Source organism: Symphalangus syndactylus, chromosome 10, assembly GCF_028878055.3.
Source record: "Symphalangus syndactylus isolate Jambi chromosome 10, NHGRI_mSymSyn1-v2.1_pri, whole genome shotgun sequence".
In the NCBI taxonomy this organism is placed as follows: domain Eukaryota; kingdom Metazoa; phylum Chordata; class Mammalia; order Primates; family Hylobatidae; genus Symphalangus; species Symphalangus syndactylus.
This window is the reverse complement of record NC_072432.2, coordinates 81878565-82166922: the sequence shown is the minus strand read 5'-3', so window position 1 is coordinate 82166922 and position 288358 is coordinate 81878565. Positions and strand designations below refer to the sequence as shown.

At 43.8% G+C, this 288358-nt stretch overlaps 4 protein-coding genes, 1 non-coding gene and 3 pseudogenes across 11 annotated transcripts; 5 read left to right on the top strand and 3 right to left on the bottom strand.

Annotated features, from left to right (window-relative positions):
- The first annotated feature begins 58817 nt into the window (after positions 1 to 58817).
- On the top strand, positions 58818 to 110147 carry REST (RE1 silencing transcription factor). Of its 6 annotated transcripts, none has more exons than XM_055294590.2 (5): positions 58856 to 59172; positions 61583 to 62489; positions 71035 to 71118; positions 81078 to 82261; positions 82310 to 87130. In XM_055294590.2, exons 2-5 carry the CDS (start codon positions 61592 to 61594, stop codon positions 83435 to 83437), a joined length of 3294 nt encoding a protein of 1097 aa, XP_055150565.1. In that variant the 5' UTR covers positions 58856 to 59172; positions 61583 to 61591; the 3' UTR covers positions 83438 to 87130. The 6 variants fall into 6 exon arrangements, with proteins under 6 accessions (XP_055150567.1, XP_055150565.1, XP_063466482.1 ...); XM_063610412.1 differs by lacking the exon at positions 58856 to 59172 and adding exons at positions 59674 to 59998; positions 109515 to 110147 and having other exon boundaries at positions 81078 to 83475; XM_055294591.2 differs by lacking the exon at positions 58856 to 59172 and adding an exon at positions 59674 to 59998.
- Positions 110148 to 115458: 5311 nt separating this feature from the next.
- Positions 115459 to 130896, bottom strand: NOA1 (nitric oxide associated 1). Its single transcript, XM_055294586.2, has 7 exons — positions 129639 to 130896; positions 126255 to 126419; positions 125549 to 125754; positions 120789 to 120920; positions 119035 to 119151; positions 116497 to 116617; positions 115459 to 115753 (listed from the first exon to the last, which is right to left on the bottom strand). The coding sequence occupies exons 1-7, from the start codon at positions 130846 to 130848 to the stop codon at positions 115542 to 115544; spliced, it is 2163 nt and encodes a 720-aa protein (XP_055150561.2). The 5' UTR covers positions 130849 to 130896; the 3' UTR covers positions 115459 to 115541.
- On the top strand, positions 130826 to 186076 carry POLR2B (RNA polymerase II subunit B). 2 transcript variants are annotated; one of them, XM_063610400.1, is made up of 26 exons: positions 130826 to 131006; positions 132318 to 132510; positions 139695 to 139767; positions 144063 to 144213; positions 147984 to 148096; positions 148221 to 148440; positions 148829 to 148987; positions 153098 to 153262; positions 159311 to 159507; positions 159665 to 159784; positions 160873 to 161059; positions 164698 to 164841; positions 165397 to 165536; positions 165638 to 165749; positions 170110 to 170264; positions 171644 to 171842; positions 172152 to 172320; positions 175506 to 175602; positions 176757 to 176851; positions 177935 to 178185; positions 178267 to 178356; positions 178604 to 178711; positions 179491 to 179604; positions 179983 to 180143; positions 185123 to 185318; positions 185817 to 186076. In XM_063610400.1, exons 2-26 carry the CDS (start codon positions 132492 to 132494, stop codon positions 185904 to 185906), a joined length of 3525 nt encoding a protein of 1174 aa, XP_063466470.1. In that variant the 5' UTR covers positions 130826 to 131006; positions 132318 to 132491; the 3' UTR covers positions 185907 to 186076. The 2 variants fall into 2 exon arrangements, with proteins under 2 accessions (XP_063466470.1, XP_055150559.1); XM_055294584.2 differs by having other exon boundaries at positions 130935 to 130989.
- On the top strand, positions 147655 to 147748 carry LOC129492451 (uncharacterized; annotated as a pseudogene).
- Positions 156470 to 156568, top strand: LOC129492389 (uncharacterized; annotated as a pseudogene).
- Positions 185996 to 271186, bottom strand: IGFBP7 (insulin like growth factor binding protein 7). Its single transcript, XM_055294587.2, has 5 exons — positions 270653 to 271186; positions 195857 to 195966; positions 188121 to 188237; positions 187347 to 187473; positions 185996 to 186254 (listed from the first exon to the last, which is right to left on the bottom strand). Exons 1-5 carry the CDS (start codon positions 271125 to 271127, stop codon positions 186235 to 186237), a joined length of 849 nt encoding a protein of 282 aa, XP_055150562.1. The 5' UTR covers positions 271128 to 271186; the 3' UTR covers positions 185996 to 186234.
- LOC129490989 (ubiquitin-conjugating enzyme E2 C-like) lies at positions 228089 to 229245 on the top strand (annotated as a pseudogene).
- Positions 266981 to 267083, bottom strand: LOC129492441 (small nucleolar RNA U13). The gene has a single exon (XR_008660888.1). It is a non-coding gene; the product is annotated as a small nucleolar RNA U13 (small nucleolar RNA).
- Positions 271187 to 288358: the final 17172 nt, after the last annotated feature.

The window sequence follows — 288358 nt, the reverse complement described above, 5'->3', positions numbered from 1 at the left end:
CTCCCCTCCCAGGTTCACGCCATTCTCCTGCCTCAGCCTCTCCGAGTAGCTGGGACTGCAGGCGCCCGCCACCACGCCCGGCTAATTTTTTTGTATTTTTACTAGAGATGGGGTTTCACCGTCGTCTGGATTTCCTGACCTCGTGATCCGCCCGCCGCGGCCTCCCAAAGTGCTGGGATTACAAGCATGAGCCACCGCGCCCGGCCGAATTTGGAATTTTTCTAAACATCCATTCCTTTCAATGTGGTAAGATTTTCAAACCCTCTGAAATGTATTTTGCAGTGTCGACAGCCCCTCTGTGAGAAAATCCATACCTCTGGGGGCAACTCTAACAGGTTTTGTAATCAAGTCAAAACTGCAGCTTATATTTAAACATTTCACAATCTTGTAAAGCCATTTAGATACAAATAGATGTTTTACAAAATCAGGTTCAAGTTTCTCTTTTCTTTCCTCTCCCTAGAGAATATAAAAGGCAGCTCTCAAAAAATAGGAAATGGTTTTATCATAGAGACTTTAGAAATTATCTGAAACAAATGGTTTTGAGATGTTATAAATACAGTACAAATATACAGTAGTGATTTACTTTAATTCAAAGTATTTATTTATAGAAACCTAACAGGGACCAATTTAACCATAGTGGCAGACATTGGCTAGCTATTCACCAAACCTGTTTTTCTCCTGGGCACACAGCTAGACTATATTTCTCAACTTCACTTGCACTTAGGATGTGCCAAGTAGAATGTGGTCAAAAACGATATACAGCGGGGCGTGGTGGCTCATGCCTGTAATCCCAGTAGTTTGGTAGGCCAAGGCAGGAGAATTGCTGGAACCCGGGAGTTCAAGACTAACATGGGAGGCCGGGCGCGGTGGCTCACGCTTGTAATCCCAGCACTTTGGGAGGTCGAGGCGGGCAGATCACGAGGTCAGGAGATCGAGACCACAGTGAAACCCCGTCTCTACTAAAAAATACAAAAAATTAGCCGGGCGTGGTGGCGGGCGCCTGTAGTCCCAGCTACTAGGAGAGGCTGAGGCAGGAGAATGGCGTGAACCCGGGAGGCGGAGCTTGCAGTGAGCCGAGATTGCGCCACTGCACTCCAGCCTGGGCGACAGAGCCAGACTCCGTCTCAAAAAAAAAAAAAAAAAAAGACTAACATGGGCAACATAGCAAGACCTTGTCTCTACAACAATTACAAAAATTAGCTGGGCATGGTGGCTGGCAGGCGCCTGTAGCCCCAGCTACTCAGGAGGCTGAGATAGGAGGATCACTTGAGCCCAGGAGGTTGTGGCTGCAGTGAGCGAGTTGTGATCACACCACTGCATTCCATCCTGTGCGACAGAGTGGGGGGTAGGGGAAGTGGGGGAAGTCATATATATATATATATATATATATATATATATATATATATCACTTCCAGACCTGGCCCATTAGAACTGCATGCCGTTTAACCTTCCCAGATGAAAGGAAGAAACATGACTCCCTGGACAATCTGGATCTTGGGAGCTACTTTTTTTTTTTTTCTTTTTTTTTGAGATGGAGTCTCACTCTGTTGCCCACGCTGGAGTGCAGTGGCGCGATCTCAGCTCACTGCAAGCTCTGCCTCCCGAGTTCATGCCATTCTCCTGCTTCAGCCTCCCGAGTAGCTGGGACTACAGGTGCCCGCCACAACGCCCAGCTAATTTTTTGTATTTTTTTAGTAGACACGGGGTTTCACCGTGTTAGCCAGGATGGTCTCGATCTCCTGACCTTGTGATCCACCAGCCTCGGCCTCCCAAAGTGCTGGGATTACAGGCGTGAGCCACTGCGCCCAGTCTTTTTTTTTTTTTTTTATTTATTTATTTATTTATTTATTTATTTATTTATTTATTTATTTATTTTTAGACTGAGTCTGGCTCTGCTGCCCAGGCTGGAGTGCAATGGTGGGATCTCGGCTCACTGCAACCTCCACCTCCCAGGTTCAAGCAATTCTCCTGCCTCAGCCTCCTTGAGTAGCTGGGATTACAGGCGCACGCCACCACACCCGGCTAATTTTTGTACTTTTAGTACAGATGGGATTTTGCCATGTTGGCCAGGCTGGTCTCAAACTTCTGACCTCAAATGATCCACCCACCTTGGCCTCCTAAAGTGCTGGGATTGCAGGCATGAGCCACCACGCTCGGCCAGCTACATTTCTAATATGGCAAAAAAGCTAGAAGGAAGAAGTGTGGGTCCTTGAATCACTCCTGGAGGAGAACTGCCCAACCAGGAACATCTGTGTTAGACTACATTGTGAGTGAGAAATAACCTTTTTTGTATTAAGCTACTGAGATTGGGTGGGGGGGCGGTATTTGCTATAGCAGTGAGTATTGCCAATACAACCTCAAACACAAAATGCCATCTCCCAGACCTCGAATGTCTTTACATCAGCCCCTTCTTTCCTCCCTCTGTCTCCTTCTCTTTCCCACTTCCTCCTTCTCTGTCTTCCTCCTTTTCCCCTTCTTTCCTTCCATGCTTCATTCATTCTTTCCTTCCTTTCCCAGTACTAATGGAATATCCATATTTTGTCTAGGCATTGTTCTAACCACGGGGATCCTGAGTGAACAAAGCAGACAAATCTTTGCCCTCGTGAAGCTCACCTTACAATGGGTAACACAGGCAACAGACAAATAAATAATAAGATTTCAAGCACTGATTATTACAGCTGCCCCTCGGTATCCCTGAAGGATTGGTTCCAGAACCCCCCCATGGATAAGAAAATCCAATGATGCTCAAGATCCTTGTATGAAATGGCATAGTACTTGTATATAACCTACACACATCCTCCTGCATACTTTTTTCTTACTAAGAAAAAGTTTGAGTTTTTCTTTGACACAGGGTCTCACCATGTCACCCAGGCTGCAGTGAAGTGGCATAAACACAGCTCACTACAGCCTTAAATCCCTGGGCTTAAACACCTGCCTCAGCCTCCCAAGAAGCCAGGACTACAGGCATGTGACACCACGCAGGGCTATTTTTGTTTTTATTTTTTTATAGAGACAAGGTCTTGCAATGATCCCCAGGCTGGTCTCAAACTCTTGGCCTCAAGTGATCCTCCAACCTCAGCCTCCCAAGACAGGCATAAGCCAGTCTGCCCAACCCTCTCGTGTGCTTTAAATGATCTCTAGTGTACTTATAATACCTAATACAATGTAAATGCATATAAGTAGTGTTTTTGTTTGTTTGTTTGCTTTGTTTTGTTTTGTTTTGTTTTTGAGACAGAGTCATGCTCTATTGCCCTGGCTGGAGTGCAGTGTCCTGATCTCGGCTCACTGCAACCTCCCTCTCCCGGGTTCAAGTGATTCTCCTGCCTCAGCCTCCCGAGTAGCTGAGATTACAGGGGTGTGCCACCATGCCCGGCTAATTTTGTATTTTCAGTAGAGACAGGGTTTCACCACATTGGCCAGGCTGGTCTTGAACTCCTGACCTCAGGTGATCTGCCCACCTCAGCCTCCCAAACTGCTGGGATTACAGGAGTGAGCCACCGTGCCCGGCCAGTTTTGTTGTTGTTGTTGTTGTCGTTGTAGTTGTTTTTGAGACGGAGCGTGGTTCTGTCAACAGGCTTCAGTGCAGTACTGCAACATCTGCCTCCCAGGTTCAAGCAGTTCTCTGCCTCCCGAGTAGCTGGGATTACAGGTGCCTGCCACCATGCCCGGCTAATTTTTGTATTTTTAGTAGAGACGGGGTTTCACCATCTTGGCCGGCTGGTCTTGAGCTCCTAACCTCATGATCCACCACCTCGATCTCCCAAAGTGCTGGGATTACAGGCGTGAACCACCGCACCTGGCTATATAAGTAGTTTTTATACTCTCTTGTTAGACAATATGACAAAGGCAGAAAAGGCCTATACATATTCAGTCTGTACAGCAGCAGTCACCTATTTTTTCTCGTTGAATATTTTCGATCCATGGTTGGTTGAATCCACAGATGTCACACTCACAGATATGAAACCCACAGATAGAGAGGGCTTACTGTACTTAGATGAAAAATAAAGAAGAATAAAAGGAGTTAGAGAGAGGCCAGAAGGATCTTTCAGAAAAGGTGGTTGGGAAAGAGCTTTCTGTGCTGGTAGCATCTCACCAGAGACCTGAATGATACAAAGAAGCTAATCATACCAAGATCAGAAGGGACAATGAACTCTTAACAATTGTTCCTCTGAAACAAGTTATTTGTAGAAAGAAAACAAAGGTAACAACAGTATAAAAAAGAAAAGAAAACTAGGCCAGGCGCGGTAGCTCACGCCTGTAATTCCAGATTCCAGCACTTCGGGAGGCTGAGGGGGGCAGATCACTTGAGGCCAGGAGTTCAAGACCAGCCTGGCTAACATGGCTAAATCCCACATCTCTATGGCGTGAACCCGGGAGGCGGAGCTTGCAGTGAGCCAAGGTCGTGCCACCACACTCCAGCCTGGGGGACAGAGCGAGACTCCATCTCAAAAAAAAATAAAATTAAAAAAATAAATAAATAAATCCCACATCTCTACTGAAAATACAAAAATTAGGCCAGGCGCGGTGGCTCACGCCTGTAATCCCAGAACTTTGGGAGGCCAAGGCAGGTGGATCACCTGAGGTCGGGAGTTCGGGACCAGCCTGGCCAACATGGTGAAACTGTGTCTCTACTAAAAATACAAAAAATTAGCCAGGCGTGGTGGCAGGCACCTAGCACCTGTAATCCCAGCTACTCGGGAGCCTGAGGCAGGAAAATCACTTGAACCTGGGAGGTGGAGATTGCAGTGAGCTGAGATTGCGCCACTGCACTCTAGCCTGGCCGACAGAGCGAGAGTCGGTCTCAAAAAACAAACAAAAAAAAATAGCAGGGCGTGGTGGCACATACCTGTAGTCCCAGCTGTTCAGGAGGCTGAGGAAGAAGAATTGCTTGAACCCAAGAAGCGGAGATTGCAGTGAGCTAAGATTGTGCCACTGCACTCCAGCCTGGGCAACAGAATGAGATCCTGTCTCAAAGAAAAAAAAAAAAAAGACTGAAATGAATCAACTTAGATAAAGATGAGTCAAAGAGAAAGATGAAACCCAAACCTCAGGCTTACACAATTCTGACCTGACTTTGCCCTTGTCTAAAAATCTGCAGCCTGGTGGATAAAGCTCTTTCTTCCATTTTTGGCTTTGTATCCCTATTTCCAGTCTTTCAAGTTGAAATTTGCCCATTTATTCAGGCAACTCAATAAATATAGTAATATGTCAGACTCTATCGTTAGACATTCGTAAACTCTATCTAAATAAACTGAACTTTAGGAACTCCAGCAGGTTATTTAAAATCTCCAGTCCTTAATTTCCTCATCCCTAAAACAGAGACAGCACTAGTAACTAAGTTACTTCAGAGGTTTGTTCTGATGATCAGATGAGATTGTTCACCTAAAATGCTAGTACAGAGTAAGCACTGAAGAAATATTTTCATGAAGGCTAAATTAACCTGCTGGACGCCATTCAGAGCACAAGTCTATCAAATACCTGACTCTATGTTCTTAAGAACCCAAGATACTTCTGCCTTCTTTTGGGCCAGACTTCAATTCATTCAGACTTGAAGAGAAAGAAGAGTCTTCCCCATTAGTTTGCAGGTGGTGGCAGTGAGCCAATAGCCTCTGGTATGCAGGAGGCTTTGTGTCAGTGATGCATATTCACCAGCAGCTGACCTGAGAAAGGAATCTGGCTCTATGAGCAAGGTCACTTCTGAGCTGGTGTCCTGTACAACTCCACAGGGCACCATGCACATAGAACTGAACTGTAATATGTTTGTGCATTGGGAAATCAAGTCATGGCTTAAGGCTAGGATCTTTTTTTTTTTTTTTGAGACGGAGTTTTGCTCTTGTTACTCAGGCTGGAGTTCAATGGTGCGATCTCGGCTCACTGCAACTTCAGCCTCCCGGGTTCAAGCGATTCTCCTGCCTCAGGCTCCCGAGTAGCTGGGATTACAGGCATGCGCCACCACGCCCAGCTAATTTTGCATTTTTAGTAGAGATGGGGGTCTCTCCATGTTAGTCAGGCTGGTCTGGAACTCCCTATCTCAGGTGATCTGCCCGCCTTGGCCTCCCAAAGTGCTGGGATTACAGGTGTGAGACACCACACCCAGCCCAAAATTCTTAAAAGATGCTAGCCATGGCCGGGTGCAGTGGCTCATGCCTGTAATCCCGGCACTTTGGGAGGCCAAGGTGGGCGAATCACCTGAGGTCTGGAGTTCGAGACCAGCCTGACTAACATGGGGAGACCCCCCATCTCTACTAAAAATACAAAATTAGCTGGGCGTGGTGGCACATGCCTGTAATCCCAGCTACTAGGGAGGCTGAGGCAGGAGAATCGCTTGAACCCAGGAGGCGGAGGTGGCGGTGAGCTGAGATTGCCCCATTGCACTCCAGCCTGGGCGACAGATTGAGACCCTGTCTCAAAAAAAAAAAGAAAGAAAGAAAGAAAGAAAGAAAGAAAGAAAGAAAGAAAGAAAGAAAGAAAGAAAGAAAGAAAGAAAGAAAGAAAGAAAGGAAGGAAGGAAGGAAGGAAGGAAGGAAGAAAGAAAGAAAGAAAGAAAGAAAGAAAGAAAGAAAGAAAGGAAGGAAGAAAGAAAGAAAGAAAGAAAGAAAAGGGCGAGGTGCAGTGGCTCACGCCTGTAATCCCAGCACTTTGGGAGACCGAAGTGGGTGGATCACCTGAAGTCAGGAGTTCCAGACCAGCCTGGCCAACATGGTGAAACCGTGTCTCTACTAAAAATACAAAAAGTTAGCCGGGCGTGGTGACGCACTACTGTAGTTCCAGCTACTCAGGAGCTGAGGCAGGAGAATCACTTGAACCTGGGAGGCAGAGGTTGCAGTGAGCCAAGATCAAGTCATTGTACTTCAGCCTAAGCAACAAGAGTGAAACTCCATCTAAAAAAAAAAAAAAAGAAAAAGAAAAAGAAAAGAAAAAAGAAAATATCAAGGTACATCATATATAGCAAGAATAGATATTTTTTTACCTGAAACAGTTATATAAGTTTATACACACACACACACACACACACCATGCACACATAATTTTACATGTCTATATATGTTTTACATATATGTTTTACATATATATGTTTTATATATATTAATTTTAGGGGTTTGTTGTTGTTGTTGTTGTTGTTGTTTGAGAGGGAGTCTTGCTCTGTCACCAGGCTGGAGTGCAGTGGCAGGATCTCAGCTCACTGCAACCTCCGCCTCCCGGGGTCAAGCAATTCTCCTGCCTCAGCCTCCGGAGTAGCTGGGACTAGAGACACACGCCACCATGCCTGGCTAATTTTTGTACTTTTAGTAGAGATGAGGTTTCACCATGTTGGCCAGGATGGTCTCGATCTCCTGACTTTGTGATCTGCCTGCCTTGGCCTCCCAAAGTGCTGGGATTACAGGCATGAGCCACCACACCCGGCCTAGTTTTAGTTTTATATATTGCAGATTGCAGAAGATGCTGTGATGTACTACCCAGAGTCTGTCCTTCAGGACTAAGGCACACAGTCCCCAGCTCCCATGAATACTGCCTGCTGACTACTCAGAATTTAATCCCTCCCCAGGAGCTGCCCCTAGTCTGGGAGAGCTGAGTAAACCCAGGGTCAGGACCCCTTCCCAGGGAAAGCCCACATCCAGTGACTGGCCAATTTGAAAGGTAGGTACAAAGGCCCAGCCCTCCCAGAGTGACCAACTTGTCCTGGTTTGCCTGGGACTTTCCTGGGTTTAAAACAGAAAGTCCCGTGTCCTGAAAACCCAGGGCAAACTAGATAAACTGGGATGACTGGCCACCTTACTCTTGCCTCAATTTGGGACACCGCTGATGACCCACCTTCAGAACTGTCTCTGGGATCAATTGAGGCTCCCCCTGGGTTGTAAGAGCATCACAGTTCAACCTCTCCCTCTGCCCAGTCCTGCATCCCTTGCTCTCTGACAGGCGCTGCTCCTAGGGTGCTCCCCAGTGAACAGGCTGCATGTAACTCCCCAGCCCAGATCTGCTTCCAAGGGAACCTAGCCTGCTAGTATAGCGAGTCCTAATAATCAAATGCATTTCTTGCTGGGAACCAAGGTCAAAAAGATTTGGAAGCCACTTCTACAGTAGATACTATCAGTTTGTAGTATTTACATAGCACACCTCTTTTCCATTAGTAATAGCATCCTGCTTCTTTGGGGGAAGTAGTACTACTCTGACTCAAGTCAGGGGTTCTTGTGGGTACCTCTAACTTCCAACTCTCACCACAAGGCCTGAGACTCAATCTAGACCAATCAGAATCATTTCCTGGAATTTTTCTATTCATACTTAAAGAAAAAGACTCCTGGCTGAGCGTGATGGCTCACACCTGTAATCCCAGCACTTTTGGAGGCCGAGGCGGGCGGATCAAATGAGGTCAGGAGTTCGAAACCAGCCTGGCCAACGTGGTAAAACCCCGTCTCTACCAAATATACAAAAATTAGCCGGGTATGGTGGCAGGCGCCTGTAATCCCAGCTACGCAGGAGGCTGAGACAGGAGAATCGCTTGAACCCAGGAGATTGCGGTGAGCCAAGACTGCACCATTGCACTCCAGCCTGGGCAACAAGAGAGAGACTCCTTCTCAAAAAAAAAGAAAAAAAGAAAAAGAAAAAGACTCCTTTCCTGGGGCCTCCCGGAGGCCATGTAGCCCATACACAGGCAGAGTAGTGGGGGAAATTAAGATAAACAGATTCCTGCGACATCACAGTGGGATTTCAGGCAGTCCTGGGACCCACTTGCACCTCTACTCTTCCTTGTTTCTCCTCCAGGTGGGCTTCTGCCATCTGCGGCCAAAAGGATCCTGACTGGTGGCACAGACTTTTAAGAAAAGCAGCTATACTGCTGCTTATACCTAATTTTTTTTTTCTTTGTTACACTTATCTGTCTTCACTTCTTTTGCCTTCTTTCCTCTACTTAAGTACTTTCCTCTTTTGAACCACTTTTTTTTTTTTGGAGACGGAGTCTTGCTCTGTCGCCCAGGCTGGAGTGCAGTGGCTCGATCTCGGCTCACTGCAAGTTCCGCCTCCCGGGTTCACGCCATTCTCCTGTCTCAGCCTCCTGAGTAGCTGGGACTACAGGCGCCCGCCACTGTGCCCAGCTAATTTTTTGTATTTTTAGTAGAGACGGGGTTTCACCATGGTCTCGATCTCCTGACCTCGTGATCTGCCCGCCTCGGCCTCCCAAAGTGCTGGGATTACAGGCATGAGCCACTGTGCCCGGCCTGAACCACTTTTTTAAGACCTGTTCAAATGTCTCCTGCTCAGTGAAGTCAAACTTTCCTGCCACTCCCAGACAGGTGCATAATTAGATCCATGGGCAAACATTCACGAGATCTTGCTACTATGATGCTTATGGCTGCTGCAGTGCTAGCACAAGGCCAAAGATGGAGCAGTGCACAGCCCAGACCTCCAGGAGCTTTAGTGTTGTAGTGGAGCAGGCTGGCTTCTAAACATATAATTACCATTTGAGGTGGTAAATGCACTGACAGAGATGTTAGAGACCGACCCCTAGGAGGGGGAGGTGTGAGGTAGCAACATGTTTGTCTATAATCTATTAGCCCCCCTTTTTTTTTTGAGACAAAGTCTTGCTCTGTCACCCAGGCTGGAGTGCAGTGGCACGATCTCAGCTCACTGCAACCTCCGTCGCCCAGGTTCAAGTGATTCTTGTGCCTCAGCCTCCCGAGTAGCTGGGTTTACAGGTGCGTGCCACCACGCCGGGCTAAATTTTGTATTTTTAGTAGAGACGAAGTTTTGCCATGTTGGCCAGTCTGGTCTTGAACTCCCAACCTCAGGTGATCCACCCTCCTCAGCCTCCCAAAGTGCTGGGATTGTACAGACTTGAGCCACCGTGTTCGGCCTTTTAACTCCTTTTCTGTAGTGTGGGTACATAATTGCTTCTTCCTTTTCATTTCCTCCACACCTTTGTATTTCTTTAGCATTTATTTCATTCTATTTTATCTTAATGGTTTTCTTGAGGAACCGCTTCATGGGTATGTGTATTAGTCAGTTGTTGCATTACTAGAAAGGAATGCCTGAGACTGCGTAATTTAAGAAAAGAGGTTTAATTGGCTCACAGTTCTGCAGGCTTTACAGGAAGCATGGTGCTGACATCAGCTTCTGGCAAGGCCTCAGGAAGCTTCCAATCATGGTACAAGGCGATGGGGAGCCAGCATGTCACATGGCCAGAGTGGGAGCAAAAAAGAGGGTGAGGCAGGTCCCACATTCTTCAACAACAAGATCACACGTGAACTCACTGAAGGAGAACTCACTCATCATCAAGGGAATAGTGTTAAGTCATTCATGAGGGATCCACCCAGTGATCCAGTCACCTCCCACCAGGCCCCACCTCCAACATTGGAAATCACATTTCAACATGAGATTTGGAGGCAACAAATATCCAAACCATATCAGTATGCAACATGTGTAGCCATATGGGGCCCCACAGTTAGAAGCACCCTGTGCTAGATATAATGTTCTGCTGTCACTGTCTTGAAATTCTCCTTTAAAAAAAATTTAAAAGGGGCTCACATTTTCATTTTATATTGGCCTTGGCTTTCAGATTTATCTGTCCCAGAATTATAAAGGCAGAGACCCAGGGCTAAGAACCTGTCATGGACACCTTTGAATTCCTCATGGCACCTTGAGAATGCCTACAGTACATGTTTTTAACATGAATGAGCTGGGTGCCATGGCTCACACCTGTAATCCCAGCACTTTGGGAGGCCAAGGCAGGCAGATCACCTGAGGTCAGCAGTTCGAGACCAGCCTGGCCAAGATAGTGAAACTCCATCTCTACTAATAATACAAAAATTAGCCGGGCATGGTGGTGGAAGCCTATAGTCCCAACCCAGGAGGCTGAGGCAGGAGAATCACTTGAACCTGGGAGGCAGAGGTTACGATGAGCTGAGATCACACCACGGTACTGCAGCCTAGGCAACAGTGAGACTCCACCCCAAAAACAAACCAAACCAACAACAACAACAAAACATGAAGGGAAAACTCCTTATCTCTGAAGGGCTTTTTTTCTTATTGTTTGTTTTTGTTTTCTGAAGCCATATACAGATATCTTTAGTGATGATCAACAAACATGGAAGCCTCCAGAATTTTTTTTTTTTTTTTTTTTTTGAGATGGAGTTTTACTCTGTCGTCCAGGCTGGAGTGCAGTGGCGCGATCTCGGCTCACTGCAACCTCCGCCTCCCAAGTTCAAGCAATTCTTCTGTCTCAGGCTCCTGAGGATTACACCACCATGCCCAGCTAATTTTTGTATTTTTAGTAGAAATGGGGTTTCACCATGTTGGCCAGGCTGGCCTCGAACTCCTGATCTCATGATCCGCCCGCCTCTGCCTCCCAAAGTGCTGGGATTACAGGCACGAATTGCCACGCCCGGCCCTTCAGAATTATTATGTTGGAGTCCCATTTTCCCCCTGATCTTTGCATGTTACTTTGAGCTTTACTTATTCCAAGCAAGAAACAAAGGAAGAATATTGTTTTCTGTTTCTCGTTTAGAGAGATCTATAAACATTCTCAAGAAGCAACAATTTCGGCCACTTGAAGCTTATGAGCTCAATGTATCAACAATAGCTGTACTCAAAGAAGAATTGCGAGCCATGCACAAAGAAGTGTATATTTTCAGGCAAGCAGTAAGAGCTAGTGAATATATGATGGAGTATAAAACTATGATATTTTACATTTTTTTTTTCTGTCCAATTTTAGTCGCTGATTCTTCTGGATACTTTCAGGTGTTCCCTTGAATTTCAGTCATGGGAAGATTTACCATGACTTCTTGAAAAGAACATAAAAGATTTCAGATTGTTCTGGTTAACTTTATTAGAATGCCTTATTTTATTTTATTTTTGGAGACTGGGTCTCACTCTGTCACACAGGCTAGAATGCAGTGGCACAATCATAGCTCTTTGCAGGCTTGAATTCCTGGTCTCAAGGGATTCTCCCACCTCAATCTCCCAAGTAGCTAGGACTACAGGAATGTGCCACCACGCCCAGCTAATTTTTTAAAAAAATTTTATAGAGATGGGGTCTCACTATGTTGCCCAGGCTGGTCGCCAATTCTGGGGCTCAAGCAATCCTCCCATCGCAGCCTCACGAAGTGGTGGGATTATAGGTGTGAGCCACCATGCCCAGCAGAATAGCTTATTTTCAGTCAAATTCTCAACATTTCCAAATTTATATTTGGAGGTAGTTCAGGCCTTTCTTTAAGTTATGCCCCTAAAATGTTAAAGAAATTTTCCCCAAAATGTTTACATTACTTCCTAAAGTTTTATAAATTGTTAAGAATATATCTTTTAGGCCGGGCACAGTGGCTCACACCTGTAATCCCAGCACTGTGGGAGGCAAAGGCTGGCAGATCTCTTGAGGTTGGGAGTTCGAGACCAGCCTGACCAACATGGTGAAACCCTGTCTCTACTAAAAACACAAAAATTAGCCGGGCACGGTGGCATGTGCCTGTAATCCCAGCTACTTGAGAGGCTGAGGCAGGAGAATTGCTTGAACTCGGGAGGCGGAGGTTGCAGTGAGCCAACACAGTGCCACTGCACTCTGGCCTGGGCGAAAGACTGAGACTCGTCTCAAAAAACAAACAAACAAACAATCAAACAAACAAACAAAATTTAATAAAACAGTAGCTACGGCCGGGCGCGGTGGCTCACGCTTGTAATCCCAGCACTTTGGGAGGCCGAGGCGGGCGGATCACGAGGTCAGGAGATCGAGACCACGGTGAAACCCCGTCTCTACTAAAAAATACAAAAAAATTAGCCGGGCGCGGTGGCGGGCGCCTGTAGTCCCAGCTACTCGGAGGCTGAGGCAGGAGAATGGCGTGAACCCGGGAGGCGGAGCTTGCAGTGAGCCGAGATTGCGCCACTGCACTCCAGCCCGGGCGACAGAGCAAGACTCTGTCTCAAAAAAAAAAAAAAAAAAAAAAAAAAAAAAAACAGTAGCTACATCTTGGCCGGATGTGGTGGCTCACGCCTGTAATCCCAGCACTTTGGGAGGCCAAGGCGGGTGGATCACGAGGCCAGGAGATTGAGACCATCCTGGCTAACACGGTGAAACCCCATCTCTACTAAAAATACAAAAAATTAGCCAGGAGTGGTGGCGGGCACCTGTAGTCCCAGCTACTCAGAAGGCTGAGGCAGGAGAATGGCGTGAACCCGGGAGGCGGAGCTTGTAGTGAGCGGAGATCGCGCCACTGCACTCTAGCCTGGGCAACAGAGCAAGACTCCGTCTTAAAAAAAAAAAAAAAAAAAAAAAACAGCTACATCTTAACATTTAAAGTAAAAGATTTTTGGGTGGGTGCAATGACTCACGCCTGTAATCTCAGCACTTTGGTAGGCGGAGGCAGGTGGATCACTTGAGGTCAGAAGTTCCAGACCAGCCTGGTTATAATGTAGTGAAACCCCATCTCTACTAAAAATACAAAAAATTGGCCTGGCGTAATCCCAGCTACTCATGAGGCTGAGGCAGGAGAATCGCTTTAAATGGGGAGGCAGAGGTTGAAGTAAGCCAACATCACACCACTGCACACCAGTCTGGGTGACAGAGTGAGACTCTGTCTCAAAAATTAAAAAAGAAAAAAATTAATTGATTAAAAATAGAAACAAATTAAAAAAAGTAAAAGAATCGAGACCACGGTGAAACCCCGTCTCTACTAAAAATACAAAAAATTAGCCAGGCCTGATGGCGGGCGCCTGTAGTCCCAGCTACTCGGAGAGGCTGAGGCGGGAGAATGGCCAGGAGGCGGAGCTTGCAGTGAGCCGAGATTGCGCCACTGCACTCCAGCCTGGGCGACAGAGCAAGACTCCGTCTCAAATAAAAAAAAGTAAAAGATTTTCGGCCAGCTCAGTGGCTCATGCCTGTAATCCCTGCACTTTGGGAGGCCAAGGCAGGCGGATCACTTGAGCTCAGGAGTTCGAGACCAGCCTAGCTAACATGGTGAAACCCCATCTCTACTAAAAATATAAAAATTAGCTGGGCATGGACCGGGCACAGTGGCTCACGCCTGTAATCCCACACTTTGGGAGGCCGAGGCAGGCAGATCATTTGACGTCAAGAGTTCGAGACTAGCCTGGCCAACGTGGTGAAACCCTGTCTCTGCTAAGAATACAAAAATTGGCTGGGCGTGGTGGCATGTGCCTGTAATCCCAGCTATTCAGGAGGCTGAGGCAGGAGAACCGCTTGAACCCAGGAGGCGGAGGTTGCAGTGAGCTAAGATCACACCACTGCACTCTAGCCTGGGTGACAGAGCAAGACTCCATCTCGAAAAAAAAAAAATATTAGCTGGGCATGGTGGCAGGAGGCCATAGTCCCAACTACTCAGGAGGCTAAGGCAGGAGAATTGCTTGAACCAGAGGGCTGGAGGTTGTCTTGAGCCGAGATCACACCACTGCACTCCAGCCTGGGCGACAGAATGCAACCCTGCCTCAAAAATAAATAAATACAAGTAAAAGATTTTTGTGACTTGTTTTCTCAATTATTCATTTAACAAATATTTATGAAGTTTCTACTGTGTGCCAGGCATTGTTCCAGACACAGGGAACACACCAGACAAAGTCTCTGCGTTCTAGACCTTGCATTATGGTGGGAAAACATGACAATAAACAGAGGTAAGGAGATCTATAAGTAATGTATTATTCTTTTTTCTTTTTTTTTCCTTTTTTTTTTTTTTAAGACGGAGTCTCGCTCTGTTGCCTAGGCTGGAGTGTGGTGGCGCAATCTTGGCTCACTGCAAGTTCCGCCTCCCGGCTTCACACCATTCTCCTGCCTCAGCCTCCCGAGTAGCTGGGACTACAGGCGCCCGCCACCACGCCCAACTAATTTTTTGTATTTTTAGTAGAGACGGGGTTTCAACATGTCAGCCAGGATGGTCTCGATCTCCTGACCTCGTGATCCACCCACCTTGCCCTCCCAAAGTGCTGGGATTATAGGCGTGAGCCACCGTGCTGGGCTTTTTTTTTCCTTTTTAAATGTTCTAGACAGGACACCTAAGAACTAAGGATCAATAACGTAGTAAAATAATATCAGCTAGTGATGTGAAATGAACAAAAGAATACAAATTTGGATATTTTATTGATATGAAAAAAACTTTAGGGTATATCGTTAAATGAAAATGGGGTTGGGTGTGGTGGCTCACGCCTGTAATCCCAGCACTTTGAGAGGCTAAGGTGGGAAGATAACTTGAGCCTAGAAGGTTGAGGCCACAGTGAGCTGAGATCGCACCACTGGACTTCAGCCTGGGCGACAGTGAGACCCTGTCTCAAAAAAAAAGGCGGGGAGTTAAGATGCATGTGTATTACCAAGAAAGCAAAGTTGAGAAGTATATACACTAAAATATAAGTATATTAAAATATTTTTGTAATGAAGGCATTTGAATTTGGGATCTATTTCCCAACATTAAGGAGAAGAGGTTGGGCACAGTGGCTCGCACCTGTAGTCCCAAAACTTCAGGAGGCCGAGGCAGGAGGATCACTTGATCTCAGGAGTTTGAGACCAGCCTAGCCAACAAGGTGAAAACCCATCTCTACTAAAAATACAAAAAATAGCCAGGCATGGTGGTGTGTGCCTGTAGTCCCAGCTACTCAGGAGGTTTAGGCATGAGAATCACTTGCAGAGGTTGTAGTGAGCTGAGATTGTGCCACTGCAATCCAGCCTGGGTGACAGAGTGAGACTCTATCTCAAAAAAAGAAAAAAAAGGCGGGGGGAGAAAAATAGGAAGAGCTTAATTATCAGGAAACATCCAAACATCTGGTCTATCAGATTTTATGGCCCCCGGAGAGGATTTTTTCCTGATGGCCTCGAGCCAATAATGACAAAAATAATTGGCAGGGTGATAATTAAAACAACATCTCGCATCAATATGTTCCTCTGCCCACGTCCAAGGTAAAGTTTTCATATCTGCTGAAGCAATGCTTTGCACGCAGTAGATGCTGCATAACTACTTGATGCAAGTTGGCAGAAAAGAATGTATGAATTTACTGAGGAATGAAAAACAGATGGGACCACTTTGGAAATGTAATCAGTATTTGAGGTACTGGAGAGGAGTGTATTTGCAAACCAGGAAATATCCAACCCCAGGAAGCAGATGCTGCTTTGCTGTTGGTGAAAACATCTTTTTCATAGAAAACCCTAGGGTTTTATTTTTACCTTGGTAACTATCAAAATTTTTAATCGGTCTCAGGAATTTATCTCCAAAATGACATTCTGAGTGACTGCCTCCATTCAGAGCAAGCTGGGTTTTGTGGTAATTGCCTTTGATGTCTGTTCTTCGGTCTTTCTCCCTTGCCTAACCCCTGTCGCTGTCAATTACCCTGGGAGGCTGCCCACAACGATGGAGACTATTGCCTCAGTAACAGCCGCCTAGGCCCTCAGTGTCACCGGTGCCAAGTGGCTGCAGGCTGTGCTGAGGGCTACACTGTGAGCTAGGGGAACTTCCAAGGCTTTGCTCTCCCCTTGTGGTTTTCCTTTCTACTGTGTATGACCACTGATCCACGATTTTAGGTGGCATTTCAATCTCACATCTCAGCCAGATCCCCAAGCTGCCTGCAATGCAAAGTGATTCTTAACATTAGGCGGCTGCAGCTGGGGAATTCAGAGGACAGAGTAGGGGAAAGAGGAAACCCTGGCTAACGTGATGGAGCTGCCCCAGAGGCTGCCTTCCGTAAGCCATTTCCACCTTCCACACCCAGCAATGTTTTTTGAAGGATTAAGATATTTCAGGCAGGGGCCAGGCGCGGTAGCTCACACCTGTAATCCCAGCACTTTAGGAGGCTGATGCTGGTGGATCACCTGAGGTCAGGAGTTTGAGACCAGCCTGGCCAACACGGTGTTACTCCATCTCTACTAAAAATACAAAAAATTAGATTGGCATGGTGGCGGGCACCTGTAATTCCAGCTACTTGGGAGGCTGAGGCAGGTGAATCGCTTGAACCCAGGAGTGGAGGTTGCAGTGAGCCGAGATTGCGCCATTGCACTCCAGCATGGGCGATAAGAGCAAAACCGTGTCTCAAAACAAACAAACAAGCAAACAAAACAAAACAACTATTGAAGGAACCCCATTATGAACTTTTTAACAGTTTGCTAAATATGCTGATTCCCAGGCCATCACAGCTAATTAGTCAAGGAAAGCATCTAGAAGGACGAGAGGCTTTGTTTGCTGATCCTTGCTCTCCAGTTTCCACTGTTGGTCATTTCCCTGTAAGGAAAACCAGAGACTAAATAAGGCCATATTAAATAACATTGTATTCTGTTCCCATTGTCTTCCAATATTAATTACACTTCAAACATGCCAAAGTAGTTTAAGTTACACTTATCATTATGAACTTCTAAATGTCTTTCTGAGCCTAACCCTAGCGTTGTTTATCATTGACAAATTGTTTCTTATAAATGATATTTAAAATGTATTTGGAAACCTGACAAAGATTTGCAGAAACAAGTGATTACAAAAAAATTCCATGAAGCCAAGAAGATCACAGAAAATAAAAAGTAGTTTCAACAAACAAGCAGGCCAGGTGCAGTGGCTCACGCCTCTCACGCCTGTTATTCCAGCACTTATCCCAGCACTTTGGGAGGCTAAGGCAAGAAGATCACTTGAGCTCAAGAGTTTGAGACCAGCGTTGGCAACATGGTGAGACCTTGTCTCTACAAAAACGAACAAACAAACAAACATCAAATTCTTTTTTTTTTTTTTTTTTGAGACGGAGTCTCGCTCTGTCGCCCAGGCTGGAGTGCAGTGGCGCAATCTCGGCTCGCTGCAAGCTCCGCCTCCCAGGTTCGCGCCATTCTCCTGCCTCAGCCTCTCCGAGTAGCTGGGACTACAGGCGCCCGCCACCATGCCCGGCTAATTTTTTTTGTATTTTTAGTAGAGATGGGGTTTCACAGTGGTCTCGATCTCCTGACCTCATGATCTGCCCGCCTCGGCCTCCCAAAGTGCTGGGATTACAAGCGTGAGCCGCCATGCCCGGCCCAAATTCTTAATTGTGTGAAATAGTACAAGAACAAATTGACACAGAGAATGTTAGGTTTTCTACAAGCAATGTAAGATGAGTTCTTTACAAATAGAAAAATATTTTTTTAATAGGCTACAGTTGATTCTGGAAGGAAAAATAAAAAAGTCTCTGCAATAGAGTCTCTGCAAAAAAAAAAATAATAATAGTAATGTAAAAGAAAAGAAATAAACGATATGGCAATTTCACTTCTTACTTTATTTTTTGAGGTGAGGTCTCGTTCTGACACCCAGGCTGGAGTGCAGTGGTGTGACCTGGGCTAACTACAGCCTCAACCTCCTGGGCTCAAGCAATCCTACCCCCTCAGTTTCTTGAGTAGTTAAGACTACAGTCACATGCCATCATGTCCAGGAAATATTTTTTTTGTAGAGATGAGAAGGGTCTCACTATGTTGCCCAGGCTGGTCTCAAATTCCTGGGCTCACGTGATTTGCCAGCCTTGGCCTCCCAAAGTGCTGGGATTACAGGTGTGTGCCACTGCGCCTGGCCCCATTCGACTTTATTAAGTACCTTCTTGATGATGCCAATGACTCCCAAACATATATTGGCAACTCAGGCCTCTTCGTGAATTCCAAACTCAGAATTTACTTGAAATTTTCTGATGAGGTGTGGCAGCTCATGCCTGTAATCCCAGCACTTTGGGAGGGCAAGAAGGGTGGATCACCAGAGCACAGAAATTTGAGACAAGCCTGGGCAACGTGGTGAGAGCCCCATCTCTACAAAATAAAATAAAATAAATTTCCTCTGGCATGTTTCAAGGACACCTTAAATCGCACATGTTCAAAACTCAATTGTAAATTACGAGCTGAGTAAAATAAGCCCTTGAAGCTGTGGAGACTGGAAAAATCTCTTACCAAGAAAAAGGTATTTTCCCATATGGCACTGACTACAAGAGAAAACTAAGGGGTAAGGAAAATCATATTTATTAGTAATGAAGCAACGTCATTGTCTGGGTAAATACCCAAGGTTCGTTGTCTCACACCAGGGAAATCGAGGACACGGAGACAAAAGAAGTGAGTTTAAGAGCAGAGGTTTAGGCCAGGTGCAGTTGTTCATGCCTGTAATCCCAGCACTTTGAGAGGCCGAGGTGAGCAGATCACCTGAGGTTGGGAGTTTGAGACCAGCCTGGCCAATATGGTAAAACCCCATCTCTACTAAAATTAGCCAGGCATGGTGGCTAGAAAAATTAGCCAGGCATGGTGGTGGGCGCCTGTAATCCCAGCTACTCAGGAGGCTGAGGCAGGAGAATTGCTTGAGCCCAGGAGGTAAAAGTTGCAGTGAGCTGAGATCATGCCACTGCACTCCAGCCTGGGCAACAGAGTGGGAGTCTGTCTCAAAAAAAAAAAAAAAAAAAAAAAACAACCGTGGAGGTTTAATAGGCAAAAGAAAGAGAAGAGAGAATAGTTCTCTCTCCCTGCAGAGAGAAAAGCACACCCCAGTGGGTCTTCCAGTTCCATGGTGAAATGCACAGGGTTTTATAGACAAGCTTGAGGAGGAGGTGTCTGATTTACATAGGGAACAAGAGATTGGTCAGACCAGGTGTGCCGTTTGCATAGCACACAAAGAAGTTGGCCGTCCCACCCTAATCTTTTATTATGCAGATGGAGTCTTTACCTGGACAGTGCCATGTTGCCTGCTTTCTTACTGCACACATGGCGACAAAGAAAAGGAAGGAGGGAACCTCCATGTTGAACATCCCTGGCTTCCGGGTATCCCTTGTCTATTGGCACAGCTGACAGCATTTACCTATGCAAGCTTTTAGCTTGCTTATTCATCTCTGCTTGCAGCTTGATTTTTCAGGCTGCTCTTTGTTAGAAAAGAAATGATTTCAGGGCTGCTTTTTATTAAAAGGAAAACTTACTGAAGACTTTTACCCTCACCATTTGCCTAAATAATTTCTTTCTAGCTCCTGTATCAGTAACTTGCCCAAAGTTAAAATATGGTTCCCAGACAAATATATACATATGTGTGTGTTAGTATGTGTGAGAGAGAGAAAGAGAGAGAGAGAGAGCGAGAGAGAGAAAGAAAGATTTGTTTGACTTATCAGTGAAGGAATCTGCAGATAGTAAAGCCGGTTCAAAAAGCATATGAGAAATAGAGATTTATAAAGTTCTCCAGGAAAGACATGCTGGAGTAAATTTGCTAGGTTAGAGACTGAAACTAGTTAATGTGCTACAGGGCAATAAGATTATGGCCATTTGGGGTACTTTTTCTGCTAAACAGAAGTCATTTGCATCTTTACCAGACAAAAATCTGCAAGTTAACATGCAACTTCGCAGAGTCTGGGCCTAGTCAATAGTAAATAGCATGCCCAAAACGATCATTTCCTTAGGGAATTAAATCATCTGTGGGTAGGTCTTTCATACAGAACTCAAGTATGACACTGAAAACATATGGCCCTCTTTCTTGCCTCTCTTCCGTGTTTTGTATTATTTTGAACAAGTGTCAGAACCTCCACACTTTTTTTTTTTCCTGAGCACAGAGTTTTTATAGAGCTGGGATTTTTTTTTTTTTTTTTTTCAGATACAGTCTCACTTTGCCGCCAAGGCTGGAGCACAGTGGTGCAATCTCGACTCACTGCAATCTCCACCTCCCAGGTTGAAGTGATCCTCCCACCTTAGCCTCCAGAGTAGCTGGGATTACAGTCATGTGCCCCTGCCAAACTCATGGCCGGGTGTGGTGGCTCATGCCTGTAATCACAGCATTTTGGGAGGCCAAGGCAGGTGGATCCCTTGAGCTCAGGAATTTGAGACGAGCCTGGGCAACATAGTGAAACCCCATCTTCAAAAAAAAAAAAAAAAAAGATCTGAAGATCATACTCCTTCCTCACACTCCATTGGCACATAATATATTTTTTGGAGGGAGAGATACTATTGAGATTTTCAGGTTCTAGGGCTCAGTCGAAATATCCCTCACCAGGACTTAGTGCTCTTAGAACCTGGAAGTTTCAAAAACGAAAAATAAAAGAAAAAAGTAATATTTTTAAAAAGAGAAATTAAAATAAATAGTAAAAAAAGAAAGAAATAACAATAAAATTTTATAAAGCAAAACAAAATCACCCCTGTAATCCCAGCACTTTTCGAGGCCGAGGTGTGCGGATCATGAGGTCAAGAGATAGAGACCATCCTGGCCAACATGGTGAAACCCCGTCTCTACTAAAAATACAAAAATTAGCTGGGCATCTTTGGGAGGCCGAGGCGGGCGGATCACGAGATCAAGAGATCGAGACCATGGTGAAACCCCGTCTCTACTAAAAATACAAAAAAATTAGCCGGGCGTGGTGGCAGGCGCCTGTAGTCCCAGCTACTCAGAGAGGCTGAGGCAGGAGAATGGCGTGAACCTGGGAGGTGGAGCTTGCAGTGGGCCGAGATTGCACCACTGCACTCCAGCCTGGGCGACAGAGCGAGACTCCGTCTCAAAAAAAAAAAAAAAAATTAGCTGGGCGTGGTGGTGCGGACCTGCAGTTCCAGCCACTCGGGAGGCTGAGGAAGGAGAATCGATTGAACCCGCGAGGCGGAGGTGATAGTGAGCTGGTATTGCGCCACTGCACTCCAGCCTGGCAACAGAGTAAGACTCCTTCTCAAAAAAAAAAAAAAAAAAAAAAAGGCCGGTCATGGTGGCTCATGTCTATAATCCCAGCACTTTGGGGGCCGAGGCAGGCGAATCACTTGAGGTCAGGAGTTCGAGACCAGCCTGGCCAATATGATGAAACCCCGTCTCTACTAAATATACAAAAATCAATTGGTCACAGTGGCGCACCCTTGTAATCCTAGCACTTTGCAAGGCTGAGGCTGGCAGATCTCTTGAACTCAGAAGTTCAAGATCAGTCTGGTGAAACCCCATCTCTACAAAAAATAAAGCAATTAGCCAGGTGTGGTGGCTCAAGCCTGTAATCCCAGCCACTTGGGAGGCTGAGGCAGGAGAATCGCTTGAACCCAAGAGGTGGAGGTTACAGTGAACTGAGATCAGGCCACTGCACTCCAGCCTGGGTGACAGAGCATGACTCCATCTCAAAAAAAAAAAAAAATGCTTTCACTGTAAATAAAAACGAAAATGACTTGTGATAAATATGAAGAAGGCAATGGTTGGACACAGTGGCTCACACTTGTAATCCCAGCACCTTCGGAGGCCAAGGTAGGAGGATCTCTTGAGCTCAGGAGTCTGAGACCAGCTAGGGCAAGATAGCAAGACCTCCTCTCTACCAAAAAATAGAAATAAAGGCCTGGAGCGGTGGCTCATACCTGTAATCTCAACACTTTGGGAGGCCAAGGCTGGTGGATTGACTGAGGTCGGGAGTTCGAGACCTGCCTGGCGAGCATGGTGAAACCCCATCTCTATTAAAAATATAAAAATTGGGCCGGGCGCGGTGGCTCACGCCTGTAATCCTAGCACTTTGGGAGGCCGAGGGGGGCGGATCACGAGGTCAGGAGATCGAGACCATCCTGGCTAACACGGTGAAGAACCCCGGGGGGCGGAGCCTGCAGTGAGCCGAGATCGCGCCACTGCACTCCAGCCTGGGTGAAAGAGCGAGACTCCGTCTCCAAAAAAAAAAAAAAAAAAAAAAAAAAAAATATAAAAATTGGGCCGGGCGTGGTGGCAGGCGCCTGTAATCCCAGCTACTTGGGAAGCTGGGGCAGGAGAATTGCTTGAACCTCTGGAGGCAGAGGTTGCAGTGAGCCAAGATCATGCCATTGCACTCCAGCCTGGACAACAGAGCAAGACTCTGTCTCAAAAAAAAAAAAAAAAGTAAAAAAAGTAGCCTGGTACGGTGGCTCACGCCTGTTATCCCAACACTTTGGGAGCCTGAGGCAGGCAGATAACCTGAGGCCTCTACTAAAAATACAAAAAAATTAGCTGGGCGTGGTGGCACACACCTATAACTCCAGCTACTCGGGAGGCTGAGGCAGGAGAATTGCTTGTACCCAGAAGGTGGAGGCCACGGTGAGCCAAGATAGTGCCTGGGCAACAAGAGGGAAACTCCATCCCAAAAAAACAAAACAAAACCAAACAAACAAACAAAAAAAAAATTAGCCAGGTATGGTGGTGTTAGATATAAATTCTCTTTAAACTTAACTTCCTCGTAAAGCAACCTTTTTCTTTTTTTTTTTTTTTTTTTTTTGAGACGGAGTCTCGCTCTGTCGCCCAGGCTGGAGTGCAGTGGCGCAATCTCGGCTCACTGCAAGCTCCGCCTCCCGGGTTCACGCCATTCTCCTGCCTCAGCCTCTCCGAGTAGCTGGGACTACAGGCGCCCGCCACCGCGCCCGGCTAATTTTTTTTGTATTTTTTAGTAGAGACGGGGTTTCACCGTGGTCTCGATCTCCTGACCTCGTGATCCGCCCGCCTCGGCCTCCCAAAGTGCTGGGATTACAAGCGTGAGCCACCGCGCCCGGCCTAAGCAACCTTTTTCGATTACCTGTGCCACCCTGACTCATTCCGATTATCTACTCCACCCTGACTCATTCCGATTACCTACTCCACCCTGACTCATTCTGATTACCTGCTCTGTCATAACCATTTTTCCCGCCAAAGCGCTCACCCCGTCACTCTCTTTAAATTAGCCAATCGGAATTAGTTTAGCCTGTGCTGTCTAACCCTAGCCAATAAGGGAACGATACAGCAGCAGGGGCCACGTGCGTCAGGGATAAGAACCCCTTCCCCTCCCTTGTCCAAGTGTGCGCTCACCATTGCTCCATCTGTAAGGGCGCACCCTTCTATAGAAGTACCTTGCCTTGCTGAGAATTAAAAAGAAAATTTTATATTCGAGTGCTATTTCTTTTGCAGCACCGAAACTTTATATAACAGTGGTGTGTGCCTATCTATAGTCTCAGCTACTCAGTAGGCTGAGGTGGGAGGATTTCTTTTTTTTTTTTTGAGACAGAGTCTCGCTCTGTCGCCCAGGCTGGAGTGCAGTGGTGCAATCTCGGCTCACTGCAAGCTCCGCCTCCCAGGTTCACGCCATTCTCCTGCCCCAGCCTCTCTGAGTAGCTGGGACTACAGGCGCCGGCCACCACGCCCGGCTAATTTTTTGTATTTTTAGTAGAGACGGGGTTTCACCGTGGTCTCGATCTCCTGACCTCGTGATCCGCCCACCTCGGCCTCCCAAAGTGCTGGGATTACAAGCGTGAGCCACCGCGCCCGGCCTGTGGGAGGATTTCTTGAGCCCAGGCAGTCAAGGCTGCAGTGACCCATGATCGCACCACTGCACTCCAGCCTGGGCGACAAACCACAGAGCAAGACCCTGTCAAAAAAAAAAGAAAGAAAAGACAAATAATTTCAGCAAAATAGGTCAATTTGAGTATCTTTTTTTTTCTCAAATGGATTTTTACCTCCAGTGATTAAGGAAGTGAGGGTGGGGTGGAGGTGGGAGGGGGGTGGTAGGATTCATTTTATCTATTTTGTCAAAACTTTATCTCCATTTAAAGGCCTCCTTCCTGTAAATGAAGAAGTTTTCGTCTTGTCCCTGAAACTGCATATCACAAATGCACCAAGTAAAAAACAAAGAGGTTTGTGGAACATTCCCTTTATTTACACTTCTGTACTGACCTTTTGGACCCTTTTGCTTCTATCCTCTCAGAACCCTACTCTAGGAAGATTTCTCCATGAAATTCAGCTTGGGCTTTATGTATATAGAGACCTGGTCTTGGCCGGGCGCGGTGGCTCATGCCTGTAATCCCAGCACTTTGGGAGGCCCAGGTGGGCAGATCACCTGAGGTTGGGCGTTCAAGACCAGCCTAACCATTATGGAGAAACCGAATCCCTACTAAAAATACAAAATTAGTCAGGCGTGGTGGCACATGCCTGTAATCCCAGATACTTGGGAGGCTGAGGCAGGAGAATCCCTTGAACCGGGGAAGCAGAGGTTGCAGCCTGGGCAACAAGAGCAAAACTCTGTTTAGAAATAAAAAATAAAAAATAAAAAAAGACGCCGGGCGTGGTGGCTCATGCCTGTAATCCCAGCACTTTGGGAGGCCGAGGTCAGGAGTTCAAGACCAGCCTCAACATGGAGAAACCCCATCTCTACTAAAAATACAAAATTAGGCTGAGCGCGGTGGCTCACGCTTGTAATCCCAGCACTTTGGGAGGCCGAGGCGGGCGGATCACGAGGTCAGGAGATCGAGACCACGGTGAAACCCCGTCTCTACTAAAAATACAAAAAAATTAGCCGGGCGTGGTGGCGGGCGCCTGTAGTCCCAGCTACTCGGAGAGGCTGAGGCAGGAGAATGGCGTGAACCCGGGAGGCGGAGCTTGCAGTGAGCCGAGATTGCGCCACTGCACTCCAGCCTGGGCGACAGAGCGAGACTCCGTCTCAAGAAAAAAAAAAAAAAAAAAATACAAAATTAGCAGGGCGTGATGGTACATGCCTGTAATCCCAGCTACTCGGGAGGCTGAGGCAGGAGAATTGCTTGAACCTGGGAGGCGGAGGTTGCGGTGAGCCGAGATTGTGCCGTTGCACTCCAGCCTGGGCAACAAGAGCGAAACTCTGTCTCAAAACAATAAATAAATAAATAAAGACTTGGTATTTATATACATAAAGCCTCCATGCCTGGCGGATTTCTGGGAAGTTATTTAAAACACTGGATAGATCTTTATATAAAAACAGATTCAAGCTGGGCTCGGTGGCTCACGCCTGTAATCCTAGCACTCTGGGAGGCCAAGGTGAGTGGATCACTTGAGGTCAGGAGTTCGAGACCAGCCTGGCCAACATGGTGAAACCCTGTCTCTATTAAAAATACAAAAATTAGCCAAGTATTGTGGCACGCACCTGTAATCCCAGCTACTCAGGAGGCTGAGGCAGGAGAATTGCTTGAACCCAGGAGGCAGAGATTTCAGTGAGCTGAGATCGTGCCACGGCACTGCAGCCTGAGTGACAGAGTGAGACTCCGTCTCAAAAACAAAACAAGGGCCGGGCGCGGTGGCTCACGCTTGTAATCCCAGCACTTTGGGAGGCCGAGGCAGGCGGATCACGAGTTCAGGAGATCGAGACCACGGTGAAACCCCGTCTCTACTAAAAATACAAAAAAACTAGCCGGGCGTGGTGGCGGGCACCTGTAGTCCCAGCTACTCAGAGAGGCTGAGGCATGAGAATGGCGTGAACCCAGGAGGCGGAGCTTGCAGTGAGCCGAGATTGCGCCACTGCACTCCAGCCTGGGCGACAGAGCGAGACTCCATCTCCAAAAAACAAAACAAAACAAACAAACAAACAAAAAAAAACAAAACAAAAAGCAGATTCAAGGATTCAAGATATATTATTAAAGGAAAAAGGTTTTAGGACAGTGTGAAACAATTTTAGTTTAAAGATGTTTATTTTGAACTGGGCATGGTGGCTCATGCTGTAATCCCAGCACTTCGGGAAGCCAAGGTGGGAGGATTGCTTGAGTCTAGGAGTTCAAGACCAGCCTGGGCAACATGGTGAAACCCCTGTCTCTACAAAAAAACACAAAAATTAGCTGGGCACGGTGACACACGCCTGTGGTCCCAGGCACTCGGGAGGCTGAGGTGGGAGAATCTCTTGAGCCCAGGAGGTCAAGACTGCAGTGGGCTGTGATGTGTCACTATACTCCAGCCTGGGCTAATACAGAGTGAGACCCTGTCTCTAAATAAATAAATACATACATTTATTTTGGGCTGGACGTGGTGGCTCATGTCTGTTATGTAGCACTTTGGGAGGCTGAGGTACAGGGTTCACTTGAGCCCAGGAGCTGAGATCATGCCACTGCACTCCAGCCTGGTGACAGAGCAAGACTCTGTCTCAGAAAAAAAATAAAAAGACTACCATAAAATGATAGCCAATGGTTGGATTAAAATTTATTTATGGATGTAAAGGACCCATTTTTTGCCTGCTTTTATTGTTTTTCATTGACATATAATAATTGTATTTATGGGGTATAGTATGATGTGGCAATACATGTATACAATGTGTGATGATCAAATCCAGGAAATTAACATGTCCATCCAAACATTTATCATTTTTTCGTGTCGGGACACTTAAAATCTGCTCTTCTCACTATTTTTTTTTTTTTTTTTTGAGTTGGAGTTTCACTCTTGTTGCCCAGGCTGGAGTGCAATGGCGCGCAATCTCGGCTCACCGCAAGCTCCGCCTCCCAGATTCAAGTGATTCTCCTGCCTCAGCCTCCCGAGTAGCTGGGATTACAGGCATGCTCCACCACGCCCGGCTAATTTTGTATTTTTGGTAGAGACAGGGTTTCTCCATGCTGGTCAAGCTGATCTCAAACTCCTGACCTCAGGTGATCTGCCCGCCTCGGCCTCCCAAAGTGCTGGGATTACAGGCGTGAGCCACCGCCGCCGGTCTCACTATTTGAAAATATGCAATGAATTGTTGTTAATTACAGGCCCCCTGTAGTGCTATTGAACACTGTAACTTATTCCTCCTATCTGGCTGCGATTTTGCCTCCATTAACCAACCTTTGGCTATTCCTCCCTTCCTGTCCCCCTTCCCCAGGTGTAATAACTACTATTCTACAACCTACTTTTTTTTTTGTTTTTGTTATTGTTGTTGTTTGAGACAGAGTCTCCCTCTGTCACCCAGGCTGCAGTGTAGTGGCACAATGTAAGCTCACTGCAACCTCTGCTTCCCAGGCTCAAGTGATTCTCAAGCCTCAGCATCTCAAGTGGCTGGGACTACAGGCACATGCCACTATGCCTGGCTAATTTTTTTCTATTTTTAGGAGAGATGGGGTTTCACCATGTTGGCCAAGCTGGTCTGGAACTCCTGGCTTCAACTCCCCCTTGGCCTCCCAAAGTGCTGGGATCACAGGCATGAGCCATCACACCCAGCCTCTACTCCCTACTTCTATGAGATCAACTATCCCCACCCCACCAAAGGAGTCTCACTCTGTCGCCCAGGCTGCAGTGCAGCGGCATGATCTCGGTTCACTGCAACCTCTCCCTCCCGGGTTTAAGCGATTCTCCTGCCTCAGCCTCCTGAGTAGCTGGGACTACAGGCGCACGCCACCACGCCCAGCTATTTTTTGTATTTTTAGTAGAGACAGGGTTTCACCATTTTGGCCAAGCTGGTCTCGAACTCCTGACCTCGTGATCCACCTGCCTCAGCCTCCCAAAGTGCTGGGATTACAGGCATGAGCCACCGTGCCCAGCCCGAGATCAACTTTTTTAGCTTCCATGTGTGAGTGAGAACATAGGGTATTTATTTTTCTGTGACTGGCTTATTTCATTTAAGTCCATTTTATTTCGATTTTCAGTTCAAGATGACCTTAAACTTGCTAGCAGACAAATTTTCAGTGATTATTCTCTAATGGATGGCACCTGACTACAGGCCAAACAAATCAGGGAGAATATCAAGTAGGAATCTCTAAATATTCTTAAAGGGTCACCCCACTCCTCCCTACAGATACTGCTCTGCATTTAAGGCTTATGGATGGATTTCCTCCACAAAGTCACTGTTGCCTCTCCCGTAGGTCTATTCTGACCCAGCCTGCATTAAGCACCCCTTTCATGGGTCTCCTCAGATGTCATGCATTCTTTCCCCACCTAGCACTTCTAGAAATGCGTTTTCATCTTCACACTGACCTATCAGTCTGTACTCTCCACTAAATTGTGAGCTTCTTTTTATCCCTAAGGCCTAGCAGGGAATTAGTCATGTGTCCACAGATATTTATTTGAGTGGCTATTCTGTGCCAGGCACTGTGCTAGGTGCTGGAGTTTTAATGGTGACCAAAACAGTAAATACTGACATTATGGGATTTACAGTCTGTTAGCGGAATCAGTCATTAAAATAATACACGAGTAACTAATTAATTAAGATGGTGCTTAGGGCCACTTAATCCAAGTACTGGGGGCTAACAGAGCATATATAGCTTTAGCAGGACTTGGTTGAGTCCAGATGAATGCTTCCTGGAGGATATGACATTTAAGCTGATTTCTGAAAAATGAGAGCAAGTTGCCCAAGCCAAGTGTGTCTGTGGTGAAATGGGGATAGGTGGGGTGCTGAGACCCAGAAGAACCCTTCAAGTAGTTGGAACAGCACACAGAAGGAGGCTGAAGCTGGAAGTGGTCAGTGTGGCTGAGCTGCTGAGAAGAGAGGTCAAGATCAGGCAGTTCCTCATAGGCCTTGTTAAGCAGTTCAAACATTGTTTTAAAAGAAATGTGGGCCTGCCAGGTGCGGTGGCTCACGCCTGTAATCCCAGCACTGTGGAAGGCCAAGGTGGGCAGATCACAAGGTCAGGAGTTCAAGACCAGCCAGGACAACATAGTGAAACCCCCATCTCTACTAAAAATACAAAAGTTAGGTGGATGTGGTGGCACACGCTTGTAGTTCCAGCTGCTTGGGAAGCTGAGGCTGGAGAATCGCTTGAACCTGGGAGGTGGAGGTTGCAGTGAGCCAAGACCATGCCATTGCACTCTAGCCTGGGCAACAGAGCGAGACTCCACCTCAAAAAAAAGAAAAAAAGAAAAGAAATGTGGACCGGGCATGGTGGCTCATGCCTGCAATCCCAGCACTTTGGGAGGCCGAGGTGGGTGGATCACCTGAGGTCAGGAGTTCGAGACCAGCCTGGCTAACATGGTGAAAACCCATTTCTACTAAAAATACAAAAAATTAGCAAGGTGTGATGGTGGTGTCTGCCTGTAATCCCAGCTACTCGGGAGGCTGAGGCAGGAGAATCACTTGAACCCAGGAGGTGGAGGTTGCAGTGAGCCGAGATCGTGCCATTGCACTCCAGCTTGGGCAACAAGAGTGAAACTCTGTCTCAAAAAAAAAAAAAAAAAAAAAAAAAAGAAATGTGAAGGCACTGAGGAGATTTTAGCAGAGAATGACGTGATCAAATGATGAGATTTGGATTTCTGAAAGTTGACCTTTCTTAGGCTTCTAGAAGAAGAATGGATTGTAGAGAAGCAGGAATGGGCAAAGGGAGATTAGTTAAGGCAAGAAATAATGGTGGCTTCATGAGTGTATGTGGAGTGAATGAGAACCGAAGTGTAGGATGCAAGGCCTGGAAAGTCCCCAGAAATCCCATCTCAGTTAACTAGGAAACTGAGTTCCAGAGTGGAACTGTAAATGACTCAGTGCATTACAGTTCATTCGCAGCACAGTTAGGACTACAAACCAGTCATGCACTTTGTTTCTTGTCCTTGTTTTTCGTGGACCTTCCCATGTGACTCAGCTAGTTTTTGAATTAAAAAAAAGCAGTGCTTTACCAAGCGATGGATATATAAAGTTCACTACACTATTCTCTTTACGTTGATATGTTTGAAAATGTCAATAGTAATCAGGTTTATAAGAAGCAACACTTTAAAACTGTTGTGGCATAGGTGCTAACTCAAGGCCTTTCAAACAGTTTGGGAAAGGAAAGAGGTCCAGGGCTCCTTGGCACTCACATCCTTACATGGCACTCAATAATCTGCATCCTGACTCAGCTGGGCTGTGTTTGGACCTATTGCCACAGTCATACACAATGCTCTAGATTGCTGGACTCCGTGACACTTGCCTTGGAAGTGCGCGGAACCTCTCTTTGGATCTTCTATAAAATGGGAGTCCATGCCTATGACACAAAGAATGTTGTGAGACTGAAGTGAGTATTTACAAGTCCCTGTCTGCCCCTCATTCCCTGATCAAATGAATGTTATTTTACAAAAAACTTTCCTTGAAATTGGGTAATGTCACCACAGCTGTCTGCATGAACCACCAAGAGTGACCACATAGTTGTGGGGTTTTTTTGTTTTGTTTTGTTTTTCAGACGGAGTTTCGTACTTTTTGCCCAGACTGGAGTGCAATGGTGCGATCTCAACTCACCACAACCTCCGCCTCCCAATTTCAAATATAAAGAAATTAGCCGGGCGTGGTGGCGGGCACCTGTAGTCCCAGCTACTTGGGAGGCTGAGGCAGGAGAATGGCGTGAACCCAGGAGGCGGAGCTTGCAGTGAGCCAAGATCGCGCCACTGCACTCCAGCCTGGGCGACAGAGCGAGACTCCATCTCAGAAAAAATAAATAAATAAAAATTAATCAGCTTATTTTCAAGTGGCTGGTTGGCCTTCTTTAGAGAATGTGCTCAAGGAGGAGCTCTTCAAATAGCACCCTCAATTTTATCCTCTTCCCAATCTTTCTACTCCACATAGACACTCTGGTATACAAAAGACATTTGACTAGTCACCTCTCCATTTCCTCTAACACATGTCCTTTTTATTCCAATCTTAAACTGGTGAGGGCAGATTCGAGGGGCAAATCTGGTATGTTTCAACTACATAGTAGTTGTTGAGGCCGGGGTGGCTCACGCTTGTAATCCCAGCACTTTGGGAGGCCGAGGCGGGCGGATCACGAGGTCAGGAGATCGAGACCTTCCTGGCTAACACGGTGAAACCCCGTCTCTACTAAAAATACAAAAAGAAATTAGCTAGGCGTGGTGGCCAGCGCCTGTAGTCCCAGCTACTCGAGAGGCTGAGGCAGGAGAATGGCGTGAACCCGGAAGGCGGAGCTTGCAGTGAGCCGAGATCGCCCCACTGCACTCAAGCCTGGGCGATAGAGCAAGACTCTGTCTCAAAAAAAAAAAAAAAAGTTGTTGAGCAAATGAAGCAATGAATAAGCAAATGTGAGCTCTATAATTTTTTTTTTTTTTTGAGACGGAGTCTCGCTTTTGTCTCCCAGGCTGCAGTGCAATTGCGTGATCTCGGCTTACTGCAACCCCCGCCTCCCAGGCTCAAGCGATTCTCCTGCCGCAGCCTCTAAGTAGCTGGGATTACAGGCATCCACCACCACACCCAGCTAATTTTTTGTATTTTTAGTAGAGACAGGGTTTCATGATGTTGACCTTGCCTGGTCTTTTTTCTTGAGAGGAAGTCTCATTATGTTGCCCTAGGCTGATCTGGAACTCTTGGGCTCAAGTGATCCTCCAGCCTCAGCCTCTCAAAGTGCTGAGATTAGAGGCATGTGCAACCGCACCCAGCATACTACAATCATTTCTAAGCGATTCAAACACGTCTACCGGATTACAAGAATTTATGAAAATATTAGAACCTGAAGGTTGTTTATTTTGGTGGCTCCAAAATTTGAAAGGTAAACTGTAAGACAGAAATTAGTAAAGATTTAATAAAATGTCTATAAAATACATTATGTCAGCTAACTTAGTCACAGATTTAGTATTTATAAAAATGTCATTATATTTCAGAAAAAAAGTTATATTTTCCCATTTCCAAGATATCCTAAATAGATAGAACAATTATTGAGAAATCATTGCTGGTAAATTAAATAAGTTACTTATAGCCAGGTATTTTTAATAGAAAAGAATGTTACATTATTGCAAATAAATAAATATATTTGTATACTATGTGTGTATATGTATGTGTATTTTATGTGGGTGGGTGCATTTGAAAATGATTGGTAGGATCTTCAAAATTAAGACAGCTGGGGCCCTAGGAGGCCTAGGCAGGTCTCTCACAGAATGCCTTAGCAGTGACATAGGTTGGTTACATATACTATAGGAAAAAAAAGAAAAAATATATCAAGACTGCAGTGAGCCATGTCTACACCACTGCACTCCAGCTTGTCCAGCATGGTGACAGAATGAGACCCTATCTCATAAAAAAAAAAAAAAGATGTTATGATCTGGCCAGCCTCAACTTCTCACATATGTAATCACAGCATATTGGAAGGCGAAAGTGGGAGGATTACTTGAGGCCAGGAGTTCCAGACCAGCCTGGGAAATAAAGCGAGAACCCCTCTCTACAACTGGGCGAGGTGGTTCACTCCTGTAATTCCAGCACTTTGGGAGGCCAAGGCAGATGGATCCCAAGGTCAAGAGTTCGAGACCGGCCTGACCAACATGGTGAAACCCTGTCTGTACTAAAAATATAAAAAAAAATTAGCTGGGTGTGGTGGCGCATGCCTATAATCCCAGCCACTCAGGAGGCTGAGGCAGGAGAATCACTTAAACCCAGGAGGTGGAGGTTGCAGTGAGCCAAGATCATACCACTGCACTCCATCCTGGGCAGCAGAGGGAGACTCTGTCTCAAAAAAAAAAAAAAAAAAAAACTTAGCTGAGCATGATGGGGTGGCTCATTCCTGTATTCCTAGCTACTAGGGAGGCAGAACGATTGCTTGAGTCTAGGTGTTCGAGGCTGCAGTGAGCCATGATTGTGCCACTGCACAGAGCTTGGGTGACAGAGCCAGAGACTGTCTCAGAAAAAGTTTTTTTAGCCAAATAAATAAAATAATTATACTTATTATAATAAAAAGTTCAGACAGTCTCCAGTCTGGGCAACAGAGTGAGACTGTGTCTCAAAAAAAAAAAAGGTTCAGACAGTAAGAAAAGTATTATTTGAAAGTAGAAGTCTAGTGGGTTCCAAGATGGCCAAATAGGAAAAGCTCTGGACGGCAGCTCCCCCATGATCGATGCAGAAGACGGGTGATTTCTGCATTTCTAATTGAGGTACCTGGTTCATCTCATTGGGACTGGTTGGACAGTGGGTACAGCCCAAGGAGGGCGAGCCAAAGCAGGGTGGGGCATTGCCTCACCTGGGAAGTGCAAGGGGTCGGGGGATTTCCCTTTCCTAGCCAAGGTAAGCCATGACAGACTGTACCTGGAAAAACGGGACACTCTCACCAAAATACTGCACTTTTCCCAAGGTCTTAGCAACCTGCAGTCAGAAGAGAGTGGGGGCCAATATTCAACCTTCCTAAAGAAAAGAATTTTCAACCCAGAATTTCATATCCAGCCAAACTAAGCTTCATAAGTGAAGGAGAAATAAAATCCTTTACAGACAAGCAAATGTTGAGAGATTTTGTCACCACCAGGCCTGCCTTATAAGAGTTCCTGAAGGAAGCACTAAACGTGGAAAGGAAAACCAGTACCAGCCACTGCAAAAACATGCCAAATTGTAAAGACCATCAATGCTAGGAAGAAACTACATCAACTAATGGGCAAAATAACGAGCTAACATCATAACGACAGGATCAGATTGACACATAACAATATTAACCTTAAATGTAAATGGGCTAAATGCCCCAGTTAAAAGACACAGACTGGCAAATTGGATAGTCAAGACCCATCAGTGTGCAGTATTCAGGAGACCCATCTCACGTGCAGAGACACACATAGCCTCAAAATAAAGGGATGGAGGAAGATCTACCAAGCAAATGGAAAGCAAAAAAAAAGCAGGGGTTGCAATCCTAGTCTCTGATAAAACAGACTTTAAACCAACAAAGATCAAATGAGACAAAGAAGGCCATTACATAATGGTAAAGGAATCAATTCAACAAGAAGAGTTAACTATCCTAAATATATATGCACCCAGTACAGGAGCACCCAGATTCATAAAGTAAGTCCTTAGAGACCTACAAAGAGACTTAGACTCCCACGCAATGATAATGGGAGACTTTAACACCCCACTGTCAATATTAGACAAATCGATGAGACAAAAGGTTAACAAGGATATCCAGGACTTGAACTCAGCTCTGCACCAAGCGGACCTAATAGACATCTACAGAACTCTCCACCCCAAATCAACAGAATATACATTCTTCTTAGCACAACATCGCACTTATTCCAAAATTGACCACATAATTGGAAGTGAAGCACTCCTCAGCAAATGTAAAAGAACAGAAATCACAACAAACTGTCTCTCAGACCACAGTGCAATCAAATTAGAACTCAGGATTAAGAAACTCACTCAAAACTGCACAACTACATGGAAACTGAACGACCTGCTCCTGAATGACTACTGGGTATAAAACGAAATGAAGGCAGAAATAAAGATGTTCTTTAAAACCAATGAGAACAAAGACATAACGTACCAGAATCTCTGGGACATATTTAAAGCAGTGTGTAGAGGGAAATTTATAGCACTAAATGCCCACAAGAGAAAGCAGGAAAGATCTAAAATGGACACCCTAACATCACAATTAAAAGAACTAGAGAAGCAAGAGCAAACACATTCAAAAGCTAGCAGAAGGCAAGAAATAACTAAGATCAGAGCAGAACTGAAGGAAATAGAGACACAAAAAACCTTTAAAAAAATCCATGAATCCACAAGCTCGTTTTTTAAAAAAATCAACAAAATTGATAGACCGCTAGAAAGACTAATAAAGAAGAAAAGAGAGAAGAATCAAACAGATGCAATAAAAAATGATAAAGGGGATATCACCACCGATCTCACAGAAATACAAACTACCATCAGAGAATACTATAAACACCTCTACGCAAATAAACAAGAAAATCTAGAAGAAATGGATACATTCCTGGACACATACACCCACCCAAGACTAAACCAGGAAGAAGCTGAATCTCTCAATAGACCAATAACAGGCACTGAAATTGAGGCAATAATTGATACTCTACCAACCAAAAAAAGTCCAGGACCTGATGGATTCACAGCCGAATTCTACCAGAGGTACAAGGAGGAGCTGGTATGATTCCTTCTGAAACTATTCCAATCAACAGAAAAAGAGGGAATCCTCCCTAACTCATTTTATGAGGCCAGCATCATCCTGATACCAAAGCCTGGTAGAGACACAACAGAAAAAGAGAATTTTATTTATTTATTTATTTTTATTTATTTTTTTTTTGAGACGGAGTCTCGCTCTGTCGCCCAGGTTGGAGTGCAGTGACGCAATCTCGGCTCACTGCAAGCTCCGCCTCCTGGGTTCATGCCATTCTCCTGCCTCAGCCTCTCCAAGTAGCTAAGACTACAGGCGCCCGCCCCCACGCCCGGCTAATTTTTTGTATTTTTTTTTTTTTTTTTTTTTTTTTGAGACAGAGTCTCGCTCTGTCGCCCGGGCTGGAGTGCAGTGGCGCAATCTCGGCTCACTGCAAGCTCCGCCTCCCGGGTTCACGCCATTCTCCTGCCTCAGCCTCCGAGTAGCTGGGACTACAGGCGCCCGCCACCGCGCCCGGCTAATTTTTTGTATTTTTTAGTAGAGACGGGGTTTCACCGTGGTCTCGATCTCCTGACCTCGTGATCCGCCCGCCTCGGCCTCCCAAAGTGCTGGGATTACAAGCGTGAGCCACCGCGCCCGGCCAATTTTTTGTATTTTTTAGTAGAGACGGGGTTTCACCGTGGTCTCGATCTCCTGACCTCGTGATCCGCCCGCCTCGGCCTCCCAAAGTGCTGGGATTACAAGCGTGAGCCACCGCGCCCGGCCAATTTTTTGTATTTTTTAGTAGAGATGGGGTTTCACCGTGGTCTCGATCTCCTGACCTCGTGATCCACCCACCTCGGCCTCCCAAAGTGCTGGGATTACAAGCGTGAGCCACCGCGCCCGGCCTGAAAAAGAGAATTTTAGACCAATATCTCTGATGAACATTGATGTGAAAATCCTCAACAAAATACTGGCAAACTGAATCCAACAGCACATCAAGAAGCTTATCCACCACGATCAAGTCTGCTTCATCCCTGGGATGCAAGGCTGGCTCAACATACGAAAATCAATAAACGTAATCCATGGCATAAACAGAACCAATGACAAAAATCACATGATTATCTCAATAGATGCAGAAAAGGCCTTTGACGAAATTCAACAGCCCTTCATGCTAAAAACTCTCAATCAACTAGGCATTGATGGAACATATCTCAAAATAATAAGAGCTATTTATGACAAACCTGCAGCCAATATCATACTGAATGGGCAAAAACTGGAAGCATTCTCTTCAAAAACTGACACAAGACAAAGATGCCCTCTCTCACCACTCCTATTCAACATAGTGTTGGAAGTTCTGGCCAGGGCAATCAGGCAAGAGAAAGAAATAAAGGGTATTCAGTTACGAAAAGAGGAAGTCAAATTGTCCCTGTTTGCAGATGACATGATTGTATATTTAGAAAACCCCATCGTCTCAGCCCAAAATCTCCTTAAGCTGATAGGCAACTTCAGCAAAGTCGCAGGATACATCAATGTGCAAAAATCACAAGCCTTCCGGCCGGGCGCGGTGGCTCACGCTTGTAATCCCAGCACTTTGGGAGGCCGAGGCGGGCGGATCACGAGGTCAGGAGATCGAGACCACCCTGGCTAACATGGTGAAACCCCGTCTCTACTAAAAATACAAAAAATTAGCCGGGCGTGGTAGCGGGCGCCTGTAGTCCCAGCTACTCGGAGAGGCTGAGGCAGGAGAATGGCGTGAACCCGGGAGGCGGAGCTTGCAGTGAGCCGAGATTGTGCCACTGCACTCCAGCCTGGGCGACAGAGCGAGACTCCGTCTCAAAAAAAAAAAAAAAAAAAAAAAAAAAAAAAAAAAAAAAAAATCACAAGCCTTCCTATACACCAGTAACAGACAAACAGAGAGCCAAATCATGAGTGAACCCCCATTCACAATTGCTACAAAGAGAATAAAATACCTAGGAATCCAACTTACAAGGGATGTGAAGGACCTCTTCAAGGAGAACTACAAACCACTGCTCAACGAAATAAAAGAGGACACAAACAAATGGAAGAACATTCCACGCTCATGGATAGGAAGAATCAATATCATGAAAATGGCCATACTCTCCAAGGTAATTTGTATATTCAATGCCATCCGCATCAGGCTACCAATGACTTTCTTCACAGATTGGAAAAAATTACTTTAAAGTTCATATGGAACCGGCCAGGCGTGGTGGCTCACGCTTCTAATCCCAGCACTTTGGGGGGCCGAGGCGGGCAGATCACGAGGTCAGGAGATCGAGACCACGGTGAAACCCCGTCTCTACTAAAAAAAAAAAAAAAAAAATACAAAAAATTAGCCGGGTGTGGTGGCGGGCGCCTGTAGTCCCAGCTACTCGGAGAGGCTGAGGCAGGAGATTGGCGTGAACCTGGGAGGTGGAGCTTGCAGTGAGCCGAGATTGTGCCACTGCACTCTAGCCTGGGCGACAGAGCGAGACTCCGTCTCAAAAAAAAAAAAAAAAAAAAAGTTCATATGGAACCAAAAAAGAGCCCGCATTGCCAAGAAAATCCTAAGCCAAAAGAACAAAGCTGGAGGCATCATGCTACCTGACTTCGAACTATTCTACAAGGCTACAGTAACCAAAACTGTATGGTACTGGTACCAAAACAGAGACATAGACCAATGGAACAGAACAAAGCCCTCAGAAATAACACCACACATCTACAACCATCTGGTCTTTGACAAACCTGACAAAAACAATAAATGGGGAAAGGATTCCCTATTTAATAAATGGTGCTGGGAAAACTGGCTAGCCATATGTAGAAAGCTGAAACTGGATCCCTTCCTTACACCTTATACAAAAATTAACTCAAGATGGATTAAAGATTTAAATGTTAGACCTAAAACCATAAAAACCTTAGAAGAAAACCTAGGCAATACCATTCAGGACATAGGCATGGGCAAAGACTTCATGACTAAAACACCAAAAGCAATGGCAACAAAAGCCAAAATTGACAAATGGGATCTAATTAAACTAAAGAGCTTCTGCACAGCAAAAGAAACTACCATCAGAGTGAACAGGCAACCTGCAGAATGGGAGAAAATTTTTGCAATCTACCCATCTGACAAAGGGCTAATATCCAGAATCTACAAAGAACTCAAACAAATTTGCAAGAAAAAAACAAACAACCCCATCAAAAAGTGGGCAAAGGATATGAACAGACACTTCTCAAAAGAAGACATTTATGCAGCCAACAGACACATGAAAAAATGCTCATCATCACTGGCCATCAGAGAAATGCAAATCAAAACCACAGTGAGGCCAGACACAGTGGCTCATGCCTGTAATCCCAGCACTTTGGGAGGCCAAGGCAGGTGGATAACGAGGTCAGGAGATCGAGACCATCCTGGCCAACATGGTGAAACCCCATTTCTACTAAAAATACAAAAATTAGCTGGGTGTGGTGGTGCATCCCTGTAATCCCAGCTCCTCTGGAGGCTGAGGCTGGAGAATCGCTTGAACCCAGGAGGTGGGGGTTGCAGTGTGCCGAGGTCGTGCCACTGCACTCCAGCCTGGTGCCAGAGCAAGACTCCATCAAAAAAAAAAAAAAAAAAAACCACAATGAGATACCATCTCACACCAGCTAGAATAGCGATCGTTAAAAAGTCAGGAAACAGGCTGGGCACTGTGGCTTATGCCTGTAATCCCAGGATTTTAGGAGGCTGAGGCAGGCAGATCATGAAGTCAAGAGATTGAGACCATCCTGGCCTACCAACATGGTGAAACCCCATCTCTACTAAAAATACAAAAATTAGCTGGGCGTAGTGGTGCATGCCTGTAGTCCCAGCTACTTGGGAGGCTGAGGCAAGAGAATCTCTTGAACCCAGAAAGCGGAAGTTGCAGTGAGCCCAGATCATGCCACTGCACTCCAGCCTGGGCGACAGAGTGAGACTTCATCTCAAAGAAAAAAAAAAAGTCAGGAAACAACAGATACTAGAGAGGATGGGGAGAAACAGGAACACTTTTACACGGTTGGTAGGAGTGTAAATTAGTTCAACCATTGTGGAAGACAGTGTAGTGATTCCTCAAGGATCTAGAACTGGAAATACCATTTGACCCAGCAATCCCATTACTGGCTATGTACACAAAGGATTATAAATCATGCTACTGTAAAGACACACGCACACGTATGTTTATTTAGGCACTATTCACAGTAGCAAAGACTTGGAACCAACACGAATGTCCATCAATGATAGGCTGGATGAAGAAAATGTGGCACATATACACCATGGAATACTATGCAGCCATTAAAAAGGATGAGTTCATGTCCTTTGCAGGGACATGGATGAAGCTGGAAACCATCATTCTCAGCAAACTATCACAAGGACAGAAACCCAAACGCCGGGCCGGGCGTGGTGGCTCAAGCCTCTAATACCAGCACTTTGGGAGGCCGAGGTGGGTGGATCAGGAGGTCAAGAGACCGAGACCAGCCTGGCCAACATGGTGAAACCCTGTCTCTACTAAAAATACAAAAATTAGCTTGGTGTGGTGGTGGCAGCTACTTGGGAGGCTGAGTCAGGAGAATCACTTGAACCCAGGAGGCAGAGGTTGCAGTGAGCTGAGATCATGCCACTGCACTCCAGCATGGGCAACAGAGGGAGACTCCGTCTCAGAAAAAAAAAAAAAAAAAAGAAAACCAAACCAAACGCCACATGTTCTCACTCATAAGTGGGAATTGAACAATGAGAACACTCGGACACAGGGTGGGGAAAATCACACACTGGAGCCTGTCGGGGGGTGGGGGTTGGGGGATGGATAGCATTAGGAGAAATACCTAATATAAATGAGAAGTTGATGGGTGCAGCAAACCAACATGGCACATGCAACCTGTACATTGGGCACATGTACCCTAGAACATAAAATATAATTTTAAAAAAAGAAAGAAAGAAAGTAGAAGTCTGGCTAGGCGTGGTGGCTCACACCTGTAATCCCAGCACTTTGGGAGGCCGAGACAGGTGGATCATGAGGTCAGGAGTTGGAGACCAGCCTGACCAACATGGTGAAACTCGGTCTCTAGTAAAAATACAAAAATTAGCCAGGCTTGGTGGCATACGCCTGTAATCCCAGCTACTCAGGAGGCTGAGGCAGAAGAATCGCTTGGACCCGGGAGGTGGAGGTTGCAGTGAGCTGAGATCACGCCACTGCACTCCAGCCTGGGTGACAGATCGAGACTCAATCTCAAAAAAAAAAAAAAAAAAAAAAAAAGGAAGGAAAGTAGAAGTCTTCTTTCATTCCACTTCCCTAATCAAAATGTTATTCCAGGCTGGGTGTGGTGGCTCACACCTGTAATCCTGGCACTTTGGGAGGCCCAGGCAGGTGGATCACGAGGTCAGGGGTTTGAGACCAGCCTGACCAACATGGTGAAGCCTGTCTCTACTAAAAATACAAAAATTAGCTGGGCATGGTAGCGGGTGCCTGTAATCCCAGCTACTCAGGAGGCTGAGGCAGGAGAATTGCTTGAACCTGGGAGGCAGAGGCTGCAATGAGCCGAGATCGCACCACTGCACTCCAGCCTGGGCGACAGAGTGAGACTCTGTCTCAAAAAAAGTTATTCCAGATATTTTTTCATTATCTTTTTTGTTTTGTTTTGTTTTTTGCCAACAAATAATTTTTTTTTTTTCCCAAGAAGGAGTTTCACTCTTGTCTCCCAGGCTGGAGTGCAATGGCACGATCTCTGTTCACCACAACCTCTGCCTCCCAGGGGCAAGTGATTCTCCTGCGTCAGCCTCCCGAGTAGCTGGGATTACAGGCATGTGTCACCATGCCCGGCTAATTTTGTATTTTTAGTAGAGCCTCCCATGTTGGTCAGACTGGTCTCAAACTCCTGACCTCAGGTGATCCATCCGCTTCAGCCTCCCAAAGTGGTGGGTTTATAGGCATGAGCCACCGCGCCTGGCCTAAATAAATATTTTTTAAAGCAAATGAAAAGCTGTCAATGTGGCCTCAAATCTGGTCTCTGCAATTCTCTGAATCTGAGCAGGGCTGGTCTTTGCCGCCTTTATTTCCCAGGCTTCATGTTAGTTGGCATCAGGCTGGATTTGGTCAGTGGGAAGCACTGGCAAGAGATTGTCCTGGGCAGTGTCTTATAGCAAGGGCGGTTACTTCCTCATGTGCTCCAGCTCTTCCATGGCTCCCCCTCCTGGTAAACAGGCCTGGGGTGGTTCCAGCTTCTGTTGGTGTCCCCAACTCCTTGACTGCCCCGCTTGGATACTCAGCACTTCAATCACCTCTTGCATTAGTCCATTCTCATGATGCTAATAAAGACATACCCAAGACTGGGTAATTTATGAAGGAAAGAGGTTTAATGGACTCACAGCTCCACATAGCTGGGGAGGCCTCACAATCATGGCAGAAGGCCAATGAGGAACAAACGTACATCTTACATGGTGGCAAGCAAGAGAGTGTGTTTAGGGGAACTGCCCTTTATAAAACCATCAGATCTTTTGAGACATATTCACTATCACCAGAACAGTACAGAAAAACCTGTCCCCAAGATTCAATTACCTCCCACTGGGTCCTTCCCACAACATTTGGGGATTATGGGAGCTACAACTCGAGATTTGGGTGGGGACACAGCCAAACCATATCACCTCCGTAAAAAATTAATTGCCTCAAATTCCCTGTTTTAAGTACTTTGAAAGAATTCTGTTTCCTAGTAGAACCCTGACTGACATGCTGATCACGCCACCGTCCTAGCATTATTTTCTTAGCATACTTCCTTCTACATGCTCACATATTTTGACATTATCACAGCCACATAAGTTAATATTTTTTTTTTTTTTTTTTTTTTTTTTTTGAGATGGAGTCTGGCTCTGTCACCCAGGCTGGAGTGCAGTGGCGCGATCTCGGCTCACTGCAAGCTCCGCCTCCCGGGTTCACGCCATTCTCCTGCCTCAGCCTCCCGAGTAGCTGGGACTACAGGCGCCCGCCACCGCGCCCAGCTAATTTTTTGTATTTTTTAGTAGAGACGGGGTTTCACCGTGTTAGCCAGGATGGTCTCGATCTCCTGACCTCGTGATCCGCCCGCCTCGGCCTCCCAAAGTGCTGGGATTACAGGCGTGAGCCACTGCGCCCGGCCATAAGTTAATATTTTGTCTTCTGTTTTGATCATTTAATATTATAAACACATAAACATATTTTTGAGTATTTTAAATAATTTTCCTATTTAATGGCTGATAATATTTTTTTCTTGTTGATGTACCATGGGTTATTTTGTTTTATGGTTTCTGGGTTTTTTTTGAGACAGGGTTTTGCTCAGTCACCCAGGCTCAGGCTGAAGTACTGTGGGGCAATCATGATTCACTGGAGCCTCAACCTTCTGTGCTCAAGAGATCTTTCCACCTCAGCCTCCCTATTAACTAACTGGGACTACAGGCACACATCACCACACCTGGCTACCTTTTGTATATTTTGTAGAGACTGGGTTTTACCATGTTGCTCAGGCTGGTCTTGAACTCCTGGACTCAAGTAATCCACCTGCCTAGGCTTTCCAAAGTGCTGGGATTACAGGCATGAGCCACCATGTCCCTCCAGTGAATTGTTAATCTAATCTCTTAATGTGTATTTTTAAATTGTTTGCCTTGAGAACTGAAACTAACTTTCTTGTCTCTGTGCTATATTCTGTGAACAAACATTTTCCTCTTCCTGTGCTAAACAATTCTCGGATTAGGCAAAAATAACTTATCTATTTGTTCTATGAAATTTTTGCTGATGGAAGATGTCACCATGAACCAACTAAAATAGTTAGTTTAGGACCAGACACGGTGGCTCATGCCTGTAATCCCAGCATTTTGGGAGGCCGAAGCAGGCAGATCACTTGAGCTAAGGAGTTTGAGACCAGCCTGGTCAACATGGCAAAACCGTGTCTCTACTAAAAATGCAAAACTTAGCCAGGCATGGTGGCACATGCCTGTAATCCCAGCTACTTGGAAGGTTGAGACAGGAGAATCGCTTGAACCGAGGAGAGCGGAGGTTGCAGTGAGCTGAGTTCACGCCACTGCACTCCAGCCTGTGTGACAGAATGAGACTCCGTCTCAAATAAATAAACAAACAAATAAATAAATAAATAAAATAGTTTATAAAAAATTAACAACTTGGCCAGGTGTGGTGGCTCACACCTATAATCCCACCACTTTGGGAGGCCAACGTGGAGGGATCCCTTGAGTCCAGAGTTCAAGTCCAACTGGGCAACATAACAAGACCCTGTCTCTAAAATAATGATAACATGGCCAGTCTTAGTGGCTTGCACCTGTAATACCAGCACTTTGGAAGGCTAAGGTTGGGAGGATTGCTTGAACCCAGGGGTTTAAGATCAGCTTGGGTAATATAGGTTGTCTGTACAAATATATATGTATCTTAATTAGCTGGGCAAGGTGTCATGTGTTTATTTTTATTTACTTATTTTCTTGAGACAGCGTCTCACTCTGTCAAACAGGCTGGAGTGCAGTGGCGTGATCTCGGCTCACTGCACCCTCCGCCTCCTGGGTTCAAGCGATTCTCCTGCCTCAGCTTCTGGAGTAGCTGGGATTACAGGCGCACGCCACCACGCCTGGCTAGTTTTTGTATTTTTAGTAGAGACGGGCTTTCACCATGTTGGCCAGGCTGGTCTCAAACACCTGACTTCAGGTGATCCGCCCACCTAGGCCTCCCAAAGTGCTGGGATTACAGGCATGAGCCACTGTGCCAGGCAGTGTCACTTGTTTAGAGGCAGGAGGATCATATGAGCCTGGGAGGTGAAGGTTGCAGTGAGTTGAGATCCCACCACTGCACTCCAGCCTGGGTGACAGAGTGATACCTTGCCTCAAAAATAATAACAATAAGAATAATGATTGCATCTGCAAAGGCTGGCATGTGTGGCTGGAGTTTAGTGAATGTGAGAAAAGGAAGTGGTATGGTAGGAGATGTAATGGAATAGTAGGAAGAGATGCATAATTTAGAATACCAGTTGATAAATGACTTAATTGTGGCTAGAAATCAAAATATTGGGAAGGGCATATTATTAACCATTAAGTTACTTGATGAGTAGGGACTCTTTTTTTTTTTTTTCTGAGACAGAGTCTCACTCTGTTGCCCAGGTTGGAGGGCAGTGGCACAATCTTGGCTCACTGCAACCTCCACCTCACAGGTTCAGTTGATTCTCCCGCCTCAGCCTCTCAAGTAGCTGGGATTACAGGCACCCACCACCACGCCCAACTAATTTTTGTATTTTTAGTAGAGATAGAGTTTTGCCATGTTGGCCAGGCTAGTCTCTTGACCAGCTGGAACTCCTGACCTCAAGTGATCCACCCCCCTTGGCCTCCCAAAGTGCTGGGATTACAGGTGTGAGCCACCGAGCCCAGCCTTTTTTTGTTTTTTTGAGACAGAGTTTGGCTCTTGTTGCCCAGGCAGGAGTGCAATGGCACAGTCTCGGCTCACCGAAACCTCCACCTCCTGGGTTCAAGTGATTCTCCTGCTTCAGCCTCCTGAGTAACTGGGATTACAGGCACCTGCCATGATGCCCGGCTAATTTTTGTTTGTTTGTTTTTGAGACAGAGTCTCGGCCGGGTGCGGTGGCTCACGCTTTTAATCCCAGCACTTTGGGAGGCCGAGGCGGGCGGATCACGAGGTCAGGAGATCGAGACCACGGTGAAACCCCGTCTCTACCAAAAATACAAAAAATTAGCCGGGCATGGTGGTGGGCGCCTGTAGTCCCAGCTACTCGGAGAGGCTGAGGCAGGAGAATGGCGTGAACCCGGGAGGCGGAGCTTGCAGTGAGCCGAGATTGCGCCACTGCACTCCAGCCTGGGCGACAGAGCGAGACTCCGTCTCAAAAAAAAAAAAAAAAAAAAAAAAAGAGACAGAGTCTCTCTCTGCCTCCCAGGCTGGAGTGCAGTGGTGTGATCTTGGCTCACTGCAACCTCTGCCTCCTGGGTTCAAGCAATTCTCCTGCTTCAGCCTCCCTAGTAGCCAGTATCACAGGCCTGTGCCACCACGCCTGGCTAATTTTTGTATTTTTAGTAGAGACAGGGTTTCACCATGTTGGCCTGGCTGGTCTCGAGCTCCTGACCTCAGGTAATCCACCTGCCTCGGCCTCCCAAAGTGCTGGGATTACAGGCATGAGCCACTGTGCCCGGTCGAGTATGGACTTAATGTCAGGAGAGATAAAGAATCTTGACATTTGGCCCGTTGCAGTGGCTTACACCTGTAATTGGGAGGCAGAGGCGGGTGGATCACTTGAGGTCAGGTGTTTGAGCCCAGCCTGGCCAACATGGTGAAATCCCATCTCTACTAAAAATACAAAAATTAGCCAGGCATGGTGGCTCACACCTGTAGTCCCAGCTACTTGGGAGGCTGAGGCAGGAGAATCGTGTGAACCCGGGAGGCGGAGGTTGCAGTGAGCCAAGATCGTGCCACTGCACTCCAGCCTAGGTAACAGAGTGAGATTCTGTCTCAAAAAAAAAAAAACAGAACAAAACAAAAACTTGACATTTATCTAAGCCATGAAAAATCGGAGTGAACTATCCTTGTCCTAAACCTAGATTATGCATCTCTGTCTACCAGATTCAGTGTCTCAATAATCGTTAGACAATTTTAGGTGAATAGTGTCCAATTTTTCTTTTTTTCCTTTTTTGAGACAGAGTTTCTCTCTTGTCACCCAGGCTGCAGTGCAGTGGTGTGATCTGGGCTCACTGCCACCTCCGCCTCCTGGGTTCAAGTGATTCTCCTGCCTCAGCCTCCCAAGTAGCTGGAATTACAGGCACTCACCACAACGCCCGGCTAATTTTTGTATTTTTTAGTAGAGATGGAGTTTCACCATGTTGGCACGGCTGGTCTTGAACTCCTGACCTCAGGTGATCCACCTGCCTCTGCCTCCCAAAGTGGTGGGATTGTAGGCGTGAGCCACTGCGCCTGGCCTAATAGTGCTCAATGTTTCACCTTCTTTTTTGTCCTTATAGATTACATGCAGACTAGCTTCTAATGGAAATACATTATTTCTTCTTAGTATAATCCAGGAATTTAGACTTCATCTTCATCCCAGTTCATGCACTTCATTAGTTTACGGTTTGTCTGTGACATCCATGCTTATGATTGGATTGTAGTGCTATTGGTTGTGCTTTGCTGAAAGACTTGATCCCTGCTTTTTTTTTTTTTTTTTTTTTTTGAGACGGAGTCTCACTCTGTTGCCCAGGCTGGAGTGCAGTGGCGTGATCTGGGCTCACTGCAACCTCCACCTCCTGGGGTCAAGCGATTTTCCTACCTCAGCCTCCTGAGTAGCTGGGACTACAGGTGCCCTCCACCATGCCAGGCTAATTTTTGTATTTTTAGTAGAGACGGGGTTTCACCATACTGGACAGGCTGGTCTTGAAGTCCAGACTTCGTGATCCACCTGCCTCAGCCTCCCAAAGTGCTGGGATTACTGGTGTGAGCCACCACGCCCAGACTTTTTTTTTTTTTTTTTTTGAAACGGAGTCTCACTCTGTCGCCACGCTGGAGTGCAGTGGCACGATCTCGGGGAGATTACAGGTGTAAGCCACTGTGCCTGGCCAGATCCCTGCTTTTTAAATACCTCTTTGGAGCAAGCCACACCCATATGTAAAAGGGTGTCTGTACCCCATTGATCCTGCGCACTTCATCTTCAGTATTCTTTTGCTCCAACTCCAGCTGGTGTGCCATCTTGGTTTAGCTGTTTTTCCTGCATTGATTCTTCTGCCTTTTCTTCTTTCATGAGGACCAGTTTCCCCGCCTTTCATGGAGTGACACATTAGGAATGACCTTAAGGTAACTGATCTCTGTACTTTGGACTCTCCCCATGTAAACTGCGCCATGGGCTGCATTGTTTCTGGCAAAACAAACTCCACCTCCTCCTTGAAGCTTGCTCAAGTCTACTAGCTGGAAGCAAATTCTTCAAACTCTAAAAGCTCTTACTGACTGTGCTTTTACTAAAGCAAGATATATTTTATTTCCTCAACTAGATAATGAGCTGGTGAAAGTTAAAACCCATTTTATACTTCTTTTTTTCTTTTTTTTTTTTTTTTGAGACGGAGTCTCGCTCTGTCGTCCAGGCTGGAGTGCAGTGGCGCAATCTCGGCTCACTGCAAGCTCCTCCTCCCGGGTTCACGCCATTCTCCTGCCTGCCTCAGCCTCTCCGAGTAGCTGGGACTACAGGCGCCCGCCACCACGCCCGGCTAATTTTTTTGTATTTTTTTAGTAGAGACGGGGTTTCACCGTGGTCTCGATCTCCTGACCTCGTGATCCGCCCGCCTCGGCCTCCCAAAGTGCTGGGATTACAAGCGTGAGCCACCGCGCCCGGCCATTTTATACTTCTTTACCCACCTCCTAGCCCCACACCACCCTTGCACCTTAAACAGAGAAGGTGCTTAATAAATACCTGCTGGATAAATAGTGTTAATGATAGGAAGTGACTTTTTAGTTTAAATTAACAGAGACTGTATCAGGAGGAAAGACATTCTCAGATATAACATTTTATGAAAGGATTTTGAACACTTTACCAAAACAATGCATATACCTGAAACACACAAAAACTAGTATCTATTGTTTATAGTTTTTTGTTTATTTATTTATTTTCATTTATTTTATTTTATTTTTTTTGAGACAGAGTCTTGCTCTGTGGCCCAAGCTGGAGTGCAGTGGAGCGATCTCGGCTCACTGCAAGCTCTGCCTCCTGGGTTCAAGCGATTCTTCTGCCTCAGTCTCCCGAGTAGCTGGGACTACAGGCACGGGCCACCATGCCCAGCTAATTTTTGTATTTTTAGTAGAGATGGGGTTTCAGCATGTTTGCCAGGCTGGTCTCAAACGCCTGACCTTGTGATCTGCCCACCTCGGCCTCCCAAGGTGCTGGGATTATAGGCGTGAGCCACGGCGCCTGGCCTGTTTATTTATTTTTTGAGACAGAATGTTGCTCTGTTGCCCAGACTGGAGTGCAGTGGTGTGATCTCAGCTCACTGCGACCTCCACCTCCTGGATTCAAGCAATTCTTGTGCCTCAGCCTCCCGAATAGCTGGGACCACAGGCCCGTGCCACCATGCCCGGCTAAGTTTCGTATTTTTTGTAGAGATGGGGTTTCACTGTGTTGGTCAGGCTGGTCTCAAATTCCTGGCCTCAAGTTACCCACCTGCCTCAGCCTCCCAGGGTGCTGGGATTACAGGCATGAGCCACTGCACCTGGCCTATAGTTATATTTATTAAAAGTCAGGTTTATTGGGGTATAATTTGTATTCAGTAAAATTTACCCTTGTAAGTAGTTCAGGTTCTTTTTTTTTTTTGAGATGGAGTTTCGCTCTTGTTGCCACCACGCCCGGTAGAGATGAGGTTTCTCCATGTTGGGCAGGCTGGTCTTGAACTCCCCACCTTGCCTGTCTCGGCCTCCCAAAGTGCTGGGATTACAGGCATGAGCTACCGCGCCTGGCCGTAAGTAGTTTAGTTTTACAAATTTTGAGAAATTTATATAGCTGTGTAGCCATCACCACAGTTGAGATGTTGATTATTACATCACCCCGCTGGCAGAGTGGTGCATGCCTGTAATCCCAGCTACTTGGGGGGCTGAGGCAGAAGGATCTCTTGAGTCCAGGAGTTTGAGGCTGCAGTGAGCTATAATTATGCCACTGCACTCTGGCCTGGGCAACAGAGTGAAACCCTGTCTCTAAATAAATAAATAAATACAACAATTATATCACCCCCCAAAATTCCTTTGTGCCCTTTGTAGTCAATCCTATTCCTTTACCACCAGCCCCTGGCAACCATTGATTTGTTTCCATAGCTTGCCTTTCCCTGAATGGTACACACATGGAATTATGAGATAAGTGGCCTTTTGCATCTGGCTTCTTTCCCTTAGCATAATGCTTTCGAGACTTGGCCGGGCGCGGTGGCTCACGCTTGTAATCCCAGCACTTTGGGAGGCCGAGGCGGGCAGATCACGAGGTCAGGAGATCGAGACCATGGTGAAACCCCGTCTCTACTAAAAATACAAAAAATTAGCTGGGCGGACGCCTGTAGTCCCAGCTACTCGGAGAGGCTGAGGCAGGAGAATGGCGTGAACCCAGGAGGCAGAGCTTGCAGTGAGCCGAGATCGTGCCACTGCACTCCAGCCTGGGTGACAGAGCGAGACTCCGTCTCAAAAAAAAAAAAAAAAAAAGAAAAAAGAAAGAAAAAAGAGACTCATCTATGCGGTTGCATGTATCTGTAGTTACTTTCTTTTTATTTTATTATTGAATGAGTCCAGAATACACAGCTGTGGCATAAAAATTATTTTGAGTAGCAGGCATCTGAGTTCTTGAAATCTCTTATATCCCTAAAAGCAGAGCCTCCCCAAAGAATTCAGTTTTCATAAATCCCTTCCCAGCAAAGCAACCAGGGACAATTGACTCTTATCACCACCAATGAGAAGTCACTTTCAACCAAGCAAGGTTTGAAGAAAAAAAAAAAGAAGAGAGAGAAGTCTGCACACCACATCTAAAAGGCATTGTCACAAAACTATCATATCTCCCATCTATTCTCCTAAAGCCCATTTGTCTTTCCAAAAAGTCATTTTTTTTTTTTTTTTTTGAGATGGAGTCTTGCTCTTTCACCCAGGCTGGAGTGCAGTGGTGCGATCTCGGCTCACTGCAGGCTCCGCCCCCCGGGGTTCACGCCATTCTCCTGCCTCAGCCTCCCGTGTAGCTGGGACTACAGGCACCCGCCACCTCGCCCGGCTAATTTTTTGTATTTTTAGTAGAGACGGGGTTTCACCGTGTTAGCCAGGATGGTCTCGATCTCCTGACCTTGTGATCCGCCCGCCTCGGCCTCCCAAAGTGCTGGGATTACAGGCATGAGCCACCGCGCCCAGCCTACCAAAAAGTCATTTGTTTTCCCCTAAGTGCCCTTTTCCCTCTCTCCTTCCTCTATTAAGTTGGTATATAGGCCCAGATTCTAACTGCCCCATGAATCACATTTTTGATCAAATATTTTATGTACATTTAATATATGATTAATTGTGTCTTTTCTGGACTGGGAGCAGTGGCTCATGCCTGTAATCTCAGCACTTTGGGAGGCTGAGGTGGGCAGATCACCTGAGGTCAGGAGTTCAAGACCAGCTTGGCCAACATGGTGAAAGGCTGTCTCTACGAAAAATGCAAAAATTAGCTGGGCATGGTGCCGGGTGCCTGTAATCTCAGCTACTCCAGAGGCTGAGGCATGAGAATCACTTGAACCTAGGAGGAGGAGGTTGCAGTAGGCCAAAATCGCGCCATTGTACTCCAGCCTCGGGGATAGAGAGAGACTCTGTCTCAAAAAAAAAAAAAAAAATTTGTCTTTTCTGTTGCCAGTATGTCTTTTGTCAATTTGATTTGCATGCCGCCAGTGATTAAACCTAAGAGGATAGGCCGGGAGTGGTGGCTCAAGCCTGTAATCCCAGCACTTTGGGAGGCTGAGACAATGGGTGGATCACCTGAGGTGTGGAGTTCGAGACCAGCCTGACCAACATAGAGAAACCCTGTCTCTACTAAAAATACAAAATTAGCCAGGTGTGGTGGCACGTGCCTGTAATCCCAGCTACTCGGGAGGCAGAGGCAGGCAAATCTATTGATTTGAAGTGGAGATGTGGAGGTTGTGGTGAGCTGAGATCACACCATTGCATTTCAACCTGGGCAACAAGAGCAAAACTTCATCTCAAAAAACAGAAAAATTAGCTGGGCGTGGTGGTGTGCGCCTGTAGTCCCAGCTACTCAGGAGGCTGAGGCAGAAGAATCGCTTGAACACGGGAGGCGGAAGTTGCAGTGAACCAAGATCGCACCACTACACTCCAGCCTGGGTGACAGAGTGAGATTCTGTCTCAAAAAAAAAAAAAAACAAAAACAAAACAAAAAAAAACCTAAGAGGATAGAGGAAAAATTTTTACTCCCCAACAATATCATTCTATTGAATGGGTAGATGCAAATTTGCTTTTCATTCACAGTCTATACTACTTTTAGGTTGTTTCCCATTGTTAGACACCTCCCATTTGCGTCTTTGGGTACCACAGGTTTTCAGTTCTCTTGTGTAAATATCTAGGAATGTGATGACTGGATTATATGCTAAGTGTCTATAAGAAAATTCAAGTTTGTGAAAGTGCTGCATTTCCAAAGTTGTTACAACAGTTTGCATTTCCATCAGCAGTATTAGAGTCATAGGCCAGGCAGGTGGTTCACCCCTACAGTCCCAGCACTTTGGGAGGCCAAGGTGGGAGCATCACTTGAGCCCAGGAGTTCAAGACCAGCCTGAAAAATAGTGAGACTATGTCTCTACAAAAAAGAAATTTTAAAAAATTAGCAGGGTGTGGTAGGTCGTACATGTGGTCCCAGTTACTGGGGATGCGGAGTGGGGAGGATCGCTTGAGCCCAGGAGGCAGAGGTTTCAGTGAGCTGAGGTAACGACACTGCACTCCAGCCTGGGTGATGCAGCAAGATCCTGTCTCAAGAGAGAAGAGGGAGAGAGAGGAAAAGAGAGAGAGAATTCCAGGTGCTCAGCATCCTTGTCGCATTTTTTTTTTTTTTTTTTTTTTGAGATAGGATCTCACTCTGTCACCCAGGCTGGAGTGCTGTGTTACTCTCTTTTTTTTTTTTTTTTTTTTGAGACAGAGTCTCGCTCTGTCGCCCAGACTGGAGTGCAGTGGCGCAATCTTGGCTTACTGCAACCTCTGCCTCCCAGGTTCACGCCATTCTCCTCCCTCAGACTCCCGAATAGCTGGGACTACAGGTGCCCGCCATCACGCCTGGCTAATTTTTTTTTTTTTTTTTTTTTGAGGCGGAGTCTCACTCTGTCGCCCAGGCTGGAGTGCAGTGGCGCGATCTCGGCTCACTGCAAGCTCCGCCTCCCGGGTTCACGCCATTCTCCTGCCTCAGCCTCCCGAGTAGCTGGGACTATAGGCGCCCGCCACTACGCCCGGCTAATTTTTTGTAATTTTAGTAGAGACGGGGTTTCACTGTGTTAGCCAGGATGGTCTCAATCTCTTGACCTTGTGATCCGCCCGCCTCGGCCTCCCAAAGTGCTGGGATTACAGGCGTGAGCCACCGCGCCCGGCCACGCCTGGCTAATTTTTTTTGTACTTTTTAGTAGAGACAAGGTTTCACCGTGTTAACCAGGAAGGTCTTGATCTCCTGACCTCGTGATCTGCCCGCCTTGGCCTCCCAAAGTGCTGGGATTACAGGTGTGAGCCACTGTGCCCGGCTGTAGAGTGCTGTGTTTTGATCTCAGCTCGCTACAACCTCCACCCCCTGGGCTCAAGCGATCTTCCCACCTCAGCCTCCCGGGTAGCTGAGATCACAGGTGCATACCATCACACCCAGCTAACTTTTTGTATTTTTGGTAGAGACAGGGTTTTGCCATGATGCCTAGGCTGGTTTTGAACTTATGACCTCAAATGATCTGCCCCCCTCGGCCTCCCAAAGTGCTGGAATTATAGGTGTGAGAACCACACCCAGCCCTTGTTGCATTTTATACTTAGCTTTTTAAACTTTTAGCCATTCTAGTAGGTTTAGTGATAATTTTTAGACAAACAAGGAAAATGTTCCTCATTAATCTAGGAAACATTTATGCATAAAACCAGTGCCTGGCTTTAGGTTTGGGTTGATACACTTTGCCAGAAGTTTGATTTTATTTACTGTGTCAGGAATATCAGCATGTTGAGAACATACAACACAGTTTCTTGTCTCTAGACCCTCTCAGACAGATGAGAAAGACATGGGAAAGAAAACAGGTGCAAGAGTACACTTAAGGCACTTTAGGAGCTCATGTGGGAAGGTTTTAACCTCTCCTCGGGAAGAAGAGAAAGGTTGCCAGAAGTTGTCTTCTGAATCAAGTCCATATTCCTCTAAATTGATGATTAGCTTTGTAAATTAACATGTCAATGTTGGCTCTTGAGTGTTTTAAATGCCATGGAAGACAATGAGGGCTTCTGCTTCCCAAGCCAGAAGGTAAAAAGTCTTTTTTTTTTTTGAGACATGGTCTTGCTGTGTCACCCAGCTGGAGTGCAGTGGTGTGATCCTGGCTCATTGCAGCCTCAATCTCCTGCACTCAATCAATCCTCCCACCTCAGCCTCCCAAGTAGCTGGGACTACAGGCACACCCCACCACACCAGCTATTTTTAAAAAATTATTTTTACTAGAGATGAGGTCTCACTGTGTTGCCCAGGCTGGTCTCGAACTCTTGGGCTCAAGTGATCTTTCCACTTCGGCCTCCCTAAGTGCTGGGATTAGAGGCGTGAGCCACTGGGCCTGGCCCAGAAGGTAATTAATCTTAATATAAAAAGTAGGCTTCAGAGTTATAGAATTGCAGATCTGAAAAGTCCTCCTATCTCAAATATATACATCTCTAAAGCCATTGTACATAGTGTCCCATCAGGCCCCAAAGATTAAAAGATGTTTTCGGGAATGGGGCCAGGGTAGAGCAGAAAGAAGACTGGACAAAGTGGCTGAGAGACATGGAAAGAGCACTGGACTGGCTGGAAATTGAGTCATGGGTCCTACTTCCATCTGTGCCCTAACTACTTGTGCAAACCTGGACAAGCCAAAAGCTTGTAGGCCTGTCTCCTTTTACACATAAAACAAGAGCCTGCACCTCTAAGATCTCTTGCATTTGTGACATTTTGTGGCCTACATACCACTTGGAGGGAGAATTCTGGAAAGAAGGACAACGGTAAAGGCCAGAGAAGAGAGGAGCAGAGCAATGCAGATGATGGGCTATGCAACTTGTATTTAAACCCATCAAATGGAACGACACCTAGGTTGAAACAATTTTTTTTTTTTTTTTTTTTTTTTTGAGACGGAGTCTTGCTGTGTCACCCAGGCTGGAGTGCAGTGGCGCGATCTCGGCTCACTGCAAGCTCCGCCTCCCGGGTTCAGGCCATTCTCCTGCCTCAGCCTCCCGAGGAGCTGGGACTACAGGCGCCCGCCAACACGCCCGGCTAATTTTTTGTATTTTTAGTAGAGACAGGGTTTCACCGTGTTAGCCAGGATGGTCTCGATCTCCTGACCTCGTGATCCGCCCGCCTCGGCCTCCCAAAGTGCTGGGATTACAGGCTTGAGCCACCGCGCCCGGCCTTTTTTTTTTTTTTTTTGAGACGGAGTCTCGCTCTGTCGCCCAGGCTGGAGTGCAGTGGCGCAATTTCGGCTCACTGCAAGCTCCGCCTCCCGGGTTCACGCCATTCTCCTGCCTCAGCCTCTCGGAGTAGCTGGGACTACAGGCGCCCGCCACCATGCCCGGCTAATTTTTTGTATTTTTAGTAGAGATGGGGTTTCATCGTGGTCTCGATCTCCTGACCTCGTGATCCACCCGTTTCGGCCTCCCAAAGTGCTCGGATTACAAGCGTGAGCCACCACGCCCGGTCAACAATTTTTTTTTTTTTGAGATGGAGTTCCGTTCTTGTTGCCCAGGCTGGAGTGCACTGGTGCGATCTCTGCTCACGCAACCTCCGCCTCCCAGGTTTAAGCCATTCTCCTGCCTCAGCCTCCTGAGTAGCTGGGATTACAGGCATGTGCCACCACGCCCAGCTAATTTTGTATTTTTAGTAGAGACAGGGTTTCTCTATGTTGGTCAGGCTGGTCTAGAACTCTCGACTTCAGGTGATCTGCCCGCCTCGGCCTTCCAAAGTGCTGGGATTACAGGCGTGAGCCACCGCACCCGGCCAAAATAGATTGTTAATGATCACCAAGGAAAATCCAACCAGAGGCTGATGCGTGAAACCAGGAATGTGCTAGGAATACAATATGCAGAAGAGCAGGCAGGGAGATTTTCACCAGGAGGGTAGAACCCCAAGACCAGGGATCCAGGAGCATTTATTTATTTAACAGTAGTTATTAGGGAGATTCAAGGAAGTAGGCTCATGCTTAACATGAGGGAAGACTGTGATGGGTACTGAACGTTGGGTACCGACATGGGTAAGGATAGTCCCCACTTTGAGAGATGTGATACCAAACCAGGATTTTGTAAGCATTCATCTAACTAATATTTGTTGAGCAACTGCCAAGTTATAGGTGCTGGGGATAAAGAAATGTCTCTGCCTTTCTGGAGCTTAAGTTCCTAAGTAGGGTAAATAAATAAAAATACCTAGCATGTTAGTAATAAATGCTAGAGACAGAAACAGCAGGGAAGGGCATTAGGATTGGTTGAAAATGGGAGCGGGTTCCAAATGTGATCCATGCTCCAAAAGAAGGCAGGAAGGAGCCCAGCTCAAGTCTCAAGTTCCCTTGTTCACCTCCTTCCCTTCTCAGCCTGGAGGGACAACTCCCTGGCTCAAGCTGTTGATGCCTATAATGAATAAGACACTATTCCAGTTATCAGAACCAGAACAAGAGGTCAGAGTCCAACCGGCAGCAAGAGTAGATCATGCTGGCAGGACTCGGCGGCTTACACAGGTAATCCCAGCACTTTGGGAGGCCGAGGCGGGTGGATCACCTGAGGTCAGGAGTTCGAGACTAGCCTGACCAACATGGTGAAACCCCATCTCTACTAAAATACAAAAATTAGCTGGGCGTCCTAGCGGGTGCCTGTAATCTCAACTACTCGGGAGGCTGAGGCAGGAGAATTGCTTGAACCCAGGAGGCAGAGGTTCCAGTGAGCCAAGGTCTTGCCACTGCATTCTAGCCTGGGCGACAGAGCAAGAATCCTGGGTGGGGTGGCTCACACCTGCAATCCTAGCACTTTGGGAGGCCCAGGCAGGTGGATCACCTGAGGTCAAGAGTTCAAGACCAGCCTGGTCAACATAGTGAAACCCCATCTCTACTAAAAATACAAAAATTAGCCAGGCAAGGTGGCACGTGCCTGTAATCCTAGCTACTTGGGAGGCTGAGGCAGGAGAATCACTTGAACCCGGGAGGTGGAGGTTGCAGTGAGCCGAGATTGCACCTTTGCATTCCAGCCTGGGTGACAGAGCAAGGCTCTGTCTCAAAAAAAAGAAAAAAGAAAAAAGAAATCTCTAGAGAAAGTATTATTAAGAACATATGATAATTCAAATAAAAAAATTGACGAGTTAAATATGCAGGAAAAAAACCATATAAGAAAAGCAGAACTCATTCTCATTTCAAAGTTTTTATCTTGCAGAAGATCCTAAAGTTTGGAAACAGCAAAGTAAAATACAGACTTTTGGAAAACAGTTAGGAATTCAAGTTCATAGCAACAGCTTCCCCCAAGGAAATTTTCTATTGATTTGTAATTTGGCCTTGAATTTGACCTGTGGCCTTCATGTCATGATAATTTGGGTCACTCTGAATATGCCATCCCTTGAACAAGGGCCTCTGCTAATTTTAAATGAATGCAGCTGCCCATTTGCCATTCTTCTATTTGCATCACAATATGTGGGAATAAATTTGCAATTAATAAGACATCTCCAGTAAGCAGTCAGATTGAGGAAATGAAGGACGTTTAGTAAGTTTAACAAGAGATATTCCATTTTTGCCTTTTTGGACATAAAAAAGGGAAAGAAAACAAGTTTATGTCTTTGACAACCTTGGTAGAGGCCTGAATTGTACCCTGGGCTACAGCATCTAAAAAAGCCACGTGACATCAAATTTGATTTTAGTTAAACAAATAAAATATATATAGAAAAGTTTGGGCCGGGCGCGGTGGCTCACGCTTGTAATTCCAGCACTTTGGGAGGCCGAGGCGGGCGGATCACGAGGTCAGGAGATTGAGACCACGGTGAAACTCCGTCTCTACTAAACACACACACACACACACACACACACACACACACAAATTAGCCGGGCGTGGTGGCGGGCGCCTGTAGTTCCAGCTACTCGGAGAGGCTGAGGCAGGAGAATGGCGTGAACCTGGGAGGCGGAGCTGGCAGTGAGCCGAGATTGCGCCACTGCACTCCAGCCTGGGCGACAGAGCGAGACTCCGTCTCAAAAAAAAAAAAAAAAAAAAAAAAAAAGAAAAGTTTGTACCAGCTCTAAAAATGTTGATCTTCCTTTGCTCCCTCCCTCCCTCCCTTCCTTCCTGTCTCTTTGGTTCAATGAAAATGAACACTTTTCAGGTTTGATTCATGGAGAGGTGTTACATTTGAAATTGCCTCACTGAAACTTTTGGTGGTAGAGCACCTTAGGGTCTCCATTTCATCTTGCATCGGAGGCTGCATTAATTAGTAATATATTGTCCAGATAGAGGGAAACAGAGGTCCTATGTGGGTATACCAGGAAATGAAGAGTCTGGAAGCCCTGCCCTAAGAGAAACAAATAAAGGAACTTCAAAGAGAAGGAAGTGAGGTACCCTGAGGAGAAGCTGGGATGTCTTAACAACTGTTTTGGGATTTTGAGCTTGCCCTTTTCACTGTGTAGAGTGTTCCTTGCCCTACTTTCCACCTGTTGAAGTTTTCCTTATTCTCCAAGGTCAGACTGAATACATCTACTGTGAAAAGTTTCTAGAACCTCTTGGGATCCATCTCCCTACTAGCAAACCCCCATAGCACTTGCTACTTATGTTGTAATACCAAGCAATAGTCAGACTTATCTAGGTCAAGTTAAGTAGGGGCTTGAACGCCACACTAAGGGGTTTAAGCTTTAAGTTTGTGGTCATGGGGAGCCATTATGCTTCTGAGGACAGGTGTGACTTATGACTGACGTTTAGGAAGGTATCAAAGGCAGACTGAGAAGCTCTTATCAGGTGTGAAAGGGGGTGGAATTACTCTCTCTCTGTTCTTTTTTGTTGTTTTTGTTTTTGTTAGCACATGACAATGGGCTAGGCATGCCGCTTGGTTATCCCGCTTCATAGACGTGAGCCCAGTTACTCCGACACACCGTGGTCCTAGGCAGCCTCCCCGTCCTCACCACCTTTTCTTCTGGCATCTGAGGGTAATTCCTCCCCTGCAGTCGTGCTTTCCGGGCTCAGCAACGACCTGCTACCTGCCACGTCTAGGGATCTGTCCCCTCAGTCCTCACGCTCACGCTTTGAGTCCATAACCTTCCCGAAGCGTTTTCTTCTCACGTCTCCCAAACTGACTGCATTCCCCCTCCGGTAGGTTGAAATTTGGAAGACTTTTTTTTTTACCGCAGACGCTTAAAACGAAGCTTAATTAGTCAAGGATAGCTATGGGTGGAGACTTGAAGAGATCTGAAGGGTATCTTGGAGCGCTTTAGACTTGAGAGGCCGGTGACAATAGCTCTAAAGAGACCCGTCAAAGCCTGCGGATTCTTCTTTTAACAGCTCTATTCTCATGCTTGCACGCCAGGGCTGGGGGGAACTTTTGTTGTTTGTTTGTAATAGAAATCGAGAAAGGGAGTGGGGCCCGCCTCTTTTCTGACCTAAGGGCAGGAGTGAGGGGCCGGGAGGATTACGGGCGGCTCCCCTAGACGCGCCCCCAGGCGGGCCGGAGACTGGGGCACTCCTTGCTTGGTCGAGGGGCGGGGCGCGCCTAGCGGCCACGCGCGCGGGCGTCGGAGGAGGCGTGTCTCGCGGGCGCGCGCGGGCGTCGGAGGGGGCGTGTCCCGCGGGCGGCGGCGGCGGCGGCGGCGGCGGCGGCGCGGACTGGGTGCGCGGCGCAGCGTCCTGTGTTGGAATGTGCGGCTCCCGCGAGCTCGCGGCGCAGCAGCGGAGCGAGCGCCGCCGAGGCCCGGGGCCTCAGACCCCGGCGGCGGCTGCGGCAGCCGAGACGGCAGGGCTAGGCCCGGAGGCCTGAGCACCCTCTGCAGCCCCACTCCTGGGCCTTCTTGGTCCACGACTGCCCCAGCACCCAACTTTTCCACCCTCCCCCACCTCTCCCCCGAAACTCCAGCAACAAAGAAAAGTAGTCGGAGAAGGAGCGGCGACGCAGGGTCGCCCGCCCCTCCTCACCGAGGAAGGCCAGTAAGTGGGGCGCGGGGCTGGGGGCTCGGTCAGGGTGGGGGAGGGCCGCCCGGGCGGCGGCAGTGGCGGGAGGGGGAGGGCGCGGAAGGACGCGGAGTCAGGCGCTGTCCAGGGCTGATTTGCAGATACTGTGGCTCCGGCGGCGGCGGCCGCGCCGGGCGGAGGCTGGCGGCCGAGCAGGATCGGGTTACACAGCCGCCGCCCGGGGGCTGGGGGCGTTTGTTGGGAGCGGCGCGTCGCCTGGACCCCCTCCCCACTGGATGCTGGGACGCCGCCTCCGCGCTGGCCCGGACGCTCCTCCGAGTCAGGTCCTCTGAGGCCAAGGATCGGAGCTGCTCGGGTCCCTAGTCCTGAAACTTCCTCTGCTTCCTCCTCCTGCCCCCGGGTCCCACCGCAGCCCCGCGCCGGCCTGCGGCCCTCCTGGCCCCCTCCCTCAGGGCCTCTCCCTGTCGCCGGAAGGCGCCGTTGAGTGCGGCCGGGCGGGTTGAGTCAGCCCTGGGGCCCGGGCGGTTCCGCCCGCGGGGCTGGACAGCGATTTCTGCGCTTCGGCCGCCCGGCGCCGCTGGCCCCAGCGTCCGGCCACCCGACCGCTGGAGCTGGCGGGGCTGGGGCGCGCGTCCTGCCGGGCGCCGTGGGGGAGTGAAGTTCGCAAACTTCCGGGGCGCGGGGGTGGCGGCTGGCCCGCGTGGGGGCCCCCTCCGGCGCTCGGAGCCCGACGCCTCGCGAGGGCGCCCGCGGAGCCTCCCCGGCCCTGGGCGTTGGGCGACCCCCGGGGCGGTCGGAGGGGCCCGGGGGCGGTTGGAGAAGCCCGGACGCCGGCTGCGCGGTAACTTTCCGTCCTCTCCCGGGACTGGGGCCCTAGGGCTGGGGAGGGGGCTGCCTGGACTCGGGGAGAACTCGTTCCGGCCAAACAGCGCCCCGAGCTTGGTCCCCTCCCCCGTTTTAGTGTTGGAGAGCGCAGGAAAAGGCTCAGGACGAGTGTCGGGGCGACTCCCGCGAGTTGGTGTGTAAATGTGTGCAGTGAGCGGGCCGAGGCGAGAGGAAGCGAGAGCGCCCGAGTTTGCAAAGAGCTGCTTTGTGTTTGGTATTTTGAGAAAATGGCCGAATGCCTATTTCAGTTAGGAATGCCGCCGCCGAGGCAGGCGCTGGTGGCAGCAGCACGGAGGAATTCGTGCAGCACGTTGGGCTTTCGGGCTGTGCCTGGACCGGTCTTCCTAACAATCGTTAAAATTCCATTTGGGGTGGCAGTTAGGGGTTAGGGAGCAATTAGAAAAGTCGATGTTGGGCCAAATTGCCGAGTAGCTTGGGCTGTTCAGCCCCGGGACAGCCTTCGCCCTCTGTTTTCTGTGATGGCATTTGCTTCCAACTTTTGTTGGTACGTAGAACTAAACCGGTTTGTGTTTATATACTTGGGTGAAGCGGGTTACTTTTTGTATTTTCGGTTTAACTTTATTTTCTTAGAACTTGTTACTTTTTTTAATTTGCGAGTGAACACTTCGTTTGAGAATGGCACCTTTTAGATTGAGAAGTAACGTAGCATTTAGAAAGCCCAACTTGTTTTCAAGAAGGTGATCTTGTAATGGCTTCCACTAGGCAAGTAGGCCAAGCACAAGGCAAGAAAGTTGCTGATTGTCGTGTTGAGTTGCACGATGATTTTATTCGTATTGAAAAGCTTGGAATTAAGTGTTGTGGAACTTCAGCCTGCAGAAAAACAAGCTTATTAATTTTTATTTGAAGTTTTGAATAAATCAAACTTCCTTTTTCACAAGAAAAGGGGTCCATAATGTTTTTTCTTTTAAGCCTGTGGAGTTGTCGAAAAATTAAGGGACTGACTGCTACTTTTTCACAGTAGTTTATTCTTTTGGAGTTAGTTGAGTTCATGCGAAATCCAATTAAGTTGAACAATTATTACAGGCTTGTACTTTCCAGATGTGTTTGTGTACTTAATAAATGCACTGAATGGCTTGTGGATTTCTGGGCTTTCTGATTCAGACCATTGAACTGTGGAAGGGGGGAAAAGTTGGGAGGACAATAATTTACTACTCATGTTTTGAATTCTTAAAATAATTTTAACAGTAAAAATGAAGGTTACTTTTTATCCCCACCAGAACAATTAAAAGTGCTTGAGGAGGGACCACATGCCAGTGGCTGAATGATGAATGAGTTGTGTCAAACAATTGGTAGAATTGTTTTCTAGGGATAGTAGAAATTTTTTTTTTGGTGATTGCAGTAAAGACTATTGGGAATTAACTATTTTAAAGATTTGTTTTTAATAGGCGATGAAGTTTACTGAGTTATAATGATCATACTGGAAAATTTTTAAGTTATGAAGAATTACAGCGATGTGGTTTTAAGCCAGTAACAGTAGTGTTTAAACTGGTGCTCTTGTTTTGTTTTGTTTTTAATTCAGAATACAGTTATGGCCACCCAGGTAATGGGGCAGTCTTCTGGAGGAGGAGGGCTGTTTAGCAGCAGTGGCAACATTGGAATGGCCCTGCCTAACGACATGTATGACTTGCATGACCTTTCCAAAGCTGAACTGGCCGCACCTCAGCTTATTATGCTGGCAAATGTGGCCTTAACTGGGGAAGTAAATGGCAGCTGCTGTGATTACCTGGTCGGTGAGGAAAGACAGATGGCAGAATTGATGCCTGTTGGGGATAACAACTTTTCAGATAGTGAAGAAGGAGAAGGACTTGAAGAGTCCGCTGAAATTAAAGGTGAACCTCATGGACTGGAAAACATGGAACTGAGAAGTTTGGAACTCAGCGTCGTAGAACCTCAGCCTGTGTTTGAGGCATCAGGTGCTCCAGAGATTTACAGTTCAAATAAAGATCTTCCTCCTGAAACACCTGGAGCGGAGGACAAAGGCAAGAGCTCGAAGACCAAACCCTTTCGCTGTAAGCCATGCCAATATGAAGCAGAATCTGAAGAACAGTTTGTGCATCACATCAGAGTTCACAGTGCTAAGAAATTTTTTGTGGAAGAGAGTGCGGAGAAGCAGGCAAAAGCCAGGGAATCTGGCTCTTCCACTGCAGAAGAGGGAGATTTCTCCAAGGGCCCCATTCGCTGTGACCGCTGCGGCTACAATACCAATCGATATGATCACTATACTGCACACCTGAAACACCACACCAGAGCTGGGGATAATGAGCGAGTCTACAAGTGCATCATTTGCACATACACAACAGTGAGCGAGTATCACTGGAGGAAACATTTAAGAAACCATTTTCCAAGGAAAGTATACACATGTGGAAAATGCAACTATTTTTCAGACAGAAAAAACAATTATGTTCAGCATGTTAGAACTCATACAGGTAAGAGAAGCTTTCTAGTCCCTAAGTTCAGTTCTCTTTTCTGATTGTTACTTGAGTGGTTAGTTAAGTAGTGCTTGAGAAAAAGGGCTCTGGTTCAAATCTAGGTTCCGTTTTTGCTATCTTTGTGACCTTGCACAAGTTGTTTAACCTCTTTGTTCAGAAATTTCTCCATGGAGTAACGATATCTAGGATGGGAGGATTATGTGAAGTTACATGTAAAGCACAGAGTGTTACCTGGGAGGAACAGCCAAGAGATCTTACCGTGCTCTTACTAAAGTACGTATCCTAATTTGGGATTTACCTTCAGCAAATTAGACTGGCCGTGCATGGTGGCTGACGCCTGTAATCCCAGCACTTCGGGAGGCCGAGGTGGAAGGACTGCCTGAGCCCAGAAGTTCTAGACCAGTCTGGGAAACATGGAAAGACCCCCGTCTCAAAAAGAAAAAAAAAGTTTATTTCTGTGACAGTGAACACATTTAAGATGCAGTGTAGTTTCTGAAAGGAATTGAGGGCTTAAATAAAAAGGAAAACTCAGTAATTAACCTTGCACATGCCCACTTAACAAAAGCCTCAAACTTTAAAACACTTGACTTATAGCGTTGAGTTCCTAAATGGAACAACTTGTCTTTGTCCACAAAAAAGAAATGTGAGAAGGTAGTTTTTAAAAGATGGGTGGGATTATTACCAATTGAAACTATTTTCCTATGAAAGCAAACACTTGTAGAAAATGTATTTTTCAGACAATTATGTTTAGGATGTTTGAACTCATACTAAGTGCAACTGTATAAAAAAAGTTGAAACTTTTTTTTTTTTTTGAGACAGAGTCTGGCTCTGTCGCCTAGGCTGGAGTGCAGTGGCACGATCTTGGCTCAGTGTAACCTCTGCCTCAGAGTTCAAGTGATTATCCTGCCTCAGCCTCCCTGGCTCAGCCTCCCGAGTAGCTGGGATTACAGGCACCCACCACCGTGCCTGGCTAATTTTTTTTTTTTTTTTTGAGACGGAGTCTCACTCTGTTGCCCAGGCTGGAGCGCAATGGCATGGTCTTGGCTCACTGCAACCTCTGTCTCCCAGGTTCAAGCAGTTCTCCTGCCTCAGCCTCCCGAGTAGCTGGGACTATAGGTGCCCACCACCACACCCAGCTGATTTTATATTTTTAGTAGAGATGGGGTTTCACCATGTTGCCCAGGCTGGTCTTCAACTCCTGACCTCGTGATCCACCCACCTCAGCCTCCCAGAATGCTGAGATTACAGGCGTGAGTGCCACGCCTGGCTGATTTTTGTATTTTTAGTAGAGATAGGGTTTTGCCATGTTGGCCAGGCTGGTCTCAGACTCCTGACCTCAGGTGATCCACCCACTTTGGCCTCCTAAATTGCTGGGATTATAGGTGTGAGCTACCGCACCCGGCCGAAACTTTTTTTTTTTTTTTTAATTTCTTTTTGTGGAGATGGGGGGGGTCTCACTGTGTTGCCCAGGCTGGTCTTGAACACCTGGCCTTAAGTGATTCTCCTGCCTCAGCCTTCCCAAGTGTTGGGATTATAGGCGTGAGCCACTGTGCACACTAGTCATTCACTTTTAAATTGGGTTTTATTCAGCTGCTGTCCACTGTAGTTTTTTTAATTGGATTTATTTATTCATTTATTGATTTATTTGAGACGGAGTCTCACCCTGGAGCCCAGGCAGTAGTGTGATCACAGCTCACCACAGCCTCTACCTCCTGGGTTCAACCTCCAAAGTAACTGGGCTACTAGAAGTGCACTACCACACCCTAATTTTTTAAAATTTAAATTGGGTTTCACATATTGTAATTGAGGGGCCACATTTTTCAAATAAATGTTTTTAACTATTGGTAGCTCATTTGGACATTTCTGTTACATTTTCCTGGTAAGAATTGGTGCATTTGGGTCCTGATGAATGGATAGAGAATAATCCCATACTCTACTCTTGGGATCACAAATGAACAGGGGGTGTGGGATGCTGTTTGCCTCAGGTCTCCTCTTAACAGGAGTTGGCACTTGCCAGGACTGAACCCCACTGGTAAAGGGGACACTGAGGAGGGGAATTGATGCTGCTTTAAGTGGAGTGGTAGACTTAATTTTTGTTTTGTTTTGTTTTGGAGATAGGGTCTCCCTCTATGCCCCAGGCTGGAGTGCAGTGACGTGATCTCGGCTCACTACAACCTCCACCTCCTAGGTTCAAGCGATTCTCATGCCTCAGCCTCCCAAGTAGCTGGGATTATAGGTGCCCACCACCATGCCTAGCTAATTTTTTGTTTTTTTAGTAGAGATGGGGTTTCACTATGTTGGCCAGGCTAGTCTCGAACTCCTGACCTTGTGATCCGCTTCGGCCTCCTAAAGTGCTGGGATTACATGCCTGGCCAATTTTTTTTTTTTTTTGAGATAGTTTGTCACCCATCCTGGAGTGCAGTGGCGCGATCACTGCTCACTGCAGCCTTGACCTCCTGGACTCAAGTGACCCTCTCCCCTCAGTCCCCCAAGTAGCTGGGACCACAGACGCATGTCACCACACCTGGCTGATATTTGTATGGTAGAGACAGGGTTTCGCCATGTTGCCCAGGTTGGTCTCTAACTCCTGAGCTCAAGTAATCTGCCCTCAGCCTCCCAAAGTGCTGGGATTATGGGTGTGAGCCACCGTATCCAGCGACTGAATTTTTAAAAATTTATTTTATTTACTTATTTTTTACATCCCAAAGACTTAAAACTATTAACTGGTAGGCTTAAACAGTAAAACTTGCAGGTGAAATTCCATTACAAGAGTGACCTCTGTTACAGGATTGCTAAGCCCCAGCAGATGGATGGCTCATGTGTTGAATGCTTTAAAATTTAGTCCAGTAAAAGAATTTGTAGTCCCTTTGGAATTTGTCATAACCTGTGATTGATTGTCTCAATGCTTTGAAAGCATTCAATTTCAGAAGTAAAGGTCAAGCATTACAAAAATACATAGAGTAGGAAATGAAAGTTACTTGGGGTTACAACCCCATTAATCACTTAATAGTTTGAATTAGACAAACTGTTAGACTAAACCAGCCTCACCTACAATATCTTAAATCCCAGCCATCATATATACTAAGCTCATAAATAAGTACATCATATTCATTTAGCTGGGATTACAGGTGCCTTCCACCATGCCCGGCTAATTTTTGTATTTTCAGTAGAGATGTGGTTTCACCATGTTGGCCAGGCTAGTCTTGAACTCCTGACCTCAGGTGATCTGCCCACCTCAGCCTCCTGAAGTGCTGGGATTACAGGCCTGAGCCACCATGCCTGGCCTGGTTTATTTGGTCTTAATGCTTATTTTTCCCCGGTATTACCTTCATTCTGATTTTTTTTTTTTTTTAAACAGAGTTTTACTCTTGTCACCCAGGCTGGAGTGCAATGGTGCAATCTCGGCTCACTGCAACCTCCGCCTCCCAGTTACAAGCAATTCTCCTGCCTCAGCCTCCTGAGTAGTTGGGATTCCAGGCATGCGCCACCACACCTGCTGATTTTGTATTTTTAGTAGAGACAGGGTTTCTCCATGTTGGCCAGGCTGGTCTTGATCTCCTGGCCTCAAGTGATCCATCTGCCACAGCCTCCCAAAGATTACAGGCATGAGCCACCACGCCCAGCCAATTTTGTGTGTGTGTGTGTGTGTGTGTGTGTGTTTTTTTTTTTTTTTTTTGAGGGGGAGTCTTGCTCTGTTACTCAGGCTGGAGTACAATGGTGTGATCTCTGCTCACTGCAACCTCTGCCTCCCGGGCTTAAGTGATTCTCCTGCCTCAGCCTCCTGAGGAGCTAGGATTACAGGTGCGTGCCACCACGCCCAGCTAATTTTTTAAAAAATTTTTAGTAGAGACAGGGTTTCACCATGTTGGCCAGGCTGGTCTTGACTTCCTGACCTTGTGATCAGCCCACCTCGGCCTCTCAAGGTGCTGGAATTACAAGTGTGAGCCACCGAACCTGGCCTTTTTTTACATTTTAAAACAATTTGGTGATGTATAGATTGAAGGTTAATATTTTGATTATGTAAATTCTGAAAGTATCTCTGGTATTAAATGGATAGTTCTGAAAATTATGGAAAATAAACTCATCTGGTGCGGAAGAGTAGAGGAAGAAAAGACAGGAATCACTTAAATTGATAGTGTTCAGGAATTACTTCTCATTTCCACTTGTATTAGTAAGTAGCCCAGTTTTCTGATTAACTTAATGGGCTTAATTGTGTTTCTTGTGCCCTTCTATTCTGTGCTAATCTTCAGAACAATCCATTGAGGAAAATAGCATCTGTGATGATAGTTCATGTTTACACAGGGGAGAACTTCAGATTTAAAAGCCTGAAGTGATGTTCCCAAGGTCATATACAAGTATCATTTATAGCCGTTCCACTATGGCTCACGCCTGTAATCCTAGCACTTTGGGAGGATGAGGCAGGAGAATCGCTTGAACCTGGGAGGTGGAGGTTGCAGGGAGTCGAGATTGCGCAATTGCACTCCAGCCTAGGTGACAGAGTGAGACTCTTGTCTCAAAAACAAACAAAACAAGTAGCATTTAAAGTTCAGCAAACTCGACTCACTGCAACCTCCACCGAAAGGGTGGGGGGGAGCTGGGGACTTTCGTTCAGGTTGACCTCTTTAGTTTAGTGGTTTTGATATTTAACTAGTTCACAAAATCTACTTTTAAAGAAAACCTTTTTGCCTGTATGTGTAACTGAAAAATCAGTAGGTAACTAAGCTTTCTGGAGGAGAGTTATGCCTAGTTTGTGGGATTATGCAGATAAAGTAATCTGTTGTAAAGAATTTAAAAGCAGGCTGAGCGAGATGGCTCATTCCTGTAATCCTAGCACCTTGGGAGGCAGGCAGGATCACCTGAGGTTGGGAGTTCGAGACCAGCCTGGTCGGCATGGTGAAATCCCGTCTCTACTAAAAATACAAAACTTAGCCTGTAGTCCCAGCTTCTCGGGAGGCTGAGGCAGGAGAATCACTTGAACCTGAGAGGCAGAGGTTGCAGTGAGCCAAGATCGCACCACTGCACTCCAGCCTGGGCGACAGAGCGAGACTCCGTCTCAAAAAATAATAATAATAAAATAAAAGAATTTAAAAGTAAATTATCTTTGATTCTTCAAGTTTATCTGCAATGGTATTTAATTTTTTCCAACTTCATTGAGATACAATTTACCTATGCAGTTCACTATAGATTGGCCTGTTCTGAATATTTCACATAAGTGGAATCATATAGTAAGCAGTCTGAATAATGCTGCTATGAATATTCATATTTTAGGTTTTGTGTGAATATATGTTTTTGTTTCTTTTGGATTATACCTAAGTGTGAGATTGTGGGGCAGTATAGTAGCAACATTTTGGGTAACTGCCAAACTGTTTTCCAAATTAGCCATGCCATTTTACAATCCCACCAGCAATGTATGAGGGTTCCAATTTCAGCACATGCTCAGCAATAATGTTAACATTTGTCTTTGTGATTACAGCTATCTTAGTGGGTATGAAGTCTTCATCTCATTGTGGTTTTGATTTGCATTTCCCTCACGGCTAATGATAATGTTCATCTTTTCATGTGTTTATTGGCTATTTGTATATCTTTTTTTTAAAGAATTCCATTAACATAAAACTATCTTAATTGTTCCAGGTCATAAGGTAGGCATTCTGTTGCTACCAACTCTTTACAGCTAATACATAGCTACCAGTGAATTACAGCAGAATAGTCCCACCTATCACCATTCTTTTTTCTTTTTTTTTTAAGACGGAGTCTCACTCTGTCGCCCAGGCTGGAGTGCAGTGGCGCAATCTCGGCTCACTGCAAGCCCCGCCTCCCGGGTTCACGCCATTCTCCTGCCTCAGCCTCTCCGAGTAGCTGGGACTACAGGCGCCCGCCACCACGCCCGGCTAATTTTTTTGTATTTTTAGTAGAGATGGGGTTTCACCGTGGTCTCGATCTCCTGACCTCGGGATCCGCCCGCCTCGGCCTCCCAAAGTGCTGGGATTACAAGTGTGAGCCACCGCGCCCAACCCCTATCACCATTCTTTTTGTTGTTTATTTTTTGTTTTAAGACAGGGTCTTGCTCTGTTGCCCTGTGTGGAGTACAGTGGTGTGATCACGGCTCACTGAAGTCTCGGCCTTCTGGGCTCAAACGATCCGCCTGCCTCCCAAAGTGCTGGGATTACAGGCATGAACCACTGTGCCCGGCCTATTCTTTTTTTCTGTGTACCACCTTTTCCTTATTTTATTAGACACATTTGTTTCTGCCTTAGACAAAATTGATAGCTTACATTTACTGAGGGCTTTACTATGTGCCAGACACAGTGTTAAATGCTCTGCATGTATTACTTAAACTTTTGCAATTACAGGAAGTGAAGATTCTGTTACTTTTACAGATGAGGAAACAGGGTGTTTTAGTAGCTTTACCAAGGTCATGATTATCTTGTGTCTGGAGACTATATTAAAACAAATTGTACACCTTTTTTTAAAAGCTTGTTTTGCCGGGTGTGGCGGCTCATGCCTGTAATCCCAGCACTTTGGGAGGCCGAGGTGGGTGGATCACGAGGTCAGGAGATCAAGACCATCCTGGCTAACAAGGTGAAACCCCGTCTCTCCTAAAAATACCAAAAAATTAGCTGGGCATGGTGGCAGGCGCCTGTAGTACCAGCTACTCGGGAGGCTGAGGCAGGAGAATGGTGTGAACCCAGGAGGCATAGCTTGCAGTGAGCCGAGATCTCACCAGTGCACTCCAGCATGGGCAACAGAGCGAGACTCCGTCTCAAAAAAAAGAAAAAAGGCTTGTTTTGTTGTTGACAACCATGTCTAAAAAGAATATACGTGTCCTACCTTTGAGTCTTAAATTCTTCAGTATTAAATCACTGGCCTCTAGTCTTCAGTCCCTGTGGCTTTTATAATTTGTTTTAAAAATTGATGACTGGTTGGGCATGGTGGCTCATGCCTGTAATCCCAGCACTTTGGGAGGCCAATATAGGTGGATTGCTGGAGCCCAGAAGTTCGAGACCAGTCTGGGCAACATGGCAAAACCTGGTCTCCACCAAAAAAAAAAAAAAAAAAAGCTGGGCTTGGTGGCACACACCTATGGTCCCAGCTACTTAGGAGGCTGAAGTGGGAGGATCTGTTGAGCCCGGGAGGTCCAGGCTGCAGGAGCTACGTTCACGCCACCACATTCCAGTCTGGGCAACAGAGTGAGACCCTGTCTCATAAAAAACAATGAAAAGAAAATAGATGACCTTCTCTTAAATTTTTCTTTTTAACGTACTGTTTTTTATTTATTTTTATTTTTAGAGACAGGATCTCTCTCTGTACTCCAGGCTGGAGTATAGTGGTGCCGTCATAGCTCACTGCAGCCTCAAACTCTGGGCTCAAGTGATCCTCCTGCCTCAGCCTCCCAAGTGAGACTACATGTAGGGTCTCACTTTGACCCAGGCTGGAGCACAGTGGTACAATCACGGCTCACACCAGCCTCATCCTTCTTGGGCTCAAGCAATCCTCCCATCTCAGCCTCCCAAGTAGCTGGGACCACAAGCATGCACCACCACGCCTGGCTAATTTTTCTGTTTTCTGTAGAGAGGAGGTCTTGCTGTGTTTCCCAGGCTAGTCTTGAACTCCTGGGCTCAATATGATTGGCCTGTCTTGGCCTCCCAAAGTGTTGGGGTTACAGTCAGGGGCCACAATCCCCATGCTCAGCCCAGGCTATTTTTTTTTTTTTTTTAAGTGAGACGAAGTCTCACTCACTGCAACCTCCACCTCCGGGTTCAAGCAATTCTCCTGCCTCACTCAGCCTCCCGAGTAACTGGGACAACAGGCATGTGCCACCATGCCCGGCTAATTTTTTTTGTATTTTTAGCAGAGAGGGGGTTTAATTATGTTGGCCAGGCTGGTCTTGAACTCCTTACCTCGTGATCTACCAGTCTCGGCCTCCCAAAGTGCTGGGATTTCAGGCGTGAGCCACCGTGCCCAGCCCCAGGCTAGTTTTTAAAATAAATTTTTAGAAATGAGGTATTGCTGTATTGCCCAGGCTGGTCTGGAACTCTACCACTTGAAAATTTTTAGCATAAAGCAATTACATTCTCACTGAAAAGTATTGTTTTAAGCCAACACTTTCAAATGGTAGTAGATTCATCATTTACAAGTTTAAAAAAAAACAAAAACCGGCGTTAATAGCATCAGACAGTTCGGGTAGATTTTTTAAAAGGTGATTCTTATATAACAAAAATGCTTTGTACCTTATCAAGATAGTTTTTTACTTATCACTACTTAATGTATTAACATGCAGTATCACTGTGAAAATTAAAAGGGCTGTGAGAATTCAGAAAGTCATGTTGTTTTTTTGTCAGCAAAGCCAAAATAATGTAGTCATAGTTTCTGAAATAAATAACTTACATTTTAAATACATGATAAATTGATCTTTTTGCCAGAAATAGGAAAAAAAATTCTTGTTAAAATGTGCTGAGCGCTGAACATTGTTGCATTGTTAGTGAGAATTGTATTTGGCTTATTTCGTGACATTTAAACACTCTTCATTATTGAAATTTTGCAGGAGAACGCCCATATAAATGTGAACTTTGTCCTTACTCAAGTTCTCAGAAGACTCATCTAACTAGACATATGCGTACTCATTCAGGTTGGTAAGAAATTGGAACTTTTCTATCATTTTCATTAAATGACCATTTTAAGGAAATTCTTTTAGACTTGTAACCGAGTCATTTACTTATTATTTATTTTTAATATAATTTAGAAGTCAGAATTTAAAAATCAGTGTTCTGTCAATCTGGGGATTCCTAACATGGAATCCAAAGGTGGACCTCCTGAAAATGGAATTTTTGTGTACACTTTTTCTGGGAGGAGGGGCCTTAATTCTCATCAAATCTTTGAAGCGTTCCGTGACTCCAACAAAAGTTAAACTAATGTAGACCAAGGCTGATTGATCTTTTAACCCCTACTTCTCATATTTCTTCTAACAGTATAAAGCTGAGACTCATAATGTGTGGTTGACAAGTGTCAGGGATTCCTTCTTAGCTTCTCAGGTCCTGAAATTAAGGTTTGTTCTGTTTCAAGGTTTGGTAGAGCTTTTAAGGACTGACTGCAAAAGTTTAGCTTGAAAAAGAAAATGATAGACAATCTAGGATGCCAATTTATTAAGCTGTAGTAAGAGTATAGGACTATAACATGAGAGATTCGTCCACTCCAGTAACTGAAACAATCACCATCACCACTCAGAATTAGTCCCTGTTGGCCAGCTTGGTGGCTCATGCCCTTAATCCCAGCACTTTGGGAGGCCAAGGTGGGCGGATCACCTGAGGCTGGGAGTTCGAGACTAGCCTGACCAACATGGAGAAATCCCATCTGTACTAAAAATACAAAATTAGCCAGGCGTGGTGGCGCATGCCTGTAATCCCAGCTGCTCAGGAGGCTGAGGCAAGAGAATTGCTTGAATTTTGGGAGGCAGAGGTTGTGAGCCGAGATCACGCCATCAAGAGCGAAATTCCATCTTGAAAAAAAAGTCCCTATTATCAAAGTATGTAAGTGGCCCAGTTAAAAAGTAATGAATGTTAGCGTTGGTGAACTTGCTTGAATGGGTAGCCCTGATTGACTCTTGGTGAACTACCACTTTTACTTTTTATTTTTTAATTTTTTTTGGAGACAGTCTTGCTCTGTTGCCTAGGCTGGAGTGCAGTAGTGCGATCTCAGCTCACCACAACCTCTCCCTCCTGGGTTCAAGCGATTCTCCTGCATTAGCCTCCTGAATAGCTGGGATTACAGGTGCGCACCACCACGCCCGGCTTATTCTTGTATTTTTAGTAGAGACGGGGTTTCACCATGTTGGTCAGGCTGGTCTCAAACTCCTGACCTCATGATCCACCCACCTTGGCCTCCCAAAGTACTGGGATTACAGTCATGAGCCACCATGCCTGGCCAAACTACCACTTCTAATTAGAATACAGATTTAGAATGTATATCCCTGTGGGAAAAGTATCTTAAATCTTGCTGTTACAAAAGCCTATGTAGACCCATCTCCCTTCAATTAATAATTACCTTAGATCTGCCCTATTCAGTTGAGTAGCCACTAGCCTCATGTGGCTATTAAGCTTTCGAAACATTAGTAGTTTGAATTGATACTTATAAAATATGTACTTACCAGATTTTTCTTTTTTTTTTTTTTTTGTTGAGACAGAGTCTTGCTCTATCCCCCGGGCTGGAGTGCAGTGGTGCGGATCTCAGCTCACTGCAACCTCTGCCTCCTGGGTTCAAGCAATTCTTGTGCCTCAGCCTCCCCAGTAGCTGGGATTACAGGCATGTGCCACCATACCCAGCTAATTTTTGTAATTTTAGTAGAGATGGGGTTTCGCCATGTTGGCCAGCCTGGTCTCGAACTCCTGGCCTACAGTGATCTGCCCATCTTGGCCTCCCAAAGTGCTGGGATTACAGGTGTGAGCCACCGCGCCCGGCCACTGACTTAAAACAGTATGAAGAAAAGACTATCTTTCTCTGAAGCAGGTTAGAGAAAAAATAAAGAATGTTAAATATTTATTTTTGAAGTTGATCATATGGCGAAACTATTGTATACATTGGCTTTAAAAAGTAATAACATTAATTTTAACTGTTTGCTTTTTACCTTTGTGGTATGACTACTAGAAAATTTAAGATTACATGTGTGATATGCATTATATTTCTACTGGACGTTGCTGCTATGAGTTAGTAACAAGATTTGATAAGACTTGATTATATCGCAGATTCTGATTTATTTGAACAGCTATGAAGTTGTGTATAGTATACTTGCTAGCCTTTCTTGACCCTACATGCTTGTCACACTAATGTACTTTGAGTGTTTTTTTCCTAAATCTAAGCCATTGAGTGGTGCCACTTAACCAGAAACCTGGTTTTATTATTTTTGGGTGTTTTTTGGTTTCATTGTCTGATGGTAACGTGGATGCAATCTCAGACTTTGGAGGTAAGCATCATGTCCTGTTGATAGTTGTGCTAGCTTTTTAGTAAAAAGAGCTTTGTAGTATTATTGTTATTACTTTCTTTTTTTTTCCTGAGATGGAGTTTCGCTCTTGTTGCACAGGCTGGAATACAATGGTGTGATCACAGCTCACTGCAACCTCCGTCACCCAGGTTCAAGTGATTCTCCTGCCTCAACCTCCCAAGTAGCTGGGATTACAGGCATGTGCCACCACACCCAGCTAATTTTGTATTTTTAGTAGCGATGAGGTTTCACCATGTTGGCCAGCCTGGTCTCGAACTCCTGATGTCAGGTGATCCGCCTGCCTCAGCCTCCCACCGTGCTGGGATTACAGGCGTGAGCCACTGCTCCCGGCCAAGAGCTTTATATTAGTTAACTAGTTTTAGTCTTCATAACTATTTTATGTTGCATGAGTTCTATTATCCTCATTTTACAGATGGGGAATATAGGGCATTGAAAAAAATATGACCTTTTTTCCTGTAGAATGTCCTTCCTTCTGGATATGTCCACTTGTTTTCTCATGGTGTCATTTAGCTTTTCTTCTGTCCTTTGTATTGTAAACTGGAAATTAAATTTAAATGCTTGATAATCTTTCTCGCAAATGATATGCCTCGTTTAAAGTCACATGTGGGTGACCCATTAATATAATGTTAGGTCACTGCATTTAGAATGACGACATACTTTTATCCTTTCGTTCAATTAGTAATACTTTGTTTTGTCACTGTTTAAATGTTTATGGAGTTTTATACCAGTTGATAATCTTTGCATGAAACAATTGTATTTGGGTTTGCAAAATGTTTTGAGTTTTTTCTGCTATATTTTAAAGATGATTTTTAGTATTTGCTGTTAACAGTATAGCAAGTATTTTAATGGTGTCTTAAAAGCTAGTAGTAGCCACTAGCTATTGTATGTATGCTGGGTACTAAAAACAAGTATTTGCTGTCTCCAACCTTAGTACTATGAAGATATCGAGTTTCAGATTACATATTATAGGATACAAGCTCACAAATAAGTAATTTTTTTGTTGTTGTTTTTGGAGTTGGAGACTCTGTTGCGCAGGCTGGAATGCAGTGATGTGATCATGCCTCACTGCAACTTCATATGCCTAGGCTCAAGCCATCCTCTTGCCTCAGTCTCCTGAGTAGCTAGGTCTACTGGCACATGCCACCACTCCAGCTAATTGGAGACTATTATTATTATTATTATTATTTTTTTTGAGACAGTTTTGCTCTTGTCACCCAGCTAGAGTACAATGGTGCGATCTTGGCTCACTGCAACTTCTACCTCCCGGGTTCAAGCTATAGAATCTTCCTCAGCCTCCTGTGTAGCTGAAATTACAGGCACCCGCCACCATGCCTGGCTCATTTTTGTATTTTTAGTAGAGGTGTTGATCCACCCACCTCGGCCTCCCAAAGTGCTGGGATTACAGGCATGAGTCACCGCGCCTGGCTGGAACTATTACTTTTATTTAAATATCGTATTTATTTATTGAGACGGAGTCTCGCTGTCACCCAGGCTGGAGTGCAATGGCGCGACCTCAGCTCACTGCAACCTCCGCCTCCTAGGTTCAAGCGATTCTCCTGCCTCAGCCTCCCGAGTAGCTGGGACTGCAGGCTCGTGCCACCATGCCAGGCTAATTTTTTGTATTTTTAGTAGAGATGGGGTTTCACCATGTTAGCCAGGATAGTCTTGATCTCCTGACCTCATGATCCGCCCGCCTCAGCCTCCCAAAGTGCTGGGATTACAGGCATGAGCCACCGTGCCTGGCCAATATCCTATTTCTTTTTATGGAGACTGGGTCTTGCTGTGTTGCCCAGACTGGCCTCAAACTCCTGGCCTTAAGCAATTATCTTGTCTCAGCTTCCCAAAGTGTTGGGATTACAGGTATGAGTCACTGTGCCCAGACAGACATACGTTTTATTTTTTTCTATTGATAATGTTGGTGCCAAGGGACTGTTTTAAATAGCTGGGATTGTTTGAAAGATATTGTGATGGTTTGAGAGTCTTTGTAGAATAAATTTTAAAAACTATTTTATTGAGGTATAATTTATAAATTTAAAAATGCACAGGTCTTAAGTGTACAGCTGAGTGACTATGCTTTCGCCTATTTGATTATCACTCAAGAACAAGAGATGGAATATTTCTGCTCAGAAACACCTTGCCCTTTCCACCCAGTCTTTCCCCTGGATGATATTCTGTCTCCTATCAAAGAACATTATAGCATTTGTTTGTTTGTTTGTTTGAGGTGGGATCTCACTCTGTCACCCAGGCTGGAGTGCAGTGGGTGCAGTTACAGCTGTCTAAACCTCTTGGGCTCAGGCAATCCTCCCACCTTAACCTCCCAAGTAGCTGGGACCACAGGTGTGCGCTACCATGCCTGTTTTTTTTTTTTTTTCTTTCTTTTTTGTAGAGATGGAGTCTTACTATGTTGCCCAGGCTGGTTTTGAACTCCTGGGCTCAAGCGATCCACTTGCTTCAGCCTACCAAAGTGCTGGGAGTACAGGCATGAGCCACTGCGCCTAGTTTTAGAACATTCTTGTATAAAATGTTCTTGAGATTTATCCATGTTGGGTTATTGGACTTCATTTTATTGCTGGTAATGTATTGTATGCCGCCATTACTTTTTACTTAAAAATTTTCTTTGCTGGCTGTGCACAGTTCACACCTGTAATCCTAGTGCTTTGGGAAACCACGGTGAGCGGATCATCTGAGGTCAGAAGTTCATGACCAGGCTGGCCAACGTGGTGGTACCCTATCTCTGCTAAAATACGAAAATTAGCCTGGCATGATGGCAGGTGCCTGTAATCCCAGCTACTCGGCAGGCTGAGACAGGAGAATCACCTGAACCCAGGAGACGGTGGTTGCAGTGAGCCAAGATTGCACCATTTCACTCCAGCCTGGGCGGCTGAGTGAGACTCAGTCTCAAAAAAAAAACTTCTTTGCCATTCTCTCTAGATTTTTGTTTTGTTTTGTTTTTATTTTTAAGAGAATTAATTTAAAAATTAAAAAAAATTGAGAGGCTTGTATTTGTGTATTTTTCACTGCGGCTTTAACCTCCTAGGCTCAAACGATCCTCCCACCTCAGCCTCTGGAGTAGGTGGCACTGTAGGCTTGTGCTACAACAGGTGGCTAATTTTTAAATTTTTTTGTAGACAGGGTCTCACTAGGTTGCCCAGACTGGTCTCAAACTCCTTAGCTCAAGCAATCTTCCTCACCTCATCCTCCCAAAAGTGCTAGGATTATGGGTGTGAACCACTATGCCTGGCCATTCTTCTAAGAATATTTTTGATACATATGTATAAAGCTTGTAGAACTCTTTCCCCTTTTGTCTTGGCTTACACCTATAAATTCATTTCGGAGGCATAAAACAGACAACTGGCAGATTTACAAAGAAGAGAACCTGTTACTAGAATTGGGAAAAAGAATTTAAAATTGTTTGTACAGGGCAAAAAATTAACAGGTAGGTACTAATTAGAAAATCTTGATGAATATATTTTAATATAAGCAAGATTTAATGGCAATAAAGTAAAAATTAAGGGAGAAAAACAACAGAGCAAATAAATCATGCCATCAAATTTTAAACAAAATTTCTACACCCTCCCTTTCCATTCACCATTCCTTAGGTGGACCTTTGTACCTTGATTGATGCATGCTTGCTGTATAGATCTCCTTATTCATTAGTTATAAAATGGTGCTATTTTAATAATAATTATTTTATTAGTGTGTAAATATGAAGAGAAGAGATAAATTCCACTTATCTATTTACTCAGAATGTAAGAAAGACAGGATACGTAAGAGTCTTCCCATTGACTGACTGATTGATTGAGATGGAGTCTCACCCTGTCATCCAGGGTGGAGTGCAATGGCATGATCTCAGCTCACTGCAACCTCCACTTGCTGGGTTCAAGTGATTCTCCTGCCTCAGCCTCCCAAGTAGCTGGGATTACAGGCATGCACCACCACGCCTGGCTAAGTTTTTATATCTTTAGTAGAGATGGGGTTTCACCATGTTGGCCAGACTGGTCTCCAGCTCCTGGTCTCCAACTCTATGACCTCTTGATTCGCCTGCCTCGGCCTCCCAAAGTGCTGAGATTACAGGCGTGAGCTACTGTGCCCAGCCTTTTTTATTTATTTATTTTTTGAGATGGAGTCTTGCTCTGTTGCCCAGGCTGGAGTGCAGTGGTGCGATCTCAGCTCACTGCACCCTCTGCCTCCCGGGTTCAAGGGATTCTCCTGCCTCAGCCTCCCAAGTAGCTGGGACTATAGGCATGTGTCACCACGCCTAGCTAATTTTTTGTATTTTTACAAAATGCCTCCCCAAATTTTATATTTTTACAAAAATGCCTCTCAAAGTTCTGGGATTACAGGCGTGACCCACTGTGCCCAGCCGAGTCTTCCCTTTTATTTATCCATACTCAAAGTTACCAATTGGTTCCAAAAGCGAACAATTATAGGTAATGCATTTTGAGTTCTTGCTGTCTGCTCCATGTTAAGGACTTTACATAGATTAGATTATTTATAGCTCACAACACTTAGAGAGTATTTTATAGATGATATTGAGGCCGGGCACGGTGGCTCACGCCTGTAATCCGAGCACTTTGGGAGGCCGAGGAGGGTGGATCACCTGAGGTCAGGAGTTTGAGACCAGCCTGATCAACATGGAGAAATCCCATCTCTACTAAAAATACAAAATTAGCCAGGCTTAGTGGCACATGCCTGTAATCCCAGCTACTGGGGAAGGTGAGGCAGGAGAATCGCTTGAACCTGGGAGGCGGAGGTTGCAGTGAGCCGAGATTGCGCCATTGCACTCCAGACTGGGCAACAAGAGTGAAACTCTATCTCAAAAAAAAAAAAAGAAAAAAGAAAAAAAAAAAAAGAAATTGAACTCTAGAGAGGTTTCAGGACTTTGCTCAAAGTGTCAGAGTGAGCAACTTGCAGAGCTCATGTTTTATCTCCCAGACAGTCTAGCTCTATCAGGAAGTTCTTAGGCCTTATGCTACCTATCTTTCTACGTTCTATGTCCACATATGTTAAGAAAATGTTTGTCTCCATTTAAATCATTCACTGGAGAAGACAATAGAGAACTAGGTATAGAGTAATGTAGCATGTTGTAGAAACTTGCATATTTGTAAATCTGTTAGTAGACCGACATGGAGAAGAATTGTCCAGTCAGCTGAATATCCAATTGGACTACCTGGATAAGGTGATTATTTTATCGCCAGGCATTTTCTAATCATGTAAAACTTAACATCTACATGGTTTTACCTAATGTCTGAGTTTTGCTTTATGAAAAATTTTAGTAAGATCTGATATGAATTTGAGAATGTTTGAGATGAATTTTCATAAATGTCAATTTCCGTTTTTCTACTATGCATTCCATTGGACCAGTGGGGTATGGATACCATTTGGTAATATTTACTAGAGTGTGATCTAGATGGGTATGTATTCAGGTAGAATGTATTACTCTTATGCCTTTAATTTGGGGGTGGGGGTCTGGTTTTGTATGTGTCAGTGATTGTGACTTTGCTTATTTTACATACCGTATCTATTTGTGTGCCACTTCTCATTACCTAGTTCCTTTACGTATTTTATAGAAAGGTGGGGGGAAAATCAAGAAAGTTTTCTGAATAATTACCTTGGCCTATATTTTTGCTTTAAAATAGCAATGCTAGCACAGGAACTTTGCTAAGTGAAAATTTACTCAGCTCTTGCCATGATGGACAGAAGGATTAAATTTCAGGAAAAAGCCTTTGCTTAGGCTAAAGCAGAATTTCAAAACTTTTGCACCTAGGATCTGGGAGTATAGCCCAGAGTGAAAGATATTTTTCTCAAGATTTACCATAAGAAATTTAGGGTGGAGGGAGTATGGGAATTTTATTTTATTTATTTTTGAGACGAAGTTTCGCTCTTGTCGCCTAGGCTGTAGTGCAGTGGTGCGATCTTGGCTCACTGTAACCTCGCCTTCTGGGTTCAAGCAATTCTCCTTCTTCAGCCTCCCGAGTAGCTGGGATTACAGGCATCTGCCACCACACCTGGTTAATTTTTTGTATTTTTACTAGAAACAGGGTTTCACCATGTTGGCCAGGCTGGTCTTGAACTCCTGACCTCAGGTGATCCACTGCCTTGGCCTCCCAAAGTGCTGGGATTACAGGTGTGAGCCACCACGCCTGGCTGGGAATTTTATTTATTGATGTATTTTTGAGACAGGGCCTTGCCCTGTTGCCCAGGTTGGAGTACAGTAGCACATTCACAACTCCATGCTTCTTAAGGTTCCTGGGCTTAAGTGGTCCTCCCACCTTTGCCTCCCAAGTAGCTGGGACTTCAGGTGCACTCCACCGTGCCTGGCTATTTTTTTTTTTTTTTTTTTTTTTTTTTTTGAGACAGAGTCTTACTGTTGCCCAGGCTGGGGTGAAGTGGTGCGATCTCAGCTCACTGCAACCTCCACCTCTTGAGTTAAAGCAATTCTCGTGTCTCAGCCTCGCTAGTAGGTGGGATTACTGGCATGCAACACCACGCCCAGCTGATTTTTTTTTTTTTTGTATTTTTAGTAGAGATGGGGTTTTACCATGTTGGCCAGGCTGGCCTTGAACTCCTGACCTCAGGTGATCCACCTGCCTTGGCTTCCCAAAGTGCTGGGATTTACAGGTGTGAGCTACCGCGCCTGACTGGGAATTTTATGTATTGATTTATTTTTGAGACAGGGCCTTGCTCTGTTGCCCAGGTTGGAGTACAGTAGCACATTCACAACTCACTGCTACTTCAAATTCCTGGGCTTAAGCAGTCCTCCCGCCTTTGCCTCCCGAGTAGCTAGGACTACAGGTGCACTCCACTATGCCTGGCTAATTTTTTTTTTTTCTTTGAGACACAGTCTTGCTGTCACCCAGGCTGGAGTGAAGTAGTACGATCTCAGCTCACTGCAACCTCCGCCTCCTGGGTTAAAGCAGTTCTTGTGTCTCAGCCTCCTGAGTAGGTGGGATTACTGGTGTGCAACACCACGCCCAGCTAATTTTTTTTGTATTTTTAGTAGAGATGGGGTTTCACCATGTTGGCCAGGCTGGTTTCAAACTCCTGGCCTCAAGGTATCCGCCCACCTTGGCCTCCAAAGTTAATTTTTGTTTTTATTTATTTTGCTTAGGTTGTTCTCTAACTCCTGGGCTCAAGCAGTCCTTTTGCCATGGCCTCCCAGAGAGTTGAGGTTATAGTCGTGAGCCACTGCACCTGGCCAGAATTTTATTTTCTACTCCATTAGGCATTTAACTAAACACAAAAAAATTTTAAAATTGATAATTTTCCCCCAAATTAACACCCAGAGCCCATCTGAACTTTGCCAATAGTTGTGTATGTCTTAAAGAATCTCTGTTCTTTAACAGTGCTTGAGGACTCTAACTTGAACTTTTTTGAAGCTTGTGGTTAACTGAGATTTATTCCTCTCTTTTGAGAATCAATGTCAAAGGATAGAGAAATGTTATACAAATAAATATGGTAAATATAAGGTGCATGATACAGCATTTTCAATGAATAGTCTTTGTTGTTACTTTACATATACAGTTCTTTATATTTTAACCTTGAATTTGTCTTAATCTATGTCTTCTCTCATACTTTTGATTTGCCTTCAGGTGAGAAGCCATTTAAATGTGATCAGTGCAGTTATGTGGCCTCTAATCAACATGAAGTAACCCGCCATGCAAGACAGGTTCACAATGGGCCTAAACCTCTTAATTGCCCACACTGTGATTACAAAACAGCAGATAGAAGCAACTTCAAAAAACATGTAGAGCTACATGTGAACCCACGGCAGTTCAATTGCCCTGTATGTGACTATGCAGCTTCCAAGAAGTGTAATCTACAGTATCACTTCAAATCTAAGCATCCTACTTGTCCTAATAAAACAATGGATGTCTCAAAAGTGAAACTAAAGAAAACCAAAAAACGAGAGGCCGACTTGCCTGATAATATTACCAATGAAAAAACAGAAATAGAACAAACAAAAATAAAAGGGGATGTGGCTGGAAAGAAAAACGAAAAGTCCGTCAAAGCGGAGAAAAGAGATGTCTCAAAAGAGAAAAAGCCTTCTAATAATGTGTCAATGATCCAGGTGACTACCAGAACTCGAAAATCAGTAACAGAGATGAAAGAGATGGATGTGCATACAGGAAGCAATTCAGAAAAATTCAGTAAAACTAAGAAAAGCAAAAGGAAGCTGGAAGTTGACACCCATGCTTTACATGGTCCTGTGAATGATGAGGAATCTTCAACAAAAAAGAAAAAGAAGGTAGAAAGCAAATCCAAAAATAATAGTCAGGAAGTGCCAAAAGGTGACAGCAAAGTGGAGGAGAATAAAAAGCAAAATACTTGCATGAAAAAAAGTACAAAGAAGAAAACTCTGAAAAATAAATCAAGTAAGAAAAGCAGTAAGCCTCCTCAGAAGGAACCTGTTGAGAAGGGATCTGCTCAGATGGACCCTCCTCAGATGGGGCCTGCTCCCACAGAGGCAGTTCAGAAGGGGCCTGTTCAGGTGGAGCCGCCACCTCCCATGGAGCCTGCTCAGATGGAGGGTGCCCAGATACGGCCTGCTCATGATGAGCCTGTTCAGATGGAGGTGGTTCAGGAGGGGGCTGCTCAGAAGGAGCTGCTGCCTCCTGTGGAGCTTGCTCAGATGGTGGGTGCCCAGATGGTACCTGCTTACATGGAGCTGCCTTCTCCCATGGAGACTGCTCAGATGGAGGTTGCCCAAATGGGGCCTGCTCCCGTGGAACCTGCTCAGATGGAGGTTGCCCAGGTAGAACCTGCTCCTATACAGGTGGTCCAGAAGGAGCCTGTTCAGATGGAGCTGTCTCCTCCCATGGAGGTGGTCCAGAAGGAGCCTGTTCAGATGGAGCTGTCTCCTCCCATGGAGGTGGTCCAGAAGGAGCCTGTTCAGATGGAGCTGTCTCCTCCCATGGAGGTGGTCCAGAAGGAACCTGTTCAGATAGAGCTGTCTCCTCCTATAGAGGTGGTCCAGAAGGAGCCTATTCAGATGGAGTTGTCTCCTCCCATGGGGGTAGTTCAGAAGGAGCCTGCTCAGAGGGAGCCACCTCCTTCCAGAGAGCCTCCCCTTCACATGGAGCCAATTTCCAAAAAGCCTCCTCTCCGAAAAGATAAAAAGGAAAAGTCTAACATGCAGAGTGAAAGGGCACGGAAGGAGCAAGTCCTTATTGAAGTTGGCTTAGTGCCTGTTAAAGATAGCTGGCTTCTAAAGGAAAGTGTAAGCACAGAGGATCTCTCACCACCATCACCACCACTGCCAAAGGAAAATTTAAGAGAAGAGGCATCAGGAGACCAAAAATTACTCAACACAGGTGAAGGAAATGAAGAAGCCCCTCTTCAGAAAGTAGGAGCAGAAGAGGCAGATGAGAGCCTACCTGGTCTTGCTGCTAATATCAACGAATCTACCCATGTTTCATCCTCTGGACAAAACTTGAATATGTCAGAGGGTGAAACTTTAAATGGTAAACATCAGACTGACACTATAGTTTGTGAAATGAAAATGGACACTGATCAGAACACAAGAGAGAATCTCACTGGTATAAATACAACAGCTGAAGAACCAGTTTCACCAGTGCTTCCCCCTTCAGCAGTAGAAGAACGTGAAGCAGTGTCCAAAACTGCACTGGCATCACCTCCTGCTACCATGGCAGCAAATGAGTCTCAGGAAATTGATGAAGATGAAGGCATCCACAGCCATGAAGGAAGTGACCTAAGTGACAACATGTCAGAGGGTAGTGATGATTCTGGATTGCATGGGGCTCGGCCAGTTCCACAAGAATCTAACAGAAAAAATGCAAAGGAAGCCTTGGCAGTCAAAGCGGCCAAGGGAGATTTTGTTTGTATCTTCTGTGATCGTTCTTTCAGAAAGGGAAAAGATTACAGTAAACACCTCAATCGCCATTTGGTTAATGTGTACTATCTTGAAGAAGCAGCTCAAGGGCAGGAGTAATGAAACTTTGGACGAGGTTTCGGTTCTTAGTTTGTAAGGTATATTACATTTTATATTCATTATAATAGCAGACAACCTTTTAAGATTGCTTTAATTAGTATCTGATATTGATTTTTAAGTGGCATTCTTTTCCTTAGGACTTTTTATGTATACCTGTTGACTGTTGTGTAAATTTTAGCAAATCTAAGAGAGTTAGTGTACTAAACCAGCAGATACCTGTATCTGTTAGCTTATGTGTTTAATTGAAATTAGAAGGCTAAGATGGTATAACAGCATTTTATTGCTTTGTCCAGCTACAACTTGTCATTTTTTTCTCCATGTCGTATCTTCCTGTTTCACTTTAGTTTATTCTTCGTTTTTTATTGAGATCTATAAAAAATTGGCTTACTTAATAACAAATTACTTGAAGAATTTGCCTGCTTTATATAAAGTTAGCACTTTAAGATTTTTTTTTAGAGATGAGAAGACATTTAAATTGAAGAAAAATTCTCCCAGCAATAGACATTCTATCAGTCCAAGTATTTACTTCCTGAGTTTTGATCAATATTTTTTATTTGTGTATGTTAATCGTCATAAAAACAGTGATTTTGGTGTGTTTTTTATTTTGGTGCTTTAATGGCTTAAGATGTTGCACATTTTTTTTTCTTTTGGTTTCTGTTTATGTTTTTTTGCCTATGCAGTTAAATTTTTCCTAGAAATAGCATTTGTGTTGAACAGTAACTTTATACGTATATATATGCATGTTTATTTTGTTTGGCGTCTTTGGAGGGATGCTTTTAGACTTGTTTGCAAAAGGGCAGTTCTTTTTCTTTGCTGCAGTTGTCTATTTTGCAGAATAATAGTGTGTGCAAGTTTGTGAGCAAATGAAATATGCAGGTTCAATCCATTGATTTTGATTTTTACATCTTATATCTATGCCAGAATCTGTATTTCATATAACTTATTTATTTTGAATGGATGTAGTAAATTCACAGCTATCAGTTTTGATTTTGCAATAAATAAACCACTAGGTTGCACATCGAACAAATTTTTATCTCAAATACCAACCATCAGTTTTTTTTTTTTTCATGTGTTTTGGTACAGCTAATTCCTAATTGTAGAGTGTTAAATGTTTGAGGAGAACCTTTTCTCATAGATGGTTGGTGTTCATATGGCTACTTTACAATAAAGAGAACTATAAGTGATATTTGGAAACTGCAAACCTGGAATTAGGAGACATAATTATTCCTTCAAGTTTTATAGAATATCACTTGGGAGATTCCAAAGCCATAGCTATTACGCGGCAAACCTAGGATAAGAGAGGTAGTATGAGTGCTGGTAGACCAGCTGCAACTTTCCTTTACAGTGAAAATGGCTGGTGAAACAAGTACAGTCCAGATTTTTTAAAATCATACTTTCTCAGGGATCTCCACAAACTGGTGGGTGTCCTGGCTGTCTGTGTGATAGCCTCTTTCTATAGGTGAGGCCTCAAATGAATTGCAGCTATCCTGGTGTTCCTATGAGGGCACTTTGTATGACAAAGGGCATGTACTCCAAAACATTTTTGTAGGTTCTTTGGCCAGTTGCCAAAGAGTATGAAAGAATCCAATAGAGGATTTTTCTTACTGATAGCAGTCATTCATTGCAGTAAAATAAAATATGATCCCATTAGGGAATCTTGAATTCTGACCTCCCATATTGTGTTTTGAAATAACCACTTTATATTTCATTTTTTAAAAATCTGATGATCTCTTTGAGGCAGGTTTCAGATTTTGGCAGTACAACATGAAAGATTAGGAAAAGCATTAATAACGTGTGGGTGGAAAGCTTGTTAAAAATCTGAGAGTGAAGTTTGAGTTAAAAGTTGTTTGAACTTGGAATTGACTGGGAGGCCAAAGATTTAAAGAAGCAGAAGATTCTTCTCTTAAGACATGAGGAGTAAGTTGTGTGATAATGGTGTGTGTTTTGTGTGCATGAATGGACATTGTAAATGTTGAATTCTAGGCTCCGACAATCATTGTCAACAGAAGATTCAAGCTGCAAATATTTATGTTTTAAAACTTAAATTATAAAGCTAGTTAAGTCTTTCTAATGACTAGTTTTAATGTTCATGGGTACATTTTACCTAAGTTACCGTTTACATTATATAGAAAAAGATACATCTTAAGTACAGATTGGTTATTAGGAATTAGTTTGGGAAAGAGGTTTTTTTTGTGGATTCTTTCATACTGCAAAGAAAAACCATTTGCCTTTTGGGGAATTGAGCTAAACTCTAGTCTTTAAGACTAGAATGCTAAAAACAAAAACATGAAGGAAATTAAAACCCCTTATTATTAAATTGATTTGTAAAAACATTGTTACTGGAAATTGATTGGACTTGAGGCCTTCCTCCAGAAAATAAGGACTTGATTGTCAGGCCTATATTAGGTTCTGAACCTTAATGCCGTGTATTTGTACTTACTAAAAATTGTTTCAATGAAAAGTACATTAGCAGTATGAACTTCTGGTCCAGTTGGAAGTTCTTCCATTTGAAAAATGTGATATTTGCATGGAACTGTTTGAAACTTTTTTATTTTCTAGACCCCCTCCCCCACACTGGATAGAATTTAGTCTAGAATTTTCCCTTTGGATAAAAGAACAAAAATTGAACATGTTATTTGTAAATTGGTGTTTAGTAATTAGTGATAAACTTGAAATATTAGCATATATTATAAGCCTTAATCTTAGGTAGTCTTATGAAAATGAATCTCTTAACTATCTTTTGAACCTGTATTCACATTGGTTTTCAAGATATTTTAAGTTATATTTTTTCCTCTTTTCAGAGCTGCTTCTTATTCTGGGGCTACTTTTTTTTTTAATTGTGTAATTCACAAGGGGCTGCATTTTTTTTTTTTAATAAGGCTTATAACTATGGCTGGATCTTTTGCTCTAGTCTTCTAAGAAGGGCCATTTTATTTTTTAGAGTCACTTCTAAAGTCATGTGGTAATTAACTTTGGAGACTGTTTTGCATATGAGTGCTGATACAAATTAAAACCCAAGTAGACCTCATTGCATGTCACCCTATGAATGTTGACAATGGAAGGAATACCTTGCCTGTAGTATACTGTCACTTCTGGACTGAAAAGCTGAGGAAGAAAGTTAAGTTGCTTTTTTACGTAAGTCAGAAAAACTTACAGCTGGTGTTCCTAGTTTCCTGGTTGACCTCAGCAGATGAAGTGAACAGATAGTGTTAATTCAGATTGAAGAAATTATCTGAATCTTGGTTTGTGTAGATTTGCAATCTACATGCAATATTAACTAAATCAGAAAGCTTTTACAGTTTCACATGTGTACATAGGTTCCCTCCCAGTCCCTTCCATATCCATTAGTTATTGAACTTTCTAAACTGGCATTGAAACATTACAACAATGTTTTGTTGCACCAATTTTATGAACTTATGCAGTGCAATACGTGTTATTTTTCTGAGGCAAACCAAAGGTAAATTTCTCAAGGTTCTTGCTGCCTTCTTGAGCAGCATTTGATGGAAGATCTTTTATACATTTGTAATAGATAAAAATAAACCAGATTGCAAATCCTTTTTTAAAATCTTAAACCATGTACCAAGTTTTTGGTCCAAATTGTGTAGGATAAGTTAAACTTAAATTGCATTCTATTAACCAATATGAGTGTATTTCTGTAAGCATAGTTACGTTGAAATAAAGTTTTAAAAACCATGATGTCTTTGTTTATTATTGGTATATCCAGAATGTAGGAAAGCCAAATTTATGCTGCTGGAACTGCAAGTGTATTAATAGGCTTTTCAAGATTATTTCTTAGGCTGGGCGCAGTGGCTCACGCCTGTAATCCCAGCACTTTGGGAGGCTGAGGCAGGTGGATCACGAGGTCAGGATTTCAAGGCCAGCCTGGCCAACATAGTGAAACCACGTCTCTACTAAAAATACAAAAATTAGCCAGGTGTGGTGGTGGGTGCCTGTAATCCCAGCTACTCGGGAGGCTGAGGCAAGAGAATCGCTTGAACACAGGAGGTGGAGGTTGCAGTGAGCCGAGATCATGCCATTGCACTTCAGCCCAGGCAAGAGTGCGAGACTCCGTCTTAAAAAAAAGAAAAGAAAAGAAAAGAAAATTATCACAGGTAGAAAAGTCACAGCATGTTGTTTGAGGTAACAGTCCAGTATGGGTAGTAACCCAAAGCATACACTGTTTGGTGGGAGGTGGGGGAGAAATTGGACAATTCACACAAGATTTTAAATAGTAATTACTTGCCAACCACAAGTCCCCTTAATAGTTTTCATATGCATATCCCTTTTCAGTACCAGGCCTGGAATTAGTGAATTTTGATTCATGAAGATGTTTTATTTTATGTTTTTTTTTTTTTTTTTGAAACAGAGTCTCTGTCACCCAGGCTGGAGTGCAGTGGCATGATCTTAGCTCACTGCAACCTCTGCTGCCCGGGTTCAAGCAACTCTCCTGCCCCAGCCTCTCAAGTAGCTGGGATCACAGGCGCCCGCCACCGCGCCTGGCCAGTTTTTGTATTTTTAGTAGCGACGGGGTTTCACCATGTTGGCCAGGATGGTATCGATCTCCTGACCTCCTGATCCACCTGCCTCGGCCTCCCAAAGTGCTGGGATTACAGGCGTGAGCTACTGTGCCTGGCCGTTTTTTATAAAATGAGACAGAGTTCTGTGTTTCTCAGAGTGGGCTCAGATGATCCTCCTACCTCACTCTCCCTAAGTGCTGGGATTACAGATGTGAGCCACCATGCCCTGCATGTGTTTTTTTTTTCCCCCAGACGGAGTCTTGCTCTGTCACCCAGACTGGAGTGCCATGGCACGATCTCCTTTCACTGCAACCTCGGCCTCCAGGTTCAAGCGATTCTCCTGCCTCAGCCTCCTGAGTAACTGGGATTACAGGTGTCTGCCGCAACACCCAGCTAATTTTTGTATTTTAGTAGAGACGGGGTTTCACCATGTGGCTCAGGCTGGTCTCGAACTCCTGAGCTGAAGTATTCCTCCCACTTTGGCCTCCCAAAGTGCTGGGATTATAGGCATGAGCCACCACACCCGGCCTGTTTTTTTTTTTTTTTTTTTTTTTTTTTGAGAAAGGGTCTTACTCTGTCTCTCAGGCTGGAGTGTGGTGGCATGATCACAGTTCCCATAGCCTTGAACTCCTGGGCTCAAGCGGTCCTCTTGCCTCAGCCTCCCGAGTAGCTGGGACTACAGACCTGCCCCACCACACCTCTTGCCACCGCCTCTCAAAAGTGTTCATATTGTAGGCATGAGCCATCGTGGCCCGCCACATTTTGTCTTGAAGTAGCGTCAGATCTGGAAGATTCTGAGTCAGGAGAATGGTATTTCATATTTGGATTGGTGAGTTATTCACCCACTTCCCACTCCTGCAAAACTCCTTGTCAGCAACAAAGCAAAATGAACTCTTTTTGCCCTTGAGACGGAGTCTTGCTCTGTTGTCCGGGCCGTAGTGCAGTGGCACCATCATGGCTCACAGCTGCCTCAACCTTCTGGACTCAAGCAGTCCTCCCACCTCAGCCTCTTGGAGTAGCTGGAACTACAGGTGCATGCCACACACCCAGCTAGTTTTTTTTCTTTTCTTTTTTTTTTTTTTATTGACAGAGTTTTGTCTTGTTTTCCCAGGATGGTCTTGAACTCTCGGACTCAGGCAATTCACCCGTTTCGGCCTCCTAAAGTGCTGGGATTACAGGCGTGAGCCACCATGCCTGACTACAAAATGAATTTTCTAAGCATTGATTTTATTATTGTAGAGTCGATGAGTAGCATGGAATTTTCTAGCTGAGCTGGGATATATGAGGAGTTTATCTTGAATGTATAAATCCTTTGATTTGGGGTGTTTAATGAATGAAGTAATTGCTGCAAGGTCTCTCTCCAGTCCTTTGCTGTTGCTTTCCCACAGCTATCCCTGGTAAGGGTTTTTACATACATTACACATTCACAATTGCCTTGTTGCTCCATCCCTTTTTCTTCCCAAGGGTCTCACGTGGGTTGAACGTAGCAAGAATTAACAGTATAGTAGGGTGAGCAGCCTGTTACAACTCATCCTCAGCTTCATGAAGGCAGATTGATGAAAGTTCCAAGAACCATATGCTAACATTTGCTGCTCAGGGAGGTCAGTGTGAAGAAAGTGGTGGCTTTTTTCTTTTTTTCTTTTTGAGACAGAGTCTTGTTCTGTCACCCAGGCCGGAGTGCAGTGGTGCGATCTTGGCTCACTGCAACCTCCGACTCCTTGGTTCAAGCGATTCTCCGGCCTCAGCCTCCCGGAGTAGCTGGGATTGTAGGCGCTCACCACCATGCCCAGCCAATTTTTGTATTTTCAGTAGAGATGGGGTTTCACCATGTTGGTCAGGATGGTCTCCATCTCCTGACTTCGTGTTCTGCCCGCCTCAGCCTCCCCAAGCGCTGGAATTACAGGCGTGAGCCGCCCCCGCGCCCAGCCGAAAGTGACTTTTCAAAGGATTTGAAGTTCACTGTATCAAGTACTTTGTGGGCCCTGCAGTGGGAGCCAGGTTTACAAGGGGATTCTCTTCTATAATTAAGCAGATCATTTTAACTTTACTAAGCCTGTTTCCTCATCTGTAAAGTGGATGTGTAGCACATCTGTCTATAGAGTGGCATTTGCTTGGCATATAGTGCTAGCATTAAGACCTCTTCCACTAGATAACAAACCAAATATTAAAGAAAAGGTGCTTTCTCAATTTCTGGTTAAGTTGTATAGCTTATCTCCATTTTTGCATGGTTTGCGAAGTAGTGAGCATTTTACTGGTATATAAGTAGTATGTAAGCCTTTGTGTCAATCTGTTAACATTTCCATGAGAGCGAGAATGCTTTTATTTTCACATACTGGCCCTTATTGGGACAAAGAGTTAATTGCCTAGGCCAAGAATAGTATGTGTATATTGATATTAACTAATACACAATGGTAGTTTTATTGTGATTTTAAAATTCTGATAATGTAGAAATCTCTTTGTAAACAGACTGTTTCTTTCTGGATGCCTTAACAAAGTAAGGAGAGTTGCCGGGCGCAGTGGCTTACGCCTGTAATCCCAGCACTTTAGGAGACCGAGGCGGATGGATCACCTGAGGTCGGAAGTTTGAGACCAGCCTGGCCAACATGGAGAAACACCGTCTCTACTGAAAAAATGCAAAACTAGCCGGGCATGGTGGCGCATGCCTGTAGTCCCAGCTACTTGAGAGGCTGAGGCAGGAGAATTGCTTGAACCTGCGGAGGTTGCGGTGAGCCGAGATTGCGCCATTGCACTTCAGCCCGGGCAACAAGAGCGAAACTCCATCTCCAAAAAAAAAAAAGGAGAGTCATCCTAAGTAGCAGGAAATAGCAAGACTTGAAAAAGATTATTATTTGTTTTTGAGACAGGCTGGAATACAGTAGTGCGATCTCGTTTCACTGCAGCCTTGGCTCACTGCAGTTTTCCTGCCTCAGCTTCCCAAATAGCTGGGACTACAGGCATGCGCCACTACACCCGGCCAATTTTTGTATTTTTAATAGAGATGGGGTTTTGCCTGTTGGCCAGGCTGGTCTCGAACTCCTGACCTGAAGTAGCCCTCCCACATTGGCCTCCCAAAGTGCTGGCATTACAAGGGTGAGCCACCGCACCTGGCCAAAAAAGATTTTTTTTTCAACTTTGTTTTGAGAAAGGTTCAAGCTTACAGAGACATTGAAACACCTGACCGAAAAAGATATTTTTTTCAACTTTATTTTGAGAAAGGTTCAAGTTTATAGAGACACTGAAAGAATGGTATACTAGGATGGGCATGGTGGCTCACGCCTGTAATCCCAGCACTTCGGGAGGCCAAGGCGGGCGGATCACCTGAGCTCCAGAGTTCAAGACCAGCATGGCCGACATGGTGAACCCCCCATCTCTACTAAAAATACAGAAATTAGCTGGGCATGGTGGCACGCGCCTGTAATCCCAGCTACTCGGGAGGCTGAGGCAGGAGAATCGCTTGAACCCAGAGGCGGAGGTTGCAGTGAGCTGAGACCGTGCCATTGCACTCCAGCCTGGGTGACAGAGTGAGACTCTGTCTCAAAAAAGAAAAAAAGAAAAAAAGAAAAAAGAAAACATACTCCTCAGTTGGATTCACCACTCACATTTGCTTTCTATATATTTATGCTATTTGCTAAACGACTAGAAATTCAGTTGCAGATATACCCTTTCTAAATATGTCATTTGTATCTCCTAAGGACAAGGGCATTTTCTTCTACAATCAGTATAATAAATTCGGGACGTTGAAGATGAGTATTATTTAAAAAAAATTTTTTTTGAGACAGTCGTCCAGTGCAATCTCAGCTCACTGCAACCTGCACCTCCCGGGTTCGGTTTCAAGCCATTCTCGTGCCTCAGTTTTCGGAGTAGCTGGGATTACAGACGCGTGCCACCACTCCTGGCTAATTTTTGTATTTTTAGTAGAGACGGGGTTTCACTATGTTGGCCAGACTCTGGAACTCCTGGCCTCAAGTGATCTGCTCACTTTGGCCTTCTAAAGTGCTGAGATTACAGGTGTGAGCCACAGCACCCAGCAAGATTAATGTAATGTTCTAATAGACAGTCTATACAGATCGAGTATCCCTTAACCAAAAAGCTTGGGACTACAGTGTTTTGGATTTTGGATTTTTGAATATTTGCATTATACTTAATCAGTTGAGCATCCCAAATCTGAAAATCAAAAATCTGAAATGGTCCAATTCAGATTTGGGATGCTCAATAAATGTCTTTTCAAACTGATAAATGTCTTGATCCTAATTTCCTCCATTTATTACCCATTGCACTTGTCACATTTCTTCAGTTTCCTTTAACTTGGAACAATTCCTTAGCCTTTGTCTTTTCACAATGACACTTTAAAGGGTGCACACCAGATGTTTAAAAAATGTCCCTTGTTTTTTTCTGTTTCTTCCAGCTTCAGTTCAGGTTATGCATTTTGGCATAATATAACTCTGTTATATTACATGAGAAGGCACCTTATGTCAGCTTATTCCAATATTTGTTGTGTTAACTTAGGTGGTTAAGGTGTTGTCTGCCAGATTTCTCTACTGTAAGGTTTCTTATGATTCTGCGGGAGGATATATTGACTCTCCTTCCTCAACAAACCCACTGATTTTAACATCTGTTGATTCTTGCTTGAATCAGTTATTACTATCATACCTTATATATTAGCTGATAACTTCTCCAGTCAAGAAGAGCTTTCCCTTCTCTCATTTCATTTATATCATATCTAATTTCTACACCAGTGTTGGTGTAGACTCAATTCTTAATTTGATTAATGTGTTATGACCATGACAGTCTTTCACTTTACCCCATTCAGCTGTTGGGGGCTGGGGTGCTCATCTCAGGTCCTTGAATGAGACTTTGTACAGTCTGTTAATACACTGAAGGGTTCCAATTTGTGACCAAAGACATTCAAACTCAGCTACATCAAACGAATGTATAAGTCATAACAGTACTATAAGATTTAAAATTTATGAAAGCTTGATGGAATACCTTAAGGGATAAACTGCAAATGGAAATTTACCAGCACTGAAGATTCTACCAGAAGAGACAATCTTAGAGAACAATATCCTAACTCTTTTATTAACTTTGAAATACCGCAATTTTCATGTCTTCCTTTATGTGCTCTAATTAGATAATGTTTAAGTCACAACTCACACAATTACATTCTCAGAATTCATCTTGATTACAGCTCTCTTCCTACTAACTCTATTTAATTTGTTTCTTCTCCAGAATTAACCACTGTTAACTGCTTATTGTTAACTTGTTACTTACTTGTATATGCGGATTGAAACGCATGATTTCTCAACATGGAATCAGCATTTGCAACCTAATGCACTTATTTTTATTAATATCACACCTCTCACAACTTCGTGCTGATCCACATTCATGTTGTAGATTAAGTTATCTACTATTGTATTACTAATTCCTAAATGTTACAGGTTATTAAAAAATCAGATCTGGCCGGGCATGGTTGCTCACGCTGTAATCCTAGCACTTTGGGAGGCTGACATGGGCAGATCACTTAATGTTGGGAGTTCAAGACCAGCCTAGCCAACACGGTGAAACCCCGTCTCTAATAAAAATACCAAAATTAGCCAGGTGTGGTGGCGCATGCCTGTAATCCCAGCTACTCGGGAAGTTGAGGCAGGAGAATCGCTTGAACCCGGAGGTGGAAGTTGCAGTGAGCTGGGATTGCTCTACTACACTCCAGCCTGGGCAACAAAGTGATACTCCTTCTCAAGGAAAAAAAAAAATCAGACTCCTATATCTTTGAAATCTAGTAAGTTAGTGTAAGTCTAAAGGAATATCCATAAATATAATTTGTTATGGTCTTTTAAATACTCTGTTTCCCACTTCTTAACATTTCCAAAATCAACATGATGTCCCTTAATATCTTATAAAGTCGATTTTTTTTTTTCTTTTCCCGACACAGAGTCTCGCTCTGTTGCCAAGACTGGAGGGCAGTGGCATGATCTAGGCTCACTGCAACCTCCGCCTCCCGGGTTCAAGCAATTCTCCTGCCTCAACTTCCCAAGTAGCTAGGATTACAGGCACCTGCACCACGCCCAGCTAATTTTTGTATTTTTAGTAGAGATGGGGTTTCACCATGTTGGCCAGGATGGTCTTGAACTCCTGACCTCAGGTGATCCGCCCCCCCTTGGCCTCCCAAAGTGCTGGGATTACAGGTGTGAGCCATGGCCTAAAGCAGAATTTCTTTCTTTCTTTCTTTCTTTCTTTTTTTTTTTTTTGAGATGGAGTTTTGTTCTTGTTGCCCAGGCTGGAGTGCAATGGCGAAATCTCGGCTCACCGCAACCTCTGCCTTCCAGGTTCAAGCGATTCTCCTGCCTCAGCCTCCCAAGTAGCTGGGATTACAGGCATGCGCCACCATGCCCGGCTAATTTTTTGTATGTCTAGTAGAGATGGGTTTTCTCCATGTTGGTCAGGCTGGTCTCGAAATCCCGACCTCAGGTGATCCACCCCCCACGGCCTCCCAAAGTGCTGGGATTACAGGCGTGAGCCACCATGCCCGATCCTAAAGTCGAATTTCTTAGCATTTGATTCCTGAAAAAGGTGATACAGAAATAAAATATCAGAGTAAAGAGATAGTTGGCACTAATAAAACGAAAAGCCTGCTGGTTAATAAAGCCCCATAATATTCCATTTATTTTTATTACAAATAGGACTGTAATTCCACAGCAGCGTTGAAATGCCAAATGAATAATTACTAGAAGGTATCCAAAAAATTCTCTAGCACCCAAATCTCAAGCTTGAAGAAGTAGCAAACTTAGCCTACAGAAATAAGAAGTCTGCATGTAAGCACTATTATGTAGGAAGTGATGTCTCTCATAGACTAACCTGGGTGCTATTCTCTTGGTTACAAACAACAGCACGCATTTCTTCTCTTAAAGTCTTGTAGTCTATGGGGAACTGTGTAGTGAACCATCCTGGTGACTCTGGTAAGGAGATTAATACTCTGACTTTCATGTGCATAGTCAGGAATGCTTTAGTTTATAGGATCAAATGTAGCTACACCTATGCCAGGAAAAAAGGCTCAATTTTGACAGTTTTATTTACTGACAATAAATGGGATTTTTGATACTGTTCTGCAATTTGTGAAACTCTTAATTTGGAGATCTTTGTCAGGAAGGAGACCTTCATTCTTTAAACTACTGCATAACGTTTCATATTATGGATGTGTCTTAGTTCACTTTGTGCTGCTAAGACAATACCTGAGACAGAATAACGTTTAAAGAACAGATTTCTGGCCGGGCTTGGTGGCTCATGCCTGTAATCCTAGCACTTTGGGAGGCCGAGGTGGGAGGATTGCTTGAGGCCAGGAGTTCAAGACCAGTCTGGCCAACATAGTGAGACCCTGTCTCCTTTTAAAAACAAAAACCCCTCAAAAACAGAACTTTGGGGGACACATTCAAGCCATAGCACATAGCAGGATGTATCATGGGTTAATCATTTTAACATCTATTATTTCTGGGACATTCTTATTGTCAAAATTGGTTGACAGTGTATTTTGAGAGTGGAAGGCCATGGTTAAGCGAATGGTTCACATACCCATGATTTATTTCTTACAACCCTACGAGTTATGTTTGTTTATCCCTGTGTTTTTTTGTTTTTTTTTTTTTTGAGACAAAGTCTCTTTCTGTTGCTCAGGCTGGAGTGCAGTGGCGTAATCTCAGCTCACTGCAACCACTGCCTCCCGAGTTCAAGTGATTCTTGTGCCTCAGCCCCACCGAGTAGCTGGGATTACAGGCGTGGGCCGCCACGCCTGGCTAATTTTTGTATTTTAGTAGAGACGAGGTTTCACCATGTTGGTCAGGCTGGTTTTGAACTCCTGTCCTCAGGTGATCCACCTGCCTTGGCCTCCCAAAGTGCTGGGATTACAGGCATGTGTCACCGCACCCAGCCTATCCTTGTGTTCTTAAAATAGAACTACTTGGCCGGGTGCAGTGGCTCACGCCTGTAATCCCAGCACTTTGGGAGGCCAAGGCAGGTGGATCACGAAGTTAAGAGATTGAGACTATCCTGGCCAACTTGGTGAAACCCCGTCGCTACTAAAAATACAAAAACTAGCTGGGCGTGGTGGTGTGCGCCTGTAGTCCCAGCTACTCGGGAGGCTGAGGCAGGAGAATCGCTGGAACCTGGGAGGCGGAGGTTGCAGTGAGCAGAGATTGCACCACTGCCCTCCAGCCTGGGTGGTAGCGTGAGGCTTCTCAAAAAATAAATTTACTAAAGACCATAAGAAGCTTACCAACACTTGGCAGATTAATTTCATCCTTTTGACAAAAGTAAACATATAAAACAGTTGTACCCTGATTCTGCTTCATTTTTATTTTTTTATTTGAGAGACAGCATCTCACTCTGTTGCCCAGTCTGGAGTTCAGTGGCTTGATCTCAGCTCACTGCAGCCTTGACAGCCCCCAGCTTAAGTGATCCTCCCACCTCCACCTCCCGAGAAGCTGGGACTACAGGCATATGCCACCATGCCGGCTAATTTTCTTTATTATTTGTAGAGCCAAGATCTCACTATGTTGCCCAGGCTGGTCTCAAACTCCTGGGCTCAAGCAATCTGCCCTCCTCGGCCTGCCAAAATGCTATGATTACAGGTGTGAGCCACCACGCCCGGCCCTGATTCTACTTGTACAGAGAGATCTGAGATAGCATAAGCCAGCATTTTTAGATAAGCCACCGTATTCATTATGTGTGCAGTTCTTTACAACCGTAACTGAGGTGGGCAGATTACTTGGGCTCAGGAGTTTGCAACCAGCCTGGCCAACATGGCAAAACCCTGTCTCTACCAAAAAATACAAAAATTAGCCGGGCATGGTGGTGCATGCCTGTAGTCCCAGCTACCTGGGAGGCTGAGGCGGGAGAATTGCTTGAACTCGGGAGGCAGACGTTGCAGTGAGCCGAGATCACACCACTGCACTCGATCCTGGGCGACAAAGCTAGACCCCGTCTCAAAAAAAAGAATACTTCTTAACTTTTTGGATTTGTTTGAAAATGTTCTTCGTTCTTGGGCTTGTGAGCCTGCTGTATTATAGCCTTGCTGTTTGTCTCAACTGATTCACTTATTAGAATATCACTTTAGTTGAAGACACTTGTAGTCGGCCAACGTCTCATGGTGTCCCAGAACCAATAACTGACTCTAGAAAGCAGGAAGCCGTGAGAACAACAAATGTCCCCCAAATGGCTTTCTATCTGCTTGCTTGGTGTCCACTGGACACTTGAGTTGTATTTTGCTTAATTTTAAATCTTTTAAAAATGTAAGCTGCTTTTTGTGCTGTCCTCTCCTGTTTCATTTCTCCTTGACCAGCCACAGCAGTAATAGCACTGATAGCAGTAATAGGCATAGGAATTTTCTTTTTTCTTTTTTTTCGAGACGGATTTTCCCTCTTGTTGCCCAGGCTGGAGTGCATTGGCACAATCTTGGCTCACTGCACTCTCCACCTCCTGGGTTCAAGTGATTCTCCTGCCTCAGCCTCCTGAGTAGCTGCGACTACAAGCATGCATCACCATGCCCGGCTAATTTTTGTATTTTTTTTTTAGTAGAGACGGGGTTTCTCCATGTTGGCCAGGCTGGCCTCAAACTCCCCACCTCAGGTGATCTGCCCGCTGCGGCCTCCCAAAATGCTGGGATTACAGGTGTGAGCCACCACGCCCAGCTGCATTTTCTTTCTTAATCCTGCACCTTTTGGGTATTTTCCTCATCTGCAGGGCATGCCTGCATGTATGCACGTGGGGACACACACACACACACACACACACACACACGCTTTTAAATTCTTCACTGAGGCTTGCTGGAGTTCTGTCTCTGGTGGGTAGATGGCTTACAGCAGGCAGTGCAAGATCAGTCCACCCCACTCAGATGAAGACAGGGATTTCAGGGCCGTGGCCCCTCAAGTCAGTGAACTCCAGAGGAAAGACTCTTCTGGAGATACCAGAAGACTCTGGTATGAGCAAAGCCCAGACTCTTCTGGGCTGTACTCATGTTACAAGAAAGGGATCCTCCAGCCTGGCCAGTATGGTGAAACCCAATCTCTACTATAAATACAAAAATTAGCCAGGCGTGGTGGCCCTTGCCTGTAGTCCCAGCTACTTGGGAGGCTGAGGCAGGAGAATCGCTTGAACCTGGGAGACGGAGGTTGCAGTGAGCCAAGATCGCGCCACTGCACTCTAACTGGGGCAATAGAATGAGACGCTGTCTCAAAAAAAAAAAAAAGAAAAAAGGCGGTCCCGATCCAGACCCCAAGAGAGGGTTCTTGGATCTCGCGCAAAAAAGAATTCAGGGCAAGTCCCCAGTGAAAGCCAAGTTTATTAAGAGAGTAGATGAATAATGGCTGGGCGCGGTGGCTCACGTCTATAATCCCAGCATTTTGGGAGGCCGAGGCGGGCAGATCCCGAGGTCAAGAGATTGAGACTATCCTGGCTAACAGGGTGAAACCCTGTCTCTACTAAAAATACAAAAAAATTAGCTGGGCGTGGTGATGGGCGCCTGTAGTCCCAGCTACTTGGGAGACTGAGGCAGGAGAATGGCGTGAACCCGGGGGTCGGAGCTTGCAGTAGTCAAGATCGGGCTACTGCACTCCAGGCTGGGCTACAGAGCAAGACTCCGTTTCAAAAAAATTAAAAAGTAGAGGAATAAAAGAATGGCTGCTCCATAGACAAAGCAGCCCCAAGAGCTGTTGGTTGCCTATTTTTGTGGTTATTTCTTGATGACATGCTAAACAAGGGGTGAATTATTCATGCCTCCCCTTTTTAGACCGTGTAAAGTAACTTCCTGACGTTTGTAAACTGTCATGGCGCTGGTTGGAGTGTAGCAGTGAGGACAACCAGAGGTCACTCGAGTCGCCAGTTTGGTTTTGGTTGGTTTTGGCCGGTTCCTTTACTGCGACCTGTTTTATCAGCAAGGTCTTTATGACCTGTAGTTTGTGCTGATTTCCTATCTCATCCTGTGACATAGCTATTTGGGAATGCAGCACCGTAGGTTTTAGCTCATTTTACCCAGCTCCTATTTAAGATGGAATTGCTCTGGTTCACATGCCTCTGACATTTCCCCCGACCCTTTTATAGGAGAACCCTTAATCCTAAAGTTTGCAGAGGGATTAAGATTTATCTTCTGTAACTTCTTCAGGCTGAATAGGGGGCAAAGATATTTCTGCCTAACTATGAGGGTCTCTTGCTAATTAGGGTAGAGAGGAGCTCAGAAAGCATCAGTATGGTAAGGTCCATTCATAACTCTTGAGTTTCGACAAAAGGTGATATCTGGAAGATTAGTGTTTAAGAAAATATTTAGTAAGCTTGTCCAGTATTCCTACACAAACAGTATAACAGCAATATATTCCACAAGAGTAAAGCAAAATAAGTAAAGTTATTCCAAGTAAACTAAATTAGAAGGCTTTTCATGAACTGGGCAACTGTTGGAACTAAGCTGATACAGGGTTGTTAGCTGATTGTAATGTGTCCAGAATAAGAATACTGATCCAGATTTTTACATTACCCATCCTCTTGTTTCTTCAGATCAGCAGTCAGAGATTACTGCTTGGCTCATAGGAATAAGCAACGTTAGCCTAAATTGCAGAAACAAACTTAAAAATAACTAATGAGACTAGAATTTAATAACAAGTGTACCATAGTTCTTGAAACATAATATTTCTCTCCAGTTTCCTATTTTTACTAAAGAGAAATCATGATAAGACTATTTGCTTTATTATACTTGGCCTGATTATATGTATAAAGTGCAGCAAGAATAGTTATTTTTCACATAAGCTCTTTTTAAATTGGGTTTGATGGAACTCTGTTCCATAGAAGGAATTTCAGGTAAGACTTTTTTTTTTTTCTTTTTGCATTTAATTTTTTTTTACCATTCATTCAACTGTTTGCTCAGAGAGAAACCAGAAATCTGACTGGTAAGAAATTCTTATCTTTTTCCTGGGATGCCAGGCTTCTGGGTTCCCTTTCCCTGAGTGGCCCTAGTGATGTGGCTTGTGGCACCATCGCCCTGGGGGCCAAGCAGCATCATAAAGGTAAATTTTTTTTTTTGTTCTGGCTAGAGCAAAATATGTGTGATACAACATAGACATTAGCCATTCTGCTTAGCACCCAATATCAAACTGGCAAGGCTTAAATTTGCCCCCAGATGGACCCTGTCATCTTTTTTTCTTTCTTTCTTTCTTTCCTTCCTTCCTTCCTTCCTTCCTTCCTTCCTTCCTTCCTCCTTCCTTCCTTTTTGACAAAAGTCTCGCTCTGTCACCCAGGCTGGAGTGCAGTGGCGTGATCTCAGCTCACTGCAACCTCTGCCTCCCAGGATCTAGCGATTCTCCTGCCTCAGCCTCTTGAGTAGCTGGGATTACAGTTGCGTGCCACCACGCCTAGCTAATTTTTGTATTTTTAATGGAGACGGGGTTTTACCATGTTGGCCAGGCTGATCTTGAATGCCTGACCTCGTGATCAGCTCACCTTGGCCTCCCAAAGTGCTGGGATTACAGGTGTGAGCCACTGCAGCCGGCAACCCTGTCATCCTTAATCCAGCCTCCGAGTTGGAGTTTCAACACATGGACTCTGGGCAATATGGTTGCCCTGAGTAGCAGAAAAGATTAAAAAAAAAAAAAAAAAAAAAAAGGAAAGGAGAGAGAAAAAAGGATTGCCTGTGGCAGGGTGGGGAAGGCAAAGTGCTCAGGGAGGCCAGAGAAAGACCCACCCATTGCAGCAACACTGAAAAGTTAGGTGGCTGCGGCTGCTGTCATGAAGGTACCTTTTCCAGCAGTCCCATCAGCTCTCAAGTTTCCCCTTTTAGGGAGGAAAAAGCTCCCCATGTCCCACGATCCTGTACATGCCTAATCCTGTCACCCACAGCCGTCAGCAAAGAGTGCAAGGCAGATTAGTACAAAGAGCGTAGCCTGCAGTGCCAAACCCCTTTTAGCTGAGAGATAGACTTTACTGAGAGGGGTCTCTAACCCTCTAAATCTTAGAAGGGACTCTAACCCGCGGTTAGTCAAGCATCCTTGCCTTTTATTAAGAGGGGCCTCTAACCTACTCTGTCTTAGGGGAGACTCTAACTCCCCTAAGTTGGGTCTCTAACCCAATCCCATTCTTTACCTGGGTACCCCACCACTTACCCAAAGTCGTCCAATCACCGCTGGAGTCTATTTCCTTTGGGTCAGGGGGTCTCCTCAGTATTGTCCCTTTTGTGGTTTGCAAGATAGATGTTACCAAACCCCACCATTTACCCAATGTTAGCCTTTGGGTTGGGAGTTCCTGCAGTATAGTCACTTCCCTGGTCACCAGAAAGAGGTTACGGGACCCAACACTCACCCAAAGGTAGCTGCTGGGTCAAGGTTTCTGCACTATAGTCTCTTCTGTGGTCACCAGAAATACGTTTCAGGAAAGGGGGTCGCGATCCAGGCCCCAAGAGAGGGTTCTTGGATCTCACACAAGAAAGAATTCAGGGCGAGTCCACAATGCAAAGTGAAAGCAAGTTTATTAAGAAAGTAAAGGAGTTGGGCACGGTGGATCACGCCTGTAATCCCAGCACTTTGGGAGGCTGAGATGGGTGGATCACTTGAGGTCAGGAGTTCGAGACCAGCCTGGCCAACATGGTGACACCCCATCTCTACTAAAAATACAAAAATTAGCCTGGCATGGTGGTGCATGCCTGTAATCCCATCTACTCGGGAGGCTGAGGCAGGAGAATTGCATGAACTCAGGAGCTGGATGTTGCAGTGAGCTGAGATCGTGCCACTGCACTCTAGCCTGGGTGACAAAGCAAGACTCCATCTCAAAAAAAAAAAAAAAAAAAAAAAAGAAAGTAAAGGAATAAAAGAATGGCTACTCCATAGACAGAGCAGCGCCGAGAGCTGCTGGTTCCCCATTTTTAGGGTTATTTCTATGCCAAACAAGGGGTGGATTATTTATGCCTCCCCTTTTTGGACCATGTAGGGTAACTTCCTGATGTTGCTGTGGCATTTGTAAACTGTCATGGCGCTTGTGGGAGTGTAGCAGTGAGGATGATCAGAGGTCACTCTCATCACCATTTTGGTTTTGGTTGATTTTGGCCGGCTCCTTTATTGCAACCTGTTTTATCAGCAAGGTCTTTATGACCTGTAGTTTGTGCTGACCTCCTGTCTCATCCTGTGACTTAGAATGTCTTAACCATCTGGGAATGCAGCGCTGTAGGTTTCAGCCTCATTTTACCCAGCTCCTATTTAAGATGGAGTTGCTCTGGTTCTCACACCTGACACTCATACCTATGTGGCAAATGTGCCTTGTAGCAGAACCTGGAAAATCTCAAGATATTTCCTGAGACCTATGCAGATCCCCAGATTTCAAATCCTGCCAGAATACTTGATCACTTTCATTAGAGTAAGTGGCCTCTTCAAACTTAATAACCTTGTAAATATATGATGAAATTAATTCATAAAGCATATAAAAATCACCTTTTGGCCGGGGGTGGTGGCTCATGCCTGTAATCCTAGCACTCTGGGAGGCCGAGGCAGGCAGATCACTTGACGTCAGAAGTTAGAGACCAGCCTGGCCAACATACTGAAACCCTGTCTCTACTAAAAATACAAAAATTAGCCAGGCATGGTGGTACACGCCTGTAGTCCCAGTTACTCGGGAGGCTGAGGCAGAAAAATCGCTTGAACGAAGTGGAGGTTGCAGTGAGCCGAGATTGTGCCACTGCACTCCAGCCTGGGTGACAGAGCAAGACTCCATCTCAAAAAAAAAAAAATTGACTTTACACCTTTTTGCCCAATGTTTTTTTCATCTTGATAGTTTTTACACTAACTGGTGGGGACAGTTCAAGTAGTTTCTTTTTGGGTTTCAACACTATCACATCTCTAGATACTCCAATATATGATTTTTTTTTTTTTTTTTTTGAGACGGAGTCTCACTCTTTCACCCAGGCCGGAGTGCAGTGGCGCAATCTCGGCTCACTGCAAGCTCTGCCTCCCGGGTTCACGCCATTCTCCTGCCTCAGCCCCCCAAGTAGCTGGGACTACAAGTGCCCGCCACCGCGCCCGGCTAATTTTTTGTATTTTTAGTAGAGACGGGGTTTCACCGTGTTAGCCAGGGTGGTCTCGATCTCCTGACCTCGTGTACCGCCCGCCTCGGCCTCCCAAAGTGCTGGGATTACAGGCCTGAGCCACTGCACCCGGCCCCAATATAAGATTCTAGTAAAACATGGAGTTGAAGATGAATTTAGGAACAAAGGGACCTCCTATATGGTTCTCCTTGTTCCCTGCCTCCCCTTCTGTCTCAGTATGGGCCCAGTGCACTCTGGCAAGACAAGCGGGTGTGGGGAGGGGAGGGATAGAGTTGCGAAAATGCTGGCAGATGGCCACTGCTAAAAGGGGTTCTGAAATTGCTTCCAGCCACACGGCCTCCCCACCTCTCTCCCTGGTCATGGATCCAGGAAAAGAAAGGAGTTTGTATGGCTTCAGGACCCTCAGCTTGAACTCTGCCTCAAACCCTTGTCCATTTTTCTTTCTTGGAGAGCAGTAGGATACTATTTTGAGACATGAAGGCCCTTCATTTCTATGTTCTCATTACCTTCCCCATTACAGAGACTTCCCAGGTAGAGGACTTCCTATGATAGCTTTCTTCTAGTATGAGTACTGGAGCTAGGCCGGGCGCGGTGGCTCACGCCTGTAATCCCAGCACTTTGGGAGGTCAAGGCGAGTGGATCACGAGGTCAGGAGATCGAGACCATCCTGGCTAACATGGTGAAACCCCGTCTCTACTAAAAAAAGAAAAAATACAAAAAATTAGCCGGGCGTGGTGGCGGGCGCCTGTAGTCCCAGCTACTCAGAGAGGCTGAGGCAGGAGAATGGCGTGAACCCGGGAGGCGGAGCTTGCAGTGAGCCGAGATTGCGCCACTGCACTCCAGCCTGGGCGACAGAGCGAGACTCCGTCTCAAAAAAAAAAAAAAAAAGTACTGGAGCTAGAGGGAGAGACAGCCCAGAATTGAGTCTGCATGGATTTTTTTTTTCATTGAAATTCACCCAAGTAATATGTACACATAAGTAAAAGCAAAATATTCCTAAAGGATTTATGATGAAATCAAAAGCCGAAAATCTCTCCCCCGTTCTTTCCTCGTCATATAGCAGCTCTATGTACCAGACTTCTGAGGTAAATTTAAATTAGGATAATATTTTTTTTCTTTTCTTTCTTTTTTTTTTTTGAGACGGAGTCTCGCTCTGTCGCCCAGGCTGGAGTGCAGTGGCGCAATCTCGGCTCACTGCAAGCTCCGCCTCCCGGGTTCACGCCATTCTCCTGCCTCAGCCTCTCCGAGTAGCTGGGACTACAGGCGCCCGCCACCACGCCCGGCTAATTTTTTGTATTTTTAGTAGAGACGGGGTTTCACCGTGGTCTCGATCTCCTGACCTCGTGATCCGCCCGCTTCGGCCTCCCAAAGTGCTGGGATTACAAGCGTGAGCCACCGCGCCCGGCCCCTTTTTTTTTTTTTTTTTTTTTTTTAAGATGGAGTTTCACCTTGTTGCCCAGGCTGGAGTGCAGTGGTGCAATCTTACCTCACCGCAACCTCCGCCTCCCAGGTTCAAGCGATTGTCCTGCCTCATCCTCCTGAGTAGCTGGGATTACAGGCATGCACTACCATGCCCAGCTAATTTTTATATTTTTAGTAGAGATGGGTTTCACCATGTTGGTCAGGCTGGTCTCGAACTCCTGACCTTAGGTGATCCACCTGCCTCTGCCTCCCGAAGTGCTGAGATTACTGGTATGAGCCACTGTGCCCGGCCTCAGTATTTCTTATTTGATAGATTTATATTGGATTCACTTTTTTTTTTTTTTTTAAATATGGAATCTCACTCTGTCGCCCAGGCTGGAGTGCAGTGGTGCGATCCCGGCTCACTGCAACCTCCACTTCCTAAGTTCAAGCGAGTCTTCTGCCTCAGCCTCCTGAGTAGCTGGGACTACAGGAACACACAACCACACCCAGCTAATTTTTGTATTTTTAGTAGAGACGGGGTTTCACCATATTGGCCAGGCTGGTCTCGAACTCCTGACTCCGTGATCCACCCATTTTGGCCTCCCAAAGTGCTGGGATTAAAGGCGTGAGCCACCGTGCCCGGCCTGGATTCACTTTCTATAGGCCAGTTAGATAGCACATTATGTTTGTGTTTTCTTCAGGGTCATCAACGTCAAAAGCTTGTGATGGATTAAAATAGCCACAAATTCCTGTACATGTTTGAATCTGTGCTGCCACTGTGACTTGCTTTGACCAACAAATGCAGCAGAAGTGGCACTGTGTGACTTTGAGCTTCGGCCTCCAGAGGCTTTGCAATGTCTACTCTCAGGCTTTCTGTGAACACTGTCACCTTGTGAACAAGCTTGAACTAGCCTACTTGAGGATGAGACCCTTGGAAGAGAGAGTGATCAATGGAAAATGCCTCACTTGCTCAGCTGTTACACCCATCTCAGCTGAAACTCCTGTGCGTGAGGTCAGCCTGGCTGTGTGCTGTGTGCAAATGCATATTGCCACAGAGCAGAAGTACCATGGAGTGGAGCCTAGATTAAGTTGCCAAACTAAAGAATGGGAGCAAATAATCGCTTGGTTCAAGTCACCAATTTTCAGGGTGGTTTGTTATTCAGCAATAGATGTGAATACAAATCTAATCATCTCCTCAAACCTAGTTAATAAAAAAGAAGCATTTTCAACGAACAAATGAGCAACTGTACCTAGAAGTGACTTACTCCATGCCCAACGGGGGAGTTAGTGGGTACATGGGACAGTTACACATTGTTCTCCTTTGTTGAACAGTCTCTTGTCCACGTTCCCATGCTGAAAAATTTTAACACATTTCTCAGAATTAGCTTTACATAAAGCTTTATTTATCTAATGAAAAAGCTAGTGTTTCAGTAAAATACATCTTTTATCTGGTATTTTAAAGGAAAGCAGCCCCATTTCTCTAATTTGCCTTCCTGTTGAGTATTTCACCATAGTTTTTTTTTTTTTTTTTTCTTTAAGACAGAGATTCGCTCTTGTTGCCCAGGCTGGAGTGCAATGGCACGATCTCAGCTCACTGCAACCTCCGCCTCCTGGATTCAAGCGATTCTCCTGCCTCAGTCTCCTGAGTAAGCTGGGATTACAGGCGCCCGCCACCATGTCCGACTAATTTTGTATTTTTAATAGAGATGGGGTTTCTCCACGTTGGTAAGGCTGGCCTCAAACTCCCAACCTCAGGTGATCTGTCTGCCTCGGCCTCCCAAAATGCTGGGATTACAGGTGTGAGCCACCGTGCCCAGCCTCACCACAGAGTTTAAAGTCAAAGACGGGGAAAAAAAGATAAATCTATTTAGGTCAAATGCTAAATGGCGAGCAAAACTTGCAATAATAGAAAGCTTTTAATTGGACAACCCAGTAACTCCTGTTTAGGGAAAGTCAGTAAGATGTAGCAAGAAACAGGCAACTGGATTGACAGCTACACAAGTAGGAAAAGCAGGGGCATTTAAACAAGTTCAGGGCCAAATTAACAAATTGGTTTTTGAGGCTTTTTGATTTGCAAGTAAACAGGGATCACTGGTTCTAATCTCATGAGTAGGATTAGGATGAAAAATTACAGTCTCTTTTCTATGATAGTTTAGTGTAATTTTTGCATGTTTGCTTCCCAAATTTTCTGTATATCTAATTTACTATTTTCTTAATCAGAATCGTGGGTAAGGATCTCCATGCATGCTGTGATCTGTCCGTGGTACTTGGCAAGCTCACCAGCCATGTGAAAGATTCCCAGCCAGCCAGGGAAGCACAGTCCATTTAAAGCCATCTGAGGTGGTGAGAGAGCATGGAAATCACACTGGGATACCTGTTTTGTTTTGGTTTGGGCAGCAGTGCTGAAGTAAGACAGCAGGGGCACAGCACATTACACACACACACACACACACACACACACACAGCTCTGAGACAAATGCTCAGGGAGAAATTATATATGGTAGAATTCAAAGGAAGCCAGAAGAAGATTAAGTGGTAGCTGTCCAGAATTCCCAAGAGAATTGTGCTATTATCTTTGAAGGTCTTCAAAGTAGGTTTCCTTCCTAAGGTTGAAAAATTCTCACCTTTAGATTTGTTGATGGGTTTTAGTATATAGAGGAATTACTGTGCAGTGGTTGAAGACATGGATACTGATGGAACTTTTCTTTTTTTTTTCTTTTTTTTGAGATGGAGTCTCACTCTGTTGCCCAGGCTGGAGTGCAGTGTCGTGATCTTGGCTCACTGCAACCTCCACCTCCCAGGTTCAAGGGATTCTCCCTGCCTCAGCCTCATGAGTAGCTGGGATTACAGGTGCCCGCCACTATGCCCGGTTAATTTTTGTATTTTTAGTAGAGACATGGTTTCACCATCTTGGCCAGACTGGTCTTGAACTCCTGACCTCGTGATCTACCTGCCTCAGCCTCCCAAAGTGCTGGGATTACAGGCCACTGTGCCCAACCAGAACTGTTCTATATTGTGATTACGGTGGTCATTAAACAAACATATACGTGTGATAAAATCCGTAGAACTGTACATGAAAACAAAGTCTGTTATAATTAAAAACCGCAGGCTGGGCCCATGGTGGCTCACACCTGCAGTCCTAGCACTTTGGGAGGCCGACTCAGGAAGATCGCTTGAGCACAGGGGTTTGAAACCAGCCTGGGAAATATAGTGAGACCTTGTTTCTGTAAAAAATTAAAAAATTACTTGAGTGTGGTGGCGCGTGCCTGTAGTCCAGCTACTGACATGGAAGGATCGCTTGAGCCTGGGAGGTGGGGGCCACAGTGAGCTGAGACTGTGTCACTGCACTCCAGCCCGGGTGACAGAGTGAGAACTTTTTTCAAAATAAAACAACAAAGCCTCACATGAGTTCTGGAGATAGAGTGCCTGGGTTTGTTTGAATCACAGCTCCATCACTTATTAGTTAGATCCTGGGTAAGTTATTTGTGCCTCAGTTTCCTCATCTGTAAATGTGGGTAATAATAGTATCTTCTGCATGGGGTTGCTGTAAGGATTCAGTTAATATATGTAAAGCACTTGAAAGAGTGCCTGGCTCATTTTATTACTATATAAGTGATAGCTACTATTATTATTATTATATGAGTATAAAGGAGTAAACAGATATATGGGCTATCATATGATTATAGCAACTATGAGTAATCTGAAGTCTGAAATACAATGACCATGAAGTACTGGCTTTATGCAGGAAAGGAAGAAACTCTGTAAGAGGTTAGTGTAAATGCTACTAAGCAAATTTAAGTTTGCTCTTTCTCTATTTTCCAGGGAAGGCAAACACCAAGCAAACAAAAAAATCCTCTCACTCTATTGATTCATTCATTGAATGTCTGCTATTTTTTTTTTCTTTTCTTCTCTCTTATTTTTTTTTTGAGACAGTCTCACACTGTCGCCTGGGGCTGGTGCGCAGTGGCACGATCTCGGCTTGCTGCAACCTCTGCCTCCCAGGTTCAAGCAATTCTCCTGCCTCAGCCTCCCGAGTAGCTAGGATTACAGGCATGTGCCACCTTTGTATTTTTAGTTGAGACGGGGTTTCACTATGTTGGCCAGGCTGGTCTCAAACTCTTGACCTCGTGATCCACCTGCCTCATCCTCCCAAAGTGCTGGGATTACCGGGGTGAGCCACTGCGCCCAGCCATGCCTGCTATTTTCTAGGGCTTACTGAAAGGTTAGAAAGGATCTTGGCAGTCTTTCACTTCCATATATTTCACTTCCAATATCACCCGACACGTGATGATGTATTCTCTAACGCGTCTGCTTGTTTTGTGTATGTGTGACCTCAGTTTTTTCCGATTTACCACAGCTACCAGGTAGAGGTACTGACAGTGTCTGTGATTAAGCATCATACCTATTACAGCATCTACCAATGAGAATATTAAGACCAAATAAATTCTCCCACTAGATTGACTACACAGTAGGTAAACTTGGAGAATTATTTGCGAAGCCAAAAGAATCTTTTGAAAGCAGGAACCTGGAAATCCAAGCAGTGGGTGTTTTGAGGATGATCCAGATACACTTAGGAGTATTCAGATCATGAAACTCCATGACATGAAGGGAAAAGATGAGGCATCATTGCAATATGATGTTAAAATAGTAATCTTGGCCTGGTGTGGTGGCTCACAGCTGTAATCCCAGCACTTTGGGAGGCTGAGGTGGGAGGATTGGTGAAGCTATAGGAGTTTGAGACCAGCCTGGGCAACAAAGTGAGACCCTGTCTCTACAAAAATAAAAAAATTAGCTGGGTGTGGTGGCACTTGCCTATAGTTCCAGCTACTCGGGTGGCTGAGGCGGGAGTATCACTTGAGCCCAGGAGGTCGAGGCTGCGTTGAGCTGTGATTACACCACTACACTCCAGCCTGGGCGACAGAGTGAGACACTGTCTCTAAAAAAACAAAAAAAACCTATCTTGAACTATTCCCCTCTCACTACAAGGTCTTAATGGGGGCAGATAATATGACAGACATTCAGAGCAGGCAGAGGTATCATCTATTTGATTCACATGAGTCTGAAATCTTGTTTTTAATGTTTAAGCATTACTCTTTGACAGTTGAGAGAAAACAATCCCCCTGGGAGAAGGAAAGCGGCCAAAAGAAAATGGAACAGCTGAGAAAGAATGGAAATGATTCTAATGCTCCACGACACAGAGCCAAGTGGGAGGGAAGCCAGGGTAAATTATCCGAACCCATCTACGAAACAGCCCACCTCAGCTTGCGTGCTGGGTGCTTACTCAGTGAAGCAATAACAACTCTGTCATGGCTGACACAGCTGGAGCTCCTCCTCGTTAGTCAGCTGCAGGAAACCAGCCTATGTCCATTGTGCAAGAAGGGTCTGAACACTAGAGACATAGGCACACAAGATTGCGTCTCTACTCTGCTTCTCCTTGGTTGTTACGGGAAGTGATTGTCTCAAGTTAAATAAACTAGACTCTGGGGAACTATACAGTAAAGACTTAGTGATCGGCACAGCTTGGCGTTTATGGTGATTAAAGATACAAAACATATTACAACTTCAATTTGTCTTAGTAACTTTGGAGAGGATGTTATTTTAGTTTAATTGGGGGGGGGAAGCAGAGAGATTACATGTAACTTTTTAAAATAAAACTTTGAACCTAATATCCCATAAAAGTCAAAAAGTACTTGGGTGGAATTTATTTTACTTCTTTTGGGTGTCATGAATACAAAAGAGGTGACATGCTCCACGCCACAGTGCTGCAGAGCCAGGTAAACCATCTAGAATAAACTCGCTTCATCGTTTCCTGGCAACCCCTAACCACCTCTGTAATCTGTGGAAGTGAGGAGCCGGTACTTTGCCATTAATTTCTCCTCCCGTTCCTGGCCAGAAGAGCCCACTAATTCTTGTACCCTGTCATACTGTAAGTGACTACTAATTCAAAACATGTCTTTATATTCAGATTAATGGATAAAGAAGTACAGTCATGTATCGCATAATGACTTCTTGGTCTGGTAAAATTATAATGGAGTCAGAAAATAACCTATTGCCGGCCGGGCGCGGTGGCTCACGCTTGTAATCCCAGCACTTTGGGAGGCCGAGGCGGGCGGATCACGAGGTCGGGAGATCGAGATCATGGTGAAACCCCGTCTCTACTAAAAATACAAAAAATTAGCCGGGCGTGGTGGCGGGCGCCTGTAGTCCCAGCTACTCCGGAGGCTGAGGCAGGAGAATGGCGTGAACCCGGGAGGCGGAGCTTGCAGTGAGCCGAGATCGCGCCACTGCACTCCAGCCTGGGCGACAGAGCGAGACTCCGTTAATGATTTGTGTTACAATTGCCTACAGAATTCAGTACAGCAACATGTTGTACAGGTTTGTAGCCTAGGAGCCATAGGCTATACCATACAGCCTAGGTGCAGAGTAGGCTATACCATCTAGGTTTGTGTAAATACACTTTATGATGTTTGCCCAAAGATGAAATCGCCTAACGATGCATTTCTTAGAACACATCCCTGTTGCTAAGCAATGCACTACTGCACCAATACAGTAATGGAACTTTCTTAAAGCAAAATCTACTAGGAAGCACTTGATCCTAGCAGTGATACTAGGCTGCAATAGATTGGAGGCACAATATGGAACAAATTAATACCAGATCCCAGTAGAAGTCCTCAACTAATTCTAGGCATAGAGCATCTTTCTCACTCTTTGCTGGCTTTCTTTCCTGCTTTTTTTTTTTTTTGGAGATGGAGTCTTGCTCTGTCACTCAGGCTGGAGTGCAGTGGTGCAATCATGGCTTACTGCAGCCTCAACCTCCCAGGCTCAAGGGATCTTCCCACCTCAGCCTCCTGAATAGCTGAGACTACAGGTGTGTGTCACCATGCCCAGCTAAATTAAATTTTTTTTTTTTTTTTTTTCGAGACAGGGTCTTAACTATGTTGCCAGGGCCGGTCTTGAATGCCTGGCTTCAAGGGATCCTCCTGCCTTGGCCTCCCAAAGTGTTTGGATTATGGGTGTGAGCCCTGTTTTCTGAAATACAGTTTCTTAAGTTGTCAGGGTGATAGTAGTCAGTTTTTAGATTGTTTCTCCACAAAGGCCCAGTTCACCCTTTGCTGGCTTTCTTTCCTGCCTGTTTGTTTTAATTCTACCTAAATATCCTGGCCTAAGCTCTGAACTGTGAACTCCTGTTTTCAAGCATAGGTAGAAATATAACGACCACAATTTTTTTTTTTTTTTTTTTTTTTTTTTGAGATGGAGTTTCGCTCTTGTTGCCCAGGCTGGAGTGCAATGGCATGGTCTTAGCTCACCGCGACCTCTGCCTCCCGGGTTCAAGCGAGTCTCCTGCCTCAGCCTCCCAAGTAGCTGGGATTACAGGCATGTGCCACCACACCTGGCTAATTTTGTATTTTTTTTAGTAGAGATGGGGTTTCTCCATGTTGGTCAGGCTGCTCTCAAACTCCCGACCTCAGGTGATCCACCCGCCTTGGCCTCCCAAAGTGTTGGGATTACAGGTGTGAGCCACCGCACCCAGGCACAATTTTAACTTATAAAATAAATGGTATTTCATTCCCTCCAAAATAAAAACTAGAAATCAACTGCCAATCAATTTTCTCCATTTGGGAAGCTGCCACCCTCTAGAGGTAATAAGATGTTGGGGGCACTTGCCAGTTGTCACCAGGACTGAGAGCGGAGGGAGTTGCTACTGCATTTAGTGTCTGGGATGAAATACCAGACATAATGAAATGTAGTTTTTTTTTTTTTTGAGACGGAGTCTTGCTCTGTTGCCCAGGCTGGAGTGCAGTGGCGCGATCTTGGCTCACTGCAGCTTCCGCCTACCAGGTTCAAGCGATTTTCCTGCCCCAGTGTCCGGAGTAGCTGGGATTACAGGCCCCCAGAACCACACTCGGCTGATTTTTTTTTTTTTTTTTTTTGAGGCGGAGTCTCTCTGTCACCAGGCTGGAGTGCGATGGCGCGATCTCGGCTCACTCACTGCAACCTCCGACTCCCAGGTTCAAGCGATTCTCCTGCCTCAGCCTCCTGAGTAGCTGGGACTACAGGCACGCACCAGCGCAGTCAGCTAATTTTTGTATTTTTAGTAGAGACGGGGTTTCACCATGTTGGCCAGGATGGTCTCAATCTCCTGACCTCGTGATCCGCCCGCCTCAGCCTTCCAAAGTGCTGGGATTACAGGTGTGAGCCACCGCGCCCGGCTGAAATGCAGTTTTATATATAAAGAACCACCTTGCCCAAGATACCAGTAGTACTCACTTTGAAACACTATAAAAGGCCTACAACATTACAAGTTGCATCTTAAAAAATTCTCCATTATATTTAGTCTAAGAGGACTTAGAAGAGGACTGAGGAGTGGGGAGAAGACAGGAGAGTGTGAAATACATGGGGGATCCCATATGTTGGGACAGACCATGGTCCTCTCAGGAATTTCATGGCCTAACTGTGTTTCAGCCTAGCTTATCTTACCAGCATTTATTTCAACATTAGGATCTGGGACTTGACTTGCCAATTGTTCATGACGCAGCTGTGGTACCACTTACTCAGCTAGGAATAACAAAAGGTGTAGACTTTCTCTTTTTTCCTTTTTTTAGACATGGTCTCGCTCTGTTGCCCAGGCTGGAGTGCAGTAATGTGATCATAGCTCACTGCAGCCTCCACATCCCAAGCTCGAGTGATCCTCCTGACTCGGCCTCCCCAGTAGCTGAGATTACAGGCACACAGCACCATGCCTGGCTAATTTTTTTGGGTTTTAGTAGAGATGAGGTCTTGCTGTGTTGCCCAGGCTGGTCTTGAACTCCTGAACTCATGCAATTCTCCTGCCTTGGCATCCCCAAATGTTGGGATTACAGGCATGAGCCACTGCACCTGGCCAATAAAGACTTCTGATTGATGTAATGCTATTCAGTCATATAAAGATGAAATGTAGGCCGGGCGCGGTGGCTCAAGCCTGTAATCCCAGCACTTTGGGAGGCCGAGGTGGGCGGATCACAAGGTCAGGAGATCGAGACCATCCTGGCTAACACGGTGAAACCCCATCTCTACTAAAAATACAAAAAAAAAAAAAAAAAAAAATTAGCCGGGCGTGTTGGCAGGCGCCTGTAGTCCCAGCTACTTGGGAGGCTGAGGCAGGAGAATGGCGTGAACCCGGGAGGTGGAGCTTGCAGTGAGCCGAGATCGCGCCACTGCACTCCAGCCAGGGGGACAGAGCGAGACTCCGTCTCAAAATAAAATGGTTAAAGTGTCCTCTCAGTTGCAGAATAGACCTCAGTTGCTAGAAATACATAACTTTTTAAAAATCTTTATTTATTTAGTTTTTTTGGGATGAAGTTTTGTTCTTGTTGTCCAGGTTGGAGTGCAGTGGTGTGATCTCGGCTCACTGCAACTTCCACCTCCTGGGTTCATGCAATTCTCCTGCCTCAGCCTCCCGAGTAGCTGGGATTACAGGTGCCCACCACCATGCCCGGCTAATTTTTGTGTTTTTAGTAGAGACAGGGTTTCACCATGTTGTCCAGGCTAGTCTCTAACTCCTGACCTCAGGTGATCCACTTGCCTTGGCCTCCCAGAGTGCTGGGATTACAGGCGTTGAGCCACTGTGCCCAGCCTACAATTCATTTTTATTAAAAAAAATAATAGAGATGGGGTCTCACTATGTTGACCAGGCTGATCTTGAACTCCTGGCCTCAAGCGATTCTCCTGCCTTGGCTTCCCAAAGTGCTGGGATTACAGGTGTGAGCCACGACATCTGGCCTTGAATCCTTTTTTATCTAAGATTTTCAGGCATTGTCAAATTGTGTAAGGTAAATTTCTACTTGTTCTCTAGTATCCATTCTCCTCATTTTTCCTTAATAAAAACCCCAAATGGTTCCCATTTCCTCCTCCATTTCCCAGCTTCCTTATGGGTGGGTGTGGCCATGTGACTTGACCTGTGGACTGTGTAAACTGATGTGTGCAACATCCAGCTTTTCCTCCCTTCTTTTAAATAGGGAAGTTGCTTGCTCTCCATGCTTTCCCCCTTTTCACCCTTGCTGGAAAAGGATGACAACCTGGGCAGCCACCTTAGACCTACAGATGGCCATGGAACGTTCCACCAGCCAGATCCTTGGAGCAGAGCCACCTACTCACTTCTATCTTATTTAAGCCAACGAATTTTGGAGAAATTAATTTTCCTGCCATTTTTTCATATACTGACTGCTAACTCCAAATAAGAGAAATGACATCTGGTCTCAATAGAAAAACAGTAGTGAGGCGGGGCATGGTGGCTCACGCCTGTAATCCCAGAATTTTGGGAGGCCGAGGTGGGTGGATAACATGGTGAGACCTTGTCTCTACTAAAAATACAAAAATTAGCCAGGGGTGGTGGTGCATACCTGTTATCCTAGCTACTCAGGAAGCTGAGGCATGGGAATCGCTTGAATCCAGGAGGTGGAATTTGCAGTGAGCCAAGATTGCACCACTGTACTCAGCCTGGGTGACAGAGCAAGACCTTGTCTCAAAAAAAAAAAAAAAAAAAAAAAAAAAGAAACAACAGTAGTGGGAGAAACTTGAATGTAGCAGCCCTCCAATTTTATCTATATGTGGGTCACAGATACATACCATATACATACTGTACAAAAAAATAAACTTGTTTTTATAAGCTGAATACATTATGAACAGGCAGAGTCTTGAATAGTTTAAAAAAGTTAACTGTTAAGAGCTTTGAAAAGGGTGAGGCTGGCCGTGGTGGCTCACACCTGTATTCCCAGCACTTTGGGAGGCTGAGGTGGGTGGATCACCTGAGGTCAGGAGTTCCAGACCAGCCTGGCCAACATGGTGAAACCCCATCTCTACTGAAAATACAAAACTTAGCTGGGCATGGTGGCGCATGCCTGTAATCCCAGCTACTAGGGGGGCTGAGGCAGGAGGACTGCTTGAACCTGGGAGGTAGAGGTTACAGTGAGCCAAGATCATGCCACTGCACTCCAATCTGGGCAACAGAGCAGGGCTCAGTCTCAAAAAAAAAAAAAAGGAAAGAAAAAAAGGGTGAGAATGGGAGCTTTATGTTTTATATGTTTAATACAATTTCAGTGTATTTTGTTGTGTTCAATACAGTTAATATCTGCAGTGAACAAGGTCGATCTCATACATTTATCTTTCCTTTCTTCTTCCTCACGTTGTACATAAGGGAAGGAGGCTTCTTGGTTTTATAGGCCACACTTTTCTTGATGCGCTGTCCTTTGATGTTGACAATATATGGCAAGAGAGGGGGCCGGATGGTCAAAACTGTTCCTTCAGGTGTATAGCCTCGGAGATGCAGTCTGTCCTTCAAATTAGGTGTTACTGAAACCCAACCTATGCAGGCATGTGACACAACACAAAAGGCTGTTAGCAATCATCTTATTAAAAACACCAAACCAAAGCTGAAAATGGAATATGAGAGAACACTGTCACTCTCTTTCACTCTCTTATTATTTTATTATTTTTTAAGAAACTGTGTCTTGCTACGTTACCCAGGCTAAACTCAAGTTCCTGGGCTCAAGCGATCCTCCTGCCTCAGCGTCCTGAGAAGCTGGGGGCATGGGTGGGCACACCTTATTTTTAAAAAAGCACACAATATGTTTGTGCAAAGTACAAATTTATTTTCAGAACAGGTTGTATTTGATGAATAAACTAGTATGTACACCTTAAAATAATCAGCTTTCATCAGTTAAGGCACTTTTCTATAAAAAAAATTGTTGGTAAGGCTGCTTTATTCACTTTTTTTTTTTTTTTTTTTGAGATGGAGTTTGGCTCGTTCCCCAGGCTGGACTGCAATGGCGCGATCTCGGCTCACTGCAACCTCCGCCTCCTGGGTTCAAGCGATTCTCCTGCCTCAGCCTCCCGAGTAGCTGGAATTACAGGCATGCGCCACCATGCCTGGCTAATTTTGTATTTTTACCAGAAACAGGGTTTCTCCTTGTTGGTCAGGCTGGTCTCAAACTCCCGGCCTCAGGTGATCCGCCCGCCTCGGCCTCACAAAGTGCTGCGATTACAGGTGTGAGCCACCGTGCCTGCCCTTTTATTCACTTTTTAAAAAGTGCTTGGCATAAAATTACCTGCAGAGGAAAACTTGATGTCTGCCACTGCTTCAGATGCCCCTAGTCCTTCTTTTAACATAATGTCTTCAGCAACAAGAGGAGGAAATCCTGCCATTCGTTCCTTTCCACCCATTGGAACCTTCCAATGAAATAAAGATATTTACAAGTTCAAATTAAATTTCTTCGAACTCTAACATTAAGCAAATCACTGATAAGATAATTCTGTACATGGATCAAGAATAAAATCCTTTCAAATATTCAACTGTTGAAAAGAACTTGCAATCACTTCTGGGGTCAAATGAAAAGCAAGGGAACTCTGTGATGGGATGAAGCTTACAAATATCAGGGCTCTGGGCCACACACTGGGCAAGCACCTGGCAGCAGCCTCTGGACAGGAGAAATGTGCTTCACTGACACTGTTTTTATAATCCTCTGCAGGGCCTCACATAGATTAATGTTGGGCAATTAAGGCACGGTCCTTCCAAGTACCTTAGTTCTTATAGGTGTGGCCATCAAGATTAATGCCTGGTCTTTATGAGTTAAGGGTCCATATATAATGGATAAGATTTAGCTTTTATGTTTACAGGTGTTTCCACGATTAGAAGTAATTGGGTAATTTTTTTTTTTTTGAGATGGAGTTTTGCTCTTGCTGCCCAAGCTGGAGTGTAATGGCATGATATCAGCTCACTGCAACCTCCACCTCCAAGGCTCAAGTGATTCTCTTGCCTCAGCCTCCCGAGTAACTGGAATTACAGGTGTGCACCACCATACCAGGCTAATTTTTTTGTATTTTTAGTAGAAACAGGGTTTCACCATGTTAGCCAGGCTGGTCTCAAACTCCTGACCTCAGGAGATCTGCCCACCTCGGCCTCCCAAAGTGCTGGGATTACAGGTGTGAGCCACTGCGCTTGGCCGTAACTGGATAATTTATTCATCTATTCATTAGCAAATCTCTCCTCTGTTTAGCACTAAGAACACAAAGATAGATTTTGCAGTATGGTTTCTGCCCCCAAGGAAATCAAAGGGGTAAATAATACATAAGCAAATACAAGGTCAGAAATGTAATGTGAGGCATCTATAAGTACTATGGTTGTGAAGGAAGGAGTAATGAATGTGTTCAGTCAAGGAAAACATTAGTAAAGAAGCCATACATATATATATATGTAACAACAACAACAAAAACAAATAAGCACTATATGAGCAATATTTTGAGAAATGAGTCATAGTTATTCGGCGGAAAGATATTCTCGGTCGCCACAGGTACAGATAAAAACTGGAAAAAGGATGATGAGTTCAGGGAACTATAGCTTAATTGTCCAAAGTATGGTATGTGTGTGTGTGTGTGTGTGTGCATTGGTGATGAGGCTGTCAAGAGTTTATACAACTGTTTGCAACAATGTCACTATTGGGCATTCAAAATGTGGCTGGTGACACTAAGCAACCATATTTTAAATTTTCCTTTTTTTTTTTTTTTTTTAGAGACAGGGTTTCACTTTGTCACCCAGGCTAGAGTGCAGTGGCATAATCATGGCTCACCACAGCCTCATACTCCTGGGCTCAAGTGGTCCTCCTAGGCCTTAACCTCTCGAGGAGCTGGGACTATAGGTGCATGCCACCATACCTGGCTAACTTGAGCAAATTTTTTTTTTTTTTTTTTTGAGATGGAGTCTCTGTTGTCCAGGCTGGAGTGCAGTAGCGTGATCTTGGCTCACTGCAACCTCTGCCGCCCTGGTTCAAGTGATTCTCCTGCTTCAGCCTCCTGAGTGGCTGGGATTACAGGCACCCACCACCACGCCTGGTTAATTTTTGTATTTTTAGTAGAGATGGGGTTTCACCATCTTGGCCAGGCTGGTCTTGAACTCTTGACCTTGTGATCCATCTGCCTTGGCCTCCCAAAATGCTGGGATTATAGTGAGCCACCGCGCCTGGTCATTGAGCAAATTTTAATTGTCACTAATATATTTAAATTCAGATAGTGGCTGGGCGCGGTGGCTCACGCTTGTAATCCCAGCACTTTGGGAGGCCGAGGCGGGCAGATCACGAGGTCAGGGGATTGAGACCACGGTGAAACCCCGTCTCTACTAAAAATACAAAAAAATTAGCCGGGCGTGGTGGTGGGCGCCTGTAGTCCCAGCTACTCGGAGAGGCTGAGGCAGGAGAATGGCGTGAACCCAGGAGGCGGAGCTTGCAGCGAGCCGAGATCGCGCCACTGCACTCCAGCCTGGGTGAGAGCAAGACTCCATCTCAAAAAAAAAAAAAAAAAAAAAGAATAGAAAAAAAAAAATAAATAAATTTAGATAGCCACATGTGGCTAATGGCTACCAAATTGGACAGTGTAGTCTAGAGAAAAAACAGCTGTGTGGCTATTCTAGGATCAGTCTATATAGAGCAATTTTGCTTTATAGCCAGAATTCTCAAAGAGAATGAGGTGAGGGAAAGCTAGCTCAAGATATTGTATAACAGTTCTGTACAACAAAGGCTTTCTTAACAGAACTATGGGACCATTCCAGTGTATACTAACCTTAACCATGCAATCATCAAGGCGTGTTGCCTTACCTGGAGTAACGTATGACCTGCATGCTTCTGATACAGAGCATCTGCCCTGTCCAAGGAGGTGATATGCACAGGAAGGATGTTGGAAGCCACGACTGTAAACCAAGCTGACTGATTTCCCTTAAGAAAGGAAGAAGTTATTTGACCTGGTGAAAAACTTGGAAAACCTGCATATTCAAGGTACAATCAACTAAAAAAAAAAAAAACCAAAAAACAAAAACCCAATCAGACTCCCTTTATAAGTACTGGTATGGCAGTAGCTGTAAATCAAATTATTACTAAGAACAGGGGCACAATACTGAAGTAGTGCATTTCAGCAATTCATGTGAAACTATGACTTCTTTGACAGACTCAATACTATTTTTGAAAAAGTCTATTATTAAAAATTAAAAGGAAATAATATCTGCTTTAATTGTCTCTGTGTAAAGTTAGGTTTAAAATATTAACATTTTATGTGCTCTGATGAAATATATAAGGGTGCAAGCCTGGTGTGGTGGCTCATGCCTATAATCCCAGCACTTTGGAAGGCCGAGGTGGGTGAATCCCTTGAGCTCAAGTTTGAGACCAGCCTGGGAAACATGGCAAGACCCCATCTCTATAAAAAATACAAAAATTAGCTGGGTGTGGTGATGCATGCCTGTAGTCCCGACTACTTGCGGGGCTGGCGTGGGATGATCATTGGAGCCCAGGAGGTTGAGGCTACAGTGAGCCATGACTGTACTACTGCACTCCAGTCTGGGCAACAGAGAGAGATGCTGTTTCAAAAAAAAAAAAAAAAACAAAACAAAACAAAACAAAAAAAGAACAACCCCAAAAACAAAAAACCAATAACCTCCCAAAACAAAATATATAAGGGTTCTAAGTGTGTAAGGCAACATTTCTAACAAAGTATGAGCAAACACAAAACCCACGAAATGTGCTATAGTAATGGCACACAGTTGTGTTGTTGTTGGACAGATCCATATCCATGTTTCATTTTCCTTTTTCTCTTCACTTTAGCAAAATGGAGAGCAATTCTACAGACATCCCAGAATCCCTAGATGCTATGTAAATGAATACCAAACAAAAAGTATATGCATAAAAACACACATATCATGGGATACGAAGTGTGGAATTAATTTAATGCCTATAACCCTGTACCTAAAGGTTTGACTTTATCCCATAGGTTTGACTCTATCCCACAGAATAGGGATAGTATCTTGTCTTAAATGCCAAGCTGTGTGGGGTACTCAATTGAAAACGTAAGTTTTCAAGACCTAGCACTTTTTTGGGGGGGATGAGGGAATAGGGCATTTCTTTTCCCCAAGTTTTTGTTTTTTTTTTTTTTGAGATGGAGTCTCGCCCTGTCACCCAGGCTGGAGTGCAATGGTGCAATTTCAGCTCACTGCAGCCTCCATCTCCCAGTTTTAAGTGATCTTCCTGCCTCAGCCTCTCTAGTAGCTGGGATTACAAATATGTGCCACCACGCCCAGCTAATTTTTGTATTTTTAATAGAGATGGGGTTTCACCATGTTGACCAGGCTGGTCTTGATCTCCTGGCCTCAAGTGCCTCAGCCTGCCACACTGCTGGAATTACAGGCATGAGCCACCATGCCCCAAGTTTTTATTACACAAATTTTTACACATAAAAACAAATTAAACCCTATACAATCATGGCTTAGTTATCAACATTTTGTCAGTCTTGTTCATATATCTGCTTCCTTAAAGTGAATCCCAATATTTTAAAATCATTTTTTAATGGTACAGACTTTCCTTACCTGCAGGAAATCTATGCGGCCTATAGCACCCAAAAACAGAACCATTCCTGGTTTAAGCACAAAAGTTCTTGGAACAATGGACTGTGTTGGCAAAACAATATTTACTTCTTTTTCTGTTAGAAGATTTAAAATCTGTGAAGCAAATGGCAGATTTTTTAGAAAATATTTTTATTGAAAATATGATATATTATGATTTACCTGTAAAATAAAAAGTGATGAAAAATATGCCAGACTTCAAAATAAACCAAATTATGTCAGAGTTTGCTACACATCAAATTTATATAGATTCTTCCTGTCTAAATTAATTTCAGTCTGATGGCTCTACCTTTGTTTTACAACTTAATCTACAGCAATGGCAAAATAACTTTATAGGTGTACAAGACTTTCCTATGTCAGCAGCATTCCCTAAATGTCAAAATTAATGTGAACCTGAAAACATGTTGATTCAATACCAAGATAGAAAATATATGCTCTCCTTATCAAGGCTTGTGGGCAGTAGCAATTTCCGCTTAAAGTAATGGTATATGTGACCTCATGTCCTAGTGGTAAGTATGCATGCATTAAATGCAAAATGGTCACCCCATTCTAGGAGCAAGTAAAGTGGCTGAAGAACCTCTTTCTAAATTCTGGTCTTCAATTTCCTTATTTCTCCCAAATATTCAGCAGAGAATGAGAAAAAGTTATAAATCCCCTATGCTTATAACACAGAGGATTTATTATGATTTATAATAAATCCCTTCTAAGGATGACAAGTTCCTAGAGAGACTAGAGAAAAATAGAAAAGGAAAGACAGAAATACAAGATTCTGGAAAGATTTAAGGAGTCAAAATCTGGTTAAAAAAGAATAAAGAAGGTACAAATTGGACACAAAACTTGTAAACTTCTTTCTTAAGAATAACAAGAGGCTGGGCACGGTGGCTCACGCCTGTAATCCCAGCACTTTAGGAAGCTAAGGTGGGCAGATCACCTGAGGTCAGGAGTTCGAGACCAGCCTGACCAACATGGAGAAAGCCCATCTCTACTAAAAATACAAAATTAGCCGGGCGTGGTGGTGCGCACCTGTAATCCCAGCTACTTGGGAGGCTGAGGCAGGAGAATCGCTTGAATCTGGGAGATGGAGGTTGTGGTGAGCCGAGATTGCACCACTGCCCTCCAGCCTGGGTGATAGAGCAAGACTCCGTATCAAAGGAAAAAAAAAGAATAACAAGAAAATAAAAAATAGAAATGATACATAGAGGCTCACAAGAAAATAATAAGGGGGCTGCAAATAGTTTTCTTCATTATTTGTGTTTGAAAAGGCACATTAAAAGCCATTTGCAGGTCAGCCACGGTGGCTCATGCCTATAATCCCAGGACTTTCAGAGGCAGCGGCAGGCGGATCACTTGAGCTCAGGAGTTTTTTTCTTTTTTTGAGACGGAGTCTCGCTCTGTCGCCCAGGCTGGAGTGCAGTGGTGTGATCTTGGCTCACTGCAACTTCTGCCTCCCAGGTTCAAGCAATTCTCCTGTCTCAGTCTCCCAAGTAGCTGAGATTACAGACGTGCGCCACCATGCTTGGCTAATTTTTTTGGTATTTTTAGTAGAGACGAGGTTTTGTCATGTTGGCCAGGCTGGTCTTGAACTCCTGACCTCAAGTGATCCACCTGCCTTGGTCTTCCAAAGTGCTGGGATTACAGGTATGCACCATCGTGCCTGGCTGAGCTCATGAGTTTGAGACCAGTCTGGGCAACATGGCAAAACCTCACCTTTATGAAAAATACAAAAATTAGCTGGGGTGGCGTGTGTCTGTAGCTCCCAGCTACCCTGGAGGCTGAGGTGGAGGATCGCTTGAGCCAGGGAGGCAGAAGTTACAGTGGGCCAAGATTCCACCACTGCCTAGACCAGACTGGGCAACATAGCGAGGTCCTCTCTCTGCAAAAACTAAACAATTAGTGGGGCATGGTGGTGTGTACCAGTGTCCCTAGCTACGTGGGAGGCTGAAGTGGGAGAATTGGTTGAGCCCAAGTAACTTTGAAGTTACTTGATCATGCCACTGCATTCCAGCCTGGGCAACAGGGGAAACCTTGTCTCTCTCTTTTTTGTTAAGACAGGGTTTCACTCTGTTGCCCAGGCTGGGCTGCAGTGGCGTGATCACGGCTCACGCAACCTCTGCCTCCCAATAAGTGTATCAAGTGATTCTTGTGCCTCAGCCTCCTTAGTAGCTGGGATTACAGGCATGCACCACCATGCCCAGCTAATTTTTTGTATTTTTAGTAGAGATATAGTTTTGGCATGTTGCCCAGGCTGGTCTCAAACTCCTGGGCTCAAGCAATTCTCCCACCTCAGCCTCCCAAAGTGCTGGGACTACAGGCGTGAGGCACTGTGCCCAGCCTGAGTCTTAATACTTTCATTTCACAACAGAGATCCTTGGTTCAGTCTGGGAAACCCTGGTTTAAGACATCAAATAAGTGTATCTGTAAACTAACAGAGAAGCAAACTACCAGTGCTGACAGACGTTTATATCTAAAAATTTGGGGTTTTCATTCTGCTGTCTGGAGTATTTTGCAAATTCTTGCCTTTCTGACACAACTATTTCATAGAGGATATATGACTGAAGTAACTGCTATGCCTGATCTAATAGCATCTGAAAGGGAAGAGTTAGTCTGGGCGTGGTGGCTCCCATCCGTAATCCTAGCACTTTGGGAGGCTGAGGTGGGTGGATTACCTGAGGTAAGGGGTTTGAGACCAGCCTGGCCAACATGGCGAAACCCTGTCTCTATTAAAAATACAAAAAGTAGCCGGGTGTGGTGGCACATGCCTCTAATACCAGCTGTTCGAGAGGCTGAGGCAGGACAATCACTTGAATCCAGGTGGCAGAGGTTGCAGTGAGCCAAGATCATTGCGCCACTGCACTCCAGCCTGGGCAAGAGTCAGACTCCATCTCAAAAAGAAAAAAAAAAAGTTTGGGAGAGAAGAATTAGTTCATTAAGCTAAAGTGATAGAATATTATTAGAAAGCAGTTCTGAACTTTTGGACTGCTAAGGAAGAAAAGATGGCATGAACAACTATTCTAGGAGAGCAATAAAAGTTAAAAGGTGTGTATGATTCAATGACAGGGGACACCAAATAGAATACAATTCTGAGAATGTAACTGTAAGTGTTCCTGATGAGGCCAAGAAAAGTACCTAAGAAACCAATGTGGTTTTGTAGGGAGATATAGAGATAATTAGAATAATCGGAGACTGGTCAGTAACCAGATTCGAAGGAAATGATTAATGAATCTGTTGTGAGGTTCTATCCTGGATGCACATTTGAGTCAATCAATGATCTGAATGAAGATCCAAACTGCAAATATAAAAAGTAATGAGATTTAATGAATATTTAACAGAGTAAGATATAGGCTGAATTTAACAAGACAAAGTCAAAGTTACCTATGAGGCCCAAAGTTGTCCATGAGCAATTGGATGAAAGAGAGGCACAGGGACAAGACAGGTGGAGTTAATGTTATTCTTTTTTTTTTTTTTTTTTTTTTGAGATGGAGTCTCGCTCTGTCACCCAGACTGGAGTGCAGTGGCACGATCTCAGCTCACTGCAAGCTCCGCCTTCCAGGTTCAAGCAATTCTCCTGCCTCAGCCTCCCGAGTAGCTGGGACTACAGGCACCCACCACCTCGCCCGGCTAATTTTTTGTATTTTTAGTACAGACAGGGTTTCACCGTGTTAGCCAGGATGGTCTCAATCTCCTGACCTTGTGATCCGCCCGCCTGGGCCTCCCAAAGTGCTGGGATTACAGGCATGAGCCACCGCTCCCGGTCGGAGTTAATGGTATTCTAAATCATGCTCACCTGAGAGCACTGAGTTCTCAGTGTCACACTTTAAGAACAAACATAGAAAACATTCTGAAGAGGCCTGGGCCAATGAATAGCCTGTTTCTCAGGGAGCACAGCTGTAGGAAATGAAGACAAATAATCCAGATTGTCAGCACAGTGAATGCTCAACATTTGCTGGATGAACTAATGAAAGAGAAGAAAAGGGAGGGATAGGTGAAGAAGAGATGGGATGTTACATTTTAAAATATTTCAAAGTCTGGCAAGGGAAATAGGTATTACGTTAGTCCCAGATGGCTTTGGGGAACAATGGATACATGTGACAGGGAGACTATTCAGCTCAGTACACTCAATACAAAGAAAAGGTCAAAGACCCAAATCAGTTACCTTGGAAGGTGACATGACACAGTTTCAGCTAATGGTGAGTCACTCCTTTCAGTTCAAGACGGAGGACCCCTTGATGGATATGTTATAGAGGTAATTCAAGCAGGGACTAGGGAGTTGGACTCCAGTGATATTTATGTGTTTTTCCAACCTCAAAACCTAGGCTTCTGTAAATGTTTCCCTAACCAAGGTAACAATCACAGTGATAAAATAAGTTGGTTGTCAGCAATGAAGTCTATCAAATGGAACAGAGAACTTGATGGCATACAGATTCACCCCTAAACAGCTTTTATGAATGAATCAGAATGAGTCTAAAATGGAAGTATACTTCTTTTCCTGTTTTCTGCCAATTAAGACAGCAGTACTTGTGCAATTGAAAGTAAATGTTTCAGAGGCTGATATGACTAGTAATAAAACTCCAGTTTCCCGTTTAGCTGGCTCTACATGCATTACACTCTTTCTCTATTGCAATTCCCCTGTCTTGATAAATTGGCTGTATCTGGGCAGCAGGCAATATAAACCTATTAAAAAAGAAAAAGAAAGTAAATGTTTCTAAAAGAAACCAAATACATACACAATTTTCTTTTGTAATTCCAGGGGTGTCATAAAACCAGTGGGCATCTTTCACATCTTGTGCAGTCAATTCTACTTGTTTGGTGGATTTGTGTGTACCCATAACAGGTTCATTTTCCATGTCAAAGGCAAGTGAATCAGCATCAAACTCAAAGGGAATGTTATCCTTCTGTTCTTCTGAATAGAAGAATGTCCTTCCAACTCTTCCTAGAACAAGTTATAGTAAGGTTATTAGTCACTCCTTTAATACTTTTAACTCCAGACATAATTTTTATGTTTCCCTCAAACAAGTTACTAAGATTACAGTGTAGGGAAGTGAGACCATAATGATACTTTTGCTTTTTTTTTTTTTCCAAAAAGCTGTGGGAGTCAAACTCTTGCAATAATCAAGCGTGTGGCTGGCTATGTACATGGAGTGGCGGGGGCGAGGGTGTGTGGAAATCAGACTGTTTTAAAGAAAGGCTGAAAAGATATACCAAGGAAAGACAGACAACCTAATCTAAAGCTGCTGCATGGAGTAAAAACTTTTACTACCTGTACTGCTCTGGGTTTCCAAACAGTAGCCTTATCGCTAAAGGGCCTCTTTGTTGCAGAATAAGGAAGGCAGCCCACAAAAACTGGCTAGCCTTGGACAGCTGTATTTCAGGTTGCTTAACAAAGAATTTTAGCATAGTACCAACAAGGGTTTTCCCGTAGAGGATGCTTACCTACGACATAACCATGCTTTTTGAGGACATTAAGCTGATTTTGTTCTTGCGCACTAAGATCTTCTTCAGCTTGAGTTGAATCTTTCTTAAGTCTTTGATGCCTTTTAAACATTCTGTAAGGAGTTGGGTTGCAAATAGGAAACTTCAGAAGGTTTAATGTAGTACCTGAAATACATAGAATAAACGCATCTTTAGAAAAGGGAATAAGGGGGAAGAAAATGAACATTTTTGAGGATCTACACTGTGTTGGTTACTGTAATAAAATATAAAATTACTGCCACTTTACAAATGAGGAAATAGGTTAAGAGATTAGCTCACAGGGGAAACCAGAATTAGAATCCAAAATCTGTAGGCCCGATTTCTTTCCATTTTTATCACATTACCATTCAGTATAAAAGTAATTTTTGTGTAAAATTCAAAGTGCAAGACAGAGAAGAGCAGCTTACTAAATGAAACTTTGGTTTCAAGGGAACAAATGGGGCAGTTTTGTCAACTTAAATTTAAACCTGGCTGAGCATGGTGGCTCACACCTGTAATCCCAGCACTTTGGGAGGCCCAGGCGGGTGGATCACTTGAGGTCAGGAGTTTGAGACCTGCCTTGCCAACATGGTGAAACCCTGTCTCTACTAAAAATACAAAAAATTAGCTGGGTGTGGTGGTGCACGCTTGTAGTCCAGCTACTTGGGAGGCCGAGGCAGGAGAATCGCTTGAACCTAGGAGGTGAGGGTTGCTGTGAGGCGAGATTGCACCACTGCACTCCAACCTGGGTGACAGAGTGAGACTCTGTCTCAAAAAAAAAAAAAAAAAAAAAATTTAAACCATAGAAGGACTCATTTTCCGATTACAGAAGTCCGTTTCTTTCTTTCTTGTTTTTGAGCCAGCGTCTTGCTCTGATGCCCAGGCTGGAGTGCAGTGGTGCGATCTTGGCCGAGCCTCCCAGGTTCAAGTGATTTTCCACCCTCAGCCTCCTGAGTAGCTGGGATTACAGGCACCAGCTACCACATCAAGCTAAGTTTTGCATTTTTAGTAGACACAGGAGTTTCGCCATGTTGGCAGGTTGGTCTGGTCTGGAACTCCTGACCTCAGGTGATCTGCCCACCTTGGCCTCCCAAAGTGCTCGGATTACAGGTGTGACCCTCTGCACCTGGCCACAGAAGTTTCTTAAAGTCACAAGACTGATACTTCTGTTTTTTTGGGTCTCAATCTGTTGTCCAGGCTGGATTGGAGTGCAGTGGCCCAATTAGGGCTCACTGCCACCTCAACCTTCCAGGCTCAGGTGATTCTCCCACCTCAACCTCCTGAGTAGCTGGGACTACAGGCACGCACCACCAAGCCTGACTACTTTTTGTATTTTTAGTAGAGACAGGGTTTCACCATGTTGCCCAGGCTGGTCCTGAACTCCTAAGCTCAAGCAATCTGCCCACCTTGGCCTCCCAAAGTGCTAGAATTACAGATGTGAGCCACTGAGCCTGGCAAAGCCACACATCAAATTGCACTAATGGGCCGGGAGCGGTGGCTCACACCTGTAATCCCAGAACTTTGGGAGGACGAGGTGGGCAGATCACGTGAGGTCAGGAGTTGCAGACCTGCCTGGCCAACATGGTGAAACCCTGTTTCTACCAAAGATACAAAAATTAGCTGGGCATGGTGGTGCTTGCTTGTAATCCCAGGGCTTTGGGAGGCCAAGGGGGGGCAGATCGTCTGAGGCCAGGAGTTCCAGACCAGCCTGGCCAACATGGTGAAACCCTGTCTCTACCAAAGATACAAAAATTAGCTGGGCATAGTGGTGCTTGCTTGTAATCCCAGGGCTTTGGGAGGCCAAGGGGGGCAGATCGTCTGAGGCCAGGAGTTCCAGACCAGCCTGGCCAACATGGTGAAACCCCATCTCTACTAAAAATACAAAAATTAGGCCAGGCGCGGTGGCTCACGCCTGTAATCCCAGCACTTTGGGATGCTGAGGCGGGCGGATCACGAGGTCAGGAGTTCGAGACCAGCCTGACCAACGTGGTGAAACCCTGTCTCTACTAAAAATACAAGAATTAGCTGGGCACAGTGGCATGCGCCTGTAATCCCAGCTACTCAGGAGGCTGAGGGAGGAGAATCGCTTGAACCCGGGAGGCGGAGGTTGCAGTGAGCCACTGCACTCCAGCCTGGGCGACAGAGCAAGACTCCATCTCAAAAAAACAAAACAAAACAAACACAAAAATTAGCTTGGTGTGGTGGCGCACGCCTCGAATCCCAGCTACTCGGGAGGCTGAGGCAGGAGAATCACTTGAACCCGGGAGGCGGAGGTTGCAGTGAGCCGAGATCACGCCACTGCACTCCAGCCTGGGCGACAGAGTGAGACTCTGTCTCCAAAACAAAACAAACAAACAAACGAAACACAAATTTCATTAGGTTCAGACAGTAGAAAGGACGCACACTTTCTGGAACAATATACAAAGAAGTTACAAAGCAGATCTCCAGAACAGGAACTGTGCTTTGTTCCCTGGTCTATCTCCAGTACTTAGTGACTGGGAACAGACGTGCTCCATAAACACTTCCATTAGAAAATTACTACAACACATCCTCAATTTTCCCTAGCAGTGGCCGGGCGCGGTGGCTCACGCCTGTAATCCCAGCACTTAGGGAGGCCGAGGCGGGCGGATCACGAGGTCAGGAGATCGAGACCATCCTGGCTAACACAGTGAAACCCCATCTCTACTAAAAGTACAAAAAACTAGCCGGGCATAGTGGCGGGCGCCTGTAGTCCCAGCTACTCGGGAGGCTGAGGCAGGAGAATGGCGTGAACCCCGGGGGGCGGAGCCTGCAGTGAGCCGAGATTGTGCCACTGCACTCCAGCCTGGGCGACAGAGCGAGACTCCGTCTCAAAAAAAAAAAAAAAAAAAAAAAAATTGGCCGGGCACGGTGGCTCAAGCCTGTAATCCCAGCACTTTGGGAGGCCGAGGCGGGCGGATCACGAGGTCAGGAGATCGAGACCATCCTGGCTAACACGGTGAAACCCCGTCTCTACTAAAAATACAAAAAATTAGCCGGGCGTGTTGGCGGGCGCCTGTAGTCCCAGCTACTTGGGAGGCTGAGGCAGGAGAATGGCGTGAACCCGGGAGGCGGAGCTTGCAGTGAGCCGAGATCGCGCCACTGCACTCCAGCCTGGGCGACAGAGGGAGACTCTGTCTCAAAAAAAAAAAAAAAAAAAAAAAAAAATTTTCCCCAGCAGTAAGCTGACACAGAAGAGAGGTGTGACCAGAGTGGGGAGAGAATTTGTAAAGGGAAGGGTACAGGCAGCCCGTAGTGGACATTAAGGGAGGATGTACTCGGTGCCTTGGCCAGGACCAGACGTACACCTTGCCAGAAAACGAAGAGGGAGAGCCTCCTAAAACTCACCCGGCCAAGGGGAGATGGTGGCTCTGTCGATGGCCTCGGAGCCCTTGGCAGTGCAGTAATCGGACTCCAGGAGCGTGTTAAAGAGAGTGGATTTGCCGGCGTTGGTGGCGCCCACTAAGTAGACGTCCCCACGGTAGCGCCAGGAGCGCTGAAGGGCAGAGATCAACTCTTCCACTCCATAGCCAGTCTTGGCGCTGATCAGCCGCACGTCCCTGACCACCGTGCGGGACCAGTTCGGCGGATTCGAATTCTTCCCGTCCTGTGGCTCGTCCTTGACGGGGCGCTGTGGCCCTTGGTGGCCAGGGGCCAGCAGGAGCCCGGCGCGGGCACAGTCCTCCCACAGTCGCTCCCGCAGCCTCTGCCGGTAGCCAGGAGCATCCTGGGGCAGGAGGTCCACTTTGTTTCCCAGCACGATCAGCTGCTTGGGGCCCACCAGCGCGGGCAAGTCGGGCAGCAGGGCGTCGGGCAGGTCCAGCAGGTCCACCATGTAGAGCACCAGGGAGGGCCCGGGCCGCCACAACGCGGCGCTCACCAGCTCCAGGTACTGCTCGCGGCTCACCTGCAGGCGTAGAGCGCGCCGGTGGTGCACCAGCAGCCAGCAGCGCTGGCACACGGTCCGCGCCAGCCCGCCGTCTGCCTCCGCCGTGCGGAGGAACTTCTCTCGGGGCAGGTAGCCGGGCACGCCGGGGTCCTGGCACTGCAGCTCTGCCCCGCAGCCCGAGCAGTTCACACCGCTGGGCGGCACTGCCGGGTCCGGGTGCCCCACGACCGGGTGCTCCCGGGGCCTGGCCCGTAGGTTTTGCTGTCGCCGCTCCTTCCGCCGCTGCTGCCTCTGTCGTTCCTCCTCCTGCTGTTGCTGGAGCTCCTGCAGCTGCTTTTCGCGGGTGGGTTCCGGCTCCGGCTCCAGGATGTACTCCGGAAACAGAAAACGCTCTTGCGTGTCAGCACCTTCTCCAAAGCCCTTCGTGTCCACGGGGTCATGAGGAAGCTCGCGTCCCAGACTCGATGAGTGCTGGAAGGAGGAGGCGGCAGCGCACCTCCTCCCCAGGAACGGCTCCCGGAGGCCATGGCGCGCTGCAGTGGGAGCGGATCCACGAAGGAAAAGGCTCAGCAGCCTGAATGGTAGGCGAGCGGGCAGCATGAGGAAGTAGCTCCAGGGAAAGGGGCGGAGCCACAAGCGCGCACGCGCACTAGGGCCCGAGGCGCGCATTTGACCCAAGTCGAAAGCGCGTGGGTACTTGGGAGCTGTCCTGGTTCGTTTTGCGTCTAATCCCGTGAGTTCTCGCGATTTAAGCTCTGAGACTGAGAACCTACTTAAAGCTATGGCAAAGGCACTGGAGGATTGAGCTAGGTTGGCAGAAAAGAGCAGTGAGTGTTTTGGGTTTTTTCACTTTCAGGTTTAACGCCTCACTGCTAGCACAAGCCGTCCTTATAAATCACACTTAAAAAGGAGCTTCCGGGGCCGGGCGCGGTGGCTCACGACTGTAATCCCAGCACTTTGGGAGGCCGAGGCGGGCGGATCATGAGGTCAGGAGATCGAGACCATCCTGGCTTACACGGCGAAACCCCCACTCTCTACTAAAAATACAAAAAATTAGCCGGGCGTGGTGCCGGGCGCCTGTAGTCCCAGCTACTCGGGAGGCTGAGGCAGGAGAATGGCGTGAACGCGGGAGGCGGAGGTTGCAGTGAGCCGAGATCGCGCCACTGCACTCCAGCCTGGGCGACAGAGCGAGCCTCTGTCTCAAACAAAACAAAACAAAAACAAAGTAAAAAGGAGCTTCCGGCCAGACGCGTGGCTCACGCCTCTAATCCCAGCACTTTGGGAGGCCGAGGCGGGCGGATCACCTGAGGTCAGCAGTTCGAGACCAGCCTGGCCAACGTGGTGAAACCCCGTCTCTATTAAAAATACAAAAATTGGCCGGGCGCGGTGGCTCACGCTTGTAATCCCAGCACTTTGGGAGGCCGAGGCGGGCGGATCACTAGGTCAGGAGGTCGAGACCACGGTGAAACCCCGTCTCTACTAAAAATACAAAAAAAATTAGCCGGGCGTGGTGGCGGGCGCCTGTAGTCCCAGCTACTCGGAGAGGCTGAGGCAGGAGAATGGCGTGAACCCGGGAGGCGGAGCTTGCAGTGAGCCGACATTGCGCCACTGCACTCCAGCCTGGGCGACAGAGCGAGACTCCGTCTCAAAAAAAAAAAAAAAAAACAAAAAACAAAAATTACCCGGGCGTGGTGGCCCTTGCCTGTAATCCCAGCTATTTGGGAGGCCGGGGCAGGAGAATCGCTTGAACCCGGGAGACGGAGGTTGCAGTGAGCCGAGATCGCTCCACTGCACTCCAGCCTGGGCAACAGAGCGAGACTCCATTTCAAAAAATAATAAATAAATAAAAATAAAAAATAGCTTCGTGTTTTGGTCCTTATAAAGGCAAATAAATTGAGTATCCCAACGTCGCGGATTCACAGAACGAACACTTTTTAATAATAAGTATACTTGGTTTTGTTTTCAAGTGTCGTTATTTGTGCAACAACATTGAAAAAAAAGCAGAAATAAAACATTGACGGGACGGATACGACCGCAGATTGCGGGAGCTGTCCTCTCAATCAGCCCGGCAGCGGCGGCCCACAATTGCGCGTGTGCAACCCTAACCCTGGACCAAGCTTGACCTACAATTTGCGCAGGCGCAGATCCTAACTTTGGCGTCCCTGTGGGCGGCCTTTGGTGTGAGACGCATAGTATTCTGGGAACGTCGGAGACGGAAGTTACTTGGTCTTCAGCTCCCGGCGCTGGTGGCTTCTGGGCGCTTTTTGTCTTTTTGATTTCAAGAGTTAGGAGCTCGGGAACCGTTTGGCAATATGTACGACGCGGATGAGGGTAGGTGAACGCTCAAAACACACGCCGCGGCGGTCCATTTAAGCAGGGAAGCGTGGGGAACTGATTGGATTGGGGATTTGGGGCCTTCCCACGCGCCGGCTGCACAGTCCCCAGCCTTATTCCCACACTTTCCAGGCCGGGAACGAAGCTGGGGTAGGGAGAGGCGGAGGGTGCAGGGAACATAGCGTTAATGTTCCAGGTTACGTTCACTGCTGCTCTCTGCTCTTTCTCGTTCCGTTAGATCTGATCCTCGCCGTGCAGAACCGTAAGATAAATTACGTTTTGAATTTGAAGCAAAGGGCACCCTTTAAAAATTTTCCTTAAAGCCACAGTCGACTGAACGAATAGCTCAATTGTTGAGTGTCAGCCTGTGTCAGGCAGTGTGGAAGGCCCTGGAAATACACCGGGACAGAATATCGGGGGGTGGGGGTGGGGGTGGCGGGGGGGACTCGGTTTAGTCTGACATTTCTTCATGCTGTTTGTAAGTCAGAACAAATTGTCTTAAAGGATGGCTTTTAAACTTCCTCTTCTCACAATGTCACAGTTCTCAGATGATACGTATTCTGCTGCACTGGGCCAACGTATAATATCTGTTTCTTTGCGCATATGGAATTCTTAGTAGTGGCCGAGCGCGGTGGCTCCTGTCAGCACTTTGGGAGGCCGAGACGTGCAGATCGCTTGAGACCAGCCTGACCAACATGGGGAAATCCTGTATCTACTAAAAATACAAAAATTAGCCTAGTGTGATGGCGTGCGCCTGTAATCCCAGCTACTAGGGAGGCTGAGGCCGGACGATCGCTTGAGCCCAGGAGGCGGAGGTTGCAGTGAGCTGAGATCGCGCCACTGCACCACAGCCTGAGTGACAGAGTTAGATTCTGTCTCAAAAAAAAAAAAAAAAAAGAGAATTCTTAGTTGAGTCTAGTGTATTTTCGTAGCCGCCTTTTCCATTCTCCATATCTGCTAATTCAAACCTTATTTTCTTCTAGCTCTCAATTCCTTGGCCACCCCTTACATCTCCTCTCTTTATTCTCTCAGCTACTTCTGATAAATCAGATGGAAAAAAATTGAAGCAAAAGCTTAATTTTTCTATTTCTTATAGAGAGGGGGTCTCCCATGTTGCCCAGGCTGGTCTCAAATTCCTGAGGTCAAACCATCTGCCTGTCTCGGCCTCCCAAAGTGCTGGGATTATAAGCATGAGCCAGTGTGCCCAGCCAAAAGCTTAAATTTTTAAAGCTGTTTAAACTTCTGTCTCATTTATATCTTGTGTGCTAGAAATTTATTAGCATCATTATATTCCTTGTTCTTTTTAACTACTATCTCAGTAGAAGAAAAATTCGAAAAAAATATTTTTAAGGCATAATTTTTGGCTGGGTAGTAATATATTCTCATAGCTCACAAGCCAGAAAATTTAAAAATGTTAAAGTGGGGTGGCTGGTGCAGTGGCTCACGCCTGTTATCCCAGCATTTTGGGAGTCTGAGGCGGGTGGATCGCTTGAGCTCGGGAGTTCGAGACCAGCCTGGGCAACATGGGAGACCCCCTCTCTATAAGAAATAGAAAAATTAGCTGGGCCTGGTCATGCTCACCTATAGTCCCAGCTACTTGGGGGGCTGAGGCTGGAGGATCGCTTGAGCCTGGGAAGTTGACACTGCTGTGAGCCGAGAACAAAGTGAGACCTTGTCTCAAAAAAAACAAGTTAAAGTGTCACGTCTCCTTCTTACCCACCATCTGCCCAGTTTGAACTCTCCACAGTGGGTAACTACAGTTATAATAGGTTCTTATCACTCCACAGTTTCTTTTTTTTTTTTTGGATGGTCTTGCTCTGTTGCCCAGGCTTGAGTGCAGTGGCTCAATCTCGGCTCACTGTAACCTCCGTCTCCCAGGTTCAAGCAGTTCTCCTGCCTCAGCCTCCCAAGTAGCTGAGATTACAGGCATACACCACCGTGCCTAGCTAATTTTAGTATTTTTAGAAGAGGCAGAGTTTCTCCACGTTGGCCAGGCTGATCTCAAACTCCTGACCCCAGGTGATTCACTTGCCTCGGCCTCCCAAAGTTCTGGGATTGCAGGTGTGAGCCTCCACGCCCAGCCTCCACAATTTCTTTATGCATATTTAAGCAAATATAAATGGGATTTTCTTTTTTTTTAAAGACAGAAAGTAATACTCACACTTTCCTCCACTTTTAGATTTTGCTTAATGTGTCTAGGAGATTTTCGTATCAGTACACAGAAAGCATCACCCCCCCACTTCGCCCCCACCCCCAGTTACTTAGTTTGTGTGGATGTACCATAACTTAAGTAGTCTTTTGATGGATATTTGGTTTATTTCTAGTCCTTTTCGGGTTCAAACAGTGCTGTAAATGAATAATTTTGTACCTATAATTTGCCCAAGTATGTCTGTGGGATACATTTCTAGATATAAAATTGTCAGGTCAAATGATACGCACCTTTAACATTTTGCTAGATGATGCCAAGTGACCACTATAGTGGTGATTGTACTAATTTTGCATTCATATTAGCAATGTATAATGATCCTGTGGAAAAAGAGAGTTTATCAGAGTTGCTTTAGCAGTGAACCTACATTTTATTCTTGCCCGTGTCCTCTGAAATGTTTATTAGATAATGTCCTCATCAGTTTTCAGTCACTATGTGAAAATGTCAGATTTCTGTCATCCACATGGAAACAAGTTAAACTCTTTCCATTATTACCTTTTTCTTCTAGTATTTTACCTTTCTCCTTTCATTCACAGCCAAACTTATAAAAATAATAAGCTGTCCTTGTTTCTAATTTTCATCTTTCATGTGCTTTTCAACTGATTACAGTGTGTTTCTACTCATGCTACTACATTAAGATAGCTCTAAGATTGACAGCGACTTCTCAACTGATAAATGAGATGGACATTTAAAAAATCTTATCTAAACCCTGTGGTCTTCAAAACTGTTGATGACATCTTCCCGGAAACTCACTCAGCTTTCTAGCCACATCACTTTCACTTGATTCTTCTTATCTGACTTTTCTCATTTTCTTTCCTGTTCACATGCTCCTTGGGTGATCTTACCCATTTTCCATTGTTTCAGTTACCATCTGTATGTGGATAACTTCTGAATGTGTATACTTCTAGTTTAAAGTCCCTGGTATCTAACTGCCACTAGCCAACTAGGATATCTCTCAGGCTACTTAACCTTGTCAACTGCCCAAACTGAGCTAATTATTTTCTTTTGCTATTCCCCTGTCAAAGCCACTGCCTCCTGTGTTCTCTGTCTCGGTGAAGGGCACATTTGGCCCTCTGTATCTGTAGGTTTCACATCTGTATATTCAATTAACCTTGGATTGAAAATATTAAAAAGCTTGAGGCCAGGAATTTGAGACCAGCCTGGGCAACATAGGGAGACCTCATCTCTCCAAAAAAAATTTAAAAATTAGCTGGGCATGGTGGCATGCGCCTGTGATCCCAGCTACTTGGGATACTGAGGTAGGAGGACTGCTTGAGCCCTAAGAGTTTGAGGCTACAGTGAGCTGTGATCACACCACTCACTGCACTTCAGCCTGGGTAACAGCAAGGCCCTGTCTCAAAAAACAAAAAAGAGAATATTAAAAAAAATTGTGTCCTTGTAAAAATGTACAGACTTTTTTTTCTTGCCATTATTCCATAAACATTGCAAGTAAACAACTATTTATATAGCATTTACATTGTATTAGGTATTGTAAATAATCTAGAGATAATTTAAAGGATACAGGAGGATGTGCCTAGGGTATATAACAGTGCCATTTCATGTCAGGGACTTAAGCATCTGTGTTTTGGTATCTATAGGAGTTCCTGAAACCAGTCTCCAATGGACACTGAGGTACAACTGTGGTACCCTTTGTTGTTGAAACCAAAAGCCTGGGCATCATTTTTGACTCCTCTCTTTCACCTCTATATCTAATCAGTCACCAAGCCCTGTTGGTTCTGTGTCCTAAATACGTCAAATCTGGTCACTTCTCTATCCCCTCCACCATCATTCTAATTCATGTTGCTGCCATCCCCTGCCTAGATTACTTCTAACTGATTTGTGTACTTCCAATCCACTCTCCACACTGGCCATAGGGATCTTTCAGAAATGAAAATCTGACCTAGCCACAACCCTGCTAAACTCAAATCTCTTGGTAAAGGCCAAACTCTTCTTATTCCACTTCCAACTTCACACTCTGTGCTTCCGCTACATTGGCCTTCTATCATTCTTTGTATATGCCATCCTATCTTGCATTATGGGGTCTTTTGCACAATTTGTTTTTTTTCTATTTGGTAGGGTTCTTTCTTGACTCCTCCTGCCTTTGTCCCTTCCTTTTGCCTGATTACTCCTGTTTATAACACGAAGTCTCTGCTCAGGTTTTTTTTTTTTTTTTTTTTTGAGATGGAGTTTCCCTTTGTCCCCCAGGCTGGAGTGCAGTGGTGCGATCTCGGCTCACTGCAACCTCCGCCTCCCGGGTTCAAGTGATTCTTCGCCTCAGCCTCCTTAGTAGCTGGGATTACAGGCATGTGCCACCATGCCCCTCTAATTTTTGTATTTTTAGTAGAGATGGTGTTTCACCATGCTGGCCAGGCTGCTCCCAAACTCCTGGCCTTGTGATCCACCTGCCTCGGGTTCCCAAAGTGCTGGGATTACAAGCGTGAGCCACTGCGCCCTGCCAGCTTTTTAAAGAAAATTTTAGAGGCGGGGGGCTCGCTTTGTAGCTCAGGCTGGTCTCGAACTCCTGGGTTCAAGTGATGCTGCTGCCTTGGCCTTCCAGGGGTGGGATTACTGACATGAGCCACTGCACCTGGCCTCTGCCCAGCTTTTGGGAAGTCTTCCCTAACCTCTTCAGATCTTTGTCAGGAATATTCATATCACTTTTTTTTTTTTTTGAGACAGGGTTGCACTCTGTCACCCAGGCTGGAGTGCAGTGGTGTGATCTCGGCTCACTGCAATCTCCACCTTCTGGGTTCAAGCGATTCTCCTGCCTTAGCCTTCGTAGTAGCTGGGACTACGGGCAGGTGCCACCATACCTGACTGATTTTTATATTTTTAGTAGAGACGGGTTTTCTCCATGTTGGCCAGGCTGGTCTCGAACTCCTGGTCTCAAGTGATCTGCCTGCCTTGGCCTCCCAAAGTGTTGGGATTATAGGTGTGAGCCAGTGCGCCCAGTCTCAAAAAAAATTTGATGAATGGCTGAATAAATGAGTCTCCTTCATGGGTTCATTTTCCTTCATATGACTCTTAAAGGTGTTCCCAGATATCCTGCCTTCAGTCTTCCTTCTCTGTGTATAATCTCACTTTTCTCCCACCCATTTGTTAACGATTCCAACTCTGTACCTTTTTTTTCAAATTTTAAAACGTTTATTTTATTGACACATAATAAATACACATTTGTTATATGCCAGTGTATATCTATTATGTGTCACATGTTCTTTGTCTATAATTTAGACTCTTCATTTGAGTTTATATTCACGTATGTGTGCCTACTAGAAGTATTTGAAGGTATATGTGATCTATAAATATCTCTAAAGCCGATCTCATCATTACCTCTCCTTTTTCCACCATCTTACTTGCTTCTCCTGTATGGCAGTGATGTTAACTTTTAATCTCTCATCAAAGCTAGAAATCTCTGAGCTATTATACATAGCTTTGTCTTTCTTACCCTTCCCCCAGGTGTAGGGATTAATAATTCCAGTCCATTTAAGAAGGATTTATTAAAAATTTATTTTGTATATGTATCAAATTTTGAACCCAAAGCTCCTAAATTTTACAGGCTATATGTGTGTACATTAGAATAAAAACCAAAAATACAGCACGCTTATTCTTTCACTTAAGAAGATGGGACCAATATTAGAGGACCAATGCACACTAATTCTTTTTTGAATGCATATTTAAATTACTGTTGCATAACTACCCTAAAATTTAGCTACTTAAAAAATTACTTTGTTATGTTCATGGATACTGTGGGTTAGGATTTTGGACAGGGCATAGCAGGCATGACTTGCCTGTGTTCCATTGTGACTCTGGTTCATTTGGGAAGACATTAAGGCCGAGTGTTGACAGCTGGGTGAGAGATGATCTGTAGTGTTGACTCTCATGTCTGACATGAGACATTAGCCTAGGGGGACTCCAGGACTGAAATTGCTAATGGAGCATCTGTAAGTGGCCTCTACTTATGGTTTGGGCTTTCTCAGAATGTAGCAGCCTCAGAATAGTGTATGACTTTACAAAAGAATTTTTTTTTTTTTTAAATTTTTGAGACAGAGTCTCACTCTGTTGCCCAGGCTGGAGTGCAATGGCGCAGTCTCAGCTCCCTGCAACCTCTGTCTCCTGGGTTCAAGCAATTCTCTTGCCTCAGCCTCCTGAGTAGCTGGGATTACAGGCATGTGCCACCATGCCTGGCTAATTTTTGTATTTTTTAGTAGAGACAGGGTTTTGCCATATTGGCCTGGCTGGTCTTGAACTCCTGACCTCAGGTGATCCACCCACCTTGGCCTCCCAAAGTGCTAGGATTACAGGCCTGAGCCACCCCTACTTTTTAATGACAGCTCAGGGCTCCAGAAGGAAGTGTTTTAGCAAACATGACGGAAACTTCATTGCCTTTTCTGACCTGGCTTCTGAAGTCATGCAGCATTGCTTCAGCTGCATTCTCTTAAGTTACAGGAGAGTCAAAATCTACCTGATTCAAGGAGAGAGTGCATAGACCACTATATGTGATGATAGGAGTGTCAAGATCACATTATAGAAGACCATGTCGGATGGGAGATAGGCTTGTGGCCATCTTTGGAAAATGCAATCTTTCATACCTATACATGTATGAAATGTTGCTATAATAGATTGCCCCACCTTAGGGTATTGCCCAGTTGTTGGAATCCTTCCATGGCTCTGCCCCCTTACCCTGTTCTCTGACTCTGGTGTCTGAAAATCTTGCTGGTCAATAAAATGGAAAACTTAACATTCATACAACTTACATTGAACCTTTCTAATAAACCTCTTTTTATATTGGAAGAATACCTGTGTGACATAGACATAAATTATTTCATTAATGTAATTGAAATTTTAGAAAAGTGGGGTGAAAGCATTACATATTCAGCAGAAAGTAAATATGTTTCTGCTACTTAAAGTCATAGGAGCAAGATGTTAACTAAGTGGCATCTCATTGCAAATGAGTACAATTTTTTTATTTTTACAGATATGCAATATGATGAGGATGATGATGAAATCACCCCGGATTTGTGGCAAGAAGCATGCTGGATTGTAATCAGGTAACTTTGGACCAAACTGAATTAGCCTGAAAAGGCACTGTAGATTTCCTGCTTATTCTTCTTGAGCAGTAGCTCTTCTATATAAATATGCTACATGAGAGTAGTTATTTTATTTGTATATTTAACATTTTAAGTATTTCAGACCTAAAAGTTACACAAAGAATTCATTTAATCACTTTAACCAGAGTCCGAAAATGTTACCCTGTACTACATTTCTTTGTCTTTTTCTCTTTTTGTACATATTTTTTTTTTCTGAAACATATGAGAGTAACTTGCATATCATTTATCATTTGACCCTGGGAGGCTGAGGCTACAGTGAGCCAAGATCGCACCGCCGCACTCCAGTCTTGGTGACAGAGTGAGACCTTGTTTCCAAAAAAAAAAAAAAAAAAAAAAAGAATAACTGCAGACTTAAGGACATTCTTTTACATAATCACAATTATGGTGATTTTATTTAATCTATAGACCTTACCCACATTTTGCCAGTTGTCCCACTGGTGTTTATAGCAAAATAAAAACTTTTCTGATCCTGGATCCAACCTAGGATTACATACTGGATTTACTTGTCATGGCATATTCTTTTGTTTCCTTTAATCTCGAACAGTTCCTCAGTGTGTTTGTTCTTCTTTTTTTTACCTTGACATTTTTGAAGAATATGGGCCAGTTACTTTTTAGGATGCCTTTCAGTTTAGGTTTGTCTGATATTTCTCATAATTAGATTCAGATGATTACTTTTGGCAGAAGTGACATAGTCTCAGTGCATCATGTCAGGAGGCATGTTTGTTTCATTACTAGTAATGTTAATTTGATTGCTTAATTTTCTTGTTGTTTTAAACGGACAAAGTTAAAATTGGTTCTATTTCATTCCGAATTCCCATCCAATTCTAAGTGTAACTAAATGTAATAAAATTGCGAGAAGCCTTGTATAGGTAAGAAAAGTAACTTATAAGTGATAAAGTAACATCCCGTAACCTTAGGATGTTAAAGGCTTATAACTCTTCTCTCATCCCCTGACAGCTGTTTTATATACAATAACATGATGATGAATGCCTCTCTGAGCCCCATCAGCTCCAGGGTGCATGTCCTTTTGGTCAACATTCTCTCTTTTCAAAGAACACATGCTTCCGACATTCTGCCATTTGTATTCGGAGTATAACTGAATAACCTTTCTTGAACGTTGTTTTGTGAAAAAGATATTGATTCGCCTGTAATCCCAGCACTTTGGGATGCTGAGGCAGTCAGATCACTTGAGATCAGGAGTTGGAGACCAGCCTGGCCAACAGTGAAGCTCCGTCTTTACTAAAAAATACAAAAATTAGATGGGTGTGGTGGTGCATGCCTGTAATCTCAGCTACTTGGGAGACTGAGGCAGGAGAATCGCCTGAACTTGGGAGGCAGAGTTTGCAGTTAGCTGAGGTGATGTCACTGCACTCCAGTCTGGGTGGCAGAGTGAGACTCAAAAAAAAAAAAAAAGATGTTGATTCAGCATGTTGTCCAGAATCTTACAAACAAAAGTATTGAAAGCCAGGTGCTGTGGTGTGTGTGGGAGGCTGAGGCAGAAGGAACCCTTGAGCTCAGGAGTTAGAGTGTTGCCTGGGTAACATAGTGAGACCTTGTTTCTAAAAATAAATAATTAAAAAATAGATATTGAGTTTTTGGGATATAAGTATATATTTTTCCATAAGGAGTTGGGGGTGGGGATGGGAGCTGTGTTTCTGGTGGCAGGGTTTGGGGAAGGGGTCGGGGCGGCAGTTGCCATGTTTGGTTGCAAAGGTAGCAAGAAGCCCCTGAAACAGCCCAAGAAGCAGGCCAAGGAGATGGATGAGGAAGATACAGCTTTCAAGCAGAAACAAAAAGAGGAGCAGAAAAAGCTTTAAAACCGAAGGCTGTGGGGAAAGGGCCCCTGGCCACAGGTAGAATTAAGAAATTTTACAAAAAGGGTTGGCGAGGTGGCTCACGCCTGCCCGTAATCCCAACACTTTGGGAGGCCGAGGCCGGTGGATCACTTGAGCTCAGGAGTTTGAGACCAGCCTGTGCAACATAGCCAGACCCTGTCTCTCTCTTTTTTTTTTTTTTTTAAAAGAAAGAAAAAAAGAGAAATCTGGCAAAAAGTCAGCTTTTCATTGTGCCTGAGGTGATGGTGACTTTTGATTCCATTGTATTTAAACATCTGTATTCCCTGCCATAATATCTTTTGCCACCTATAGCTAGAATGAAGCATTGTCTTGGAGCCATTTAAGAGTAAACTTTTGTAAACACAAAAAATAAAACAAATTGGCTGTAGAAGACTAAACTTTATTGAGACAGTTACATCTTCTGTGATGTTTGGGCGTTAAACACCAAGAGATATTTTATTAGGGAACAATAACCAGGTAGATGTTCTGTGGAGTGTGCCTATATTCTACATTCTCCCGGTAGAAAAAATATTTTATCTCAGGTGAAAAGAAGTTGTTTTCAACATATGTGGTAGATTGCTCAAGGATAAAATACTCTATTGTGAACTGTCGTAGCATTTATCATTTGTTACAAAATAAATTATTTGATTTTTAAGTTTAAATTGACTGTAGATACTTTGGCTATTGAGAAATGAATTTTGATTTTTTTTTACTTTTTAATATCAAGTGATCTTGTGAATGTGATATTAGTTAATATCACAAGTAACTTCATCAGATGACTTCAGGTAAAATAAACAGTAGAGATAATAAATATGAAATATTTATATAGTTTAGGTGTTTAAGCACCATTCTAATGATTTTGGGGAAAGTAGCTATAGTTCAGCTTCCTGGGGCAATGAAACTTATCTATAGTTTAGAAGCTATTTCATCTTAAATTGCCTATAAAAAACCATTGCTATGTATATTACAGGCAATGCCATGTTTTTCTTACAATATCAATGGCTAATCCACATGGTTGTGAGAAATTTCTTTCCCATTATGTGACAGTGTGTACTGAAATAAATTGCCCCAACTGTTATTTAGGTCATACCTTACACATGTGTGATTGTCTGCTGTGTTTTCTACCATAGGACCTAACTTCTAATATTGGTGGCCATACTTGACTGGATCAGGGTGGGGCCAATTTGTTGGCCTGTCACTGATGTGTGAGGTGACCTGATGAAGCCAAAATGGGAGGCTGATGATTAGTTGGACTCTGCATATTGTCTCAGAAAATTGATGTGAAGATGGGGGAGTCAGTAGTTGGGGAGTAGAAGCTAAGAAAGTCTCACAGATAGAAGATGATAGAGGTCACAAGATATAGGAGTGGAGACGTGGAGGTGTGGTGGGGCACTTCCTACTGCTGAAGGGTGATGGGATAATCTCAAGGGTTGTGCTAGATCCTCTAGCCTCTGTGATGCCCAGCTTTGCGGCTGTCCCTGGATGGTAATAGGGAGTGATCTGTTGAGATCCTCTTGCACTTGTATCTACTTGTCTCTATATGTCTTTCCCACCCCTTACCTGAAAATTATCTGTTCCTTATAAAAATAATGTCTACTTTTTAGATTGCAGATCTTTCAGCCATGCTGCATTTTTATCACCAGTCTTTTGCTGAGTATTTTTATGTAAAGACTTACTCTTCTTATCCTACCTTTAACAATTCAAGATAGAACTAATGATCTGTAACCTAAAGTTGGCATTCTCATGCATTATTTTAGTCATTAATATCACTACCCTCCCTCCTATTCAAATGAAAGTTCTTATTGTTATCTTTGACTTTTCTTTAGTTTTCTCTCCTGACACATTTGTCAAGAAATATTTCAAAGAGGTGGAATAAAATTTGTCCATAAAGGACATAAAGTTTTTTTTTTTTCCTTTGAGATAGGGTTTCGCTGTCTCCCAGGCTGGAGTGCAATGATGCAATCATGACTCAATGCAGCCTCAAACTCCTGGGCTCAAGTGATCCCCCTACCTCAGCCTCTTGAGTACGTGGGACTATAGGCACATGCCACCATGCCTGGCTAATTTTTTTCTTATTTGTAGAAATGAGGTCTCATTAAATTGCCCAGGCTGAACTCAAGCAATCCTCCTGCCTTGGCCTCCCAGGAGCTGGGATCCTTATAGTTCTTATATCATGCTTTAAGTATTTTACCCCCAAATAAAAGCTGCTTTTCCCCAAATAATAAGTTCTACAAAGAAAATATGCCCGGTTTCATCCTTTTTAAGATACCTCAGTGTCTTGTTTAGTGGTTGACATATAATGGTTGGTATTTTATGACTGTTTGTTGAATAATGAAAATGGGGAATTATGCTAGAAATTATCACTGAGTTGCAACTGACTGAACTCAAATATTTTCCCAGTTCCTATTTTGATGAGAAAGGCTTGGTCAGACAACAGCTGGATTCTTTTGATGAGTTTATTCAGATGTCTGTTCAAAGAATTGTGGAAGACGCTCCTCCTATAGACCTACAGGCTGAAGCTCAGCATGCTAGTGGAGAAGTTGAAGAACCGGTAAGATAGTTCTAATAGTTACACAGGTACAAGAAGAGTATTTGTTTGAAATTTTAGCCCTTCTCTTACCTGGCTTAAAGGTTAAAAAAAGTCAGTTGGAGCTTTTAGCAAAGTACTTACAGCACCGTCAGTCACTTTCTGATTTATTCTTTCTAATGAAGAGGTGTGTTTTTTTGCAAGTTATCCCATCCTTATTCACATAGTAGGTATTGAATAGCTGGGAAGAGAGGACTCTGAAATATGAGCAAATAAGAGAAGTGAGCCAGAGATGGTCACATTGCTTTAGATAGATAACCCCACTTTTTTCTCTCACAGTGTAAAAATAATAAAAAATGTTTGAAGGAATTTTCATCTGATTTTATATATTGCATGAAGTACATTATTATAACCATATGAGATAAGAAAGGAAAATCACCCAAACATATCAGCTGTCTTTATTAAGCTTCTTATAGCTTTTGCTCACATAATGCAGGTTTTTTAGCATTGTTAAAATCATACTAAGGGTATAATTTTATAATTTGGTTTTATATGAGTGATTATAAGAAGTATGTAGTCCAAAATAATGACTGTCCCAGTTTTAGAGAAGTTGAGAGGCAGCTGTTGGAACATATTGGACTTTGAGAGACAGGGAAAACTGAGAAACAAAGTGAGGTAGGGAAAGCCCCCAAAATAGAGCTAGACACAGGGAGAGTTCATTGTTTCTAGCCTGATCAGTTTCTCTTCTGTATAGCTTATCTTCTAAGGGCTGGTCTGTTATTTCCATTTTAGTTGGACATGCTGTACAGAATTTTGCTATTAAGAACGAAAGTGATTGGCTCTTCTAAGGCTGTGCTGGAAAGGGGGACATTAAGTTTCTTTTTTATTCTTGGGCCATTTTTTTCTTTTTTACAGGGACTACAAGTGCCTACCACCATGCTTGGCTAATTTTTTTGTTTTTGTTTTTTTTTTTGAGACGGAGTCTTGCTCTGTCGCCTAGGCTGGTGGCTCACTGCAAGCTCCGCCTCCCGGGTTCACGCCATTCTCCTGCCTCAGCCTTTCCGAGTAGCTGGGACTACAGGCGCCCGCCACCATGCCCGGCTAATTTTTTTTGTATTTTTAGTAGAGACAGGGTTTCACCGTGGTCTCGATCTCCTGACCTCGTGATCCGCCCGCCTCGGCCTCCCAAAGTGCTGGGATTACAAGCGTGAGCCACCGCGCCCGGCATTTTTTTGTATTTTTAGTAGAGATGGTGTTTCACATGTTGACCAGGCTGATCTCCAACTCCTGACCTCAAGTGATCCGCCTGCTTCAGCCTCCCAGAGTGCTGAGATTATAGGCATGAGCCACTGCACCTGGCTTGTTGGGTCATTTTTTTCTTCATGGTCTTTGTATAACAAGCCAGATAACAATATAACATAGCAAATTCAATGTGCCAGTAACAGAAGTACTAAAAGAGGAGGAGATCTCTAACACGTAGTTATCAGAGCTTAGTAGAAAAGATAGAAGAGACTTAAATTTACTATGAAGAACTCTCTTAGAAGAGAAAAGGTGCTTAGTCGTTTCAGCAAGGAAATATTTGGTGTGGCCGGCGCGATGGCTCATGCCTATATTTTCAGCACTTTGGGAGGCCGAGGCGGGCAGATCACCTGAGGTCAAGAGTTTGAGACCAGCCTGGCCAATATGGTGAAACCCCGTCTGTACTAATAAGGTACAAAAATTAGCCGGGTGTGGTGCCAGGCGCCTATAGTCCCAGCTACTAGGGAGGCTGAGACAGGAGAATTGCTTGAACATGGGAGACGGAGGTTGCAGCGAGCTGAGATGGCGCCACTGCACTCTAGCCTGGGCGAGAGGTTGAGACTCTGTCTCAAAAAAAAAAAAAAAAAGAAAAGAAAGAAAATACTTGGTGTATTTAGGCTTGGGATGGGATGGGGACCACATTGATCAGTATGTGATTTTGGCTTATCTGTTTTTTTTTTTTTTTTTGAGACAGAGTCTAGCCCTGTTGCCCAGGCTGGAATGCAGTGGCACGATCTCGGCTCACTGCAGGCTCCGCCTTCCGCATTCACGCCATTCTCCTGCCTCAGCTTTCCTAGTAGCTGGGACTACAGGCGCCTGCCACCATGCCTGGCTAATTTTTTTGTATTTTTAGTAGAGACAGGGTTTCGCTGTGTTAGCCAGGATGGTCTCGATCTCCTGACCTCGTGATCTGCCCGCCTTGGCCTCCCAAAGTGCTGGGATTACAGGGCTTCTCTATTTTTAATAGGCATTAGGAAGATAAGATGGAACCCGATTGTTGAAAGCTTTGAATGTCATTGGATGTTATGAGGAATTACTGAGAGACTGTCAAAGAATATACATAAAGCATTATTTTAGAAAAGTTACTTTGGAAAGTGATGCTTGCTTGGAATAGAAAGAGGCTAGAGGAGGCCAGATGTGGTGGCTCATGCCTGTAATCCCAGCACTTTGGGAGGCCTAGGCAGGCAGATCTCTTGAGGCCAGGAGTTTGAGACCATCCTGGCCAGCTTGGTGAAACCCCATCTCTACCAAAAAATACAAAAATTAGCCGGGCCTGGTGGCACGCATGTAGTCGCAGCTACTCGGGAGGCTGAGGCAGGAGAATCACTTGAACCCAGGAGTTGGAGGCTGCAGTGAGCTGAGATCATGCCACTGCACTCCATCCTGGGTGACAGAGTGAGACCCTATCTCAAACAAAACAAAACAAAAGAGACTGGAGGAGATAAAAATCTTAGAATAGCCTATGATTAAGATAATAATGACCTAGACTAGATGATGGCACAGATAAGGAGTAGAGGGTTGGCTTCCCTTTGGTTTGTTATCACCACCATTCTCTTTGCCCTTTATCTACCCCAGCTTGGGAGACTTGAGTGTCAATAATTAATCATTAGTAAAACGTCTGCTTGCTCCTGTTTTCTTCTCTGAGACTGGATTTAGAGAAAAGTACGCTATCCATTTATCTCTAGAAAGTTGTCCTCATGGATCTTGTTTTATTAGGCAGCAAGTGAATGTTTAATTGAAAAATTTCTTTTTTTGCTACGGACTAAGCTATATTCCAGCCAGAGTTGGAAGTTCTCAGCCCTTTATATAGAATGATTAGGATATTTTGTGTGTTTTTTAAAATAAAAAAATATTTTTCTTTTGTCAACTCTACTCCTTTGACAGATTAATTTGTATGTTTAATTGAAGAGTTAGGTTCATTTTTTAAAATGTTCTATTGATTAGATTAGAGCACAGTTCTAGTTGTCTGGATTTGTTATCTTTGTTCTCTGGTCACTTTGTATTTTTGATGATGCTTACCAAGGAGAGGGCATAAGAAACTATATAGATCAGTAATGTAAATCCATTTTAACTGTTTGATATAAACTCAGCACATGATGTGTACAGTCTTTACTTTTAGTATATTAAGTCTCTTTTTGTCTTCTGCCTTAAGAAAGCAATTAGCAGATCCTTTTGTAGTTGATAAGTGTGATGATTGGGTGTGAGATGTGCTTTCCTTAAACCTTGTTACAAACCTTGTTAGCACATTACCTGTCTAATGTGAAAAAAAAATTTTTAAGAAAAGAGGAAAAAAGAGAAAGTGATTTGGTTTAAAACTTAGCGTCTGTGCAATATGGATATTGACTTTGGGAAGTCCCCATTTAAGTAAAATGGATTAATTTTGCTGGTTTGTGGAGCTGCTTCTACATAAAATGTTAATGTCAATTAAAATGGAATCATTAAAACTTTTATGGAAAAATTATTTACCCTTTTCATGTTTTTTTGTTTAATTTCAGCCAAGATATTTGCTGAAGTTTGAACAAATTTATCTTTCCAAGCCTACCCATTGGGAAAGAGATGGTGCTCCTTCACCAATGATGCCCAATGAAGCTAGATTAAGGAATCTCACGTAAGAAAGAATTTTTCCTTGTCAGCAGCAGATAGTGAAATAGAATTCTGAAAATGTAATTTTAACCACTGAGGATTTAACAGATACCCTATTGCTTAACTGTAATCTACTTTTATTTTCAAAGGTATTCTGCTCCGCTTTATGTTGATATAACAAAAACAGTCATTAAAGAAGGTGAAGAACAACTTCAGACTCAGCATCAGAAAACTTTTATAGGAAAAATTCCGATTATGTTGCGGTCAACTTACTGCCTTTTGAATGGCTTGACAGATCGTGATCTTTGTGAGTTAAATGAATGCCCTTTGGATCCTGGTGGCTATTTCATTATTAATGGATCAGAAAAGGTATAGTAACATTATTTTTAAAAGTTACAAAATGGTAGTTAAAATTTAGTTTAAAGTTGAAATGAAAAAAAAAAAAAAAAAAGATTTTCATGCAGGATAACCTGGCAGTGACAGTTGACTTATTTAGGGTATGACAGCTAAACTTATATTAACCAAAGCTTTATTTAGCTGTATATAACATGCACTGGAAATTTGGTCAGTTTTGGTCAGTTTTGGAGTTTATGTATTTCTATGAAGCATTTATGCAAAATGGAGTTTGTAAAGTTGAAGAATTAAATATTTCAGTGAGCCTATATGATCAGATTAAATTAAGATGCAGATTTTACTCTCTTTTCTCTTCAGTGATCTTTTGGATTTTATGGCTGTAACTTTCTTATTGTCCAAATAGGTTCTGATTGCCCAAGAGAAAATGGCAACAAACACAGTTTATGTGTTTGCCAAAAAGGATTCTAAATATGCCTACACAGGAGAGTGTAGATCATGTCTGGAGAATTCTTCCCGACCCACCAGTACTATATGGGTTAGCATGCTGGCAAGAGGAGGACAGGTATGGACTGGATATGATGTTATTTGGGTTTATTCCTTTGTGCTTTGTTTTAAAATTTGCTAGACTGCATTCTTGGTCTGGAGAAGCTTTTCTGGAGCATGTTGTTGTTATATATCGTATTGTTTACCTATCGCTGTGTAACAAATCACTCCTCTAGCAACATTTATCATCTCACGGCTTCTGTGAGTCAGGAATCTGGGTGTAGCTTAGCTGGGTCTTTTGGCTAAGTAACTCTCCCAAGGCTGCAATCAGGTGTTTCCCTGGGCTGCCATAATCTCAAGAGTCATTCACATGGTTGTCTGCAGGATTTAGTTCTTCATTGGCTGTTGGACTGAATCTCAGGTCTTTGCTCCCTGTTGGCTGGAAGCCTTTCTTTGTTCCTTGCCATGTGGGCCTCTGCGTATAGCAGCTGACAGCAGCATAGCAGCTTGCTTCTTCAGAGAGAGTAAGCAAAAAGGGCCATGGAGAGTACGAGCAAGGTGGAAATCAGTCTTTTATAACTTAAAAGTGGTGGCAACATCTTGTCATTTTTGCCATGTTCTTTTTGTTGGTTGCAAGTCAGTATGTCCAGCTCACACTGAGGAGGGTATTACAAGGGCAGTAGTAGGAGGCAGGAATCATTGGGTACCAGCTAAGAAGCTGCAGACCATTGGTATAGTTATAAGCATAGGTTGCTTATAATAATGGAATCTAGTAGTAGCTAGCAGTTCTTAAATATTTGCTGTATGCCAATTCTGTTACTCAGATTGCTTGATTTAATTTCTACAGCTATCTTGGAAAACCTCTATTTCAGTTTGTGTGTGTGTGTGTGTGTGTGTGTGTGTGTATATATATATTCTTTTTTGAGACGGAGTCTTGCCCTGTCGCCAGGCTGCAGTGCAATGGCATGATCTTGGCTCACTGCAATCTCCGCCTCCCAGGTTCAAGTGATTCCCCTGCCTCAGCCTCCTGAGTAGCTGGGACTACAGGCATGCACCACCATGCCCGGCTAATTTTTTGTGTTTTTGAGAAGAGATGGGGTTTCACCATGTTGGTCAGGATGGTCTCGATCTCCTGACCTCGTGATCCACCCTCCGCAGCCTCCCAAAGTGCTGGGATTACAGGCATGAGACACTGCGCCCGGCCAGGTGTTTTAAATAATTAAAATGGTTTTTATTTGTGAATGAGAGTGAATGTTTTTTGGTAACTGGTGTTTCCATTTGTTTTTTGTAATTTTTTAAAAGGCTTTATTTTATTTTCAATTTTATTTAATAATTATGCATGTGTGGGATGCAATGTGATATTTTGATACATGTATACAATGTGTAATGATCAAATTAGGGTACTTAGCATACCTGTCACCTCAAGCATGTTTTTCATAATATTTTATTTGTAAGATAAGCATTCTTCCCATGTGCACAACATTGCTGGGTATTGTTAAGAGATCATTAAAACACACAATCCTTATTGAGAAGGTGGCCAGGTGTGGTGGCTCATGCCTGTAATCCCACACTTTGGGAGGCTGAGGTGGGTGGATTGCTTGAGCCCGGGATGTGAGACCAGCCTGGGCAACATGGCAAAACACTTTCTCTAGCAAAACAACAACAACAAAAACCCAAAAATTAGCTGGATGTGGTGGCAGGCACCTGTAGTCCTGGTTACTCGGGAAGCTGAGGTGGGAAGATGGCTTGAGTGCTGAGGTTGCAGTGAGCCCAGATTGGCGCCACTGCACACCAGCATGGGTGACAGAGCCAGAGCCTGTTCCAAAAAGAAAAAAAGTGAAAAAAAAAGAAAGTAATAGTTTTATTGGGAATACAAGCTTTAAACATTAAATGGTAGTGACACAGTGCAGAGGCCAAATGACACCTATTACATATAACAGTTTTATAGAAATTTGGAGGAGAATGAGGTTACTAGTATGTTGTGGTCCACGCAAAGGTTTTTTTTTTTTTGGAGACAGGGTCTCATTCTGTTGCCTAGGCTGGAGTGCAGTGGCGCGATCTCGGCTCACTGCAACCTCCACCTCCTGGCTCAAGCAATTCTCGTGCTTCAGCCTCCCAAGTAGTTAGATTATAGGCATGCTCCCCCACACCCGGCTAATTTTTGTATTTTTAGTAGAGACAGGGTTTCACTGTGTTGCCTAGGTCTCGAACTCCTGAACTCAAGTGACCTGCCTGCCTTGGCCTTCCAAAGTGCTGGCATGAGCCCCCACCCCTGACCAGTTCATGAAACTTAATAGAGAAGATGGGACTTGACTTACACTTTGAAAGATGGTATGGATTTATGTAAGCAGAGAGAAACTGGAAGGACATTCTTATTAGAGAAGAGTGGGGATGAGTATTTGGAGAATCACTGGAAAATAGCTCTAATTGAGCTGGATGGAGTATGTTGAATAGTGAGTGACAAGTAGATGATCAGGGTGGATCTGGATTAGTGGATCTTAACTAAAGGTTCACATCAATAACCTAAGACTCTTCCAAGTACAAAAGGGGCCCCGTTTCCAAATCTGCTGACCCAATAGTGGGAATGGGAATGGAATGGGGCCCAGGTATAAGTATTTGAAAGAGGTCCCCAGGTGATTGTGATGTGCATTCTTTGTCGAGAGGCATCGGCCTGGATGACAGGGCAAAGACATAAACAGTGTATTAGGGAGACTATCATGGCAACTCTGAGCAAAATGAATTAATTAGAGACAGAGAAAGGAAGATGATCTGGATTTGAAGATAGGTTTGTTAAGATAAAAGGATGAGTCAATTAAGATACTACGGTTTGTATTCTGAGGTTCCAGGAGAGTGGTGAACTTCAAGTAACTGATATAGGAGAGAACATAATAAGTTCAGTTTTAGATAAGATTTTTGGGGAGTGCATGTTGTAGACATTTTTTTTTCTTTAAAAATTTTTTTTTTTTTTTTGGAGACTAAGTCTGGAGTGGCTCTATCCCAGCTCACTGCAACATCCGCCTCCCAGGTTCAAGTGATTCTCCTGCCTCAGCCTCCTGAGTAGCTGGGATTACAGGCATGTGCCACCATGCCCAGCTAATTTTATATATTTAGTAGAGACAGGGTTTCACCATGTTAGCCAGGCTGATCTCGAACTCCCAACCTCTGGTGATCCACCCGCCTTGGCCTCCCAAAGTGCTGGGATTACCGGCATGAGCCACTGTGCCCGGCTATACTATTTTTTAATGTTCTGCTTGTTCTGGGATAAGATCCATGATGAAACAAATAATAGACTAAATGGAATAATTGATGTCCAGGTAGAAACAACCAATTGGCATTTGGAGATATGGGGGCTGAGGGTACAAGAAAAAGATCAAGATAAAGATTTGGGTGTCATTTATGAAAAGTTGTTACTGCACAAGCCCACGAGAGGAGTTCTGAAGCAGGAGGCCTGTGGTGGGAGGAGAAAGATGACAGAAGTTAGAGGGATTATAATAATGTAGGGTTATGAGGCCAAGGGAAGATAGAGTGAAATTAATACTGAAGCAAACAAATATGATTAAAACTGAGAAGTCAGATATGTCATAGGTTAGTAACTTTTAATTTGTCTTTGTATGTGTGTACAATTAAAGAGGGAGAAATTGGAAAAAAGAAGCTGTGTGAAAGGGGCTGTTAGTTTTGAAACACTGAGACAAGGAAATGCCTCACCGACCAGCTCTGATTTAATATTTATTTTTCATTGTGTGCTTAGCTTTTTTCCATATTTGTCTATCCATATTGTCTCTTTTTTTTTTTTTTTACCTCTCATCTGTTTCTTCCGGAGGTTTAATTTTTTGGAGGGGGGATAGGTTGGGGAGGGTGAGGAATCAGTATGCATATTTTTTTGCAGCCAAAAGTGATTTCCAAATACAGTATTGGGTAATTCTGAGAGAATCTTGGCAGGCAGATAGGAGAGAATGGAAGTTGTCTCAGGTCTAAGTGACCAGCCTGTGTGTAAAATTAGTATACTTGTTTCAGTGGTTTTGAAAAGCAGTCATAGGAGGTTCCTCACAGTATTGGGAGGCATGCTTCTTTTGAAATGTGCACAAAGAATATATATATATATATATATATATAAAATAGTTCTCTTGATGTTTTTACATTGCTGCGAGCTTTTGTATATTCATGTTCTAATGGTACTTTATTTTTCTAGGGTGCCAAGAAGAGTGCTATTGGTCAGCGCATTGTGGCGACTCTACCATATATCAAGCAAGAAGTTCCCATCATTATTGTGTTCAGAGCATTAGGTTTTGTGTCCGACAGAGATATTTTAGAACATATTATTTATGATTTTGAAGATCCAGAGATGATGGAAATGGTAATGTGAAAGCAAAATGTATTCACAGAGCTTTATAAGAAATTTAGAGTTACTGATTGTTGCTAACCTTAAAACAGTAGAAAGCGGTTCTGAAGAGTAATTTAGCTGTCACAAATCTCCTGCCATTTACTGTGTAGTGAAAGCTTTCAGCCCTGCCTGGGTCTCTTTTCTGACAGTTTGTTGTAAAGTAGACATGAAAACCAGAGGCAGCTGGAGTTAATGACAGCAGCAAGAAGAACACTGGTAAGGAAGCTTGCAGAAGCACACCAGCTTGGTGCAATTTAGTAAAAAGGGAAAATGAGTAGTTGATACCTGTTGTTTAACTTTTTATTTTGAAATAATTTCAGACTTACAGAGAAGTTACAAAAAGGCCAGTTATGGTGATTCATGCCTATAATCTCAGCACTTTGGGAGGCCAGGGCGGGAGGATCACTTGAGTCCACGAGACCAGCCTGGGCAACATAGGGAGACCTGTCTCTACAAAAAATACAAAAGGTTAACCAGGCATGGTGGCGTGTGCCTGTAGTCCCAGCTACTGCAGAGGCTGAGGTGGTAAGATCGCTTGAGCCCAGGAGGTGGAGGTTGCAGTGAACCCTAATCATGCCTCCCCACTCCAGCCTGGATGACAGAGTAAGACCTTGTCTCAAAATAAGAAGAGTTGCAAGAATAATATATAAAAGTTTTATATGCTCTTCACCCAAATTCAACAGTTGTTACTTTTGTCACATTTGCTTTATTATTCATTCTTTCTATATATAACACTTTTTTTTTCTGGACCATTGGCGAGTAAGTTACAGGCAATAGCCTCTTACTCCTAAAGACTTCAGTGTATATTTCCTAAGAATTGGTACATTCACTTAAATAATCATAGTATAATTATTTAAATTAGAAAATTTTACTTAGATACAATACTGTTTTTTTTGCGGGGGGGCAGGGGGATAGAGTCTCGCTGTGTTGCCTAGGCTGGAGTGCAGTGGCACGATCTCGGCTCACCACAACCTCCGTCTCCCGGGTTCAAGCGATTCTCCTGCCTCAGCTTCCCAAGTAACTGGGACTACAGGCAAGCGCCACCACGCCCAGCTAATTTTTGTATTTTTAGTAGAGATAGGGTTTCACTGTGTTGGCCAGGCTGGTCTCAAACTCTTGACCTAAGGTGATCTGCCCGCCTCGGCCTCCCAAAGTGATAGGATTACAACAATACTGTTAATGTACAGATCTTACTCAGATTTTTGTCAGTTTTCCTGATAATATTGAAAACTATTAAGTAATAAGATCTGTACATTAATAGTGTGTAGTAATTCAAGTTTAATCTCTTTTATAGTTCAGAGTTCAATTCAGAATAACGCATCGCATTTTGATTGTATGTCTTTTTAGTCTTTTACAATCCTTCCTTGGCCTTATTTTTGTTGGAGACAAGGTCTTGCTTTGTCGCCCAGGCTGGAGTGCAGTGGCACAATCTCAGCTCTGCCTCCCGGGTTCAAGCGATTCTCCTGCCTCAGCCTTGTGAGTAGCTGGGATTACAGGCGCGTGCCACCACACCTGGCTAATTTTTGTATTTTTAGTAGAGACAGGGTTTCACTATATTGGCCAAACTGGTTGCAAACTCCTGACCTCAAGTGATCAGCCCACGCAGGCCTCCCAAGTGCTGGGATTACAGGCATGAGCCAGCGTCCCTGGCCTCCTTGGCCTTTCTTTGTCTTTCATAACAAAGTTTATAGAGGACAGGCCATTTATTTTGTAGAATTGTCCTCAATTGTGTTTTTCACATATTTCCCCATGATTAGATTCAATTTATGCACTTTTTGGCAGAAAACATACTTAGGTAATATGTGCTTCCCAGGGCATCTCAGCAAGAGTCATGTGATGTCATTTTGCCCCATTAATGGTACTGTTAACTTTGATCGCTTCACAGTGGTGTCTGTTAGGTACCTCCACTGTAAGGTTACTATTTTTGTGGGAACCTTTTATGGGAAGGATTTTTGAGGTTAAATGTCCAGTTCCTTATAAATTTTTTCCATTGATACTCCTTGTCTGAACAGTAAATGATATTCTTAAAATTGTCTTAAATTGTCCAGAGTGCTTAAGACTACAGAGAAATCTTTGTCACAGATTTTGCAGGCTAAATCTTTGTCACAAAGTTAGAACAGGGAGTATATTTTAGTTATTTGAATATTTGTTGGTGTGGTTACATGAGAAAATTGGGTTCTGGTTAGATTTTACTTTCAGACTTTGCCAGTAGTTATATGCCTAATTATTATTTGAGGCAGGGTCTCGCTCTGTCACCCAGGCTGGAGTGCAGTGGTGAAATTATACGGTTGACTGCAGCCTCGACTTCCCGGGCACCAGTAATTCTCCCACCTCAGCCTCCTGAGTAGCTGAGACCACAGGTGTGCACCACCATGCCCGGCTAATTTTTTGTATTTTTGGTAGAGACACAGTTTTGCCATGTTACCCAGGCTGAGCTCCTGAGCTCAAGTGGTTCACCCACCTCGGCCTCCTAAAGTGCTGGGATTACAGGTGTGAACCACCGCACCCAGGCCTGACCTGGAGTTTTCGCAGTAAAGTGAAAAATATGATATGCTTTATGTATGTTGTCTTTTTGAGTATTACTGTTGGTTTTTTCAGCACTTAGGAAGCTTAGGCCAATTTTTACAAGTCTCTGAGTCAAGCATTCACTTCATAAAACTGCTTTTATTTTTTTCTTCTAAAAGTACATTATTGTTATTCCTTTTTTCTAATCTATATTTTAACAAAATTATTATTTTTTTAAACAACAGTGGCAGTTTCCTTTAAAAAATATCACTTTGGGGGCCGGGCGCGGTGGCTCACGCCTGTAATCCCAGCACTTTGGGAGGCCGAGGCGGGCGGATCACGAGGTCAGGAGATCGAGACCATCCTGGCTAACACGGTGAAACCCCGTCTCTACTAAAAATACAAAAAATTAGCCGGGCGAGGTGGTGGGCGCCTGTAGTCCCAGCTACTCAGAAGGCTGAGGCAGGAGAATGGCGTGAACCCCGGGGGCGGAGCCTGCAGTGAGCCGAGATCGCGCCACTGCACTCCAGCCTGGGCGACAGCAAGACTCCGTCTCAAAAAAAAAATCACTTTGATTTACTGTACTATCTGTGGCCTCACATTGGTTTATGTGGCCTTTTTCTGATCTTTGTTTCCATGATTGGAATTTTGATGTTTAAACTTGTGGAATGGTCCTTGCTTCTGTAGCACATATACTAATACTGGAACAATATATAGGTTAGCACGTCTCTGTGTAAGGATGACACACAAATTTGAGAAGGGTTCCATATTTTTGTTTGACCCCCTGGGTCCTCCACCTGTCTTTAAAAAAAAAAACCAAACAAACAAATTTGTGGACCAGTGATAAAAAGACATAGGAAATCAAGGGCAAGAAAGGCATTTCAGTGTCTAGGATAAGATCAGAGGGTACTTACAGAGGCCAGAGTTGTCAATTGTTACCCTTCATTTCTCATGCTCATTATTGTGTATAGCTGGAAATTTATTTATTTACTTATTTATTTTTTTGAGACGGAGTCTCGCTGTCCCCCAGGCTGGAGTGCAGTGGCGCGATCTCGGCTCACTGCAGGCTCTGCACCCCGGGGTTCACGCCATTCTCCTGCCTCAGCCTCCCGAGTAGCTGGGACTACAGGTCCCCGCCACCTCGCCTGGCTAATTTTTTGTATTTTTAGTAGAGACGGGGTTTCACTGTGTTAGCCAGGATGGTCTCGATCTCCTGACCTCGTGATCCGCCCGCCTCGGCCTCCCAAAGTGCTGGGATTACAGGCGTGGGCCACCGCTCCCAGCCTGGAAATTTAGAATATTAGAACTGGTATGGAACTTAGAAATTATTCTATATAACCCTTTTGTAGATGAGGAAGTCCATTACATGCCTTCTCAGAGGCCACAGATAGTGGCAGGAATGGGAGGCAGGTCTGTTTCACAGTGTGTTTTTAAAATAACTTTTGGGCTGGGTGCGGTGGCTCACGCCTGTAATCCCAGCACTTTGGGAAGCTGAGGCGGGCGGATCACGAGGTCAGGAGATCGAGACCATCCTGGCCAACGTGGTGAAACCCCATGTCTACTAAAAATACAAAAATTAGCCGGTTGTGGTGGTGTGCGCCTGTTGTCCCAGCTACTCAGGAGGCTGAGGCAGGAGAATCGCTTGAACCTGGGAGGTGGAGGCTGCAGTGAGCCAAGATCACGTCACTGCACTCCAGCCTGTGTGACAGAGCAAGACTGTCTCAAAAAAATAAAATAACTTTTGGGCTGGCATGGTGGCTCACACCTGTAATCCCAGCACTTTGGGAGGAGGATTGCTTGATCCCAGAAGTTCGAGACTGGCCCGGGCAACATAATGAGACCCCTGTGTCTGTAGAAAAGAAATAGAATGGGTGCAGTGGCTCATGCCTGTAATCCTAGCACTTTGGAAGGCCTAGGTGGGTAGATTGTTTGAGGCCAGGAGTTTGAGACCAGCTTGGGCCACTTGGGGAAACCCTGTCTCTACAAAAAATAGAAAAATTAGCTGGGTGTGGTAGTGCATGCCTGCAATCCCAGCTAGTCTGGAGGCTGAGGCACGAGAATCACTGGATCCCAGGAGGCAGATGTTGTAGTAAGCTGAGATTGTGCCATTGCACTCCAGCCTGGGTGACAAAGGGAGACTGACTATGTCTCTTAAAAAAAAAAAGAAGAAGAAGAAGAAATAGCTGGGTGTGGTGGTGTTGTCTATACTTCTCCTAGCTACTTGGGAGGGATCTCACCACTGCATTCCAGCCAGGGTGACAGAGTGAGACCCTGTCTCAAAAATAAAATAAAAATAGTCTCCTTTGTAAAATATTAGGTTTAATTTAAATTAAATCTTTTTTTTTTTTGAGATGAAGTCTCACTCTGTTGCCCAAGCTGGAGTGCAGTGGCACGATCTCAGCTCACTGCAACCTCCACCTCCCGGGTTCAAGCAATTCTCCTGCCTCAGCCTCCCAAGTAGCTGGGACTGCAGGCACACGCAACCATGCCCGGCTAATTTTTGTAATTTTAGTAGAGACGGGGTTTCACTATGTTGGCCAGGGTGGTCTTGAACTCTTGACCTTGTGATCTGCCCGCCTTGGCCTCCCAAAGTGCTGGGATTATAGGCATGAGCCTCCACACCCAGCAAATCTTTTTTTTTTTTTACATCCAGGGTACACACTGAGTAAAAATTTATTTTTCTTTTGTAGATTTAGGTTCTCACTTTCTTTCCCAGGATGGTCTTGAACTCCTGGGCTCAAGCCATTCTCCTGTTTTGGCCTTCCAAAATGCTAGGATTGTAGGAGTGGGCCCCACCCCACGCAGGCCAAACATTTTTTAATACCAAAACTGAAAACAATATGGCACATTAACCATTTGTAGTTCAGTAAATTTTAATTTGACTATGAGATTTCTGTAAATTGATTTTTAGATATCTGGAACTTTATTTTGCCATTGGTAAAATGTAAAAAAGAAACACACCACTCTTTTTCCTTTTGAGACAGTGTCTCACTCTGTCACCCAGGCTGGAGTGCAGTGGCACCATCTCGGCTCACTGCATCCTCTGCCTCCCGGGTTCAAGCGATTCTCTCACTTTAGCCTCCTGAGTCGCTGGGACTACAGGTGTGTGTCACTGCGGCAGCTGATTTTTGTATTTTTAGTAGAGATGGGGGTTTCGCCATGTTGCCTAGACTAGTTGCAAACTCCTGGACTTAAGCTATCCACCTACCTCAGCCTCTTAAAGTGCTGGGATTACAGGCATGAGCCACTGCTCCCGGCCATGCACTACTCTTTTTATAATGGAATTATTTGTATTTTTCTAGAAAGTGTAATGCCTGTGCTGATGAGTGGTTTTTGTCAGAGATCTCTAGGTCTCTGAGGTATCTTCTGAGAGTTTGTGATTCCTTGATTTTCTAAAAATACATATTTTATTAGGTTCGTAAGGGTACTTGGCATGTTATAAACTAAGTGACGGTTTACTCATTTTAAGGTAACAACATGAATTTGAAAATAACTTTTATTTAAATTGTCTGATAGGTTAAACCTTCTCTCGATGAAGCTTTTGTCATCCAAGAACAGAATGTTGCACTAAATTTCATTGGTTCAAGAGGAGCAAAGCCTGGTGTTACTAAAGAGAAAAGAATTAAATATGCAAAGGAAGTTTTACAAAAAGAAATGCTCCCTCATGTTGGGGTCAGTGATTTTTGTGAGACCAAAAAAGCCTATTTCTTGGGGTATGTTAAGTTTCATTGTTTTAAGTTCTTTATCAAGATACAGTTGAGATAAAAGTTTTTCTTAAAGTCAAAAATGATGTTTTTAACATATAAATCAAGAAAAAAAGTCCAAAACTAAGTGTTTTCCTTCTTCTTCTTTTTTTTTTTTTTTTTAAAGATATATGGTCCATAGGTTACTTCTAGCAGCTTTGGGTAGAAGAGAACTAGATGACAGAGATCACTATGGAAACAAGAGATTGGATCTTGCTGGGCCGCTGCTTGCATTCTTATTTAGAGGGTAAGGAATTACAGAATGAAGTCGTTAAAGCAGGGAGATTTATTTCACTTTAGATTGATCATTGCATATGGCCAGGCTAAACTGTGTTGGCACCCACATTGGGTACTTATGAAATTAGCTACATTCTTATTGCTACTTGCTCAGATTTAGTTTTGGTTCATGTCTAGGAAAGCCAGGTTTATGAGGATAATATATTACATGTTTATATTTTCTTTATTCCTCTGGTAGCTTTGTAAGATGTTTGAGAAAGCTGAATTATTGCCTTGGTTTTCCTGAGGGCTAATATTGGATTTTGTCCTGCTTTGTACACACATTACAAAAGCTGGAGATAAATATATAAAAATACTATCAGTGATTGTCTCACAGTATTGGTATTATGTGCAGTTTTAAATTTTATTCTTGATGTTTTTATATTTCCCATATTTTCTATAATTGGAAAAAAGTTATTTTTAAAAATGAACTATGTAGACAGTACAAAAAGGATAACATTAGCATTGTCTTGCACATGTTTTGTTATTTAGTATGTTACAGATTAGTGTTTTTCAACCTTTTTTTGATATTGCCCCACTAAGGGACCTCTTTTAACATTTTTGTTTATTGAGATGGAATTTCGCTCTTGTTGCCCAGGCTGGAGTGCAATGGTGCCATCTCGGCTCACTGCAACCTCTGCCTCCCGGGTTCAAGCAATTCTCCTATCTCAGCCTCCCGAGTAGCTGGGACTACAGGCGTGTGCCATCACACCCAGCTAATTTTTGTATTTTTAGTAGAGATGGTGTTTCTCCATATTGGCCAGGCTGGTCTCAAACTCCTGACCTCAGGTGATCTGCCCACATCAGCTTCCCAAAGTGCTGGGATTACAGATGTGAGCCACCATGCCCCACCTCTTTGGCATTTTTGTGTAGTTGCTCCCCTGCCATGTATGTTCACGTACTATACGTATATCTGTGCTTTAGACATAAAAGAGCAACAACTTTCAGTCTGCCCAATTTTTGCTCACCTTCCCCACGCTTTTTTTGCAATATTGCTCCTGTTGAGAATATATGTTGTAGACCTCTACATGTTTAAAATAGTACCATTTTATTCGGCAGTATGTTTAAGAATTTGCTTAAAGAAGTGCGGATCTATGCACAGAAATTTATTGATCGAGGAAAGGATTTTAACTTGGAGTTGGCAATTAAAACACGGATCATATCTGATGGCCTAAAATACTCTTTAGCTACCGGAAACTGGGGTGATCAAAAGAAAGCTCATCAAGCCAGAGCTGGAGTATCTCAGGTAAGTGTGCCAACTACGACTGCAGGCTCAATAGGAAACATGTTTATAGGACTAGTAGATTCTTTTGTTTGTTGAATGTAAATTATTTTGCTTTTCTTTCTTGGTCAAATGTAAAACTACTGGGTGCCGGGTGTGGTGGCTCACACCTATAATCCCAGCACTTTGGGAGGCCAAGGCGGGCTGGATCGCTTGAGGTCAGGAGTTTGAGACCAACCTGGCCAACATGATGAAACCCCGTCTCTATTAAAAATACAAAAATTAGCTGGGCATGGTGGTGGGTGCCTGTAATCCCAGCTACTCTACTCAGGAGGCTGAGGCAGGAGAATCGCTCGTACCTGGGAGGTGGAGGTTGCAGTGAGCTGAGATCATGCCACTGCACTCCAGCCTGGGCAAAAAGAGTGATACTCCGTCTCAAAAAACAAACAAAAAAAAACTTACTGGGGACTTCTGAATTATGAACATGAAATTTTCTTAAATTAGCTATTAGCATTACTAAGATTTTTGGCTTACAGTTTAGAAACTCAAAATAATTAAGAAATTAGAGCCGGGTGCGGTGGCTCATGCTTGTAATCCCAGCACTTTGGGAGGCCGAGGCGGGCGGATCACGAGGTCAGGAGATCGAGACCATGGTGAAACCCTGTCTCTACTAAAAATACAAAAAAATTAGCCGGGCATGGTGGCGGGTGCCTGTAGTCCCAGCTACTCAGAGAGGCTGAGGCAGGAGAATGGCGTGAACCCGGGAGGCGGATCTTGCAGTGAGCCGAGATTGCGCCACTGCACTCCAGCCTAGGCGACAGGGCGAGACTCCGTCTCAAAAAAAAAAAAAAAAATTAGAGTAGCTGCTTAGTGGGTGAGACAGTCCACGTTAGTGAGATTTTTATGTCTTAAAAGCTCCACATTAGAAGCCAACCCAGAGAATAAATGATCATCGCCCTCCTTTGTTGGAAAATACAGTACTTCTGACACTGGTTTCTATATGTTGGTCTGTTGCACATATAATGACTGCAGTAGCTATTCTCAGATGGAGTAATGGAGAAAAGCTTTTTAAAGAGTGTATCACTGGGCATTTTAATTTTTTGTATTTGCTTTTCATAGATGATTGAAAACCTGTAATGTACTTTATGCTATTTTTAGGGGGATCTCCCCCTCCTTTCCTTGTTTAAACTAGCCTGTACCAGTATCACCTGATTGATTTGGCATTCGGACACCAATTTCAAGCTCCTTTTTCCTAGAAATCTGGATGCTGTAGAAATTTTGAGGGGCTGCTGATAGCGAAGTTAATATTTAAATTCCTTTTAATTCAGTAAGGATTTATTGGGTATATTTGATATTTGTGATACTGAGTTCACACACATGAATGAGATGCTGATCTCAGCCCTCAGGGAGCTCATCAGCATCTAGCAGAGGAAACAGATTCATTCATGTGTAGCTCACTGTGCCCTATGCTGTGTTATGACAAATGCCACATTGCAAATTCAGTTCAAGGAATTGGTTTTGTTTTTTGAGACGGAGTCTTGCTGTCTTGCCCAGGCTGGAGTGCAGTGGTGATCTCTGCTCATTGCAAGCTCCGCCTTCTGGGTTTACACCATTCTCCTGCTTCAGCCTCCCGAGTAACTGGGACTACAGGCGCCCGCCACCACGCCTGGCTAATTTTTTGTATTTTTAGTAGAGACGGGGTTTTGCTGTGTTAGCCAGAATGGTCTGGATCTCCTGACCTCGTGATCTGCCTGCCTCGGCCTCCCAAAGTGCTGGGATTACAGGCGTGAGCCACCGCGCCTGGCCCAGTTCAAGGAATTGTTATTGGGACCTGTGATGTGCCAGGCACTCTGCCACATGCTGGAGATGCAGTGATCCTGATCTTCAGTAGTTGACAGTCTATGCTTGTAGATAGATATAAACAGATAATTACAACATGGCATGGTAACTGTTATGATAAGAGATGTTCACTGCTGCTCTGTGGGAATGCTGGAGAAAGGTACTTAGCACAGCCTGAGAAGGTGAAAAGAAGTTCTTGTTTAGGAGGTAACACCTGAACTGAAACTTGAAGAGTACTTGGAAAACGCCCAGGTTGAGAGGTAGGTAGAACCAGCAGCTCATAAGAGAGCTTAGAGAACTTCTTAATATTCTGAATTAAAAGAGTTGGGGGCAGAAAGGAATGTGTGTCTGTCGGGGGAGCTAGAGCAGTTCTGGGTTTTCAAATCGAACTGGAGGCTTAGGAGGATGGGAACCAGCTCATGAAGAGAAGTGACATGGTCATTTTTGTTCTTTTGGGCAGATTCACAGTAATTGGCAGAAAAGACTTGAGAAGGGCGAGGTTGGTGGCAGGAAGATTGTTGCAACAGCCTGGGGTGAGAAATAATTAGGGACTGGACTAGAGCAGTTTTGTAGAGATGGAGAGTAAATTTTAGAGATATTTAGGAAGTTTCGTAAGACTTTGTGATTGATTAGTTGAATGGCTGAAAACTCCAATGAGTACAGAAAAGAGAATAGTTCTTCCTGGTGGTGGGTCAGATGGCTTTGTAGAGGTGGTATCATTTCACCAGGCAGAGCAGAGTGGAGAAGTGCATTTCATTCTGTGGCAATAGCATGGTCAAAGGCATGGAGGTGAGGGTGTATGGTGTCATCAGTGAAGTACAGGAGTGTAAGGAGACTGGTAGGGGAAGGTCGTTTTTGGGGCTTCATTGAGGAGGACTTTAATGTTGTGCTCTTCTGTAGCCAGTGGCTACCTGTTTAATTTTTAAGTGGGTAAGTGTTAATAATTCTGGCAAGTGAGGAGGGTAGATTGGAGGGAACCAGGCAGGGACTTATGAGCTGATGGACGTAGTATAGGTGAGGAGAAATGGGCTGTCTATTACTGTGACATTGGGAAGGGAGGGGCTGGGTTTTTTAGAAAATTTGAAAATGGAATTGACAGGGTATGTTTATAGATGTGTGGAAGGAGGAACTTGGAGACAAAAATGATTTTGAGATTTCCAGATTGAGAGAAAGGTGATGCTGCTTATCCATGACAGAAGACTTAGGAAAGAGGAAGGAAGTTTGAATTGTTTAAGGACTAGGGGAAGGTGGAGATTTATAAATAATTAATAATATAGAGCTTGAGTTGTCTGCTTTATATTGCCCTAAATATTATCTTATTTATAAATAACATCTTGCTTAGTATCCTGTAAGTATTGGTAATGGACGTTTGCATTTTTCTATTAGATTCAGAGGCCTCAGTCTGGAAAAAGTACTGAGATGGATTAGTGATGTCTGCTATGATCAAAGGAGTGTGAGTTGGTAGAATTTAACTTAACACTTACTGAGTACCTAATGAATGCCAAGTACTGTTCTAGGTGCTGGGATACAACAGAGAATAAAACAATTTTAAAAAATTCTCTGCCTTCATGAAACTAATGTCCTAGTGTTTGTTTAGAGACCATAAACGGAATGTTTATGTGGTATGTTTGAATATATTTGCCATCCCTGCTGCAAGTGGCAGGTAAGTTAAAGTGTCAAACAACATTAGTCAGGGAAAGAATAGAGAAATGGGGAACAGTTTGATACTCAGTAGATTATGTGTAAAAATATGACTTTGCCTCAGTGTAATAGTATGAATCACAGAAATGTCCAGACTTTAAAGATTGGCTATTTTTTTCTAGGTGTTAAACCGCCTGACTTTTGCGTCTACTCTTTCTCACCTGCGTCGTTTAAATTCTCCTATTGGTAGAGACGGCAAGCTAGCAAAACCAAGACAGTTGCATAATACGTTGTGGGGAATGGTGTGTCCTGCCGAGACCCCAGAGGTAATACATTAGAATTTATATTCAGGACAAAAAGTCAGTGGGTAATTATGTAGGTCATAATTACTTTTAGAAGTAGATGTTTAGGCCGGGCGCGGTGGCTCATGCCTGTAATCCCAGCACTTTGGGAGGCCGAGATGGGCGGATCACGAGGTCAGGAGATCGAGACCATCCTGGCTAACACGGTGAAACCCCGTCTCTACTAAAAATACAAAAAATTAGCTGGGTGAGGTGACGGGTGCCTGTAGTCCCAGCTACTCTGGAGGCTGAGGCAGGAGGATGGCGTGAACCCCCCGGGGCAGAGCCTGCAGTGAGCCGAAATCGTGCCACTGCACTCCAGCCTGGGCGACAGCAAGACTCCGTCTCAAAAAAAAAAAAAAAAGAAGTAGATGTTTAAAAAATTATGCAGAGTGGTTTGGAAGTAAGATTTTTTTTTGTAATTGTATTCTTAAAAAGTAAGAATAAATCTTGAAATCACATTGAAGGAAAAATGTTTATGGAAAAGAAGTTTGATAGGCATGTAAAATCAGAATGACTAATACTTGGTTTATTTTTTAGGGCCATGCTGTAGGACTTGTGAAGAATTTAGCCTTGATGGCATATATTTCAGTTGGATCTCAACCATCTCCAATTCTGGAATTTTTAGAAGAATGGAGTATGGAAAATTTAGAAGAAATTTCTCCTGCAGCTATTGCTGAGTGTGTATAGATGGAATTAGCTTCTTAAACTATAGTTAATCTTTAGTTGTTGCTTAGTATAGAATTGTTAAGTGTAAAATGCTTTTGCTTTTTCATTGTAGTGCAACCAAGATTTTTGTTAATGGCTGCTGGGTTGGAATACATAAAGATCCCGAACAACTTATGAACACCCTAAGGAAATTGCGACGTCAGATGGACATCATTGTGTCTGAGGTAAGAATCTTTAGTTAAGGGGGTGGGGTCTGTGAGATTTTTAAACAAGGCATACGACTAGTGAAAGTTATCTTTGCATTGGCATCTTTTCTTTGAACTTTATTCCCTTGAACTGTAAAGTGTAAATTTAATTATAAGTTATTGCTAGGCCAGGTGCAGTGGCGCATGCCTGTAATCCCAGCACTTTGGGAGGCCGAGGCAGGCAGATCACCTGAGGTCAGGAGTTCAAGCGCAGCCTGGCCAATATGGCGAAACCCCATCTCTACTAAAAATACAACAATTAGCCAGGCACGGTGGCACGGGCCTGTAATCGCAGCTACTCGGGAGGCTGAGACAGGAGAATCACTTGAACCTGGGAGGCGGGGGTTACAGTGAGGTGAGATTGCACCTCTGTCCTCCAGCCTTGGTGACAGAGTGGGTCTCTGTCTCAAAAAATAAAAAAAAGCCTGGGCATGGTGCCTCACGCCTGTAATCCCAGCAGCTTGGGAGGCTGAGGCGGGCGGATCACAAGGTCAAGAGATTGAGACCATCCTGGCCAACATGGTGAAACCCCGTCTCTACTAAAAATACAAAAATTAGCTGGGCGTGGTGGCGCGCGCCTGTAGTCCCAGCTACTCAGGAAGCTGAAGCAGGAGAATTGCTTGAACCCAGGAGGCGGAGGTTGCAGTGAGCCAAGATCACACCACTGCACTCCAGCCTGGCGACAGAGCGAGACTCCATCTCAAAAAAAGAAGTTATTGCTTGCTTTAATCTTTGGATATATGCTTCCAAAAATTTTGACACATTTTAAATTATTAAATTATATTTTAGAACTCAAATTACATTTTAGAGTAAAAATTCTTTTGGGGATCTTTTTATAAAGCTGAGAATACTTTTAAAAAGGGAATAACCATCTGGAATTTATCCTTTGAATCCAGAGATTCATTAATAAAATGTGATATCCCACTAATAGATTCTTATCTATTTTGGAGGATGTTGAAGTGCTTTGGGATTAGGATGGGTTTTAAAAAAATCATTACAATAAGGCCGGGCCTGGTGGCTCATGCCTGTAATCCCAGCACTTTGGGAGGCCAAGGCAGGCAGATCACTTGAGGTTAGGAGTTCGAGACCACCCTGGCCAACATGGCAAAACCCTGTCTCTACTAAAAATAAAAAAATCAGCCGGGCATGGTGGCATGCGCCTGTAGTCCTATCTACTCGGGAAGCTGAGGCATGAGAATTGCTTAAATCCAGGAGGCAGAGGTTGCAATGAGCAGAGATTGTGCCATTGCACTCCAGCCTAGGTGACAGAGTGAGACTCTGTCTCCAAAAATAAAAAAAATAAAAAATAAAAAAAAATCATTACAGTATATTGTGAACTTTATTACTCTCCCAAATAAGGGTTTTAGTATACTGTTTGCGGAATGTAGCTCAGGCTTTTAATTTTCCCAAATCTATACCTTGGGTGAAAGTGGTTTTGGAGAGAAACTGAACACACTTAGCCAGTAGCTGGTCTTTGTACCTAAAACAGCAGAGAAGAGAGTTTGGTTGTTCTGGGCCTTTTCCAGCAGCAGGCCCTGAGTGTTTTTTTGTTGTTGTTGTTGGGGGGTGGGGACAGAGTCTGGCTCTGTTGCCCAGGCTGGAGTGCAGTGTTGCTATCTTAGCTCACTGCAACCTCTGTCTCCCAGGTCCAAGAAATTCTCATGCCTCAGCCTCCTGAGTAGCTGGGATTACAGATGTGTACCACCATGCCCGGTTGTATTTCTATTTTTATTTTTTTGAGGTGGAGTCTCGCTCTCTTGCTCAGGCTGGAGTGCAGTGGCATGATCTCGGCTCACTGCAACCTCTGCCTCCTGGGTTCAAGCAGTTCTCCTGCCTCAGCCTCCTGAGTAGCTGGCATTACAGGTGCCTGCCACCATGCCTGGCTAATTTTTGTATTTTTAGTAGAGACTGGCTTTCTCCATGTTGGCCAGCCTGGTCTCGAACTCCTGACCTCAGGTAATCCACCTGCCTCAGCCTCCCAAAGTGCTGGAATTACAGATGTGAGCCACTGCTCCTGGCCAATTTTTGTATTTTTGGTAGAGATGGGGCTTTGCCATAGTTGGCCAGGCTGGTCTTGAAGTCCTGGGCTCAAGCCATCTGCCTGCCTTGGCCTTCCAAAGTGCTGGGATAACAGATGTGAGCCACTGAGCCCAGCCTGGCCCTGGGTTTTGACCTAGGCTTATTTACAGCTTGAAGGCAGGAAGAGAGTGATTCACTTGAGGGCAGGCAAGGCTAAGAGAAAGCTCAAAAAAAGTCTCTCTCTCTATCTCTGTATTTTTTAATAGAGGTGGGGTCTCACTATGTTGCCCAGTTGGTCTTGAACTCCTGGGCTCAAGCAGTCCTTCCTGCCTTGGCTTCCTAAAGTGTTGGGAGCTATGCAGTAGGTTGGCTGTCTTTTTTTTTTTCTTTTTCTTTTCTTTTTTTTTTTTTTTGAGAGGATGTCTCTCTGTTGCCCAGGCTGGAATGCAGTGGCACAATCATGGTTCACTGCAGCCTCTACCTCCTGGGCCCCAGCGATCCTCCCACCTCAGGCTCCTAAGTGGCTGAGACCACAAGGTGTGTGCCACCACACCCGGGTTTTGTTCATCATACAGTGTGTATTATGTATTTAGCTCTGCTGTTGTAGTGAGAACCAGCCGTAGATAATACATAAACTGATAAAACTGTGTTTACAGAAACAGCTAGTAGGTGAGGTAGAGTGGTCGAGCGTGGTGGCTTATGCCTGTAATCGCATAACTTTGGCTGGCTGAGGTGGGAGGATCGCTTAAAGATAGGAATTGAGGACCAACCAGCCTGGGCAATGTATCAAGACCATGTTTATATTAAAAAAAAAGAGAAAAAGACCCATAGAGCTATATTCTATTAGGAATGTTAGTTTTCTAAGAACTTAAGGCAGTGCATTTGAAAGAAGAATCTTTCTTGGACTTTAGAATACTACTCATGAATTTTTGCTCACAGTGTTTCTCCTTAAATTACTTTCTAAGGACAGGCAGTAGACTAGGAACTTGGAACATTTTTCTCTTTCTTGTCTTTTGACTCTTTCATTTTGGAGAAAAACTTGATGTTTTGTTGTTTTGTTTTGTTTTTTGAGACAGGGTCTTACTCTATTGCCCAGGCTGGAGTGCAGTGGCATGATCTTGGCTCACTGCAACCTCTGCCTCCCGGGTTCAAGTGATTCTTCTACCTCAGCCTCCTGAGGGGCTGGGATTACAGGCGTGCACCACCACGCCCAGATAATTTTTGTATTTTTAGTAGAGACAGGGTTTCACCATGTTTGCCAGGCTGGTCTCAAACTCCTGACCTCAGGTGATATGCCCACCTTTGCCTCCCAAAGTGTTGGGATTACTGGCGTGAGCCACTGTGCCTGGTCTTTTTTTTTTTTTTTTTGAGACAGAGTCTTGCTCTGTCACCCAGGCTGGAGTGCAGTGGCGTGATCTCGGCTTACTGCAAGCTCCGCCTCCTGGGTTCATGCCATTCTCCTGCCTCAGCCTCCTGAGTAGCCAGGACTACAGGTGCCCGCCACCACGCCTGGCTAATTTTTTTTGTATTTTTAGTAGAGACGGGGTTTCACCATGTTAGCCAGGATGGTCTCGATCTCCTGACCTCGTGATCCACCCACCTCGGCCTCCCAAAGTGCTGGGATTACAGGCTTGAGCCACTGTGCCTGGTCTTTAATAGCGTATTTTATTTGACTTGATACATCCCAAAGTATTACATCAACATTCTATTAATATAAAAATTATTAGTAAACTATTTTACATTCTTTTTTTTCTGTTTTGGTGCTGTCTTTCAAATCCATTATGTAGTTTATACTTACAGCACATCTCGGTTCAGAATGGCCACATTTCAAGTGCTCAGTAGTCACATATGGCTCTCACTGTATTATATAGCTAGACTATAAGCCATTTGTCTGAGGGTGGGTGTGAGAAATCAGGCTAAGGACTGGGAAAGCATGGTCAAAGCAAAGTGATAGAGGGCTGGTTTCTGAAAGGTTACAGGGTGAGATATATGTCATAAGCAAAGAGCCAAAATGAGAAATTGTCATATACTAGTGTTTGTGGTATTGAAAAAATATTTCCTACGTTAACTTGCATGACATTATTACCAGATATTATTGTTCAGCTTTATAATTGCCAAGGTTAGATTTTTTCATTCATAAAATTTTAAATTACACCTAAGTTTTTCATATGTTAAACAATGGTAAACTAAGATTTGCACATTTTACTTGATAAATTGGTTTCTCCAGAAATTTAGTAAGATTTGTATTGTATTTTTAACTAAGCCTAATAATAAAGAGAAAATAAAAATTCATGGAACTGTTTTTTCTTTTTATGTGTAGGTTTCTATGATCAGAGATATTCGAGAGAGGGAAATTCGGATCTATACAGATGCAGGCCGTATTTGTAGACCACTTCTGATTGTGGAAAAACAAAAGCTACTTTTGAAGAAGAGGCATATTGACCAATTGAAAGAGAGAGAATATAACAACTACAGGTAAAAACATGCAGTGAGAAAAATGTGTGTATTAAAAATTGAGATAGAATTTACATACCATAAAATTAACCATTTTTTTATTTTTTATATTTTTATTTAATTTTATTTTTATTTATTTTTTATTGTTGACACAGCCTCAGCTGTGTTGCCCATGCTGGAGTGCAGTGATGCGATCTTGGCTCACTAACCTCCGCCTCCTGGGTTCAAGCAATTCTCCTGCCTCAACCACCGTAGTAGCTGGGATTACGGGTGTGTGCCACCACACCTGGCTAATTTTTGTATTTTTGATAGAGACAGGGTTTCGCTGTGTTGGCCAGGCTGGTCTTGAACTCCTGATCTCAGGTGATCCGCCTGCTTCAGCCTCCCAGAGTGCTGGGATTACAGGCATGAGCCACGTGTTCGGCAAGTTAACGATTTTTAAAAAGTATACAATTAGTGGTTTTTAGTATGTTTGCAAGGTTATGCAACCATCACCACTATCTTAATTTTAGAATACTTTCATTGCCCCGAAAAAACTCTGTACCCTTAGGAGTCACATCTGTTTCTCTTAACTTTTATTATGAAGCAAGATAATTAATAGGATTTTGTTTAAGCTTAAAAGTCTTTTGATCGCCCAGGTGTAGTGGCTCATGCCTGTAATCTCAGCACTTTGGGAGGTCAAGGTGGGAGGATTGCTTGAGGCCAGGAGTTCAAGACCAGTCTGGGCAATGTATTGAGACTCCTGTCTCTCCAAAAAATAAAAAAATTAGTCAAGTGTGGTGGAATGCACCTGCAGTCCAGCTACTCAGGAGGCAGGAGGATCACTTGAGCCCAGGAGTAGTGAGCTTTGATTGTACCAGCCTGGGCAACAGAGCAAGACCCTGTCTCAAACAAAAAGTTTTTGTGATATATTAAAATCTATTAATAGTAATAATGCGAAATAACCTATATAATCTGAATATATTACATATAATATGACAATATGAATAATATAAGAAATTTAGTAAAAAGATGAAGCTGCTTTAAATATTTAATTTTTAGCAATATGAATGTATAGTTGTGTATACTAATGTAAAAATCATTCAAACAATACGTATGATAAATTTAAAAAATTGCCCTCCAATGTATACTCTCTTCTTCACAAGTAAATACTGGTAACAGTTAGGTGTGTATTCTTCCAGGGCTTATTCTCCAGCAGCTTACTGTTTTCACTGTCAACAATCATGTAATTATGTTGGTCAGTTATATATAATATTAAACTATGTATATATATGTATATGTGTATATTTAATATATAATATTAAACTTATTTAAATATAAATATAGGAATACTTTTAAGTAGGAGGAATAGTTAGTTAAAATATTTCAGGAAATAGAAAATTGAATGAATTCTTTTTTAGTTGGCAGGATCTTGTGGCCAGTGGGGTAGTGGAATATATTGATACCCTGGAAGAAGAAACAGTGATGCTTGCAATGACTCCAGATGATTTACAGGAGAAAGAAGTAGCTTATTGTTCCACATATACACACTGTGAGATTCATCCCTCAATGATCCTTGGTGTCTGTGCATCTATTATTCCCTTTCCTGATCATAACCAGGTTGGTATCACTTTTTGTCTTCTGGTGTGAGGAATTGGGAGAAGTCATAAAAATTGGAAGTAACTTATCTGGAGGGAAACAGCCTTTTAATGAAAAGGCTGTTAACTCCTACAGAATCAATATTTGATATAATTGCTGTTGTGTTTCATGGTTAAGAGCTGTAATTGATTATTCCAAATAGTTATTACTTACTGTTTTTGAAAAAAATCAGGAATTTTACCAATCATATTTCTTCTGATTTATTGTCAGAGTCTTTTCCACTAGTGACAGTAACTTTTTGTTGTTTCTGCTTTTCATTTTTACGTTTAGTCCCCTAGAAACACATACCAGTCTGCTATGGGTAAGCAGGCTATGGGAGTTTACATCACCAACTTCCATGTTCGCATGGACACATTGGCCCATGTTCTCTATTATCCTCAAAAGCCACTTGTGACTACACGGTCTATGGAATATCTACGATTTAGAGAGCTGCCAGCAGGTACGGTCAGTTTTGCTCTACGTTATTTAAGATCTTGCCATGTTTAAGGCACTTTTCTGGGTGCTTGGGAGGATTAAAAAATAAATATGACATAGTGCCTGTTCTCACGGAATTTATAATATGGCGGGAAACATGAACATAATAAAAAGGTAGGTATGTGGAAGGTGTTATGGGGGAGGTACAAAGTCCTTGGGAAGCACAGACTGATGGAAGCGATTAATTCCTGTTGGAAGTCTAGATCCAATTTCATGGAGAAGGTGGCATTTTAGATTGGAGCAAAATTGATGAAGGGGTATTTGCATTTGAGAGGTGGTTTAAGCAAGGGCCCAGATGGATGAAGACGTGAAAAATGTACGGTACAGTTAGTAGTCATGTCAGCTTAGTGTGTGTGAGTGGAGTGTAAATATATGGAAGTGAAAGCTTGGTCTCAGTGTGGAGAGAGCTTGAACAGGTTGAATTTTATTTTGAAAATGGAGACCCATCCAACCTTTTGGATCAGGGAAGTAATACAATTAGAAATTTGTGTTAGGAATACCATTCTGACAGCGGCATAAAGGGTAGATTACAATCAGGTACTGTATTAGCAGGGAGCTAATTTAGGGGTTTTTGCAGTAGTATAAATGGAAATGGCAAGGTCCTAAAGAAATGAAAAAGAATGATGAGTAAGATACCTTTTGAAATACACTTGATAGGACTTGATGACTGGTTGAGTGTGGAGCAATGAAGAGAGGAATTGGAGATACTGTTGGTGTTTGTGGCTTGGGTGATTAAAGAGACGTGCTATGAATAGGTTGGGGGAAAAATAAGATTGGGAACATGTTAGAAGGGGAAAGAGGTTTTAGAGGTAAGATAATAATTTTGTTTTGGATATGTTGATTTTGATTTAGTGTCTTAGTGTCAGAACACTAAGACGTGAACTTCCAACAGTGAGTTGCAAACATGATTTGAAAGAAGGTCAAGTCTAGAGATGTGAAGTTTTTAATTTATTAATGATAATTATAGATTACTATGAAATTGCCTAAGGAGAATTTAGAATGAGAAAAAGGCCAGAGGCAGACAATTTTAGACACCAGGAAGAGAAATTAAGAGAGAAGATTTGAGAAGCAGCTGATAAGGAGGGGAATTCGGGTTTGTAGGAGATTCTCAGGGAGAATGGATGGTAGGAAAAATGGCGAAGAGAAATCTGAAGGGTATGAGTGTTGACTATTAAAGGAGACAGTAGAGTTCTTTGGCGCTGTTATCTTTTGTATTAACAGACTTTTGGCTTTGAATGTGGGTAACATTTGTTATTTGTTAGTAAAGTTTATCTTTAGTGTCCTGTAATGGGGCTCTAACATTTTGATAGCAAATTCTCATAGGTTAAAATTACTTATTTTCCAAATCCTCCACAAGGGGTTCCTCTTGTCTAGAAAAGCAAAATCTGTTAGGTTGTCTACACAGTATGCCGGTATCTTTGGGCTGTGCTTGCAGTGCTGTGTTTTCTCCAACATTTAGATAATACCGTTTCTTTATGGCTAGAGAAGAAAATAAATATACAGAAGGACTAGGTTTGAAAGCAAATGTTCCTTTGGTACTGGTGTGAAGTGGAGAGTCATGGCTGGCAGGGACTGCAGTTCTGTTATTCCTAACTTCATCATGGCATCTTTATTTTGAAATTCTTTTATTTTTTTATAGAGATAGGGTCTATTTTGTTGCCCAGGCTGGTCTCAAACTTCTGGGCTCAAGTGATTTTCCCACCTCAGCCTCCCAAAGTGCCGGGATTACAGATGTAAGCCACTACGGCCAACCCATCATACCATCTTTAAAAAAACTTTTAATATTTTACCACATTTGCTCTATTATTCTTTCCCTTTTTATTTCTCCTCCTGAACCACATGAGAGTAAGTTGCAGGCACGAAGCCATATCACTCTTTAATTCTTCAGTATGTGTTTCCTAAGAACAAGGACATTCTCTGCAGTGTAGCCATCAAAATCAGGATAACATTGATATCCATATAGTCAGCAGTCCTCAATTCAAATTTTGCCAGTTGTCCTAATGATGTCTTTTTTTTTTTTTTTTTTTTGAGAAAGCAACTGTTATTGTATTCAAAGCTAACAATGTCTTTAATGGGTCTAGGAGCTAATCCAGGATTGGGCATTGCATTTAGTTGCATGTTTCTTTAGTTTCCTTAATCTAGAACAGTTTCTCAGTCTTTCCTTGTCTTTCATGACCTTGACATTTGTGAAGAGTTCAGGAAAGTTATTTTTGCATTGTGTTTCAATTTAGGTTTGACTGTTGTTTCCTCATGATGATATCCAGGTTATGAATATCAAGTTATTTTATTTTATTTTTTTTTGAGACGGATTTTCGCTCTGCCACCAGGCTGGAGTGCAGTGGCGTGATCTCGGCTTGCTGCAACCTCCGCCTCCCGGGTTTAAGCGATTCTTCTGTCTCAGCCTCCCGAGTAGCTGGGACTGCAGGCACATGCCACCACGCCCAGCTAGTTTTTGTGTTTTTATTAGAGATGGGGTTTAACCATATTGGCCAGGATGGTCTCAATCGCTTGATCTTGTGATCCACCCACCTTGGCCTCCCAAAGTGCTGGTATTACAGGTGTGAGCTACCGTGCCCGACCTGAATATCAAGTTATTTTATGGGCTCATCAAACAAGGTGTTTTGGCAGCAGCAACTAAGAATTTCATTGTGGTGGGAAAGATATGATACTTTTCTTGGTGGCAGAAGGAGAGGGGAATAGAGTAGTATCAGTTTCAAACCTAAAAGCGGGGGCTTGAGCCTATTGCTTATTAATTTTGGGATCATGGGTAGATTATTAATTCACTCCTCTGATTCATGAGAATAATAATGCTTATCTTGTTTATGGCACAGAGTTGCTGTGAGGATCATGAAACTTGGTTTGGGGAGGCACTTTCTAAGTAGGAGGTGACTCATATGTATAATCACTTACTGTAAGAATGGATACATTGGGAGTGACTAGTCCTAGGATTTGCTTGTAGGAGATATTTCGCCATCAGAGTAGTTGCCTCACAGATTGCTATTCCAGGAGGAATAGACTTTGGCAGTTACCATGATAACAAACACCCAAGCATTTATGGCAAATATGATTTAATTAAAGTTGATTTAAAGAAAGGGCAGTTTTTCTGTTTTCCAGGTGATGTTTTAATGTATGCTCTTAAATTCACTGCAGGCATCAACTCAATTGTGGCCATTGCATCATACACTGGATATAATCAGGAAGACTCTGTTATCATGAATCGTTCAGCTGTAGACCGTGGCTTCTTCAGGTTAGTATTTTGTAAATTTGTCAAAACACAGATACAGTGGAAACACTAATTTTTTATTCAAAAAAGTTCTTAAAATACAGTTTATGCCCCACTCCAGAAAGCAGAAGGACTGGTTGATGGTCACAAACAGCTGAAGATACTACTTCTTGTATCTCTCAGGATTTTCAAATGCTAGTATTTTGAGCCTTTCTTTTGGTAAGGAAATACACAGTTGCATTTAGATAATATAGAAATGTCCAAAGAAGAAATAAAAATAACTTAGAATCCATAGACAACTACTATTAAAATTATAGCATGTTTTCTTTTCACTCTTTTTTTCCATTATGCTTCAGCTTGATTGTCTTGACAAACAGACCTCAAATTCAAGGCATATAAAGATTAACAACTGGGAATTTAGTAGAGGAGATGGATTTTCCTTTTTCTGTGTGGTTTCAAAGGATAGCACTAAAACTCAGGATAGATACTATGGCTTAATGTAAAAACTTCTTTTTTTTTTTTTTTTTTTTTTGAGACAGAGTCTTGCCGTTGCCAAGACTGGAATGCAGTGGTGTAATCTTGGCTCACTTGCAATCTCTGCCTCCCAGGTTTCAAGAGATTCTCCTACCTCAGCTTCCCAAGTACCTACGATTACAGGCACACACCACCACGCCCAGCCTTTTTTTTTTTTTTTTTTGGTATTTTTAGTAGAGACGGGGTTTCACCATGTTGGCCAGGCTGGTCTCAAACTCCTGACTTCATGTGATCCACCCATCTCAGCCTCCCAAAGTGCTAGGATTACAGGCATGAGCCACCATGCTCGGCCAATGTTAAAACTTCTCACTGGAAGTGTTTGAGTAGAACCTAGGTGACCATCTTTCAGGGTTATTATGTAATGGATTCTTAAATGTGTAGGAGATTGGACTCATTGACCCCTGGGTCTTTTCCATTTTGACATATAATTCTAGGTGGTTAAGGTTATGGGTCAGATGCTATGTATGTATAACTCATGTGATAACATTTAGAGTTTAACTGAGACCCTTAATGCAGTTACTCTTGTCCCAGATTCATAGTTTAAATTGTCTCCCAAATTTCAAGTAAATGGGAAACTGTTGGTATAGTCTCAGCCCTGTTGTTAAAAGAAAATAGACTTTACCTTTAGAACCATATGTTTTTAGGTCTGTTTTCTATCGCTCGTACAAGGAACAGGAGTCTAAAAAAGGATTTGATCAAGAAGAAGTTTTTGAGAAGCCTACACGTGAAACATGCCAGGGTAAGTGACACTGACATTTAAATGATGGAATCCGAAGTTAACTTACTGTGGTTTTCCTAAGTGATTTTGATGAGTTGTGTCACCCTGTGCCTGCGCCCGTCCCCTCCCCCTGTTTTTGTGCATTGAAAGTGTGTTTTCATGTTATTCTTAGAGTTCACATCTAAGAAAATACGTGTATTTGATGAAAGTCTTTGCACCTAGGAGTGAGCTTGCTATAGACCTTCCTTCCTGGTAGGTCCTGCATTGAGGAGCGAGTTTAGGAAATCAGAGAGGTCGTGTAATTTCTGGGGACACACTTCACACCTTTCCCCCTTCCTTTCTAAATTATGGTGTCATCATAATATTTATTCAGCCACATTATTTGTAAACATTTAAAAAATAACCAGTGAGAAGAGGATACCTAGCATTTGTTGTTTCTTCTAGAAAACTCAAAATTATTTTCTAGTTATTTATTTTGACAGACATTTAAAAACTGCTTATGCAGTGAGATGGATGGGATGTTCCAGGGAAATGCAATATCTCCGCTACAGTTTTGACTCTGAATAGCACTGCGTGAAGTAAAATGTATTTTGTTTCCTTTGCCATCTTCCTATTACCCCCCTTCCATTGGGTGGTTCTGTGTAGTAGTGAATTGATGTCCAGTGGAGTTAAGATTGAGTTAAGATGAAATCCACAATTTCTGTGGGAGGATGTGTGCAGAGGGCATCCATAGATATTTTCTTTTTAATTTAAAAAAATTTTTCTCCTGTACCCACTGATGGCAGAGATATTCTTTCTTTTGTAATATAGAAATCAGAAGATGGCAAAAAACATATCCAAAGTCACTTGATAAATGTCTGTCATGAAAGAATCTGCTTTCCCAATGCTGATTCCAATGTTCTTTTTCTTCACAGACTTTTTTTTTTTTTTTTCCTGTGTGGACTGTGGTATTAGAGTTCAGAATAGTTTGTAATATTTGGAGTAAGGGTATGATTCATGGTATGGAGATTCCTGTGGCCTTCTCTCTGACTTGGAACTGATTCATGTATTGTGGTTTTTAATCTTTGTTGGATTATGTGACATTCCATGTCTATTTCCTCACAGGCATGAGGCATGCCATTTATGACAAGCTGGACGATGATGGCTTGATAGCTCCAGGGGTTCGTGTATCAGGAGATGATGTTATTATAGGCAAAACAGTCACCTTGCCTGAAAATGAAGATGAATTGGAGAGCACCAATAGACGCTATACCAAGAGAGACTGTAGCACTTTTCTCAGAACTAGCGAGACGGGCATTGTGGATCAGGTTATGGTAACTCTCAACCAGGAAGGATACAAATTTTGTAAAATAAGGGTGAGTACAACTTTGTTCCTGTAGCTAGTTTTAGAAAGTAAACCAAATCCGCTTAACTAACTTATTTTTATATTAATTTAGGTACGCTCTGTTAGGATTCCACAGATTGGAGACAAATTTGCTAGTCGACATGGTCAAAAGGGTACTTGTGGTATTCAGTATAGACAAGAGGTAGGTATCTTTGATCTCCCTCATGCCCAAACCAGTTTCGTTAAACATTTTTTTTAATCAAAATTTGCTTTAACTTAAGAGATCGAAGTTGATACAGGTTGAACTTTTTGATTTTATTGTTGAATAAGTATATGAACATACCATGTTTAAACAGAATTTGGGACATACAGTAATTCAGTTGGGAGGGGGTGTCAGTTCTAGTTTAGTACATGTATCTTTAAGTCCCTTTAAAAATTTTTCGTTATAGGATATGCCTTTCACCTGTGAAGGTATCACCCCTGATATCATCATCAATCCCCATGCCATCCCCTCTCGTATGACTATTGGTCACTTAATTGAATGCCTTCAAGGGAAGGTAAGAGATGTTCTTCAAAAATATAGATTCTAAGCTGATACTTCTTCTAAAACTCTGATAGCTGATTGCTCTCAAATTTGATCCAGGGTACTTTGTAAAAAGCTAGTGTGAGACTTACTTTTCTGCTTTCAAATTGCTTATGATTCTGCCATTTTTTTTTTTGGCAATTTGCAAAGTTATGGACAAGTCAGAATTTTTGTGAGTTATACTACATTCAACTAATACTTACATATGTGGTTTTCCTTTTGACTAGGTCTTTTCTATAGATGAAGAGTTAATTTGTTGATGGAGAGTTCAATGTGAACTTAATAATTTTATAGTTCTATTATCAGCTCTGCATGCATCTTTTGGTGGAGGTTTTCTATTTTTAAGTATTCTTTTAAGGTAAAGTAATAGTCTAACATATGGATGGCTTGGTTTTAGGGCATTAAAATGTCATTTTCCTTGAGCCATCTGAAGTACTTAGGAGTCTCACTCTTTTTGTACCTGATCCCATGGATCGACTTCTATTTAAATACTTATAATTGAGTTTTTCTTTTTTAAGCAAGTTTATTTGTTCTGAATGTTTTGTGTAAGATTATAAAATGAACCTTATATATCACAGCTTTCCATAACATAGATTTTGAGTTCAAAATCTGAATTTTAAAATACTTAAAGTAATACTTTCAAATTTTAAAAGTATTTAAAATTTTTTTGAATGCATTTTTATTGATATGACTTTTAGGGGGAGACAGACTGAAGCAACATTTTAGAGAGTACTTTTTTTTTTTTTTTTAAAGGTATCGGCTAACAAGGGTGAAATTGGTGATGCCACTCCATTTAATGATGCTGTTAACGTGCAGAAGATTTCTAATCTTTTATCTGATTATGGCTATCATCTCAGAGGAAATGAGGTATATTTGCTTTTATAGTAGTAATTTGTCACTTGTGTTTTTTTTGTATGTGTGTAGTTTTATTCTGAAACAATATAACCTTTTATTGAAGTATAATATGTGCACATATAGAAATGTACAGCTTGATGAATTTTCACAAAGTAAACACAGCTGCATGACTAGCACCAAGATTTAAAAATGTGAAGGTAGCGACTGAACCTTTTTCAGTCGCTACCTTTCCACTCCCACCCCAAGCTAACTACTCTCTTAATTGCTAACATTATAGATTAGTTCTGTGCTTTAATTTTTATATAAATGGAGTAACACAATGTATACACATATCTTCTTTGACGTTGTTTAATTTTTAGGTCTACACTTCAAAATCTGTGTTTGTTGCAGGTCCTGTACAATGGGTTCACCGGTCGAAAAATCACATCACAAATATTTATTGGCCCCACTTATTACCAGCGTTTGAAGCATATGGTGGATGATAAGATTCACTCTCGTGCTAGGGGACCTATTCAGATCCTCAATAGACAGCCCATGGAGGGTAGATCTCGGTAAGAACTGTATCATCATCGTTATTATTAATTAACCTTATATTATGAAAAATGTCAACACACTAAAATGGAGATAGTGGTATAGTGAATGCCTGTGTGCCTATTACCCCCATTTCAACAGTTATCGACTGATGGCCAGTCTTGTTGCATTCATCTCTGTCCTTCTAACCTTTGATATTATCATCATGTTTTAAAGGCGGAGTCTCACTCTGTCACCCAGGCTGGAGTGCAGTGGCATGACCATGGCTCCCTGCAGCCTTGAACTGGGCACAAGCAATCCTACCTTAGCCTCCCAAGTAGCTAAATTGATATTGTCTCTTAAGTCCTTTTTTGAATTTATTGGTTGTCCTCCAACCTTTTTTTTACTACAGGCATGTGCCACTACACCTTTTAAAAAAAAAATTTTTTTTTTTTGTAGAGGCCAGGCACAGTGGCTCACGTCTGCAATCCCAGCACTTTGGGAGGCCCAGGCGGGTAGATCACCTGAGGTCAGGAGTCCAAGACCAGCCTGGTCAACATGGTGAAACACCGTCTCTACTAAAAATACAAAAAATCAGTCGGGCATGGTGGCACGCACCTGTAATCCAGCTACTCGGGAGGCTGAGGCATGTGAATCACTTGAACCTGGGAGGTGGAGGTTGCAGTGAGCCGAGATCACACCCCTGTGTTCCAGCCTGGGTGACAGAGTGAGACTTCGTCTCAAAACAAAAAACAAAAAACATTTTGTAAAGGCGGGGTCTCACTATGTTGCCCAGGCTGGACTTGAACTCATGGCCACAATCCTCTAGCCTCAACCTTCCAAAGTGTTGGAATTACAGGTGTGAACCACTGCACCCAGCCCTCTTGATTATTTTTAAGCAAAGCCCAGACATCATATAATTTCTCCTATAAATTTTTCAGTGTATATCTTTAAAAGAATGGTTCTCAAATGTCTTGATCCCAGGAACCCAAAATGCTTTTATGTGAGTTGTATTTATTGATATTTATCATATTAGAAGTTAAAGCTGAGATTTTAAATTTATTATTTTAAAAATGCTAATAAGCTCATTACATGTTAACATAAATAACATGTTTTGGCTGGGCGTGGTGGCTCACACCTGTAATCCCAGCTACTTGGGAGCCTGAGGGAAGAATTGCCTGAACCCAGGAGGTGGAGGTTGCAGTGAGCGGAGATCGCGCCACCGCATTCCAGCCTGGGCGACAGAGTGAGACTCTGTCTCGATAACAGAACAAAACAAAACAAAACAAAAAACCACGTTTAATGAAAAATATATCTATTTTCCAGATGAATTTAGTGACAAGAATAACATTGGTTTACATTTTTGCAAATCTCTCTAATGACCTGGCTTAATAGAAACAGCTGGATTCTTACATCTACTTCTGCATTCATTCCATTGTAGTATTTTTTATATTTAAGTATATGAGGAAGTTCTGATTTCATGCAAATAAGTGGTTGGAAAGAGAGGGAATATTTTGATTTTTTTTTCTGAGACAGTCTCACTCTGTCACCCAGGCTGGAGTGCAGTGGTGTGATCTTGGCTCACGGCAACCTCCGCCTCCTGCATTCAAGCAATTCTCGTGCCTCGGCCCCCCGAGTAGCTGGGATTACAGGTGTGCGCCACCATGCCCGGGTAATTTTTGTATTTTTTGTAGAGCCAGGGTTTCATCATTTTGCCCAGGCTGGTCTCAAACTGTTGGCCTCAAATGATCCCCCTGCCTTGGCCTCCCAAATTGCTGGGATAACAGGCAAGAGCCACGGCGCCCAGCCCACCCCTCCCCCGCCGCCCCTTTTTTTTTTGAGACAGTTTCATCCCTGTTGCCTAGGCTGGAGTGTGGTGGCACAATCACAGCTCACTGCAGCCTCTACTTTCCAGGCTCAGGTGATCCTCCCATCTCAGCCTCAAGTAGCTGGGACTACAGGCATGTGCCACCAAGCCCAGCTAATTTTTTATATTTTTTAGTAGAGACAGGGTTTCGCCATGTTTCCCAGCTGGTCTCAAACTCCTGAGCTCAAGTGATCCACCTGTCTGCCTTGGCCTCCCAAAGTGCTGGGATTACAGGCACGAGCCAAGGCGCCTGGCCTATGGATATTTTTTTGGTGCTACACCAAAACGATAAGTTGTAGTTTCTCAAAGATTGGTTTTGATGTAGAAACTGAAACCATATGAATGAACCTTCTGTATTTTTTATGTTTGAAGTTCATTGGTTTGTCTTGTACTTCAAATGTATCTTTTACACATGCATATTTTGTAGCATCCTAATTGGTCATTTGGAAAATATTGGTTTGCTGAGTTACGTAGATTTTCAAATGTTAACACATTTCATTATAATAAAAAAATTGCAGACGGGCGCGGTGGCTCAAGCCTGTAATCCCAGCACTTTGGGAGGCCGAGGCGGGCGGATCACGAGGTCAGGAGATCGAGATCGTCGTGTCTAACACGGTGAAACCCCGCCTCTACTAAAAATACAAAAAAATTATCCGGGCGTGGTGGCGGGCACCTGTAGTCCCAGCTACTCAGGAGGCTGAGGCAGGAGAATGGCATGAACCCGGGAGACAGAGCTTGCAGTGAGCGGAGATTGCACCACTGCACTCCAGCCTGGGCGACAGAGCAAGACTCTGTCTCAAAAAAAAAAAAAAAAAAAATTGCATTTGTTAATATGACTACTGATGTCATTAGAAAAGCCTTTAAATATATCAGGAAGCTATCAAGCCCATAGTGGTGCATAGAAGTTTCCTAAAATTCTGATTTTTGCTTGAAGCTCACAATTTTCATTGTTTTCAACAAATACTTAAAATTATTTTCCTCAGAGTAAAAGACTTACTTTTTTCGTTTGCTTTCATTTCTTCTTGTTCATTTCTTTGTCTGCCAAATATCTACATCGTCAACTTAATTCTAAGTCTGATTTAACATCATGGGTGTTAACATGTTGATGAGTTAACATAGTTGGTGTCAGCTGGCTATTCGAGTAAAAAAGATATTCCATGATAAAAGGGACTAGTTCAGAATCATGCAAGTGCTTTTGTTCAAGACAGTCATCTTCACTATACAGCAGAAGTGCTTAGGAAGTGTTCCATTTTATTTTACTTTTTTTTTATATAGAGACTGGGTCTTACTGTGTTGCTCTGGCTGGTCTCGAACTCCTGGGCTCAATCCAGCTTCTCACCTTGGCCTCCCAAAGTGCTGGGATTATAGGTGTGAGTCATTGTACCTGGTTGAGGACTTTCATTTTTTTAAAAGTCACAGGATATGAAAGAGATGTATACTCAAGGGTCAAGGTTTAATAAAACTATTTATTTTCACTGCTTCATTAAGGACATTTTTAAGTAAAACTGGCTTTTCTCCCCTTCACTTGAGTGGAGAATATGACTGCTAGTAACATTTGGTTCTGCTATCCTGAGTTCTGCTAAGGTGCCAGCAGTTTTATTCATGTTTCCACCATCAGTGCAAGTGTAAACACAGTGAAAGAAGCAAATATATGTTGTTAGTATTACTGTTAAAAATAGCTTTGACTCTCAGGCGGTCCATAAAACACACTCTGAGAACGTCTGCTCTGAAAGATTAGGACGTTAAACCTAGCCACAGTACCTCCTTAGTATTAAATATTCAGGTTTACATTTCCCTGATTATCGCATAAGTTCTTTAAAGGTTTGTTGGTTTTAATCAGTATACAGATAAGGTCCATGCTTTGCAATTGATTGATAGTGTCTCATAAGTCCTTTTTTGAATTTATTGGTTGCCTTCCAACCTTTTTTTTCCCGTTGTAATTTATTTGTTGAAGAACCTGGACTGTTTGTCCAGGGCTTGAGGCTGAATTTTGCTGTTTGCGTCCCAAGTGCTGTGCATTGCTGTTTTTTGTTTGTTTGTTTGTTTTTTGTTTTTTGTAAATAGTTAGATCTTGAGGCTTGAGATTTAGGGTTTGAGTTTTTTGGCAGTAATACTTTATAGGTGGTATTCTATACTTCCAGTATCTGGTTGCCTTTCATTGTATGATTTTAGCAGCTATTACTAAAGACCTTAATTAAATAGAGATTTCAAACTGATACCGTTCTATTTTTTTCTCATTCCTTCTTCAGTTTTTAGCCAGACTACTTCTAAATCTTTGTTTCCTCAACTGTTTGGTTACCTAGTGACGTAGTTCCTATAGTAGGGGCAGGAATAAATGCTCGATTCTCTTATTTACCAGTTTTCAAAATAGTGAGCTGGTTGTCTAATGATCCAGATCAGTGGTCCAAAGTCGACCAATGATTTTTTTGTTTTGGGAGAATATCATTATAAACCCATTGGTTTTATTTTGTATATTTTGGATATTAAGTATGTTAAGCCATCGCCATCTATTTGCCTGGCCATCTGAATAATGCATTTATTTCACTTCTTGTGTTGGGGAAACCTATTATCATTTACCTGTTCTTTCCATTACTTCCAACATGTATTTATGATTTCAAGGTTGATTGCCTGGGACAGTCATTCCATTGACAAGCTGCCTTATTTAGATTGCCTTTTTTAGTATTCATTTTTTTAGTATAGAGTTGAATTCTAGAAAGTTAAATGATGTCATGATGAACCTCCACTCTATGCTTTATTGTATCTTATGAGGAAAATTAAATGCTATACTTAAGAATCTAATGTATCCACTCCATTTGGGGACCTTCTTTTTTTATTTTTATTCGTTAAAAAATAGAGATGGGGTCTCGCCATGTTGCCCAGGCTCCTGGGCTCAAGAGATCCACCCAGTCCGCTTCCCAAAATGCTGGGATTACAGAGGTGAGCCACTTTGCTTAGCACATTTGGGGACTTTCTAATGCACATCAAATAGTTGGCAGACTTCTCCTCTCCCCACCAATAGAGAGAATGCTAGGGTATCAAAATTAGAGCTTAGTTCTCCTTCTTTGCAAATATTATTCTCCACCTTTGCCATTATTTAAGGCGGTGTTTATAATAAAAAATAAGTACAAAGTAGTAGTTTTTTTCTCTTAACAGTGATGGTGGCCTGCGTTTTGGAGAAATGGAACGAGATTGTCAGATTGCCCATGGAGCAGCCCAGTTTTTAAGGGAAAGATTGTTTGAGGCATCAGATCCATATCAGGTTCATGTTTGCAATCTTTGTGGAATAATGGCAATTGCCAACACCAGGACCCACACATATGAATGCAGGGGCTGCCGCAATAAAACCCAGGTGTGTATAGACTCTACTGGCGGTTGATACTTGTTTAGAGGAAACTGTGTTGGTTGATCATCCAGGCAGGTTTAGTGTGGTGGAACAGATTGGCATTTTCACAATTTCGATAGCATGCTTCTGTAAGATTCCTAGTTCTAAATAAGGAGAAGATAATTCGATTTTTCTAAAAACCAGTTTCGGTTTTAGTGTGGTAATTTCTCTAAGCTATTCATCTTTTGGAAATAGTAAGACTTTGTACGAGGGATTTTAAACAGTGAGTTTTTGAAAACCTTTTAGTTGAGGTGGGTGAATATAAATTACGTCTGGCAGGATGGGTAAAATACCAAAGCCTACTAGGAGAAAGAACCACCAGCAGCTGAGGTAGCAGAATGCATGTTCTCAGCTCCACTCATTTATTCATTATCTACAGTACCAGATCTTTGCTTGTTTCTGGGGTAGAGAAGTGGGGTCACTTCAGTACAATTCTGCTGATTACCATTTGTTTTTTCTTTTCAGATTTCTTTAGTGCGAATGCCTTATGCGTGCAAACTATTGTTTCAGGAACTTATGTCTATGAGTATTGCACCGCGAATGATGAGTGTTTAGCTATTTTACGGGACTCAACAAGATAATTAAATATCTTGGTGTCTTGTTTCTATTGTGTGGCTTTTTAAAAATGACAAATATGTACTGTGTTGTGATAAAAAGTATTTTATTTGTTTAATGATATGCATGCTTTTCTTCTGTAAATATATAATAAATTTTTGTAGATAGTCTTGATGTGTGATCTTTATTTTGTATTTCTCTGTGTAAAACCAGTGAATATAACTAAAGTGTTAGTGGATTGGATTAAAAGAAACTTATTAGGCAAGAACAGGTAATGTAGTTATCCATGACTACTTTTAACCATTCAGACTAATAATATTCTGGAGGTTTATAGCTCGGCACCTTCACCTGTTTAAAAAAAAAAAAAGATAAACATTAGTTACATATGGGGATGTGGTTGACTTTTGAATTGTCAGGTAGTTGAGTGTTTCCAAATCAATGAAGATGTTAAAATGTGGGGATAAAGGATATATGAGTAATTGTATAAATGATATGCTGGAGTGCTCTGTGGAACTCGAGTTACATGATTTTAGCTATGAAAGGCAATTTTGCTGTATTGGTTGATGCATCAAAGGTACATCTTATTATAGAACTGGAAGAGCACATTTCACAAACGAGATCAGAGAGGTTAAAGACCTTTCCTTTGTAGTCCGGATCTCCTTCAAAAGGTAAAGTGGAGGAATAATTAGTAGCAGAGCTGAGACTCAAACGCATGGCTTGACTCTTAGCTACTGCTCTGTTTCATTGCCTGGCATTACACATTATGGCTGAAAAGAATCTGACCAAATACTTCGTTATTTAATATTTCTTTTCATATCACAGCTCAGTGATCTGCACACTGGAATGGTTTGACACATGCTGATGGTAAATTTTGTTCTTTTGTCTAAGGGAGAGCCAATTCAGACATCAGTTTCATATAACTATATAAATGTAAAGTAGCACTGCTATGACACAGGATGGGTTCTTCAGAGGAAGCTTTTTGGCAGTGAAGGAAGGGGAGGCAGAACAGAACTGGGTATTTGCCAATATACCTTCCTTTCTGGCTTTTTCTTTTAAAAGCAAAAGTGAAGGGCGAGAATTGCCCACAATCATTTTCTTTTAAATGGGAATTTAATATAATAGTCACAACACAAAGGGAAAATGCCAAGTAGATAGGTAGAAAGCTACGGGAAATAGAAGCCATTCCGGGCAAGTTTGATTTTGACTCTTACGTTAGATAAGGTAAAAGCATCTAAGTCATAATAACGACGTTCAGTCACCCATCCAGATAATCTTTTGGAGTCTCATGCTGTACATTTTAATGGCATACTTAATGCCCTTATGGGTCCCTAACTACAGAATTTCATCAATAGCTATGTCTGATACTTTCATACTTAGTTCTGTTCTTTTTTAAGCAAATGTACTAGTCATTTTTAAATGGCTGTGAGATTTATTGTGTACCTTTTTTCACTGGTATTTCATGTAAGGCATCAACCACTGTAATTTTTGCTGATGCTGAAGCCTGTCCTTGGGAATTGGATGCATGGCACTCATATTCTCCAGCATCTTCCTTACTTAGAGGAGATACCTGTGAAAGAAAAAAGATCTAGTATTCCTCTGTGGTGGTCTTCTCTTTTGTCGGTGGTTCTAGTGAGGTCATTATTGCATAAATTTCCTAAGATGACCGGGGGATTCATAGCAAAGGTACTGCTAGAAGTAGTGCAAGTCCTGTGGTAGGAGACTTTGATAGCTACCATATTTGGTTTGCTGAGGATTCATGTGAGGAAATGTCATGGATAACTTCTGATCATACTGCATAAGTTAAAAACCGGATAAGTACACATTATCGGTTTGAGGGCAACCTTGATTAAGGGCATATGATCAAAGTATTCTCCATGAATATCAAGGGTCAAGTAAAATAAGGTATTTACTAATTGATAATCAGTTAAAACAATGCTTGGGCCACGCAGCTGCATGTAAGGATTTTGCTTTGAACTCTTAGGAAAATATTAGTTCTTGTTAATTCGTTGGTTGTTTTCAAAACATGCAATAAAGCACTTTTCCTTTAGTTTCTCTGAAAGAGGAGCAGCGACTCCATGGTAAGGCTATTCCATAGAGATGTGGAAGAGCAAGCACCTTTAGGCTGGTGGTAGGTATATCAGGCACCTTTGCCAGGTCTGCTTATGTCTAATGCTAAGAATGAAACTCTTGCCAGCTCTTGGTACTGGTACTCACCAGCACCCAGCCAGTTACTTCATGCTTTTCTGGGCCACCTCGGGTCTGAATGGCCAGGTTGTCCCGGTCACCAGGCAGGAGTTCTGTCCTTTGAACTCCATAGTGACCCCTTTTTACCTGCAAAAACACAAGGAGAGTAATACTGAGTTTTGTACACCAGATCGTCTACTTGGAAGTGGCCACATCCCTACAACTGCACATAGTGTATGTCAGACTTTCTAACAGAGTAAACCCGGCATTTCACTCAACTATTTCCCTTTCCTAAATACTTCTAAAATAGAGATCCTCTTTTATTTCTCCTGCCAGTTTCCTGCTAAGCGTACGTGTTTTAAACTAATGTGTTTTTCTGCATGCCTGGGGAATACACATGGTCATAATTTCCTGCCACTGGTCACCATCATTCATTCACTCATACTCTTGGAAATTCTGCTTCTCAGTGCCAGGCCTTTTGCCCGTCATGCCATGTTCAACTGATGAACTGTCACCAGCACTAGGTTCGATGCTTGGGACCTTGGGGCTCTTCCTGCAACAGCTTCATCAATGGAAAATAGGCTGAGACCAAAGCCAATACCATTACTTTGTTCTGAGGGCTAAGAATTAATCAAATGATTGACTGAACACCTAAGATAAAAAACGCCTATCAAAGGAGTTCGAGACCAGACTGACCAACATGACGAAACCCTGTCTCTACTAAAAACACAAAAATTAGCAGAGTGTGTTGGCGAGCACCTGTAGTCCCAGCTACTCGGGAGGCTAAGGTGGGAGAATCGCTTGAACCTGGGAGGCGGAGGTTGCCATGAGCTGAGATCGCGCCACTGCACTCCAGCCTGGGCAACAAAGTGAGACTCCATCTCAAAAAAAAAAAAGAAGAAAAAAACAAAAACAAAAAACAGCTGTCAAATACATGTGCTGTCATTGTTCTTTTATGACAAAACTTGCTGTTTTTTGTGTATGACATGTCAAGATTCAGAAGAAACTGTTTCTTTGGTTCAAGGCCAATACTGAATGGTATCCTTTTTGCCCTCATTTTAAAAGGCAAAATGTTTATTATATAAACTCTGGAAAATATACAAAATAATGAAATTCACTTGTAGCTCCTCGATACATATACATTTAGGAGCTGAGTTACAGAGTACAAATATTTTAAGCCTTGTGATAATGGTGAGTAAAAAAAAAAGGATATACGAATTGTTTGTTCATTCCATCCCAGACCTCCTTTAAGAGCCAACTTGACATTTATTGATACTACCTTTGTAATTAGAAAGGATTTACAATCTCAAATAGCTAGTTTCCTTTTCATTTTCTTCTATAATAAAGCAAATCTTAATAAAGACCAGATAATAGTGTGTACATATAGACACACTGATGTATAAATATAATAAATACATGTATAAATAAAGATATACACTTTATTAACTTCCATCTCAGTGTTGCTTTTCCATGTGGATCCCACTCCTACCATCTGTTTTTGGTACTCCGCTGCTGTCTCGGCTTCACACCTACACTGTATTTTCTCAGCTTTATGATGCCAGGACTGGGACTCAGCAAACCACATGTGATCTAGGCCAACTGCTCTAGAAAAAATATCTTGCTTGACTTGGAAAGCCTGGCTTTTTGCATTTTTTTTTTCTGGAATTTTCCCACATTGCCACTCTTAGTGAGAGAAAACCACGTAACTTAATGTCTTTCTCATAAATGCTGTGAAGACAAACATATATTCAATAGGTACCTTTTCCTTTAGTTTCCCAGGTAGCCGGCAGAAATGGTTTATGCTAATACAGCTTTTGAAATAGTTACTTAAAAATGGGTTTTAAGAATATTTTGGTAGAAGTATTAATTTGATCCAATGTCTCAAGTAATATGTCTCTGACCTTTATTTACTGAATTTCAGAATCATATGAGTTTTATGTGTGACCAAAGCAAGAAAATAAACACTGCAGCACTGAAATACTGAATCTCAGCAACTGAGCCTCAAATCCCATAGCTCTTAGTAAGGAGCATTTTATGCCTATTAACCTGATCCACTATGGAAAGGGAAATGTATCTTGTTAAATATAATATTTAACAGAAATCACAAAATATATATACTTTTTTTCCCTTCTTTTCACAGGTGTTGGCATGGCGTATTTTAATGTTATGTAATTATAAAAGGTTATACATCATGTAGAAAACATAGAAAAAAGTGCCAAGAATTTTCATATGACAAATTTTTATATGTCAAACTCTCCCTTATTCGTGTAAGGGGATTCTAAGTGTTGATACGTGTGTGTTTTCTTTTCTTTTCTTTTTTTTTTTTTTTTTGAGACAGAGTCTCGCTCTGTCACCCAGGCTGGAGTGCAGTGGTGCTATCTCAGCTCACTGCAACCTCTGCCTCCGCCTCCGCCTCCGCCTCTGGGATTCCAGTGATTCTCCTGCTTCAGCTTCCCGAGTAGCTGGGATTACAGGCATGTGCCACCACGCCTGGCTAATTTTTGTCGTTTTAGTAGAGACGGGGTTTTGCCATGTTGGCCAGGGTGGTCTCGAACTCCTGACCTTAAGTGATCCACCTGCCTTGGCCTCCCAAAGTGCTGGGATTACAGGCATGAGCCACTGTGCCTGGCCAATAAATATATGTTTTCTAGTTAAAATCGGAATTAAAACTAAAAAAGAGAGGTTAATATTCAGTGCTAGTAAAGATGCAGAGAAATGGCACTTCTCCATTGCTGGTGGGAGTGTGAATTACTACAATCTATTTAGAAAGTAATCTGACAAGGTCTGTTAACACCGAAACGAATATTTTGACTTATTCAGGTAACTGTTGGGGAATCTATCTTACAGCAATAAAAACACTAGTATGTATGATATGTGTACATATCATATGTACACATTGATGCTTAAAGTAGGATTAAGTTGACAAAAATTTGGAAACAACAGAAAAAATACAGAACTGATTTAATAAATTATAATATTCATACTTGGAATATTATGTAGCTGTTGAGAAGCAGACTTGGACGATGTCCATGAAGTATTTGTTGAGAAAAGCGAGTTTCAGAATAATTTACTGGCACACTATATTCTCATTTCACCGTAGGGATATATGTTTGAATATGCTTGGATATGAAAAAGAGTGTGGAAAGATACAAACCAGGGCAGTTCACATTGCTTACCTCAGGCAGGAGGAGGAGGTGGGGGGAGATTCTCAACTCTTTCTTTATACGTCTTTGGATAAATTCTGCTTATTACCATTACCTTAGAGGTCACTATTTTTGATTAAAAAATATTCTTAGAGGTCAAGGAAGCCCTAATCTGAAGAAATATTTGGGCAAGAAAAGAATTAAACAGAGAGCCTCTTAGTCTCAGAGACAAGTATTGGGAAGGTGTTTTGCTGTCGCTGTGAGCATCATCTCTGATTTAAAAGGGTTAAGTCAAATATGGCTATTTCAGTTCATGTTCCCATTTCAAAATATTGCCCTTCGAATCTTTCTAGGCTAGGGGTTTGCTGAAAGGTATGAGGCTTGTTAAAGCCAGCTTTCCTTACTACCAGTAAGGAAAGTAAAGACCACTCGCCAGGCTGCGCCAACCGTAAGAATTGCCACTGCAGTCTCAAGTGTCATGGAGAGAAGGCTTGTGCCATTAATTCTGTCGTTGCTAAGAATCCTTGAGCAAGAAAGACATACTGTCTTTATTTGAACCTCAGTTTCTCTTGTTTAACAAGTGAGGATTCTAATATTCTATCCAAAAAGGTGTTCTACTCTTAAATTGGATTTGAAACACACATGATAGTAAATATGTTTGTATTCTTAACAGTCTGGTTACAAGGACAGCGATGAGAAAACAAATATCCTGTTTAATTATTTAGGTCAGTGACTTCCCAAGTTTCCTTAGTTTTGACATGGCCCAAACTATTGTATATCTGGAATATACAAAAGTTTTAGGAAATGACACCTTTATAAGTGGTAAGTGTGATGCCTTAACATAGGTTCTGTTCCATTTTTTATTTTTTATAAGAACATGCTGGTTGTGATCGCTACATTAGTTCCAGGACTTGCTGATGGGTCACGGTCTGCTGTGTAAGAAACATTGCTTTGGGTCATGCATATGGCAAATTACATTATGAAGATAGAGGAAAACCGGCAGAGCATGACAGTTGGGTTTTGCTTGTTCTGGAAAGTCTGCAGAAAAAATTGTTTCTCTCCTACTTCCTCTTCACTTCTTTACTTCAGCACCCATCTCGTTGACTGACATAGTGGGTTTTGTTTTTGTTTTTGTTTTTTCAGAGACAGGATCTTGCTCTGTTGCCCAGGCTGGAGTGCAGTGGTGCCATCATAGCTCACTGCAGCCCCACCTGCTGGGCTCAAGTGATCCTCCCACCTTAGCCTCCCAAGTGGCTAGGGACTACAGGTGCGAGCCACCACACCGGCCTCAACTGCCTTGGTGTTTCTGACTAGCCCTGAGGACAAGCCCTCAGGGAGGCCTATTGGGATCTGCCCTGTACAGTTCTGAAAGGGAAAAGATTCCTGAGGCAGACGTATTCCTCTGGTATGTGAATACTGTAGCTGGGATTGGGTAGAGCAAGGACTGAAGAAATTATTCTTTGCCAAGATTTGCCAATAAGGTCACATGCCCCAGGACACTTGGGTGACCCTCGCTTCTCATTGTGTAAGCATCCCTAGAAAACTGTAGAGAACTGCAACGGAGCTTTTCATGGGTATTCCTCGGAACATTATTTCTCCACCTCCCCACACCCTGAGCAAACCAGCAATCTCCAAATTAGCAGTGAGGAACGCCTGCAGTTCTTGCAGGAAGGATGGAGGGGAACTCATCCACGGACTGCATTTCTGCTCTTACTCTTGCTCCGCCTTAAAAACATAATTGATTGGGGTGAAATTTTATTGCTCCTTTAAGAGAAGCTTCACTGTAAAGGATGGTATGGTAGTGTTGCCTCTGCCATCACCCCCACCTCAGGCATCTTCTGGTACCTGTTCCCAGATTTTACACAAACCAGGCGGATTCACGCCGGTGCCAATGTCAGTGGCCACATCCCTCTGGCCGCATGGGGGAGCCAGAGGTTAGCAGGTGACCCGATCTGGGCTTGAGCCCTTCAGTGGGGTTTTCACAATGCAGCAGGGGGAAGGGAAGCCCTTTCTTTCCTCTGGGGTCTTTAAGCTGTGATCAAAATGTGAGTGGAGTTGTTATCTCCCACTGCACAGGAAGCTTTCTGAAGCAGAAGAAAATAAGACTAGTATATTGAGAGCAAAGAGCCAAGAGTTAGAGTTCTGATGGCGTGTGTACCTGGATGCAGGGGCCCTTGAGGCTGGATCCCGCCCCGCTTTTCGTTTTGCCTGGGCTAGTTTCAAACGGGTTGGTAGAACTCGCAACAGAAAGAGCTCCGACTGCGGGAGCCACAGTCCTCTTGGAGTTCTAGAAGTTGCTCCTCCGGTCACACAGTGAGCAAACAAAATAGTCAAGGGAGACTATCATCCACCTTAGAGCTTGCTGGAGAAGTAAGGCAGCTAAAAATGGATGTCTGGTTATGCCCTTTTACTTAAACTAAGTTTCTTTTTTGGTAGCATGAGTTTGATAATTTTTTTTTTTTTTTTATTTTTCGTAGGATAGTTGTGAGGCTCAGCGATTCAAAATGTAGAAAAAGGACAAAAACAACCAGGCTCACGCCTGTAATCCCAGCACTTTGGGAGGGCAAGGTAGGCGGATCACCTGAGGTCAGGAGTTCGAGACCAGCCTGGCCAACATGGAGAAACCCTGTCTCTACTAAAAATACAAAGTTAGCCAGGCGTGGTGGCGGATGCCTGTAATCCCAACTACTTGAGAGGCTGAGGCAGGAGAATCACTTGAACCCAGGAGGCGGAGGTTGTGGTGAGCTGAGATCGTACCATTGCACTCCAGCCTGGGCAACAAGAGTGAAACTATGTCTCAAAAAAAAAAAAAGACAAAAACCTAAGTGTATGGTATAATTGTGAGGTGTTAGTTGATGGCAAATAAATATTTTCTTTTCCCTTCTCCATACATGCTGAGATGACGTTGTCCTTCAAATATGAAGATAATTATACAAGATAATGCCACTTGAAGGGAATAATTTCGAGGAACAGTAGCTAATGTCTACTGAGTGCTAACTATGTATCAAGTGATTTTTACCTGCATTACTTTATTTAATCTTTAAGATAATTACATGCTACTTTTCTAATGTAGAGAAGGGAGCTAAGGCTAACAGCAGTGGTTTTCAGTCCAGGGCAATTCCCCAGCCCCACACCCTTAGGGGACATTTGGCAATATCTGAAGATGCTTTTAATTCTCACGACAGGGGGGATGGGGGATGCTACTGTCATATAGTGGGTGGAGGCTGGGGATGCTGCTAAACATCTTCCAAAGCACGGGCAGCCCTCACAACAAAGAATTATCTGGCCCTAAATGTCAATAGTGCTGAGGCTGAGAAACCCTGGCTTGCAGAGAACTCAGCCACCCTGGCTAAGGAATTCACACTCTTTTCTTTTTCTTTTCTTTTTTTTCTTTTTTTTTTTTTGAGACAGGCTAGAGTGCAGTGGGGCAATCACAGCTCACTGCAGCCTCGATCTCCTGGCTCAAGGGGTTTTTCCACCTTAGTCTCCTGAGTAGCTGGGGCCACAGGTATGCTTCACCATGCCCAGCTAATTAAAAAAAAAATATTTGTAATAACGAAGTCTCACAGTGTTGGTCAGGCTGGTCTCAAACTCCAGGACTCGAGTGATCCTCCTGCCTCAGCCTCCTAAAGTGCTGGGATTACGGGCATGTGCTACTGCACCCAGCCTCACACTTTCTTTTTCTTTTTTCCATTTGGGAAGTCATTTCAAAGCTGATTTATTAAAAGGATATCATGCTTTTTCCACTTTGGGCCAGCAGTTAGCAAAATTCAGAAAGTAGAAAATGTTTTCTTTGATATTCCTCCTCTTGTTCCTTTTTAATGCTCTGTTCTGGAGTGGTCTCCTCTGTCCCTAACTTATGGTTCTACAGCCTTGGTACTTAGAAGAATAGATCCCACCTCGCTCCTTCTATCCTACTTCCAAGTGCCCTTAAAATGTACTCATCCATCTCCCAGCACTTAGGGAATCTGAAAAAATAATCCATGCTCATAGGAGAAGGCTACAGGGCTTTATGTCCTTTTACCTTCTTAGCCCAGCCTCCCAGTAAAACAATAATAATGCCTCCAAGCAGACAGGATCTAAATTATCAGCTAAATGTTCAGTCTTAAATGAGGAGACTGATGCCATCACAAACAGCTTGGTGGGGGCTTGGAGGTGGTATTTTGGGACAGAAAGAGAGAAACGTACACTTTTAACCCCTATGCTATACCGTCTCCACTGAGGGCGCACACACAGACACACACACTTTCACTCACACCCACATATGCACACACATACACACACCACAGGTGCACACACAGACACACACACTTTCACTCACACCCACATATGCACACACATACACACACCACAGGTGCACACACACCCCGAAGCTGGGTTGAGGTGTTCAGCATTATTGTTCTTCCAGTTGCTCAGTTGCTAGGATGCTGCTAACAAAAGCATGGCAAGGACTGGTTTTTGTTCCATGAATCCAGCGGGGGGCCTGTATGACTGCCCTAAGGCTTCACCTTGCAGGAGCCACAGTCAACAAAGCAGGCTGAGGATTTAACGTTTTACCATCCTTGTGCAGTGCAAGAGAAGCTTGTCAGCCTAGGATGTCTTCTTGAAGTCTGTGCCACTGACCTTGTTCCAGATGAGGACAGGTGTCGGGATTCCGATGACCTCACAGCTCAAGTACACCTGGGCACCAGTGACATTCCAGATGTCCTTGGGGGGCGTCACTATGGAAGGACCTGCAGGAGAGGGCACAAAGCCAAAGTCATCTTTTAAACAGCGCTTCACATGAGTCAGCGTCTTAGGGAGAAAATAATAATTGTGTTTATGAGGCCTTCCCTTGGTGGATTATCTGAAGCAAATTTCAAAGACCACACTGGCTTCCTCCTGCTACCAACATGATTTTAAGGTCCACTTTGGAAATGTATAAATCTAAACAAATAAAAACAATTAGGAAGAAAAGTATGTTATTAAAATTTTCTTCTTCCCCAGACCATGCTTAAATGAGTGCTAATTTACCAGCTGTTTTTTATTATCTGGGACTTTGCCAGTAATAATAAAATTTTAGTTCCAAAATGTTCAAAGTTTTTCTTCTTTTGTTTACCGCTATTTCTATTTTGGGTTGGAAAGGCAACAAGCAGCCGCTCTGTGGGTAATGAAGAAAAAAAACCTAAGAGAATATTTGAAAATATGCTAAGCACCCAGACAAGATGGAAGTCCCTGCCTCAAGAAGCTTAGGATCTAAGATTGAAAAGGGTGATGAGGCAGGGAAGAAAAGAAACATGTGGAGTGCTGTGTGCCTTAGGGGATTGGAAGGGACATCTTTATTTTTAATTTGATTTCATTATTATTATTTTTTGATACAGAATCTCATTCTGCCACCCAGGCTGGAGCACAGTGGCTTGATCATAGCTCACTGCAGCCTCAAACTCCTGGTCTCCAGTAATCCTCCCACCCCAGCCTCCAGGGTAGCTGGAACTATAGGTGTGCACCACCATGTCAGTTAATTTTATTTTTTTTTTGTAGAGACGGGGTCTTGCTATGTTGCCCAGGCTGGTCCCGAATTCCTGGCTTCAAGTAATTCTCCTGCCTCAGCCTCCCCAAATGCTGGGATTACAGGTGTGAGCCCCCACGCCTGGCCAGGAGGCACCTTTGAACAGAAGAGGCCCGGGTGTCGAGGAAAGTGGTACAAGGGTCCTTCTTCCAGTGTGGTCAGGAGAGGCAGCTGGTAAGAAGGAAGAAGACTGACTGATCTATTGGGCGTGACCAGGGTCCCCAAGGAGAGGGCCCTTTCCCAGGGTTCTCAGTGTCCAGGTCCCCGGCAGGAGGCATTGACAAGTGGGGGGCACCCTCAAGCCACTGCCTAAATAGAGTCAGCAGGTATGGGACCACTGAGGGAGGGCAGAGTGATGCTTCTCCATTCCCCCAATTAGGGGACACACCCCCCACCTTCTGTATCATGGCACCCTCTGGAGAAGGTCCCTACTCAGAGTGTATCGTTTTTGCTATGAAAGTAGTATGACTGCCAGGCGCGGTGGCTCACGCTTGTAATCCCAGCACTTTGGGAGGCCGAGACGGGCGGATCACGAGGTCAGGAGATCGAGACCACGGTGAAACTCCGTCTCTACTAAAAATACAAAAAAAATTAGCCGAGCGTGGTGGCGGGCGCCTGTAGTCCCAGCTACTCGGAGAGGCTGAGGCAGGAGAATGGCGTGAACCCGGGAGGCGGAGCTTGCAGTGAGCCGAGATCGCGCCACTGCACTCCAACCTGGGTGACAGAGCGAGACTCCGTCTCAAAAAAAAAAAAAAAAAAAAAAAAAAGAAAGTAGTATGACTGTCTGGTCCTGGGTTAGCTAACTATGGCCCGTGGGCCAAATCTGGCCTGCCATCTGTTTTTGCATGGCCTGTGAGCTAAGAATGGTGTTTGGATTTTTATTTTTATTTTTATTTTTTTATTTTATTTTATTTTTTTTATTTTTGGATTTTTATTTTTTTAAATTAAGAAACATTTTATTTTTTTGAGACAGGATCTTACCCTGTTGCTCAGGCTGGAGTGCAGTGGCATGATCTTGGCTCACCACAACCTCCGCCTCCTGGGTCAAGCTCAAGCGATTCCCATGCCTTAGCTTCCCAAGTAGCTGGGACTACAAGTGCATGCCCAGCTAATTTTTGTATTTTCAGTAGAAACAGGGTTTTGCCATGTTGGCCAGGATGGTCTTGAACCCCTGAGCTCAAGCGATCCCCCCACCTCAGCCTCCCAAAGTGTTGGGATTATAGGCATGAAACACTGTGTCCAGCCTGCATTTTTAGATGGTTGAAAAAAATATTAAAAGATGGATATTTCACGACGTGTGAAAATTGTAAGGAAATGTCCATAAAATAAAGTTCTTTTGGAACACAGCCACACTTATTTGTTTCCTGCTGTCTCTGGCTGCTAGAGCAGTTGTGGCTGAGACTGTATGGCCTAAAATATTTACTGTCACTGGCCTTTTATAAAGAAATTTGCTGATTCCTGCTCTAATCAACTGAGGGAGACTGATGCCTAAATAAGACATTATGGGAAAGTCTCAGGACTTCGATCCTTTACACATTTTCCAGAGCTGATGCAAGTAACCCCCCTGGGTGATTCTGGTTTGGCTCTGAAACACAGCACTGCGGAAGCCAGCACATGCCGAGAGCGGGTGCGTGCTGCCTGCGCCTGTGCCCTGACGGCCTGGCTTCCCGGCATCTGCAGTAGAGATGTGCACACCTACTTTTGATTTACTGGTAATTAGTATGTCACTTCTGCTAATTCTGAATGCCAGGGTTCAGCCACCAGGGGCCTTCAGAAAGACTTGGGACCGTCCGCAGAGGAGGGTCATGGAGCTGGCAGCCTGGGTTCCTCAGGTGGGGCAGTGTGAGACTCCAGAACCTAACCTGGCCCTTATTCCATGCTTAGCATGGCTTCTTGAATGAATAAATTAATGATCCCTTCTGAAGTTTCAATCTCTGTGGACTTGGGTCTCCTAGCACAGTAGCAAACTGCAGGGTCATCTGGCGTCAGAGTCCTGGGAAAGGGACAACCTCCCCTTTAGGACTGGAAAGTTTTCTGGCATAATCAGCATTCAAAGGACATGAAGTTTCCCCTTCTGCAGCAGGCTATTTCCAGCACAATATTAATTTCGTGAAACAGAAAGGAAATGACCCCAGTGTGCAAGATTTTCCCACTCATCTAAAGCATTAGAAGCTGATGTTTTTTAATCTCATGGGATATTTTTATTTTTGTAGGAATGTGCAAAACAATCAAAAGTTTGGAAACTTCTAAATACATTTTGTGCTTCCTTCCCTCCAAACCATAGGTCTGAATAGGAAGCATATATCCCGGCCAGGGGGCTTGGCTCTTCTGCTGCAAACATGAATGTGGTGAGCACAGTGGTGCAGTATTTACGTTTCTGCCTCTGTCTCAGACATTTCCTAGTCTGGATGCAGCAATACAGAACCCTGCAAAGGGCTGGGCCTCACCCTATCCCAGGCTTCCTCCAGGGCTATGGGACCCCAAGGGCTTGGACACCACAGAGCCGGATCTGGCTGGGCTTTGAACTGCCTTCGCCCACCTCTCTGATGGCCCTCATGCTGCTCTGTTCTCCTTCCCACACACAGACTTGGCAGGAAGACTTCAAAGCTCAGGGGATCTCAAAGGATTGTTCTGAGAAGAACATACCAGTGTTCAGAGATTTGAGGGGGAGCTCGGGAACAAAGCTGCTTCTCTCATATCCAAACCACACAAGGAATGCAAGATAATTTTATCGTGAGGATCTGAGGGCCTCAGCCCTGCCAAAACCTACTTACTTTAACCTGTGTCCATCTCCCTGTTGCCAGTACAGGTAGCAGGGTCATCAGTCTTGGGCAGGGGGCAGATTCTGGAGTGCTAATGGGCAAGTTCCAGCCTGATTTTCTACAAGAGAACTTGAAGACATGCTATGGATTTTTCCCATGGGATTTTAAAACAGATGTTCTTAGTTTTAGTATAGCCCAATTTATCAAGTTTCCTTTTCTATGGTTAGTGCTTTTCGTGTCCTGTTTAAGAAAATTTTTGCCTAGCCCAAGGCTATGAAGATCTCCTGTTTTCTTCTACAAGCTTTATGGTTTTACTTTTCACATTTAAGTTTTTGCTCCATCTTGAATTAATTTTTGTGTGTGCTATGAGGCAGAGGTCAAGTTTCATTTTTCCTCCCCTAAAAGGACATCCAATTGCTTCAGCACCATTTGTTGAAAAGATTTTCTTTTTCCTAATGAATCATAATAATGTCTTTGTGGAAATCTGTAAGACCCACTGTATATGTGTGGGTCTATTTCTGGACTCTCTATTCTTTTCCACTGGTCTATGTGTCTATCTTTGCACCAATAACTATGGCATAATTTAGAAATAAATTGTACTAAAACTGAACCACTAAATGGAGGGCAGATCTAATATATCTGTTTTCCCCCAATCCTCTTACTATTCCAAGAAGCAGAACATTCTAGGACAAGCAAGGATTCTCTTTTTATTTTTATTTTTGTAGAGACAGAGTCTTGCTATGTTGACCAGGCTGGTCGCAAACTCCTGGGCTCAAGCAATCCTCTTACTTCAGCCTCCCAAAGTGCTGGGATTACGGGGGTTAGCAACAGTGCCCAGCCATGAATTCTTTAAAAATAACTGAACCCAGGAAGACTTTGAATGACGGCCATCGTCAGGGGATTCAATATTAGGACAAATCATAGCACAGGTTCCTCTTCCTCTCTCCCAATGCTTGGAATCCCTTAGGTAAATGGGCTGAGTCAACATTTGGATTATTCTAAGAATGTAGATGATTTTGTCGATCCTGCCACCAGGCTATGCCTAGAATTCTACGAGACTTCCATACTGCAAAAATCTGTAATATCCACTGACTCCTGTTGGGGTGGAGTGGAAGGGCAGAGGAGGGGCTATTAGGACCAGTTTGCTGCACAACATTTACAAAAACCCTTGGCTATTTCAAATATCCTTGAACAAATGCTGGGTTTACTAACACAATGAAAAGTTTAACAAACAATATGTAAACTGGAAAGTGCTAAGAAATAAGGCTACAGAACGGCCTTTTGGTTTTGAGACGCAGTCTCTTGCAAAGGAAAGTCACATCGATAAATTATTGGTGTAATATTCAAGGGACCAACAGACCTCTTAGAGCAGGTGGAGGCGGGTTGGCCTCCACTTGACTTCCTGTGTTGGAAGAATCTGTAGGGATTCAACATTCTTCCCAGTACTTTGTTCAGAGCTGATACCCAGTAGGATACCTATTTACTAAGCTCTGATTGGTTCTTTACCACTTACCTGTTCTGGAAATTCCCCCAGAATATGCAGAGGGAATGGAAAAACTCCTTTTTTTTTTTTTTAGATGGAGTTTTGCTCTTGTTGCCCAGGGTGCAATGGTGTGATCTCGGCTCACTGCAACCTCCGCCTCCTGGGTTCAAGCTATCCTCCTGCCTCAGCCTCCCAAGTAGCTGGAATTACAGGTGCTCGCTACCATGCCTGGCTAATTTTTGTATTTTTAGTAGAGATGGGGTTTCACCATGTTGGCCAGGCTGGTCTTGACCCCCTGACCTCAGGTGATCTGCCCACCTTGGTCTCCCAAAGTGCTGGGATTACAGGTGTGGGCCACTGCACCCGACCAGAAAACTCTTGATAAAAGCAAATTACAGAAGTTTTAGAGAAAGGCAAATGAAGATACATGGTGAGAAAGAATAAGCAAGCGACTTAATGGTGACACACAGGGACACCAAGAGGACAAGTCTTGTATAGAAGAGAAGAGATGCTGAAAATGTTTTTGGTGGATACAATGCCATCCCCAACAATGCTGCACTCTCCTCCCTAACTCTCAAGAACCATCATCCCACATATTCCATTGATAAGCAATTTCACTGCCAACAGTCATCTTGAATTGCAGATCTGTCCTGCAATTCAATCCCTGACAGTTCTGTTCTATCTCAGGAGAGCACTCTACTCAATGACTCTGTACCAAATAACTTCTAATTCTTTCCACTCTACCTTTCTTCCAAGAAGGCCAAGGCAGATCCAGAATTTATTTCTGTTTTTAAGAATAAAGAAATTTTTAGGTCACTCTGAGCTAATTTTCTAATACAGAAAGCTCAAAATCAGTCCTCAAGGCCAGGCCAAGGGTAATAACAACATTATCATCTAACTCTTACTCAGTGTTTGGATTCCGTTTAAAACAGGTCACAGAATTCTTAAATGTATAGGGACAAACATCACAATAGGTCCAATTATTTATTTATCCTTGCCCTTGTTCCATTAAGAGCTCCAGACTGCTCGAACATCTGTCTAGCAAACATCCTGTTCATAGAATAAATGACTGTGTGCTGCCTCCCTCTGCCCTGTACCCACGCTCGGCAACTCCAGAAAGCAACCAAGTCATCTGCAGTGCTGCCTGTTGTAAAGAGATGTCCACCCGAGGTGGACTACCCACATTTTTCTATCCAGATGACTGTACCCAAGCCAGGCTACCCCATTTTCCTTTTGCCTTACACACTCAATTAATTCTCATTTAATCTCTTTAGATCCTTCTCAACCCTCTAAATTCATTTTCTTGCCTTCCCTATTTTTTATAACTCTTGCTCAGTAACTTTAGAGCATCTCTTCTTTTTGAACATTCCTTGAAGGGAAAGAAGAAGAAGAAAGAAGGGAGGGAGGATGATATGGTTTGACTGTGTCCCACCCAAATCCCGAATTGTAGCCCCCATAATTCCCATGTGTCTTGGGTTGGGGGGGACCTGGTGGAAGGTAATTGAATCATGGGGACAGGTTTTTCCTGTGCTGCTCTTGTAATAGCAACTAAGTCTCATGAGACCTGATGGTTTTTAAAGGGCAGTTCCCCTGCACATGCTGTCTTGCCTGCTGCCATGTAAGATGTGACTTTGCTCCTCCTTTGTCTTCCACCATGATTGTGAGGCCTCCCCAGCCTCGTGAAGCTGTGAGTCCATTAAACCTCTTTTTCTTATAAGTTACTCAGTCTTGGGTATGTATTTATTAGCAGCATAAGAACAGACTAATACAGAGGAGGTGAAGGAGAAGGAGAAGAAAGAAAAAATGAAGAAAGACAGCCAGATCCTGAAGGAAGTTATAGCAAGGAAGAAGAAAGTTCTAAGCTTGGAAGAAAACAAAAATTCACTACTATGAAATATATCCTTGGAACAAAATTACATTTGTACTCCATAAGTTTATGCAAATAAAAAATAAACATTAAAAATAAAGTAAACTAAAATTCAATTTAATGAATCAGATCACCTTAAAAGTACTTAGAAGTCTCCTGCAGAATCTCCACCTAAGTCTGCATACTCCTCCTTTGTCACATTTTTTCTTTTTAGAGACTGGGTCTTCTCTGTCACTCAGGCTGGAGCACAGTGGCATGAACATGGCTCACTGCAGCCTCAATCTCCTGGGCCCAAAAAGCCTCCCACCTCAGCTTCCCAAATAGCTAGGACTGCAGGTGTGTGCCACCACACCTGGCTAAATTTTGTGTTTTTTGTAGATATGGGGTCTTGCCATGTTGGCCAGGCTGGTCTTGAACTCCTGAGCTTAGGCAACCCACCTGCCTCGGCCTCTCAAAGTGCTGGGATTATAGGTGTGAGACACCATGTCTGGCTTCTCCTTTGCCCCAACCCCTGCCTTTTTTTTTGAGACGGAGTCTTGCTCTGTCGCCCAGGCTGGAGTGCAGTGGTGCAATCTCGGCTCACTGCAAGCTCCGCATCCTGGGTTCACGCCATTCTCCTGCCTCAGCCTCCCAAGTAGCTGGGACTACAGGCATCCACCACCACGCCCGGCTAACTTTTTGTATTTTTAGTAGAGACGGGGTGACCGTGTTAGCCAGGATGGTCTCGATCTCTTGACCTCGTGATCCACCTGCCTCGGCCTCCCAAAGTACTGGGATTACAGGCGTGAGCCCCAGCGCCCGGCCTCCTTTGCCACTTTTAATTAAGTTCTAGACAAAGGACTCACAGACTACCATATTATTTTAAGAATATTTGATTATAATCTAGAAATAGGTATGTTCTGAAAAAGTACTACTGATATAGAAAAGGTAGTTTTATAGATGGATGGTTTTAAATTTGGAGTATTATGAGTTGGTTCAGAAGAATTTAAGAAGGGTAGTTCTCACAAAACACACAAACATCATCAGGAAAAGACTTTGACATGAAATTAATTTTGAATTTGACCAGCAATTCATTCCAGCTGATTTTATATAAAGTCTTAGTAGTGAGGACAGAGTTAAAATGTGTTATCCTATAAAAAGCACAGCAGGAACAATATTAAAGAAGTATGTGAACAATTTTCTAGTCCCTTACAGAGCACAAAGCACTCCCCAGCCATGACCTGAGATGTCCTCATGATGTTACTGTTTTAAAAAAAAAGACAAAAGCATTCTTGGGGACAGAACACTTGGCTCTGAATCCTTGTCTACCATTTATAGCCAAAAGACCTTGGACAAGACACTTAACCACTTTTACAAGACGAAGAAACTAGGAAGTGTCTAAGAATATCCTCTTTGGGTTTGGAAGTAAGTGAACCTATCATGAATGTGTCCTGGAGCTGGGTCATACGGCATCCTTGACATCTATGAAGTTCTGAAGTCCCACTGTCTGGGTCTGGAGTGCTCATTCTCTGCAAATCAGTTCAATGCATTTCCTCACCTACCTAAACACAATGTATGTGACTCATAACATGGTTCACTTCCTCAGGGATTAAAAAAATAGAGCTTATAAAGGTATCACCCTTTACCTAGTTAGCCAATTTTTTTCATCTGAAAGAGCTGTGTAGAAGATATGAGGAGAAGTCATGTCTGAAAGCTAAATATACTTGAATTAAGCCTGGGAAATGGTCAAAAGTCAAATTACCCCCAATAATCAATTTCTGTCCTCCAACATCATATTGAACTACATATTTTTTGCTTCGTTGCTTTCTCATTTCCCCATCATCTCTTCCATTTTTACCAATTCAGTCTTCTATGTCATTTCTACCCAAACTCACTCTCTGCTCCCAGCAGTCCTGCTCACCCACCATTACATGTTCATTACCCCTTCCAGCACCTTCGCTTATGCTGGTGCCCTTGCCTACTTGGAATATCTTCCCTTCTCTTATTTCTTATCACACTTTATTTGACATTCTAAAGCTGAAGTTTCATTTCTCTTTGACATTTTTTGAAGCCTGACAGCTCCGGGCTCCCCCTTATTTCTTCTCTAAAATCCTGTTGGGTTCAGTAAGTTCCACAGAGTGCGGTGCATCACTGTTTTCTAATGCTTTCCTCAACTGGCCTAACTGAGGATGCCAGCATCCTGTCGGAATAAGAACAGAACCAGGAACTATGGAATCAAATGTTCTTCATGTTCATTGGAAGGAGACAGAGCTCAGGCTGTATGAAGTGGGTATAGGGCAGCAGTAACTTTAGAACAACATAACATCATTAGCCAAACAGAAGAGAAAAATAGCCACTGTCTTGAAAATGCACCAGTGTACACATGGCCAAAAGCGTACACCTTACCAAAGTGGTGTTATAGCTATCTTATTTATCAGCTGGCAGATTATTAATCATGATTTTCTTTAATCTTTCACTTGACTTTCTCTTGCCATAAGCAATGTTTCTTGGCTACTAACCACTCACCAACCAATTAGTATATGACCAGGAGATGCAAATTAATTTGAATATACATCATTTGAAGCAAATCCCACCGAGATGGGTAGGTCTGCTGGAAGAAAAGGATTATCAATTATCCTCACACCAAAATCATGCTGGGTTATACTATTCACATATGGTTCTCACTGAACATTTATTTTATTATTTATTTATTTATTTTTTTGAGACAGAGTTTTGTTCTTTCGCCCAGGCTGGAGTGAAGTTGTGTAATCTCGGCTCACTGCAACCTCTGCCCTGCGGGTTCAAGTGATTCTCCTGCCTCAGCCTCCTGAGTAGCTGGGATTACAGGCACCCATCACCATGCCCAGCTGATTTTTGTATTTTTAGTAGAGATGGGGTTTCACCATGTTGGCCAGGCTGGTCTCAAACTCCTGACCTCAGGTGATCCACCTGCCTCAGCCTCCCAAAGAGCTAGGATTAAAGGTATAAGCCACCACACCTGGCTTTTTAAAAGTTTTTATAGAAAGAGTCTTGCTCTGTCACTCAGGCAGGAGTGCAATGGTGCTACAATCATAGCTCACTACAGACTCCAAACTCCTAGTCTCACGGATCCTTCTGCCTTAGCCTCCCAAGGAGCTAGGACTACAGGCAAGTGCAACCATGCCCAGCTAATTAAAAAAGAATTTTTTTTTTTTTTTGTTAGAGACGGGGTCTTGCTTTGTTGCCCAGGCTGGTCTCGAACCCTTGGCTTCAAGTGATCCTCCCTCCTCGGCCTCTCAAACTGCTGGGGTTACAGGCATGAGCCACAGTGCATGGCCTCTTACTGAGTACATACTAACATGGCTAAGACATTTGAGTATGGGGACTTCTCCGAGTGATGACAGATTTGCAAACAACACTGCCCCTGACTCTTGATGCTGGGTCCTGAAAATAGTGTGTGCATTAATACCAAATAAGGGGAAAATCAGGGTTTAAGGAAGATCTCAGATACCACATATGGAGATAGAGAGTTCAGACTACTTGGCAAAAATCCCTAGGTTAAGATGAGATTCTGATAACACATTGAAGGGAACAGGAGCACACAAAAGTACAAAACGGGAAAAGAATAGTAGGAAGGCACTACGGCCAAGAGGGGGAAGGGGATGAAACAAGTGGAAGCTTCCTGATATTAAATAAGGGGAAGTAGTAACTGTATGGCTAATTAAAGAGCAGAACCATCTGCCAAGGCAAGTCATTTAGGGAACTTCCAGAGGCGGGATGATGTAGCAGCTGAACCCTGGTATGGGAATCTAGCACACAGTCTCAGGGGTACTGGCTGAGGACAGCGACGGAGGAGAAGCAAGTACAACAGCTTAAGCAGCATAGGCCAGATTTAATCTCAGGCTTTTAGTCTAAGGCAAATTCATCTAGTTATGGAAGCTACTCTTAGTCATTTCCACTTTAGTGTGAATGAAGAACCAATAGTTTATAATAATGGGAGCCTGCCAAACACTGTCTAGGGCAAAAGTGTGTAAGAACTGCTTCCTCTTCTCTAAATATAATCTACTGGGGTGGTGTTGGGGAAGCTTAGCACATTTAGAGTAAGAACAAAATGCTGGGAGGTGATAGATTGGGAATTCTGCTCTACCACTCCTGAGTTCTGCAACATTGCACGAGTTATTTCACTTCCCCCACTTTATTCATCTGTGAAATGGAATGATAGTATCCCAATCATTAGACCATCAAAGGATCAAACAAGATACAGCAATTAACACAGTACCTGGCATGTGGTAAACATTCAGTAAGTATGAGCTGTTGCTTTTCATTTCAGAAATTAGACTTTCATCAAGGAAGGTGAAAGACAGGGACCTACTTGAGGAGAGGCAGGAAAGCGTTGGCCTGCCTCGGAACAGTGAGCACGCGGGCCAGCTGGGGAAGGGGATTCGTGTGTGGTGCAGGGCACAGCAGAAGGCAGATGAGGTGGGGCCTTACCCTCCCATGTGTCTCTGAAAGTGGGAGTGTCATGATTCGAGTGGCATTTCCCAAGATGATTTTGGAGGTCTCCGCGTCAGGATGGGACATGGCGGGGATTAAGGCTCTAACTCAAGGTCACAGCAATGAGAAGACAGAGAAAAGGGGAAGACTTGGGGGATTATTCAGGAAGAGCTAACACTACCCAGTAACTGACTGGAGGTAGGAAAGAGAAGCATGACTTACAGGCTGTGAGCCTCAAAGGTTACAGGAGGCTGCTGCACCATGAACAGAAGCAGGGGTGTCGGTCTGAGGAAGGTGCTGGATTGAAGAAGGGGAAGGGGTGGACTTGGGTTTAAATTCACTGAATTTCAGGTATCACCTGGGCCATGAGGAGGCACTGAACCCCAGTGGGGAGACCAGAAGTACCAAGGTAAGCACTGTCTAGCTGACATTTTCGCCCTGGGAAGGCTATGTGGGGTCCTTTGGGTGGAAGGAAGACAGATTTGGCACTCCCTCTCACTAGTTTCTCCAGAGGGAGTTCCATCAGCTCACTGCTGACCACCTGGCCCGTCCCCACTCCACCCCAGGTAAAGCAGATAAGTGAATAGCAAGGCCTTGCTTAGCTTCCAGGCACGTATTTGCAGGGCCAGTCCGTCTAAGAGCAGACCATTCAATACAATGCAGCCCTGGTGACCGCGTGCCCAGATCTTGTGAACTGAGTTCCTGGCTGATTGCTAGTTACCTCTGGATTAATAAGATACCTCATTTTGGCTCCCATCTTTGATGCTGAGGATCTTTGTAGGGAGCATTAAGTCTATTTTTCTCAAGTGGACATAGTACTCAGATGTCTCACTGTGATGACTGTCAATCTTGTGATATCTCACAATTATCACTGTAAGTTTGAACTGACCATAGAACATGCACAGAAAGTTGCTTCTTGCAATGTGTTGGTTGCTTGCAAACAAATCTCTTATTTGATGATGCTTTCTTTTCTTTCTTTTCTTTTTTTTTTTTTTTGAAACGAAGTCTTACTCTGTCACCCAGGCTAGAGTGCAGTGGTGCAATCTCGGCTCACTGCAGCCTCTGCCTCCCAGATTCAAGCAGTTCTCCTGCCTCAGCCTCCCGAGTAGCTGATACTATATGCACACACCACCACACCTGGCTAATTTTTGTAATTTTAGCAGCGATGGAGTTTCACCATGTTGGCCAGGCTGATCTCGAACTCCTGACCTCAGGTGATCTGTCCGCTTTGGGCTCCCAGGGTGCTGGGATTATAGGCGTGAGCTACCACACCTGGACCTTGATGATGTTTTCTTATTCTTGTCCCCTTCCTTGTACAGGTCTAGCATTAAAAAAAGTGGGGTACTGACAAAGAGTCTGACTCCAGGGTGTGGTTCTTGCCCATGGTGGTTCTGGTACATGTGGTCTGGTGTCACTCTTGAAGGGACACTGCTACTGCCATGAAGCAAATCCATGAAGGACTTGAAACCATGTTCAGGTGTGCAAGATGGTGAGCTCGCTCTGGTAACCATGTGATAGATGAGGTAACACGGGGCTGTGCCAACAACATTGCCCAGGGATGAGCTAACGTATTCAGCAGAGCTACCCTAGGAAGTTGGAATATCTACACTATCATCCTAACACCAGACTGGCTGAGGTACACACGAGTTGAATCGGCAGGCTAGGTTTTGAATTGGTTTGAGGACCTGGAAGAACTGGCTTTATAGAGAGTGCCTTCCTGAGAGGAAACTCCCTAGTGATGTTAACAGCCTTGGAAACACATTTTTTCCACATCTCATGGGTCTGTCCTGTCTGGACCGTGACTCACCTTAAATACAAGATATTAAATGTTCTTGCTAGCACTTTCCTGTTCTGCAAGCACTGAATTGGGTGGGAAGTTTCCATAGGAAACTTATTGCTAATCATGTGGATGGTCACACCTGATTCTGGGATTCCTAGAAGTCTAGATAGTGAGTTTCCCTAGGAAATTTCTCCTTCTTTTTTTGGGATGAGATCTTGTTACATTGCCCAGGTTGGTCTTGGACTCTCAGGAGTCCAAGCTCAAGCCATCCTCCTGCCTCAGCCTCCTAAGTGGCTGAGACTACAGGTGAGCAACCACCAAGCCTGGCTAGGACACTTCATCTTGGAGTCCCTGCCCACTCTCAGTCCCCTACATACTAACCCAGTGCCTGGTATCCTCAGACATCAGGAAGGGTTTCTTGAACTACCTGTAAGGGGAGGCTCACCCATGTTTAAAGCTTAGTCTCTATCCATAGGCCCTGCGCTGACTAACAAGAATTGCAATCTGCTCAGAAATAGATGTGCTTGGCTGGGCATGGGGTGGCTCATGCCCGTAATCCCAGCACTTTGGGAGGCCGAGGTGGGCAGATCACGAGGTCAGGAGATCGAGACCATCCTGGCTAACATGGTGAAAACCTGTCCCTGCTAAAAATACAAAAAATTAGCCAGGCTAATTTTGGTAGCACGTGCCTGTAGTCCCAGCTACTTGGAAGGCTGAGGCAGAAGAATTGTTTGAACCTGGGAGGTGGAGGTTGCAGTGAACCAAGATCACATCACGGCACCCCAGCCTGGCGACAGAGCAAGGCTGTCTCAAAAAAAAAAAAAAGAAGAAGAAATAGATGTGCCCCTGGGGAAGAGGATGTAAGAGATTCCCAAGTGATCTTCTACTTCAGGAGAGTTGGACTTGCTAAACCTCCTCCTGAAAACATTTTGTGAAGCTGAAGGCTGAGGCCTGAACTCCCTGGGAGGATGCTGCAATGGGGCCAGTTCTGCTGTTCCCTGTACACTCTGACAACCAGGGAGGACCAGGAAACTTAACACCTTGGGTCTTTAGTAGAAGACTAAAGTTCTTCAGCTCCCTGAGAACCAGACAAGTGTTTAGCACCACTCTGCCCAAGGAAAAGATTTACACTTTAGAAATCCCAGCAAATCCTTCAGGCCAGGCTGACAGCACTGGAAAGTGCCGTGGGGTCCGACGGTGCAGTATAAGGTGACCCTCTTAGACCAGGAGCTACCAAGCAGAGGTTTGTTCAGTCTCCAGAAGGCTGTGCAGGTTGGAAAAGAGTTCATAGAGGGGCATCTGCAGAAATAGGCAGCAGACACGCAGAGCCTCAGCCACCGGGTACTGGGCTCTAGGAAGGATTCTGTCCTGCAGGATCTTATCCGGTGGTTGCCAATCCTGGCTGCACACTGGACTCATCTGGGTGTGTCAAAAAAATACCCATTCCTGGGCTGCACTCCTAGTTTCTCATTGGTCTGGGCGTGGAGTCTGGTACAGGTATCTTAAAAAAAATCCCTAGGTAAAGCACTCAATTAAAACGTTGTTTTTGAACAGGAGATACTCAGATGATTAGGAAGACAGGAAGGTGGAAAGTTACAAAGGAGGAGGGGGGACAGATGAGAAGAAATTATGTTCGTAGGTCTTTTTGGGGAGTGAGAGACCAAGTACTACTTGGGAGGTGCCAATATTCACGGAGAATTGAGAAAATCCAGTGGGCTGGTTCTGGGTGAAGGGTACAGACACTTGATAACACCAGCACCGCCACCACTTCAATCACGCGAGGGTGGACAGGGTCATCGCGGCTCTCCTTCTGGACTGCTTTCCATTTTCATAAAATAAGGCAGTCATCTCCCACCTGCACTCTGTCCCTTTTCTGTCCTCCTCATTCCCACCCTTGACTGTGCTGTATGGAGATGGGGCTCTGTGTCTGGAGTGCGTGGGTCTTGTTTAAAATCCCTCGAACTTGGGAGCCTCCCTTTGCTCATTTCTGGTCCGATTGCCTCTCTGTGAAGACATTTGGTTTGGCTTTAAGAGGGCAAGGAGGAGGCTGAATAAAGGGATCTCTGTGCGAACAGCCCCCTTCAGGCTTCCGTGGAGCAGAGCGCAGGGTGTGATGGCTGCTTGGTGGGCGTCTGGCGTTTGTACTCGCCTATGTTTTTACCCTCCAGGCCCCGGACTCCCATTGTCACAGCCCAGCCACCGTGACTCCCTGGCAGACAACCCCAGACATTAGCCAGCCGCGCATAGCTGAGCTCCTCCTGCTCTCCCAGTGTTTTCCTCTTCTCCAGCTTGGCCCCTCTGGTCATTTTCTGAGCCGTTTTTTTTTATGTCTAGAGACTGAAAAGCTCTCTGTTATCTACCCCATCCTTTGCTCATGCATTCTTTGCTGAGTGTTCTCAGATTTTCTCCCAGCTTCCTAGCAGGATTTCGTGTTTCTTCTCCCATTTTTGGTATTTTCTCTAGTGTCGTGCCTCAGGCTGAACCTGGAATAGAATGCGCCTCTTACCCTAGTGTGGGGCTAGTTCTTCTCGTGTGTGTGTCTTGGGTACTTAGGATAAGTATTACTGTGCGTTTGAGTTCAGCTACAAGACAATTTTTCTCAGTGCTGGGAGGAATTGAGAAGGTGCTAGATGTAGGTGCAGTAAACAGTCTGGGCCAGGAACAGCCAGACTGTTCAGTGAGGCTCGGCAGTGCCAAATAGCACCGCTCTGAAATCAGGGAAATGGGTATGTGTCTCTGATCATAGGACAGGAGGACCTGCCTGGTGAGAACTGGAAGGCTTTGCATAAGGAATTTACCATTTAGCAAGGCAAGTCACCCTTGCTCTTATCAGGCTGGGGGACAGAGGAGTCCATCTGGCTGGGTGTGAGCTGTGAGAAATGGGAACAAGGTGAAGCAAAGCTATGCCAATGCATGTGGGACGTGTTACCCCACAGAAGGAGATTGCAGGGGCATGGAAATACTCTTCTCTGCTCTTATTGGCGTTTTTCACACCAGAAATCTCTGCATTGGCACTTTGGCTAATTTTAGGCAGTGATTTTTTTTTTTTTTTAATTAATGGTGCTTTTTTTGTTTTGTTTTTTATTTTACTTGAATTATTTGTTCCCTAACAGTGCAGGGAGACACAGAAAGGAGCTTTTCATGGTTTCTATAGTAGATTTTTTTTTCTTTTCTTGAGACAGGCTCTCGCTCTGTTATCAAGATGGAGTGCAGTAGCACGATCACGGCTCACTGCAGCTTCGTCCTTCAGGGCTCAAGAGATCCTCCCAAATCAGCCTTCCAAGTAGCTGGGACTACAGGCACATACCACCATCCCTGGCTAAGTTTTAAAAATTATTTTTGTAGAGACAGGGTCTCCCTGTGTTGCCCAGGCTGGTCTCGAACTCCTGGGCTCAAGTGATCCTCCTGCCTTGGCCTCCCAAAATGTTGGGATTACATGTATGAGCCAGTGCACCTATCCATAGATTGGGTGTTAAAGGTGAGGACGTTATGCCTTTACAAGGACTGGGAGAAACTACATGCAAAGTATCCTAAGGGTCACGTGAACCTGGGGCTTACTGTAGAACTTCCAAAGGCATTTCTTCCAGAGCAACCATCAGTTCTGGCCTTGGAGGTTTTATTCTTTTGTTTATGTAAATGAAAATAATTTCCTCATAAAACAGGGGATTTCAGATTTGGCGCCTCTTCAGAGCAATCATACATAAAAGTAGGAAACTCATTCTTCATAGGCACAAGGAAGAAAATGTTCTCAGTACTCCTGAAATTGGCCTTGGAGCTGCTGTTTATGCCTCCCTCATCCTTGCTTTTTGGGTATGTTGTCAAGGAGTCTCTTTAACAAAATCTGTGACCCTTTTAGGAAGCTGGGAGCTTCAAAGATAATGAATGGCTCTCTGAACTTGGCTAAGGCAGCAGACTTCAAGCACTAAGACAATGCTTTTTCGCAAACACCAGCTGCTTGTCAACAAGGGGGAAGAGGTAGAACGTAATCCAGGTTTATCTAGTCCTTGGGAAAGGGTTATGGTCTGAGCCAGTAAATCAGCTGAACTGCCACTTGAAGAGAAGAAAGCTCAAAGTAAACTCAAATAGAGAAAATAAGAACAAGACTCTTGGGATACATATGACTTTGACCTGTCTCCAAATTTCCACCCCATATCCATGGGAGCTTGTCCTCTGTGGAGAACAGGAAGTCATGGTCTGTGGAACAGAGAGAGAGAAGATTAATCCCATTCACAAAAAAGTCCTGGGTAATTTCTTTTAATCAGCAAGGAGCATTTTAACTTACAAAAAAAAAAAGGAATAATAATTCCATAAATATTTAATAAGGTTAGCACTAGCTAGCTTTCCTCAATGGCTTGTAATGTGCTCAGAAGATGATTAAAGAAGAGATCTTTCTGGAACATACTGATCATCATATGTTAAATCAGGCTGGACAGAAGTTCAATTCCTAATAACTAGGGAACATAAAAAAATGTCAGAGGCATCACGTTACTTGACTTCAAACTATACTATTAGGGCTACAGTAACCAAAACAGTATGGTACTGGTACAAAAACAGACATCTAGACCAATGGAATAGAGAGCCCAGAAATAAGGCTGCACACCTACAACCATCTGATCTTCAACGAAACTGACAAAAACAAGCAATGGGGAGAAGACTCCCTATTCAATAAACGGTGCTAGGATAACTGGCTAGCCATATGCAGAAGATTGAAGCTGGACCCCTTCCTTACACCATATGAAAAAATTAACTCAAGATGGATTAAAGATGTAAATGTAAAACCCCAAACTATAAAAGCCCTGGAAGACAACCTAGGCAATACCATTCTGGACATAAAAACAGGTAAATATTTCATGACAAAGACACCAAAAGCAATCGCAACAGAAGCAAAAATTGACAAATGGGATCTAATTAAACTTAAGAGCTTCTGCACAGCAAAAGAAACTATCAACAGGGTATACAGACAACCTATAGAATGGGAGAAAATATTTGCAAACTATGCATCTGACAAAGGTGTAATATCCAGCATCTATAAGGAACTTAAACATATTTACAAGAAAAAAACAACCCCATTAAAAAGTGGGCAAAGGACATGAACAGACACTTTTCTAAAGAAGACACACATGTGGCCAATAAGCATATGAAAAAAAGCTCAACATCACTGATCATTAGAGAAATGCAGATCAAAACCACAATGAGATACCATCTCACACCAGTCAGAATTGTTATTATTAAGTAGTCAAAAAACAACAGATGCTGGCAAGGTTGCAGAGAAAAGGGAACACTTATACTCTGTTGGTGGGGGTGTAAATTAGTTCAACCATTGTGGAAAGCAGTATGGCGACTCCTCAAAGAGCTAAAAACAGAACTACCATTTGATGCAGCAATTCCATTGCTGGATATATGCCCAGAGGGATATAAATCATTCTACCATAAAGACACATGAACAGGAATGTTCATTGCAGCACTATTCACCATAGCAAAGACATGGGATCAACCTAAATGCCCATCAATGACAGATTGAATAAAGAAAATTGGTACATATACACCATGGAATACTATGCAGCCAGGAAAAAGAATGAGATCATGTCTTTTGCAGGAACACGGAGGGAGCTGGAGGCCATTATCCTCAGCAAACTAACGCAGGAACAGAAAACCAAATACCACATGTTCTCACTTACAAGTGGGAGCTAAATGATGAGAACTGATGAACACAAAGAGGGGAACAACAGACACTGGGTCTACTTAAGGGTGGAGGGTGGGAGAAGGGAGAGGAGCAGAAAGGGCAACTATTGGGTACTGGGCCTAATACCTGGGTGATAAAATATGCTGTACAACAAACCTCCATGACACGAGTTTACCTATGTAACAAACCTGCACATGTACCCCCAAACCTAAAATAAACTTTTTTTTAAAAAAGAATATTTAAAACTAAAAAAAGAAAAATGTCATCTAATCATCATCAACTTTAATATCTATCCCTATAACTAGAGCACTAACTTCTACTACTGCTTAGTTGAATTCATTCCTTAAGGGGAAATTCCTATGGAAAATGGTATAAAAGGTAAGAAAGGACTACAATAATACTAACTAAATCACATTTCAGCATTGTACAGCATTAAGCAGGTGAAAACATGGAATAGATTAATTTGTTCCAGTCCTTCATGAACTAAGTGATGTGCTGGGTCACATGAGGAACAGAAAGATGTTAGGGTTGGACTCCTGTCCTGCAGGGATTTACAATCAGGAAGTGAAGACAGACAAGTATACACGCAATTATAATACAGGCGAAGTGCAACTGGTCCTACGATAGAAATACAAATATAAAAAGTAATCTCCTGGGCTGTAATCCTAGAGTTCCCACACAAACGAGATCTGGCTGCTTGTTCTCCGGTCCAATAACAAGATGCAGACAGACTGGGAAAGGAGGGAGTTTATTTCTGCAACCAGTTACAGGAAGAAAGTCAGAGTAACTCACCAGATCAACTCAAAGTTACAAGTTTTCCTTTAGCTTATATACACAATTCAAGCTCTATGTCTACTTGTGGGAGTGTTTCTTAATCTAATTTTAACTATGGGTCTGCGGGTAGGAAAGTTTCTTAAGTGGATCTTGGTGCACGCTTTGATCCCTCAATCAGGTTTGAGGTTGAGGAAGTCCAGGTAAGGTTTTAATGGGTTTGTTTTTGCATTCGAGCTTTCTTACTCAGGCACCAGTTTCCCCAGTTCATTATCCATTGTTTTCTGCTTCTGCTTTAATGTTTAACTTACACATTCGTCATTACAGCAAAGGGCTTATGGAGATCCAGCCTGCTACACCAGCACTTTGGGAGGCTGAGGTGGGAGGATCACTTGAGCCCAGGAGTTTGACACCAGCCTGGGAGCCTGGGCAATATAGTGAGACCTCATCTCTAAAAAATAAAATATAAATTAGCCAGGCATGGTGGTGTGCACCTGTAGTCCCAGCTACTTGAGAGGCTGAGGCAGGAGGATTGCTTGACCCTGGGAGGTCAAGGCTATAGTGAACTATGGTTGCACCACTGCTCTCCAGCCTGAGTGATGGGGCAAAAAAAAATATTTTTCCTGTAGTCTCAGCTACTCGAGAGGCTGAGGCAGGAGGATTGCCTAAACCCAGGAGTTTGAGGCTGTAGTGCCTGTGAATAGCCACTGGATTGCAGCCTGGAGCAACATAGCGAGACTTCGTCTCTGAAAAAAAAAAAAATTCTGGCCGGGCGCGGTGGCTCACACTTGTAATCCCAGCACTTTGGGAGGCCGAGGCGGGCGGATCACGAGGTCAGGAGATCGAGACCACGGTGAAACCCCGCCTCTACTAAAAGTACAAAAACATTAGCTGGGCGTGGTGGCGGGTGCCTGTAGTCCCAGCTACTCGGAGAGGTTGAGGCAGGAGAATGGCGTGAACCCGGGAGGCGGAGCTTGCAGTGAGCCGAGATCGCGCCACTGCACTCCAGCCTGGGCGACAGAGCAAGACTCCGTCTCAAAAAAAAAAAAAAATTCTTACTGAGTAGGTCAGAACTAAATTCATGAAAGAGAAAATGGGCTTTCAGGCGACGGGATCAGTATGTTCAAGATGTGGGAAAACTGTGTGTCATTTGCAGGAAAAATAAAAAGACAATAGTCCACCCTCATCTCTTCAGGGAATACTTTCTAAAATCCCCAGTGGATGCCTGAAACTGTGGAGAGTACCGAACTTTATACAGTATATATTAATACTATGTTTTTTCCTGTATTTTCCTATATATACATACCTCTGATAAAATCTGTTTTGTAAATTAGGCACGGTAAGAGATTAACAACAGCAACTAAAATAGAACAGCTATAACAATAAACCAAATTTATTATTCTTGCGCTTTGGGGCCATTATTAAGTAAAATAAAGGTTTCTTGGAACACAAGCACTGTGATACCATGACAGTCAATCTGACAGCCGAGACAGCTATTGACTGACTAATGAGTGGGTGGCGTTGACAGCGTGGATACCCTCCACAAAGGAAAAAATTCACCTCCCAGCCTGGACAGAGCTGGATGGGGTGAGATTTCATCACGCTACTCAGGACTGTGTGGAATGTAAAACCAGAAAGTGTTTGTTTTTGGAATTTCCCACGTAATATTTTCAGACCAAAGCTGACTGCAGATAACTGAAACTGGAAAGCAAAACCATGGATGAGGGCGGACTGCTGTACTTTACGTTAATAATGGGCTTTATACCTCCCAGAGAAATTTTATTTTTATTTTTACTTTTTTAAAAATAATGAGATAGGTTCTCGCTACGTTGCCAGGCTGGTCTCAAACTTCTGGGCTCAAGTGATCCTCCTGCCTCAGCCTCCCAAAGTGCTGGGATTACAGCTGTGAACCATAGCACCTGGCCTCACAGCAAGTTTTTATAGCCATTACTTCATTTTGTTTTTCCTAGCAATCTTGTGAGAGAAGCCAGTCATTTTACAGATAAAGAAATTGAGGTTCAGTGGGACTAAGTGTCTTGTGCGAGGTCACACAGACTGGAAATGAGGTGGGCAGGACATGAATTTAGGTTTTCTGAGTCCAAACCCAGAACCTCCCCGACGCTACCATGATGCCTCTCTACACAATCCATATGGCCGGAGTGTTCTGTCTCATTTTGCTTTGTTGGAGAGTGGTGTTTGCGGAGAAGAAAACAGAATCTCAAGAACTGCAGGCCAGACTAGATTACAGAGGTTTTCAATGTCAAGCCAAGGAGATTAGTTATGTCTACAAGCTACCAAGATAGAAAGAAACATAAGAAAGTAAAAGCATTAGTATATTTTGGAGAAAAGGTCACATATGGCTGGAATCATAAACAGGCGTCATGGCTTACTATTTGCACCCGGTCTGAAATGTTTCTGAGGTGTTATCTGAGTGGTTCTGGATAAGCAGCTTAGACTTGCAACCCCAAATAGGTGAGAATCATCCTCCTTCTGCTGAATTCTGGGTGGATGATAACCCCATCGTGGCCAAATGGCTAAAGTCCTACCCACATCTTAGAATAAAGTGATCTGGGAACTCCAGCCCTTTTTATTGGATTTTAATGTTTTCAATCAGTGTTTAATGTGAAAATCAGTATTTGAAAATATGCTTTGTGTTTTGTCTTGCAAATCATTAAAAAGATGCCATATGCATAGAATTACCTTGTAAGGCAGGAATCCTAGGAAAACTTTAAAAGTCAATGTTAACACTTGGTAATCACTCCTGGGTAGAGTCCGGCAATCCTTATATTAGAGAAAATGTTTTCTCTCTGGGGTATGAAATGTTTTAGATTTACATCTTCCTCTTGAGAAAAACTTTCTAACTACCAGAAAGAACATAATGGTCCTGAATGAATACATTTACTAAACTGTAAAATCCAGAATAGGTAAGATCTGGCTCTGAGTAGCTTTTCCCAGCCTCATTTCTTGTGACATCCCTCCTGAACCCTGAGCTCCAGCCATAATGAACTTCCTGTGGCTCCTCAAGCATGTCTTGCTCTCCCTAGCCCCTAGCCTTTGCACATGCCATTGCTTTTTCTAGAATATTCCCCCCATGTCCCACCTCTCCGTAGCTTTGCTTGGTTAACTCCTAGATATCCTGTATGTCTCAGATTCGTTTCCTTTTTGTTTGACAAACCTCCTTTGACCTTTCCTCACCTCTCTTCACTCCTGAATCCAACCCCTCCAACTTAGAATGGGGGCCTGGTTCTTACATGACTCTCCCTTATCATAGCATTTTCACAATGCATTGAAGTTGCTGCATACCCCATTAGATCGTGGGCTCAGTGCTGCTAAGGATCAGTCAATTTATTCTCTCTAGTTCTTTCCTGTGATCCAACACCTGGCGTTGAGCAGGTAATCAGCAAACTGCTGAGTAACTGAGTGAACCAATGTCACTACCAAAATACACACTGTTTAGTATTTTCCTATGAAGGTTTAAATAACAAGAGTTTAGGAACCATTCCAAGAAACTGGCTTTTGTTGTTGTGGATCATTGAAAAGATTTTCAGGGGACTCTGGACTATGCTAGACATAGCTAGCTATGACTACTTTTATTCCACAGTTTGTAGAAGGGCATGGTTTAGCATTTGGAAAAGATTAAAGTGCAGAGATTTTGATTAACTGTGACCTATTTAAAAATTGGTCCTCAGCTGTTTGTAGGTATAAATAGGTCAATGTTTGGGTATGCCCTTTTTATGTTTCTGACTCAGCCACTCAACTAGAGCAATAAAATGACCAGAGTTGCTGATTCTCAATTTTTGTCCTTATACTAACATAGATCATAAGTTAAATATCTATAAAACAGTAGCAATTTCATTTAAAAACTTAGATAAAACCCAGGCGATAAAAGATAAAGATTAATGCCGTAGCAAAATATTCCTTTATTAGTCAATTTATAAAATTTAAAAATTGGAGGTTAAGTGGTCAGATTTTTTAGTGGGAGAAACCCGAGTGACATTTAGAGTAATGATTGAAAACTGCAGGACGGCATGATGGCTCACACCTGTAATCCCAGCACTTTGGGAGGTCAAGGTGGGCAGATCCCTTGAGCCTAGGAGTTTCAGAGCAGCCTGGGCAACATGGTGAAACCCCATCTCTATCCTTCCAAAAACAAACAAACAAAAAAACAAACAAACAAAAAAATTTAGCTGGGTGTGATGACATGTGTCTGTGATCCCAGCTACTTGGGGGGCTAAGGTGGGAGGATCCCTTGAGCCCAGTGATCTTCCCACCTCAGGAGGTTGCCTGAGATTGCACCACTGCACTTCAGCCTGGGTGACTAAAAACAAACAAACAAATAAAACTGCAGAAGTGCAAGTCTGTGTTGACCAGCAATATTTTTATATTGGGAAAATGGATTTAAAAGAAACAACCAGCAAAGCATAAGCCTCAGTTATACAAAGATGTTAAGAACATTTGTATGGTTTTAAGAGAAAAACATGAGTTTAGGTTCTATTTCCCAACATGAAGAAATTGCCGATTCCACAATGCAGAGGGAAATCTCCTGCTAAGGTGCAGATCCTTTCTAGTGAGCTGGGTGACAAGAGAAAGTATAGAGATTCTCCTCTTGCGATAAATAAATCCTTCCCTACTAATATTCTCATATTCCTAAATGATGGTGTAGCCAATGAACTTGAGACTTAGAAGGGCCCTGAGATCCATCTTGACCAAATCTCTTATATAAGAGGCCTCAGGGGTTAAATATTTGCCTAAGCTCATTCCTAGATAATGGCAGAAAAGGAACTAGAATTACAGGAATTCAACTTCTCGCACTTTATTAATAACACAGCAAAAACATGATCTGTTCTCGACTGGCTGGCTACCATGTAAACAGTGCGAAGCCAAGAGATTAGGAGGGTGCCGAGGAAAGCCATTAAGCATCCACAGCTCCACTACCTAGGCAGATGGTCAGCAGGCAGTTTAGCTGTGGGAGTATTTCCAATTTGCATGAATGAAACATGGACAAATAAGATAAAGCTGGCTCCAGGAAAGTAATTCCCCCAGTTCCCCTGAGCCTTGGATTTGGAAAACTGCAGCCCATCCTGGAATTAGGGAACATCACAAACGGTACTGGGGAGAACTCCCCATGTGGCCTCGGCCCACGCCTGGAGGCGGTCAAGGTCCTAGGTGCCGGCTCGCCCACAAGCTATGGCTGAGACAGAAAAACAAAGGAAAAAAAGTCCTCCCCCAACACACACATGAGCAAAACCCATCTTCCTGTGTTCTCTGCCAAGAGAGCTGGAGCAAGAGAGATGAGTTTGAGACTCTGATTCATCCATCAAGACAAATAAACTCAGTCTATGGAGGTTAGGAGGGCAATTTGTGAAGCAAACAAAAGTTGAGTTTTGGAAAGGGGCTCTGAAGAAAATGAAGATGACGTCCCAGGAATTTAACCTCATGACGAGAAGAGAAAGTGACTCACTCTTGACGCGTGGACTACTGAAAATGCCAACAGGCAAACACCCCCAAAAGGCAGCTCCAGAGGCTATCCTGCCAACGTGTCGGCCCTCCTCCCAATCCACAAAAACGTGCAGTCTGAGTTCCGAGCTAGCGTCCTGCTGAGCTGAAGGAGCATCTCCAGTGGAGAAGATGGCCCGATGGCACCGTTCCATTTCAGCAGCAGCAAAAGAAGCTCTGACTGGTATAATGCACTTCCTGCAGTGGCACCAAGCTCCTGGGCTGGCCTGGGGCATCCACCCTTGCTCTTTGGTCAAAACCACTGTCTTTACCTGCGTTCACTTCTCTGGTGGCCTCCTCGCCTCATCCTCAGGAAATCTCTAACACATCTTTGAGTCATTTACTCCGTTCCCGTTATCTCTCTCTGCTCCACAGTCCTCGCTCCCAGAGGACTCTCAGGGTTGTCTGGCCAGGTGTTCCTTTGCTCCCTCCCCCCATCTCCGGCCCCAGCATGGACCATAGCTGTGAGTTTGTGCTCAGACTCCATACACTCTTTCTTTGTCCCTGAGCATCACTAGAGTATCTGGCTAAGGTCCCATCCACCCTTCTGGTGGCATGGGTCTCCCATCCCTTTATCAAATCCACTCCCCACTTTTTGGGTGGAGATAATTCTGCTCCCCTTGAGTGTGGTCTGTACTTAGTGACCTACTCTGGTGATGCACTTGAATAAAATATAGTGGGAGGGACAGTGCATGCCTGCAGCTTCTTTCTTGCTTTTTGTGGGATCACTTGCTCTGGGAGAAGCCAGTGCCGTGCTGTTAGGATGCCCAAAGGGCACAAAGGAGAGGTCCATGTGATGAGGAACTGGGTCCTCCTGACAACAGCCGTGTGAGAGAGTCAATCTAAAGCCAGAACAAAGTCCCTGACTGCAGCCTCATGGGACACTCCAGGCCAGAACCACAAAACTAAGTTACTCCCAAGTTTTTGATCCACAGAAACTGTGTGAGATGGTAAATATTTATTATTATTTTAGGCTGCTAAGTTTTGGACTAATTTGTTATGAAGCAGCAAACAACTAATATTTTCCTTTAGTTTTAATTTTTTTTTTTTTTTTTTTGGAGATGGAGTCTTGCTCTGTCGCCCAGGCTGGAGTGCAATGGTGTGATCTTGGCTCACTGCAACCTCTGCGTCTTGGGTTCAAGTGATTCTCCTGCCTCAGCCTCCCGAGTAGCTGAGATTACAGGCATGCACCACCACACCCAGTGAATTTTTGTATTTTTAGTAGAGACGGGGTTTCACCATGTTGGTAGGGCTGGTTTCTAACTCCTGACCTCAGGTGATTCACCTGCCTTGGCCTCCCAAAGTGCTGGGATTACAGATGTGAGCCACTGTGCTTGGGTTTTTTTTTTTTTTTTTTTTTGAGGCGGAGTCTCACTCTGGCCCCCAGGCTGGAGTGCAGTGGCGCGATCTCGGCTCACTGCAAGCTCCGCCTCCTGGGTTCACGCCATTCTCCTGCCTCAGCCTCCCGAGTAGCTGGGACTACAGGCGCCCAACACCGCGCCCGGCTAATTTTTTTTTGTATTTTTAGTAGATACGGGGTTTCACCCTGTTAGCCAGGATGGTCTCGATCTCCTGACCTCGTGATCCGCCCGTCTGGACCTCCCAAAGTGCTGGGATTACAGGCGTGAGCCACCGCGCCCGGCCTGTGCTTGGTTTTAATTGTTTTAAAAGAAGAAAAAAACCGAATACTACAACATCTTTGAACTTTCTCCATCATCAGCTAGAGTTCTTTCTTAATTAATAATCATAATCTCTTTTTGGAAGGTTTTTTTTTTGGTTTGTTTTTAGTCATAAAGTCCTCTTTCCAAGAATTAGGGTAAAAAACCAAAAACAAAACAAAGTATCAATAACATACTCAAACAAAGTCCTCATCGATGGACAGTTATTTATTTGGGAACATTATGACTTGACCCCAAGAAGATGTCTGCGATGATGATATATATTTTCAAGGGCTGTTCTTAACATGTTCTTTGTACCTGCCATCCTAGAATCTTTTACGTTACTTTCATCATTATACAAAAAAGAACTGGAACTTATATCCTCCCAGGGATCCCAAAACATAAGCCTTAACTGTGAGCCTCTGTAACCTTAAACAGTCCATGGAAGACACAAGGGATTTTTTTTGTTAGTCTTGTATTTACACTTTAAGAAATAATAAGTGAGATTAACTTGTCATATGCCATAACACAGATGTACCTGTAGGACATTATGCTAAAAGAAATAAGCCAGTCCCAGGAGGGCAAATATGACATGATTCCATTTGTATGAGGTATCTAAAGTACTTAAACTTATAGAAGCAGACACGGAATGGTGGTTGCCAGGGGCTAGGGTAAGGGAGAAATGAAGAGTTGCTGTTCAATGGGTATAAAATTCTAGAGGCCTGGGCTTATAGTTAACAGCACTGTACTGCACACTTAAAACTTTGTGAAGAGGGCAGATGTGTTTTCTATCACAAAACACATAAAGTAAAGAAAACACATAAACTAAAGGAAAAACATAGTAAGTGAGATTAAAATGACCTTATTCCAAGATTCAAAGCAGTGATTACTTTTTTGCAACACTTCAGGACTTCTCCAACAGACCACCGAGTATTGTATGGTCTCAAAAATTCCTCAAAACTAAAAAAAAAAAAAAAAAAAGTTTTGTTTTTCATAAAAAACAAAAAATGTTGCTCTCTTCTTCCTGGAGAATAATTGATAGGGTAGGGAAAAAGTGGATATCATAAAATATCTAAACCAAACATAAAGAGAAGAGGTTGTGGTTACAGGAAATTTGGGAATCACTGATCTGGAAATAGGTTGAGGTTTCAAAAGAAGTGGGCTTTAGGCTGGGAGTGACAGCTCATGCCATAGTCACAGCACGTTGGGAGGCTGAGGTGGGCAGATCTCTTGAGCACAGGAGTTCAAGACCAGCCTGGGCAGCAGCCCTGTGTGGAGGTGCATTCCTATAGTCCTAGATACGTGGGAGGCCGAGGTGGGAGAATCGCTTGAGCCTGGGAGGTGGAGGTTGCAGTGAGCCAAGATCGTGCCACTGTACTCTAGCCTGGGTGACAGAGATCCTGTCTCAAAAAAAAAAAAAGTGAGTTTAACAAAAAATATATGAGCATTTGAAATGCTAACCTCCAGTCAAAGGACTGACATCACCAGTTTACTATCTAATTTCCCCTATAGCAAAGTCGTGCAGACACAACACCCAAGGGAGGCGGGGGAAACGGCAGCCAGTGCCAAGCAATGATGATAAGTAATGAGCTAATGCACAGATAAGATGGGCCTAGCAACACATCAGTAATGGCAGAGAAAAATAAAGGAGGCTGAGATACTTTCTATTCAGTAGTGCATGGTTGGAGTCAAAAATGAAGAACATACAAATGGCAGGATTTTGTCATATCATTTTCCACAGAAAAAATAAAAGAAAATATCAAAAGATGGGAACTGGCACATGAAAGGTTGAACTGTCACAGTGCACGTATATAATTATCACTGCCAAGCAGTAAACCAAGAATGGGATTAGTTGAAGGCACCGAGGGAAGTGAAAGGAAACTGGATATACAAGGAGAAAGGGACAGATTGTGTTTAAATTTAGAACATGGGCTCATGCCCTCAAAGTGGACTGATAGCTGAAGCATGCTTTCTCTTCAGTCATTCCTCCATTTGCTACTGTTTTACAATAAAAGCTAATTCTGTGAAGCTTTCCATGGCCACTTTTGGATGCAGGCCCTTTCTGAAGGACACGAGAGAAATGTGAAGGCGGTAAGGAAGCCTTTCTGGCCAAGATTGGAGAAATTCTCTGAGCCCCTCACCCAGCCATTAGGCCTAGAGGGTCTTATGTGGGTGGTTGAATCACCAGGTTGAACCGCCAGGCTTGCCCCTCCCAGACCTCCTTCTAGGGGTGTTTTTAGGAGGAAGGAGACCTCATGTCCTTTCGTGGCATTGTTTCAAGACAGGATCTCACCAAGACATCTTGACTTGCTCAGTAAAGAAACTCAACTTAGTGGGGAAGCTTGAGTGCCCATTTGGGGTCTTGGGCCATCTGTGGGGCTGGAGGGAGCAGAAAAGAGAATTAAGACAGCAAATAGGCCTGGGGTGATGGCTCATGCCTATAATCCCAGTGCTTTGGGAGGCCAAGGTGAGAGGACTGTTGAGGCCAGATGTTCGAGACCAGCCTGGGCAACATAGTGAGGTCTGGTCTCTACAAAAAATAAAATAAAAAATAAAAAATTAGCCAGGTGTGGTGGCTGTCCAGCCTGTCCTTGTGCCATCTTTTTCAGTTTTCCTTAGATGGTCTGTCCTTCTGTGGTGGCACCTGCCTGTAGTCACAGCTACTCGGGAGGTGGAGGTAGAAGCATTGCTTGACTCCAGGAGTTTGAGGCTGCAGTGAGCCATGATGTCACCACTGCACTCCAGCCTGGGTGACAGAGAAGGCCCTGTCTCTACAAAAAAAAAAAAAAAAAAAAAAAGACAGCAAATAAGCAGAGAGAAGGTGGGCAGGAGCCACACATTACAGAAACTTCTCATTATTGAGATTTCTATCTTTCTAGGCTGTTTGTGGTCTCTCACAACAAAACAAAATGAGGTCAGGTGCGGTGGCTCGCTCCTGCAATCCCAGCACTTTGGGAGGCCGAGGCAGGTGAATCACTTGAGGTCAGCAGTTTCAGACCAGACTGGCCAACATGACAAAACCCTGTCTCTACTAAAAATGTAAAACAGCTGGGCATGATGGTGTACGCTGGTAATCCCAGCTACTCGGGAGGCTGAGGCAGGAGAATTGCTTGAACCCCGGAGGCAGAGGTTGCAGTGAGCCGGAATTGTGCCATTGCACTCCAGCCTGGGTGACAAAGTGAGATCCTGTCTCAAAAAAACAAGAGACAAAAAACACCAAAATGGAAGATCCTCAGTGGGAACTATTCAGCACCAGCCCTCTGTGGGTCCTGGGAATCTTAAGTGAGTCTTTCCTCTTTCTTCTAGAAGTTCTCCCAGAGTACCCTATTTTTCCCTCAAAATGACTGGAAAAATTCATTGTATAATGTCTTATTAAGAAAGTAATTTTCTAAAGAGGTTGGTTTAAATAAAAACAAAAACCACATAAATATTCAGCTTATGTTTGGGGGAGCTTTTTCTACTTCCTCTATCCCGTCCCTTCCCCACAACTAAACAAAAAATTTGATTGTCTTATTATGTTAACACGGATTCAGTTTATCTACGCATTTCCATTATGGCTAACAAATAAAAAAAGCACATGTCCTGCTGAAAATCACATTTAACAAATCCCTTTGGGGACAGAAAAAAGTGCAAACCATTTAAAAATATTAGTTTGTGGGAGGAAGAAGTCAGTTGCAAATCACTCCTCTGCATTATCCTCTAGTTAAATGAGGTGGATGCCCCAGGCCACATTTATAATGAGGTAAGGCTCTCAGTCTCTTACTGCAGGCCTGAACCATAACTGTTCTCAAATCAAACATGCAATGTGCAACCAAAAGGTTCAATAAGAAGACCTTTGTTTTCTCTTCTGAAAGTCTAAGACAACACAAGCCAGCTCACAAACTGGCCGCAGGGGTAATGAGCACTGGATACAAGGGATGTTCAGTGTATTTTTCTACTTGATTAAGATCGATTAATTCTAAAACACAAATGTGTTCAAGCTTGTGGATCAGTGTTGAATGCTGTAACACACACATCTCAATGTATTAAATAGTTTATTGACATAAAATTGCTAATTAAAAGGGCCAATTCATTTGAAGATGGGTTCCCCCTGCACCTATTCATTGTACACTACTTCCTACTTCTTCTGCTCTGAACACACCTGGCCCTGAAAGTTACTGAAGTCCCGAGGGTCCATGTGTATAAGGTGCTGGCAAAGCCTGTCTGGAAGAAGTGTGTGAATCTATATAAGGTACTGCATGAGCATATGTTGGTCAAAAGTGATGCCCATCAATGCAGTACTCCAGGTCCTACTGAAGACACTGTTTTTGATATATTGGGGGGAATGAAATACTTGGTGTTTACAGAGAATGTTCTTCCTGCTGCAGCCCCTGGAAAGCCACTTCTAGTCAACCATTCAATTCCATGCTGTCATTGAGTATACATACATCTCAGTAAGTCAGGAGAGGTCTGCATGCGTTAGGAGAGCAGGATCTGTCAGTAGGAGGCCTATTTGGGGCTTTTACATCTGGTGTGTCTATTTCCTTTCTTCATCTGTGCTGACAACTAAGTTTGCACTCAGTCTGGTATCATAGCTGGTTCTTAATCACTTGGGGTTAGATTAAGCAACCCTGGATCTCTAACAATGGCTGTGTTGCAACACACACAAGGAAATTGGGTCTTTCTTTTTCCCTGGGTGGTCACTGTGTGGGCAGTGTCCTCTAACAGCACACACGTGGCCATCAGGCTCTCCGCCCAGAATAAGGGACTGATCTCAGTCGATATCAGAATAGGTCTAAGGGAGCCACATCAGCCTTGCTGTGGCATATTTGGTCATGGAGGCTAGCAGGGTACTCAGGAAGGCAGGTTTCATACGGGCTTTCAAAACTTCGGGTCTGCTTAGGAAGGTTTGTCTTGAACAGCTTTTTTCCTGAGGATTGGGAACCTTGGCTGGGGTAAGGGAGGTGATTATTGAAAATGTCCTAGGCTTGGTGCAGTGGCTCATGCCTATAATCCCAGCACTTTGGGAGGCTGAGATGGAAAGATTGCTTGAGGCCAGAAGTTCGAGACCAGTCTGGGCAACATGGTGAGACCCCTAACTTTTTTTAAATTAAACTTACAATTAAAAAAAAACCTTATTTTAGGTTTGGGGGTACATGTGAAGGTTTGTTACATAGGTAAATTCATGTCACGGGGTCTGTTGTACAGATTATTTCATCACCCAGGTATTAAGCTCAGTACTCAATAGTTATCTTTCCTGCTCCTCTCCCTCCTCCCACCCTCCACTGTCAGGTAGAACCCAGTGTCTGTCGTTTCCTTTTTTGGGTTCATGAGTTCTCATCATTTAGCTCCCACTTATAAGTGAGAACACATGGTATTTGGTTTTCTGTTTCTGCGTTAGTTTGCTAAGGATAATGGCCTCCAGCTCCATCCATGTTCCCGCAAAAGACATGATCTCATTCTTTTTTATGGCTGCAGATACCCTATCTCTACAAAAAAATAAAAAATTAGCTGAGTGTGTGTGTGTGTGTGTGTGGGCGTGCCCCTGTGGTCCCAGCTACTTGGGAGGCTGTGGCAGAAGGATTGCTTGGGCCCAGGAGGTTGATGATACAACGAGCTGTGCTCATGCCACTGCACTCCAGCCTGGGTGACAGAGGCAGACCCTGTCTCAAAAAAATTAAATAGGCAGTTGCAGTTGTGTTCTCTAAGTTCCTATCTTTCTGTCGGTGCCACCTAGATGGCCTCTCAAAACCTTGACCCAGCCACCACCAGCGTTGCTGCTGCCTATAAAGGTGCCACCCCCAGCAGAGGTGCCACCCGGGACCCTGTGGGCAAAAGGCTACAGCAGGAGTTGATGACCTTCACAATGCCTGGTGACACAGGGATTTCTGTCTTCCCTGAATCAGGCAACCTTTTCAAATGGGTAGGGACCATCCATGGAGCAGCTGGCACAGCATATGAAGACCTGAGGTCTAAGCTCTCCTAGAGCTCCCAGGGGCTACCCTTACAATGTACCCATGGTGAAGTTCCTCACGCCCTGCTACCACCCCAACGTGGACACCCAGGGTAACATCTGCCTGGACATCCTGAAGGACAAGTTGTCTGCCCTGTATGATGTCAGGACCATCCCGCTTTCCATCCACAGCCTTCGAGGAGAACCCAACATTGATAGCCCTTTGAACAGGCATGCTGCCAAGCTCTGGAAAACCCCCACAGCTTTTAAGAAGCACCTGCAAGAAACCTACTTAAAGCAGGTCAGCAGCCAGGAGCCCTCACCCAGGCTGCCCAGCCTGTCCTTGTGTCGTCTTTTTAAGTTTTCCTTAGATGGTCTGTCCTGTCTGTGATTTTTGTATAGCACTCTGTATCTTGAGCTGTGGTATTATTATTATTATTTGTCTTTTAAGCCTCCAGTTGAGTGCTTGTGATGTATATTAAATAAATGCATTTTGGGTTGGGCATGGTGGTGCAGGTCTGTAATCCTAGCACTTTGGGAGGCTGAGAGGGGAGTTTAAACCAGGAGTTTAAGACCAGCCTGGACAACATAGCAAAACCCTGTCTCCATAAAAAATGCAAAAATTAGCTGGGCATGGTGGTGTGTGCCTGTAGTTCCAGCTACTCGGGGAACTGAGGTGGGAGGATTGCTCAAGCCAGAGAAGTTGAGCAATAAGCTGAGATTCCTGCCACTGCACTCCAGCATGGGTGACAGAGTGACCCTGACTAAAACAAACAAAAAAAATAATTAAATAAATAAATAACAACAAAATGCCCCAGAACTGCCCAAGATTACTAGTGTCTCTGGCTCATGAGGTCAGACTAGGATGGGCCTCTCCAAACAGCCCGCTAAGCTTCCACAACTACAGTTACAGTTCAGGCCACAAGCCAGCCCAGATGCCAATACCACTGTCACCACCACCACCTCCACGGCCACAGCCCATTTGTGGTGAGCCTTCTAAAGCGTGTTCTCTTTATCTGATCCGCAGCACAGTCCTGTGGAGTTGATCGGGAGTGATCATGATTTCTGTCGCATAAAGGTGAGGAAAAAGGGAAGAGGGAAGATGGGAGGACCTAGTGACTTTCCCAAGGTCAGCAGCTCACCCGGCCGCTGTCCTGGCACCAGCAAGCGAGCTTCCAAACTCTGCCCATCGTACTTTCCTCTTTGGAAAATGCATCTCTCTCTCTCTCTCTCTCTCTCTCTTTTTTTTCTTTTGAGTCAGTCTCACTGTGTCACCCGGGCTGGAGTGCAGTGGAGCAATCCCAGCTCACTACAACCTCTGCCTCCTGGGTTCAAGCAATTCTCCTGTCTCAGCCTCCTGAGTAGCTGGGATTACAGGTGTGCGCCACCACGCCTGGCTAATTTTAGTATTTTTAGTGGAGACAGGGTCTTGCCATGTTGGTCAGGCTTGTCTTGAACTCCTGGCCTCAAGTCATCTGCCTGCCTCGGCCTCCCAAAGTGCTGGGATTACAGGCGTGAGTCACCTTGTCTAGCCTGGAAAATTTACCTCTAATCCCAGATAAAAACATTCCCCCCACCCACCATTGTCTCCTGCCTCTGAAGGCATTAAAAAGTTAAAAAGAAGCTGCAACTGGCATCTGGCCTCTACTTCCCATTCAGGGGATTGTGAAAGTACTATAGGCTTCACCCATTTCTCTCCTCACATGAGACACAAAAGAGTCTCCAGCCTGACTTTAGGGGCTTACGTCACTTTGGCCCAGACTCTCCCATTTCTTTCCTCTACCTCTTAAAGTTGGAGGAAGGCCCTTTTTCCATAGCATCCTTTGCCTCTGTCCTATTTATACCATTTGAAAACCAAGCTCTTTTAAACACTTTTTCAGACAGCTTGCTTCTTTTAAGTCTTTCAATTAAAAGAAAGAAAGAAAATATATAGCTCCCAACTAAAACACAGCCACCAGCACCCAAAGACTGTCATGCTTCAGGAATTTAAATTGTACTTCATTTGGGCATAATCTGTGTTAAAACAATATAGCATTATCTGCTTTGAATGCGCCAGGCACCCTCAGGGTGGAGTTGCATTTTGTATGAGTTATTAAATCTGGTTGGAACTCACAAGAAACAGTGCCATGTGGGGAAATCCGTGCCGACTGGACCCTTGACTGATCACATTTCAAAGCCTGGTGCTTTGCTAAAGGGCATCGTCCTTTAAAAATAAGCAATCCTATTACTCAGAGCCTTCTCTGCACACCATGTCTTTGAAGGAATTTGATCGTTTGCAAATTCAAAGTTGGAAATTAAAATCCCACAAATAAGACTTGAATCCATTTATTCATGCTAAAATGAATGTAGCTTTGGAAAGTCTATCCTTATTAGGATCATTTCAGTATAATCTGTGATCTGGTATGAGGTTGCTTAACTAACCTCCTGCCCACTAAAGGAGACATATTTTCTAAGATAAGCTCTGCCTTCAAAGGACTCAGGAGAACCCATAGAATAATATTAACTGAAGTGCATTTCTTTTTAAATAACATTTCATTGTTTCCTTAATCTGTGTTATTTTTATTTTGCCAGGCTTAGGATATCTTCTCCTCCTCCCCTAACATGCATTAAAATTAATCTTGGCCACTGCAGGAGTGATCAAAGCTCTACCATTCACAGAGGAATGTCTATTCCTCCAAGCTTGGGGAGGTTTCCTAACTAATGAACTAGAACATTGTCAGATGTCTCATTGCCAAGTAATATATTAAAGTGCTTTTCTAATGAGATTTCTGCAAGGTAACCACAAAACCATAAAAAGCACACTAAGCTTCAGTGAAGCAAAAACATTAAAAAAAAATAACCAAATGCCTTTTAGAGATAGAAGAAGTCAACACAACAGCTAAAAAAAGCTAAAGAGAATTTGACAAGTAGAAAAATAAAGTCCAGATAATTTTTGCATTTGAAATAAAGGGTAGACACAAAGCAGAGGAATGTGGTGGGTAGACAGGGCATCAAGGAACTACCTGAGTATCTGTGTATGACTGAAGCGCCTGCCTTTCCACTCATCCTCGTCCACTTGGAACGTGGATCTGTTCTACATAACTACATATGGGCCCTATGAACATCTCTTTATTTTCAGAACTTTCGAGAATTCAGGAATACGACATAAAAATCTTGAATACCAAGGCTCTCGTCTCAGTCAGCCTGGGCTGCTATAACAAATACCATGGACTTGGTGGCTTAAGCATCTGAAGTGTATTGAATGGGAAGTCCAAGATCAGGGTGCGAGCATGGTAGGGTTCTGGGGAGGCCCACTTCTTGGCTTGTAGACGGCTGCCTTCTTGCTGTAGCCTCACATAGTGGAAAGAGCGATCATCTTTCTTTGTCTCTTCTTATAGTGCACTAATCCCATTCACCTCTCAAAGGCCCCACTTGTGAATACCATCTCACTGGGGGTTAAAGTTTCCACAGAGAAATTTTCGGGGGGACACCAATATTCAGACCATAGCTGATCTCTTTACTAGAACCAAAGTACCGAGGAATTCTTGCTCAAAACACAAACAAAAGGAATGCCATGAAGCCTCTACCATGGATTACTTGGAAACAAGTCCTTGGACGTCCCTCCCTTGGCTCTTGCTTGTCACTCCTCCTTCATTATTTAACCATGCAACCTCCCTGACATCAATGAAGCCAGAAAGCTAAGAAGCCAGCCATTTTGGTCACCTTCGTGTAAGCGTATGGCTCCAGTCTGTTCTGTACAGATCTGACAGTCTTGCAGCACTGGCTTCCTTCCAAGAGGTGAAGAGTAGAACTGACAGATTAAAGGATCTTATGGGGTCTGAAAACCAGCTTAGAAGGTGATGTGGGTGTTTAGCTTAAGGAAAAGAAGCCTAGGGTGGGGACACACCTGTGAAATATCCTCTACATTTGAAGGGAAGCCATGTCAGAGAATGAGCAGTCTTGATTTTAGTTACTTCAGAGGGAAGCACTAAGATCAAAGAATCATTACCTATTTAAGGTCAAGGTAACAAAGGTCTGTCAGCAGTAAAGGATATCCAACAATAAACAGACTTCCTGAAAATGCAGTCATGTGTATCTGAGCAATAGTTGAAAGTTGTCAGGGATGTATCCTTCATCTTACTCATAATTTCAATCATATCCAATCAAATGATAGCTTGATTCCAAAGGGAAACTTTTTATGAATAAATATTATTTATTTTAAACAGCTAACCTCACTAGTACTGAAAAATGATTTATTCAAAATTAATAGTATTAAAGTATTTTTCAAAGTTTGTACTCTGTATGTCAGTATAGTGTGGAAATAGAAAAACAAAAAACAAAATATGCTGCTCTGGGTTTATATGAAAGAGACAAAGCAGAAAAAGGCATGCATTCATGGATGTTATATATTCACTTCTATGAGACCACAGAACACATCCAAACAGTCCTCCTTTTATAGCAGTTCTTCAAGAAAGGCATATTTATTTATTTATTGAGACAGAGTCTTGCTCTGTCTGTTGCCCAGGCTGAGGTATAGTGATGTGATCTCGGCTCACTGCAACCTCCACCTCCCGGGTTCAAGCGATTCTCCTGCCTCAGCCTCCTGAGTAGCTGAGATTACAAGCACATGCCACCACACCTGGCTAATTTTTGTATTTTTAGTAGAAATGGGGTTTGACCATGTTGGCCAGGCTGGTCTCAAACTCCTGACTTCAAGTGATCTGCCCACCTCACCATCCCTAAGTGCTAGGGTTACAGTCGTGAGCCACCATGGCTGACCAAAAGAAGGCGTATTTTAAAAGGTCAAATAATTGACAGAACAATTTACTCTGGCACTCCAAGGCCAATGCAAATGCTGGAATGCAGCCTTCAATTGAATCTTGTACTGAAGCATCATCAGCCTTCAGGAATGTAACAGGAAATGAAATGCAAAGGGAACAGAACTTCTGCGTCACTCACAGAATCTCTGCATTCACACAGGTCTGCATTCAGATCCAGGTGATGTTGGCTAAATGACTTAATGGTTTGAGCCTCAGTTTTCTCATCTACAGAATGGGGTAATAACAGCATTCAGGCCTTGTGGAGTGTTGTGATGCAGGTGCAGGGCTTCCCATGCTGTCTGGCACACAGAGCACTCAATCAATAAATCGTCCCTGTTAACTTACAATTTCAAAACAATTATTTTAAAATGCCATAGGATTTGTTTCCCTGGTTAAGGGGGAGCTGGACCAGATGACTTTCATAGTTCCTGTCAACAACCACAAATTCTATTATCCTGTTTCATGTTACTCTTTTCCCCCCTCAACTCATTCCTGCCACCCACCACCCACCCCACCCAACTGTGGCCACGGTAACAAAATCAACAGCAATACCTGTTCACTGACTGCTCACTGTTAGGTAACTAGAGCACCCTAATGGCGCTGGTTCCGGGTTCTTCTTCCTCAATGCAAGCCCGCCAAAGGAAAAACCAATCAGAGAGAGGTGTTTTCCTGCCTCGCTCTAAGCCCCACCCCAACCCATACAGCCCTCCTGGGCATAAAAGAAGCAAACCCCTCACCGCGCTCTCTCTCTGTCTCCTGCCCAGCCCAGCCTGCTGCCTCCAATAAAGATCTCTTGGCTGAGCCGGTGTGCCGTGGTCTTAAGTCTGAGTGTCACTCTTTCATTGGTGCCGTGACTCGGATTGGGACTCCCCGCCTCCGGCGGGACCCCAGTCCCCCTCAGACTCAGACCAGGCCCCGGCCGGCCTTCGCCCAATTTCCCGTCCGCCGAACAGCGCATCCACCACCGGCTCCTGTTTGGTAAGTCCCCTTCCGTAGTCTGCCGCCTAGTCCTATACTGTGGCGACAGATTCCTGCTTCCCCTCCTCAACCCGCAGGGAACGGAGTTTTCTCCCTCTCCTCCTCGCCCCTCTGGCCTGAGCCTCTGCCCCGAGCCTCCGCCCCATGCCATACTGTTGGCTACATACAAAAATCTTGGTACCAAGTGGCTCATGGTCCCTCGGCCATGCTGTTGGCCCTTCAGTCCCTTCGCCTTGGTGACGACCAACTGAAGGCCCTGAACCTGATTACAGTGTTCGGCTAACTAGGGGACGCCCTCTTAGCCCTCACTGCCTCTCCGTCCATGGGAGGCTCCGCATCCCTGCCGGCCGACTCCCCCCTAAAATGCCTTCTAGACAATCTGGCTACCCTAGGCCTTGCCGCTGACCTCAAACCTAAATGCTTAATCAAATTCTGCACACGAGATTGGCCGACCTACCCCTTAGACAACCAAAATGAATGGCCCCTTATGGGACCCTAGACCCTGAAATTCCCCAGGGCCCTTACAATGATTGTGCGCACGGGAGATTGGGCAGAGATCCCCCACGTTCCTAACTTCTCCTATTAGACGATAAGCCTCACCTCTTTCTGTCCCTGTTAACCCTAACCACAACAAGTGTCATGGCTGGCCTCCACTCCAAAAGGCTTTCCCAACCCTCTCCCCTTCCTACTTCCGATTTTAACCCTGCTGACGAACCGCTGCCATATCACCATCCCCAACCTCGCCCGTCCACCACCGCGCAACCGCCAACAACCCCAGCCCTACCCATCGGAGCGCAGGCAGTCCCCGATCACAATCCTGGCTGCAATTATAACTCCCAAGACGGTGTCACAGCCCGAGACCACTTTGCCACCTGTTTAATAACAGGTCTCCAGAAGGCAGCTCAAAAGGCAGTCAATTTTGATAAACTCCACAAAATCATCCAAGAAAAACATGAAAACCCGTCCGCCTTCCTCGCCCGCCTTACACAGGCACTCCAACAATACACCAACATGGACCCTGAAGCCCCCGACAGCAGACAACTTCTCATGTTCCATTTCTTCGCACAAAGCTTCCCAGACATTCGGGCCAAACTAAAAAGGCTAGACAGAGGTCCCTTTACCCCGCAGACCGAGATCCTCGCTACCGCGTTCAAGGTCTACCACAACCGTGACAAGCAGGCAAGGAGGCAAAAGTGCCAAATGTTGGCTCAGGCCTTCAAGGCCCCAACCCAACCTGTCAGACGCCCTGCCTCTATGTCCACTCACCGCCAACCCCCTGGACCCTGCTTTAAGTGTGGGAACAAAGGTCATTGGGCTCGTGAGTGTCCTAATCCCAGGCTACCCAAAAGACCGTGCCCCAAGTGCCAACAATCCGGCCACTGGGCAACCGACTGCCCCAGCTCCCTCGGGGGAGCTGGGCCAGACCCCGTCCTAAAGCCGATCTCATTAAGTTGGCAGCCTACGACTGACGGGGCCCTAGGACCTCTTCCCGACACACACCATCACCACGCAGGAGCCCAGGGTGCCTCTTGCGGTGAGTAGGCGTCTCGTCATTTCCCTCCTACTTCCTTGGTTCTGCAGGAGTATTAAGGCGCTGTCTCCACCTCTGGCCCTCCTATAGTCAAAGTAGGGGGGGCCACCCCATGCAGCCAAAGACCACCCCACCCCTAACATGCTCTCATAAGTTCCTGATCATGCCCCAGTGCCCCCCTTCCTTTCCTCACACTTCCCGGCATCTCCAGCGACATCTCTCAAGCCACCGAAGACCTCCTTCAGCAGCTAGACTCCCCCTCTGTTTCTGTCTCAGTACAGCAGTCTTGGCTCTTACTTCTACAGGAAGGAATCCAACTCTTAAACACCTCTAACATCTCTCCCTCCAACTGCTTCCTATGTGCCAGCCTCAATAAACTGCCACTTATTGCTGTTCCTGTCGCCCTCCCAAACACTACTAACACTACCAGTCATTCATCACTCCCCAACACCCCCTTAATATTCGGTGTTCCTCTCTTCAACATGTCCCAGGCCGTTACCTGCTACACAAACATACCAGAATCCCCTTCCTTCTGTAATACCACCACCTCATAACCTAACTCTTCCACCCCCGATGGATACTTCTTCTGGTGTAACCACACTCTTTACAAAACGATCAACTCCTCCATCAATACCACCTGCTTCCCTGTCACACTCCTGCCACAACTTACCCCCCTCTCCCTTTCCGAAGGGACCACCGCCTTCAACCTTAACCACCCTCCCATAAATCAGGCCCCAAGAAAAAGACGGGCTGTCTTTATACCTGCCATCCTTGGCCTCTCCCTTCAACCTCCCTTCTAGGCTCCGCTCTAGGGGCCACCTCCCTCGGATACGGAGTCTCGCAGGTTAATGAATTAAAGGTACACCTAGAATCCACTATTGAACAAACTGCGCAGTCACTAGCCGCCCTGCAACGACAAATCACCTCTTTAGCCGGAGTGGTCCTCCAAAACCGCAGAGCCCTAGACCTCCTGACAGCTGAAAAAGGAGGCACATGCATTTTCCTCCAAGAAAGCTGTTGTTACTTTATTAATGAGTCCCAGGTTGTCGAGACTAACATAAAAAATCTTAATGACATAAGACAAAAACTCCTCGAAACGAATACAGGCTTCTCACTTTGGGACACTCTAAAAATGCCTCTTTTAGCTTGGGTCCTACCATTTCTCGGACCCCTCCTAGGAATAGCGGCCTTTTGTACCCTCCTCCCCTACCTAATAAAGTTCATGCAACAACGAATCTCCTCCTTATCTAACCAGACTTTTAACCAGCTTCTCATCAGGCACTACCAACTCCTAGCAACTGAAGAAGATGACCAGGACTCACCTACCCATGGCCTCCGCCTCCAGGACCTGTAATTTCTTAGATTTCCTCCAGGCCCTCCAAGAAGATACGTGGCTCATAGCAGATCCCTCCCTGCCATATGGATGGCTCGTGTCCCTAGATGACCTCTCCTTACAAGGGACATCTTTGGACTTCACACCCCGGGAAGTGTTCACCTTCAGCGCCGTCTTCCTTGGCCTCCTGCTATTGCTCTGCCCCTACAGTCCTCCAATATCCCTTCCCACGACGCCCCTGTTCAGCAGGAAGTAGCCAGACGAACAGCGACGCCCACCTCCCCACTTCTTAAAAAACAAAAAAGGGAGGAATGTCAGGTAACTAGAGCACCTTAATGGCGCTGGTTCCTGGTTCTTCTTCCTCAATGCAAGCCCGCCAAAGGAAAAACCAATCAGAGAGAGGTGTTTTCCCACCTCGCTCTAAGCCCCACCCCAACCCACGCAGCCCTCCTGGGCATAAAAGAAGCAAACCCCCCACCGCGCTCTCTCTCTCTCTGTCTCCTGCCCAGCCCAGCCTGCTGCCTCCAATAAAGATCTCTTGGCTGAGCCGGTGCGCCGTGGTCTTAAGTCTGAGTGTTACTCTTTCATTCACTGTGGGCATTCATAGTGTAAATAATTTAACCCTCGCGACAGCCCTGTGAGGTTCGTACTGTCTCCTATTTTACAGAGGAGGGAACTGAGACACAGAAAGGTTGAGTAACTTGCCCAGTGCTACAAGGCTCATAAATGGTAGAGCTGGGATTAAAAAGCTAGACACCTCCTAACCACTATTCCATATTACCTCATAGGTAACCTAAAACTCTGCCTCAACAAATTAATTAGCCACTGCACAAGTAAACTACTTGGTGTAGCTGATGGGAAAGTGGTAAAACTCGATTTCAAACTTGTCTAAAAAAAAAAAAGAAAAATGGTAAAAGATCCAGTGTTTGTCTTCAATCTCCTCTTCTCAGTCTTCAATGCAGTTCTTCCAGCTCTTAATCTGAAGAGCTTCACTTCTACTTAATGATTTCTCTTCCTCCCCTCTCACAGAACACCCTTACCCTTGATGGGCCAGTGATATAAATATGCATTTCCCATTCACTTGTGAGTTTAGGATTTTTTTTTAAAAAAGAGCTCTACCATGTTCCTTTGATCTTTGCTTTTAATGCAGATGGGGTCCACGGAGAACCAGCTAATCCAGAGCCTACAGAGCCCGGAGCACAGTCAGGCATTTCAGAAATGCGCTTGGGTGGTAACTAGGAGATTTCTTGAACAATGGAAAGTTCCCAACAAAGCTGTCAGGGCTCAGGAGGACCAGCTCCACCACCCACCCCTGCTGATCTGGGAGCTACTACCTGGGCTGAGCTGGCTCCCGTCCACAGGGTCCCCAGTCCTCTGGCTCAGTTCAGTACCTCCTGCTGTGGTGGCTTGTTTCTTCTTGTCCTGAATGTTTTCTTCAGAGCTGATGATTAATGCCTTCCATTTAGGGTGAGAAAAATGACCTTGCTGTCTATGCAAGTGAGGATCATTTATTCCATCTACTTGGCTCAACTACTTGGCTCAACTCAGAGTATTTCTCTTTGCTGTCTTCTTGTTAAATACGATCGTTTCTTCAAGCAAGGTTTATATTGTCTTGTGATTTCCCTTTTTTGGGGTGTGTGTGTGTGTGTGTGTTTTAAAAAAACAAATTGCAGTGATACATGGCATTTTGCATTGCTAAAATTCACATCCCACTGTACTTCATTAGTAAAAGCCATTTATCCCCCACCTTTCAACACTGCTGGATGAGACGCAAATAGAACCATTTCAGTTTTCCAGTTGAACAGTCATGGGGAAAAAAAAAAAAGAGCAGAGCCTTGCTTATCTCTGTGTTACACATTAACACGGTCTTCCTTTGCAGAGGTTCTTCAAGGTAGACAGACTTTAAAAAGTCAAATAATTGACAGAATAATTACCCTGGCACTCCAAGGCCAATGCAAATGCTGGGATGTAGCCTTCAGCTAAATTCTACACCGAAGTTTCAGTCTTCAGGAAAGTAATAGAAAATGAAATGCAAAGAGAAGGGAATTTCCCAATTTCTCCACTAAGATTTTTTTTTTAAACCTCAAGTGAAAAAATCTAGTAAGTCAAATTCTATACGAAATCTTCCCAGTTATCTTCTGTCCAACAATCTCCCCTCCACTGACAGTGCTTTTCCTATCACTCTCGTGCTATTTGTCTCATTACTAATTGTTAGTAATAAGTTACTACTATCTTTACCACTGCCTCTATTACCATTTACTGAGTTTACTGTATGCCAGGCACAGTGCAGGCTTATGCATATATTATCTCAGGTAATCTTCACAGGAATCTAGTTAAGTGGCTATGCTTATTACCCCATTGTACAGATGAGGAATTGGAGGCTTTGAGAGGTTAAATAACTTGCCCAGAATGTGGCTCTGTGGAGCACATGGGAAGCAGAGCCAGGATTCAGGGTCGGTTTGACTCCAGAACTTCCATCCTGACCATGATTCCCACAGTTTTCTGAGTGATGGCCCATGGACATGACCCTTTCCCCCAACACAGGGTCTCCCACAGGGCTTAGTGGGTACCTGAATGAATGAATGACTACAAGAATGAATGAACCCATGAAAAAGTGAATGCGATTTCTGAAGACTGGATTTTCAAAATAACATACTTTATCTCAGTAAGAAAAGCAAGAAATGTCTAAAACTGAGTATGGGAATACTTAGGACTTTAAAATGAGATAATTTCTCTACCTGCCTAAGATTCAAAGGAGGGAAATTGACACTGCTGCATTCTACTCACATTGCCTGAGTGCTCCAGCCTACAGGGGTTATAGCTGAAACAACGGAAGCTGACATATTCAAAAGAATATTGATTGCAGACACATGAAGGGTTTTACTGAAGTTGGTATCAGAACCTTTCTTCCAATACTGAGCCCCCATCTTCCCGTTTAGAGGAAGATTTCTGAGTGAAATTTATTTTTTGAGACAGGGTCTCACTTTTCACCCAGGGTGGAGTGCAGTAGCACGATCATGGCTCACTGCAGCCTCTAACTCATAGGCTCAAGTGATCCTCCCACTCCAGCCTCCTAAGTGGCTGGGACTACAGGTGTGCACCACCACACCTGGCTGACATTTTCTTTTCTTACTTTTTATTTAGAACCGACCAGAGAGAATGCTAGTCTTACGCACCCTCCCTATGCCTACTGTGCACACCGACCCAGGAAATGTCAGCAGACAAACCAAACAGCCGATGAAAAGGAAAATGCTAAAAGACATTAGCTGGATCAGCACTACCAATGAAAGTGTGTTGGGTCACAAAAACGACCTGCAGTTTTCCTTTCCACTGCCAAGGGGATATCTCTGTTGGCTTCCGCTCATCAATCCCTCCTCCTTGGCCCTGGCCAGTGTTCCCAGAATCTCTCTGGTAGGCTGAGGATGCTGACAGATGCCATTGGTCCTTCTCACCTTTCCTTTCCTGGAAGTCAACACCCATTTCCTCTATGGAGCTTCCCCCTTTTGTCAGCAGGGGAAGTGAAGATCCCAACCTGGGTACTTAAAATGGGCCTTGAGTGATACTTTCTGGAACATTCTTAGCTTCAGGGTGGGGCCCAGAGAAAGTGCCTCTAATGATCCTAATGTTAGTTTTAAACTTGCTTGGTAATCACTTTGGAATTGCCTATTTTTTTTTTACGGAGCTTTCTGGCCCATACTCAGCTATGGGTTCTAAGTATGAAAGCCTGTTAGGGCATTAAAAATGATTGCTATTAAAACGCTGAAGAATTATGAAGGGAGGAAGCTAATGCTTAGATTTATCCCCCACCAGCCCCTCCCACTCACACCATAGACCACATATTTTCCCCTCAGAAAGGAAAACATTCCTGACCTCTATTTAAATGTTTATCAGAAGTTGCCTGCACTTGTAAAGTCTCTGAAGTCACATTCTTTATTAGTCACATCCTTCTTGGTGTGTGGTGTGACCCTTCTATCAGGGCAGGGGGAATGTTGGGCCTTGTGCAGAAATCATTTGGTGCGGGAAACATCAACCACCACCCAGGGATTTTCACGTAGCCCAAACACAAGCAGAAGCTGAGCAAGGACCTTGAGCTTCTCCATGGTGGCAGGGCTTCCGTTTTGAATACGTGTGAAAAAAATTCCTTAGTTCTGAGTCCGGTGGGGCCTTGATTTTAAAACAAAGCCCCAGCATGAAGTCTGGCTCCAGAGAAGGAAAAGTGGAAGTTCTAGGTCCTCAGCACAAAATAAAGGACTATTCAGAGTTCTATTCTGGCTCCAAAGTGCTGCTGCTTTGGGTTTGCAATCAAATCACCCTGCCTTCCTGGTCCTTTGACATTTATAACTTAGCTTCTACTTGGGATTCTGTGTAAACAGTTTGCATCCAACAGACTTTGGCTTACTGGGTGAAAGGCACTGCTATAGAACCGACTCGGGGAGGCTGGTGTGTGAGAAAGAAAGGTACTACTAGAGCAACAGAAAATGCACTGACTAGCAAGTAGGGGAAGTAAGTGGGTTTTGGTACCAGTTCTCCCCACATTTTTCTTAGTCCTCAGTTTTTTCATCTGTAAAATGGAAAGGTTGAAGCAATGATCTAGGAGGTCCTTTGGGGTCGAGAATCCTTTCTCTTTGTCTCTACATCAGAAGTGGAGGAACAGGTGTGAGTTTCAGCCCAAGGAACATCAGTTATAATAAGAAAGACTTTCCTGAGAGAAGGCTGAGTTTACAAAGGATGCTCTGTGATTTTCCTCTTTTGACCAGTGTGGGTCCCAATTAGTGGTCTCAGAGAGATCTTCTGGGACCTGCGTCTTTGGAGTTGCCATGTTTGAAATCTCTTAGACTAAGATGATACAGGGAAGTGGGTAGGGAAAGGTCAATGATGAACTGAAATCTCACCCCAGAATCATTCTAGATCTATGAGTGTATAGTTTTAAATTTGAATCAAGTTTTTGGTAATTAAAAGAAGGAAAGAAAAGAACCTTCAAAATTTAGTTATGAGGAATATCAATGATGTAGTGGTTCAGTATTCTTTTAAAATGTTTTGTTGCTATTTAAAAAATGCAAAAGTGCATGCTCACTGTAACAATTCAAATATACAAGTATATAAAGAAGCAGCAAGTTGTCTACTTTTACCTCGTGATAATCCTAACCCCCCAACAACCTAGATAAACTGTTTATACATATAGTTTTTATTTTATTTTTTAATGAAAATTTGATACCTATTAACATTCAAGCTGCTTTGAATTATTTTTAAAGTTTTAAGAGACAGGGTTTCTCTATGTTGCCTAGGCTTATCTTGAACTCCTGGCCTCAAGCTTCCTGAGTAGCTGGGTCTACAGGTGTACACCACGACGCCTGGCTTAAACTGCCTTTTTTCAGTGAACAATCCATGTATTATGTATTAACCTTATTAGTTCAATACACATAAATCAAATTCATTCTTTCCAATAGCTGCAAAATGTCCCCAAACATGGGCATAATTCTTTAAGAATATTCCAGATGTTCTAAATTCTTCTATATACAAACTATGATACAATAAATATTCTTAATACTTATGTCCCTATGCGTTAGCACTTTTGTTTCTGTAGGAGAGGTTTCCAGAAATAAGATTGCTGGGTCAAAGGGTATGAGAATGTTTAATTTTAATAAATACTCCTAGATTACTTTTGAAAAGCTTGTTAGGAATTCTGGTCTTGGCAATAGTGCAGGAAGGTCCCCATTTCCCCACACATTTCCCAGCAGTGGGAGTGAGAAATTTTCAAAAAATTTGGCCAAGCTGAAAGGGGAAACATCGCAGGTTATTGTTGTTCTAATTGCACTTCAGGACTCATTGTGAAGTTGAGCAACTCTTCACATGTTCAATGGCCACTTGCAGTTGTTCCTCTCTTAATTCACTATTTATTACTTTTCTCTTTTGCCTATTGCTTTATCGATCAACTTACATGAGCTCTTGTTTACTACAGGTATTTACTTTGCTTATCATATTTTTGCAAATAACTTCTCCAGGCTATCACTGTCTTCCCGTTTTGTTTATGGTTTTGGTTGCCATACAGCATGCCACGAGGGCAGTGATGCTGGCTGTTTAGTACATTGCTGTGCCCTCAGCAGCAGGAATAGTGCGTGGCACATAGTATGTTCTCAGTAAAAACAATTATCTCATGGATAGGTGAATGAATAAGTAATAAACTTGAAATTTTAATGCAGCTAATCTGTTAATCCTTTCTCTTATGATTTCTGGATTACCAGAATAGTTCTATTTTATTAGTTTTATTTTTCTTGAAATTAATCCTTTATCCATCTTGAATAGCTTTTTATTAAGAATTTTTCTTTTCTATGTGGAGTCCTAATCCATCTTAAATTTGTTCTGCATGTGGTATCAAGCAGGGCAAACTGACCGTAAAGTTTGGCCATTACTTTGTGTGAAAAGCATTGCGTGAAATGCAAATTCTTTTTAGAATTTATCTGAAGGTGTCCTATACAGTAAAATACAAATATACCCTACCACTCATTTTATGTGCTATTAAAATATCTAAAATTAACTAAAAAATAAAGACTGGATAATGCTTTTCTGAGAGCTCATTTTGTTCACATTTTTGTTTGATTATATATGATTAATTTTGTCTCAATTATCAATGAATGCAGACTATCAGGGAGTATCACAAAATTTAAGTATGTGGCTTATCATCTCTAATGAAGTCACTGAACTGTATACAATTTATTTAATAGGAGCATATGCTGGATTAACAGAATCAATTACTCAAATTTCAGTATTAAAAAAAATTCCTTTAGCCAAAAATGATGTGCCTTTTCTAAAAATCATGAAGAAAAAACATGGATATGAAATCGTGGCAATGAATTCAACATTATACAGAGTTGAACATTTTGCGGGTAAGTCACATGTTTATGCATTATATTATTCTGATGTCAGCAGTTTAAACATTTTCCAAGATTTCTTTAAGATGCAATCATTCTACCTCCTCCATGAAGCCCTCCTAGGTGGGAGTCATGGCTGCTGCCTCTGGACACGTGCAGCAATTCTTGTTTCCACCACTCATAAGGCACTGCCCACAAAATGGCTTGCAAGGAAACCTGAATTGCTTCTATTGTTCAATGGCTTCTAGTTTCTGTGGTAAAATGAGGGGCTGTCAAATGGTCTGATGATAATGTAATCTTTTCCCCTATAAGTCATTTAATCTTTTTACTCAGATGTTTAAAAAAAGTTTTTTGTTTTTTTTTTTTTGGGGGACAAGGTCTCACTGTGTTGCCCAGGCTGGATTGCAGTCATGTGATCACAGCTCACTGCAACCTCTCAGACTCCCAGGCTCAGGTTGTCCTACCACCTCAGCCTCCCAAGTAGCTGGAACTACAGGTGTGTGACATCATGCCTGGATAACTTTTTTTTAAATGGATACAGGGCCTCACTATGTTGCCCAGGCTGGTCTCGAACTCCTGGGATCAAGCGATCCACCCACCTTGGATTCCCAAAGTGCTGGGATTACAGATGTGAACCACTGCACCTGGCCTAGATCCTTTTTACTTTTTCTTTAAAGTGCAGTAAATGTTTTCACTAGAATATCAATAGGTATTTGTCATTCTAGATCCCTATTCTCAGGTATACTGTCTGGTCTTTCAACATGCAGTTCTACATTTTTCTCGTATTTCAGTGAAGTTTTTTGGAGTTCTGGTTTTTAGTGTTGGCTTGCTTTCTTGCTTTGGTTTCCTTCTTCAGTGACTCCTATTATCCATATGCTAGATCTGCTCTGCATATCTTCAGTGGCTGCTTCTTTTGATCATTCTTCCTTTCTTTTTAATTGAATAATTTTCCTCCTTTTAACCTTCTAGTCTTTTAAGGGATTCTCCATTGTTCTTATTTGCTATTGTGTTTCTTTTGGTTTCATTGCTGAAATAACAACTGAGATCTTCACCACATTTTTGAGTTATTCTAATTTTAGCTTAAGTTGTTACTCTCTATTTGTATTATTTAAAAAATGTCTTTTAGCTCATGTTATTCAGATAGTCGATTATAGTTTTCACCTATTTGCAGATAAGCTTTCACTGCAGGTAGGGATGTTATTCTCTTTCTCTCTCTCACTGTTTTCTTATATAAAATTTCTTTCTAGTATGGGGTTTGGCCTTAATCCTTCTCTGTGCTTTTTAAAAGTGTACAATTGGTTTTCCACAGCCTTACAAGGAGGCATTGTCCAAAATGCCTTTTTGCAAATCCTCAGAACGCCATTTTGTGTTGTTTTCACTTAGTGTTAAAAACAGTAACTTGCTTTCTGTGATTTTCTGGGTTTGCTTCCCTCCTTCACTTTTATTTGGCCTTTTGTTTCACTCATCTCTATTGTTTCTGTCCTGCTCAATTTTGATCCTATTCCTAGTAGTTTTTCTTTGGTGAAGGGCCCTGTCCTGGAAGGGAGCTGTGTTAGTCTATTTTCACACTGCTGTGAAGACATACCCGAGACTGGGTGATTTATAAAGTAAAGAGGTTTAACGGACTCACAGTTCCACATGGCTCGGGAGGCCTCACAATCATGGTGGAAGGCAAAGGAGGAGCAAAGGTACATCTCACATGGTGTCAGGCAAGAGAGCATGCAGAGGGGAGCTGCCCTTTATAAAACCATAAGATCTCATGAGACTTACTGTCATGAGAAAAGCATGGGAAAAACCTGCCTCTATGATGCAATGACCTTCCACCAGGTCCCTCCCATGACACGTGGGGATTATGGAGTTACAATTCAATGTGAGATTTGGGTGGGAACACAGCCAAACCATACCAGGAGCCCCGGCTGGGGGTTTTGAGAGTTCACGGGACTCAGGCTGCTCAAGCCCCTTCCAACCCTTGGGTCCGTTGCACTCACCCACTAATGGACTTTCCAGTGAAAACCTGCTGTCTATGTTGAGAGTTACCTATTATTGGATCTGTCATCACCTCATTACTGCCCTCTGCGTCTTTCCACCTAGCTGCTGACAGCCTGCAGGCTTGGTGGCATAGATGGCTTGTTCCAACCCACTTATATTTTGGCATTTGTGGGGATAGCTTGTCACCTTTTTGGGGTAAATGTTGTCCATGGGGCTTGGGTTTTGGTATCTAGAGGATTTACGTTTTCGTTTTCTAATTTTAAAAAATTGTAGTAAAATACACATACAAATTTTACCATCTTATTTTTTATTTTTATTTTCGATTCGGAGTTTCGCTCTTGTTGCCCAGGCTGGAGTGCGATCTCAGCTCACTGCAACCTCCGCCTCCCAAGTTCAAGCGATTCTCCTGCCTCAGCCTTCTGAGCAGCTGGGATTACAGGTGCCCACCACCATGCCCAGCTAATTTTTGTACTTTTAGTAGAGATGGGGTTTCACCATGTTGGCCAAGCTGGTCTTGAACTCCTGACCTCAGGTGATCCACCTGTCTCGGCCTCCCAAAGTGCTGGGACCACAGGCGTGAGCCACTGCTCCTGACCTAGTGGCTCAGTTATTATGAGGAGATTGAAAACAAGAGACCAACATACTGTTGCTGCCTCAGCCCCATTTAACAGTAACCCCCTGGAGACTGGAGTCTGTGTTCTGTGCCCCACAGCACCAGGATGGCACCTGACACATAGAAAACACTCACACATTTAAGTGATAAACGAGTCATTCTTAATTCCTCCGTCTGTCGGCAGAGTGATAGGATGCTTTCTTGTACTCATTAAAGTGATTGATGGATAACATAAAAGTTGCCATCGGTACCTGGACTAATACCTTTGCAGGTCAATATGCAACATGAGCTTCTAGATGGGAGAACACTGCCAACTCTTGAGTACCCAACTAATGAAGGGCAGGAGAGGAACAGACTACCTCAGAAGGATGCCGATTTTAAAATACTTTATATTTTGCTCCGTATAAATTTGATGTAGCAGATTCCTTACTAACTGTTTGGTTCAGGCTAACGTTATAATACAGGAGTCCCTGGGCACTACTTGCTGATAGTGATTTGAAGGGGAGGAGTGGACCAGAGGTATATAGGTAAAAAAGTAAATAACTGACACAGCTATACACAAGGTTATATCAGTTAACTGATATATTTGAGAGTTGTTGCTACCACAGTTGGTAAAGTCAGAGGGAATACAATCTTGGATTCATAAAGGCCTAACAGTTACAGAGGCTTTCAAATCTGTGACTTCATTTATTTCCATAACCCTAACCCTAATCCTTTAATACAGGTCCTGCTTGCTCCATTTTACAGATGAGAAAACAGAGGGACCAAGAGATTAAGTAATGTGCCCATGATCACTGTTAGTCAATGCATAGTCAGGATTCAGATGCTTGGCCAGGTGCGGTGGCTTATGCCTGTAATCCCAGCATTTTGGGAGGCTGAGGTGGGAGGATTCAGACTCTTTTCTTCTAAGTTTAGTACTTTATTTTTGTTTATTTTGACACAGGGCTTTGCTTTGTCACCCAGGCTGGAGTGCAGTGGCGCAATCATGGCTCACTGCAGCCTCGAATTCCTAGGTTCAAGTGATCCTCCTACCCCAGCCTCCTGAGTAGCTGGGACTACAGATATGCACTACCACACCTGGCTAATTTTTTTTTTTTATTTTTTGGGGAGACAGGGTCTCACTATGTTGCCCAGACTGGTCTTGAACTCCTAGTCTCAAGTGATCTTCCTGCCTCAGCCTCCCAAAATGTTGGGATTAGAGGTGTGAGCCACCATGCCCAGGCAGTTTAGTGCTTTTTACAGCACTATGGCTGTATCTGAAAAGCATGGTGATGTAAACTGCCACAAATCTAATGTTAAAATAAGGTAGGCTATAAATTGTAAGTATATAAAAATATTGAGGTTCTGACCAGTTTGGGCAAGAACAGCCCTCATTTTCTCCATATAATACCATCCAATCATTCCTACCACTCTCAGTTTCCGCTTCTACCATTCATCCCATCTCTAGGTATCCCTCCAGAAAAAGAGGGAAGAATGAAGGTAAAAGTACCATGGTATGACATTTGAGGGCTGTTTCTGAAGCTTTAGCCACTACTACTAATGACAAAAGCAACGGCCAGATTGAGACCCTATTGTGTGGCAAGCACTATGCTTAGAACCTCATATGAAGTTAATACTCTCACCAACCCTTTGGGTAAGCAATATTGTCCCCACTTTAAAGATGACAAAACTGAGGTTAAGAGAAGCAACTTGCTGGCCGGCTGTGGTGGCTCACGTCTGTAATCCCAGCATTTTGGGAGGTCGAGGTAGGTGGATCACCTGGAGGTCAGGAGTTCGAGACCAGCCTGGCCAACATGCTGAAACCCCATCTCTACCAAAAAAAGACAAAAATTAGCTGGGTGTGGTGTTGGGCACCTGTAATCCTAGCTACTTGGGAGGCTGAAGCAGGAGAATCGCTCGAACCTGGGAGGCAGAGGTGGCAGCGAGTGGAGATCACACCACTGCATTCCAGCCTGGGCAACAGAGTGAGACTCTGTCTCAAAAAAAAAGAGAAGCAACTTGCCATTTAATAATCACACATTTAGTAAGTGGGGGAGTGGGGATTTGAACCCCACACTCTCCAAAACATTAATCTCCATAACATGTATGACTTAAATAAGCTTAAAAACACTACAATAATTAGAAATTCACCATACTTAGATCTGAGGATGAATTGAAGTTTATACAATTTATAAAAATGAAAGTAGACTTTTTTAAAGCAGTTTTACTGCATCTATCCATATACAATTATAACTTTTTCCTTTTTTGAGTTCATTTTAAAATTATCCCTTTCCACATACTATATTAAATCAGGCAGGAACCCTCAGCTCTGGTAGCCATTATTTCTGTGAAGGAAGAGTGAAATGTCATTTCTTTCAAAATGGACTCTCTGTGGTTTGACATCTTTCAGACAGGACTTCCTTCCACTGAACTTTGGGAATGACATATTTGCTACAAAGCTTTCCATTTTTTCCCCCAGCTATGACCTATTTTATCATCTGATTTCACATTTCAGTGAAGTCTGATGGGGTCTGTGGTCTCTAAAACACTAAACATCTAGTCACCCTTTGAATTCACCTTCAGCAACTGTGTCTGAAATGAAAAGCTAAAAAGAACTGCTGCCCACCTATGGCAGACATTGTAGCCGGCTGACTCAGCCCCAGTGTCCACCACCCCCTTTGCTGTCTCTTTTGACACTAGGGTGGCCCAGTGATAATTTCTGGCCAGTGAGATTAGGCAGAAATTTGCTGAGTATGGGCTTCTGGGAAACATTTGCTCACCTGATATAATGGGACATGTGGCTGGCATTGTCCTTTTCTCTATTCCTTCTAAATGTCTTTAATGATGATGATGATCCGAGGTGCAGCAGCCTTCTTGCAATTATTAAGCATGAAGACAAAAGCCAACATGCAAAGGATGACAGAGCAGAAAGAGCGAAAGAACTCTGGTCCTTGACATACTGCTGAGTGGTTAAACCCACACCAGCAACCATCTACACCTAAACTCCCTGTTCTACAAGCAAAGAAACCCCATTTTGGCCAAGCCACTAGAGCCAGGTTTTCTATTACTTGCAGCTGAACACATTCTTTACCAATAGACCAGCTATTGTCCTGTTTGGTCATCATTCTTCACTTCCTCTTCCCCAAATCCCACCATCTCCTTATATGTTGAGGGAGCCGGTATAGAGTAGGATCTTCACATCAGGTACAGACTTATGTACCCAAAAGTATTTGTGAATGAAAATTTCATAATTATACAATTGATTCAGAAAACTGCCATCAACTGTTCCTTCACTCTTCGTTTGCGTAAGAATTTCCTGAATCTTGCTACCATGAGAAACGTAGTATTTCCTGCTTTCTTGTCAGTGTCTGAAGTTAGGCTTTCTAGTTCTTATGATATACCCTATTGTTTTTAAGGACTTAGTGGGTCACAGTCACATTCTTATTCTGCAGTGTTGAAACACACACACAAACAGCAATAAAATCTCCCAGAGAACTCAATTTTATTCAAACTCACTGAACGGTTAACTTGTTCCTCACAAAGTTCTTAATGCTCTTCAGTGATAGAGGTTTTATTTTTAGAAAACATGCGAGAAGGCCGGGCGCAGTGGCTCACGCTTGTAATCCCAGCACTTTGGGAGGCCGAGGCGGGAGGATCACGAGGTCAGAAGATCGAGACCATGGTGAAACCCCGTCTCTACTAAAAAATACAAAAAAATTAGCCGGGTGTGGTGGCGGGCGCCTGTAGTCCCAGCTACTCGGAGAGGCTGAGGCAGGAGAATGGCGTGAACCCGGGAGGCGGAGCTTGCAGTGAGCCGAGATTGCGCCACTGCACTGCAGCCTGGGCGACAGAGCGAGACTCCGTCTCAAAAAAAAAAAAAAAAGGAAACAAGTGAGAAGGCAGGGCATGGTGTCTCACACTTGTAATCCTAGCACTTTGGGAGGCTGAGGCGGGCAGATCACTTGAAGTCAGGAGTTTGAGACCAGCCTGGCCTATATGGTGAAACCCTGTCTCTACTAAAAATACACACACACACACACACACACACACACACACATAGCCAGGTGTGGTGGTGCATGCCTGTAATCCTAGCTACTTGGGAGGCTGAGGTGGGACAGTTGCTTGAACCCGGGAGGCAGAGGTTGCAGTGAGCTGAGATTGCGCCACTGCACACTCCAGCCTGGGTGACACAGCAAGACTCCATCTCAAAAAAAAACCAAAACAAAACATGTGACAGCAACAGTTTATTTGATTACCTTTTCTAGTTTAGTTAACATTTTTCACAGAAAATGAAATTATACATTGGTTATTTTATTCAGCAGAGCTCAGAGATCCAGGCCATGTGTATTCTTTGGGAGTTGGATCACCTGTAATTAACCACGCATATAGGAACCTGGGGGATAATTTTATCATGCTATATTAGACAACTGCCACTGCCAACACCTGGAATTTAAGTTGCTTTAATTTACCAAAACAACAGCCTTAGAGTCTCTGGATGTGTTTCTTCAAAAACACACACATGGTTTAACAAAACAAGCAAAAGCATATGCACTTCCACATACTGGTAATGACCACAGTATCTGGAGATTGTGGAAATGCAGAGTATTAACTATGCAGGGAGTTTAATGTAGAAGATACAAGATTAGGAATGGAAGAACCATGAATGAATGAATGAGTGAGTGAAGCATATTTATGTTTAACTGCTTCTGACACTCAATTTTAGCTTCCTTTGGATTGAAATGTGGGTACATGTGTGTGTGTCCGTGTACACACCAACTCACCTGAATTCCTCGTTCCAGCTTCATTCAATTCCCATTAGCAGCGGCGCTGCCTGGACACTCAAACACACTGAATCTTGGTTGCCTAATTTATTAGTAGAAGGTGAGGATAATACTTTACCACAGGGTTATTGTGAGGATTAAAAAAGGTGATATGCATATGAACATATGTGAAAATTCTTAGAAAATGCACTGTGCTGTTATTATTCCTATCTCCCAGTCAAATACGGGAATAATTCTGCCTGAAAATCACACGCAGCTTCTCTGTTTTATACATGTATTTCTCAGCACTGTTTACTGTATTAACAGGAATACCTGCCTTACAAAGGACGATTGTTGCTGAATGCGCTGGAGATTAAAGGGCTTGAGAAAAAGAGAAACAAGGCTTTGCCAGCCCCCTTAAGGACCCCAAGGAGAGCTTCAAGGACACGTGTGGTAAAAATGTGGTAAGTAAATTCTTTTCTAGTTTTAATAAGTGGAGCAGGAAACAGGCTGTCGCTAAGAGGAGGAGAATAACAGTACATATCAGAAACTGCAGTGAAACGAGCAGTCAAATCATGGTCTCAGTATTATGCAGGGAAGTTGCATTTAAAGAGCTGCTGAGATTCAACTTGGAGGTATGCCATTGACTGTAGTCAAATAGAATAGTAGAGACCATTTTCTTTTATTCTGTGAAAAAAAATCTTAAAGACAAAACCTCCCAATTTCACAACGTTTTTCCCGTTTACGTCTCAGATGGGTGGCTGCCCTTACAACAAACATTTTCAAGCTGCTCTAGTAGGAATGTGGATGCTTTTTATGAACCTCAATTCAATCATGTACAAAGGAATATTCTTTCCTTCTCCCTGTTATTTTGAAATATTTGATTGATCAAATTGGACTTAAAAAAGAAAACTATTATAGTATACATATCCTTTCTTTTTTTTTTTTTTTTTTTTCTTTTTTGAGATGGAGTCTCACTCTGTCGCCCAGGCTGGAGTGCAGTGGCGCGATCTCGGCTCACTGCAAGCTCCGCCTCCCGGGTTCACGCCATTCTCCTGCCTCAGCCTCTCCGAGTAGCTGGGACCACAGGCGCCCGCCACCACGCCCGGCTAATTTTTTGTATTTTTAGTAGAGACGGGGTTTCACTGTGGTCTCGATCTCCTGACCTCGTGATCCGCCCGCCTCGGCCTCCCAAAGTGCTGGGATTACAAGCGTGAGCCACCGCGCCCGGCCTTATATATCCTTTCTTTCTGTTCTTGCTGGAATAACTCTTCATGATCTGAGATAGAAACCATGATTCCTGGTAATATTAGATGCAAACTAGGTAACAGGCAGGGTCCCTGGTTTTATAGCTAGTAAGTGCAAATTTTATAAATAGAAACGAGGATGCAGGTACAACTCTCAATGGTCTCTATGCCATTGAAGATGAGCAGTCACAATACAAATCTAATGATAATTAACAAGCAATTTCTATTGTAGTATTGAAATGTTTTGCTTTCGGTGTTTTGTTTTTAGGAGATAATGTGTCTGAATTGTTTAGTAGAGGCTATTAAGCTGGAATCACTAACGTCAATATATAACAATTTATACATATATATAAATCTTCATATCACTTGATTGGTAATTCCAATTTGGGATCTATTATAAAGAAATAACGCAGAAGAAAGATCTTTATGTCTAAAGATGTGAATTAAAAGGTGATTTATGACAGAAAAACTGGAGTAAATTATGGTTCATTCAAATTATTACAAATATAGATTTATAAATAAAATTTATAAAATATTTTAAGTACATGGAAAATATTAGTTATACGTTTAAAATTTGCAAATATATGGACGCCACATTTGCAAATTCACCTACTTGCTAAATGAAAAACAAGATGTAAATATATATGGTTAGTATGATCAAAATAATGTCATATGAGCCTAGAAAAAAACTAGAATGGAATACAATAAGAATATTAACAATGACTGTCTTTGATTTCAATGAATTCTACAAATTTCCACTGTTAGTTTTTAATAACGAAAAAGATCTTTAGTGAAAATAAAATGAAATTAGCTTACATTCCCAGGACACACTGAAGCTGCACAGCAGCTAAAGTTTAATTAACAAAGATATGTAAGTCTAGAATTTAAAATCCAGGCTGGGCATAGTGGCTCATGCCTATAATCCCAGCACTTTGGGAGACTGAGGTGGGCAGATCACTTGAGGTCAGGAGTTTGAAATCAGCCTGGGCAACATGGTGAAACCCCATCTCTAGTAAAAATATAAAATTAGCTGGGCGTGGTGGTGGGCACCTGTAGTCCCAGCTACTCAGGAGGCTGAGGCGGGAGAATCACTTGAACCCGGGAGGTAGAGGTTGCAGTGAGCGGAGATCACACCTCTGCACTCCAGCCTAGGCAACACAGCAAGACTCTGTCTCAAAAAAAAAAAAAAAGAATTTAAAATCCATTGTGGTTTGTCCAAAAAGTGAAACTTCTGACAATTGTTGGAGACTAACTGCCAAACAGTATTCGCATCATCTCAATAGGTCATTGCACCTATTAAAAATTTTTTTTACCCATTTGCCAGGGAACTAGGTAGAGAGAAGTGAATTTACTGCATATTTTTCCTTAGCATTTACTAAGGTATTTAAATACAATCTTTAAGATTCTTTTGGATCAATATTCTCTCCTTAGCTCAAGTCTGAGCAAACATAAGATTCACTCATCTCCACTCTAGAATGTCACTTTGGGCAAAGTAATAACTAATTCATTTATGTGCTACAACACCTCTAGCCATAGTTACATTATGTATAGGCTCATAGAGTCTGCAAATTATAATGTATTCACAGGCCACAGATGTAAATGTACCTTTGTTCATTTTTTCCCCTTCCAGTAGAAATTGCCCAGAAAATATGCTTCCAATAATTAAAAATGAAGGGTTGAGGGGTGTGTGTGTGCATTCTTTGTTGCTGTGCATTTTATTGGCTTGGTTTACACAGGGACTCTCTTATTTTGAGTCTAACTGCCTCTTCTTTCTTCCACCAGGATGAACTGCAGGTTTCTAAGCTCCTTAGAGCAGGGGCAGTCTTTCTCATGGGGCAAATTTCCATCTGGCACCAAGCACATCATTTACAAGAAGCAGGCACTGGATGTGAGTGACGGAATTATTATAATTTTCCACTTCCAATGATAGTGAGGATCCAAGTAACCTTGTGTCTTGAGCTAAAAGATGGGTGCACTCCACAGGGCCAGGGACAGAGCCTACTTGCCAAGTGGAAACTGGGAGGGAGATGACAGGCATGGTTGTGGGGAAGGTGTGGACAGGACAGTGCCTTTGAGGGTGGCGCCATGTGAAGTAAGGGCCACACGTGGGATGCTCTGTAGCTGGTGGGAAGGCTGTGCAGAGAAATGGGAGGAGAAGCCTCCCACAAAACCTTCCTGCCACTCCTATGAAAACTTAATGAACTCTACACTTCTCACTAACATCTTGTAGGAGGGTGCAGGGCAAAAACAGGCTCATCATGGGATAGTCAAAACAAGGCTAGTTTATGTGTTTGTTAAATTGCATCAAGAGTCATCCAAGAATTATTTCCTAAATACCTGCTCTGTGCCCCGAATGACATTATATGCTTTGAGGCATATAAAGGAAGCGTCACTCACACTTGGGTTCTGCCCTCGGAATCCTTGGTAGTTCTCTAATGCTTGTTGCTGAACCCTTGAGCATTTCCAAATACGGTCAATCCTCATTATTTATGGATGCCATATTTGCAAATTCACCTACTCGCTAAAATGTAGTTGCCTCCCCCAAATCAAATCATTTGCAGACATGCACAGAGCAACAAACATTTGAGTCACTGGATGCACAGGGTCCCCACTGAGGTGGAACAAGGCACCACTCTGGCTTCTAGTTTCAGCTGTCACACTATCTAAAAGCACCCCTATTACAGTCTGTGTGGTGCCACTTTTTGTATTTTTGTGCTTTCTGATGGTGACTCAGCTGTCTAAAATGGCCCCAAACTTTGTGCTGAAGTGCTGTCTAGTCGTTCCTTACGAGCAAGCAGGCTGTGATATGCCTTATGGAAAATACGTGTGTTAGATAAGCTTCATTCTGGCTTGAGCTGCAGTGCTTGCTCTTGGCCATGAGTTCAATGTTAATGAATCGTAATTTATATTAAATAATGTGTCTTTAAACAGAATCACACATAAAACAAAATTATATATTGATCAGTTGATAAAAATGTGATTGGAGGCTTGCAGGAACCTAACTGAATTGCTCCTAGGAGCAGTGGTTCAGTATTTGCTAATTCAGTGCTTGTGGTGACTTCCTAGAACAAAACTTCGGTGAATAATAAGAATGTATTGTACTTATGCCTTCCTCTGCTACTGTTTAACTGAAGGGCAAGGTAGACTAAGATTAACCTTTATTAAAGGCCAGTTGTGGGCCAAACACTGTGCTAAGCACTTAAAATACATTAAGTCATGTAACTCTCACAACCGCCTTGTGAGGTCGGTAGTGTCTTCGTTTACAGATGAGAAAACTGATGCTCAGAGAGGTTAAGCACACTTCTCAAGGCTGCACAATCCCCACACCCATTGCCTGGGAAATGATTAGAGGAGAGATGATAAAATGGAATGGAACACTGCTGTCAGTCTCAGAGATTTTGTGACAATAGAGAGTAACTATAAGGGATAATTTGAGAAGACGCCCATCGCAAAGGCCTCAGCCAAGTGACAAGAGATACTCCTCTAAGCTGAGGGACCAATAAGCTGAGCAGAGCCGCCTCTCCCTATCAGAGATTCCAGATAGATGACAGAGGTGGGCTTCCATCAATGTGAAGGTTCCCCTTTCCAACAGGGCACATAATAAATCCACTCTTAATTATGCATTCATTTATGCAACAAGAATCTATTGAGTGCCTACCATATCCCAAGGACGGTTTAGACATTGGAGATTCAGTAGTGAACAAATAGATAAAAAGCACTGGGCTCATGAAGCGTACGTTCTAGTGAAATAATAGAAAGATTGGATCATGTGGCTTTAGGTGAATACTTTTCTGAGTGTTCTGAGATACCATTTTTAAAATACCAACAAAACTGACATATTTCCGTTCCGTCTGATTCAAACAAGAGCTCTGAAATAGCCAAAAAGATAAGAAGTAGCCAAACCATTTATGCTGCCTGCGCTATATTGGGTGATCATGTTTTCTAGGGCTTACACTTCCCATGGCACACTAGATCTTCTCAAAAGTCCCCTGTTGCAAAACACTAGATGCTGGATAAACTGAGCGAAAACTGGCCTATTATCATTATGATTATCCCAAGGGAATGAAGCATCCCAAAAAGTGACTTGAAGTCTTTTTAGAACAATAGTTCTGAACTGGGGCTGGACATTAAGTCATCTGGAAAGTTTTAAAAAGTCCTGCTGCCCAGGTCACATCCAAACCAATTAAATGAGAATCTTGGAGTGGAACTCAGGCATCAGCATTCTGTAAAGCTCCCCAGGTGATTCTGATGTACAGCCAAGGTGAAGAACCACTGCTTTAGAAGGTGATAGAGTGCATAGTATATGGTGAGTCAGTAGTCCCGATGTTCTGCCAATTTCACTCAAAATTGCTGGCGCTGGTGGATCTGAAAAGTTATCCAGCTTCTTAAACCTCTTCTTCATACCTTCATTTCTTTACTCGTCAACACACACTGGAAGGTGGACGTTATCACCTCTCAGACAGATGCAATGAACCAATCTAAGTGGGCACTTTCTGAGTCGAAATACATCTGTTGATAGTTGAATGTTTTGATTTTTAAATGATTTTTTAAAAATGAGTTCCTGCTAAGCTGAGGCTACATGTATAAGCCAAAGAAGAGACACATGAATTGCAGCAAGAACTTTATTATTTCCACCAATAAGACTCTAAAAGCCAAAGATAATACTCAATGTGTACCTAATGGGCACTAATTGTGCTCTTTTTCTGCCAAACTCTGTGATTTTTGTTCATATCCTCTTTGGGGCCAGTACTTCAATTTTTTCCCCCATGAACCATCCAACAAAAATTATTGAATATTTCCTATGTATAAAATACTGGTAGAATATCCAGGGAGGAGAGAGTCCGATGATTACTAAATGTGAGTGACCTCTGAATCCAAAATGATTCTATATCTAAAAGGTGCTACTAAAAATAATGTGAGTGACAATGAGCTTGAAGATGGAAATATTCTATGCTGCAAAGCAAAGCATGTCCTCTGGCCAGCATCCTGGGTGGTTCCCATTAGACTGTCCGCATTTGGACTCTGGGATCTTTCAAGAGATGGGCAGAACTCCCTGTTCTAGAATCTCTGCAGCGCAAGATGGAAGTTCCCACGAATTTTCTTTTTAAGAAAACTACCCTGTTATTTTGCTTACGCAGGTCTGAACATAGGTTTCAGATCTAACCTGGGAACACACGAGGCAGTATTGTGTTTGGACTGGTCAAAGTAGGACATCAGCAAGGCACTAATATATTAATTCATACTCAGTTCTATAATGCTAATAACAATAAACATGGAAACGAAACAGTATTTAGTGAAATCCTACTACATACCAGGTACCAATATTTTTCACATATTGCCTCACTTAACTTCCCAAAACTCTAAGTATAATAACATTGTTATTATACCTGTCTTGCAGGTAAAAAAAAATCATGAATGAAGGAGGTTAGGATCACACAAATAGTTAAGTGGCAGAGTGGGGATTTGACCCAGGTGGTCTGACTCCAAAGTTCATCTCCTTAACCACTCTGCTTTATTTCCTCTCCTATACCAGCCAATCTTGGCTTCTGGGTGACCTGGCACTAAGAGTTGAAAGTAACTGGTAGGGACAGCCCTGGGGTGAGCACTGGAGACCTGTCAAACCCACAGTCACACCATGGGGTTATAGCTATCTCCCCTACCCCTTGGGCTTGTCCTAAAAAGGGAGATAGGCTTGGGGCTGATATATGGGGTGGATTATGATCCTAAGACATGTGAAAAACTTCATCCCAATGGAGTGTCAAGAACAAAAGGGCTGACCATCTCTCCTGGATGACATGGACTGAGCTGGCTGCCTTTCAGAGGTGGCATGCCAAGTTTTTGCTTATTTGCTCTCTCATGGGGGAACGTCAGGTGGCTCATAAGTCTGGGGATGGAGCTAGGAGGAGTGGACTGAGCAGGACTCACCATTTATAAAGTTACTGGCCAAGCTCTCTAACTAAGAAAGGGTTGGTGAGTGGAGAAAAGAAAATCCCATTTCTTTGAGTTCAGTCAGACAAGCAAAAGGGGCAGCATGCAGTAACAGGCCAGGCTGAATGGGTGAAAAGAAAGAGGCCTCAGATGAGAGGACATGGGGAGGCGGGAAAGGGGCACGAGCTGCTCACTTTGCCACATTGCAACTGGGTCCAGAACAGGCCTGCCCTGCCCTGCCAGTTATTTTCTAGTGAACCAAAGGCCCAGCAGTGCAGAAAGAGCCAAGTCAGATCAACTTTTCCGTCCTGCTCTGAGGCTCTGATCTGAGACACAACAGAGCAGAGAGGGGCCTCTGGCTCCGAAGCCCTGGCCTGTCAAATATCTGGCGGTGTCTTGATCTCTGCCCCAGCCTTCCCCTTCCCACTGAGCTGAGCATTTCTACTAAGCAGCCACACTGAATGGACTCTCATCTCCCCTTCTCTCACTCAGAGAGCACTGCTGCACAAGCATTTCATTCTCCATTAAACGCTCTATGGCTTCCTGAGGGGGGTCCTTTGGAAGCCAGGGGTGCAGTGTAATTGCTGCATCTGCTATTGAAATTCACTTTTGGAGTTCTGTTCCTGGAGCAGAAAGTTCTGAAAGCTCCCATGGAGAAGGAGCAGGCTCTGAATCCTGCAGGCTTGGGCTACCCTAAAAAAATTCTTGAAGCCTCATTTCTGTGTGGTCTCTTTCAAAACCTTCTGAATGTTCCAGGAGATCTATTTCTTGATAAATTTTTCTTCCTTGCTTGGGGTCAGGCCAGAAGAGAGCAGAACAGATGTCAGATGGAAAGCTTTCCCAATTCAACCACTTGACCACTTGCACACTGATCTGTGGTGATGTAAATGAAAATGCCTTTGAGCATTTCTCACTCAGAGAAAAAGACAAACCTCTGTAGAAGCTGGAGACTTCCCTTCAAGAAAAACAACATGAAAGAACAGGATGATTGGAGTCAGCTGCCTTGCTGCCTGTAAGAATATGAAAGCCCTCTTTTTTTCTTCTCCCTTGAAAAGTCTAAATGGATTATGCTTAATTGAGTTCTCAAACCCCTGCATGAATTTTCCTACCGCAAGTTGTCACCTAGCTGACAAAAATATGCTTCAATTAAAAAAAAATGCAAATTCCTTAGACCATAGCTTAGATGTGGACTAAATATTATTACCCAAACTGGGAAAATTGATGGTGGGACAGTGCTGGAGTCAGGGGTTAAGGTCAACATTCAGGGTTAAACCTCAGGTGAAAGAGAATACTTGAGCATGTTGACAGTTACCTTAGTGATTCTTTTCCTCTAGCCTACTCAGTTACTACAAAGGCCTGGAAAATGATCAAACAGCACACGCAAACATTATGCTCCAAGAGGTCTCTCTTGGACTAATATTCATGCCAGCAGCCCTAGCACACTCGCTGATCCTTCGAGAGCCTGTGGATTGCAACTGAAGGGTTGGGCTCCAAGGTTTTTCTATTTTTTGAGACAGGGTCTCCTTCTGTCATCCAGGTTGGAGTGCAGTGGCACAATCATAGCTGACTGCAGCCTTGACCTCCTGGGCTGAAAGTGATCCTCACACCTCAGCCTCCCAAGTAGCTAGGACTACAGGCACACCACCAAGCCCAGCTAATTTTGTAATTCTTTTTTTGTAGAGATAGGGTCTCACACTATATTGCCAGGGTTGGTCTTGAACTCCCGGTCTCAAGGGATCCTCCGCATCAGCCTCCCAAAGCACTGGGATTATAGGCATGAGCCACTGTGCCCTGCCAGGCTCTATGTTTCTTATTTTTTTTTTTTTTTTGAGACAGGGTCTCACCTTGTCATCTAGGCTGGAGTGCAGTGGCACCAGCATAGCTTCCTGCAGCCTTGATGACTAGAGTGACCCTCTCACTTTAGCCTCCTGAGTAGCTGGGACTATAGGTGCTTCCCACCGTGCCTGGCCAATTAACAATTTTATTTTTATTTTTAGTAGAGATGAGATCTCACTACGTTGCCCAGGCTGGTCTTGAACTCCTGAGCTCAAGAGATCCTCCCACCTTGGCCTCCCAAAGTACTGGGATTGCAAACAAGAGCCACTGTGCCTGACCAGGCTCTAAGATTGCTAATCTGGCTATAGAAGGACTAATGTTAGCCACCTCAGAGACATTCATTCATTTTAAGAAACATCATCTTTCACTGAATATAATATGACATTTTTTAGAAGGCACAGCCTATGTACCATAAAGAGCCATCTCATCTCTGACATAAACTTTGTTATCATACAGAATGTTTATTTTATGCTAATGAAAGAGCTCTTTTAGATCTATTTAGACACAAATATATCATATATCCCCCTTGCTCACTCATCAAAAACAAAATATAGGCAAAATAAATTCAGGAAAGTCTTCCTAAAACTTTTTCACACCCAAGGGTTTGACTCTTCTGAATCTCTTTTGTTAGAAACTTCTTATTTTGAAATAATTCCGAGTTTATAAAAAGAAAGCACAGAGATTCAATGCTGCTGATCTACGTACCGCACTTTGAATAGCAAGCCTATAGTAGAATACCTAAAGTAAGTACCAGAATTGCTATTTACCACCTGTGTCATGTCTGACCTGCAGTGTCTTTATTTGGAATTTGGGATAATAATTCCCCTTACCTTCCAGGGTTGTTATGAGTAGCATATGAGGAAAATCCACAGAAGTCCTTAGCAAACTGTCAAATGCTTCACAAATACCCGCTGTCATTATCACTCACGACGAGGCATGACGCAGATGCATTCCTTGCCCTCAAGGCATTTACAGTCTAGTTAATAATTCTTTTTTTTTTTTTTTTTTTTTTTGAGACGGAGCCTCGCTCTGTCGCCCAGGCTGGAGTGCAGTGGTGCAATCTCGGCTCACTGCAAGCTCCGCCTCCCGGATTCACGCCATTCTCCTGCCTCAGCCTCTCCGAGTAGCTGGGACTACAGGCGCCCGCCACCACGCCCGGCTAATTTTTTGTATTTTTAGTAGAGACGGGGTTTCACTGTGGTCTCGATCTCCTGACCTCGTGATCCGCCCGCCTCGGCCTCCCAAAGTGCTGGGATTACAAGCGTGAGCCACCGCGCCCGGCCTAGTTAATAATTCTTTACAGTTATTTGGTGCCGCACAGTCCGCATAGTTTACACAGTGCTTTCATATCTGTTATGTAATTTGATCTTCTCAATAATCCTGTGAAGGTATGAAATTGTACCTTCATTTATTATATACATTCTCCTGAAGTTTTGAGGGGGTTGTTTTCTCACAGTGGCCGAGCCTGCTTTGAACCTGTCGGGTTGGCCTTGGCCTTGTCAGTGCTCTGTACTGTGGGAACTTCATACTATATGAATGGGGCTTTGTCAACACGGGGTTCCCAGGTCTGTTTCACCTGAAATGAACCTTTCTTATTTTTCAGACACAAAACTTCTCTGCAACTCTGGCCTGCTTTTGGGACCAGAGGCCCCTCCCTGGATTCCTGGGACTGCTCCTCTCCCTGGTAACCCTCCCCTGGTAGGGACATTGATGGGGGTGAGGCTTATTGTTCGCTCCAGCTGTTTCGAATTAACCTTGACTGCTGTCCTCTGTGAAACAGTAAAGGCAATTCAACACATTAGCTTTTTCAAAAGGGCCATATCATTTTGCCATTAATCCAACTTGGGATAAAACAGAGGTCAACTATTTAACACAATCAATTTTAAGTAAAAAAAAAAAATAAGTAAACGTTCCCCACCCCCCACCCCCCATTATCATCCTGGCTTTTTTCTTCTGATCTCATTTTCTCTCAGAGGCCTGGTGGAGGAGACGGTCTTGATTGACCTGGAAAAGCCATATATGACAGGCTGGGGAAGCTTCCCTTGGACATTTCTAGTCCTCCACTGCTACCCCCACATAAGAGTAAAAGACTCACTGGGAAATCTTTGAAATTACCTTAAATAAGCGGGCTTATTAATTCACATATACCTAAGTCTCCTTCCGTTTCAGAGCTTTCTAATTATGCCACTCCTAAATTTCAAAAAAAGGTTACGCTCATATTCCCTGGCTTAAAAATTCTTTTGACGATAATTCAGGGTTCCCCAGCTGCTAAAAACAAGATGTTATTTGTCTAACAATGAAAAACACAGATGAGGTCAGATTGTTTGTGGGGTAGGGGTGGCCTGAGGTAAAGGCAGCATCATAATCTCATCCACTGTGGGGAGGAATTTTGAATCAGTGAAGGCTAGCTGGCTTTGGACTCCATCCAAGGGTGTTCTGTCGCTGAACTATCCAAGAGAGCCTTATAAGGTGGTTTCTTCTAGAAGGCCAGTCTACAGTGGACCCCGAGGGCAGGCTCTAGGGACAGGATGGAAATCATGTTTCAGGATGTTAACACATGCCTGCTCAGCTTTATCATTCCATCTCAAAGCTGTATAGTTTAAGAGATTTAAAAATTATAAAATCCTCCCCCAGATGTGGCCCCTCCCCCTCAAGTTATTTCTCAGCTCTCCTAAAGAGAGTCTCTTGACTTCTGCCTGAACACGGTAACCTATTCAATAGTTTTTACTGGAAAGTTCTTCCTGACGTGTCATCTAAACGTGCCTTGCGGCTATTTAATTCCAGGCCTTTTAATGCTGTCCTCCTGAAGAACTGTATTAAGAGAATAATTTGTCAGGCACCTTCCATTTAATAACTAATTCCCAAACGATGAAGACACATTAACTTGTCCTTTAGATTACTTTCCTCTGAAAGAATCCTAAGTCCTCTAAGGCCCCACTTTCTGTCCTTCAGTTTTTCACATCTTTCCTAAAATGCAGTGATTGAAACTGGACAAAATGATAATAAAGAACCAGTGGTTCACTCAATATTCTAGAAATTTCTGTGCTCAAGAAGGGCAGCTGAGGCCAGAAAAATTTTAAAGCATTTCTATTGGACTGGAGTAGACTCTTAGGGAAGGTGACTTTTTCTGTTTCTGATCTGAAAGCGGAGAGAAAGAGTAATAGGGACTCAGGGGGATGAGACTCCTGAAAGGAGCAAGTGGTGGTGATTTGGAGGCAGGACTGGCTCATAAGGCAAGCGAGGTGCGGGCACTTTATGAGCAGTCACTGAATAAGCAAAAGCTCCACAAGGGCTTTTCACTCCCAAGTAGCAAGCAGCTTGCCACGGCAGGCTGGGAACCCGGATTTGACAATGCTTCGAAGATCAGAGAGGGAAGTCTTGGGAAGGAGGGTAGGCATCTGTTGTTGTGATTACAGTAACAGCTTCCTTATGGGAGTCTCTGACTGTAGTCTCACCCCCTTCCAATCCATTCTCCCAACAGCAGCCAACAAAGCTTTTCTAAAAGTACAAATCCAGCTCCATCCCTCAGCGCTCCCACTGCTCTGTGACAGCGTCTCAGCTCCTTAAGGGGTCACAGGCCCTCCCCTACCACTGGGCTCTGTCACGCGGCCAGCTGCCTCCTTCTTCCTAGGCAGTCCCACCAAACCTCATGTGAGTCTTTCTGCTGGCTATGCTCTGGTTATCTCCTTTCTCTTAAAAAATTGTTTTAACTGATAACTGAAAATTGTATATATATGGTATACAACATGATGTTCGGATGCATGTAGACATTTTGGAATGGCTAAATCAGGCTATTTAACATATGCATTACCTCATACATTTTTTATGTGTGTGTGGTAACAACATTTAAAGTCTATGATCTTAGAACTTTTCTTTTCTTTTTTTTTTTTTTTTTTTTTTTGAGGCAGGGTCTTGCTCTGTTACCCAGGCTGGAGTGCAGTGGTATGATCATGGCTCACTGCAGATTTGACCTCCTGGTCTCAAGTAATCCTCCCACTTCAGCCTCCCAAGTAGCTGGGACTACAGGTGTGTGCCACCACACCCAGCTAATTTTTTAATTTTTTTATAGAGAAGAGGTCTCACTATGTTGCCCAGGCTGGCAATTTTCAGGTATATAATATATTGTTATTAATTATAGTCACCATGAGGGGCAATAGATCTCTTGAACTTATGTCTCCTCTCTAACCAAACTTGTGTGTCCTTTGACCAACATCTTGCCAATCCTGTCCCCTCCTCCCAACCCCATCTCTGGTAACTGCTGTTCTATTTTCTGCTTCTATGAGTTTGACTTTTTTTAGATTCCACTTATAAGTGAGATCACATAGCATTTGTCGTTCTGTGCTTGGCTTTTTTTCACTTAATATAAAGCCTTCCAGGTCCCCTCATGTTGTGGCAATGACAAAATTTCCTTCTTTTTAAAGGCTGAATAGTATTCTATTGTATATATACAGTGTTTTCTTCTCATCTCCCTTCTAACTCTACCACAACCTCTGTGCTAGCTCTTCTCCAGCCAATTCCTTCTTATCCCTGTCTCAGTCAGGACATCATTCTTCCACTAAATGATTCTTGGCTTTTCCTCCACAAACCTGGGTCCCCTCCTCTGGTTCTCTGACTGTCCTCATGGTACTACTATGTTAGTTTAGTGAAGTATTATACTGACTTGCACTCCCGAGGATAAACCAGACAATTAACAACTTCATTTAATTTGAAACCCCTTTGTTTCAACTTTCAATGAAGTTCATAAATTTACTGAAGGATAGTAGAACATGGGCATTTAAATGACACATTATCAACATAAAAATGAGTCTAATGAATCTAAAATGAGCTTCTCAAAGAGTGGAGGTTTAAAACTCACCAAATAAAATGAGTTCCTGAAAATCAAAATCTATACTGAAGCATTTTCCACTTACAGAACAGTTTCTATAGCTCTGGCCCTAATTTTACTCAGCAAGGGGACATGGAAATGTTGGGATTTGGAGGGAAAAGTTACCATCCAATGTCAGAGTTCAGGATTGCTGATGACAGAAAGGAAGGCAAATCAATGTCAGATGAATTCCCTGGCCTAGACTTTAGGAAGGCAGAAAATGCCAGGAGGAAAGCGAGCAGACAGACGGGAGAGGGGCTTTCCTGCATTTCCAAACAGGAAGGTGCTTTCTTAAGAGGATTCCTTTGTTAATCAACAAATATTTATGATATGCCCAACTATTAGCCAGACACTGTGTTTATAAGGAGTTATAAGATGAAATCCCTCCTTTACAATGGTTACAGTCTAGTGGGGAAGACAGACATTCAAAGAATCCTTTTGCAGCAGTTGGGGAAGGTCTATTGTAGCCAACTTGTTCTCCACTCAGGGCCCAAGACCTTGCTGTTCCCTTTGCTGAAATCCTCCCAAGGGTTCTTAGCATGGTTCTACTCATCTCACTTAATACTGCTCATTCATCGGAGTCTCTATCCTATTTCTCTGATGTACACCCTTCACAGCATGTACACATTGTGTGAAAATATGTTTCCTTGTTTCTGTATATCTTATTCAAGGCTACTTACCCTGAGATTAGGAGAGTGCCTAGGCAATTCATAGGTTGATTCATTCATTGATTCATGCATTAGACAGGTGTTTAAAGTACATACTACATACCATGCACTTATCTAGGTCCTTGGGTCTGTCTATATGAGGGAGCAAAATCTCCCTTCCCACCTGGAGCTTACTTTCATGTTGAATATTGACAACAACTAATGTTCATCCAATGCTTTCTATGGATAATATTCATGACATTTAATCTTCATGACAACCCTATGAGATAGATAATGGTTATAATCCCTGTCTTATCAGTGAGCAAAACCCTGGGCAGACAGGTCAAATAACTTGCTCAAGGCTATAGTTAGTAAGTGGTCAAGATTCACACCAAGGGAGTCTGGCTTGAGAGCTCCTCATCTGAACTTCTCTGCTATACTGCCTCTTATATACAGATGCACAGTACACGTGGAATAAATATTAGTTGAAACAATGGCTGGATGCATAGCTCTAGAAGAACAAATACATCATTTTGGGGTGGGGAAAGTCAGAATGCTTCACAGAGAAACTGACAGAGCTGATCCTTGAAGGCTAGGTAAGAGCTCATTTAAAAAATTTTTTTTTTGAGACGGAGTCTTGCTTTTTTGCCCAGGCCAGAGTGCAATGGCGCTATCTCGGCTCACTGCAAGCTCCGCCTCCTGGGTTCACGCCATTCTCCTGCCTCAGCCTCCCAAGTAGCTGGGACTACAGGCGCCCGCCACCACGCCGGGCTAATTTTTTGTATTTTTAGTAGAGACGGGGTTTCACTGTGTTAGCCAGGATGGTGTCGATCTCCTGACCTCGTGATCCGCCCGCCTTGGCTTCCCAAAGTGCTGGGATTACAGGCGTGAGCCACCGCGCCCGGCCGCCCATTTTTTAAATTTTTATTTTTTTTTCTTTCATGTCAGACAGGTAATGTGCCAATGTCATAAAAGGTTTGGGGGTGATATACCTCACACATGTGTATGAACACTCAATCATCATGCTTATGAACTACAAAAGGATCATAGGTAAGAGTTCAAAGGATGGAAAGGAAGTGAAGGAGGGTGTGATTGTGGCTCGTGTGGAGGTGAGAGGCATTGCAGGCAGAAGGCACAACTTCTACAGACGCATGAAAGCATAGAGACATATGTGCTGAAGTGTGAATAGCAGACACTGTGGCTAGTGCATAAAGGAGGTTGGAGAGAAGAGGTCAAAATAATAGAATGGAGTTATATTGTGAAGGGCCTGTTATGTCCTGCTAGGTAGTTTGAACTTGGTCCTAAAGGTACTAAGAAGGGAGACCCTTAAGAATGACATTCTGATTCCAGAAGTGAAAATTAATTCTAAGGGAGAAAGGATGGTACCTAATGAGACCAAAGCGGCTGAAATGGGATTGCCAAAGAGCTCAGATTTAAAAGACTATGAACAAAAGGTATAACGAGTAATTGGGATAGAGAAGCATCATGTTCTCTTCCAACTATGAAATTTTATTATATATCTTAGCTCCATTGTATCAACTTCTTTTCATAAAATGGAATCTTCAAATTCCCCCTTCTGGTTACCCATGACTTCAGGGACCTCAATACAATCTAATGGCAGTAAATTCATAATGACAGTTCCAAGATTTGAAATTATTTGCTGATTATCTTTCAGACATATTTTCAAGCAGATCGCTTTGCCTCCTACCAGAGAGGTATGGAAAACAAGCAGACCAAGATCTCTTCCCAGGTGGGTAAGTGGTGATCTTAGAAAGGAGGAAGACTGGGGCAAGCTCCAGAGCTCCAGGGCAAGTGCTCTGGGAGGTGAGTTTGTAACTTGTACAGATACTTTCTTAATCAGCAACATCAAATCTGTTTTGTACGTCCCTGGTATATAGCACCTAGTACAGCGTGACTCAAGCTAGCTGCTCAGTAAATGCATGTTAAATGGGACCAAAGACCAGAAGGCAGATAGAATCACACCTTTGTGGCTGAATCCCACAATGCTGCCCCTACCTGGCCCCTACTCAAGTTATACTCAAGCATAACTTAAGTTTCTTCTGAGAATAGAAAGGAACCTAGAGGTCTAGAGGAACCTAGACAATGCATTTCCTATTCTGTGCAAAGCCCCAGTATGAAATGGCACAGAAGTAAATGGCACTCTGTCCAGTTTGCTTCTATGATTGTCAAAACCCATCCAGGTGTCAGAAGAAATATTTAGGGGACGTGATAGGGATCAGTCTATTGTCTCTGCTGTGGAAAGGTTCTGCTGTGGGAAAGGCTTCCCATTCTCTTCTGCTCTCTTTGGCATTCTCCTATAAATGGTCTCTGTCATTTAGACCTCATCTCTCTCAATTTAGGATGAGAAGAAATGGCTAATGTAAGTCAAAGTTTCCAGTTTTAGATGCTGTTTTCTCTAACGTTTCCCCAAATATAAAGAAAAGCCGGGCCGGAACCCTCAAAGGGTTTGCAGTCTGGAGAGGTACTGAGCTGGATGTACGTGGTAACGAGGTTATGAAACTGGTTCTATATGACTGTCAGTCTCAGTATTTTATAATCAGACTGTGTGAGTGTTTGGTGATGTAAGTAGCAGGTGAGAAAAAGGAATATTAAGTATAAACTAGAAAGTGACAACACTTGAACAATCACCAAGCTAACCTTCTGCTCTGATAAGGCAAGTATCTGTCATTTTGAAAAAACTATAAAGTTCCCCATTGTAATGTTTATAAGAAAATCTCAATATTTGGAATAAGTTCTTAAATAACGCACATTTATCTTTTCATGATGTGACCGACAAATGAGATCCAAAGTAACAAATAACTGTTTCTATTGGAAACATATGCAGATTATTTTGGGTTGCAATTTTCTAAGTTTAAGGTGATAATACTATAAATAGTTAATAGTGAGTTACACAATTTAAGGCTTTCAATAGTGAACTCTGAAATTGATGACATACAACCTATTAGTTTGTGGACTTCTGGGAAAAGCTCTAAAGAAAGAATTTGGAAATTCTGGAGAAAGTCTGAACTGTGTTAAAGAAGCAACAGCTTCTGTAATCTCAGAATTGCCTCCTCTCCCTTTTCTACCTTGGCTAAGATCAGGAGCTGCCAACATTGAACGTCTGACTTTCCCTTGAAAATACTGCCAATGGAAAATGTTATTTCAGGCATTAGAGTTAAAATTTCTATGTGTGTGTGTGTGTGTGTCTGTGTGTGTGTGTGTGTGTGTATTTGCAAGTCCAGACTTTATTTTCTTCTTTCTTTCTTTCTTTTTTTTTTTTTTTTATGAGATGGAGTCTCTGTCTGTCACCCAGGCTGGAGTGCTGTGGTGTGATCTCGGCTCACTGCAACCTCCGCCTCCCAGATTCAAGCGATTCTCCTGCCTCAGCCTCCTGAGTAGCTGGGATTACAGGCATGCACCACCATGCCCAGCTAATTTATATATATATTTTTTATTAGAGATGGGGTTTCACCATGTTGGTCAGGCTGATCTTAAACTCCTGACCTCGTGATCTGCCCATCTTGGCCTCCCAAAGTGCTGGGATTACAGGTATAAGCCACCCCACCCGGCATGTTTTCTTATTTCATTTACAGCAAGCTTGGAATTGTTTGGAATAAAATAAACAATCAAACATAATCTCAAAGACATTTCTGCTGAACAGTGCATCCTGGGGCCAAATTATGCAAAACAATACAAATCAAAGAAACAGGAAGGAAAAACAAAATGGTCAGAAGGTTGACAACAAAGTGCATCACAAAAACATTCTTCAAAGAGTTTGTATTTTATTTTTGCCCACAAATAATTAGCTAGTTAGATTACTGTTTGAGAACCTATAATTTTTAGAAAGTAGACTATTTTCTTCAATACTAAGAAATCAGGGCTGTGCAGGGTGGTTTATGCCTGTAATCCCAGCAGGCCGGGATTACTTGAGCTCAGGAGTTCGAGACCAGCCTAGGCAACATAGTGAAACTCCATCTCTACAAAACAAAACAAAACAAAACAAAACAAACAAAAATTGGCCAGGCGTGGTGGCACAGGCTTGTAGTCCCAGCTACTTGGGAGGCTGAGGCAGGAGGATCGCTTGAGGCAGAGGTTGCAGTGGGCCGAGATCATGCCACTACCCTCCACCCTGGGCGACAGAGCAAGATCCTATCTTAAAAAAAAAAAAAAAAAAAAATCTGTCTGGAAGTCCTTACTTTATATTTCATTGTCAAACTCCTTTCCCCCATCTCTTGACTTCAGCTCTCTCTACATCCCCAAGCCAAGAAAGAATGATGAGAAATGGACAGATGTTAGCAGGAGTTGGGTGCGCTTTGGGCATGGGGAAGTCTGAGGTCTCGGAAAATCTTTTGTACATATACACCCGGCCCTCACTTTCTTGACGCACGCACCAAACTCTCAAAATAAAACCACCAAAAAGGAGAAGGGGGGGCGTCGCCCACCGCTCCTGGCATTCCGCGGCTGCCAACTCTTTCCCTCCCATCTGGCTCCTCGGATGCCCGCGGGGGAATCGCGGTGAGCAGCGCGGGGCGAGGCCGCCGCGGACGCCCCGTCGGATGTGCCCTTCGCTGGGCCGAGCGGGGCAGGGTTGGAGAGGGAAGCGCTCGTGCCCACCTTGCTCGCAGGTGCCCTTGCTGACCTGGGTGATGGCCTTCTCCCCGCGGCTCTCGGCCCTCTGGCTGGCGGCGCGCAGCTGGCAGCCGCTAGGGTAGGTGGTGCCGTCGCTGCCGCACACCGGGTAGCGGCTCTTGCACACGCACACGCCGCTTACCCCCGGACCGCCGGCTGCTGCCCCGGCTTTACCCTTCCGCCTCTTGCGGCTCTTCACGCACTCCATGCCCGGCGCGCAGTACCCCCTGCCGGCGCCGCCGCCCCCGCACGGCTCGCCCTCGCCGCGGGCGCACATCGGGCAGCAGCCGCACGCGTCGCGGGTCTCGCCCAGCAGGCAGCCCAGCGGGGGCAGGGGCGGGCAGGCGGCCGGCTCGCAGGGGCCGCAGGTGTCCGAAGAGGAGGAAGAGGAGAGGGGCAGGAGCAGGAGCAGCAGCCCGGCGGCGCCGAGGAGCAGGGCGCGCAGCGACGGCCGCTCCATGGCGGGGTGCGGTGGCGGCGGCAAGGGCGCGAGTGAGCCGTGTCGGGCAGGCCTGCGCCTTAAACCCGCCGCCCCGCCCGGCCCGTCGGCGGGAACCACACCCCGGGGCGGTGAGAGCGCGGGAGCCCCGCCCGTGCCGCCCTCCCGGCCCCGCGGGGCCTGCGCGCGCGCTCCTGCTGGCGTGAGGGGGTGAGCGGCCACCCGGCGTGACCGGCCCATGGGCGCTCGGTCTCACGCCCGCTTCGCATAGCTCACCCTGCCAGCTCCTGCTCGGTCCCCAGTCCCCTGCCCCGAGCCCTCAGGGATCGCACCGCAGTGCGAGCGGCTCCTCCGCCCTCTGGTTTCTCCCCGTTTCCAGTCAATATATTTAAACTTCTTAACAACGACGGCTTCGAGACGATCCAGCGTTTCATCTATTAAATCCTCCGTGGGCCTGAGACACCTGAGTGCTCATTACTCTGTGGTTTGGGAAGCTCTCTTAAGAACAAGCTGTTAAAAACCCCTACTTGTGGACTGTGTCCCCGCTGGCCACAGGCCTGCTGTGGTCTTGGGTGTCAAGCACTGAAAGGACAAATCGTTGCCAACCACTTCCCTTTCTGGAACCTCCTAACTGCCTGCACCTCCCTCCCCACTTTGTCTCCCAGTGGCATTCAACGAGACTCTGTGCTTTTTTTGTGCTGAGCCATTTTCAGTGAGTACTGGAATCCGTGAGAGCTGTGCCCTTGTTTTGAGTTCTTGCTGAACTGCTCGCCCTCCAGCAAGCCTCTCGGGAGAACAGAGCGCAGCTGAGAGGAGCAGGGGTCCCAGCTCCTTCCTCGTTGGAGCTGCCACGGAGGCACCTAAAGCGCCCCCAGTCTTCACCAGCATTCCAGGGGGTTTTTGATATAAACGGTGGACTCTTCCTCAGTCTTTCTGCGAAGTGCTCTGCAAACTCAACTTGAAAGCCTCTCTTCCCAGGAACACTGGCCTCTCCAACGCAGACATGGAAGTTGCTTTCACTTTTTAACTGAATGTGTAACACTGCAGCCTGCATTATTCTGCATGTCACATTGTGGTTCTTTTGTGTTCTTTTTCTTAGCATAAATCCAGGGATTTACAGGGTTGCTGACTGAAAGCCAGCAGTTCAGTTCATAATCCCATTAGCAATGTAAAGAACTCATTCTCAACAGACTCTTACAAGGATAATTATTGCAAATTTTTTTTGAAAATTAAATGACCACAAAATTGGGGGGGGAGAGGAGAGTGGGGAAACATCCTCCAATCCAGAAAAACCTAGCACTGCTTTTTGGCCTCTCCTTAGTGTATTATAGACACGTGGAGCATTTTTTTTCCCTCAAGGGTCATATGTTGACCTGACAGTTGTTTAAAAAACAATGAAAAATCTTTACAGCAGAGTTTTCCTAAATATTTTTGTCTTTGTTCCATCCTAAGAGATGCAGTTTACATCACCCATCTGTTTTCTTGAAAAGGAAACAAATGCAGAGTGCACTCTATTTCCTATTGTATTTAATTTCTTTCCTTCTTTCTTTTCTTTTCTTTCTTTTTCTTTTTTTTTTTTTTTGAGATGAAGTCTCCCTGTGTCGCCTAGTTTGGAGTGCAGCGGTGAGATTTTGGCTCACTGCAACCTCTGCCTCCCAGCTTCAAGCAATCCTTCTGCCTCAGCCTCCTGAGTAGCTGGTATTACAGGCATGCACCAACATGCCCAGCTAATTTTTGTATTTTTACTAGAGACAGGGTTTCACCGTGTTGCCCAGGCTGGTCTCGAACTCCTGACCTCAAGTGATCCACCTGCCTCGGCCTCCAAAACTGTTGGGATTACAGGTGTGAGCCACTATGCCTGGCCCTGGTTTCCTTTTTATTAATTCACTGGTCAAGAGCCACTAAATTGGTTCCATGATCTAGTATGACGATCTGTCATAGTTTTAGATTCTCCGAAGCTTACTCTGAGACAAGGATTCCAGTGCAAGTAGGCCACCTGAGAAGCCACATCAGGACACACAGATTGAGGGTTGGGGCAGGCAGGTGAGCAAGCAGGAAGGGAAGACAGCCAATAAAGGTGCTTATCTCCACAGCCAGAAGAAGCCCTCAGGCTCTACAAACTGTGTGTGTGTGTAGGGCATGTGGGTAGGCAGTGGCAGCAGCTGTACACTAAGAGCTGTCACCCACAGTGTGTGAAGGTCCTGCATCAGAGCCAACAGTGAGAATGCAAGCATGCGCCACAGCGGAGTCCCTTTGAGGAACCTTCTCACTGCCCAGCAAGCAAAGAAAACAAGCAAGTTTCTGGTCACTGAAAGGGGAACCCGAGCTCTGTGATAGCGCCAGTCAAGCTGGAGGACCTGAAAACAAGAAGAGATGTTAGAAAAAAGGCAGGTGAATGGAGCCTTTAAAGAGTAAGTTGACAACTCCACCCTTCCAATAACAGATATATTGTCACCTGTTCAGCTTCAGTTTTAGTGAGGTGGAGAGGCTGGATGTGGAGATGGAGATATTTTTACTTCTTCCTGTTTAATTGGTGCCTTTTGTTGCTTTTTCTTGCTTAATTGCCCTGGTTAGAACCTCCAGTATAATGTTGAATACAAGAGGTGAGTGGACACCCTTGTCCCAGTGCTCACCTTAGAGGGAAAGTTGTTAGTTTTTCACCATTAAGTATGAAGTTAGCTGTGGGCATTTCATAGACAGTCTTATCAGGTTGAGGAAATTCCTTTTTATTCTGTTGATTGAGTGTTTTTTATCATGAAGTGGTGTTGAATTTTCTTTTCTTTTCTTTTTTTTTTTTTGAGATGGAGTCTCGCTCTGTTGCCCAGGCTGGAGTGCAGTGGCGCAATCTTGGCTCACCGCAACCTCCACCTCCCGGGTTCAAGCCATTCTCCTGCCTCAGCCTCCCGAGTAGCTGGGATTACAGGCACATGCCACCACGCTCAGCTAATTTTTGTATTTTTAGGAGAGACTGGGTTTCACCATGTTGGTCAGGCTGGTCTCGAACTCTTGACCTCGTGATCCACCCGCCTCAGCCTTCCTAGAGTGCTGGAATTACAGATGTGAGCCATCACCCCTGACAGAGAGTACATTTTAAATGTTCTTGCCTCAAAAATGATAAGTATGTGAGGTAAAGGATATGTTAGTTAGCTTAATCTAGTCATTCCACATACATACATATATAAAAACATCATGTACACCGTAAATATACACAATTTTTTGTCAATTAAAATTTTTTTTAATGTTTAAAAAGAATCATTCCTGCTTTCTGACAGCACCCAATCCATAGCAACCTCCTGCTTCCTTAGACCTTCCCCTAAATTACTCAACCAAAGTCCAAATCCTATAATAGGCTCTTTCTAACACCCCCTTACTAAGACCCCCATAGTTCCATATGGTGTCTATCCTCCCTTGCTACAATGAGTGATAAAGTCAACTTATTCAACTACAGGTGCGTTCCTGTGATCTTTGGCTGAAGGATAATGATGCAAGAGATATATGCCCCCCTCCCTCCTACACTACTTCAGCTCAGTATTCCCCCAGCCCACAGGACACTCCCAAACCCTTTGCTGATGGGTCCTTGTACCTGGCGGGCACCCTTCTTGGTGGAGTATCTCTAAGACTACTCAGTCTGGCAAGTTTCTTGATATCTGTGGGAAACCTGTGGTGCTGTGCAGCCTGCCCCTGTGAAGTCCCTCTATGTCCAGCCAGCACAGGGCCAGAAGCCAGCCTGCCTATTCAGGAGACATCTAACTGGACAACGGAATGCTTGTCTCTTTTTCTTGCAGACATCACAGATCTCTTGGCTCCGTTACCCTTGTCTTCTTAGGAGTTGGGGGGTGGGCAGTGATTAAGGGGAGGAGAAACCTGCTTTATCCAGTAAGCTCTCACCCCAAACCTGTTTATATGTGCCTGTGTGTGGGGGGGGGTGGGGGGATGGTGTGTGGGGCTTGTGGTGCTTGTGGCAGGGACATGTAGCATTGAGGAGCATTCTGGTTCAATTTTTTTTTTTTGAGACAATGTCTTGCTCTGTCACCTAGGCTAGAGTGCAGTGGTACAATCATAGCTCACTGCAGCCTCAAATTCCTGGGCCCAAGCGATCCCCCTATTCAGCCTCCTAAATAACTGAGATTACAGGTGCATACCACCATACCTGACTATTAATAATTTTTCTTTGCTTTTGTAGAGACAGAGTCTCATTATATTGCTCAGGCTGGTCTCCAACTCCTGATGTCAAGTGATCCTCCTGCCTTGGCCCCCCAAAGTGCTGGGATTATATGCATGAGCCACCACACCTGGCCCTGGTCCAATTCTTTGTGGCTCTGCTTTAGAATGTGGGGACACGTAGCACCTATAGTTTTAGGTTGTAGATCCTAGTGCCATTTTTTAGGCAAGGGAAGAGTTGTTCTATTCAACAGTCTGTTATGATAGTTATCTATCATCTTTATTATTTCATTTTTTTTCTCCTTTCTCTCCTTAATCGTTATCACCATTAGTAAGTCAGAGATTGTCAGGTGATGGGGTAGGGTGTATCTGATCACCCAAGCTCAGATAAACAGTGCATGAAAAGGGGCTAAGCCAGTGGAAACCACTGTGGCACATTCCAGCTGCCACAAGAAGTTCAGCTTAGCTGAAGCAAGGTGAGTGTGTGGAGAAGTGGGGAGAAATGAGTCTGGAGAGAGGGCAGATGACAGATGATGAAGGGCCTTGCACACTGCACCCAGAGCTTTGGACTGCATCATATAGATGACTGTGAGCTGTTGAGGGGTGCAGGGGAGAGGCAAGGTCAGGTTGTGGTGTTGGAAGGTCATTACAGAAGTAAGAGGGAAATGGATCATAACAGGGACAGACTTGAAGAAGGAATGCAGTTTCCACAATGCAAGGGCTACTGTCAGCCTATGCTGTGTCTTTATGGTAATTAAAAAAAAACCACCTCCACTGGGCAGATGCAGCACTGAGGGTTCAAGACTTGGCAAGCAGGTGGTTGCTTTGTGTGAAGAAAAAGGTGTCCCTTCCTCTGATGAAGCAGACCCAGTCCACATGAAGATGCGTGGCCCAGCAGGTGGAGAACTGAATTGTAGTCTTCCTTGCTCCCTGGGCTGGGTGTCCTTGTGCAGTATGCAAACTGCATGTCCCTACAGGGGAGTGTGGCCTCATGCTAATAGTGTGTCTGGTACAGAATTGGCAATCAATTAAAATTTTTTTCTTTTCTTTTCTTTTCTTTTTTTTTTTTTTTTTTTTTTGAGACACTGCTTTGCTCTTGCCACCCAGGCTGGAGTGTAGTGGTGCAATCTCGTCTCACTGCAACTTCTGCCTCCCGGGTTCAAGTGATTCTCCTGCCTCAGCCTCCTGAGTAGCTGGGGTTACAGGTGCCCACCACCATGCCTGGCTAATTTTTGTATTTTGGTGCCCACCACCATGCCTGGCTAATTTTTGTATTTTTAGTAGAGATGGGGTTTCACCATGTTGGCCAAGCTGGTCTCGAACTCTTGACCTCAGGTGATCCACCCACCTCAGCCTCCCTGATGGTATTACAAGCATGAGCCATGGCGCCCGGCCGATTAAAAAAATTCTAAAAGTAAATGGACCAAAGGGAAAATCAGTTGGCAGCTCCTACTGCCAACTACTACTACCATCCAGATAGGAATTAGCAAGGGCCTGAAGTCAACTGTGGCAATGGGAGTCAAAGTAGAGACAGTATCATTTGCCTATGCCTGGACTCTTGTGAGTGAAAGGGAGCACTGTTCGTGATTATGCTGGGACAATGGGCATAAATCAAGACTGTCCCGGGCAATAGGGACATATTGTTACCCGAAATAGAGGTGAAGAGATGGACAAGAGATCTTAAAGAAGTAGAATCTGCAGGTCTTGTAAAGAAACTGACTGGAGGAAAGTCAAGAGAAACCCCAGCATTTCTCCCGTGGGAGACTCGGTGCCAGTCTCTGCCACAGCCGGTTTCTGTTACGGGAAGAGTTTGAGCTTGGTTTTGGACTTGTTCTTTACAAATCAAGACTGCCCTTTGTGGACAGTTCTGGAGAGGAAGGAAGGGGGTTCCCTAGCGACCATATCACATTGTATCGGAGACATTGCAGGGCATTTGGCTGAGAGTAAGCCCTTGAGGTGAAGTCCCTCAATGATAACATCTCACTGTGTAATAAAGGACAGAAACATTTCTTATCAGTATTCTGCATCTCGTCTCTTAAAAGAGGCACTGCCATGCAGGAAAATAGCTAATGATATAATTGAAAAGGCATTAATAGCCCATAAAATTCAGTATTAGAGACACAGAACTTGAAGGACTCGCTAGAGGTCATTTAAAGCCAGGTGACTCTGGATCCATTAGCCCTGATCCTAAGTCATCGGGGGCACAAAAATATCTAAAGGACCCTCAGAAATCATCAAGGAAGATTGTTTTTTGTGTGGTCAGTCTTGTGTTCTGCTCTGTTATTTAACTGCCTTTCACATCAGGAAGATTTGAGGTCACTGAATAATAGCCAACTTCCAAATATACACAGTTGAAAAGAAAATTTAGATTTTAAACTATGATCCTGACTATATTGCATATATCATGAGAGGCTTTTAAACCCAGAATAGCCTCATTTCGTGTCTTAAAATTCATTATCTTAACACTTTAACTTTGCATTAACACAGACTTTTACATTTACATGTCCCTGTAAAATAAATTAGAAAACATTTCTTTTTGTGACAACAGTAGAAAAAAATGTCTTTGGGTTATTCCATAATTAGGCTTCATCTTTCTTTTGTTATGGGGAAATGATATGATCATTTGGTGGCAAATAATGCAGTGCCCCATATTAATCTCCCAGTGGCCCGATTTCATAATTCACCTTGGCGAAGTAGACAAATAAAAAATAAAAATCTCTCCTCATCATCGTAAGAGGCTTGGGAGAAAGTCAGATCAGGAAAAATAAAATATTTTCCGTGGTTTTTTCACAGACTTCACTATGAATAAAACTTTGTGCCCAGGAAGGAGTTTCTTGGGTGTTTTTGAATGTTTAGGAGGATATTTATCCTGCAAGCATTGATTTCTTTCCTTCTGAACAGATGATCAGCTGGGATGTTAAGATGTTAACAACATTTCTTTCATGGATGCGAGTTTTTTTTATTTTATTTTAGCTTGTTAAGATGTTAGAATAACAACATTCCTGTCACTGATGCTGAAGATTCACCTTTTTAAGAAAGAGTCACTGATCACATGAATGACATAGATGTTGCTTTATCTGCCTCTGCAGTGCAGCTACCTGACTGGTGTCAGCCTCTTAGGTGAACAACAAGCGAATTTCAATATTGTCAGAGTCTATAGCCGTCAAGCTTCAGATCTAACTTCCTTAATGCTAAGCCACTTCCCTCTGTAGTTCCTTCTCATAACATCATTGCTTATTAGTAATGCTTGCTTTAAAAGAGAAATGTGGATGTGTCAGAATAGAGGAAATCCTGGAAAACTTTAAGTCCCTCTTCTTTTTGATTCTTGTTGAGTGGCATTCTCTCAGGTCATTTGAGTATATTCCCATCCCTTATTGAGAAATAGCATTTTTAGGTTTTCCCTAAGATTCAAAGGTTAACTATTTGTCCTCATGTTACATAAAATTGGGTCCTGGAAGCCCATGTGACACAGTAGAGATGGTGATTGGCTTGAATGTCAAGGTCTTCAGGAGCAGGGCAGGTTCCCTGTGGCGTTCTTACAGCAGGGCAAGTGATTTGGGAATGAGATATTCAAGAGACAGGAGGGAAGATACAATTTCAAGAGGAAGGAATGAGTGTCTTTGGGCTGCAGTAAAATCTCTAGCGTTCTGTGTGTGGTTCCTGAATTCAGGAAGGAATGGGGCAGGTTAGGGCATAGCTGAGGAGTATAGTGGGGGCTTGCATGGCCTCAAAGGGTCAGAAGTAGACCCAACTGAAGGTCCTGTTATCCTGGTAGATCTTCAGTGAGAGGTTTAGGAGGGGCTATGTGGTGGCAACGATGCCTGTGTAGGAAAACCTCCTGTCTCTTTAGCCATTGAAATGAAGAGATGGACATCCAGAAGTCTACGAAAATTGGCTTAATGCAAGCAAGCAACACTTTCCAGCTTTATGTGCCTCTCAGAACTCATCTTGCTAAATCTTTTTGGGTCACTTGCAAACACAATTGGTAATTCGATACCAATTGTGTTTGCAAGAAGAGGATGATTTGTGACTGAATGAAAGCTATTCTCAGGCATAAGGCCGAGCATGGTGGCTTACACCCGTAATCCCAGCACTTTGGGAGGCCAAGGCAGGTGGATCACCTGAGGTCAGGAGTTCAAGACCAGCTTTGCCAACATGGTGAAATCCAGTCTCAACTAAAAATACAAAAATTAGCCGGGCGTGGTGGCACGCACCTGTAGTCCTGGCTACTTGAGAGGCTGAGGCAGGAGAATTGCTTGAACCCTGGAGGTGGAGGTTGTAGCGAGCAGAGATTACACCACTGCACTCCAGCCTGGCTGACAGAGTGAGATTCTGTCTCAAAAAAATAAAAAAGTATTCCTAGGTGTAAATGCACCAAAACAATTAGAACATACATCATTCTTAATCTGGGCCTCTTGCAGAAGCTCTGGTCAATCGAGGGTTTATACTCAGATAAATATCATTGACCTATCACGCCCCATTTAATGAGAAGAATGCCAGACTTCTCATAATTCTTCATAAAGCCATTACCGACCTGGCCTCTGTGTGCCTCACTCAGTCCCCGTCTTTGACCTCCTGATGTGCCGAGTTGAATGACTTTCTGTCTCCCAGAAAAGCCATCCTCTTTAGATGTCTCACATGTGATTTCTTCTCTCTGGAATTCCCTGGAAAGACTGAGCTTTTACCTCATCCCAAGCCTCTGTTTTCTTTAGGAATAGAGCCTTGCCTCCTCTGCCCACTTCCCTTCTGGGAGTTGTCTTGCTATTGAGCTCCAGCCAAGTCTGGAATCCTGTCTGACGCCACTCCTCTCTGCGTAGACGTCTGCCCGGTGTCTGCCCTGGAAGTGCAGCTCCCTCTCTCTGAGCCTCTCTGGGTTTGGTTGCTGTCTTGGGCTGCTTTCACTTGTCCCTGTTGTATTCTCCACAAACATGTCCACATGCCAGGCTGAGCTCTCTCTCCCACTGCTGTAGCGGGCTCGTCCCACAGAGCTTTCTTCCTCCCGGTGAGCCCCTCGCATCCTAGCTTCAGGCCTTTCCCAGCCCATCTGGCCACCCACTGCCTTTGCCAAGCCCTTTCTCTTTCCCTGAGGGCTTTTAGGGTAGGAAGAAAAATAAACTCTGTGACTGGATTCATTTGGAATTCGGCTGTCAGAGTCATGTTCTCTTCTTTTGGGGTCTATTTAAAAAGCATCCAGCGCCCATGGGAAGCAAAAACCCTTCCCAAAGGGCTAAGGCAATCTGCTCTGACCCCCAGAGCATCCTTCCTCATCCTCCACATCTCAGAGCAGACATCGGTCTCTGCTGGAAGAGTCTTTCTAAACTTCAGGTCTCACAGAGGTCTCCCATGCCCCTCACTCAGTGCATTCTCCATTTTAGCTTTACTGCACTGTATATAACCACCAGATCTCAAGGACAATGACTAGCTTTAAAAACTGATTTGCCATTGCTGTATCTCCAGCACTCAGCTCAATAGGTGCATGAGTGAATGAATGAATGAATGATTTCTCTGCACATCTTCCACTGATTAGCTCTCTGTTGCCTAAGACATCTCAGTTACCATTCATTCTTCAGACTTTGTTTTTTATTCCTTTCTTCTCTTATTCCAGTTTCTAGCACTTACTAGCTATATGACCTTGGGTAAGTGACTTAACCTCTTTGTGCCTGAATTTTATCTGTAACATGGAGTAATAGTATTACCCATCTCATGAGGTTGTGGGGAGATTGAATGGAGCAGTGCTTGGTACATAATAAACTCTCAATAAATATGATGATTGAATTATTTCCTGTGCTTTCCTTGATGTTTTCACAGGATTATTAACCATGATTTTGTTAAAATTGACTAATAGAATAAAATAATTACTCGTTGCAACTTCTCTTGCTCTCTTGCTAAGTTGAGGAGAATTATATAGTTTTATTTTCCTTTTCCTCTGCTCCTCCACTTGATCCCTCCCATATTTTTAGAGGGACTCAGGCTTTTGGGTGGGGAGGGGGTGACTAGTTCCTCCTAGAGCTGAATTACTTTGCAGGTAACACTTGGAATATTAGAGATACCTAATGTTGGACTTAAGTTTGAAAATCTTTCAATAGTTTTATAAGGGTCAAAACAAACTTTTTAAAAGCAACCCTATGTGAACACTGATAAAGTTAAAATGATGACTGAGAAAAAGTGGTGTCAACTTAAATAACAGAGAGATGCCGTCTAAAAGAAATAATATTTACTTGGGAACAGGCATTGCAATAGGAATACACGTGCCAATAGGAATACATGTGAACTATGTGCATATTCAGGAAGGTAAAAGAAGACAATGGCTTTTAAAGGAAAATGAGAGGGTTGCATAGTTGTTTTGAGATAATTATCCTGGGTTATAAGGATCAATAACAAGAGTGGTGGCAGTTCAAGGTTGGACACATCTTCTGGGCAGATGTTCTTGCTGAAGTATTTTTTTCATGTAAGATTGTGACGGTCTTTGTGCAAGGTTGTGGTTTTTGCAGAATCTTCAGTGATAGTTCTTGTTATTAGGCATATGTGTGTGATAACCTTCTTTTCATGGCCTTCTCTGGCTTCTTTTGTTAGGGTTTTTAACACAAGTGACTCCATTTTGATTCCAACAACTTTCACAGTAGAAACTTGTATGTGTAGGGCTGGTCATTCCAGCCCAACTTGCAAAGACTTTCAAGCTGGACCTCTGTGTGTCCACTAATGGGGAGTCTGTGGGAGGATAGTACCTCTTGAAGAGTGCAGCCTCCTGTGTGCCCATGGGGTTCTTCATGAAGAGTTTCATGGTTGCTGCTTCAGGACTTACTGAGATTTGAGAGTTCTCCTTTCTTGTTCTTTTAAAATAAGCAATAAATCAAAGGGTTTTTTGACTTCCTTTTTTTGTTTTTTTTCTGGGACAGAGTCTTGCTATGTCACCCAGGCTGGAGTGCAATGGCATGATCTCAGCTCACTGCAACCTCCACCTCCTGAGGTTCAAGTGATTTTCCTGCCTCAGCCTCCTGAGTAGCTGTTTACAGTTGTGTGCCACCATGTCTGGCTAATTTTTGTATTTGTGGTAGAGGTGGGGTTTCATCATGTTGGCCAGGCTGGCCTTGGCCTCCCAAAGTGCTGGGATTACAGGTGTGAGCCACTGCACTCAGGCTTGACTGCTTTATAAATTCTCTATCTCAAAGAATAGTAAATAGTATTTGAATACTAACCACACTAGTTTTAGCCCTGTGGTGGTTAATTTTATGTGTCAACTTGATTGAGCTAAGAGATGCCCAGATAGCTGGTAAAGCATTATTTCTGGGTGTCTATGAGGCTGTTTCTGGAAGAGATTAGCATTTGAATGAGTAGACTGAGTACAGAAGATCTTCCTCGCTAATATGGGTAGGCATCATCCAATCCTCTGAGGGATAAAATAGAACAAGGAGGCAGATGAAAGGTAAGTTCTCTTTTGCTCTGTTTTGAGCTGGGATATCCATCTGGCCTTTGGACAATGGAGTGCCTAGTTTTTGGGCCTTTGGACTCTGGGACTTAAACTGATTACTGCACCCCCTTCCCACCTGCTGTCCAACCTCCTCCAGGTTCTCATACCTTCTGCTTCAGTTTTGCCATCAGCTCCGTCCCCTGGTCCTCTGGTCTTTGGACTCTGACTGCATTATGCCACCAGTTTTTCTGGGTCTCTTGCTGGCAGACCGCATATCATGGGACTTCTTGGCCTCCATAATCACATGAGCCAATTGTCCTAATAAACCAATTGTCCTCTTTATCTCTATATCTCTACCTCTATCTCTATCTCTATCTCTATCTATCTGTATCTCTATCTCTCTCTTATCTCCACCTATATCTCTCTTATTGGTTCTATTTCTTTGGCGAACCCTGACTAATCCAAGCCCTCTGATGATAAGATACATTTTCTGTTTTTCAAAATAGTTCTGGTCCTTCACTTTAAAGGGCAAAGTGGACCTATGTCCACTTTGATTCTGCTCACAAGCAGGGGCTGATTCCAACGGGCTGGGGTAGGGCTGTTTTATCCATCTTTATTATCTTCCATGGAGCAGAAGTGATGGCAGTTATCACTATCCAGTCTGCATTTATTCACCCCACTTGAAGCAGGTTTATGGCAAGTCTGCCTTTGCTCTATAGGAACAACAGTAAACAGCTGACTGGCCCAATTTTTTGGGAGATGAGTGTCTCCTACGAATCTCAAAAGCATTGCATGTTCTACCTGTTGCAGCATTTGTCTTTTTGGAAAAAGTGCCTGCAGATTTCAGTGTCACTTGCTTAATATTCATAGATTCTTACTCTCTTCTCTTCCAGGAAAATAAAGTATTGTTAATTTTATGGTGAGTATCAGGGAGGTTGTAGGAATTTGATCAAGTAGAACCATGATAAGAAAAGCCAACAGATGCTTTGGAAATTCCTTATCATTCTGGCCTTAATAATGGAAAGAATGACAGTTTTATTCGTTTTCTTAACAAATTACTACAAAGTTTGCTTAACAAATTACTACAAAGTTTGCAGCTTGTAGGCTTGACTGAGTTCTCTGCTTAGGCTGAAATGAAAGTGTGGGCTGGGTTGGGCTTTTATTTGGTGGCTCTGGGAAGAATTAACTTCTAAGGTCATTCAGGTTTTTGGCAGAATTCAGTTCCTTGTGGTTGTAGGACTGAGTTCCCTGCTTTCTTGCTGGATGTTGTTGGACAGCTCTCTGGTCCTCCTTGCACATGGCCCCTCCATCTTCAAAGCCAGCAGTATGGCATATTCAGTCTTTCTAGTGCTTCAGATCTCTCCGACTTCCTCTTCTGCTACTACCCAGAGAAAATTGTGCTTTCAAAGGGTTCATGTGATTAGAGAAGACTTACTTGGATCATTTCCCTTTTGATGAATTCAGAGTCTACTGATCAGTAATAATGTAATTATTTTTGCAAAATCCCTTTTGCCAGGTAATGTAACATAGCCACAGACATGATATTACATCCTATTCATAGTCCTGGAGATTAGGGCAGGAAATCTTGGGTGGTCAGTTTAGAGTTCTGCCCACCACAGTTGTCAAATGTTGTTTTCTCAAATTAACTCTTTGCTGAAACTGAGCTCTGGGATTTCCCTTGCTTGCTTGTGTTTGCCTGTGAACCATACAGTTTGTTATCTATGCTATATATCTTTTTTTTTTTTGAGAAAGAATTTCATTCTGTCACCAAGGCTAGGGTGTAGTGGCATGATCTTGGCTCATTGCAATGCCCACCTCCTGGGCTCACATGATCCTCCTGCCTCAGCCTCCCAAGTAGCTGGGACTACAGGCATATACCACCATGCCCAGCTAATTTTTTGTAGAGACCTGTTTTTGTCATGTTGCCCAGGCTGGTCTTCAACTCCTGGACTCAAGGCTTTCACCCACCTAAGCCTCCCACAGTGCTGGGATTACAGGTGTGAGCCACCACACTTTGCCTGTATCTTATCAATGGAATTTTATTCTCTGGCTCAAACAGGATGCCATTCTCCAGGGCACTTATTCCTGGGGTTCATCTATTGGTTTTGGACTTTGAGATTTGGTGTCCTCCTTGCACATGGCCCCTCCATCTTCAAAGCCAGCAATGGCATATTCAGTCTTTCTAGTGCTTCAGATCTCTCTGATGTCCTCTTCTGCTACTACCCAGAGAAAACCGTGCTTCAAAGGGTTCATGTGATAAGAGTAGGCTCAATTGGATTGTTTCCCTTTTGATTAACTCAAAGTCTAGTGATCAGTAATAATTTAATTATTTTGACAAAATAATTATTTTAAAATAGAATTATTTTAATTTAACCAAAGCACGAAAGCACCATTTTTGCTTGGACCACACAAGGAGAGATATGAGAAGCAGAAAGCAGCCAACACAACCTTGGCTAGCTTCCAAACCTGTGTCTTTTAGTGTTACAAGTACATGTGGAATTGCTGCTGTATTCACAGACCAACAATTATCTCATTAAATAACTTCCCAAGCCTTGATTTAGCCATTATGAAAGATGTTTTGATAAAGAACATCTGGTGTTGTTTTCAATTAAATATTACACCACTAAACTTTGATGAAAAACTGATTTAAAATTTTAATAGTCCCTCCTTTAGAAGATGGCAAGATGGGAAAAAGAAAAATGTCACTCATTTAAATTGTTTTTTTCTCTCCTTTGTTGCTCTATTTTAACCGGATTCCCATTAATGACTGTTTAAAACCCACACAATTTTGGATGCAGTAAATTGAGATACATAAATAAGATTACCATACCAATTCTGCTGTTCTCACTCTTTTACTATTGATACATTTTGTTTTTATGCTTTAATTAAATTGAGTATATTTTATGTTTCAGTTTGCTTTAAAACAACTGCAGTGCACATAATTGACACTATTTCATCCCTGAGAGAAAGTGCTGAGTTGAATTAAACATACCAGTTCCATTTCCCTTTACATTTAATCTGTGGCAAAACTAAGGCAGAAATAATATGAACTATATTTCTTCTCCAAGTTGCCGTGATAGGTGAAAATAACTAACCATCTAATAATTATTAATAAAGACTGAAATGAAATCTTTACTGTTAGTGTAACTCTTATCTACATAAAAATAGATATTTAGTGGTATAAGCTAATTTTACTTAGTAATTTTCCCCAAGTGGCATGTAACAAATAATAAACACGTAATTGCTATTCCATGTACTCCATATCAAGCATAAATCTTCAAGCACAAATTTTAATATATTTTTACTCAGACTGTCAGGTTTAGCCTAAGTATTAATAGTAGGGAAATGATTTTACGCAGTGTTTCTATAGAATAGGGATTGATGAACTTTTGTAAAGGGCCAGATAGTAGATATTTTCAACTTTGTGTGGGCCATACTATCTCACAACCACATAATCCAGCTGTTACAATACGAATGCAGCCATAGACGATATGTAAACAAATGAGTATAGCTGTGTTCCATAAAATTTTATTTACAAAAACTGATGGTGGGCCAGGTTTGACCTGTGGGCTGTGGTTTAATAGGCTGACCCCTATTAGCGAGGATAATGACCAAGTGCTAGCTAATGTTCACAGCTGAGAAAAATCAATAGCTCAATTCATGAATTAAGGTCCTGCATATACTTTTGTTATCATAGGTATTTTTTTTGTTTGTCTTGCAATAGTTTGGCTTAATTTAATCTGTTGATTCCCGTGTGGGAATTTCCTCCCCAATCTTGTATTTTAAGATAGGGACCTATGCTCGTCCACATTTCTACAAGTCTAAATTAAGTCATCATATAATTACCATGATTAAAATTACCTCTCCTCTCTTCTGCAGTGGTTCAGGCAACAACTGTAACATGTTTATCTTACACAAACTTGGATTAAGTCAGGCCAGACTTTGCAAGCTCTTGGCTTCATACCATTTGATATGATTTTTCTCTGCGTCCCTACCCAAATTTCATCTGGAGTTGTGATCCTTGGTGTTGGAGGAGGGGCCTTGTGGGAGGTGATTGGATCATGGGAGCGGATTCCCCCAATGCTGTTCTTGTGGTAGTGAGTTCTCAAGAGCTGATAGTATAAAAGTATGTGGAACTTACCCTTTTGATCTCTCCTACCACCATGTGAAGATGTTTGCTTCCTCTTCTGCTATGAGTGTAAGTTTCCTGAGGCTCCCAGTCATGCTTCCTGTGACACCTGAGGAATTGTGAGTCAATTAAACCTCTTTTCTTTATAAATTACCCAATCTTAGGTAGTTCTTTATAGCAGTGTGAAAATGGACTAATACACCACTACACTCTGTTGCCCAGGCAGGGTGCAGTGGTGCCATCATCTCTCACTGCAGCCTTGAACTCCTGCGCTGAGGTGATTCTCCCACATCAGCCTCCCAAGTAGCTGCAGCTATGGGTATGCACCATGACGCCTGGCTAATTTTTAAATTTTTTGTAGAGATGGGGGTCTATCTATGTTGCCCAGACTGGTCTTGAACTCCGAGCCTCAAGTGACCTTGGCCTCCCGAAGTGTGAGGATTACAGCTATGAGCTATGGTGCCAGCCCCCATTGTATTTTAGGTATCATTTTGGTTTTGGGAGGCAAGAGGGTCAAGTACAGTCATATGGTTTGGCTGTGTCTCCACCCAAATGTCACCTTGAATTGTAATAATCCCCACATATCGAGGGTGGGACCAGGTGGAGATCAATGAATCACGGGTGTGGTTTCTCTCATACTGTTCTCATGTTAGTGAATAAGTCTCATGAGATCTGATGGTTTTATAAATGGGAGTTCCCTTGCACAAGCTCTCTTGCCTGCCACCATCTAAGATGCGCCTTTGCTTCTCCCTTATCTTCTGCCATGATTGCGAGGCCTCCTCAGCCATGCTGAACTGTGAATTCATTAAACCTCTTTTCTTCATAAATTACCCAGTCTCAGGTATGTCTTTATTAGCAGCAGGAGAACAAACTAATTCAGTAATTGGTACAGGTAGAGTGGGGTGCCGCTGTAAAGATACCTGATAATGTGGAAGTGACTTTGGAACTGGGTAACAGGCAGAGGTTGGAAGAGTTTGGAGGGCTCAGAAGAGGATAGGAAGATGTGGGAAAGTTTTAAACTTCCTAGAGACTTTTGAATGGCTTTGGCCAAAATGCTGATAGTGATATGGACAATGAAGTCCAGGTTGAGGTGGTCTCAGATGGAGATGACAAACTGTTGGGAACTGGAACAAAGGTGACTCTTGCCATGTTTTAACAAAGAGACTGATGGCATTTTGCCCCCGCCCTAGAGATCTGTGGAAATTTGAATTTGAGAGAGATGATTTAGGGTATCTGGCAGATGAAATTTCTAAGCAGCAAAGTGTTCAAGAGGTGACTTGGGTGCTGTTAAAAGCATTCAGCTTTATGTATTCACAAAGATATGGTTTGGAATTGGAACTTATGTTTAAAAAGGAAGAAGAGCAGAAAATTTGCAGCCTAATGATGTGGTAGGAAAGAAAAACCCATTTTCTGAGGAGAAATTCAAGCTGGCTCTAGAAATATACATAAGTAATGAGGAGCCAAATGTTAATTGCCAAGACAATGGGGAAAATGTCTACAGGGGATGCCAGAGGTCTTCATGGCATCCCCTCCCATCACAGGTCCAGAGGTTAA

Coding starts and splice junctions, on each gene's coding strand:
- REST (XM_063610412.1), top strand. CDS start 61,592: ATGGCCACCCAGGTAATGGGGCAGTCTTCTGGAGGAGGAGGGCTGTTT. Junction 62,490..71,034: donor GCATGTTAGAACTCATACAG/GTAAGAGAAGCT, acceptor GAAATTTTGCAG/GAGAACGCCCATATAAATGT. Junction 71,119..81,077: donor ACATATGCGTACTCATTCAG/GTTGGTAAGAAA, acceptor ATTTGCCTTCAG/GTGAGAAGCCATTTAAATGT.
- POLR2B (XM_063610400.1), top strand. Junction 178,186..178,266: donor ACAAATTTTGTAAAATAAGG/GTGAGTACAACT, acceptor ATATTAATTTAG/GTACGCTCTGTTAGGATTCC. Junction 178,357..178,603: donor GTATTCAGTATAGACAAGAG/GTAGGTATCTTT, acceptor TTTTCGTTATAG/GATATGCCTTTCACCTGTGA.
- IGFBP7 (XM_055294587.2), bottom strand. CDS start 271,127: ATGGAGCGGCCGTCGCTGCGCGCCCTGCTCCTCGGCGCCGCCGGGCTG. Junction 195,967..270,652: donor CAAGGGCACCTGCGAGCAAG/GTGGGCACGAGC, acceptor CCTCTCCTGCAG/GTCCTTCCATAGTGACGCCC. Junction 187,474..188,120: donor AAGTAACTGGCTGGGTGCTG/GTGAGTACCAGT, acceptor TTTCTTTCACAG/GTATCTCCTCTAAGTAAGGA.
- NOA1 (XM_055294586.2), bottom strand. CDS start 130,848: ATGCGCGCCTCGGGCCCTAGTGCGCGTGCGCGCTTGTGGCTCCGCCCC. Junction 119,152..120,788: donor GCCGCATAGATTTCCTGCAG/GTAAGGAAAGTC, acceptor TCCTTTCTTAAG/GGAAATCAGTCAGCTTGGTT. Junction 115,754..116,496: donor CATCAAGTTTTCCTCTGCAG/GTAATTTTATGC, acceptor ATGCCTGCATAG/GTTGGGTTTCAGTAACACCT.